General features: G+C 37.4%; 8 protein-coding genes across 13 annotated transcripts; 1 reads left to right on the top strand and 7 right to left on the bottom strand.

The window, feature by feature from the left end:
- Positions 1-3328: 3328 nt before the first annotated feature.
- Positions 3329-65373, bottom strand: myh10 (myosin, heavy chain 10, non-muscle). Of its 4 annotated transcripts, XM_056266989.1 has the most exons (43): positions 65201-65373; positions 63673-64047; positions 55308-55464; positions 38720-38747; positions 36172-36274; positions 35276-35309; positions 32192-32280; positions 31538-31601; positions 31123-31221; positions 30746-30889; positions 30184-30279; positions 29249-29367; positions 28688-28840; positions 27564-27737; positions 27176-27349; positions 26490-26604; positions 25856-25921; positions 22804-22997; positions 22566-22687; positions 22376-22445; positions 21242-21402; positions 20974-21082; positions 20661-20792; positions 20331-20537; positions 20052-20189; positions 19831-19954; positions 19575-19746; positions 18807-19019; positions 18334-18478; positions 17914-18120; positions 17385-17489; positions 17077-17229; positions 16556-16804; positions 15454-15666; positions 14055-14267; positions 11759-11920; positions 9315-9443; positions 9098-9186; positions 6105-6228; positions 5693-5901; positions 5500-5608; positions 4675-4847; positions 3329-3782 (listed from the first exon to the last, which is right to left on the bottom strand). In XM_056266989.1, exons 2-43 carry the CDS (start codon positions 64024-64026, stop codon positions 3647-3649), a joined length of 6027 nt encoding a protein of 2008 aa, XP_056122964.1. In that variant the 5' UTR covers positions 64027-64047; positions 65201-65373; the 3' UTR covers positions 3329-3646. The 4 variants fall into 4 exon arrangements, with proteins under 4 accessions (XP_056122964.1, XP_056122966.1, XP_056122965.1 ...); XM_056266991.1 differs by lacking the exon at positions 25856-25921; XM_056266990.1 differs by lacking the exon at positions 35276-35309 and having other exon boundaries at positions 32192-32284.
- A 2672-nt stretch (positions 65374-68045) lies between these two features.
- Positions 68046-83205, bottom strand: pa2g4a (proliferation-associated 2G4, a). Its single transcript, XM_056267007.1, has 13 exons — positions 83012-83205; positions 80057-80185; positions 79762-79867; positions 77752-77821; positions 77297-77389; positions 77025-77088; positions 75247-75325; positions 74828-74906; positions 74577-74710; positions 74171-74265; positions 73943-74070; positions 73800-73853; positions 68046-68471 (listed from the first exon to the last, which is right to left on the bottom strand). The coding sequence occupies exons 1-13, from the start codon at positions 83094-83096 to the stop codon at positions 68409-68411; spliced, it is 1179 nt and encodes a 392-aa protein (XP_056122982.1). The 5' UTR covers positions 83097-83205; the 3' UTR covers positions 68046-68408.
- Positions 83206-85202: 1997 nt separating this feature from the next.
- Positions 85203-113059, bottom strand: erbb3a (erb-b2 receptor tyrosine kinase 3a). Of its 2 annotated transcripts, XM_056266995.1 has the most exons (29): positions 112400-113059; positions 102799-102956; positions 102455-102641; positions 101416-101541; positions 101095-101157; positions 100264-100382; positions 100010-100151; positions 99726-99839; positions 98176-98293; positions 97445-97518; positions 97093-97183; positions 96809-96826; positions 95378-95595; positions 93980-94112; positions 93503-93596; positions 93254-93411; positions 93091-93144; positions 92863-93004; positions 92650-92769; positions 92389-92487; positions 91571-91756; positions 91308-91463; positions 90491-90566; positions 90256-90402; positions 88971-89068; positions 88696-88875; positions 88126-88194; positions 87665-87932; positions 85203-86355 (listed from the first exon to the last, which is right to left on the bottom strand). In XM_056266995.1, the coding sequence occupies exons 1-29, from the start codon at positions 112497-112499 to the stop codon at positions 85502-85504; spliced, it is 4362 nt and encodes a 1453-aa protein (XP_056122970.1). In that variant the 5' UTR covers positions 112500-113059; the 3' UTR covers positions 85203-85501. The 2 variants fall into 2 exon arrangements, with proteins under 2 accessions (XP_056122970.1, XP_056122971.1); XM_056266996.1 differs by lacking the exon at positions 96809-96826.
- A 5558-nt stretch (positions 113060-118617) lies between these two features.
- On the bottom strand, positions 118618-131206 carry arf3b (ADP-ribosylation factor 3b). Its single transcript, XM_056266926.1, has 5 exons — positions 131109-131206; positions 126580-126860; positions 125278-125388; positions 124680-124804; positions 118618-119316 (listed from the first exon to the last, which is right to left on the bottom strand). The coding sequence occupies exons 2-5, from the start codon at positions 126725-126727 to the stop codon at positions 119155-119157; spliced, it is 546 nt and encodes a 181-aa protein (XP_056122901.1). The 5' UTR covers positions 126728-126860; positions 131109-131206; the 3' UTR covers positions 118618-119154.
- Positions 131207-133560: 2354 nt separating this feature from the next.
- fkbp11 (FKBP prolyl isomerase 11) lies at positions 133561-139944 on the top strand. Its single transcript, XM_056266925.1, has 6 exons — positions 133561-133989; positions 134198-134260; positions 135915-136002; positions 136908-136941; positions 137138-137208; positions 139674-139944. Exons 1-6 carry the CDS (start codon positions 133876-133878, stop codon positions 139880-139882), a joined length of 579 nt encoding a protein of 192 aa, XP_056122900.1. The 5' UTR covers positions 133561-133875; the 3' UTR covers positions 139883-139944.
- Positions 139945-142615: 2671 nt separating this feature from the next.
- Positions 142616-149557, bottom strand: ccdc65 (coiled-coil domain containing 65). Of its 2 annotated transcripts, XM_056267036.1 has the most exons (8): positions 149406-149557; positions 146801-146968; positions 146529-146698; positions 145384-145522; positions 144623-144820; positions 144294-144506; positions 143290-143442; positions 142616-142978 (listed from the first exon to the last, which is right to left on the bottom strand). In XM_056267036.1, the coding sequence occupies exons 1-8, from the start codon at positions 149547-149549 to the stop codon at positions 142685-142687; spliced, it is 1479 nt and encodes a 492-aa protein (XP_056123011.1). In that variant the 5' UTR covers positions 149550-149557; the 3' UTR covers positions 142616-142684. The 2 variants fall into 2 exon arrangements, with proteins under 2 accessions (XP_056123011.1, XP_056123012.1); XM_056267037.1 differs by lacking the exon at positions 143290-143442.
- Positions 149558-153839: 4282 nt separating this feature from the next.
- Positions 153840-154904, bottom strand: sox21a (SRY-box transcription factor 21a). The gene has a single exon (XM_056266880.1). The coding sequence runs from the start codon at positions 154639-154641 to the stop codon at positions 153922-153924; it is 720 nt and encodes a 239-aa protein (XP_056122855.1). The 5' UTR covers positions 154642-154904; the 3' UTR covers positions 153840-153921.
- Positions 154905-167645: 12741 nt separating this feature from the next.
- abcc4 (ATP-binding cassette, sub-family C (CFTR/MRP), member 4) lies at positions 167646-213129 on the bottom strand. The gene is made up of 30 exons (XM_056266961.1): positions 212936-213129; positions 211831-211941; positions 206343-206463; positions 202621-202845; positions 202210-202299; positions 200876-201039; positions 199467-199592; positions 198471-198720; positions 196648-196755; positions 194218-194307; positions 193924-194115; positions 193002-193096; positions 192588-192674; positions 186646-186742; positions 186359-186568; positions 185998-186135; positions 185865-185902; positions 183208-183311; positions 182970-183116; positions 179320-179399; positions 175749-175899; positions 175490-175609; positions 175293-175403; positions 174404-174504; positions 172593-172784; positions 172266-172511; positions 171691-171863; positions 171492-171597; positions 169946-170080; positions 167646-168017 (listed from the first exon to the last, which is right to left on the bottom strand). The coding sequence occupies exons 1-30, from the start codon at positions 213019-213021 to the stop codon at positions 167928-167930; spliced, it is 3984 nt and encodes a 1327-aa protein (XP_056122936.1). The 5' UTR covers positions 213022-213129; the 3' UTR covers positions 167646-167927.
- Positions 213130-221661: the final 8532 nt, after the last annotated feature.

Genomic DNA, 221661 nt, shown 5'->3' with positions numbered 1-221661 from the left:
AACACGTCTGGCACGGCTCACCTGCATCTTATGACTGTGTTACAATGAGAAATGGCACCAAAGATGACAGCATTCGCTCAGAGTTGACAAGCAACAGGTCAGGTGTCTGTTTGTGCTCGGTGTAACTCTTTGTTGGCCAGCCTAAATGTGTGGTCTCTGGTTGTCTCTGTGGATATTTCTCTGTGGATATTGTGATGGACAGACTTTTAAAATGGAATTTTATATATTGCTTTATTTTATTTTCTAAATATGCTGAATTAAGTGGGCATGATTTCAACTGATGCTCACCTTGAAAATTCTTATTTGGGTAGATTATTTTTGTCTTGATTCTGGAATTAAAATGCTGTCATTTTTTGTTTGAAGTACAAGCTCTAAAAATTAATTCAATAAAAAATATTGCCGGAGGTGGTGATCATGTTACTGGCATAACTGAGGACTGCATTAGTCCACAAGGCTTTTACCATTCATGGTCAATCAATATACACTCACCGGCCACTTTATTAGGTACCCTATGCTAGTAACGGGTTGGACCCCCTTTTGCCTTCAGAACTGCCTCAATTCTTCGTGGCATAGATTCAACAAGGTGCTGGAAGCATTCCTCAGGGAGTTTGGTCCATATTGACATGATGGCATCACACAGTTGCCGCAGATTTGTCGGCTGCACATCCATGATATGAATCTCCCGTTCCACCACATCCCAAAGATGCTCTATTGGGTTGAGATCTGGTGACTGTGGAGGCCATTTTAGTACAGTGAACTCATTGTCATGTTCAAGAAACCAATTTGAAATGATTAGAGCTTTGTGACATGGTGGAAGTAGCCATCAGAGGATGGGTACATGGTGGCCATAAAGGGATGGACATGGTCAGAAACAATGCTCAGGTAGGCCGTGGCATTTAAACGATGCCCAATTGGCACTAAGGGGCCTAAAGTGTGCCAGGAAAACATCCCCCACACCATTACACCACCACCACCAGCCTGCACAGTGGTAACAAGGCATGATGGTTCCATGTTCTCATTCTGTTTACGCCAAATTCTGACTCTAACATCTGAATGTCTCAACAGAAATCGAGACTCATCAGACCAGGCAACATTTTTCCAGTCTTCAACTGTTCAATTTTGGTGAGCTCTTGCAAATTGTAGCCTCTTTTTCCTATTTGTAGTGGAGATGAGTGGTACCCGGTGGGGTCTTCTGCTGTTGTAGCCCATCCGCCTCAAGGTTGTGCGTGTTGTGGCTTCACAAATGCTTTGCTGCATACCTCGGTTGTAACGAGTGGTTATTTCAGTCACTGTTGCCCTTCTATCAGCTCGAACCAGTCTGGCCATTCTCCTCTGACCTCTGGCATCAACAAGGCATTTCCGCCCACAGAACTGCCGCTCACTGGATGTTTTTTCTTTTTCGGACCATTCTCTGTAAACCCTAGAGATGGTTGTGCGTGAAAATCCCAGTAGATTAGCAGTTTCTGAAATACTCAGACCAGCCCTTCTGGCACCAACAATCATGCCACGTTCAAAGTCACTCAAATCACCTTTCTTCCCCATACTGATGCTCGGTTTGAACTGCAGGAGATTGTCTTGACCATGTCTACATGCCTAAATGCACTGAGTTGCCGCCATGTGATTGGCTGCTTAGAAATTAAGTGTTAACGAGCAGTTGGACAGGTGTACCTAATAAAGTGGCCGGTGAGTGTATATATTTTGAGTTAAGCAGCCTTGACTACGAGTAACCTAGCACGTGCAATAATAAATATACATTTGTATAAGTAAACAGAGTCAGCTACATAATTTAAAGCTATAGGAAAATAACATTAAAATACAGTTTATATACACACACACCATATGTATATTATATTGATGTGTTCAAAGATGTCCAATTGTGTGTATAAAGCATTTTTAAACCCCATTTTGATTTAATATATGAACATTTCCCACATTTTTTTTTTATTTCAGAAGAAATGAGCAAGTTCAGAAACAGGAAGAAAAGCATGCTGCTTCTACAATGAATGTTTTTATTTTTTCCTTTACAAAACTCACTGTCATCTAGAAATAGTTACAGTATACAAGAGAAAAACGAGAGGAGAGACATTTGCAGTTGAACGCCTGGTTGTCAACAGCCAGTCCAATAATAGAAGTGATAATATAGCAATAATGATGATAACTGCAATAATAGTAACTAGATCATGGATGATAAAGCTTTAAACCAAATGAAATCACACTCGTTGCCAGAGGCGGAGTCTTCTTCATATCAAACCATCATCAACACTGATTTCCCTCAGATCTTCATGAGAATACAAGGGATAGGAGATCTATATACTGGATATGAATCATAGCACAGTAAAATACAAAAGAACAAAAAAAAAAAGGTTACATTTTTATTTCAATTGCCTTCAGCCAGTTTTTCCTTCATGTTAGTGTTTCTTCATTACGAATACGTGACATACTTTCATGGATGTTTTCTAATTAGTGTCTAAGGCACTTTAAGAAACTCGTCATTAAATGCTAACAGTGAAACAGGTTAGTACGGTTTCTCCTCTTAATACTACTAGTGTTCAAAGCATCCCTTCCACAGCTAAACTCAACATTACAGAAGATGCTCGAGTTCAGGAAAATTCAGAAGTGCCTGTGAATTAACGTGTTCAGTGTTTCCAGTTGCTTTCAGCGCTGATGAAGAGGATCTCTCAAACTGAAGCACTTCAAACGTCTTTATTTTAACTTCCAATCCACTTCCTTTGGTGGCTGTATTCATATCTAATAGAGCAGCTGGGTTTGAGAAGTACCATCATTCTGTCACATATAGGGGGAAAAACATCCATAAAGTGATAACATATGTAAAGGCGTATAATTCTTCATCTTGACATGCATTTGCATCCAAAATACTTCATACTTCCTTTCCAGTTGAAGTGGCCTTATATGGCTTTTCTTATGATGTGCAGTTAAAAGCGATTCGCAGTTACATCCAAACTCTTAAAACACGAAACATTGCCTTTGTCAGCTGAATCTCCCAAATAAGATAAAGCAGGCCTCGAGGTCAATGAAGATAGATCACTAACGCAGTCGCCTGCAGTATTTCATGTGTTTAAATGGTAATGAGATGCTGAAGTGAGCAGCTTTTTCACAGTTTTTTTCTTTTCTGGTCCGTTTCAGAGCCGGTCCAGTGCCACAGGACTTTTTGCTTTTCTTTAATGTTGGCTTGTAGCGAACGAGCAGCGCATGCATCTCAAATCGACCCAAGATCTGCAGAACGCGTTGATCTGGAGAACCGTACTGTACAACTAAGATCCGATCGGTCACATTTGCTTAGCTAGCAGATGGTTTTACATCGTTAACTAACGCTCTTATGAATGAGCACAAAGCAAACTCTGATGTTTGAAATGCACTTGTACTTCTAGTGTGTTCTGTTGTGAGCGCAGTATTTTTGTAGTTGAAGCATCTTGCATTTAGAACAAGGCAGAGTTGATGCTCCCTTGGTAGGGAGGGGATATAAATGTAGGGCCGAGGGTAGCTTAATTCTGAGTGCGGAAGTGTTAGTGTGTGTGTGTGTGTGTGTGTGTGTGTGCATTGCTCACTGGTCCTCTTTCTGTACCGCTGACCCCACACAGCTAAAGGAGAGAGTCATTTAGGAGAGGAAGCAGTGGGGCTGATGGCTCTACTCCACTTGGGCCGCCTGGTTCTCGTTCAGGTCGCTGGCCTTGCTGTCTGCGTCGTCGTCAGAGAACTCTCCTTCCACCTGCAGCTGTCTGCGTCCGGAGCGGCTCGAGGAGAAGCTGACGGGACCTCCTCGTCTGCAGGACAGAGCCAACGAGGGAACACAACCCACTGTTACTTTAGTGTTATTCACAGAGAGGATTTATTTACATTTTGAACTGGCTTTTATTTTGATATTTTCAGTTTTCATTTTAGCTTGTCATTTTTATTAATAATTTTTAATATTTAGCATTCATTTATTTTTATTTCAGTTGTAGTATTTTTTTTATTTTAGTAATTATGTTGTGCTTTTGTAATGTTTTGTATGTTTTATATTTCTATTTAGCATTAATTTAATTTTGCTATGTGCTTGCCATTTTTATTAGTTTTTAGTATTTAAATTGTAGCTTAAAAAACTAATTTTCAATGTCTATTTAGCTTTTTTTTTTTTTTTTCAGTAAATCATTTTGTTATGTGCTCTTATTAGTTTTTTATATTTCTATTAATTTAATTAATTAATCTGCCATTCATTTTTGTATTTTCATTTTAGTAAATTTGATATGTGCTTTTGTCAGTTTTATTAGTTTTTAATCAATATTTTTATTTAAATGTTTATTTGAATTTGAGTAATTTTGTTGTGCTTTTTTCATTTATTTTTAGCATTATTTTTTCTTTCAGTTTCAGTAATGTTTAAAAGGTTTTTTCTATTTTGGTTAAGGTGAAATTTCTAAATTTCGTTTTTTTTTTGTTTTTTTTTTACATTTCTGAAAATGATCTTTAATAGTTTTAGTTAACAACACTTGTATAAATTGTACATTCATTAATTGGTGGACCAGAACTGATTGACCCAACCAGATTTTCACTCAACTGACCATTTGCTGCTTCATTATTAAACTACAACATGAAAGCACAAATACTCTTACATTTAATTACAAGGATCTAAAGCATTGCGATATAGAAATATATGAGTGTATTGTCTTGGCTCAATACCTGAGGCGGTTTTTGAGCGTGTTGACCTCTCGGCTCAGACCCTCACTGGCTTCAGTGGCGTCGTCCAGCTCTCTCTGGAGTTTCCTGCGCGAGGCGTTCGCTCGAGTCGCCTCTTCCTCAGCCTCCTCCAGCTGCCTCTTCAACTGCTTCATGCGGGAGTTTGCCTTTTCCAGCTAAAGACACACAGAAGGTGTGAGTCTTGAATTTCTGAGTTCCTTTTTATTTCTCATCCTGTCATTTACAGCAATAAGAGATGAACTACTATCGTTATTGTTTTATCGCTCAGTCCTAATTGTGGTTAGCTATCGAGATATAATTTTCCTCAATAAAATGAAAAAAGTTCGATAAGTGTTCAATATAAGGTTTATGCATTATACAAATAATGCTGCACATGCGTGTAGCAGACCCTCGCACTGGTGCCAATACCAATTTGCCTAACTGATCAGCGCCGAAGCATTAAAAGGCAAACGCACCAAAAGCGTAACGAAACCGATCTGCGCGTTTGAACCGGCCGCTGCTTATGTGTCATCAAGTGTCTCAAACAAACCTGTGGATCTCTTTGAATTGACCTGAACCAGTGACTAGTCTATCCACAAAAGCAATTGGTAGCAAAATAGATTTTGGAAAAGCCAGCCAATCAAATTGAAATGGGCAACTTCAGACAGTTTGCCATTTTTGGTCAGAATGTTTCATAAACAGCCCATGGAAATGTTGTCTGAAACTTGCAATAAATTAAACTGAATTTCCACTTTCCATGTAATCAGTATTGCAGCTCAGGACCCGGTACACTTGAGAATGAAGACTAGTATTTGGGGTTTCATTCACCTGTTCTTTGTACTGGTCAGCATGGCGACGCTCATCCTCCACTTGCATGAACACTTCTTTCAGTTTCTTCTCTGTGCGACGCACAATCTTATTTGCTGCTGCTCTCTCCCTGTGAAGTGTGCGGATCATACATCATTAACAAAAAAAACCACTGGCACTAATTTGAGTTTTGCAGTTTTTCATTGTTGCTTACTTTGCTTCCTGTTCAAGTTGCTCCTCTAGCTGGATAATCTTGGCCTCCAGGGCGGCGATAGAGGCCTTGAACTTTGATTTGATGGATCCCTCCAGTTCTTGCAGTTTGGACTTCAAGTCTTTGTTTTGCCGCTCCAGCTGCTGACGGGCGTTCTCGCTCTTCTGGGCGGCACTGCGCTCTCCTGCCAGCTCTGTGTTCAGTGTATCCACCTGAAGATGCAGACACAACAGCTGTTATTAGAGATGTGAAATGTAGTTAAGAGTGCTAATGGAGATTACGCATCTTACAAAGCTCCCAAGCACATAAACCTTTAAAAACATGGTCTGTTCTCAAAGCTCTGACAAGTTTAACTGCATTGAAAACAGTTTGCTACAAGCTGCTCATATTTACAGTAGCTTCCTCAACACTGCACCTGCATGGTGGTCTTGCGGAAGCGGTCGTTCAGGAGCTCCATGTTGCTTTGTTCCTCCTCAAGCTCTTCTTCCAGCTGGGAGATACGAGCCTCCAGCCTCCTCTTTTCATCCAAGAGGGCTGCCCTGAAGGAAAAACAAACGTGAATGAATGATGAAGCTTGTTTTTCAACAAACTATGAACAGAGGAGTCAATTCATAAATACCGTAAAACTTCAAATAGCAGCCCGGGCTTTTATTTTCTCTCTTTTATTTGAGACAGGCGTCTATATGAGACAGGCCTTTATAATTTAGTGTTGAGATGTTGTTCATTGAGTGTAGGCCTAGAGTCTCTAATCTCTAAAAATCTCCAAATGCTCCACGTGAAACTGCGGTCTTGCGACCTTTTACTATCGTGTCAATTGATTTTTATTAATATGCGCGAGGGAGAGAGAGCAAGACAGCGCTCGTGTAGTTTGAAGACGTGAGAGTGCGCGCGCACGGCCTGGGCACTCTCTCTCTCTCTCTGCTTGTAACGTCTTTCTATTCTACATCACTCATCGATCAAAAAAGGCTTTGGAGGGACAACAGTTTGCTTTGGCGGCCGCCAAAAAGCGGACGATCTGACGGGTTTTAGAAGATTAAATACTCGGCTATTATTTGAAGTTTTACGGTTGTAGAATTTACCGGCACTAAAGCCAGCATGAAATGGAAATTGTGATAACCTTTTCTTCCCTATTCTGATGTATATTATTATTATTATTATTATAAAAACATCACAACATTCTATAAAAAACTCTCATGGTGACTTGAAATCAAGTCCACATGCAACCCTCTATGCACACCGTGGCAATAGAATCACCATTGGCTTGTAAATTTTTATATCTAAAAACGTACTCTTAACATCAGTCAATGAAGCATTATATTACGACATTATGATAATCAAGCACTATTTAATGATAGTTTAAATAATGGTGCTTAAGGTATGGTTGGTCATTCAGTGTTTCTATAAGGAGAAAAAAAGATAATAGATAATAGTAGTAGGATTATTATCTTTTAATAATAATTACTAATCCTACTACTAATAATGACAATAAACAACACACTAAGGATTGATGAGCTGCTGGGTTAATGAATATTAAGCATGTTGTCAGCGTGCGCTCGAACTGATTTGCTGAAATCAAAACAGGGATGAGAAGGACCAGCCAATGAGATTGCCCTTTACGCATTAGTTCCGCCCACTACCAACCAACATATCTTCTGCTTGTTCTGAAAAGCTGAATAATTCCAAATGAACTGTTATTTTGACAGAATCGACGTGCTACATGTAAACGATATTCTTTGACTCGTTTCTAGAATGCATGAATATATTATATTCATCCCATACGCTTTCGTCATTGGCGGAGCAGTCGGTCAATCCCACCTTTCCAGTAAATACGACTTGTGATTGGACTGTACGTCAGCAGACAGCAAAGCATTGGCCAAGAGCAGAAGGCCCTCCCTCCAGGCTTTTTTTTTTTTTTTTTTTTTAGTTGCGAAGCTTCATTTTCGCTCAGTCTGAGTTTCAGAGTTTCAGAGCAGAACTGTGTGACAACGCTGCCACAAATCACGTGAGTCGCAATTTCGCAAATGTGTGGGCGTATCTCCACAAACTGGGTGTTGTAAACTCAGCTCTGAAAAAATAGTCTGCAATAGGAGTGCACATGTAATGTAATGTAATAAGTTTCGCCCTTTTGAACCTCAGTTTTCAGAGTTTCAAAACTTTTTTTCACCTATTCGCACACCAGTTTTCAGATCACCATTTACAAGGTTTCAAATCTGGAAAACAAACTATACACTGGGAGAAAAGTGACAAATTCGGAACTCTGAAAAAATGATTGCACAACACCATAAAAAAAAAAAAGAGTGTTGCACTTCCGAAGAAGGAAAACTCAAAAACAAAATTATGTTTGCAGAGATTTCTTTTTTTTTTTTCACTTTGCAAGCCTGCAAAAGTCTGTTTTCAGAGTTTCAAAACTTTTTTTCACCTATTCGCACACCAGTTTTCAGATCACCATTTACAAGGTTTCAAATCTGGAAAACAAACTATACACTGGGAGAAAAGTGACAAATTCGGAACTCTGAAAAAATGATTGCACAACACCATAAAAAAAAAAAAGAGTGTTGCACTTCCGAAGAAGGAAAACTCAAAAACAAAATTATGTTTGCAGAGATTTCTTTTTTTTTTTTCACTTTGCAAGCCTGCAAAAGTCTGTTTTCAGAGTTTCAAAACTTTTTTTTACACATTCACACACCAGTTTTCAGATCACCATTTACAAGGTTTCAAACCTGGAAAACAAACTAATACAGTGGGAGAACAATGACAAAATAAACAATCGAAACAAGCGATTCAAACATTAAACAATCTGAAAAATTGTTTGCGCAACATCGTAAAAAAAATGTTGCAGTTCTGAAGAAGGAAATCTCAAAAACAACATAATGTTTGCAGAGATATTTTTTAAAAAAATTTACATTTTGCAAGCTTGCAAATCTTATTTTTCGATCTTGCAAAACTTTTTTTGGTAAGATTTTGAGTTTTCAAACACTTACTTTCAACCTTTCAGAACTTTATTTTCAGTTTTGAATCATGGCAGGATATTAATCCCATAAGTGTTGAGAGAGTGAAAATATATCTATGCTAAACGTATACTAAGCCCTGTAACACAAACTGGCGAGTAAAATCTAAGAATTTATTAGCCAGTGGTTAATGATAGACATTTAGTAGCCCGGAATGAAGATTTAGTCACATATGCGAGTGATTTACTTGCATTGTAGAGGGTTGAGATGAAATCCAAATGGACCCTATTTACTTTTCACCACAAGACTAGTATTGTGTGTTAGCAGTTTATCTGTTAATCCAAAAGAAAAAGAAATTATTCGTAATCCATAAATCTTTCGTCAATTCCGCTTCACTCAGAAATACGTCACAATACTCAGAAATACTGACTTTAAGAAACTTTGCAGCACAATGACTCACTTTCCTGAGGCGCTGTTAGAGATTTCATCTGCCAGCTCATCTCTTTCTTGCTCTGCGTGACGTCTGGCTCGCTCTGAAGATGCCAGGTCCTAAAAACACAATCACAACAACCAAACCATCAAGACTTGCCAGTCTAACTAATCTAATTTATAACAGTGTGTGGAAAGACCAGCAACAGATGCGTTTCTCAGATGTATTTCAGGCTGTGTTGGCTCACCTCTTGCAGCTGCAGAATCTCAGCCTCGAGACTCTTGAGTTTCTTCTCATTCTCCTTAGACTGAGTGAAGATCTCATCCCGAGAAGTGCGCGCCTCCTCAAGCTCTCTCTGATAGTCCTTCATCTGGGCCTGTTTTGAAGAGATGTTGCCATCTGTGCGTCTCACATTTTGTCCTATCTCTACACCAATTCTTGTGACTTAAAATTATAAGTGACAGTAAGTTGGGCAAAAAAAATATTTTTCAATTTTTTTTTAATTTTTTTTTTTTTTTTACAAAATGTGGTTGATTCGATATCAATTCTCAAAAGCAATGAATCAATCTTTTTTCCATATATATATTTCTGAAAACATTGCAAATAATATCTGCTTAATGTGATTCTTAATACTAGTCTTCACCACTAGATGTCATCCTCTTATTTACCTTGCCTGATGCTACAACAGTGAGCCTGTCATTCATTCGATGCTTAACATGGCAGATATGGAGTTATTATCCTGTCAAATGTCGAGAGCGCATTATTGTAGCGCGAAAGTACATTAATATAATGCGCGAGCGCGAATCTCTCTGCTGGGCGAACTCTCTCAGATACACGCTGCTCTAGTAAGAATTGTCTCTGGGCTCGCTCAGAGAATATGCCTGCACTTAAAACGTGTTCAGTGCAATCGCGAATCTCTCCTCTTCGCTTAAAGTAAGCGTGTATGTGCTTAGACGGTGTCCCGTGCGTTCGCGCATGCCTAATTACTCTTCTCTTCGATTTCTTTCTCTTTGCTCTTGGCATAAACGCTGTCAAAACGGCAACAACCAATCAGAAATTGCTATTCCATATGTTATGTAGGTTTTTTTTCCCCCCTTTTTTCTGCTGTTCTGTAAAGCACTTTGGCCAGCCAGTGGCTGTTGTAAAATGAGCTATATAAATTAAATAAACTTTAACTTGTGAATGTCATTGGTTGTTTTTGGTCATAATCCTTGTCCTTGTGTTCCCATTGTCTCTTGTCTAGCTTTGTTCCCTGTACCATTGTTGGGGATTTATGTTTAGTCCAAGTTTATGTTCATGTCAATTTCATATTGTCACTTCAACCCAAATCGGTTTATTGGAATAAACTATACTTGGGTTCAATTCAACTCGACTTCAGTGGACTACATTACACATATATTATAGACATGATTCATTTTTTTTTTTGTCTTAATTTTAAAATCTGAAAGTTCTTGTTTTAGGTTCTTCATATAGGCCTATTATATAGGCTACCTTGTTATATAAAAAAACATTAAGAAAGGTTTTAATAATTATTAAAACCTTTCTTAATGTTTTTTTTTTTATTGAATGAAATGTTTTTCATTATCTTAGAAAAAACATTAAGAGAACGTTTATATAATGGCAGAATTGAACGTTTGAATAACGTTCTTATAACCAAGCAAGAACGTTAATACAACGTTCATATAAAGGGAGAATTGAACGTTCTAACGTTATTATAACCAGGAAATAACGTTAATACAACCAACGTTTATATAACGGGAGAATTGGACGTTCTTATAACCAAGAAATAACATTAATACAACGTCTAAAAAACTGGACGTTTTGAAATTCCCTAGAACATTCAGAAATAACGTTTTTATAACTTAATGGGAACGTTATTAAAACGTTCTTATAACCTAAAATTGTTAGCTGGGGAAGGGGAGAGATTCGCGATTGCACTGAACACGTTTTAAGTGCAGGCATATTCTCTGAGCGAGCCCACTCAGCCCAGAGAGAGAATTCTTACAAGAGAAGTGTATCTGAGAGCGCGCATGCCCAGTTCCCGCGCGCGAGCAGAGAGATTCCCGCTCGGCACATCATATTCCGCGCGTGCGCAGAGAGATTCGCGCTCGGCACATCATATTCCGCGCGCGAGCAGAGAGATTCGCGCTCGGCACATCATATTCCGCGCGTGCGCAGAGAGACTCGCGCTCGGCACATCATATTCCGCGCGCGAGCAGAGAGACTCGCGCATTATATTAATGTACTTTCGCGCTACAATAATGCGCTCTCGACATTTGACAGGATAATAACTCCATAGGCAGATGCAGGTGCATTTTTCAGTGTGAAAGACGTTCCGGACAGTTGAAGCAACTGTCAGTGTCCCGATCGGTCCAGTGCTGCGTGCTCACGAAAGTTTATCATTTGCACGTGTTCTTGCCAATTTAAACATTCAAGCGCAATTCGGTTGTGAATCGAATTGAGATCTTGCGAATCGGAATTAAATCGAATTGCGACAACTGCATTGATACCCAGCCCTAGCAGTCAGTGATGTAGACATCTCTCTCACTACTAAACGACTGATGCACTTTAGCTGCTAGGAGCTTTTGAAGAAAAACAGATTATGCAAACAGTAAATGTGTAATTTGCATTATCATTACTGTGTCATCACATTTCCGTGCATGAACAGCAGCATTGTGGGAAAGCTTCTACCTGGAGTTTGCGTAGCTGTTTAATGGCTTCATCACGGGCCTTGTTTGCAGCCTCGATCTGAGCTTCCACATCTTTGAGGTCCATCTCCAGTTTCTTCTTGGCAGCTACGGCAAGAGCTCTCTGCTTTCGTTCATCTTCAAGCTCCGCCTCCATCTCACGCACCTGAAGGTACAGGACTCATGGATCAAAACACAGCCAAATAGAGTCTCATACAAAAACTGGTTGATGTCTCTCTTAAAGGTATTAACCCTTTATTTCACAATGCTGCCACAATATAATAAACCCATTTTCTTCACTTTGCAAGCACATGATCCATATAAAATGGAAATAAAATTAAGAGTCAACTTCCAATGACAAATTTTAACATATTTTTTACCAAATATATATACATATAGATCCATAAAAAAAGGAAACAATTAATAGAGGGTTAAGAAATCTCTACATTAAAGGTGCAACACTGTTGATATTTGAAATCGACACCCAAACAAACACACCCCTCACTTCATTGTTCCGCCCCCCCCCCAAATATCCAACACGCTATATGCACAGGCAACCACTAACAGCTGCTGCATCAGACAGCTTGTGCAAGTATGGAAGAATCAGCTGTGATTCAACAACAACAGCATATCTTAGTTCTGTGAAACATGGCAAAAAACAATTACTCGTGTATCGAGCAGAAACAGATCCTTTTTCAGGTCTTCCTGCTCTCTAATGTCTCTCCAGCGCTGGAAAACTTTTCCAATATTAAAGGTGCCCTAGAATGTTTTTTTTATTATTTTATAATGTTTCCTGGGTCACCCTTATAATTTTAGTATGTTTTTTAGATAAAAAATAATCATAATTTAGAAATAAATGGCATTTTTCCTTGCCTGCTTTTAGCCTCTGATTTGAACACTCTGTTTGAAGGGGCGTGTCTGCTGTGGGATTCAGTGTAACCGCGGCCACTGCTGTGATTGGCTGACATGCTTGCATATGAAATAGCTACGCATTACATGTGAAACTCTCTCCCGAATACTTTTACTACTGCTATTATACGTTTTTACTATAACAGCTATAGAGATTAACGAATCGTGAGATGTTTTTAAAGTATTAGGATCTATTCCCATCACATAAAATGTTGCCGTGATGAGCATTGAGCAGATGACAGTGTGTTGATCGCGAGAATGAAGATCTTATCATTGCAAAGCAGTTTCTGCACTCTCTCTGCTTTCACCAATGCAAACACGATGATGTAAATACAGTAAGAGCTTCGTTGTGCAGTAACGTGCGTCATTGATTTCATAACGAGTTTGGCAAGTGTCCAGATAAACTCGCGCTGTGTGGAAAGATTGTTCTTTGATCGCTTTCTGTATATAATTTGTTCACAATTTAAATACGATTATTTTCATCCTACTAAAAGAAACGATGTGAAGCTGATATTTTAGTCACTGGCTTGACTTACTGATGCATAAACAGTATTGAACGATTTTGAGAGAAAGATTACCTGTCTGAACTTGAACAATTACACATCAGAAAGTGTTGCTTGGTGGCTCGATCCGAGGCCAGCTCTGTATTGGCCCAAGTTGAGGAAACAGTCGGTGAAATGTTTGGAAATTTCCAGAGAAAATAAAATTAACCCATTGTTTCTTCAAAGGCTCAGATGAAGGAACTAAAAAATACTTTTGTGTTCATGTGTACATCCACACTGAGCAACTGCCATGCTTCGGCTGCGCAGTTCCGCCTGGCATTGAGGGCTGGCATTATGCAAATATTTGGAGGCGTACATATTAATGATCCCGACTATTGCGTCACAGTCGGTATTGTGTGGAGAACCGACCGTTTTTCAGGGGTGTTTTTAATAAACGTGAATTAAATGAGAATGCGAAAACAGTCCAGTTTGAGATTCACTCTATGTCATGTCCATGCACTGAACTCTTGTTATTTGACTATACCAAGGTAAATTCAATTTTGAATTATAGGTCACCTTTAACAATATTAGCTCTTGTCTGATCGTAACCCTTCTTCCAATTATATTCCCGAGACCTATTCCTCTTTAGTAATATCTCAGCTATCTCTCTTTCTACCGTCTTCAAATATCCACTTTGTTTTTTCTCCCACTTAAACAGCCAGAACTACGCACACACAGAGAACAGACATCTAGTAAATATTCTCAAAATAGTTTTATTAGGTGTTGATTTAAAAATGTTCAACAGCATTACTCAGAAATATTTTATATATCATGTTTAATCTTAAATAAATGGATAATCTTCATCTTCAAATTACTTGTAATCCTCAAAAAACTGTAAATTCCACTCACCTGTTTGACCAGTGCTCTCTTCTTTTCCTCATTCTGCTCATCTCTGGCCTGCAGGTCTCGGTCAAACTGAGCCTTCATGGCCTGCATGTTGACCTCCAGACGCAGCTTGGCATCTTCTGTGGCCTGTAGTTCGTCCTCCAGCTCCTCTAGCTGAGTGCGCATCTCCTCCACCTGCTGCTCCAGCGTGCGTTTGGATTTCTCCAGCTCATGGACCTACGGATTACAGAACGTAAATAAAGAGACCGTAACAGTGTCCTAATTGGTCACTTCATAATCAAGAGCCAAATGATAAATCCAGGAGTCATCCAGTATTTTAAACAATGAGTGTGCATGACTAGTCTCAAAAAATATTTTATGGAGATTGCTGAGGATGATGTCCCTTTTTCATACATTTTAAAATAGAAATTTCAAATTTTTCTGATCACTTTTAACATTTGAATTTCCATGACATCATGGCTAAAACCACCACAACACATTTTATTGTTTGCTTTAGCACTGCAAGATACATTAAAATAAAACTCAGACTCAGTACGATCATCAAATCGCAAAGGCTGCTATTTAATGAAATAAACATACGTTCTGCGTGTTTCATAGTGTTCTTACACACGAGCTGCTCATTATGTTTGCAGTGTTTGCAGCGGCTCAGAGCGGCTCGGTTTGCAGTAAATGTCGCTCCACATGAACTCCATCTCTGCATCTACTCTGAGTTTGGGTCGCTTTAACATGCATTCGGGAACGCAACATGCACCAACTATCTCCTCACACGTAATGAGAAGCTTTAAGGGCTCTGTGGTTTTCCATCAAAATAAAACTGATGGTTAAACGTTTAAAAATGAAGAAATTGAGAATTATTTTTCATTCATTTTTATTTTGTTTTTATTACAAATATTACATTTGTATTATTATTATTATTATTATATAGCCAATAGCCATATTGATAATCAAAATTGTAGCTAAATTGTGCAGTCCTACAAACCACCACAGCAAACCTGGATAAAAAAATTAAAAATCGCAATTAATTTTTTACACCAAATCATTCAGCCCTACTTTACTTCCATCTCTGTCACGGCATTATGAGATGATCAAGCCACACTGAAATCTCATCAGTTAAACATGCATATGTTCTGACTGGCTGATTTTGTTGCTTTGCTAAGTATTCTGTTGTCAGTGAAGGCACGCAAATTACATGACACCTGAAACTTGCTGCCTCACACTTGGTTAGCACATGCTGTAAGGGTGTCAACACATCATGAGGTCTCAAAACAAATAAATCTGCTGTGTTCAAAACACCAAAGACTCTTCAAACATCATAATGATTAATTAAATCATTACCATATATAATAAACAGTACAAACTTCATTACCCTCATAAAACAGTCCAATAACATACAGTAACTTACATTCTTGCCTACGTCATCCTTGGAACTCATCAGATCCTCCATCTCGGCTCTGAGCTGCTTGTTAAGCCTCTCAAACTCCTCTTTAGCCTCCAGAGCTTCATCCAGGGCTCGGGCCATAGATAGAGCTTTGGTATCCTTCTCTCTAGCCTCAGCCTCAGCACGGTCCCTCTCCTCAGCGTAACGTGCAGAGATGTTCTTCTCTTCTGCCAGCATCTATCATACACAGCAAAAATGCTTTCAGGTTTTTTTGGTTATTAACAAATGTTTTGTTATGTAGCTTGTTATAAACTTGTTATTAACAAATGTTTTGTTTGTAATATAGCTTTTCTGTAACTCAAACAGGCGCTTACAATGTCATGGGTTCGATTCCCAGGAACTGATAAGAATGTAAAATGTGTACCCTGAAATCCAATGTAATTCGCTTTGGATAAAAGCGTCTGCCAAATGCATAATTGTAAATGTGTTTAGTAGTACCTGAAGATTCTCAATGACTGTATATTAAAACACAAAACAAAGACTACATAAAACAGTAGCAAATACTATATAAAACAGTAAAATATAAAACAAATACAACTTAGCATTATAAAAATCCCAGACCTATTTAAAAAGTGTAAAAGGATAGTTCACCTAAAATCACCCACCCTCATGTCGTTGCAAACATATAAGATGTCCATTCATCTTCCAAACAAAAATTAAGATATTTTAAATGAAACCTGGAAGATTTCTTTCCCTCTACTGAAAGTTCATTCCACCAAAACTGACGCTTTAAAAAGTTCATAAAGACAGACATTGTTCCATGTACCATATTTGATGTGCTCTATGTATGTGCGCTGATCTCTTAATATTTGAATAAAAGCTTAAAATAAATCTGTTCATCATATAAAGTGATTGTATCTTTTCAGAAGACTTAAATTAAGCGTCAACATTTTGGTGGAATGGACTTTCGAAATAAGGACAGAAGTTTCTCCGGTTTCATTAAAAAATATATTCCTCTGTGTTTCAAAGATGATTGAAAGTCCTATGGGTTTGAAACAGTAAATGATGACCGAATATATTTTAAAAAAAATGTATAACTATCCCTGTAATCAAAACCAATTCATACCTGGTCAAACTTCTTCTGTTTCTTCTCTAGGTTTGAGACGATCTGTCTCTGGTGGTCCAGATCCACCATGAGGTCATCAAGCTCCTGCTGCAGTCTGTTCTTGGTTTTCTCCAGCTTATCAAAAGCGATGGCCTTTTCCTCTAGCTTCTGACTGGTCCCCTCCATGTCCTTCTGCAGCTTCCTCTTGACCTCCTCCAGACCCTCAAGAGTTCCCACATCATCCTCCAGTTTCTTCTTCGTCTCAACCAGCTACACAAAAAAAAAGGAGGATTACAATGGAAAAATTCTTTTGAACTGTTTAAGTAGTAAAGAGTACATCTGATTTCCTTTCTGAGCAGAAGTCTAAAAACAAATATTTTTACATCACTTTTGTCCTCAAACATGACAGGCTTTGTGAGTTTCTTTGGCAACATGTTATTTGCAGATTAACACTTCATTAATGAATGTGATATGATGCTGATGTTGATATGAACTGACATGTCGCATATCCTCATTAAAACATATGGAGAGATTGTGAGTACCTGGGCTTGTAGTGTTGCCAGTTGTTTCTCCAGGTTCCTTCGTGCCTCCTCTTCCTCCTCCTGCTGCTCCAGGAGGTTGTTCTTCTCCTCCTCCAGCTGACGGATACGGCTGCTCAGGTTTAGCTTCTGACGCGTCTCCTCTTGAAGCAGCTCCTACATACATAATATTAAACAACTGTTTTTATCAAATCTGTGCAGTTTTTTATTGCCGTTTCAACAATAAAAATACTTCCTGAGGATACTATGGGTCAACCTTGTTGATAATAAATCCACTCCTTCAGCACTTCATGTTTGTAGAGACACATTACCTGAGTGTCCTGAAACTGACTCTCTAGGCTAGAAGCGTCTTTGGCTAGCTTTATTCCCTTCTTCTCAGCATCTTCCAAAAGAGAAGAAACATTGTCCAGCTCCGCCTGCAACAAATGACAAACATAAAATGTTTAATTTGCATTGAAATAGATCAGAATCCAGGTTGTGTAAAATATCCCTCCAATGTACACGGGTATATGACCGCAAACACAGAGTCAGAATTAACCATAATTGTTAAATATGTGCTTTAAAAAAAAGATTGTGCGTATACATCAATATCACTATATAATAATATATTTTTATTGTTATATAATAACAATTATTTTATTTTAACAGCCTTCACACTTTGAGAATCACACCAAGCCGTATCGCAATTTTTCTTCTTTTTTATTAATCATGCAGCTATAAATTTAGCCACACTTTTAGTCAGCAAAAATCAAATGAAACAACAGTGATCTGTAGTGTGTGAGGGGGAGGGAGTGTAACAGCACTAACTTGTAGTTTATGTGACACAGTGGAAGCACTGACCTGTAGTTTGTGGGAGCGGTCCGAAAGTTCTCCTTTAATCTTTTCTCCCTCGCTGAAGCGGGCCATGAACTCCTGCAGCTGAGCCTCAAGTTTCTTTCTCTTGTGCTCAGATTCAGACTTGGCCTGCTGCAAACTCTTCACCTCACTGGTCAGCTCCTTATTATCACCCTCCAGAGTCTGTTTGTTTTTCTCCAAATTTGACTTGACCTAATGTTGACAGACAGACAGTGTGAGAGAGAGCCAGATTTTTGCCTGAGCTGTATAAACAGGAGACTGAACCACATTAAATCACTGAACGAGGAAATGAATTCCAAACACATCATTCTTGACAGCAGACGACTGGCAGCGTTCCAGTCAAGACATTAAAACTGAAATTGCTCCCTACAGTAATGAGTCATTTAGTCTATCTCTATGGCTTACTCTCTTGGCCTGCTCCAGCTGCTCAGAGATCTCCTCCAGAGCAGTGCCGTGCCTCTGTCTCATCTCCTGGATCTGTGACTCGTGGTTTTTCGTCTCATCATCGATGGCTTTCTTCAGCTCGGTCACCTCCTGCTCTCTTTTGGTCCTTTCAAGAGCAAAAGACACATTATCAGGTGAGACACATTTGGGGAGCAGGGTTCAAAGAAAACAGAAACGGTCAGATACTAATGAACTCAATCTGGCTTACATGGCTCTTCACTTGCACTACCAAAAGGCCCATTTTGAGGGGTCAACCTTAGGCACACTTTATTTAGCTATGACATGAATGGGAAGTCAAACTTTTTTTCAGAACAATCCATGCTAATCACTGCACTCCGATTCTAACATTTAAACTCTTATATTAAAAACGTTGATATTTCTTCTTGCTAAAATGGGGACGGATTAAACTGGCCCTAATTTCATTCGTCTTGTACCTCAGCTCTTGCTGGGCGGCGGTGGTGTCCAGGGTGTCTTCCAGCTCAGTCTTCAGAGCCTCCAGTTCCTCACTCAGATCTCTCTTGAGTTTCTCAGCTTTGTTTCTGGCTGCTTTCTCAGACTCCAGATCCTCCTGCAGCTCAGATATTTGGGCCTGCAGCTCCCGTACTTGCTTCAGGGCGTTGTTTTTCTGAGCGACCTCCTCATCACCTCTGTGGAATAACAAACATAAGCAGAGATTATTAGCAAAACGATGCATGCATAATTTAAGGGGTAATATTCTACACTTTGTTTACAAACTCTTGCTGATCCTTAGAGTTAAACAGAACAGTTTAAAATCTAGGCCAATTTTGCTATAGTATCTTTAAGACTATTTGTAAATAACCTCTGTTATGACTGGTATATCTCTTGACATGTGAAATTTGACCTATTACTGAATGGGTGTTTTGGTGCTTAAGAAACATTTCTCATTATTATCAATGTTGAAAGGGTTTTTGCTGCTTTTTTTGAGGGAAAACATTACCGTTCAAAAGTTTCTGGTAAGAAAGAATACAAGGAGAATACAAGAGATGTAAAGATTTCAAACTTTTGAACAATAAATGAACAATTAATTCCACTACTCAGCCAACCATGAGTTATTATTTAGACATAGTAGTCTAGATGACAGCCAAAGCATTTTGGATCAACCATTATATTATATTTTATTTTACTCATTAAAATAACCTCCTTTTTCTCTTTCTTATTCTGTGCTCCTCACTGATGCTCACCTGGTCAGTACAGCCTGCAGCTCCTCTTCTTTCTTGGCCAGTTGGATCTTGAGTTCCTCAATTTGGGCCTGCAGCTCAGCTATCTGGTCTTGTAGGTCTGTGGTCTCGCCATCCAGCTTTCTTTTGGCTTTTTCAAGCTCTTGCCTTGTCTTCTCTTCTTTCTTCAGACGCTCTGATGGTCAAACGCCCAAACATAAACATTTAAGTCCCATTGTTTTACTTGAATAAAATTATCCATATTCAACACTGTCCTCACCTTCCAGGTCCACCATCATCATTTCTTGCTTGTTTTTCACTTTGCCAAGGTTCTTGGCCTTCTCTTCTTCCTCAGTCAGTTGGGAGGTCATCTCACTGACACGGTCCTCCAGGAGTTTTTTCTCCTGGGGGATAGGCAGGGAAGAAAGAGTTCAATTTGCATCCTTATCGCAAAGGCCATGGGCTGCTTTTTGTTTCAGGGAGTTTGACAACCACGCTGACCTTAAGGAATTTGGAGTTCTGGTCCTCCAACAGCAGAATATCTTCCTCCATTTTTTTTATCTTGGCTTCAGCAGTCACCTTCTCCAACTGAAGCTTCTGTCGGGCAGCTTCTTCTTCATCTAGCTGTTCCTCTAGGTCCTATAAGACACACACTTGGGGTTTATGGACAGCAATAGTCTTTACTATTAGCTAGTACTAACTGCAGAAGTTTTAGATACAGATTTACTATTATAAGTTTACAGCAGATCCAAGAATATATTTCCCATATTAAGTTGTCACCGTTATGTGTGACTGCATTTTCTTCTTCTCATTCTGCAACGATTGGTTCCTCTCCTCTTCCTCCTCCACGCGGGACTCCAGGTCATGAAGAATCTCCTCTAGCTCTTGTTTTTTAGCCACCAGGCGAGCCCTCATCTCTTCAGCTTCAGCAAACAATTCTGTCTCAGCCTGTAGTTGCTCTGCCAAGATGTTCTTCTCCTCTAAGAGCTGAAAAACATCACAGGAGATCTTTTCTCGGTTTCAAGATCATGGACATTCCACTACAAGGAATAAAGCCCCAAGAGACTATGGTGTACATATATGTTATAATGACTTCGAATGTGTGCTAACCTGCTGGTGTTTCCTCTCCATATCCACCAATTCAGTTTCCACTTTCACCTGCCTCTCCTTCACTTTAATGAGCTCCTCATCTTTGGCCTGCATTTCTTCCTCCTGACGGGTCACCTGGAGGAGAGGTTTCACCTGCAGACACAGTTGTAATGCATGTCTTGATTGAAAACTTCACAATCATACTGAAAATCAGTTGTTTAAGAGTCAATTTCTCTTGCAACCACAGACAGATTTTACTCAGAAATGTACACAATAGCTAGAAAAATCATTCCAACAGTTATGTAAACAGTCTCTTTTCAAATCTGACACCAACCTTGGTAAAGAGTCGCCACCACTGCCAGTGGCGTAGTTTCAGATAGGCGGCACAGTTTCTCTGGAGGACTTTCAAAGCGCTTAGCTGCTGCTGTTTTTTAGCAAAGGCTCTGAGGAACACAACCACAAAACAGCAGCAATTCACTGACAAGGTCTCATAAGAATACCTTTCAAATATTGTGTTCTCTACACTATAAACCGTAAGAGCTGCATATTATCGCTGACCCTTTAAGACCAGACGTAAATCAGCCATTTGCATTTGGACTTACTTGCGAGCCAGGTATCCTCGACAGACTGACTGAAAGTAGATGATGATATCTGTTATTTTCAGGTCTCTCTCTTCCTCCAGGTGTGCCAAAACTCCAGTGCGGAAGAAGATCTTACTCTGACCGATCCGGAAGAGGTTTGGGTCTAACTCCAAGGCTCGGATCTACAGATGACAATGATACTTAGTATTTAGCGGATTCTAAATTTCAGGTGCTAGTTTTTCAATATTGGACATTAAAAAAGAAATTCTATGACCAAAGTACTTAACTAAATAAATAATGTTCCTGTTTATTTTGGAATATTTCTTGAATTAACTTTAAAAAAAATTTAAATTAATAAAATCATTATGATAGAGCTACTTCAAGAAAATGTGTTATTACTCGGAAATAAAGCCTACTATAATTTAAAGTTACATTTGGATATACTATTTTTTTCATTATGGTTATTATAATTTATTTATTATGATTATACATTGAAATGTATCTGAAAATGGATACTATGAAATACTATACTATGAGGCTCACCAAGGCTGCATTTATTTGATAAACGACAAAAAAAAGGCATTCATTTATTTTAAATTGTAATAATATTTCACAGGGTTATTGTTTTTGCTGTTTTTGTTTTGTTCTCTTATGTAATTTATTCTTGTAATACAAAACTGAATTTTCAGCATCATCACTCCAGTCTTCAATGTCACATGAACCTTCAGAAAGCATTCTATAATGCTGATTTGCTGCTCAAGAAACATTTCTTATTATCAATGTTGAAAACAGTTGTGCTGCTGCTTTGTGGAAACATTTCAGGATACTTTGATGAACAGAAAGTCCAAAAGAATAGCATTTACTTGAAAAACAAATCATTTTACAATAATGTAAAAGTCTTTACTGTCACTTTTGATCAATTTAATTCATCCTTGCTGAAAAAAAATATGTATTCCTTTCTTTAAAAAAAATTAAATAAAAATTCCCAAACGTTTAAATGGTAGTGTGTGTTTTCACAGAATGTTTCATACAATACAATAGTATTTTAAAATATTGTGATTTAATCATTTTATTTGGGGCTTTGTACCTCCATATGAAACTCGATGGTAAAAAGGACTGATCAACCTCATTTGTCTTAGTTTTACAAAAACTCACCATTCTCTCACAAGCCTGCTTGCCATCCATAAAACCTTTGGGTATTGCATTAGGGGTGAGGATCTCATATCTGATAGGAAAACAGATTTAACAATTGGATCACTGATAAAATATAATATTGGTGCTACAGCTTCTGAAAAGGAATGAAGACAGAGGTTCTCAACTCTTTAATGAGATATCTGAAACGCACCTCTGTCTGAACTCCTGGAAGACGATACGGTTAGGGAACCCCTGCCTGCAGATCCGGATTCCTTCTAGAACTCCATTACACCTCAGCTGGTCTAGAACCAGATGGGGCTCCAGTTTACCAGCCTAACAGAGAAGAACAGCAATGACAATGAGGTGCATGACCACATTAAATAAACTCTCTCTTTTTTATTCAGCTAAAAGTACATTTACTTACAACTGAAGGGACAAATGTCACTTACTCTTTTCTCATGATTGGGGATGATACAGCGGACAAAGTTGGGATTGGTGTTCCTGAGTGTGGCCATGAGTTTTGTAAGGGACTCTTTATAAAGCTGACCCACAGTACGGAACATGCCCTTCTTGGTCTTATATGTAGCTCCAAATGCAGTCTCATTCATCCCTGCCACCTGGTCCAAACCAACAATACGATCCACTACCATGAAGAGTGAGAGAAAAGAGATACCAAGCGGTTAGGTTGATATTAAGAGTAGTATTTACAGAACATAATTAAAGAAGAGAGACACACAGCACAGCCAAATCATGTGAAGATGGAAGAGGTAAATCTACAACTAAAGCTCTAATTCAACAACACCAAGCAGAAGGTCAAAATACACTGTGTATTTTTGCATTTTTACAAAACTGTGCTTTGATATTGTCAGGCCTTTTTAGTCATCATATCTCAAAAGAAACCAGAAAATAATTTTCTGAAAGTAGTACAGTGTATTTTGACTCAATGCCACAAGTTCAGACAGCCAATTCAAGAGCCAATGGCCCCTACTATGCCAGCAAGTCCAGTGCTAGGCAAATGGAGATATGAAATAGATGAAAAGTGCCAAGGATAAGACTAAATCTATAAACAAGCACAAGCTGCAAAAGAAATAAAATGGAAGGGTGAATCTCAAAACCCAGATCATGTTTAGGACATATTTCACCCATATACCTCGCACTTCAGTGAGTCAGATGTTAATTCAGTAACTGCTCTCATGGATTCAGTGAGCTGTATTAACAAATATACATTAAATATACATTTACAAATCTAGTCAAATCTGATTTCTTGTGGTGCAGAGATGTAATTTTAGCAAAGGTAGAGTAGATTTAGCAGTGCTTTATAATCGATTATTCTTTCTTGATAAAAGGAAGACATTTGGCTTAAAAATGGCCTTAAAAAGGCTTCATTAAGAAGTTTTAAACTAGTACATTTTCCATTACTGAAAAACAGAATAATTCAAATCTCATTACTGCACTTAAAGTGCTTTGTAAAGTAATACATTGTCTGAGTATTTGTTGTACTGATTTTAATCAAACAAGCCATAGTTTTGCAGTTATATCACAGAAATGAGATTCTATGAAAATGACCAAAGTAATTTTTTTTGATAAAGTAAAGAATTTATTCCTTTTTTTTGTGAAATATAACAGACTTGTATACCAAGTTCTCTCCCTCAATAAACAAGATACCAATCAGAAAAATTATATTCACAAATTTGAGTCTGATAACAGTCAAACTTCAATAATTGAACATGGAAGTAATCAGAAACGACATTTTCATTTGGATTCAGTGGGGCTTGCCAAGTCCAGCTACTGTTGCTAGAACTACAATTGTAGGTGTTACAGCATTCCTGTAAATGTCATTTTTAAGAACCGCTTCCAAGCAATGTTCTGTTCATAATGGGGCTCCTGACGTGGCTTCCTTTACCCCCATGGAGAATCTACTGAGCTGTCAGTGTTGACTGTGCGAGTCATTTGGATTCCAGTGAAACAAGACGTGTATTGTTCCACGTTCCCTGTCGGAGACGCTACAGAATTCCTCCACTCCTCACCCAAACTCCATCTCCCTCACACGGCCTATCAAATCTCCGTCTGACACTTAAAACAAACAAGTAGTCTGACCGTGAGGTGCATGGGCATAACCACCATACCACACACACACCGCACTGTCTGCTGAAAACCAAGCTGTGTTTGGGGGAATCTCATAAAAAACAGGTCCAGGTCATATTTCACTCCAAAATTGAAGGAATAAAAAAGGGAATAATACCTAACATACAGATTGTGAAGCCCATTTTAGGACCATTAGTTTTTTTTTTTTTGCATTGTGGTACTGTTTTCATGACAATATTCATATATATATATTCAACATTATTGATCTGACTGTACTGACGCTGTTGAAGGGGAACTGAACTGTGCTGGATGATGACATCATTTTTTGCAGAACTGCTTTAGAAATAAAATGAACTAATTTAATAATTGATTATCTTAACAACAGAACTGAATCAACACTGAACTGACTTCACAGCCAAACTGCATCATTTTCCTGTTATCACTGTAAAGCTGCTTTGAGACTAACTGTACTGTATAAAGTGTTATATTAATAAAGGTGACTTGACAATTAAGCACATTTACCCCCAAGCAACGTCATTACTATCCATTCCGGATATAATTATTCTTGATGATTCTTGTTATTATGATAAAAATAATATTTAAATGTATTATTTTATTATAAAATTTGTTTGTGATTTTAATTTAGAAAAATGTGTAATTGCAATTGGAGTCATAGCCTTGTGGGCAAGCGCTCCAACATACAGTGCAGCAGCGCTTCTGCTGACCCGAATTTGAGTTCTGGCTTGTCGTCCTTTCCTGACCCGGTTTCCCTTTCCCTGTTCTTTCCTCAGTGATTCATCTCTATCCTTGCACTGTACTATCGAAATCAAGGCCAAAAATAATAATATTATTGATCGCTTATAGAAAATAAGTTAAGTTAATAAATAATGTCTTTTTTTTTTTTATCTTTATTTGATTTTGGGTTGAAATATGACTCACACATGTACTTAGAAAAATAGGTGAAACTCACAAAACTTTGCAAAATGGATTCTTTCAACACTTTCTGAACTGAAAATACTACAGGTGCAGATGTAATAATTATTTTACACTTTTTAAACTCTAAAATTAGAGGAGGAATATTTAGGGGGCGTGCGAAGTAAACAAAATTACTGAAAGGCACTCAAGGAACAAGGCCCTAATCCTTGTAGCCAGCTCACTCAGAGAGTTACCCAGGTCACTTTCAAATGTTGTGTTGTGTCATTACTTGCTATGCACATGCATTCATTTTTCATGCAATCTTCATTCATGGTCAGTTTGGGCATCCTAATGAATCAGCCAAGTCAAGCTTCCTTCCAAATGGATCCAGCTAACTCTAAAGTTAGCCAGCTAGACGGACCAGGGCCCAGGTCTACAAGCCATGGGAGTGTTTGAAAGTACACAATGCGCTGGTAAGCAGAGACCTACAGCATCGTATACCTTCACCTGGCGATTCATGGAGACTAGAGACATCATAAAAAGACGCTCTTTGGAAATTCTGAATCTCTATGGTTGAGACAGAAGGGAGCAAAGGGGGGATAAACAAGAAAAAAAAAGCAAAATAAAAAAGTAGTAGAACACAGCTAGCATAAAGACATAAGTAGTAGTAAACACTGGTTAGTGCTATGAACAAGTAACATTAAGTCATCATTCCATTAACACTGGTTTCAAATGTATTGGGATGTAAATTAATTTGAACATTTTAAGAACCAGCTGATCGATCTTGGCACACACACATTTTGTTTACCTTTTTTAAGTACCGTAATTATTTGCCACAGTATGAATACTTTTACGTAAACTTATATCTTCTTTGTTCGACACATTCTCACACACTGCCCAGCCCCAATTTTGACCCTTTGTAACTGAATTAATAGTTCCCTCCCGCTTCATTTAAATATTTGCATAAAGCCACCGAAATGCATGACCATCTCTTTTTACAAGACAGACAAGACATGAAACTGAAGATTGAAAACAACAGTCTCTTTCTTCACAGACTGGGAGGGTAGAGCAATAAAAATGGCTGTTTCATATGTCGGGTGGAATCTGGAAGCCACTCAAGAAGAAAACCGCTTACCATCCTTCCACAATTCAGCCACAAACTTATCCGTGGACTGGTGCAGGAGCGTGGCCACGTTGTCGTTCAGAGGGTCCATGTTTTTCATTAACCACTCATCTGCCTTATAGTCAACCTGCGGTATGAGGGAAATAAACACTGCGTTAGCTCAAGAAAACACTCAAGATGGGAATAATGGAATTAAGCCAGGACTGGTTCAATCTAGATCGTGTCATTTAAGGGGTTCTGCAGTTGTTGGCTGTTTGCATAGTGTTAAGTAACTACTGAAAGTGATAAAGTATAAATCAATGCACTTATTACTTTTCTTAAACAACAGGAAACAAAGCAATCTTTAATTTTCTGGCTTTTAACCTAAATGTAGCTCAAAGGGAGAGAAATATCAAAAGTTCCTCATTTCATGCAGTGTCAAGTTTCTTTTGCAAACAGCTCACTGATCTGAAACAGATGTGGCCTATGGTTAGCACATACCACAGCTGAATGCTGCTACCCTTGAAAGACAGAAACGCAACACTTCACTGCAAGTCAGTATGACCTGACTAAATCCAATTACATAAGGTTATGATGCAGACTGTGCTGCATTTAAACAGCAACAGCAAGCCTAAATTATAAGAAATATCACAGAACTGAAGTACAAGTGGTGAATCCAACAGCTTAGTGTGGTGTCATAAATATGAATGCAGACGTACTTTGCCAGCATAGTGAATGATGCAGAAATCGGCTTTGTCCTTGAGCTGCCGTGGTCTCTGGAACTTGCCATGAGTGCCTTGCTCCTGCACCAGTTTGTCCACGAAGGTTTTATCAGTGGCTTTTGGGAACCAGCACTCCTCATCCAACAGAGCCAACACACCGGGAGGATTTGCCTGGGAATGGCACCATATGACCGATCAAAACAATTATAGGAAAGCTGAAAGAAAACACTAAAAGCATTCTTTACTTTCACATTAACTTCAAATCCCATTAAATTCTGCAAATGCTTGTGGTAGAAAATATTCATAGCAAACCAGAACAAAGATTTCAAGGACAAACACAACTGTAGTAAAAAATCTGTATAAAAGAGTTGATGGGGGAGCTCACCGGTCTCTCAATGAGGTCAATGCAGGGCTGCAGGTCAAGGCCGAAGTCGATGAAGCTCCATTCAATGCCTTCACGCTGGTACTCCTCCTGCTCCAGGATGAACATGGTGTGGTTGAACAGCTGCTGAAGCTTCTCGTTGGTGTAGTTGATGCAGAGCTGCTCAAATGAGTTCAGCTGCCAAAAGATGGAGAGAACAATAAAATATGATCAAATTGTTTTTGTCCATAGTATTTTAGCCCCAGAGCATGCATAATTGATTCTTTGACCAATATCAGTATCAATATCACTTAACTTAATACTGCAGCTATGAGTGGGTATCCAATTACACTGTTTACTGTAAACCTTGTTATCTCTTCCAAACCATGTTATTATTATATTACTCAATTTAGCAGATGCATCTTATCCGAAGCATTGTCCAACACCAAGATAGCAAAGACATTCTCCAGCACAACTTGAAGGAATCTTCTTAATGGGGGAAAAAAATGGGCTCTATGAAATCTGGTTTAATTTATTTTCCAACGCCCCCTTTTTTATTAAAACTGTGTCTATGAAATGTGTTGAAATTCTGTGTTTTGTTTTCCATTTAAATTTTTCTGGATATATGATTTAACACACATTTTTTTATACAAATCTATTATCAGAAACAGTGGTAATCAAATTAAAGCATAAAACATTAACTATTCAATTAACATTTTAAAAAGTAAAAATCAAAATGAAAAATGTACCTTTTTTTTTTTTGTTTACTATTAAAATTAACATGGAAGAACATTTTTGATATTCCTTAATAATAATACAATTGTTTAAAAAATGTATTATTCCTTTAAGAATTACATTCTATTGCACTATAGTAATATATGCGTCACAATTTAAGCTAAACCAAACATGCATTTAGATGAATCAGTGGAATAAAACCTGCTAAATCTGTGGTAACCTATATGCAAATAAAAGTTGGTTCCAAATAACATCCTATTTTAACCAAAACTGTCATTATTTTCAGGACCTTGCATTGCCTGCATTTTTAGAAAACCTGGTATCATATGACCTCTGATTTGGTGAAGTACAGAGATAAAGACCTATGATTTAGGATAAGAGACAGCTGAGCACTAATTCCGAGGAAGCCACACCTGGAATATCTCAAAGCCAGCGATGTCCAGGATGCCAATAAAGGAAGCTCCTTGGCGCTTGGTTCTGTCCAGAGCTTTATTAATGCGGTGAACAAGCCAACGGAACAACCTTTCGTATGTGGCCTTGGCCAGGGCTTCCACTGCAAAGTCAGCCTGGTCAGAGGAACAAAGAGACAGGATAAGGCAAGGTAAAAAGGTGACATGCATCACATTTACAAAAATATGCATAATGATCACGCTTCCAAAGTGCGCAACTTTTTTCTTTCTTTTCTTAAATGGTATGTAAAACCTGAAAGCACCCTATAGTGGACGTTTTTGAGAATTCACACACTCCCCAATTTGCGGAATTTGAACAGTTATGACGATATTTTACCAACAGGAGACTATCAGCCTATTGTTGTAAATGGACTGAGGTAAAAAAAGAAAATGTAACGTACAAAAGTATAGTACTGGTCTACGATCAGGCCTGAGAGGGGCAAAACATTAATGAAAAGATTGTTTCATAGATTGGAGGAAGGGTGCTCTGACAGATATACAGTGGAGAACTGAATAGTTCATTACCTGTTCTTTAGTTTGGGCTTTTTGTACATAGTCTCTGCCCACTTTGATTCTTGGAGACAGGATGGCACGGGTGAACTCCATGACATTCATGCCGAGCAGGTGGCAAAGTTTTTGAGCAGCTGAGAAACAGGAAAAAAAGCACTCGTTCACAAAATGGTCATCTAATGCAAACTGACCAAAAATGGTGAAATTCTATTTCAATTTATTGGGTTTTAGGAGCTTCCCTTATGCACTTAAATGGCAGTGCGAGAAGTTATTATAGGACATATTTGCTCATGAGCATAAGAGGTATTTGAAATAAGTTAGGTCGTTATTGAAATTTACTGACTTCTAAACCCTTACAGCCCGTTTAGCAGCCAAACAAACCCCAAGAGTTCCCCCTTTGGACCACCAGCACGACTATAACTTTCAGCTTCATGTCGTGAATGAAACAACTTGGTGGCTTAAAGAGATGAAAGCTTCAATTTCTTACCATTAACGGCGAATGATAAAAACGAATTAAACAAAATGCCAGTGGAGTAAAGCTTGCTGGAATGCGTCATGATGGTAAAACGGTCGTTTTTGGGGCTCTTATGTAAACAGGATTGATTTAACGCAACTTAGCACAACTATTCTGGTATTTTCTTTTAATATGAAATAGATCCAAAAAACCATTCAAGCCGTCATCAAGGGAGCCCAAAAGAAGTCCAACGGGTAATTTGTCAAAACAGTGCCGTGGAGAACTGCACAAAACCATCTGGTGCGAGGGTTTAGACCAAAGGGTAGTCTGGATACCGAAAACACTTTAATGCTAACGCACTGCCAAAGGATTTACAGAGTTATTGAGGCACATAAAATGCACATATAGACTTTCCATTACTGAAAAAAGAAACATTATCTCTGTGCTAAAATAAGGCATTATGCATTTTTGAAACCTGTAAAAGAGTATGAGGTACCTGTGTTTTCTGGCATGGAAGCCTGATCGGTGTTTCTCTCCTTCTTGAACACAATGTTACCAAACTGCATGACAGCTGATACCACTTTGAACATTGCTGCAGTGACAGAAACACAAGGACAAGACAGTCAAGTAGACATGAAATATTTTTGGAAAGTTGATGTCCTGCAAGCTTTTACGCCATCCAAAAATTGATTACAACATTTAAACTGGAAACACGTGGATTTATTCAGCTATTGTATTCACTCAAAATTGTTACATTTTTGAAAATGCACCAAAACACACTATTTAACTCAATATAAATATTATTATATTGAATTATTTCAATACATCCCGTTATGAACATGGGACACTTGTACTGTAAACTGATTTGTCATACAGCAGGACCATTTCAAATGCAATAGTGAAGGCAAAAAGATGTTTAGAAAAAGTGAAGAAATATAAGACACTTTTTTGCTAAAGCTCCTTAAAAGGAAATGGCAACATGATAATTATGATGATTTAGTAGTATACCAGCAGTATAGACAATGTAGTAGAGGTGTGTTCGTTCCATGTATGCTTACACAAGATTTCCTCATGAGAGAAGCTCATAATATACATGGCTTCCATGGTCTCTTGGAAATTGTCCTTGTCCTGTTGGCCAGGAATAGGAATGTTACCATTGGAGAGGAAGCGGTAGTTATTGAAGCCCTCCAGGAGTAGATCAGCTGCCAGAAGAAAAAGAGCATTAATAAGACAGCTGCAGTCTTTAGACACCACACTGTACCAAACTCTCCATAATCAGTCAGAGATCTTCACACATTCAAAAGATCCAAAGCCTGCTTCATCATTGCACAGGAAACAAACATGTCCATGTTCACCTTGCATTTAGAATAAGGATCTCATTATTAAAAACTCGTACTAAAAATCAAGTTGTAACTATGTAACAAAAAATACTCACTTCTTAGATGTTCCCCGGCACCAGCCAACAGCTGGTAGAAGACATGGAAGGTGCGTTCATCTTTGGCTTGGCGAATGGCCCTGGACTTTTCAAGAAGATCTTGAGATTGAGTTAAGGGCAAGTGAAGCCTATTTTACAGCTCATTGTTCACTGTGTCAAATCATTCACATCATGATGCGCTACTATACAGCTTTGTTAATTATCTACATAACCCTTAAAGCCAGCTTATGATGTGGTTCCTCTCTGGCATACTAACTGAAGCTATAGTAACTATTTCCAAAAGCACATAGAAAGTCAATTTGCATACCTTTATTTCTGCTGATAATAAACACACAGAATATTCACCCATATCATCAGTGTTAGCAGTGCTGCAGCATTACTCAAATGTAACTGAACAGTTATCAGATCAAGATACAGGTTTCAATGTTGGCCCCCACAATGTAACCGGTTACATCAAAGTTGATGCGGATGAACTTGCCCTGTGGAAAAACAAAATACAATTGCTTCATAACTATCATTATATTTTGTGGGAATCCATTTGAACAGATGATCGTCTCTTTTATTGTTTGAACAGAGAGGCTTGTGCATACGTGATATGAAGCATGTTTAAATAGCTCTACTTAAAGGAAACGGTACTCAAAGCATGCATAAGAGGCTAACATACATGCTTATTTGCAGCAAATGCCCCCAAACTAATTACCTAAAGCAAGACCCGAAGAATTAAATTCCTCTGCGGCTTTTGATTTGTTTGTATGCTTAAAAGCTTTCTGCTGACTTTAACGCATGCCAGCGAAAACTCAATCAGCTGGCAAGAGGAGCAGACGTAAGACAGACGCCTAGCTCTTTTTAGAGTGCTGAATGTGGATTTTGGTGAGTGTGTACCTAAATGGCCCTTTCCAGATGCTACATGCAAGGTACATTTTTTTTTTTTTTTTTTTTTAAACCTATCAATAAACTTAATAAATACCATTGCCAAAATGTAATAAGAATGTAACAAAACATTGTGGTAATGTTAAAGTTGGCAAAACAATGGTGAAATGATCAGATCAGTCATAATTGACAAACTTACAAAGCGTGAAGAGTTGTCATTTTTCACTGTCTTGGCATTCCCAAAAGATTCCAGAATAGGGTTTGCCTGCAGGAGTTGACGCTCTAACTCTCCCTGTAATGCAACAATCACTGGTTAGATAACACTAACTATTACATGATTACATTAAGTTTAATACAAGAACAGATGCAACTGAGGTGTGTAACTGAAATAAGAGCAATAACGTGCGTAAAAATTGACAAGAAAACCTTGACAAGAAATTTAACACCAACAAACAGATTTCTTGCACAGTTTGCAAGGTTTAACCCAACTATCACAGATAAATCAGTTTATTAATTATTTTAAACATCCCCCTTTTAACACACGTAAGCTTGAGGGAGACAAATTATTCCAAACTCAAATGTTCCATCTCATCTGCATCATAAATTTCATCTATTTGCATTCTTTACAGTATTTGTTGATATGTTGTATGGCTAACAACAATCAGCTTGCTTCTACAGCAAATCCATTTCTCTTCATTTGACCCTCAAACTAGAAGCGGATCATCTACATGAAGTAAAAAATACACTAACCTACAAACCTAATTAAAGCCTGGGTAGCCATTAGAGGGTTTTTGTGCAAATTCTCACTGGCCGCCTGAAATACAGGCACTGTGGGGTTGGTCAGGAAACTCCTTAAATTAGAAATGACAGATGCCCAAAGCCCCACTGCGCCACATCACAGCTCCCCCCGCAACAAATCTGGGACATCCACCCCTTTATACCCCCCAGACACCCTTGGTGTTGTCCATTTCCATCTGATAGGAAGTTTGGACAGGTGTCCCATTGTTCTTGCTGTTGTCACGAGACAGGAACACATCACGGCACAAATGAGAGAGAATGACCACTGTGATTTTACCAACTGTTCCCATTAGGTAACCAAAACGAGCAGAATAGTGGATACAGTCAAGGAAATTGTGGTTTAAAGTTTTAAAAGTTAATATTATAAAGGGCCTAAAATAGACTACTACAAGATTAATCCAATTCTCTGTTTAATAATTGTTGAATTGTCTTTTAAAAAAAAAAAAACATTAGTAATGAACCTTTATAAGAACAGAAACAGGTTTCACCCTCATCTAAACAGGAGATAAATGAACCATTAATATGACAAAATTTCATTAGCAACTTCCAGAAAATGAAGGTCTGATAAGACAAGTCAAAAAGTCTTCCAATATTATAAAAAATATGCCAAGAACTACTGGAATTTGAGCTTTTTGTAGCAGAGCTCTTTGTAAATGACATTCCAGAACCTTCCAACTGTAGGACGGAGCAGGGTAACGTTATTTGAGAAAGGGGAATTCAGCACCGTGACCACTGCACCATAATGCAGTATTTTAACATGCAACAGTGTAGTTTTACAGACATATAAATTACTTGACATCACCCCAAAGGAATAGTATGTATAGGATCAAAAAGAGAGAAGAAAAGAATAATTAAGAAGGCAGATCTTATACAGCAGAATGACATCAGTAAAAACAAAAGATGAGAGTAAAATTAATAAAAATAACAATTTATTGTGCCCATCAAAGAAAGAAAACATGGGGAAAAAACAAGGGACTACAAGCTACTCACATAAAACAGGATTCCGTTCTGTAATCAAATCATTACAATGGAAACAGAGGTATTAATGTCACAGAGGGAAATGTACACAAACACATGACAGACAAAACACACTCAGCAAGGGGTGATTTAAAAGTTGAACAAAATGTGTTGTGAATATATCTGAAGGATGGATTCTCCGTTTATGATCAAGGCTTTTGCTGGTTTAGAATGTTGCTGGTCTAAATAAGACAACTGATATGTGTGGTGCATAAAACTTTCAGGTTTCATGAGGTTTTTTTTTGCTACAAAATCTTAAAAACATGCAAGGATCTGTAACACACTCAATCTTATGCCGGGTTCAGACTACATGATATCAGGCCAATTTTGGCATGATCTGTTTGACGTAGGGTGTCGTGGTGAAACTGGTGATTAATAAAACGACAAGGGGTGTTGCGATGCAAGAATCAGTCGTTTAAACTCGTATTGTGTCATAGTGGATGCTTCACGATGTCCCGACAGAACGTTTTTTTCGGTCCCCCACAACGAGTTCTGTCACATCTGTGGCACTGACCAATGGGAGCACAGAAGCTCTTCCGTACACAGCTTTCAAACATGGCGAATCTAAAGAGAGATGATGGTATTGGTGCTGCTAAGTGGAATTATGCAATAGAGGAAAAGGTTCATGGAGCTATGGCAAACATCACTCCTGCCTTTATGATGTTTCCTTGAGGGAATACCACGACACAGTGAAAAAAGATAAATGCAGGCAAACAATAGCAGAGACGCTTCAACCCGTGAGTACTGGAATTAGCATTAAGCTAACACGCCACTTCGGTAGCCTGCTTGTTTACGTTCTTGTTTTTGGAAGTCAGTCGCTAGTTACGCCTTCTCAATGACATCACGCACATCGTTAAAGACGGCAGGTTTAAGTGAAATTCGCATAACCTGACACAGTGACTATCGTAACATAAAAAAATAATTGTGTAGTCTGAACCTTTCATTAGATATCAACTACATTAAAGATGAAATTCCAATAAAAATGACAGGTTTTCACATCATGCAAGCTTAAATATACCACTATGCCCCAAGCCATCCAAGCATCCATTACCTAATCTCTAATATATTTATCCATCACTAAGATGGTTAAAATTAGGGATGCACCCAAAATTTCGGCCAAAGATAATTAAGAAATTAATAATTGTTTTAAAAAGTCCGTTTTGATTTCAGTTTTCAGCCAAGTGCATCACGAATTTTCGGTTTCGGCCCAGAATTTTCATTTTTGGTGCATCCCTAGTTAAAAAATAACTTCTTGAAGATTGCATACATTTCAAACTATTTAGCAAATGTAACCAATAAATCAAAAGTAAACCATTCAAACCCCTTAAAGTAACGTGTTTATTTTTATCAAACAATATCCCAGAGTGCAGAAAATGTCACTTTGGATAGGCTACATTCCATTCGTGTTTATACAGCAGGTTAGTTTCGCATGCACAAGCAGAGCAGGTATAAAAAGCTTAAAAGGAACTTGCCTGGAGTTTGACTGCTTTAGGTGATTCTGGCTGTTTGTATATAATAAACAAATGTAATATGTTAGAAGGCATCAGGGCCACATTCTGCAAGTATCTTAGACCACGGGAAAGATCTAAGCCTTTATTATGTTGCATATTTGGCCATGCGAATACAGTAAGATCAATGACTGCAGCATGTACAAGTATTCAGCATGCATGCTTTCATATATTTTTGAAGAAATACATGTTATCAGGCCAGCACTGCAGACTTTAAGATGATTTCTTAATACAGAGCAATGTGTACTACTTACACACACGGTCAGAGCCAGCAGTTATTACTGGATGAACATCTATCCAACATTACCAGTACATTAGAATCTACACACAACACCATCCATGACATACAAGTGCATGTTATCCACTGATGTATGTTAATGTGGTTAAAATAACTCTTCCAGCAAAAGCACCCTGATGTCATTGTAACCAATGTGTCTAAGATAAAATAGATTACTTTGCGAGAGCTTCAGCTGTAAATGCATTACAGATAGGTTAGACTAATATGATTTGCAAAGCACTATGTATATGAATTGGCATTACGAACAGCTCACGCTGATTGACTTTGTCTAACCATCTAAAATTTATAAAACCCTCTCATAAAGAGACGATAAGACGACAACTTTGCCTATTGCATCACACTTTTTTTTAAGGCGGCATGTCAATAGTCTACCTTCTAAAGTAAAATTACACTAATCTTAATTCACTTGTTTTTAACCGGCAAGCCTCATTTTACCTTATTCTGCTTAGTACTGCACCCAAAAACACATCCTTCCCTCCACATCTAAACCACTAGTGAAATTCCACACGGATTTCAAAATGAATGATTCAGCGAATGGCTGAAAGAAAAGGAACTCACTGGAATGTTGTGGTCCTTCCTTCCTTTATGTGACGATGCAACGTGAGCCAGGTACTGGATGACTTTTTTAGTGTTTTCTGTCTTTCCAGCACCTGATTCCCCTCTGCAAAAGAAAATTACAATTAAAAGCAAACATTAAAACATCATAAGACAACAGCTTACCCAAAATAAAATAAAATAGCAGATTGGGTACATAATATTTATGTACATTTGCATGATCAATGCATTCCACAAGCTAAATAAGCCATCAGGCTACATCCTGCATCTGCTAGCACGGCCGTTTGTTTTTCCAGCTGCAGTTCCTTTCAGCAGCGCTGGTGCAATACACAATGGCTTTTATTACGTAAACATTAAAAGTCTTATTTAATATTATTGGAATGCATAAGATGGTGTTTTAATTACTTAACCTTATAACACAATGATACAGACACAAGAAATACAGTTCTTCACAAAAAATTTTTTTTCAAATATTCTTCTCCCTAATCTGCCCATAAATGGAAAAAATCTTTAGACAGACAGCCAGACATCTTCCACAAAGGCCTGTAAAGACATTCACTTAATACTGGCTTTATTCAGAGAAATATAATAGCAAAATATCAAGCAAACGGGTGAATTAAACAAAAACGGTCCAAAATAGGAAATTATATTGAAGTAAAAACAAAGAATTATATTAAGAAAATTTAGGATGATTATGACGATATACACAATTGTATACCATTAGTATTTGTTATGTTAAATATAATTTATGTTGAATTAAAAAAAAAAAAATTAAACAGGATCTTCATGCATTTATGGATGGAAATTCTAAAGCACCTTAAAGTCCCACTCCGATCATATTTTGAGCTATTTTTAAACATTCCCAGTGGTCTTTAAATTATGATTATGCAATTTTTAGCCAAAATCACAAAACCTGTGCCGTTTTCTGGGACTTCGCTTCAGCAGAGCGGCAGTAGCTCATTAGCAATTCGCCTCTGCGTTGTGGGCGGAGCCGTTGGCACGGAGACGACCCTCCCCCTGCCCGTTGCTGAGAGCTCTGTCTCTCCCGCTAGCTTACATCCCCAATACCGGTGGGGCAACAGTATTATATACACGTTAATTATTATTATCCGAAGTTAATCAAAGTTATCACCGATCACCGATCATTATTTCACTCCAAGACGTCGCGTGTGGAGACGCCCAGTGGAGTTACTACGTCACAACTCCAGTCGATTTTAGCCGGCATTTTAGCGTCTGCTACTGATTCACAGCCATTTGAATGTAGAAATACTCAGAAATACAACTTTGAGCTGATTTTTCTCAAGATATGTCCTGTAACATCAGAAAAATGCCACAAGAACATGTTAACACCTAGAAAAACATTATTTTCATCGGAGTGGGTCTTTAATGCCATTGTTACTAATGTGTCAAACAGATGGTTGATTATTTGTCTAACAACCTATTTTTAAACTCTCTAAAGAATATGAAGACCCTTAAAAGCAGAATGTCTGCTCTCTTCCATACAATAAAATTGGATATGGCCCTCAAGCTCCAAAAAGGTAAAAAATAAATTAAAAAAACCTTCAAAAGTCCATATAATTGTGCACTATATTCCAAGGGGCTTTTCACACTTGAAATAGTTAACCCTGGGTCATTCTCATAATTTACCTGTGGTTAACCATTAATCCTGGGTATTCTTAAGCTGGCGTTTCACACTGCACATTCCTACACCCTGGGTTAACGTTCTTATTTGCATATTTGGGGTGTCAGTGTCATTGGTTGGACAAACGCTGCACACGACAGGTTTACATAAAGGCTCTAGCATTGCACATCATCATATTATATACAGTCGACGGTAACCTCACATTTTTCCTGAATGTACTTTTCAAGCTATACAAGTATGAATTAAATGGTCATCTCTTCACTCTTAATTGATGCATTTTCCATCACCATTTGACATTTCCCTCCGAAAATGCTGAAATGGCTGTTTATATACATGAGAGTGAGTAAATGATGACATTTTTGGTAAATCAGTCCTTTAATATGTCTGCTTTTTTGTCTTCAAGCTATTGACTGCAAGGATTCCTTAACCCTGCATTCCAGCTACATATGGTTTCATGGACATCATGCCTTCATAGTGGGTGTGCTGCAGTGGTATCAGTAGGTCAGAAGGGGTCGACTTTGAGAGAAGATGTAAAAACCTACTCTCCGTCAGTTACAAAGACATGTTGTAAAGATATGAGAGACTGTTTACTTATTTACAATGTGCAAAGACAATAATTCAGGCTTAATGCATCAAGAGCTCACATTTCTATGGATGAATTCTTATAGACTGACTAGAAATATTTGCTGTGGGTCTGACTCAGTGTGAGATGCTCTACATGCCGAACAGCTGCAGCTACTGATAGTTAATGCCGAAATGATACATGACTCATGTTTTCAGGCATGGCTGTACATGCATGCTTCCAAAAAAGCTGATTTCTGTGCAACCCCTTGGGATGTGACATCACTTCCATCAGCCCTAACTGATTGACGTAACCTGTTGAAAAGAGATGACCTAATGGTTACTTACGTGCAAAGAATTGATTGGTCCTCACGATCTGTAAAAGAGACAGAGGAAAAAAGGGTCAGCATTTTCATTTACCGGTAAGTTCATCTGAGCCTTTAATTCAAAGCAATACATTTTGACATCTAAAAGGGCCTAAAACAGCAACAACAACACCAGAAAGTAATTTATCAAATACAGAAGACACATGTTCACCTATGTAATCCTGCAAAATAAACTACACATTTTAAGTTTTTTTTCTCCCCACTGATAAAATCATATTTAAGTATTTACTCAACATTGTACATTAGGATTATTCTGTCTTTTCGACAGACGGAAAGTTTTAGTGAAAGAGAACAGCAAGGAGGAGGACGGCTCAGTTAAAATGGAAATCAGTGCCAAATGAAAATGCCGTGTTGGCCTAACATGCAAGCCATAAAACATCTGTGAAACTCGTTATGGCACATCTTGTCTATATCCAAAGTAGGTTTCTCACCCATCTGTAAATCTCACTTCATAAACAGGTTGGTCTTCCAAAAACGGAATAGTTTTGCGACTTCAAAAGTGAAGGTTTATAGGAAAATTCTGAAGCAATCGTTTCATAGCGATACTAAACCTCTGCAAGAGGTAGATAAGGCACATCATGTGGCCACTTATTTGAGGGTGGCTTTAAAAAAGGCTTTGAATTGCACAAATCATATTTCTTATATGATATGGATGTTGATTCGCAAAGTCATTTTACGGATACTGATGTGGTAGCTTCAATGTGACCCAAACTCTGACCTGCTTAAGCGTTTCATTTCTCTGGCACAAAGAGTTAAATGACAACTTTGGTGTATGCTAGAGTTCCTTGAATGGACATTACCCTGTGCATGAGAAAGCATGTTTTAAGTGCTTTGATCTCTGTAACTTCAGCTCATTTTAATCAAACATGTGGACTGTGGGCAATTGGGTTTTGAGTATTAAGAGACATAAGGCCAATACTGGCCACAGTGTTAGGACACACACACTGAGCTCAGGTCATGCCCAGTCTGGAACAGCAGAGACAGAACAATCCGACACAGATGATCATATTCAATGTACTAAATGTCCTCCAGCCTCCTACTCAAGCAGGACCTCTGATTCAATAAGCTCATAAAGAGAACTACTTCCTCCGCATTGTACAGCAGTTACAAAACCTATACACAGTACTTGTCATGTTTCAAGGATGGTTTTGCAAGGGCTCATCTGTCGTGTTAGCAGTGCGCAACTAATTCGCGGCTGTATACCACAAAAACAACATTTATTAATTATTTTTATTTCAAATCCAAAAGTTGGTACTGTTGTTACGGTTTCAAAGCGACAGTAGAATAAGGGGCCGTTCACACAGAACACGTTTTTCCATTGCAATAAGCTATTTTAACTTTTCCATTGTTTTTCTATGTAAACGCATGCTTTTAAAAAAACACGTCTCGAGACCAGGCGTTTTTTTCCCATTGCACTGGGAAAAACTGTCTAAGTGAACGAGCCCTTAATCAAACAAAAGTCTGAATAAATTTTGTATCTTTAATAAGAATCAATTTATATTTAACTCTGACACAAAATTAAACACTGCATAGTCTTGACTCTATTTCTGTAGTATTTCTTACTACTACACGGTAAATAAACCTACTTTACCTAAAAAAAACCTTATTTTGTATCTTTGTTCTATTGTATTTTTCTTATCGTTTGTAATAATTGTTTGTAACATGATGTATATCAATATCATGAGAAACATTTCTCATATTTTAGTCATATCACCCACCACTACACTGGATTATGTATTTATTTGTATTACAGCATAACAGCTCTCTGCATCCTTGGGGTGAACCTCTGTAAACCAGGGGTGAACTAACACGCACCCACCCTGGGAGCTCTTCCAAGTGATCATTTGGGTGGTGTCTCAGTTCCTGAATCTGTTGCTGCAGAATGTTGCTAATGATGTAGATAAATAACTTCACGTCACTGTTAAACTGTTGCCCTTGCAGTATCAGATAACTGCTGAGTTCAGGCCATACTTGAAACGTCAGGCATTTGTGTGTGTCTGGTGCTGGTCTGGTGGAACCAACCATTTAAGATAAACCTGGCCAACCCGCCTCAAATTATGGTCACAGACATCTTCTTTTCTTTACAGGAGCAATTTTTTATAAAAAGTAATACCTTTATAAAGCTAGACAGAATGCGACTTTTTCTTAAACTCCAAGTATTAATATTGTAATGTAACTCATTCAGCGCTGTTTGTGCTACGGATAATATACGAGTAATTTCAAAATTCTTGCCACCCACAAAACTTTAAAAAATATCTACTTTAGATCAGGATTTATATGATTATTTCTGCTGGTACCTACAACATGACAAGTGATAAAGCCATATATTCGCACAGAGCAAAATTCAATGACCAAAGGAAATAAAGTTGCTCCTTTATTCACATGATATTGGGAGCTTTATTAGCTTTGTTGCAGGTGTCCTGGTGTGAATAGACTGCAGGAAATTGATCCAAGACCTTTATTAAAATAAAATACCAGCTGTGCTTTTGAATATCTGCTTGCATACTGATCACTGCTCCACAAAAGCAGTCAGAATTATGATTGTTTTATACATTTAGCATCCTCAGAAGACTTTTGGAGAGGATTCAAACTCTTAAAAAGAAGTGAGGCTGTTTAGAGTGCCAAAACCAATTTACATCATTCTTTAGGGCATTGAAAGGAGTCTGTTCTGCAGTCATTTAATGAGACACAAGGGGTATCTGACTAAGTCCACCTATGGGAACAGAGGATGCCTGAAGATAAAATAGTGCTGACTGCTTTCCTGTTCTGGCTGCAGGAGGTCAGGGCTGTTTGGGACGAAGAGGATCTACAGCTGGGCAGATCCACAGTATGGGGTTTCCTCCACCTGGATTCAGTTTGCTCACTAAAAGTCTGACATTTGAGAACCCGGCGCCCTTATATCATTGGCCAAAAAAAAAAAACGTAAAAATGCAGGAGAGAGTAATAATACCAAAAAAGAAAACGCATTGGAACATCTTTTGTTTAAAAGCTAGATTGCATTAAACACAATGACTTGATAACTCATTGTGTCCTTAAAGGAGAACTTCACCCATTTCAACATTAATCTTTATTGAAAGTGGGTCATATATGTAGTCGAAATGTAAAAGAAATTTTGAATTTGGTGCCCTCTTGACCGAGAAAAGACAGAAAATAACTTTAGGGCGCATTTGTGTGTAAGACCACAACTCCCAGAATGCACCACGTTGCACAGCTCCGCAAGTCACTCCCACTAATCCAGAACAGCGCAAAGTCGCAAACATCAGAGAAATCACTCTTCCGTCTACTCTACAGGGCTAACGTTAGCTGCCAACAGAGTTAGAAATTCATTTCACACAAAATGTATAGTTAGTTGGCTGTGGCGAGCAGGACGAGGGACGTGAGAGCGGCACGAGGCCGGTGGCGTGAGTGATAATGAACGACACCTGTGAGACGCACTGGTCTCTCTCGCGTCTCTCACCGAGGAGCGGACGCATAAAACGAGGAGCGACAGGGCAGATCGAGAGAGGAACAGGCCTGATTTTATGGTCGGTTTTGTTTCTGTTGTGTGTGGCCAGCAGTGCGTGGCTGCTGGCTTATACTTTTGTTTTGTATTTGTTTATTTTACTATTAAAATGTTTAAATGTTCGCCGATTCCCGTCTCATTCTTCCCACAACAACGCAGCCGACGCCGCCGCCTCTTGTTCCTCCATCAGCCTCAGCTGCTCTTCGCTATATTGTGGCTCGTATAAATAGCCACGAACATCAGTTTCGAGCAAAAGATTTTCAAAATCCTCGTCTTCCATATCGTGTGTCGTAAATTCAGGCATTATGGTAAATCTAACTCCTTGAGCGCTTGTTAGCTTAGCTTGCTGTCTTCCAAGCAAGATGGCGGATTAATAGTTTAGTTTCTTCAGGTTTAGTCCCACCCACTGATCTGTAATAGGCCGGTGGGGTGAGTGGGTCCCACGCCCCTGAATAATAATGAGCTAAAGGCTGTAGTTTTCTTAATATGCAATGAAATTTATCTTCCGTCCTATCGTGACGCAAAATGACGATATTTACGTCACGATAGGACGGAAGTAAAACACTTAAATCCTTTTTTCTCCCATCTCAGAAAAAAAACAAGCAAAATTCCACCATCATTATAATATATGACTGGGTTTCTAACAATACAAACCTTAATGCAAAGGGGTGAAGTGACCCTTTAAGCATGCATCAGCATGAACAGAATGTAGGATTAATGATGTCCTAAGCAGAACTATGATAGATGTCGTGTTCGAAAGACAATGTTTTAGATAAAAAGTTCAGGGCTCAGGTTACAAGAACTGGAAGCAGTTCACGGGATGGAGGACTCTCAGAGACGCTTCCTTCTGTGTGGTTCACATCAACCTCTGTGAACGTTCATGACACTATCTGTCTCGGATACAGAGACACAGATTTGGCAGCCAAGGATTCTGAAGAATGGCCTCTCCTATCAGCACAGCTGCAGAAAAGGGAAGCATATAATCAAGTGAAGAGAGGGCTCTTGACTTCTTTTCACTGCATCCTTTGTTAAGGCCTTAGCAACTCTTCTCTGAACCAAGAATGGCTGATTACAGAGATGCCAGCATAAGTATACATGCATAATTCAGACACAATGTAATGTGTAGAAATTACAATTAAAATCAAATGGAGCTTCCACACAAGCATTCAAAGAGAACTCATAACCTGCTATTTTTAATTTGTTCATTGATCAGTTCCAAACATGATCAGAATGGGAAGAGTTGGTGGCACGATTCTGATTAAACACCCAAATTAATGAAATTCTTCACAAAAACAGCTTAGGCTATGTGAAGACTGGAGTAACGGTTGCTTTTATAAATCTATAGATAGGCCTAACCATTTATTAGCCTCTGTCTAGTCTAATATCAGGGTAGTCTTGTGCTGGTCATGCCAAAACATCCACACAGAGCACTTTGAGCTTCAACTCTAAAGTTCTCACTCCGCACCCCCTCAGCTGGCCCATCCTACCCCACCCCCCTTTTACTGGTTTAACCTACGACAGAACATTCCTCACATACCAAACCACATCGCTGCCAGATCCCAGAGAGTGGACACAGACACAAAGGAAAAACCTTACAAAGCTAGGGCTACTACAGTCCCTTTCACATCAGTAACATAGGACGCACAAACATTCATTACACTTTCTCATGTATGGCCACGTGCACCCTGTGAAGTTTCAGGAGTGACAACCACATTTAAACCCTAAATGACCGTTCCATGAGTACAGAACACGACTCACTCCAGAAACTGCGACGATTGACCGTGGTAACCATAGCAATGTTCTGGCGTCTCGCGTGTTTATTATACACTACTCTGACCAAAGAAATATCACAGCGACGAAAGACTCGTTATGTTCAGCAATGTTAACTAAAGCAGTCGACGGAGGCGTCGTTTTTAGCATTTGGACTTGTTGTTTAAGCTTGGCTCATACAGCGATCAAGTTTATGGAGTTATTAAAGTGAGCAAGTGCAGGTCACGTTATTTCAGTCTTATTTTTAGCATAAAGCATTCCAATTTATTTCATTTTTATTGGCTTGTTCTTGTTCACTGATTTGCTTGCATGATTTGGCAACAAGAATGAGTCAGACGAGACATGCACGTTAATATGCATTTTTAATTATATGAGAGATGACAGATGAGAGATCCACCTCTGATGCCTCTCGTCGTACGTCATGAACAACTAGTTCTTCAGTTCGGTTCTGTACTACACACTGGGGAGAATTTTTATAAATGCAGTTGTCACTACCTGCATTTTTTGGGAGTTAATTCAGTTGTAGAATGCGATTGTCACTCCCATATAATACTAATCTGTGTGTGTACAGAATGGGATTAAGCACTAAAAGGTGAAGTGACAACTGAATTTAGCTGCAGTGTGTAGGTGGCCTATGTGTGCCAGGGCTAATAAAACGGAGCTGCTTCTCCTTGCTTCACAACTGGTTGTAAAAAAAATACAGTTTATTGCAAAATATCATGGCAGCACTAAAATATGGCACCATTTTTGGGAATGGCACAAAGTATGAAAAATGTTTAATGCACAATGTTGCTTGCATAGAATTGAACATCTTAAAATACTAAGGATTTTGGAACAATTGCAGTTGACTAAACAATTCAAACAAACAAAACATCTCGTGTCTTTAAGCTAAAATTGGTTCAACACATCAGAAACGAGTTTTGACGCAGGGATTTGATCAATACATAAAAAAAGAAGGTCCTCAATGCTCACTGTGCCTCCAATCAAACCATAAATGAGCACAGGCGGAAGAAATGACAGCAGAGATAAAAACAAACTGTAATACTGGATGCCAAAAGGGCTGCCGATAATTTCTTCTAGATCAGCATAAGCGTAGGAAAATATATTTTAATAATGCATCAATTTACAATATGTGTTGATGGTTCTAAATTTGAATTTGCAATGAGTCTGTGTTTACAAACTGATCAGCCAATCAAGTCTGTTTCACCCCTAATGGTGATGCAGAGACGCAGTAAAGTGCAAAGTAAACAAAGCCTGTCAGAATGACTTCTCTGGAAGATGATACAACACTAAACAACGATAATAGACAGAAGGTCTGGCACTCTATACCTGTATGGCTAAAATGTGTATCTGACCTAAATGCAAGGAAAAAAAATTCTTTCACTGGTCGTACAGTGAACATCATTGACAAAGAGGAGCCAATATGGCAGAAATATTATAAATCGCAATTTTTTTCCTAGTAGGATCTTGATACACAATCTTATCAGGATTCTTCTTCATCATGTTCTTCATTCCAGCTAGGGGTGGGGGATATGAGTAATATTATTTCATGATAATATTTAGATTATTTCATGAGAATTATTTCATAAAATAACAGAGATAAAAGAACAAAAAAAATTATATTACATACATGCATATAGTGCTTTAAGTTTTAGTACAGTAGGTCTATTTACAGGAGCATTCAAGTGAGAAATACTACAGAAATTGAATGACCAAATGTAAAATAAAACACTTCATACTAGTCTTCACAGTATAAATTAAATATACACTGATTCTTATTAAAGCTACAATAGTTATTCAGGCAACAACAGGGAGTCATTTTGTTGTTTGATTAACATTAAAGGGGTGGTATAATGCCCTTTTCACAAGATGTAAAATAAGTCTTTGATGTCCCCAAAGTGTGTATGTGAAGTTTTAGCACAAAATACCCCACAGATATTTTTATATAGCATGTTAAAATGATCACTTTTTGAGGGTGAGCCAAAACGCACCGTTTTTGTGTCTGTCCCTTTAAATGCAAATGAGCTGCAGCTCCCGGCACAGAGGGCGGAGCTACAACAGCTTGAACATGTCCTGAACATTTCAACAACTTTTAGCCTTTTATGTTCAAACTGGAGTCAGACAAAGATGGAGAGACTCAAGTAGGGCTGCAACAACTAATCGATAAAATCGATAATAATCGATTATGAAAATCGTTGTCAACGAATGTCATTATCGATTAGTTGGTCTGCTTACGTCACGGGGAGCGTTTACTGGTGATTGGCTGAAACAGGCCAATCAGGATGCTCTCTGTCTTACACGCGCTTCATGAGGCACACACGCAAGGTCTCTCTCCCTCCGTTGCTCTGCCGCGCGCTCGCGCTACACGGTTTGGAGCACAGTCTCTTCTGTCTCGCATGCGCGCTCTTGCTTGCGTGCTCAAATCCCGGGAGTTTGAACTAATTTGCGAGCCGCTATCAATATGCGGGTGACTTCCAGAACTTCCGGGAGACTTGGGATGTCTGTATTTTGCGTCTCGAGCATCAGGTTGCGCAGTCAGTTCGCTCGCAACATAAGTGATGGATTAAAATAGTTCTACCGCAGAAATATTAAATTAAAACGGTCTTTACAAAGCGAAGCACTAAATATAAAGGCAGTTAATAACAGCAGCAGTAAATTATTTATTTTTAGTCACTGTACTCAGTGGTTTTCAGCGAATGTTTGTGCACTAATGCATCAATCTTCCTGTCTTTTTAATCAAGCCTGTTAGCTTGCTGCGTACCTCCACTCCGCTCTCTTTATATAGCATTTGTCTACTATTAAGTTTTAATTGTTTTTCAAACGCGATCTACTGCGGCTCTATGTTCACACGCTTGTTTTCAGTCTTTCTATATTTATTTTTACAAATTATCCTTATAATTCAATTAATTTTAAATAAAAATTAAATGAATTATATATTTGAGATGTTTTTAGTTTATATCTTCACATCTGAACAACATGTCTGTAAATTTGTTTTAACAAAAATTGTGTTAAAACAATATGTTGGATATAAATGTTTTTTTTTTTTTTACATTAATCATGGTTGTCAACTTGCCATCAGCAATTATCATTAAAAACAATGCAAATATTGATATTTGTAAAACTCAATGTGTGGCTTTTGCCCTTTTTAAAGTACACTTTTACACATAAATATCCTAATTTAGGGTTTTAGGTAACACTTTATTTTACGGTGTCCTTGTTACATATGTTACATGTACTTACTGTAGTAATAACAGTAAATTATGCATAATTACATGCAACTAACCCTCAACCTAATCCTACCCTATTCCTATAGTAAGTACATGTAGTTACTTAATATTACTCTGTACTTAAATATATAATTACACTGTAACAAGGACACCTTAAAATAAAGTGTAACAGGGTTTTATTTAGTCATAATAAACAAAAAATCTAATTGAATTTTTTATCCGATTAATCGATTAATCGAAAAAATAATCGTCCGATTAATCGATTATCTAAATAATCGTTAGTTGCAGCCCTAGACTCAAGAAGTGACAACACGTAGACAACATTTCTGAATGGTTTGATGAATTTAGCTGATGTGGAGTTATATCTTCTAGTCATTGATTAGCATGTTCTGTCATTATAAATCGGGGGTTATGTAAATTTTAGGGTTCATGATGTCACTAACCCGAGAGGAAGCTCGTGTAGTCCCTACCAACCGTTTGTTATAGTCCTTAAAAAGCAATTTCTTTAAATGAAAATATCTCCCTTTGCTTTGTTTGAACTTTGAGCATTGTAACTTTGTAGATGTTGTTTATGCTCAGAAAGCAACATTACACACTAACTAAAGTTAGAAAAGTGAAATCATAATCAACCACCCCTTAAAGGGTCACTCCACCCATTTCAACATTAATCTTTATTGAAAGTGGGTTATATATGTAGTCGAAATGTAAAATAAATTTTGAATTTGGTGCCCTCTTGACCGAGAAAAGACAGAAAATAACTTTAGGGCGCATTTGTATGTAAGACAACAACTCCCACAATGCACCACGTTGCACAGCTCCGCAAGCCACTCCCACTAATCCAGAACAGCGCAAACATCAGAGAAATCACTCTTCCGTCTACAAGAAGGCTAGCTGCTAAATGAGTTTGAAATTCATTTCACAAAAAATGTCTAGTTAGTTGGCTGTGGCGAGCAGGACGAGGGCGAGGGACGTGAGAGGACGACGCGAGTGATAATGAATGGCACCTGTGCAGCTGTCTCATATCTCTCACGGAGGAGCGGAAGCACAAAAGGAACAGGCCTGATTTTATGTTTTGTTTCTGTTGTGTGTGGCCAGCTGGCTTATACTTTTGTTTTGTATTTGTTTATTTTACTATTAAAATGTTTAAATGTTCGCCGGTTCCAGCCTCCTTCTTCCCACAACAACGAACCCCGTTACATTGGCAAACTCATTAGTGAATTACTCGTTTGTATTTCTTTCTATATGGTGAATTATTGCATGATACCTGGATTTTCAGTCAGGCGAAACTAGGATGGTTCACATCACAACACAAACGTCCGTGCGCTCGTCTGATTCAGAGATTTCGTCTAGGAGAAATTGCGATCGTTGAAATTCTCTGCAGCAGACTATCTGTGTCAGATAGTCTATAGATCAGACTATCTATCTGTGTCCGTAGCGCACAGCGAGAGCACAGGCACCAGCAGTCCGCCCAGCTCGAGCCAGTCCGGGCTCCTCGTTCGCGACAGGCAGCCGCCTCCTGATCCTCCATCAGCCTCAGCTGCTCTTCACTATATTGCGGCTCGTAAAGATAGCCACGAAGAGCGGATTCGAGCAGCAGAATTTCAAAATCCTCTACTTCCATATCATGTTTAGTTTCTTCCGTCATTGTCGTAACTTCCTATCTCCACAGCGCTTGTTAGCTTAGCTTATAAACAAGATGGCTGATATTGCTTTCAGTATCTTCAAGTGAAGTCCCACCCACTGATCTGTGATAGCTCTGTTAGCGCATTAGGCACAACCCCCTATGGGCGGGTTTGAAAGGGTGGGAATTTGTGCTTGTAGTCTATACAGAAATCCCCCCTTTTTACACTTCCTCCTACAATGACGTCAAATGACGATTTTTGCGTCATTGTAGGAGGAAGTGAAAAAGGTAAATAGTAGATTTCTCTCGTCTCAGGGGAAAATGAAAGAATGTTGCACGACCATTCAATAGTATGACTGGTTGTCTAACAATGGACCTCTTAATGCAAATGGGTGGAGTGACCCTTTAAGTTAACAGAAAGCAGCAGGTTTATTTTAAGACCTAATGCAAGTTAGCCTATCTATAGTAGATACACTTGGTGTACAAGTGTACACGGGTATATAGCCTACATATACAGGTAAAATCTTTACAAGTTTCCATTTGTTAACATTAATTCATTAGTTAACATTAGCTTAGATTAATAAATGCTTTAGAACTATTTTTTTCATTGTTAGTTTATGTTAATTTCAACATTTACTAATACAGTATTAAAATCAAAAGTTGGATCTGTTAATATTTTATAATAGATCAGAGTTAACACTAATTTTAAAAAAGTTGTATTTTTATTAAAGCTCCTGTAGGTAACTTTTGAAAAAATGTATTTGCTAAAACTGTCATTATGTCCTGACAGTAGAATATGAGACAGATAATCTGTGTAAAAATCAAGCTCCTCTGGCTCCTCCCAGTGGTCCTATTGCCATTTGCAAGAAATAGACGCTCCCGGTCAGAAACAACCAATCAGAGCCAGGAGGAATGTCTTAGCAGTGTCAATCACGCTCGTGTACGCGCTGATCACACCCCTCTCTTGCACAGTGCGTTGCGCGAGCCGTCGTTCAAACTCAAGATTGCCGGCGTGCTGCAGCTGTGCTTATGACGGAGAAACAACCTAAACTGCCAATTCTCGAGTGACACCTGCTCATAAAACAAAGAGGTAAAAGGAAAAAGACTGATGACGATAAACAAGCGAAAAAGAAAGAATTACACAGAGCCCATTGACTCGGTGTCAAAACTCTAGCCGCACAACATGTAGATAAAATGTCACGCACTCTGCTAAGCAACAATTGAAACCTGCTAATTCACTGGCTTGTCATGTTGCTGAAATAATGTACTAGCACACCTTATCTAGCATTATATATCGATAGAATAATTACTTACATACTGTAACGTTAGTTACCATTATATTAACGTTATCTTACTAGCTATTTATAACTTATAGAAAGAGTGCAACGTTATAAAGTTACATGTAGGCTATTGCAAAATACATAATGATTTGAGGACCAAGTTTGTAGTCAAAGTATGGGCAGGCCATAGTCAATGTAAAGCATATTGTTGACGTTTAGTCCCTATTAGTGAATGTGTCATATAACTTTTTATCCACCGTCATCGGTGGGCCTGTTTACTAGCCTGCGCGTTCGCGACAGGCTCCGCTGTGGAGGACGAGCTGTGGAGGGAGGGCTGTAGCGCAGCAGAGAGCAAGGGGGTGGGACCTGTAAGTTGTGCTTGTTCAAATTTTCAGGCTAAGTCAACGTTTTCTCAAAACTCCCTACTGCAGCTTTAACTAACATTAACAGATTATTAAATACGGTTACAAATGTTTTGTCCATTGTTAGATAATGTGAGCCACCCAATGACTGCTCGGTCAAATACAGGAAAATCTAACAAAGTGCAATTAATGCATGAAAGAGAATTGAATTTGGATATGACAATGACAATGGCAAAATTAAACAGATAAGACACTTGAGCTCACAGACAAAAATAATCCAGTCTGAGAATCATTTCATTTGTATGAACTGCAGTACAAAAGAGCCAAGCAACAAGAGGGCAACGACAAGCATCCGCAACAGAATAAACAGCCCATCTGCTGCAACTGCTGTCCGCAGGAATTTACCATGTAGCTGTTGGAAATGATGAGCCCGTCAGTCACACAGAGAAATATGACTCACTAGATACTCAGTGAGCCGAGCCAGATATGGCCTGATCAGGGGTGACAATAACTATTGGAGACTGCAGTTCTATTACACAGAACACCATTATGTTTGCATGTCACTTTATCTCATTTGTAAACCAAACACAATCCAACATCTACAGACCTTCAAACTACACATACTCCAATTAAACAAATATTGTGCAATTTAGTATGTCCTAACTAACTACATTACTGACATTCCCACTAGATGGCTAAAATAGAATCTACAAGTGCAATAATTTATAGACCGGAGAAAAAAAAATTAAATCCTTGCTGAAATTAAATAATAAACTGTATCATGGTATCAGCTGATGTTTAGTAAACTAAGAATATCTCATCTGCTTTGTCAGAGGCTCTAGGAGGATTCTGTAGCCATGTTGTGTTGAAGGGGTGTGTTCTGCAGTGCGGGCAGCCAGCCTCAAAAAACAAACACCTCAAAGGTCATGACTGTCTGACAAACAACCCTGGAGCTTCATGCTATGTGGATGTCCAAAAAAAAAAAAAAAAAAAAAAAGTAAACACTTACCTAAAGTATTATTTATACATGAAATAAAACAGTGTGGTTTTCTGTATGGCGTAGATAGGTTCCTAAAGTACTGACATAAAACAAACCATTACCCCTAAACAAAAAAAAGTATCAAATGAGAGAATAAAAACACTTTAAATTCAAAACTTCAGACATAGTGACAGCTCTTAAACTATAGAGTTCAGTGATTTTGGCACAAATGTAGTTTCATAATTGTCAGTTGTATCACAGTACCTTAACACATACCAAAAAATGAACTTGACAAGTCCAGAAACTTGGAAAGTATAGCTATGATTAGTAATATTGATATACAGACATATTTTAAAAATACGTTTGGTTTGGCCTTTTTCTGAGCAGCTTCCTCTCAAAATTGAATGTTTTAGCTAAAGCTCAGTCTGAATATAACTACACTGTTAACTCAAACAAGCAAGATTTTAAAAGGATGAAAAATTCCAGATGCTACATAAAAAAAGTAAAGTAATATTTATGTATCCTATCCATCCACAGTATCATTTAGTTAACCTGTCTGAGACGCACTGAAGAAAACACAGCTGATCTGAAACAGGTACAAAAATGTTTTTGAGCTCCCCTTGGAATGCCTTTGAAACAGAGTCTCTGGTCACCATAATCTACCCAAGATCTTTATGTTCCAGTAGGCTCAAGACAGATGAGATCTGTCTGCAACCACCTGGACAGAGTTCAAAAGGACAGTGTCATGAAACACATTACCGCTTATTACACGTGTATTGGAAACAGGTGGGTCAAAAACTCCCAAGCTCCCCAGAACAGTAACCATCTTAGCTCAAAACCCATTCCATCCTATCCCTAACTGATAAGTTGGGGGGCTCGACATCTCTTAGCATAATTGAAATTAAAGTGTGCCCCCGCACTGGGTAAATGTGGTTGTGAGATTGCATTTTCAAAGGTTGTAATTATGTTTCAAACATAGCTTTCCTGTCAGTAACCGTGTTTAGATTTTATAGCTTCCATATGCCTTGAAGCCACTGACATTCCTGCGCTCCAGTGGCTGTACTGACTGGGTCTTGTCCAAAAATGTTATTGTTGAAGTGAAGATCAGCACTTCCAAGGTTTTCAAAGTTGTTATAATTAGCCCTTTGTAACCAAGGTCAGTCAACAGCCAGATTATGGCTGGTTTCTGTCCGACTAATCAAAGACAGATGTGAATGGATGTGTGTTTGTGTAAGTCAGTGTGTCCAGAAACTTATTTAACGTTTAAAGCTGCATGTGAGAAAACAAATATTCTCCTTTTGTAGTGCAATATACCCAACTATAGAGCAAAAATTACCTCACCTGGGCTGGGTATTGACATTCTGATTTCAATTCAATTAGATATTAATTCACTTGGAGATACTATGTAATTATATATATATATATATATATATATATGTGTGTATATATCAGGTAGTACGTACATTTTTAATGCTGTAAACTATACAGGCAACCCTATCTGTTGGCACATTACCATAACATTAAAGGTTAAAGTTAACAACAGTCCAAATTCAACTGCTATTAATTTTTAGATATAATAACGAGCACTCAAATAAAAAATTAGTTGTATAAAAAACATTTACATTTATTCAAACTACCATAGTGCAGCACAGGGAAGACTTAAGGCATGGACCTAAAGTGCAGCAAAAATGTAACAAAACAAGAAGATAATTCTAGAAGATGAACTATCAAATGAGGGGAACAACTGAAACAATAACCAACAAGAAACTTTGATCAAATCTTGAACAGTTTTGGCGCTCTGATAAAAGAGTCTAAAAGTGTGGTTTGCAGCCATAAAACCACAAGTGCGCTTGGACACAACTGGAACGGAGCCATTACGGAGGAAATATCTCAGAGAAAAAAATAAACAGCTTTGTTCCACGGCCGTAATCCCTGTAGATCTAATAATACTGGCGTGTGCAGCATTGTTGGGGGTGTTTCCTCCAAAGGCAGACACTAGGGTCCATGTGTCCCGGCCAAACTTGACCCAGTACGTCACAGTTCTTACTGCCCAACCAACCATCGCCACACAAAGGCGACATTGTACCCCACAATGCAGGTCAGCCTCTCCTTCCAGCCTGGGACGGCTCTTGTTCCCTGGCCACTGACAGATCAGGACAACTGGTCTGTCCTTGTATGTAAGAGAAAGCGGTTTGGTGGAAAATTCAGCATTGCATTCATGCCAAATGCTTCTCCGTTTCCTGGATTAACTTCTTTGATTCCAAGTTTGGATGATTGTTAAGGACTCGTAAAATGAATGAAATGTTATGTACATGAGATTTATTTATTTTTAATCACAGGAATAAAATTACATTTTAAAGTAGAAAACCGTTATTTTAAATTTTAATAATGTCACAATATTACTGTTTTAATGTATTTTGGATCAAATAAATACAGCCTTGGAGAGCATAGAGACTTCTTTCAAAAAAAATTTTTTAAATATCTTACCTACCCCAAACTTTTGAATAGTAGTGTACATTTCATTATAAATAACATGTACATATAAAATTAATTTTGGCAATCACTAATGCAATAAACATGAATTAAAATACAAGAACTTCAATGCATACTGAGGAAGTGCTGAATTGGTACAGCCTACAAACAAATACGAATCCCTTATTACGTAATACAGCTCCATTTATCCTAATCAAAAGTGTGCAGACTGTTTGTCCTGACTACAGTTGCTGTTCATTGATTGTATAAACTCCTCTAAAATGCACTGAAAATTAAATTGAGAGTTGAAAGATTAAATTAATTCAGTTGTAATGGAACACACTAACATCTCTGCCAAACGGCATCTTAATCTGTGACAGTTACCCACTCCAATATCCAACTGCCCCAGATTTACTAAGAGATGACTTAAAGATTATGACAGCGGTACCAAAAAAAAATGATGGTTGACCAAAATCACAGAATTACATCTCCTGATCTTGGCTTACACAATCAGCCACAACCGATCCGCTTCATTGAGTAGAGAACCAAACACACAGAGAATGAAAACACACAGTCTGAAAAAGCTCCAATTGTCCAAGAAGAGGAGCGACGGACCTTATGATCTCCTACTGTGATGGACAGAGGCTTACAGTACTCACAGCTAATGACATGATAAAGAACACAGTGTTGTATTTAAAAGCTTGACTCTCTAAAACTTCTTTAGTAACCTTGTAGTTTATCAGTGACCGATAGAGAAGTTTCTGATACCTTTTATCTTACACTTCTCACTTCAATATGCACAGACCCACAGCTGAGACTCAAGCCCACTGCAGTGAAATAAGAAAAGAAAAATCCAGCCCTTTTTTCTCTCCATTCCCTGGGCTTATCTGAGGACACCAGATACAATTAATTTATCTCTTGGGGTGAAAAAACAAACTGAAATATAATAGATACCATAGGAAATAGTGAACTATAGTGAAGCGTGAAATAGTCAATTTCCGTCTAAGTCACATGATACAATGAAACAAAGCTCAGCCAATAACATTAAAGGTTGGCTGAAACTGCCAGTAACTTCATATTCTGCTTTATGGTTACGGAAATCTTGAACTGCTTAAAATAACAAGAGGAGAATCTGTCTGCTTAATAACACCTGGTAGTCTTATCCTCATCTGGCAGCAAGTGCTAAACAAAGATTCAATAAACACACAACACCCTCTTTATTTTTGCAGCAATATCCTCAGTGGAAATCCAGAATTATTTAGCCAGAGGTGTTATTTGGGGCTCAACATGATGAACTGACTGAGAACAGAAGGAATATTTGATATTTACGGTCTTACCTTGAAGCATGCATCTGTAGGCCGATTCAGAAATGGCGTAGATATGAGGTGGCATTTCATGCCTCTTCTTACCCCTGTACATCTCGATGATGTTCTCGGAGTATATGGGGAGGTTTTTGTATGGATTTATGACCACACAGAAGAGTCCCGAGTACGTCTGCACAGAGACAAGAACACAAACAAAAGATGGAAGAAAATGTAATACTTAACTGATACTTGAATTATGTATTAAATCATTCACATTAAATAAAGTTAATTTATTAACAAAATCTATGACAACAATTTTTTGCCATCAACGTCATTAAACGATAACTGTGCTATACATGCTATATCGTTGATTTAAAAAAAGGCGAGACTAAAATGTAGTTAAAAAATAAAAACTTTACCAAAACCTCTAGGCTAACGATAGGACGATATGACAATGGAGCAGATCACCCAACATGAACTGGCAAACAAGTAAAATGGAGGTTAGAGATCTTCATTTGAGATATTCTGCTTAAATCAAAGTGTCATTCAGTCAGTCGGTGTTCCTTCACAAGCCACTTGTGCTGTTTACTGTGAACCTTCTCGAAGATGAACTGTAATAAATCCAAATGTGGATTTCGAGACTATATTTGCGATTGTTGTTGCTGAATAAATGCACTAACTCTTTGTGACAATACAAAGTATTTTTTGCTGTTGTTTTAATAGAAAAACATTAATGTAATTTGGAATTACTATTAGGAATTAATTATACTTAGACAAGCGTTATGATATAATGCCAACAGATTTGTTTTGTTTTTATTTCAGAACAATTAAATAATGTAATGATGAGATAAAAAAAAAGATTATGGTTTATCATGAATTTAAGATTTTTCTGTATATACTGATATCTGCATTAAGTGTACAGAATGAAACACCACAAAGTTGTTTTTCTTGAGAAATGCTGGCATGCTTTCAGTGCAGGGCTTGACATTAACTTTTTGAGGCACTTGTCCTTCGGACAAGTAAATTTATGTTTCTCTTGTCCATGCACAAAAGTCACTTGTCCGGGTAAAGATTTATAATTTTATCTAGGGCTGCACGATTTGGGGAAAATGTCATATTGCGATTATTGAGTTCAATATTGCGGTTGTGATATGCGATTGCGATATAATAAACAAATGGTTTCATGAGTCAACTTGTTTGGTTCTAAACCAAATGCACACACAGATTAGTGATAATTCTGAAATTAGCAATAACAATTAAATGATTGATAACACCTATAATGATCAATATAAGCCATTGATGTCTGGATAAAAATTAACTGTCTAACAGGTAGGACATATACAGAAATTGAATAAAGTTATCAAACAGTCTGGGCTGCATAAATTATAAATTATATATAGACTACTACTTATTGAAGCTACACAAGTTCTTTAGTCAAGAGCAGTGAGTAATTTTCTCTGTTCCCTTTGTTCTTTCAGTAACTTTACTGACAGAACGCTTTATTGGTAGCTGGCCCTTTAAGAGCAGCCGCTGTGGACAGAGACGCGGATATCACACGCGCCTCATTCTCTCACGAGTCACAACTCTTTATGTCCATCATAAGACTGTTCTTATGTTATGAAGATACTCGACAAATGACATTTTGGCTTAATTGTGTGTGTTGTTGATGTTCGTTCAAGCGCAAAAGAGAACTTCTGGCGCGCGGTCTGTGCATGTGCATTATGCACAGACATGGCGCGCGTCTTTCTGTGAGTCACAGGACATTCACAGGCAGCGCGAAAAAATGTGTTCGTTTCAAATCTGTAAAATAGACGTAACGAGTGGCACATAACGTGAAGTAACATGGCATTTTATTTTCCGGTCGGACAACTAATTTTCTCTTCTACTTGTCCTACAAAAAATCCACTTGTCCCGGACAAGCGGACAAGCCTTAATGTCGAGCCCTGCAGTGCCAGTGCAGCTGTCCTGCAGTGAGTATGCACTTCATTACAGAAGACATTTACAAGTTTTATTCATTCTGTAACACATACGAGACTATAACAGAGCATCTTGTGTTTGTTTGAATGTCTTTGGCCACTGCTGTGTGATCCAGACACAAGTCAGAGGAGAGGTAATCCCCGTCTGCTGAAGGGTCTTTCTATTGGCTGAGGTTGTGTTTAGAGTGGGCCTTTATATGGGTGTGGAGGACAGTTGCGTCTACATCCCACTCCCAACTCCCCACTAGACAAAGCCATCCTGCCAAACTAGATCTCAGGCCAGAACAATAGACTTGGGACTCAAGAGACTTGTGGCTGGAAATCTGTTTTTCTCCAGCATCATTCTCCCATGTTTGTCAGACTATATATGGAAGAAAACTGCTTCCCATATATGAGATATGCCAAACTGCAATCATTAACAATTTAAAACTTAAGAACTTTAATGTACTACTACTGCATGGAAATAAATGCTGTGATGTTATTTCAATCAAGAGGTGCATACATCTTTTGTCAAGATCTTGTACTGACAATGCAAGAGTTGAGCGCTCTGTAAAGTCTCCTCCAGCACATCCAAAGACTTTCAATGGTCTGCTCTGGACTCAGAGGTGCCAATTTATGTGTGAAAATGATTCTTCATGCTCCCTCCCAACCATTCTTTCACAATTTGAGCCTGATGAATCTTGACATTGTCATCCTGGAATATGGCCATGATGTGTCTTAAACAACATGGTTGTTTAAGAGATGAAAATCTGCACACTCCATCAATTAGGGTTAGAAGAACTGTTGCCAAACAGATAACATGCTAGAAACATAATCACTGCAATAATGATCCAATCAGAGACTCTCTTAACCATTTGCCTATTTAGGCTACATCTACATTAATCCAGATACATTTGAAAACGCCGTTTTCGTTTCAAAATGCTCTCAGTCTACACTAGCAATTTTCAAGTGTTTTCCAAAAGTTTCTCATCCACACTGAAATATCGGAAAATGCTAAATTACTAACTGCGCATGCATAGAACAATACAAACTCACTGAGATGATACAGAGGGAACAAACATAATAAAAGTTCTCATGCTTTTCTTCTGGCAGGATCATTTTATTTAGCAAAATATCTCACCATTCAATAATGCGTCCAGGTCGCACTCAGTCACCATTATATGTTTGATCTAAAACGCAATGTTTTGCCATAAGACAGCAAGAATACATTTTCTGTCATCTTTGCAGTACTTTGATATGAAGAGCATACAAGGTAACATATCTTTAGCAACAGTGTGAAAGTGAACAGCACATAACAGGCACAATAGCGGTATAAACATGCATATCTATCGGTTTAATATGCGTCACGACTAAACATGCATCATTGTTTTAAAATACCTCCGTTCACACAAACACGAAAACAGCGTTTTCAAATTTATCCACTTGGGAAAGCGTTTTCAAAAAGGTCAAGTTTTCACAGTTGTCTCAGTGTGGGTGGAAGGCCAAAATGGAGAGAAAAAAGATGCATTTACAAACAAAAACATTCTTGTGAACAAGGCCTTAAATTCAAACAGCAACTTTTTTTTGGCTGGGTAGTGTGATTACTTTAGTAATTGTTGTATTGGAATTACTCCATAGTGATAGATGATTTTTACATTTGAGCCCCTGCCCCTGAGAAACTCTCTGCACAACCCTATTTACATTAGATTGATTTTAATCACTTTAATGTACTTAAAGCATTTACCAAGGCAAGCACTAGAAAATACAAGTATTGGATAGGGACTCTATATCAGAAGATACTCAATATTCAATGACTTGGATTGGGGCCACAAAAAAAAAAAACCTTGATCTGGATATCTCTACTAATTTGTTTGTCTACAAGGTGGCAACATTGGCCCCGGCCGCTTTTTCAAAGGGCCTATACCAGATCACCTCATGCATTTTCTCTGTAATGTAATGGAAGTAGCTAGAAGTACATTCGAGTGTAACAAACAGATTATCAAAAAAAATTAAAAATACTGCTGTAGTGTGGGGACTTTGTTCTATGCATCTCCCATCATGCTATTCAGGAACACGGGGCGTGGGAAGGCAGAGAGGAACACAGCGACTCCACGGCTCTGGCCACACAGCAGATATGAGAGCACATACCACACACCAGCCTGAGGTCTGGTCACTATCCACGGCACGCACACAAAAAGAATAGATAACCTTTAAAGGCACAGTATGAAAGTTTCACCACTAGAGGTAGCTTATTGAAAGTAAATAACAGACATAGCTTGATGACGCTGTGAATGAGCATGGAATCATGGGAGTTGTCATCTTCACCTCCACAGCTGACGGACAGAAATCATGTTCCTTGATGAGCTGCTGATGTATTATAGTTTTATTAACGTTACTGTGGTATGAAGCAGGGCGGGGGCACAGAGCCTGGCACATTTTACGTTGATGTTTTTATTATGCTAGTAGGCCGCTGCTTTTTTTTCTTCTTTTTTTACAATTTAAGTTGTTTAACATCCACCTCCTTCTCTGAACTTGAACATTTAGGGCCCTATGATTTCCGCGATCACGGAATCGCGGACGGAATTGGCTAATAAACGCGGAATCTAGTGTTAACGCGGAATTTCGTGGAATTTTACATATTTGGATTGAAATTCTGTTTTGGTGTGGGAGAAGAACGTATGTCTGGTGAAAATGCAGACCGGGGGAAGCAAATCTGGGCGACACAACCCCTCCCGTCATTTCAGCTCAAATGACGGCATCAAAACACTGAAAGCATGGCGAAGCGGCTCTCCACGGCTCTGCTTTCCTCGGCGAAAAAGTTAAGAAACTCGACGCTATAAGCCCTCAGTACCGAGCTGAGCAGTTCGCACGTGACTTTTATGCAGTGTTTCCCACACATAGACTAATTCGCGGCCACAAAATCAACTCCGGCCGCCACAGATTGCGTTTCGTTCATTTTTTAACGGCATTTAAAATACGCAGCGTATTCTTTCCGTTGCATTTCCTTTCCCCGCTCTCCCTCCGTCTCTCTCACATGCATGCACGCACACACACACGCACACACAAACACACCACGTCTGTCTATTGGCGCTTTTCCACTGCTGGTACGGCTCAGTACGGTTCGGCGCGGCACGGTTCGGCTCGCTTCGCTTTTCCACTGCTGGTACGACTCGGCTCAGCACGGCACGGCTCGGCTCGCTTTAGCCCGGTTTGCTTTTCCACTGCAGTTAGTACCGCTTCAAAGTGGGTGGGATTATAGATGGACCGTTATAGTTTATCCGCTCCTCGGCAACCAACGAGACGAACGTCTGCACTTCATCCACTGACCACGATTCAGCCATTTCTTTTTTTATGGAAGTTTTCTTTCTTTCTTTTTTCTTCAAGCAAGTCAAGCAAGTAGTTTAAAACAGGTGCTACAGCGGTGGCTGTTGTCTACTGGCTATTTAAATCGAGTGGGTTTCGTGTCGCAAATACAATGACGCTGATAGTGACGATTCTGTCTCTCTGACCAATCAGTGATCTGTTGTGTTTTCACGTCACATTTTAGTATCGGTACGGTACGCTTGGAACCTCAACAGAGCAGGTACCATTTAAAGCGAGCCGAAGCGAGCCGTACCGTACCGGACCATGCAGTGGAAATGCGCCATAAGTGAGCCGTACCGAACCGAGCCGTACTGTACCATGCAGTGGAAAAGCGCCAAAGCGTGCCGTACCGAACCGAACCGTTCCATGCAGTGGAAAAGCGCCAAAGCGTGCCGTACCGAACCGAACCGTACCGTTCCATGCAGTGGAAAAGCGCCATATAAGGCGCCGGACTGGACAAAAGCGAAGCGAACTCCGCGAGCGACACTGGGCGAGAGAGAGAGACAGAGTGTGACTTTTATTTAAACTTTAAACTAATATAATTTATTTTACTGGACAGTTTAAAGCTCATAACCATATTTTGTTGTTACTTGAAGAGTGCAGTGTCATGTTGCATCATGCAGTATTTGTCCTGAAAAGGCTACTGAGTAAATGTCTGTAATTTAAGGTCATTCCTATTTTATTTGTATACATTTTAATCATTAACTTTAAAAGCACACTCTTTTCATGACTAAAATAACAGTAAAGGGTAAAAAAAAAATGAATTCCCAAAAATTAAAACGGAAAAAATAAAACAGAATTTGGGAAAAAATAAAACGGAATTTGGGTAAAAATAAAACGGATTTCATAGGGCCCTAAACATTGTTAAAGTTATGTTTGATCAGTTAAATTCACATTATTTTATTTATAAAATGAAATATAATGAAATAGCCGCAATTACTGAATCTCTACTTACTCGTACAGGTACATTTATTTGACGGAATAAAATTGTGGGGTAACAGCACTGTTTTACTTGGTCAAAACAATCATACTAAAAACACATTTGAGTGTGTTGAAAGTTGTTAACGTTACGCTGTGAGTTAGCTTTGCGACTGGTATGAGACACTTGTTGCACACTGCAGTAAGCTAGATCGATATTAGAATATCATATTTAAAAAAGCAGGATGACTTGTGTTGCTAAATGCCATGGAATTAATTCAAATATATATTGTATGGTGGAGAAAATTCTGTATTACTGTCATTTACTGATTATGCCATGTTAGCAATTACTTTCTTTCGTATGTAAACCAATTATTATTGCCTCGTTGTTATTATGCATTTTAAGTAATTTTAAAGGGTATTCACTTAGGTCTATTTTATTACCACAAAAAAAATATATACATTATCCGATTACTCAATTAATTGTCAAAATAATTGACCATTTGCTCGATTACCAAAATAATTGCTAGTGAAAGCACTGGATTAGTTAAATGATAAGTAAAATGCACCTGCATTGTTTCGCATTTTGTGACTTTCAGTCAAATAAAATACGTTTTTTAAAAGATAGGTCAGATTTTGTCATTGAAGATTTCTTAAATATAGTGTTTCTTAAAAATAAAATAAAAATCATCTCATGAATGAACCCAATATTGTGTATCGTCTCATGAGCTAAGTGTATCTTCATACCCCTACTAGTCAACAATAATTAGCCATCAGTAGGAAACTGAGGGACGCTGAGGTATGCAGGGGTTGTCAACAGTCTGTCTGACATCTTGACATCTCGCAGATATTACGAGCCAGTTGTAACTCAATGCCAAACAAAGGTCCAGTTATTAAACTTCAGCTTTGGCTAGGTCAAGCACGGGCCTCCAAAGCTAATTACTGTAGCCTATAGGGAGGCAGCACAGCAGCCACAGAAACAGGCTTAAATCACAAGACAGCAGGGAGCAGGCCTTACTATCCAGCCGGACAGTGTTCAACTCTGCTGAGCGGGTATGGGAGAATATGTGGGTGTAAAATGAATGACAACATTGCCTGCTTTCATAACGTCTTCATAAAGTGCAGCCAGTCGAGATGATTTCTGTTACCAACGACCAGAAAAAGCTTTCAATGATGGGAAATTAAAAGTTGAACTGGATAAATTCGATCCAGTGGGTTTTTTTAAGTGGTGACTGGGTTGGAAGATCAACAGCAGTGGCTGGACAGTGTGAAGACAAGTGGCCCCTCTCATTGAGATTCCATAATGACCTCATAGGGAAATAAAGGAAATGATGGGGCTAAAACACCAAACAGCTTGCTTCACACTCTCTTGAACAATAAAAGTCCCCCAGTTTCTCTCTCTGAGTGCATGCTGTAAAGTGGTTCAGGACCACAAGGTACTTACGAACTCAAACTAGGGGTGCAACAACTATGCCTAATCCTTAAAATCGAAAATAATCAACAACAAATTGATGGCTTAATCGTGTCTGTGCACAGAAAACATCCACCAGTCACGCCACTTTACGGTAGTGAAAAACACATGAACATAACACATCTAAAATATAGAGGAGGACAATGACTCACTGTGAAAAAAGTGCATTAACCAAGTTATCCTAAACATGAGATGCTTTAAAGTTTAGCCTATATTATGCGCTTTAAACTCGTAAGCATTCAGTTTAATGCGGCTTGCCCTGTCAGGCACCATGTCAGATATGTGTGCTGTTTAATGTGTTTGGAGATGAGCCTTCTTCAGTGCATAACTTACATTTTACTGTTATATCCTTATCTGTTAATGTTAGAAATAAAATATACCACAAGCATTTCCATTTTGTACAAAGGTTTGTCCTGACAGCAAGCGAGTCTCTGTTAAACTTCACAGACTTCATTGAACAAGCACCCATATACATGTGTGTATACACACACATTAGACGCACAGAAATTAAAATTTTATTTTTTTATCCAATGAATCGACTATTAAAATAATCATTAGAAGCAGCCCTATCCCTACACTCTCAAAGAAGCCTATATACTAAGCCTATAGCCTAAAAATGAAAAATACCTCAAAAACCAAAGTAGAAAAAGACTTCAACTTGAAAGCAAATACACCATCACATCACACTTACGTATATGAGCCCAGAGTAGTAACGATCCTTCAGGTTGTGTAAAACAGACGCTTCATTCAGGCAGGTGAGCTCTGCCATATCCTCCACTTTGCTGAACTTGGGAGGGTTCATCTTCTGGATGTCATCTTTGTTCACCAGGGCCTTCTTGCCATTTTCAGCCAGCTCAACAAGCACCTCCTCTCCACGTTCCTCTCGAATGCTGGCCGCCTCGAATCCATGCCGTTCGGAAGGAACCCACACCAGCTTCTTGGCCGTCCAGTCTGCCTGTGAAGCTGGATTGTAGACCACGGCTCGATCCACAAAGAGGTACCGCTCAGGGTCCTCTTGCCCGCTCCGCTGCGCCATCTCCGGCATGAGGAACTAAATATAGGCCACCTGGAAAAAGAGTTAGAGGGAGTTAGTAATGGAAGAGCAAAGATTCACTCTGATATGAGACAGCCTAGGCATAGCAGTATGAACAGTCAAATATTATATTGGTTTTAGATGGATATAGCCAAGAACGCAGATACATCATTAAGCAACATGCATTTAATCTATATTATACATAGTTAGTATTTTAAAATAGTTCTTATCATAATAACTTGCTTAAATTCTCTGAATACAAAGACAATAAACTACTGAATTAATTTAAAGTGTGGATTTATTCCGCACACACCTCACTGTTAGATGATGAATTTAAATGCTGCATATGGAACATGAGAAAAGCTCATATTTTCAGTAAACAGCTGCTTGTAAAACAGTTTACACATACCAGATAATATAGGTTTAATATCTCTGGACCACTGGACCACCTCCAGTGGCCTTTCAAAGACGCATTACCAAGGGAAAAACAACATAGAAGCAGAAGCCAGATGGTCTGGCCTACAACTGGACTAAGATACTGTAATTCTCAAAGAGGGGGGGAAAAGGGCTAGAATTAGGCAAGCAGGGCAAAGAAAATGGGTCGTGCCTGTTATTTCACAGATAAGAGCCGTTATACGGGTGATGAATCCCCTGTAAACTGAAGCGGGACTTCAGGGCCAGTCCTTCAAAATTCATTCAATGATAAACCCCGTCCAACCAACTTTCTAACGGTCACGGTCTTACAAATAGTTTGATATTATAGTTATGGTACATATATAAACCATGCGACGGGACCGTTAACAAATAACATTTTCTCCTGCACTAGCTGAAGTTTTTGCGGCCGTCTAGCTCGTGCTCACTCCTCGCGCCTGCAAACCGGGAGCTGCACGCGCCTTCTCCCCCGCATCATCATCATCATCAACTCCCGGTATATGGCCTGTGGCGAGGCGGACAAACGTTTTATTCGAGCATTAGCCAACATATGCTGCTCGTGGCTGCCCAAAGGCACAAAATAAACATGTATTTATCTGTTTTTAAAGGTACCGCAATAACAAGCTCGCTAACATGGGTTAGCGCGCGAGCTTAGCTCGAGCTCTCCCCGTTGCTTGAAAAGTAATGCAAAAATAATCCGTTATACGGCAACGGGGGAAAAACGGAGCCAAAATTAAAAGACTCGTGAACTTACCAGGGGCTGTCAGCGATGAGACCTACGTGCACGAAGAGATGAATGAGTTGCAATCCAGCGCGTCCCGTTTTTATTATCCAGTTATTTTGAAAGTCGGCCAAATATTCCCTTGTTTCGCCCCTTCTCAGTTCTCACTGATGCCACCGTCCGCAGCAGCCCTGCTTCTCTGAACTCCTCAACCGAACTCCTCAACCGAACTCAGCATCGCACTCTCTTGCGCCCGCCTCTCCGGTCACACCCACCGGGGCCCTTATGGATCGGGGATTGGATTGTACCGGACCTTGACCACAAGCTATTGGTTTATTAGCATTACACCCCCAACAAAACTGATTGTTCATGCAAGCTTTCTTTTTTCTAGCGGGAGCTAGCCTGTATCATGTTGGTTTCAAGGCCGTGAGCGTGAAATATTTATCAAAGAGGGTAGGGTACTTTATTTAATTTACAAAATAGCTTAAGAGCAACCAAAAAAAAAAGTTCACAATAATTCATTAAAATTTAATAGAAAAAAAAAAAATTGTAAAGCATGAAAGTCACCCATCTTGACATTTACATCCTCGTAGTTGTCTTACATTTTCCGACTCATTTCCGATCGATTCTTTCCAACAGTTTCAAATAACTTGCATTCGACACATAAAAATAGCGAAAACGTCATCACCTACATTGGTGAATCGTTTTAAAAACATGTTGATAACGTAAGCTGTAAATATATTCACTACGTTGTATTTGCGACATTTCTGCTATTGGGCTATGGCATTTTTTTTAAAAAATAAACCATAATTTTACTTCAAATAAAAAAAAATAAAAAAAAATATGGCTACAGTTAAACCATGGTAACCACAAATTAACCATGGTTTTGCTGCACTAGCCATAGTTTAGCAATGGTATTTGTTGTAAAATTGTGTTTACTAATGTTAATCAATCCGTCAAAAAAAAAAAAAAAACATGATTACTTCTCCTTACTATAATAAAACCATGGTTAATTTCCGGGACAGTCCCAAGCTCTCGGTTCGAATCCAGTTGTTCAGAATCATTGATTCGTTTAAAAGATACAACTCCAAATTCGTTTTTTTTTTTAAAGGGTAATGCATTTTTAAGGATAAATTTATCAATAGATTTCCTCACTGACATTTTAATTGCAATTAACTAAATCCAAGATACCTCATGTCAAAGATAAAAAAAAAAAAATAGTCTATCTCTGGAATTTATCGATTTTAATAATGTGTCTGTCCCTATTAAACAAAGTAGTATTGGATCAAGGATCTAATGAACATGAGTATGGACAGAGAATGTCTAATATGGGTATGGATCTGATAGTCTAGGCCGCACAGCGCCCCCTGTTGCCATTTATATAAATAAATCTACCATTCAAAAGTTCGACTTTTCTTTTGGCTGGAGATAGTTAAATCGGTAGATATGTAATTACCTGTTGGTTTATATATAGTACATCGACACAAACCTCCCAAAAGTTCCTGTTTTTTTATCTTAGAGCTATTTCATTCAGTTACTGCTATTGAACATAAATTAACTTAAAGGGATAGTTCATCCAAAAATGTAAAAAGCTGTACGAGTTTCCACAGTTGACGGCACCCATTGACTTCCATATTATTATTTTCCTACTTTGGAAGTCAATGGGTGCAGTCAACTGTCTGGTTACCATCATATTTTGTGTTTAACAGAAGAAAGAAACTCATACAGGTTTGGAACAACATAAGGGTGAGTAAATGATTACAGCATTTTCCTTTTTTGGGTGAACTTTCCCTTTAAATGTCTTATCCATAACTTTCCATAGAAGTTGGAATTCAAATGAAACAATCCTCGTACACCAACGGTACAAAGGCATGGCATGGTGTCAATTTTTACAATGATGACAATCTTCAAAATTCTATTCAAAGTTATGTTTTATTTCATTAGTTGTAAAATAGTCCCATATGATGGTTCATACTACAAAAACAAGACTGTGTCGATTCCAAACCTCCAACCTCCTCTCCCACATAAACCTTTACAATCTGGAAACAGAACAAAAAGTCACAATAACCAACATTTCAAAAGATCTACTGAGCCAACCTCTACTAAACCCCAAATAATAGGGCTGATCCAGAAATGCTCTAGAGCCGCTTCATGGCCTCTCTTGAAATAACTGCACTGACAAGATTGTAAGACAATGCTTGGAAAGCTTCTCAATCTAGTCCGAGCCTAGTTTTGATCTGAATATTCAGTCAAACAGACACTCTATTGCTTTGTAGAAGTAAAGATAAAGTGATAATGTGTTGGCCCTTGGCAAGTGGAAGTTATAACCCGCTTCAGTGGGTAGAAGTAGCTTTAGTGTATTTTGGATCAGACCTTCAACCAAACCTCTAATAAATCTGACTTTTTAATATTAATTTGAATACATCTTAAAATTTGTTTGGAAAATCTCCCTGCATCAACAAAAGATAATTAAACACCAAAACGTGAAGAAAAGCACATATGCAAGAATGAACAAACAATTCCCTAGCGTTTAAAGAGTCGTCTTCAGGTGCACATACGAAGCATGAAATGTTAGGGATGGCAGTTAGAAAAAAGACATGATCTTCCCTTTTGTGAGACACAATAGCTTCTCAAGACTGCTTAGGAATCCTGTACATCGAATTCCAATTCTAAAGCCACGGCAAGTCATGAAATTCTCCATGGATGTGCTCTCAATCCTAATTGTACAAAACTACTTCTCAGATAAGGGAGATTTTGTTTTTATCTTCGGAACCCTGAGAAATAGCTGCAAATCGAATTAGTTTATTTCTCCAAACCACTTAATCTAATCTAGTGTAATGCAGTTTCAAATGAACCAAACAAAGGGCCAAACAAAGCATTTCAAACAGTCATGTGTATTTCAATTAAGTACATGTGAAAAATGCAACTCTACAAAAGAATTGCAAAGTTTTTTTAATTACATTTTGAAAAAGGCATTATGTTCCAGTTGAAATGTAAATTGAGTGCTTCAAAAGAGTAAATAGATTCATTATGAAAGTACAAATTTGTTACACTCGCTTGGAGTCCAAATCTTAATGACATTTCTCCATTACAGGGGAAGGCAAAAATGTTTAAACAAGGCTTTAACATGGACTCTTGATTAAACACTTGTTAAAGAAGAGGTTAAAACAGTAGGGCAAGAGTGAAATGTTGAAGTTTTTGCTCTTCGGGGGTTTCATGAGAGAGTGAAGTCGTGTCGCCTCTATTTGGCTGCAACTTCATTCTCAGCTGGTTGGCCTGTAGCAGTTTCTGCAGTTTTAGAGGCCTGAAACAGAGAATACAGCAGACAGAGAAGTGAGTGATGATATATTCAGTTTTGTAAACTAACCAAAATACTATAACAAAAAGGTTACAGTGCACCCATCAAATTTAACTCACTTTATACCGACATGGCTGTCGTTCCTTTGTGCAGGCTGATGCTATTTTCACATAATTAAAATGAATGGGGACAGTCAGCTCCGTAATGACAAAAGCATTATAAGGCTAAAGGCTGGTTCACATCAATGACAATAACTGTAACGATAAACTATAACATTATATTTGACATTAACACCCGCCAAATTCAGGTGGATTTCAGCACTGTTTGAATTTCGACATGGGATTGTGCATCCTTTTACTCATTCCCACAGATTTTGCGCTTACACCCAATGTGCGCGCACCTAAAACCCGCCTCTCAGTACTACGTTGAGTTTGTTTTTGCCGCTTATTGCGCTTAAACAGTCAAATACACACAAAATAATGTCAAAATCCCGGTCTTGGCGAGTATTCACGTAAACACAGTCAGTTATGTTTTAAGTGAACATAATAGTTGAAAACGAAAATGCATGTGTAACAGTCTTAATGTCAGTCCCTCCAGTTTTTTGCGATTCTGCGATCGCTGAATACAACGCAAAATCAACAAAATGTCAAAAAAAATTTTGCAATCCTGCATAATTTCTCATTTCACCGCAAAATAATTGAAAAAAATTATTTTAAATCACAATATGACTTGCCGTCTCACATAAGTGCCAAGGACCGGACAGAAATTATTCAAGATGGATGAATGAATGACCAAATAACAAGTATTATATGCCTGATAGCACACATAAAAAAAGTTAATAACCTTCAGCATACCTTCGGCATGGTTTTATTTCAGTTAGCCTAATAGCTGGTTTGATTTGCATTGAGAGATGATCTTATGGAAAGTACCCCATGCTAATCTCTAGGTATGGTGAAGGGTATGTGATGATGTGGGGCTATTTTAATTCCAAAGGCCAAGGGAACTTTATCAGGATGCATAATAACTGGCCTTTAAAAATAAAAATCTGCCTGCCTCCATGAGAATTTAACATACTCCTGACTTATGCACCCTGTGTTTTAAGGAAGAACAATTATTTATTTACGATACATTATTCATTCACAAAGAAAAATGGTGTCTTTAAAAGGTTTATAAAATTTTTTTTAATTAAGGCATTAAGATCAATTTCCAAAAGATGATTTTTTATTCCTTTTTAGTCAACTTTAGCATGGGTGTATTGACCTATGCTAAGCACTGTAACTATTGTTATAGTTATATAGTTGGTGTGAGCATGCCTTAGTCCAGTGTTTCTCAACTGGTGGGTCGCAGCCAACGTTTTTCCTGATGCAAGACTTTTATTTTGAAAGACGTTCATGAAAGCTGTTGACACTTCTGTCAGAGAAAAACGTGATTTTTATCTGCGGTCAGATTAGATGTTATATGTCAGTGTCATTATTCTAACGTTATTTTCGTAACTTGTTACGAAATAAAAGTCTCTCACCTCAGAAAAGTGAAAACTTTCCTGTCCTGTCAGCCGTTATACTGTGCTCGTAGCACGCACACTCTTCAATTGCACACGCAAATGCAGCAGCATGCGCTGTATATCACTTCACTATAAATAAAGCGCAAAAGAAATTACGAGCATGCAACGTCGTAGTTATGTTGTCAATTAGCAATTCAGTCATTAAATGATCAAAAAGTACCAATAAATTATAAATTGTACTTCGTTTATTGGCTGGAAAGATTTGCATGCAGGTACTGTATGATGTTCATTCTATTCATCAGGAGCAGTTTCCATATTTTCCATATTTCCATAGTTTCATTAACAGTTCATGTTGGTATTGTGCATTTATTTACCATGGTAACTGTGGCTTCCGTAACCCAAAAATGTCCATTTATTTTCACATTATTATTTTGTATATTTTTAAATGACTGTGGTGGCTCGTACCAACTTACTAACTTTACTGTATTAACAACAAATCGTTTGGGACTGCTATTAGGGCTGTGACGGTGCTACCAACTACCGGCGGTGGTGCAGTGGTTGGGGGGTTGTTTTGGAAAAGAAAAAAAAATTAGTGTTTATTTGAGCAAAAAAGTGTTTAGCTTATTTGAGCAATTCCGTCAAAGAAACAACACACTAAAGCCTGTAAAGCATTGAAATAAATATCAGTAAATAATGGTAACTTAAATAATTTAATAAAAGTTAAATCTACTAAAAAAAAAACTTTTGTTTTATATTTCCACACAAAGACGCGTCATATAGCCTATTGCTCTGTGCTTTGAGAGGGATCAGGGATGTGGCATGTGGGACACGAGCAGGAAAGTATGGAAGCTTGTCTCCGCCACAGAATGAAAAATAAAAAAGGTAATTGCGACTTTATCTCGCAGTTCTGACTTTATTTCTCAGAATTGCGAGAGATATAATGTTATAAAGTCAGAATTGCGAGATATAAAGTCAGAATTGATTGATATAAAGTCGCAATTGCAGGTTATAAAGTCAGAATTGCGTGATATAAAGTCGCAATTGCGTGTTGTAAAGTCAGAATTGCGAGATATAAAGTCAGAATTGATTGATATAAAGTCGCAATTGCGTGTTATAAAGTCAGAATTGCGAGATATAAAGTCAGAATTGCGTGATATAAAGTCGAAATTGCGTGTTGTAAAGTCAGATATAAACTATTCTGAGGGGAAAAAAGTTAGTCTTTTTTTCCCCTTAGAATTGGCCTGATAACTCGCAATTGCGAGTTTATATTTCACAATTCTGAGAAAAGATGTCAGAATTTCGAGATATAAACTCGCAATTCTGAGAAAAGTCAGAATTGTGAGATAAAAAGTCACAGTTCTGTCTTTTTTTCTCGCAATTGCGACTTTATTTCTTATAATTGCGACTTTATATCTCGCAATTGCGACTTTATTTCTCACAATTCTGACTTCATATCTCGCAATTGTGAGATATAAATTATTATTATATATTTTTTTATTCATTGGCGGAAACAAGCTTCCATAGGAAAGAGACCATCGATCTCTTTACAAATAAACTTGACGCACCTTACCATGTCTAATAATAACAAGCACAAACTGTGTTAAAAAGAATTTGACGTGCAGGTAAAAATGTAGGCTCTCTGTCCTACAGCTTTTTTCTACTTTACCACAGTAAAGAATACAAATATAATAGGCCTAATTAAAATCGAACCAAGGAAGAAACGTTTATAATCCCCTTCGAAAATGGGTGAGACGTGAGTGAAGATTTGGGAAAAGAAACAAGAGATTCCTTGCAGGGATGAGTCACGATTTTTGAATATTCGATTAGTTGATTTAATTATAGAATATCGAATAGGTTGCGCGATCATTCTCTAAAATAAAATCTCCATGTTTTCGGTGCTGATACGTTCATGTAAGCAGAGGGTGACGCTGCCAATAACGCACATAACAGCTGTCACTAAGAACTGGCAAACGTAATGATTATGAATGTGTCAAATATAGCAAGGAGACGTTTTAATTGTTTATTAATAAACTAGTGTTTTCTGTGTCAGTGTTGGCTGCAAAGATTAAGTTGACGATGCTGATTCAGTGAACGCGCCCATAGAGAGAAATGCACATTTCATACGGATTAGCCTACATAAGCAAAGAGTAGGCTAGTCGGTTTCTTTTCGTTTTGAATTGTTTTGTTTTGAAGTAGACAATTCAAGCTTTCTAAATGGAATATTGGTCAATACGCTGATAATCGGGTGACCAGATCGCAAACCAGAATTCAAAGCCAACAAAGCTTAAATTTATGGGCTCACGCACAACTCTCTCATTCGTCATGAATTCAAATGTTTCCATGGCTGCGATGTAACATTTAATTACTAACCTATTATTTATTTAGTAAACAAAGCTTTGTGCTTCACTCGTGTCATAATATTCATGTAAAACAGCTTTCAAATACAAAAAATGTGTTTTGGCAGACCACCGCCGGTGCTACTCAGCCACAGCGGTGGTGCGGTTGTCAAGTTTACCGGCACAGCCCTAACTGCTATTTAATAGCCTAACTACACGCGACGGGACGCCGCGACACACGATAAAAGGTATCTTTTCCATGTTAATCAGAGTTTTTGTCCTAACCAGACGCGACGGCGACACGCGAAGTTTCTAATTTAGAAACGGTTCCTATTTCTGCGACGTCGCGGCTGACAGATCCGCCCACACAGAGATCTCATTAGATGGAAGTTCAACAAGATCGAATAAACTGATTGTCATATGAAGAAATTACACTGGTTATGAGTACACATTATTTATTTTTAGTTAAAAATAGGTCACTGTGCCACAAGCGATAATGGATAATTTACCTCAGATTTTGAAAGCATATAATATAGCGTTCAAACTGAATTCTATGCAAACATACAACTGTACTTCATAACAAAATTAGTCAATGAGTATATTTTGTTAATGTTTTGATTTTTAATAATGTTATTTCTTGATTTGATTATGTCCTACCCATTTCAAATGCGAGTGCGGGCCAGCAGTGCGCTTTCACAGAGAGACTCCGCCCACACGCTGTTCTGAATGGCTGTGATTTTTGATTGACGTGTGGCGTCTCACAGTCGCATCACGTCTAGTGTGGACAGACACACTTGCTGTCGCTGGAATTTTATCGCGTCACGTGTAGTTAGGACACGGTGTTACCATACACTGCTAATTTCATCAGTATTAGTCATATTCTTACAATTTATGTTAGTTGTGTGTCAACCATTTTTGTGAAATAAATTGGCTTGGTTTAAAAAAAAAAAGCAAATCATATATATATATATAAAATATATATATATATATTATTAAAAATAATTTTTTTTTAGGAGTTAGGTCAAAAAAAAAACTTGGTTCACGGCTTAATGACTATAGGAAAATGTGGGTCCCATGGCCAAGCCAGTTGAGAACCACTGCCTTAATCCATACAACTTGCAGGCCTATTCTAAGTTACATGAAGCCATAGCTTTGTGGGGGAAACAATGAAATAAGTTATTTGCTGAAAATTCCTGTGCATGTTATACCCAGTTTTTTGCAGAAGTGCAAATGATCTGTAGATCTAGAACAGACGTGGAGATTGTCGATTTATAAACATCTTTTAAAGGTTTGTTTTCTCAATGCTTCCATACCACTGTTGTTTGGCTTCTGAAGATTTGTAATATAGCACACAAGACATCTGGACTACCTTTACGGAGCTTTAATGGTGCATTTTTGGCTCTTGACAGCATCTGTCCCCATTCATTTTTCATTGTAATGAAAAGAGCATTTAGGACTAAAGAAGAAAAATTCATGTTAGGAAACATGAGGCCTCACCTTCTTTTTCTTCTTCTTCTGTGCTTTGCGACTTGCAGAACTCTGGATCAGAGACTGAAAATGACAGAGAAGAAACCAAAACATCAAGGTAGGAGAAACCTATTTAATGTAAATTTTAAACAGATTATATTGATCTAACATACCTTCAGTTCAGGATCTTGAACATCCTGTTCAGACTTGTAGAGTTCTGGTTCAAATGGTCCACTGGTGATTCTCAAGGGCCCATTGGCCATCAGCAGCACTGTGAATTTAAACTGAGCCACGAATTCACCTAAATAGAGATACAGGTGGAAAGAGGGATTTACCATTTGAGCAGGTAAAGAAAAGGGACAACGCAGGGGAAAAAATGGTGCAATGATAATGAGACTGACCTTCTTTTTCATTCAGTACAGTAAAAGGCTGCAGAAGCTCATGTTTAGCACACTCTACCACTCCCAAACGAGCTTTCCCTTCATCCTCAAATGCCCTGTCGGACACATAGAAGACTTTACAACCGAATTGCCATGAATTCTTAACCATCGATCTATCCACTAAGTTTTAAAGTCATTCTTCTAGCATTCTCATGTGCCAATACAATTACAAATATAAAGCACATTATCAAAAACTCCAGAACATCATTCCCGAAAGTTCTCACAGCGTTCACATCCTTCTAATCAAACTGTACATCACCTGCCTCATTCATTTAAGAACAGACTATCTAATGCAGGAGCACCTCTTTGCTAGCAACATAATTTAGCTAAGTTAGGAACCTAAGGACTGAAGAATGGTTTTGCCCACCTAAGAGTGAAGGGCATAGCGTCAAAGCGTCTCTCCACCTCACTGAAGAACATTCTGGAGGTCTTCATCTTCAGCCCATACTGCTTACTGGGGTCCCGTTTGTAGATGGTTGTCCTCTGACCTCCATCTCTTGCCTATGGGAAAGATCATTCAGACTAAATGTCCATTTGTCTCCATTGTTTGAGATCTATGGGATTACGATCAAGATTTACAACGGCAGGTGTCGTTCGTATAGTGTGGGTATCACTTACCTTCCCCTCTCCTGTGCTGATCAGCACATCCACGGCATAAACTTCATGAACCTCAAACTCTGCCTTCTCATGGTCCTTCCTGTTATGAGACAAACATGTGCTCGCCCATGCAAATTTTGCTGCAAAAAGTTCTGAGTGGCATTTCATTTGTTGCTATGTGGTTGCTTGCTTTCTTAAGTCAAAAGAGCCTAGCCTGAAACTTTGTCCACAAGATTTCATCCAACAGGCAAAAACCTTACAGATAAACAGCAATTTTTAATAATACTAAAATACTTATCCCACCTTTATAAGCTGATACTGCAAGTAAACCATTTGTTGATCAATTTCTCCCAAAAATGTAAAACACTTTGTCTTTGTGGTGGCATAAACACCTGCTTATTAGAGAAAATAAAGGAACAATATTCTGTTTTGTTTTATACCGTTGTTGATCTGTAGGGTTCTGGATAATGGTCTTCTCTCCATCAATAACATGTTGCTTTAGTTGATGGGACAGCATACCTATCCATGAGCAAAAGAGGAAAACTGTAAATAATGGCACATACTTCAATGAACAATGGGCAGATCACAGTCAGATATTCATATTGGCTTCTGCTGGTACTTTGAATTACTTGGCTTTCATATTTTGTGTAATAAATGTGATTAACGGGTTGGTTCAGCAAAAAATTAAACATGTTTGAACTTCCATTTATCATATTTGATGTGCTCTATTTTATGCGTGTTGATCAATGTTTATATGTGAATAAAAGCCTAAATTAAATCTGTTCATCATATAAAGCAATTGTGTGTTCAGGAGACTTGGATTAACCTCTCAATTCATATGGATTACTTTTACGATCTCTTTATGAACTTTTTGAAGCATCAAGTTATGGATGTGTAGGAAAAAAAAATCTCAGGTTTCATTAACTACATGATATCAGGCCGATTTTGGCACGATCCATTTGTCGTGGTGATTCGTAAAACAACAATGGGCATCGAGACACAAGAATTGATCATTTTATCTCGTATAGTGTCATAGTGGATGACATCCAACGCCCCGTCTGCAACTACAGCGTCCCAACAGAAAGACTAGTATGCGAGATCCGTCTCATCTGTGGCATCCGTCTCAATAGAGTGGTGCAGGTATGACACTCACTTTGTAGGCCAACCGGCAGATAGCATCACACTGGTTCCCTCGACAAAAACCCAATAGGATTTTCCCATAGGCTTTTGGATTATCTCTAAATTAAAATTTGATCCACAAAAGTTTATGATACTTACACGTTTTGTCCATCAAGATAAATATCACAGATGAACAACTTTTATGAATTCCGAAACCTAAATGCAGTTGCCAGAAGTAAAAAGCTAAAGGTAGTCTATAAACGAACTACACCGCGGTCCCACGACTTCAACGTCACCATCACTAAGCTTCCGACAACTTTCAGTTTTTATCTAAAAACGTTTTCCCAGAAAGTTTAAGTTAGAATACTTTATAAGAGCTCAGTTATAGCATAACGTATATAACATATAGCATAGCATATATAAGCATAACGAGACTGTAAAAGTGGAATGAGTTTGCCAGTTCGGCGTGATGACGTTTAATCTCCTCGACAGCCTCTGTAGTCTCATTTAACCACTTGTTAGCAACCGCCTTTTTCTAGACACGTAACAGTTTAAAAAGAGTCACGAGTGGGGTAATAATACTAATGTATTTTATGTCGTCTAAATAAAACGTGAAAGTGTCTTGAGCTTGTGTTCACCACAGACTTTTTTCAGCCATTTAACCAAAATCTCATTAAAAAAACCATTGACTTCAGGACAATGGAGCTGAAGTGCTAAAACGCTAACTCGCTTCCAAGTTTTGGCCAACAAAGTGATGTCATACCTGCACCGCTCTATAGGAGCACAGAAGCTCTTCCGTACACAGCTTTCAAACATGGCGAATCTAAAGAGATGATGGTATTGGTGCTGCTAAGTGGAATTATGCAATAGAGGAAAAGGTTCATGGAGCTATGGCAAACATCACTCCTGCCTTTATGATGTTTCCTTGAGGGAATACCACGACACAGTGAAAAAAGATAAATGCTGGCAAACGATAGCGGAGGCACTTCAGCAACCCGGTGAGTACTGGAATTGGTCTGTTTTAGACTGGAATTAGTCTGGAACTGGTCTGTTTAATTGTGGTTGGTCTGTCCCAAATGAAATAACAGCAATAACTCACCCTCAATTGGATTGCACTTGAATGACTGGGCGATCTTGTTCCAGGCCTCAGTTACTTGATTGTTCTTCAAAAAGTAAATGGGGCAGATGGAGAAGATACAAGACTTTGCATGAGAAACAAACCATCACTATATTTGAATAAAAGACATACTGCCTATTCTCTACGATCTTGTGTTGAGGGGCTGGCTAATGGCTAACAGCTAATGGTCTCAGATGTTAAAGAGTTCCAACCTTATCTATTTTCCACATTAATTGCGTGAAGTATGTACTAACCTGGTTGCCTGGTTTGACGAGACGCAAAGCTGCTTCGGCACACAGGTGTGCTGCTTTGAGGACATCAGCTTTCCTTCCTGTCACAGGTGCTTCCTAAAAGAAATCAAAATTGTATCACAGAATTAGGGGATAAAGAACAGTCAACCGTAAAGTCACTTGTTTTGTGTCTGGGTTTATGTTGCAATTATCATGACACTTATTACATGGACATGACATTTTTATTGAATTATTCTATTAAGCAGTAGAGGAAACAGAACACTACAAGAGAAATAAACTAGTATATCTATGTAGGAATGAGGAAATTGGAAATAAGGGACTGACCAATCAGAAATATTCCAGAAAGGTTTGTTATACTTTATAATTGCACTTTAAGAAGTCCATGAAGCTTTATAAAATGAAAAATGTAGGAATAGTGGGGGGGGGGGGGGGGGGGGTATATATGCGTGCACACACACCTTGGTAGCTCCAATAACAAAGCTATGTGCCACGTTGGAGATGAAGCCATCAACATGTACTCCTAAATCACTGTTGACAGAATAAGAGATATTCATGAGGGAACATAGAAAAATAGACATACAGCTGCAGGGAAACCCATTAAACTCCTGTGTTTTCAGAGAGCATCCAAAAAATGAACATAATAAATCTAGCAAAGGTTTTATATTTTTATTTAAATGTACATCTATAACACTATACTGTGTTTTATTATCTTGACATTAAACTTCAGAAAACTAGTTAACGGGGCTGTGTTAAAACTAGTTAAGGGACTGATGGCAAATTTGACATCTTTCTCTTTTCTGACCACTTTAATCAATCTCTCGCTATTTTTTTCCTATTTTTTCCTCTTTTGGAAAGCCATAGAAATGCTATTGTGGATTTATTTATCTATTGCTAATTGAGCAAATGTGAATGCAAAAAAATATATTTGTTGTAATTTCCATTCACCACTATAGAAGTTTACCCAACTATGACTTCCTTCATAGTTGAGAACCCTGGAAAAGTGAAAATGTCCATTGCTGTAAACCTTTGAGCATCTCCAAATGAATACAATAAAAAAAAGGAATTTCACCCCAAATTATGATACATATTAATTTATTTGTATTGTTTTTGTATCATTTACTTGTGTATTTTATGTATATTTCTACTGAATTGTAATATTGGCACCCCCTTTAGTGACATATTTAACTAGTGACAGGATATGGCACTGAACCAGTTTTCAACAGCAATGTAAATGTGCGGGTGTATGCCGTACAAAGGAAATAAGAAAACAAACTGTTTATTTCAAAGATGAATTACAGGACTGCTTGTTGATACTAGCCCCCATGTGGTAGAAGTCAAAGCTTAAAGGGATAGTTCACCCAAAAATGAAAATTGTCATCACCTAAGCCGGGCGCACTGTACAATATATACAATATGTATATATTGTATATACAATATGTACAATAATACTCCTTTACAATTGTTGCTTGTCAGAATGTACGAACATGATCCTCGCTGTAAGCCATGTCACACTGTAAGATCTCATCTGTCATTAATGTCAGACTGTACGACAGTCACGACGAGTTCAAATCAGACGCACGGCACGCAAGAAAACTCATCAGGAGTTTGACATCAAACAATGACACGTTCTGTGACCGTGAGCTGCATCACACCCGGGATTGAACGTTCATTTTGGTCGTGGCTTGTCTTGAAAAACAAAGACAATTTGACGGTCGTTGTAGGAGAAGTCACACAGCAGGACTGTGAGGCAAAACTTCTGACACTGACAGAATTTTGTTAGAGGTAAAATGTGATCACAATGCTCATTAACCGGCTGTCGGTGAACATGCCAAACTAACGATGGAAGTCTTCAGATTATAGCCTAGGATCAGAGGAATCTTTTAGGATTTGCAAAATTGGTCTCAGACAGCCAAATCATGGCCAAAATCTTACAGTGTACACCCAGCTTAAACTCACCCTCAAACTGTTCAAACATGTTTTTTTCTTCTGTTGAACACAAAAGAAGATATTTTAAATAATGTTGGTATTCAGCTGATGGTAGCCATTGACTTCCACAGTAGGAAAAACACTATGGGAGTCAATGGCTACCGTCAAGTGTCTGGTTGACAACAATCTTTAAAATATCTTCTTTTGTGTTCAACAGAAGAAAAAAACCTCATAAAGGTTTGGAACAACTTGAGGTTGAGTAAATTATGACAACATTTTAATTTTTGGGTGAACTATCCCTTTAATGGTCCAATGCTTCCACAAGGTCTATAAAACACTTTATTTAAAAATGATTAAGTGTGACATTAACGTGCAGAGTGAAACACAGAAAACAAGGGAACAAGCAGGAAGACACAATCGGAAGGGGCAGAGACGGCACTGGGATGTCACTGAGGGATAGAGCGGAGAACACTGCAGACAAGATGGGCAGAGGAAGGAAAAGACACGAGGAGGTTAGACAGACGCAGAGGGGGTTTGCCTACATTTTCACCAAATCTCCATCTTTCAGCGTGTAGTCTGGGTCGCTCTTCAGGGGAGAGAAGTGGCAGACACAGTTATTGACTGACACACTGGTGGGGAACGCAATGCCTGCAAGAAAGGACAACCACCAATCCTCAACAAAAAAAGTTCTGCGTAATTTGTGAGGAGAGAAATATTTCAAATTAGACCAGCAGATTTCTCTGAAGGAGACTAAACCTGAATGGGCTCAATAGGACGTCTCTTAATTTAAAGCCCACTCACTGTCTTACTAAACCACAAGCGTTTAGCAACATCTACCTTTCTTCATGTCCTTCTCCCTCTTGAAGATCTTCCCAGTCTCTGCCATGATGAAAGCATCTCCTTTCTCACAGAGGCAGAGAACTGAGACTCCTGGTTTGGCTGCCCCGATGACCACCCTCAACGCCTCTAAAGAGAGAAGAACATAAAAATAGAGACTAAAGGTGTGGTACACAAATTTCGGCAAAATTTCAAGGGCAAAAAAAATGTATTGATCTATTGTCAATAGTGTACCAATTAATGAACCATGGCTCACAAAGAAGTTACTTTGCGAATCCACGCGACCAACTTGAACCTGCTTGTGAAATTTGTGCGGGGAAATCTTTCGCTCTCACTGGAAATTCCCAATAGTGTGGATTCCTACTAAAATAACTGGATTCAGTCCGAGAAAATTTCACAATGCTAAGACTACATTTGGATTTACTTGGTTTAAAACCTTTTCAAAAGTATCTACAGAGTAAAACAAGTTTCTCAAAGGGGTAGAAGTATTACAGTCCAGCAAAATATGTTTAATGGACATTGGATTCTGACAAAATGAACACTTTGGTGAATTTTCTCCTGATAGTCAAAATTTCGTATTAACTTTTAAAAGGGAGAAGAAACATTTCTCATATATTTTGTTGTTAATGCCAAAGGCTGTTCATCAAATCAAACTGTACAGTATTTTGGTGCAAGTCTGGAGCAACAAATTCAACATAAAAAAAAAAAAAACAAGGGGGCGGTCACACTACAGTTTTTGTTCCATTGACTTCTATCAATATGCATGCAGGAGACAGGAAACAGAAGCTCATGCAAAGTTTGGTGAATATATCATATCACGTGAAGACGTGTGACCAAAAAAGATGAATACATCATGGCGTGATTTCTTAGCTGAATAAAAGGGGGGGAAAACTGGGAAAAGGGTGCTGTATTTAATTTTTTGAATGTACTAAAGCATTAAAATACCAGATTTATTTTTGCAGAAAAAAATCGTGTTGGTAACCAGACAGTTGACGGTAGCCATTGACTTCTACAGTAGAAAAAAAAATACACTGGAAGTCAATTTGGTGCCGTCAATTGTATGGTTACCAACATTCTTTGGTTCAACTTGAAGGTGAATAAATGATGACAAAATTTTAATTTTTGGGTGAAGTATCCCTTTAATACTTTTTAACATAAGATTTAAGGACATTGTTTACTAAAAAAAAAAAAAAAAAAAAAATGTTCTTGTACTGTGTTGGGATGCCACTTGATGTCCCAAATAAAATTCCAGAAATCTCAAAAACAAAGTCCTGAAAAAAATAAAATAAATTGAGAACCACTTATAAAGGACCGTCACACTTATTCTATTGACTTCCTGAACGCAAGATCATGTGAATTTCACTGTTTAATTGTTCAAGTTTGTTGAACTCTGACATGTGAATTCATATCACATGATGATGTGTGACCAACAGAAGTGTGTTAATATTACAGATATTACAACCGTCGCAGTGTCCATAGAAGTTGTGTGTGCTCAAAGTCTGGGTGGCTGAGGCTTAAAGGGATAGTTCACCCAAAAATGACAATTCTGTCATCATTTACTCACCCTCATGTCGTTCCAAACCCGTAAGCCTTTCGTTGTTCTTCGGAAACAAAAATGAAGATATTTTTTATTTCATCTGAGCGCTTTCTGTCCCTCCATAGACAGCTACGCAACTATTGTGACGCTTCAAAACTTTCACAAAGAGATTATAGGAATTGAACTAATCCATGAGACTCAATCACTTTATATGATGAACAGATTTAATTTAGGCTTTTATTCACATATAAATATTGATCAGCAAACATAAACAGAAGCTCAACCGAACCTGATTGATGCTCGAGAACAAACCTCATTGGTTCTTGCTGAAGCTCAAACATGCTGCATAACACAACAATTAATTTCATTGGTCCTTGCAAGTCAAGAGCTTCCATTTACCACAACTGATGTGTGCGACGGTTGATTAATGTTTAAGTGAATAAAAACCTAAATTCAATCTGTTCATCATATAAAGCGATCGAGTCTGTTCAGAAAATTTGGACTAAACCGCTCAATTCATGGATTAGTTTTACGATCTCTTTATGAACTTTTTGAAGTGTCAAAGTGTAGTTGTGTAGCAGAGTACAGAAAGGCCTCAGATTTCATTAAAAATATCTTTATTTGTTTTCCAAAGAAGAACGAAAATCTTACCGGTTTGGAACGACATGAGTAATGACAGAATATATTACTGGGTGAACTATCCCTTTAACACAAAGAAGATATGCAAATAGCAGGTGCTTGAGCTTATATGATGGAATGAACTTCTCAACAGATCTTAATTTCTTCTCAACAAAGACGACAAATGTGGCAAAACTCCAAATTTACGGAGTCATCAATGGAGCTCAAAGAGTAGTGCACTACCATTCAAGTTCACTGTGCAAAAAATACAATGACCTATAGTCATTGACACCGACTGCCCTGGAGTGATAATGTCAAAAGCCCCGTAAGCATCCCCTCAACATCTTCATGATGTTCACTGCCTGTGTAAGCAATGCTGACAGATAGGATGGGAAAGCTCTCAAGCCATTGATCTGCAATAGTGGACATATGCATGTAGAAAGCTCAGACATATGCCATGCCTTTTAGGACTAACCCCTAACAGCTGGCATTGCGAGAGCCACAAGTGTCCACTCACTGACATGCACTGAGGGCTAATGCTAGCTAGCATTAGCTCCAGAAAGAGTCCCTCCATTACTGTAGCACTGCAAAAAGTGCACAAGCTTTATAGACGTGCACTGGAGGAACAGTCATGCATTTAAAACAGGTCTTGAGCGGCTGCATATTGCATAAGGCCAGAGCGCTGGGAGCTGATGTCCCACACTGTTCATCTCGTCCTAACACATGGCATGCACGAGAGAGCAGCGTGGAGGCCCGTGTCACCGACTCAACACCTCCATCACTCATAACGTCAAACTCACGGTTGGCAATGTCACCGCCCATCTTGTATTTGGTCACGACCAAGTCCTCGGCGATGGTCTGCTCTTGCTGTTCGTCGTCGGACATAGTTGCACCGGCTCTCAAAACGTCTCTCTGTCAATACGTCGTTGAGCGGACCGCAGAAATCAGTCACGCTACCACAGTGGTTCGCCGTCCGTCAGGCTCCGCCCACGGCCTCCACGCACAGCGTAGCCACGCCCACTACGCAGCCACAACGGAGGTGTCGTCATATACGATGGCGCCAAAAGCCAACCGAGGCTTTTGTATATTTTCCAAAAAGGTCACAATAGTAAAAATATATATATTGTTTTCTTACATTTGTTCTATCTATCTATCTATCTATCTATCTATCTATCTATCTATGCACAATAAGATTTCACAGTAAGTTTTTTAAAACCTTTACACTTTAGGGGGTTAATCAATATCTATGGCCGCCTACTGCATGTAATTTAAAGAGTTTTAAGGCACTCCTCTTTTTCGGTTGATTTAAGGATTGAAAATGCCACAAAACATTAACAAATCTACATTTATATAAATAAAAATGAATTATATAATCAGGATATAATATATATAATATAACAATAAGTTTAATTTGTCAACATAAGATACTTTTCTTTTCAACTGAAACATATTATATAAAAATGAATCATACAAAGGCTTGTATCTGCAAGAATATGCATTTTATTCTGGTGTAAATTACTTAATCATAGGCTACAGTATAATACAGTCAGTGGCATCTGTGTGAAAATTTGACCAGTTCATGGAAACCATAAAGATCAGATGAATTACTCACCCACTAATAGGTTCTCCACCTATAACCATTTGAAACACATAAATACACAGCATAAATCTGTCTGGCTGTTCAGGAATTGTCTTTATAGTTCTTACCTAGCTGTATAAACTAATATTAAAATGTGTTGAGAAACTACCACACAGAAAGCAGAAAAAATGTGGGAGTATGAGAGCAAAGATTGTTTAGTTCAGGTTTATAGAAACATTTTTATTAAAAGTGTAAGACAACAGGTTTCAAACAGTAAATAAAAAATCATTTCAAACTGTTACAAAGTTGAGAAAATACTTTAGTTCGATATGTTTGTACAAAACTATAGTTTCGCTGTAAAAGCTTGTTTACTGGCCATTTCATTTGAAACATAATACAAGTACTTCATTATGATTTGTTCATAAGGCATGCACAACACCTCTCAAAGAAAAACAACTTCACCCAAACTCAATCAATATGCTATTTAACTGACATTATCAAAGAATTATTTGATAAATTCCAAATGTAAACACCCCAGATTTGACATTGGGGGATCATTCGAGTGCAATCTGAACAGATGCACAGTGGTATGGCAGTAACAGCTATTGACTGAATTGGGCACTTCATGAACACTAAATAACATATATTTAAGAAGAACACTCACTCTCAAAAGCACAAACAGCAAACTTATGGCTTTAACAAACTTGGCATTAACAGAACATTTTAAGTAACCACACACTTACATACCGTACATACACATCAAGATGTAATGTAAAAATCAGTGCTTTCAATGTGAAGCTCATTAATCTGGTAATTCTGGGACCTCCACCATACACTCTTAAAAAATAATAAAGGTTCTAAAAGAGGGTTTTCACAGTAATGCCACAGAACAGGGGTGCCCGATCCTGGAGATCTATGAGATCAACCCTGATCAAACACACCTGACTATCAAGAGTTCAGCTGCTTCAGTTGGGTTTGATCAGGGCTGGAGCTGAACTTTGCAGGGAGGTAGATCTCCAGGAACAGGATTGGGCATCCTTGCCATAGAAGAACCATTTTGGGTTCCCTAAAGCCAATTCACACTGCACTGACAGACGCAGACCAATGACAACAGATACTTCGTCAGGTTTGGTTGGATCCGTGTGTTACCCCTGTTGCTGTCGGTCGGCTTTTGTTTTTGCCGATCAATCGTGTTCAATTGGCATCTGTTGGGTTGTGGAATGTATAAAAATTGGCGTATGTAATCTGGTGATTGTCCGTGTTAGTCGGCGTCTGTCGGTGCAGTGTGAATTGGCCTCTAAAACACCTTCCAGTGACTTACAAGAATAATTATTTTCTTAGTGTGAAAGAACCTTTTATTCTAAAGCACTTGTATAGTTTCCACCATTGAGAACCTTTTGTGGAATGGAAAGGTTCTTTATAGAACCATCAATGCCAATAAAGAACCTTTCCTTTTAAGAGTTTATATTAAAAAAGAACAAAGGTGCTCTGGCTTAAAGATATTTAAACCACTTAATGGCACTTTTTTTTTTACATCAAGAATACATTTCTACATCAAAATACATTTATTTTGTCATGGTTGTATCAGTTTTATCATGGATGTGTGCCAATAGAGTGCATTATTGAATAATATCCTGACCATCGGTCACGGAAGACAGTTCAACCTGCATTTGTTCATTTGCATCAAGTTCCTTCAATCCGTTCTCCGCCTCTATGTGCGGACAGCATTGGTTTTATGAAACGACCTGCTGTGCCAGTAGTCAGGATTATCAAAAGCTTTATGTTCCATCCCTGCACGCACTTTTACATACGCTCCAGGCCCCGGTCCCCCTGAACACTCTCCGTCCCTCAGTCCAACACTCTCCTCGTCTTCTCCCTCCATGTTCTGGTATTCAGCTTCCGAGGCTCCACCTGCAGCCAACGAGTCCATATCCTCATATTCATACACTTCTCCTTCACCTTCCATTAACCCCTGCACCCTGAGCGAATTCCTCAGCCGAGGCTGGCTGTTCGTGTACTGATAGTCGTCCTCCACATATTCGTCTTCATTGTCTTGTGGCGATCTTTTGAGAAGAGGGTGGGAAACTGGTCTTGGGAGGTGAAGTTTGACAACCATGTTGGTTGGTGGTCCTCCTCCTCTTCCAGCATGGATGTCCATGTACTCGTACTCAACCTCCTGAAGATCTAGATCAGCATCCATGTACTCGGCTTCACTGGACAGGAAATCGCCATCGCTGTGACTCCTTTGTTCAGTTGAGGACTGGGAAAGACCTCCGCTACTTTCTGAGCCCTCGATCGATGATCTCTTACTGGGTCTGCCGGACCCTTGAGATTTGTGATTGCTGTACAACCCTGCAGGGTTGAAGGAGGCGCTGCGGTTTCGTGGCGGTCGCTGATTGTAATCTTTAAGCTGCCCTGGTATATGGCTGAGTGAGAGAGTCTGGTTGTTCATATACTCGTATTCTTCACCTGGACCGTTGCGGGCTTCTAAAAAGTCACCCGAATGACCTCTTGACAGTTTCCTTTGAGAACGTGTTGAACGTGATGATGGTAATAGAAGAGTTTCTGAAGAAAATCATAAAACAAGAGATGTGTTAACACGAGTACTCATAAATATGAAAGTCAATGTCCACCTCTCCGATAAAAGAATAATAAAAAGAAATTGCGATTGCGACTTTGTTTCTTAGCTTTTTCAGCAGCGTTGGTTCCGGGAAGTATTTTATCCATTCATTTTTCCCATAGGGATGTTAAAAAAGTCTTGGTTAAAGTGCCATGAACCAAACCAACTAGCTATGATGTGAATCACAACACAATCAAAACAATTATTTGAAGCAAAAAAGTATTTGAAAATCGGACAAAAAGACTCAACGACTTTAATGAGGGAAAGAATTACAATCCCATGAAGCATTGTGAACAACATAATCGAATTAAAAACGATGGAGAAATATAAAACTATTCATTTAAAGTTGTTGATTGGTAAAATATAAGTATAATAAGTATAAGTGTTTTGAGAATATAGGGAGACCGACACGATTACGTCATTTGCAGTGCTTCATGGGAGTGGGTGGAGCTAAGGAGCTCTTTTGGCATGATTTTCTTGTCGCAACTCGCAACATCATGGGTAATGTAGTTTTCACCACAAATTCAGCTGGTCAACACGATTATTGTAAAAAATAAGTTGAGATAATGCAGACTGATGGCTTTAACAGAAGCAAATACCATCGATTAACAACCTCAGAGCTCACAACAGGTCTGTCACAACAACAATCATTATCAATTTCCTATGAAGAAAATGAATGGAGTATTTACTTCCAGAACCCAACCGTTGCACTTTATTCTGAATTGAACGTAATTGACGACCAGTCAGGTTAGACACGATATTGAATTTAAGGAATGAGAGGGATGGACATACGGACAGTCTTTACAATGACATGTACTGTATTAAGGTACTAGATCATGTAATTTTCACAAGTCAAACTTTCAAAAGTTGAGTATTCGTCTACTGAAAGTTCAGAAAGGCGTTTCGTCAGCTGAACAATCAGTATATTGTTAAACAGCAGAACAATGGTTTGAGTGTACTTGTCAAAAAAACAAAAAAAAAACAGTGCAACCCTGAATAACATTCATTGTGACTTCATATGTCATAATTGTATAATTATATTTCAGTGTAATTTTATATCTCACAATGTAAATGTATTTCTTATTTGAAACATTATCTCACAATAATTTTTTTACTCTAAAGGCAGAAATGGGCTTCCGCAGATATTTCATTATGGCTTCACAGGACCTTACAAAGTTGACACATCAACATTTTACAGAAATTAATTTATAAAGGTTACACGCACACATGTCTCTCTATTTTGCTTATCCTCACCTTTCTCTGGACTTTCACCAAATCCAGGCAACACATATTCACTGTGGTCCTCCTCTCCTTGAGTGCCTGTGGAGGTTGTTTCTGGAGGCCCTGATAGGCTGTCCCGCTGCGACATGTAAGCGCTGTCCTCTCGATGTGTGACCCTCCTCGTGCTGCCGACCAATGAGAAGTCATCGTTCATTTCCAGTTCCACTGCAGTTCCCTGTCCCTCCGAGCTCACAGAAACAGTGCACGCAGAGTCCAGTCGGGAACGAGAAGCCCATCCCGTCTGCAGCAAAATGAGGTGGACAATATATCGAGCTATTATAAGTGGTGTTAAGACATACGCTGTAAGATATGTGCAAGCCCATTATTCCTCCAATATTCATTCATAACCCATCAAATGTTGTTTCTATATGGATGGTCTCAGCCTAAAACTATTGTAGTGAAATGAGCTTTAGACATTATTGTGAAACACTGACCTGTACAGAGCTCTCCACACCAGGGATCATTGGTAGATATCCAGCAATATTGGAGGGAGTCAGACTTGACTGGTGTAATAATAAAAAGAAAAGTGTCAAAGTTATGCTGTTTAATTTGTTATTCAAACAGCCTCCACAAATCATCTGACTATATGGGTCAGTACGTTTTTGAAAGAAATTATTACTTTTATTCAGCAAGCATGCATTAAATAGATCAAAAGTGACATTAAAAACATTATCAAAGAATCCTGGAAAAAAATTTGTAATGGATCCACAAAAATATTAAGTAGGAGACTGGAGTAATGATGCTGAAAATTCAGCTTTATCATCACAGGAATAAATACAATTTTAACATAAATTAAAATAGAAAACAGTCCATTTAAATAGTAATAATATTTCACAATGTTCCTGTTTTCATTGTATTTTTGATTAAAAAATACAGCTTTATTGTGCATAGAATCTTCTTTCAAAAACATTGAAAAATCTTATCCCACGTTTTTTAACAGTAGTGTATATTAATCAATTTTCAAACCATTATGTATTGATCATGGTCAATATTATATAACGTACCCGATGAGAATCTATACGCAGTCTAGAGAAGCTTCTAGATGGTGTTATATAGCGTGGCATGTCTATCGTATCTTCCGAGACTTCATCTTCCTGGTCCTCCAGGGCCACCCCTAGAATGTCCATCTCAGTTCCTCTCTGATGGGACTCATCTGAGGCCGAGTCAAGAGCTCTGTACTCCTCCTAGTGGAGGAACGTCAATCAACAACAGTCATCCAAACAGTTCCAAGTTCTGACATGACCAGAAAACAATGAAGTACTCTGTTCGTTTGCCTTACTTTGATGACAAGATACCGAGAAGGGTCTCGAGCCATTCTGGTAAACTCATTGGCTAGCTCCTTAAAAGTTGGCCGAACATTTTCATCAATCATCCAACCTGTTTAAACATTTGCATTAGGAATGCACTGATATATAAATATTCTGACTGATACAGATAATTAACTTCAAGTTATGGTCAATAGCCAATAGATGGAAGTTCAAAAATGTGTTGAACACCACATAAGCATATCAGAAGGATCATGTGACACTGAAGACTGGAGTAAAGATGCTGAAAATTCAGCTTTAGCATCACAGGAATAAATTACATTTAAAATATACACTACCGTTCAAAAGTTTGGGGTCAGTGAGAATTTTATTTACATTTTTTCGAGGAAAGAAATCAATACTTTTATTTATCAAGGAATAATTAATTTGATCGAAAGTGACAGTAAAGACATTTATAATGTTACAAAAGATTCTAACCCTAACCCTATTCATCAAAGAATCCTAAAAAATAAAAAAATAAAACTGTACAACTGACAGACCAACAACTGTTTCAACATTGATAATAATAATAAATGTTTCTTGAGCATCAAATCCTCATATTATACTGATTTGTGAAGGATCATTTGACACTGAAGACACTGACACTGGTGATGCTGAAAATTCAGCTTTGATCACAGGAATAAATTACACTTTACTATATATTCACACAGAAAACAGCTGATTTACACTGGAATAATATTTAATACTATAACTGATTTTTGTTGTATTTTTAATCAAATAAGCGCAGCCATGGTTAGCAGAAGAGAATTCTTTTAAAAGTATTTAAAATCGTACCGACCCCAAACTTTTGAACGGTAGTGTATATATAAAATGTTTAAATAGTATTTCACAATATTACTGTTTTTACTACATTTACTATATTTTACTGTATTTAAGAGACGTCTGTCAAAAATGTTTGAACGGTAGAGTAAATTCTATACTATTTTTAAGAATCCATTACAAAAATGGCATAAATAAATAAATGCTACAAGTGAATTGAGAATGACAACATTATAATATACAGTATGAAAATGGATTACATTTAAAAATGTTAGTAAGTAATTTGTATTTTTAAAAATTCAAATGTAAAAATAGAGGATATCAGCTGGCACTGATATATTGTGCATCCCTAATTTGTATTTACAATCTTTCCAGAAGCTCTCGTGCAAACATGCCCTGCTAGATGATATATGAGATGGGATCAATTTCAGAAGCATAAGATCAGTTCCACTTTGCATTATGGGCTATAAGAAGACTCACATTTGACCATGACCATGTAGACATCGATGGTGCAGATCTGAGGTTGAGAAAGCCGTTCCCCTTTCTCTAACAGATCAGGTACTTCTTGTGGTCGCATAGCAGAGTATGGCTCTGCCCCATACGACATCATTTCCCAGACTGTCACACCTAGAGATAGAGAGGGCTTTTATTGAATCTCACGCTCCAAAGTGCAGTATTTTACAGTACCATTTAATCTTGCAACACATGGACTCACCGTAGCTCCACACATCACTCTGGTGTGTGTATCTGCGGAACAAGATGCTTTCAAGAGCCATCCACTTAATTGGCGTCTAGGATTTACAAACATTAGGAAAAATGTCAGAGACACAGAGTAGAGATTACTGGTTCGGGAACTGATTGGAATATCGTAGCAGTACATACACTACATATACACTACATAAGATTTTTTTAAATGTTGTTAAAAGAAGTCTCTTCTGCTCACCAAGGCTGTGTTTATTTAACCAAAAATAGAGTAAAAACTGTAATATTGTAAAATATAATTACAATTTAAAATAACGGTTTACATATTTTAAAATGTAATTTATTCATGTGATGTAAAGCTGAATTTTCAGCATAATTACTCCAGTCTTCAGTGTCACATGATCCTTCAGAAATCATTCTGATTTGATACTCAAGAAACATTTCTGATTATCATCGATGTTGAAAACAGTTGTGCTGCTTCATATTTTTGTGGAAATTGTGATCAGTTTTTCAGGATTCTTTGATGAACAGAAAGTTCATAAGAACAGCATTTATTTGCAATAGAAATCTTTTAAGTTTTTTTAATCTTACTTACCCCAAACTTTTGAATGGTAGTGTATTATGGTTTTGTTTTCAACATTGATAATAAAAAGAAATGTTTCTTTAGAAAAAATCTATATTTTAAATTGTAATAATACTTCACAAAATTGCTGTTTCACTGTATTTTTGATCAAATAAATGCAGCCTTGGTGAGCATGAGACTTTTCAAAAACATTAAAAAAGCTTCATTATTCCAAACTTTTGACCAGCAACTTGTAAGTCTGCTTTACCTTAACCTCATTGAAGAAGTATTTCTTGTCGTCGGGGTAAAGGAGGTCAGCGATGCCATAATCAGCTATTTGAACGATAAAGTCACTCTTGAGCAGAATGTTGCGGGCAGCCAGGTTCCTGTGGACCATTCTCTGCTCCTCTAGATAGTACATACCCTAGAGGGAGCAAGTGAGGAAAGACTTTAGTTTGTTTAAGTGGGCTTGAAATGATCTGAATCCCTGAATACCTCAAAACACATAGCCAGACTTTCTGGCTCTCTCACCTTGGCAATCTGCACACACCAGTTGAGCAGTCTCTGAGGGTTGAGACCGTCTCTGCGCTGGCGGATGTGCTCCAGCAACGACCCCTGTGGACTGAGCTGAGTGACCAGCTGCAGACTGGGTCCCGGACAGATGCCTAGGAGCCGCACTATATACGGGTGGTCCAAACTCCCCATAGCCAACATATGCTGCAAGACAGAGCAGAAATCATTCAGAATGTAATTTTGTGTGTACGCTGTTTTTTAATGTTTTTATTTTGTTGTCTTGTAAAAGGTATTAATGAATGGTTAACATTGTGACAGAGTAATACGTATTAATACTAGTCTTATAAATGTCTTATATGTGTCACTATGAACAAATAAAAATTACAATTAAATGAACATGAATTTTGTTCATTTATTAATCACAGTGCAACCCATTCCAAAGTTTGGGGTTGGTATGATTTTCAAATGTTTTTGAATTAAGTCTCGTAATACTCAACAAACTGCATTTATGTGATCAAAAATACAGTAGATTTGATAAAAAATTATATTTTAAAATGAAATAAAGTAGTAGGCTAAACAATTAATTAAAATTGTAATAATATTTCAAATATAGGCTATGTGTGTGTGTGTGTGTGTGGTATTATTTGCTCTCTGTCTTTAGCTCACAAACATGTGCGCACACACACACACACACACACATCACTCTTTCCTTGCTCAGTTTTTTCACTTCTTTAAATGCACTGTGTACTTTATTTTTTGCACTTGTAATAAATAGAAGATTGAGGTTTTTTGACACTTTTTGGAAGGATTTGTGTGTGTGTGTGTGTGTGTCTTACATCTGTAAGTTCCTGAAAGGTCTGTCGTCCCGTACGGTCTTGGATAGTCTTGATAGCCACTGGAATCTTTACTGTGTCTCCTTCTGGTATCCAAACTCCCTGTGAAGATACAAACGAAAAAGGAGAACTATACAAGGAGCCAAAATAAGGAAGACAACAATGTATTAGGAAAACACCTAGAGGAAATGGTTCAGTAACTTATACGAGTTATTGTCAGGTTTCAGTATGAGCTCATGTAATGACATCAGAGTGTGTAAGTACCTTGTGCACAGAGCCAAACACTCCAGAGCCGAGAAGTTTGATCTTTCGTAGTTCAGACCCTCTCAAAATCCGAGCATGAACTTTCATGCCTTTTTCTCCAGGTTCCAGTGGTTCGAAACTCTAAATGCATTTTTAAACGTTATAAAACCTTATATACAACACTTCAATAATTCAATTTGTTGAATTCTTTTGACTATGTGTCTCTGCACACACCTCTCCACTCTGCAGATATCTCCTCATGGCACGTTTTTGCCGGATAGCAACACTTCTGCGATACAGAACACTCAGCACAAACACAGAGAATGCGACCATCACCCCGAATATAACGCTCAGCACTATTGCTGTCACCGGCAAGCTGCAACACAACATGTTTACACAATTACATGCCGGCTGGCAACTGCAGGTGATACATCGATCGCACCAGCAGAGGGAGACACTTACCCAGCAGCCGACCTGGATGAATCCACACAATCATTCTGACCTGGACCCAAACATCTGAGACAGGAAATATACAGAATTAATTGACAGCAAAAATATTACAGTTACAATGACATGCACAACATGTATTTTATTGCACTTTAATTGGCATTCTGAGGCTCCTCACCCCAGGGTGCAGTTGGCATGGCATGGTTGGCATTTGTGCTGGCCACTGGGGAACTTATAAATGATGAGCCCATTTTCCCCCTGGACCCCCTCTGGACACGAGGACACGCAGTACGGCCCGTCCTGCAAATGCACACATGCTTCACACTCATCAGCACCCTGCAGGACAAATGAGATGGAGAGATTATGTAATAAATCAAACAATCCGTGCAAACAGCGAGTGACATTCTCCCAAAGAACAAAAGATTACCGGTCCTCTGCAGGTGTGTTTGTAGTGCTGCACCGCACACTCCTGGTGACACGGCATACACTCTCCTTTGGGACCCGCAAACTCTCGTTTTTCACTGTGGAGAGGTTCAGAAAATCTATTTTCTCACAGCAATAAATCATATATTTTTTTCTTAGCTACAACACACACATGAAAAGGACCCTTTGGGAGTGTCTCAATCCACTCTCTGGTTGACTGCCCAGGGAGTTGGCCATTTCTAAGCACTGTTTCAATGTCAAAATCATTCCAGTACACTGAAATGTTCATTCCAGAGAAATTCCTGTGAGCACTGATTTCACAATAGACCGGAAATATCACAACCCCTTCAGCTTCTTTGTCATCAGAAATGTCTATGAATGAACGCATATGTCATACACTTTTAACAGTTACAATGAAGATGCATGCTAAACAATACAAAACTAGGGACATTTTGGTGCCAAACGACTGAGAGATACTGACCCTGAAAGGAAGTTGCAGTGTGGTACACATGTTCCTCCTCTGCTGTAGTTCTTGCAAGACAGACACTGATCGGGTCCCGGACCCCAGCAGCCCTCAGATGAACACAGGGGATCACACGCATGGCCTTCTTTAACTACAAACACACAGCAATACTGAATTTGAGACTTTTTTAAATAGTCAGTAATGATTTGATTAGTGATACAGTTATTTAAAGGGTTAATTCACCCAAACATTATGTCATTAATTACTCCCTCTCATATCATTCCAAACCTGTAAGATATTTTTGATGAGTTTTCTGTCCCTCCATTGACAGCTATGCAACTTTGAAGTTTCAAAAAGTTCATAAAGAGATCATAAAACTAATCCATAAATTGAGCGGTTTAGTAAAAATTTTCTGAAGAGACTCGATCACTTTATGTGACAAACAGATTGAATTTAGACTTTTATTCACATTTAAACATTGATCAGCGAGCCTAAACAGAAGCTCAACCGAACCGGCTTAATACGCGAGAACAAACCTCTTGCAGAAGCTCAAACGTGCTGAGAGAACGAATGAGATTGAACACGAGAATGAACCTCATTGGTTCTCGCACGTCAAGCGAACATGCTTGAGCTTCCGTTCACCACAACTGATGTGTTCGCTGATGAATGTTTATATGTGAATAAAAGCCTAAATTCAATCTGTTCATCATATAAAGCTATCGAGTCTCTTCAGAAAATTTAGTCTAAACCGCTTAATTCATATGGATTCGTTTTACGATCTCTTCTATGAACTTTTTGACGCGTCAAAGTGGTAGTTGCGTAGCTGTCAATGGAGGGACAGAAAACTCAGATTTCATCAAAAAGAACTATCCCTTTAATATTTAATATTCATTAACATATATTAAATTCTAAATGATGTATTTAATATTTTTAGGACACTTAAAGTTGGCATGAAACAAAAGTTGCAATAGTCTTTTCTTCCCTATTGTGGCATATATACGAGTGAAATGGCTTCTCAAACGAGAAAAAATGTTGGGTGGGACATGATTTTGTTTATCAGGAATTGATCGGATCGTTGTGGCTTGCTATTGGTCGATCTCATGTGAGTGACAGGTTGCCCCGCCCTCACGCCAGTAAACACGTCATCAGAGAAGAGAAGAGAAGTCATTGCAAGGGTGGGGGGGGGGAGTTATTTTGATTAAAGATTATGAGGGCACATGAATGGAAAAAAATAAAGATGTGCATGGATAAATCATTTATAATAAATACTGCAATATTCCATAAAAAATTATAATTTTCCATTTGGATTTTATGGTGAATTTAAAACCACTTCCCAATGATTAAGTAGTCATTCAGACAACCCACAACTAGTCGATAGTGAAAAACTCATTTTGGTAATACGCCACATGTACTCACTGCATTGCTCTTGTGGGTTGTTCTCTTTGATGTCGAGGGACTTCTGGCGGCGCACGGCCCTGGGGCCGCTCCCGAAGAGACGTGTCCAGTTCACTGTGTGGTGATAGCACAGCTGCTTGTTTCCTGTAATGTAGATGCCTCCATCACCGATTCGTTTGAGAGAGCGAAGACCCAGGGACTTCAATGTGGGAATCTTCATCACCAAAAGCGAGTAACCTCTGAGAGAGAGCAAGTGGAAATGTCATTTAAAAGATAGATGAGAAATAAAATGACATGGTACTTAAAGTCAACATGAAATTAACTGACCCTAATTACTTGCTTAATACAAGTTGCTGGTTTTATTGTGCACAATTTATTGGTGCACATTATTCTAAAGAAGAAAGGCAAAAGTCCATAGACTACCAATATAGAAAAGCAAGTCGAATTGAATGTCCTGTGTGTGTCAGTTAGGGAGTTTGAGTTATTCTGTCTTTAAAAAAAAAAAAAAAAATCGCTTTAATGATTTCATTCAGACATACACTACTGTTTAAAAGTTTGGGGTCGGGGTGATTTTTTTTTATGCATGTATATTTAAAAATACAGTAAAAAAAAGAAAAAAAAAGTAAAAACAGCAATATTCAGAAATATTATTACAATTATTACAAAATAACTGTTTAATTTAGCTAAATCTTCATCAGCCATTATTCCAGTTTCCAGTGTCACATGATCCTTCAGAAATCATTCTAATATGATGAAGAAACATTTCTGATTATTTTAGCATTGAGCTGAAAACTGCTGTGCTGCTTAATATTTTTCTGGAAACCATGACACATTTGTTTCAGGATTATTTGATGAATATAAAGTTTAAATAACACATTTATTTGAAATATAACTGTTTTGATTCATTATAAATGTATTTACTGTCACTTTTGATCAATTGAATGCATCCTTGCTGAATAAAAATATTCTTTCTTTAAAAAAATATATTTTACTGACTCCAAACTAGTGGAGTAGTGTATGTCAGATACGGAAGTAAAATGGGCTGTGAACAGCATTTCATGTTGACTTTAAGACTCTTAAAAAACAAATACAAAACTGCTGCAATCGGATGGGGATCAACTATCAAAAAACAACATTGCTCCCGTGTACTGTACTTTCATGAAGACTCTACACATATTATTGAAACAATGTCTCAAGAGTTTCAATCCTGGTGATTAGGTGGAAATGAATCAACACTGTAAAGGAGTTTTTTATGATAAGCAGAAAACTTTCCATATTCTCCATGCAAGATTTCCCACCACCAATCTGTAGCTTAGAAATACCACACCACTGAGCTGATAGTAAAGCACGTTTAAGCAATGCACAATGTGATATCTTAACGTTTTGTATATGCATATATGGAACAATCAAGTAAAGAGAGAAAAGGAGTACAAGCTGAACACACAATCCTACCTCTTAGAGCTTACTCCTCTGGAGGGAGAACAAGACAGGAGCATGAAAATTAATAATGAATATAACACGGCTTCTATAAATATCAGGCATCAATTATTATGGTATTGTAAAATTATTATTATTTTTAATTATTAATATCACTGCTTCTAAATGGCTGCTAGGCTGCTATTTACATCTTCATCCCAGTCAAAAAAGCACACCAATATATCCTGGTCCGAACCTAATACAGTACATATAGTACATAAGGAGACAGGTAAATGTTTTTTTTCAAGCTCTATGCTCACCTGTACAGTGTTCGTCCTTGTATTGTTGCTAGATTTGAGAAGACAGAAAGATCTTCCAACTCTTCGGGCCAAGACTGAATACTCAGAATGTCTATCAAGTGCACAGACGGGTTAGTTAGATCGTAGAAATCACTCTTTCCTTGCTCAGTTTTTTCACTTCTGTCTGTTGATTTTTAAATGCACTGTGTACTTTATTTTTTGCACTTGTAATAAATAGAAGATTGCTAGTATCTCGGCGTGTAATCCTTTTTTCGATACACAGCGAATTAATTTCAAGTACTGAGTTTTTTTTACACTTTTTGGAAGGATTTGTGTGTGTGTGTGTGTGTGTCTTACATCTGTAATTTCTCACCTGTGATTTCTCTGACAGTGTTGAAGATCTTCAGTTTCTTTGGATCAAGAGCACTAATATTATTGTAACTGTCTCTGTGGAGGAAAGAGAGACACATGAAAGGTTGGATGAACCATTTCCCAATACCTTCAACTATGGACACTGGCCTTTTGAAGCTTTAGAAAATCAACTCCCTTTCACAAGTTTATGTGCCCATATAATCTTAGCGTATAAGTGATAAACAGGATTGGCTCGCTGTCTACAAGAGGGGCTCGTAGAGGATATTCCACTCGAGCTCAGATTAACCCCTATTACATAAAGGAGGAGAAGGGGAGGAGGAGGGATGCCGAGGAAGTGGTGAGAGGCTGTTTTTACACCCTGGTAATAATTAGAAGATTAGGGCGTACTCCTCCTGAAAAACATTTAATTTAACATTTAACAGTTTATTTAATTTGTCCACCATTTCCAGCAGAGGATATGAAAGGAGAACTAATTTTTGTCATGAATATTTCAACCACCCGGCTTTTCAAATGATGTATTGTTTAATAGCATTCTGTGGTGGAAATGATAGTGAGGGCATTTTAAACATTTTCTTTGTGAGCTTAATTTCTTAGCTAGCATACTGTAAGTATTCTTAATAAACACAATGAAACAATATTTTCTAATGTGATCAAATTACAGCGTGTTTGGAAATGGTGCACAGTAAAAAACTGCTTACAACTGATTGAAAATGAAAATTTTCTTCCACTCACCCTCTAATTCCTGTTACAAGGAAATGCAGGCTGCCCTGAATCTTAGTGCAGTTTATGAAGCTGTCGATGTTCTGCGAGTCTACGGTCTGTCTGGAAGGTGTACCAGTGCCAAGACATGCTGCACAAAGAGAAGAAACAAACAAGAAACACGGTTATGATCGAGAACACACTAAGATGGACATAAAGGAGATTTTGATGCAGCACTTCATTTTACAGCCCTGTTCCCTATGTACATACTTATTATAGTAATCAAAATAACTGTGTAATAAGTAGGTACTAACCCTGAACCTACCACTAAACCTAACCCAGGTAGTTACCTTATATTACCCAATACTTTCTTAAGTTCACTGTAAGTGCACATACTGTAAATGCACATAATTTTACTTATTTCTCAATGAACAGTGATACAACTTTGACATAAATCTATGAACAGGAGTGCCATACATTCAGTAAATCGCTCATAGTCGTGAGCTAGAGACATTTTTTGCTTTTGTTTTTTCCCAAAAATGCTAAATGCTTTTTAAGGGTTGGGTTGGAGCTAGTCTAGTAATTTTGATTAGGTTTACATACACTACAGGTCGAAAGTTTGGAATAATAAAGACTTATTTATGGTTTTGAAACGGTTTTTCCTTTACAGTAAGCTCACTAAGGCTGCATTTATTTCATAAAAAATACTGTAAAAACAGTAATATTGTGAAAAGAATAATTTTTCATTTTAATATATTTTAAAATGTAATTTATTCCTGTGATGCAAAGCTGAATTTTCATCATTACATTTCTTCTTATTATTACAATTACAATTTTTTATTATTATTATTTCGGCTAAATATTTTTGTAGAAACCATGATACATTTTTCATGAAGAAAAAGAAAGAGAACAACATTTATACATTTTGTAACATTTTAAATGTCTTTACTGTGACTTTTAATCAGTTTAATGCACCCTTACTTAATAAGAATAAGAATAAGAATAATGATTAGAATAAGAAATGTAATGAGTAATGATGCTAAAACATTCAGCTTTGTCAAGTCAAGTCAAGTCATCTTCATTTATATAGCGCTTTTAACAATGAATTGTTTCAAAGCAGCTTTACAGAGATAAACATATAATTTAAGGTAACAGATTGTTTTGGCGTTATAGCGGTTCTTGAATAATGTTACTTCCAGCTAAAGTTAACTTTGATTGATTCACTTCCGTCGAAATGATCAGACTTTAAACGCGAACCTGTGATTAACGCTGACGGCGTTCACATGCTCATTCAGAATTCTATAGTTATGTGCTTTTTAAAATATGTGCGCAGGTTTGCAATTCATACAACCCAGCCTATGGGAATTCCTTTGCATCACAGGAATACATTTTTAAAATATATTACAATAGAATACAATTCTTTTTAATTGCGATAATATTTCACAATATTTCTGTATTTTTGATCACATAAATGCAGCCTTGGTGAGCATAAGAGACTGTCAAAAAGATCAAATTATTCCAAACTTTTGAAGTCGATATGTTCCCATTGAAGATAACTAGGTAAATAAAAGTGTGCATGTTACCTTTTGGACAGAGTCCCCCACACGTCTCACATCTTTTCATCCCCTTTTTATCCACCTCCATTTTGTTTGCTGGACAGCTGCTAACACATGAACTGCCATCTACAAGAAAGTTAGCTGAAGTACAAGAGAACAGAAGTCAAACAATTAGATTACACCATAAATCCTTCAAAAGGCCTATTTAGGTTTCGAGACTCGAGAGTGTGGGATATTCAGTTGACATCATGACCTATAGGCTACAGGTAAATGGACTCCGTAACCCATGAGATGACATAGGAATCACTTACGTGGACAATGTGATACACACATTGTGCCGAACTGGTATTTTGCATTAGGATTCGGTTCCAATTTGAACGTCACTTTATTATAGATGAGAGCCTGGGGACACTGCGGCACACACGACCCTGAGTTGTTAAAATTTCTGCAGGCCTGTGAACACATACATAGTCAAATCAAAGCAAGCAAGGCTTGATTCATAAAGTTGTTATGTTAGCCTAGAGTGATGCATGTTGAAGAACTGGTGTGAGTTTGTTGAACATACAAAGCAGTTGGTGTCGAGGGGTCCGGTGCAGCCCCCGGCACACTCTATGTGACAGCACTCGCTGGGGCTGCGTCCAAAACAGCGGCCGTTACACTGCGGTGCACACACTGTCTTCGTCACTGAGAACGGGAGAGAAACAGAGTGAGTAGTGTGTGTGTGTGAGAAACAGAAAGCTGAGCAACATGTGTGTGTGTGTATGTGTGTGTGTGTGTGTGTGTGTGTGTGTGTGTTTATGTGTGTGTGTGTAACTACTTAACCATATTTTGGGGACAAATTTGTACCCAGAAACGAGCTAAACCTGATAAACCTGATAAAACCTCATTTTCGGGATGTCCTTATTTGTAAAACAGCATAAAAATAAAGCAAATAAAGTTGTTATAAACTGTAAAAATGCAGAATGTTTTCAGTTAGTGTTAGTGTGTGGGTTAGGTTATAGTGTTTATTACTGTCCCATTTAAAAATGCTCGGTCCGACCTTCGCAGCCTTCGAAAGATGCAGCCTCTGAATCGTGACACAGCTAACGTGTGTGTGTGTGTGTGTGGTCCAGGTAAACCAGACATTATGAGGACAAAATATCCCCACAAAAATGGCAAAATCCTTGTCCTCGTGGTGACATTTTTTGTTCCTCATGAGGAAAACAGCCTATTAATCAGACTAAATTATATTTTTTGAAAATGTAAAAATGCTGAAAGTTTTCTGTGATGTGTAGGGTTAGGGGTAGGTATAGGTTTAGGGGATAGAATATACAGTTTGTACAGTATAAAAATCATTATGTCTATGGAACGTCCCCATAAAACATGAAAACATAACATGAGTGTGAGTGAGACTTACAGATTTGACAAGTGTCATTTCCTGGACCCCAACACCGGGCGCTACAAGACTCATGACAGCGCACTAAACAGAAAATGCATTATAATTTATACATTTCCATAAGATCATCAGCCCAAATTAAAAGTCTATTTGGCTACAATACTAAGCCTTCTAAACTATATAATATCAACCTTTGATCCTCTGATAACATTTATTTATAAAAATGTATTAATAAATATTCATTTAAATATAGCTATCTATTAAAAATATATACACTGCCATTCTAAAGGTTGTGGTCAATAAGAATATTGTTTTGAAAGAAATAAATCATTTCATCCTTACATTCTGGTCCATTGTCTTCGATGATGACTTCTGCTCCACTGTCTTTCACAATATCTAACCAGTTAATCTGCGGCGCATAACTCAAGAATTTATTCTGGATGATCTGCACTCCCCCCTCCAGGATCTCTGTAGATCATAATGAATTTGAGAAATATAGAAATATCAAAGACAGAATCAAATGCCATGTAGAACTCAAAACATGTCCTCTAAACTCTCAAAAGAAATTAAACCATATTATAGAATTTTTTAAAAAGGATAGAATTTTTTTTCTCAGGATTTTAAGATTTACTGAAGAGTGGTGCTTCAAAAGTCACTGCCACAATACAAGGGTTTTATGAATGTTTGCTAAGGTTTTGTTATGGGATTGTTAGGGTGTTCTGCTCAACAAGCCACATTAGAGGAATTATTTAAGTTCGTAGCACAAACAGTACAGAACATTATGTGCTTTGAGATTTTGAAAAACACCTATGAATAATCAAACATTACTGTATGTACAACTGTGTTCGGTTTTAAAAATAATGAACATTCATATTGATTCAACACTTTGAGTCAGGAATTAGTAAGAGGTTAAAGGAAGGGCATTTTAAAGGATGACAAACATGTTCATTGATTCACACATCGGGGAAACACAATGGAAAGATAAAAGCACATGGATTGTATTTCACATTAGACATGTCGTGTTTGCTGAAGCAGGTCGGGACATGCTCTAGCCTAACTGTAGCCATCTAACGTCAATCTCCTGGAATTTTTCATGAGGAGCAATATCATAAAGGGTTTTCCTATAAATTACAAGGTACTCAAGGCAGTCACAAGTATGTGTCAGTCCAGGTTTGGGTTCTTGATGGGAGAATGCTCATTTGTGGTTGAACAATTTCTTTAATAAACCACACACAAAAATCTTTCTTCTGTCCGTTGACTCATTCTTCTATACCACACCCTCCAGAGTGTCTTGTTGCCATGAAAACTGCGTGGGTGTTTTGACAGAATGGGTTTCTGTCGGTGAGAATGTGTCACCTGTCACGTATATGTGTTAGCGCACCTGTCAAGTGTGTGAGGCCCAGCTCCTTTAGTCCATACACTCCATCCTTCTGGTAGTTGACGAGGACGGCCAGAGCAAACCGATCTTCGTACAGTGATGTCCCTCGGATGACTCGCAACTGTTCCAGCGGTAAACGTTTGAACTGGTTTATAGCAATGAGGATGTATCCTGTTACCTCACGGATAGACTGTGAAGAGACACATTCATAAAATGAAACATATACAACACACTCAGACATGGGCCCACACATAGGAATTAGGTTGGACTGATTTTGCTCTATTCATGTAATAGCAGATCTATTGTTAAATCCTTTAAATCCTACAAACGTCGTCTCTTTTCCCCACCTGTAGGAATGAGAAATCACGGTTGTGCTCCATCTGTGTGATCTCCAGGTTTCCTATGACGATCTGGCAGCCCGTGTACATCTCCTTCATGAGCTTGTACTGGACCTCAGAGGTTCCTGTCACACTCAACAAGTTCTGAGTGCCGGTACACATTGCCACTGTAGAGAGAGAGAGAGAGAGAGAGAGAGAGAGAGAGAGAGAGAGAGAGAGAGAGAGAGAGAGAGAGAGAGAGAGAGAGAGAGAGAGAGAGAGAGAGAGAGAGAGAGAGAGACAGAGAGAGAGACAGAGAGAGAATGAATGAATATATTGTTCCAAAAACAAATACAATATCCTTCAAACGTTTGGGATTGGTTAGATTTTTAAATGTTTTTGAACAAAGTATCTTATTCTCACCAAGGCTGCATCTATTTAATGAGAAAATGCAGTAAAAGTTTGAATTTATTTTTAAATGTAATTTATTCCTGTGATGGCAATTCCATCATTCCTCCAGTCACATGACCTTCAGAAATCATTCTAATCTGCTGAATTACAGCTCAAGAAACATTGTTATCAATGTTTAAAACAGTGGTGCTGCTTTTTATTTTTCAATATTATTTGAAATATGAATCTTTTTTAAATTTGTCTTTACTATCACTTTTGATCAATTTAATGGATCTTTGATGAAAAAAACGATTCTTTTAAAAAAATTAAATAGAATTAAAAAAACGTACTGTCCCAACACTTTTAAATGGTAGTGTATATAATACATTTCTATTTAAAATAAATATGTATGTTCAAATATTTCTGTATAATGATTGCTAAAGTGCATAATGTCTATCGCAATACTCGCAGCTAATATTTAATATGCCCATTTATATATTTATGCGGTAAGAAGCCTTGTATTTAGGTGGATAATGACCAGACAGGGGTGCTTTTTAAAATAATAACCGACTACAGCACATTATGCCTTATTTAATGCAAAAAAAATCTTAAAATGTGCATCAGTTGATGATAACGCTGATACAGCTGTTGTAATTTTTCTTGCATTGTTGTTCATTTAGTGACATCAGGAAAGACTGAGGGAGTTTGAGGTGAAGCTATTTTGCATTTCAAATTTCGCCCTTGGTTCTGTCAGTCAAAACAAGCCATTACTGAGTGGGAGTCTAGGAAAAAATATTCCCGCTAATACTCCGATAGTTACTCAGACAAGGCCCCAGGAGCTTTTACTAATTAAAGCTCAAAGAAACAGAGTTCTTAGGAAAATGGTCCATGATGCATTAGGATCAGAATGCAGGTTAAATAATAAAGCATTTGATATAGCAGAATCACTCGTCGATAATGACAGGTGTGTAAAAATGTTTTGGTTAGAGCTATGGTGTAACTTTGCCATCAATCTCACATTAATATGACCAGTATCTACAATCAAAAAACAGTGTTGGGGGAAACACATTACAAGTAACGCGGGTTACAAAATCAGATTACTTTTTCAAAGTAACTAGTAAAGTAACGCTACACTTTTAAATTTACAAAAGTTACTTTTTCATATAATTAATGCAAGTTTTTCCATGTATTGGGTTATTCATTTCACTTTTGGTGTGAAAGGGCCTTTACATTTACAAAATAGGATTTTTGTCATTAAAAACAAGCAAAAGTAATAAATTAAAAGTAACTATAAGTAACACAATTAGTTACTTATTAGGGCGTAATGCAATATTCTTACGATTTTAAAAGTAACTTTCCTCGACACTTTCTATATGTATTTCTAATCTCATAAATAAAGCAAAACATCTCTTCATTTCATAGGAACTGAGAAACACAGACACTTACTGATAACTCATAAACTGTTAACAGCATTACAGAGTCCAACAAATGGACCTAAAAATCTCTTGTGAAATGCAAACAGGTGTTCAGTCCAGCCACGAAGGTGTGATGTGTGGCTCAGACATCGCGCTGATATGCTTTTCAGAAAGAATTCCCATCAGTCCAGGCTTGGAAACCTTTCAGCTCTTATCAAACTTCTCCTTTTGTAAACGCAGTGAATGTTTCACACAGACATACACCCATACATACACACAACACAGTGCAAACACATATGATATGGCCAACAATGGGCCAGTAATGTCAGAAACGGCTTCAAACCATCAGTCAAACCAGACGTTTGCATTTTTAAAGTTAAAAAACGTATTGAACTTTTTCCTGCTCAGATTATCTTGAGGAAAACGACCCCATCTCACACGTCTCCTCTGAAATTTCAGAACATAAAGTGTTACACACTGTGCTCAGATCTCCCAAAACACTAAAGTCTGCAATCAAAAGTCTACAATATGAAACTTGTCATCAAATCGAAGCTATGCTGTTCCCATCCATGTATGCCAACATTTACATTTTTATTTCCCTTAAGGAACTTTAGGAGAAACATTTGATATACTTAACAAAGTCGCTACCTAAATGAAACATAACTGTCCAAACTCCATTACGTCTCCTGCGTTATGAAATAGCCACCTCTGAGCATTGCAATTCTCCTATGGTTTAAGTTCACAGAAACCATTCAATGGAAGCAGCAACACTGCATTCCACCTGTAATGGTCCAAACCACAGCACAGGACAATAAAATGAACAGCTTTGAGTCAAAAATCATTTCATAACTCCCCTGGTGAAAAAGAAGCGTGTTTAATTGAATGTGCTTTTAAGTAGTGTACTTATTAACTGTTTTTTTTTTTTACTGGACTTGCAGATAATATAATAATTATCTTATTTATTTTTGTGAAATAAAAGTCCACTTAAAGAAAAAGTTATAATTTGAAAAAGCTTTACTTTAAAGTACATTTTAAATCAATATGTTTATTATTTTGTCAGGCTTTAAAGAAGTACACTTAAGCACATGTAAATATACTTTAATAAAATTTTAATTACAAATGTGTTACAATTACAAATATATTTAAGTAAATGATATATAAGGTTCATGAATAGAGATATTTTACCATAAATGCTTATCAGTACAGTGCACTTTAACTATATTTCAAAGACAATAGTAATTACTTTTAAAGATGTACTTAAGTTCTACTTAAGTTAGTCAAAGAAAGTTCAACTATAATTGCATTTTATATAGGCCTACATTTAAAGTATAATGTATTTTCATGTAATTGTAAATAACATGCAATTAGTTTCAGAAAATATTACATTCAGACAGTTTTCACTTAAGTATATTCGTTTAACGTATAGGCTAATATTTACATAATAAGCAGAAAGCGTACTTCTTTTTACATTATACATAATAGACATAATACATTTTTTGCCTTATTGCTTCATTGTTTTTAATTGTTTTGTAAATATCCAGTAGACCAGGGGTGTCCAATCCTCCTCCTGCAGAGTTTAAGGTGCGTTCACGTCATGTTCTAATTACAGTAACTACGAAATTTCAACTTGTAAAAAGCCTTCACGTCCTCGTTGAACTCGTAATTACAACTCATAAGCTGGGAATTTTCTGAGAGTTCCTACTTGTACCACGTGACCGCTGCAGATTCATTTAGGTGTTGACAGGGTTGATAGAAATGCATAATAGACTATGTGCACGTTAGCATATGCTACTTCCGGCTGCGAAACCGATAGGGGGTGTCTAGTTTCCGGTAGCCTGATGGACGACGTAGAAGTAACGTTAAACATTGTTTACTTTTCACAATGCAGCAGCGCCTGGTTACCGTAATTCCTCAAATAAAAACCGGTATTCAAATAAACGCCGGGCCTCTGATAATGGCCGGGTGCGTGATCAACGCGGACAAATAAAGGCCGGGGGAAAATTAGTGTGGATAATCTCCTAAATGACTTTCATTGAAGAGATGTTACACCTGTCCACTTCATGCGTGTTCTGTGATCTGATCGTGAAAAGACCATGTATAAATGCCATCCGAAGCACATTCGAGACAATTTAAATCCGATCGCTCAAACCACTTCTTCAGGAGGAGATCTGAGACGAGATTCCAGACGAAACTGCACAAGTGTAAATCAAATGCATCTGATTGTTGAAACCACGTATCTAAATTTTACTCCTCCCAAAAACGCTAAAAAATAAGTGTGAGAGCGTGTTATAGGCTATGTAATGTTATAGCAAGATGTGACAACGCTACTGCAACACGCATCACGGCAGCCGAGCATCTATCCATAAAGCCAACGTGCAAACTATTGCAAATTAAAGTGAAAGTAAGTCGCAGACAATTCTCCTCATCATTAAAAGTAAAGAAACGAAATGATCTTACCAGGCTTGTTGCGGTCTTTTGATTTAGAAATGAGCTGATCTATCAAATGCAGCTCATATCTGTTGCTTTCGGTGACGTCCACTCCATTAAATCCGCATATAGCGTGGGAATTGAAGATTTATATCCGTTTTGCGAAAACGCATTTGTGAGCAGATTTAAGTAGAATTGTTTTGATAAATCAGAGAGCTTTCCGATCTGAGAAAACACATGAAGTGGCCAGGTGTAAACATCCCCTAATATGCATTCAAGTTCATCGTAACGTACAGCCAATAGATGGTAGTAGACAATAGATGTAACACACATATAATTTAGTGCTGCTAGTGTAACGGTCTTTTCAACAACTTTAATGAAAACGAAATTGTCTTGAGGAGCATGGAACCCAGACGGAAATTTGATTTAGATTTTTTTTAAATAAAGCGCCTGCCTCTAATAAAAGCCTGTTACCTTCTGCAGTTTAGGTAAATAAAGGCCCCAGCTTTTATTTGAGGAATTATGGTATTACCACCGACTGCCCTTTGAAAAGTGAATCGGTTTTTTTTATGTTTTAGGTCCATTGCGAACGATTAAACTAACTTAACGCCGGTCCACTGATGTAAACAAGACGGCAACCGGAAACGAAGTACCCAATTTCCACCCTCAAGCCGGAAGTTAGCATTTTTCTCGTGCACAGAGCGAATTACCAGTCCGAGGATGTAGAATGTAACGTGCTGCCATCTCGAAATTATGGTAAGTACGCCATGGCATCAACCCCGGTTAAACACACCTGAACCAGCTAATCAAGGTAAAGTACTTTCACAAAGAGATTACCCTGCAGTGGACACCAGTATCCTGTGTCTGGAGCATGAATTCACAATTTTTAAGACGGTATGCTAACAGCAGAAAGAAGGTTAAAAGAAGTACACATTTTAAAAACGTATGCATACTTTTCCGTTGTGCTATGTTAAATGCAAGAACGTGTTTTCGTGTGAACGGCCCCTCAGTGTCCTGTGCACTCAAGTATGCAGACAATGATACAATGCTCCCATTCAACCAGAGCGCGAAAACAAGTGTAGGAACCCGCCAAAACTCAAACAAACGCACACAAAACACACACGCTACATTATCAGGTTTACACACAGGTACAGAGACAGGTACGCAAAACAAAAGCCAGGGGAGGTCTGAAGCTGCACACAACAGACAAGACTTAGCTGCCTGGTAAACAGAAACTTGGCCATGATCACAAAGAGATTATGCAAACCTGACAGATTGGTTCTCTTGAGCATAAATGCACATAAATATACAGTAATGTCTGAATCATTTATTGTCATTACTGGGTCATCTAACAAACAACACATAGGCATGCACACACACACAGAAGCCAGCCTAGCTTAATGACTTTGTTTTGCACCTAAAAGCCATTTTAATACACAGGTTACTCCTGTTCCCCAGGCAAGAGAAGGCGTTATGATTTTTCAGACACATGTTTGGGTATGTGAGTTAAAGTATTGTAAAGATATAAGTTGCCATATCTTATTGCTGATTGTAAATTATTATATTGTTGATCAGCTCTAATGAATACTGGTCACTGAAATATGCTGTCTTACATAATAATTAGAAAATAAATAAATATGTATCCTTAATAGCCTATGTAGAGAAAACTATGGCGCTATCAAAATGTTGGGTAAAAAATTACAATATTGACTTATTTGTTTCATTATTAATGCATTAGTTAACATGATATGAGCAATATATTTTTTTACAGTTTTATTAACCTTTGTTAATGTTAGTTAATAAAAAATACAGTTGTTCGTTGTTTGTTCATGTTAGTTCACAGTAAATTAACTCACTTTTGATTTTAAAAACATATTACGTAGTATTAGTAAATGTAGAAATTAACATTAACTAAAATTAATAAACATTTGTACTTCACTGTTGTAAATTGCTACCAAATAATGCTCTGTTTGAGCATCTTGATCAGCCCTAAACAGCAACGATCTGTTTGTTTGACAAATGAGATACAGGGTGAGTGTTCGGAAACCTGTGATTTTTCTTTTAACTGAAGAACAGTTGTTTTACTAAAACACTGTGGCATCGATTTATAATCTTCTAATTAAAGGTGTAGTAAGCGATTTCTGAGAAACGATGTTGAAAGTGGATCGGACCGAGTGCCAAAACACACTTGTAGCCAATCAGCAGTAAGGGGCATATACACTCATGATGGGGGGAAGTGCCTGTGTTGCATATGTTCGTGAATTTAGGGGGAAGGATATTAAGATAGAGGTGTGATTCATTTGGGTAGGGCCTTTAAAGGTTCAATATGTAACAGAGGTCAGCTAAAGAGCTGTCTGGGCAGGTAAACTTCACTCCCCGGCCTCAAGAGCCACACTAGCGACTTATGCTATAGTGGCTAGGGTCATTAGCTTATTTGTTAGCGCACACGTCTCCCATGCCAGTGACGCTGGTTCGAATCCTGCTCGTCGCTGTGCGAGTAGGACCATTTACAAATAGGTTTCACATAAGGATTGAAGGGTTTTTTTAACACATTGGGCCTAACTGTTTGCTGTTCTCTCAAATGATTCTTTGACGTAATCCAAGAGTATTTCCATAAATGAATGTTCAATGAATGCAGAGGCGATGGCAGAAACAGAGAGGCTACACACACGCGCTTGTGAATGTATTCAACACTCATGGAGGAGTGGCCTTTAGTATGTGTGTGGGAGCCTTTAACAAACGCTGTTCTACTCATGTTGACGTCTGCAAACTCTACTCAGAACACTTAACAACAATGCCAAAAGGTTGACAACTGCCATAATATTCATGGGACATTTGAAATATGTCCGTTTGTACCTTTCAGGTGTACTGGTCATCTGAAAAGTATGAAGTCTGATAGGACAGTGTTGAATAAAATAATGCACGAAGTGTACGGCTGGAGCAAGTGTTCCTGAATACGTTCTTTAGAACACGTTTTGTAGAGAAACCGAGCATAGATTGATATTCACTATATGTTCAGTTCGTCCCTTCAAATGTACCGCAGCAGTTCATTATGACATAACATGACAATGGCAGTCTGTCACCATGAATACTATTCTGTATGTAGTACATTCAGTACAGCAGAATTGCTTGAAATATTCAAACATAACTCCTGTAGCTAGATAAACATATATGATATTGACAAACATTAGAGTGTCATGCAGAGAAATTACAAGTGTTATTCATATGAGGATGAAATTCTTGCAATGACTGCAGCAGAAGTAACAGTTAAAAACATTTAAAGTGATAGTTCACCTGGAAATTAAAATGCGGTCATTATTTAAGGTTGTAATATACACTACATGACTTTTGAACTCGTCTGCAGATTTTGGGCATTTGGATTTGACAGATTTCACAGAAAATCATGTGTATGATGGCCACAAATTCTGCTTTGATTCCATCCGGATATCAAACGTATTTGATATTTTGAGACGATATTAAAACATTGTTTTTATCTGTCATGCGTCTTATGCCCTCTGTTCAGATTTTAAAGGTTGTGTAGTGTATTCCAACCTTTCCTCTTCCTCATGACGGTCTAAACAACAAAGAAAAGAAAAGCAACGCTAAAGTTGTTATTGAGTGTGATAATGATCACCTCTACTGAGCTGTTAACACTGAGTCATCGGAACATTGTCACATTTCTCTCAAGAATACAACAAGAAGAGCTAGGACGGAAATGGCAAGATTTTCTCCAAATAACTAATACAATTTTAATCAGTATGCAGTAAATATAAAGGTTCCAAAAGGGGGATTTTGCAACAACAGAAGAACCATTTTGGGTTCAACAAAGAACAAATGAACAGTTCTTAAAATAACTTTTTTTTCTTAGAATAAATAATATTTTAAAGAACATTTTTCCACCAAAAAAAAAAAAACTTTTGGTGTTAAATGGATGTTAAAGGTTTTTCAAGGAACCATTGAAGCTAATAAATGGCCTTTATTATGAGTGGACTTGGAATATAATGCATTAGATCTATAATTTTATGTACTTTTATGGTGTTTTTGTGTTCTTTTTGAAGCTTGACAACCTCAGTAAACACTTGATGTACTTGCATGGATGAAAAAATTACAGAAATAAAAGATTTAACATTTGTTAAATTCCTATTATATAAGCCTTAAATATATAGAAAAGTAATCTGATAGCAATTGTGCATTTTTGTGATATTTAATGTGTATTTGTTCTTTATTTGCTATCTCCAACAACACTGTTTTAGTTATTCACAATAAAATGAAAGGAATGTAAGGGATTCTAAAGATATATTCAGGGGGTTGCGGACGGTCAAATAAGATTGATCTGAGAGATGACGTGGAATTTTGTGACTCTATCCAGTAGTTTCACCTGTTTCCAGTGAGTTCCCCTGGACTATACACCTGTTATTGTTGTTCATGCCATTGTGCTCCACCCTTCTTAGTCAACACTCCTGCAGAGGCCAAAGATCAACAAGTGCATCAAATCATATCTCACTTGGTATCTGTGTGTGAGCAAAAACAGATTGTTTTCCTTGTGTTGTGTATTGTATTTTCTTCTTGGATACTTCCTGTATCAGATAATTCCTCGTTAGCAAAATGAGTTTATGTGCACATGCACATAATCTACAACATATTTAACCATGAATGTAAGCAAATATTTATATCGATCAATAAAACATATTGATCGACCACTATTTTGGACACTGAGGTGCACTTATTGAATAGAGGCATTACGTTTCAACTTTCAACAAAACCAAAAGACCATAAAAACCTACAACTACAAAAATGTGCAAAATTAAAAAAAGAAATGTTATGAGATTCAAAAGAGAGAAACAGTGAAACAGAGTTGGCATCACAAGTTTAAACTCCTCTGTGATTCTCTCCTTTTAGAGGACAGCCGTTGAGTCAGGAAACAGGTTTAACAAAATCTACAGGTTGAGTCACTTGTTATTTGAACTGAGCACTGATTTGGTACAGGAACAAATCTCTCCTTTTACACTCCTAGTCTAAGATAAACAAACATATCTCGCTTAGACACAATGGTGCAGAAACAGGTTTTCTGAACGCATTATTGACAGCAACATCACTATTTGGGGTTATTTATGCAAAGTGCAAGCACATATGGATTTAAAAACACATTTTGTTACACATTTGTGGAGCTGTTTGTGAATATACCTTTTTAAATTAGATAGCATAATATATTTATATGCAGATTACACTTTATTATTATATTACACTTAATTATATATGCATGAAATGTATGCAGCTTGGACACATCATGTAAAGTATCATTCTAAATATATGCAAGATTCAAATGCAAGACGGTTAAGCCGTTGTTTTAATGTACTGCTCAAGTCACAGATCATGCATGAGTGTAAAAACAGATTTACCTTCAGGTTTCCCGTCCTGCGTCTGAGCGCGCGCAGGTGAACGGAGCGCGAGACACAGCGCGAGCATCTGCAGCGCAGCAGCATTCATCTTCATTATCATTCTCGGAATATTCCCAATGTGAAGTCAGTCCGTCAGGATGAACACACAGTTACATATCCATGGCGAGAGAAGCGTGGAAGAGATGATGCTCCCTTCACTTCGGCTTGTCCGAGTCGAACAGAAATTCTCATCAAAAAATATCAAGTAGTCCGTTCCCGTCGGTTAACCAACGAAAAAGTGTATAGACTGTTAAATCCTTCAGTAGCCTATACGTCAGTTAAAAACAAATAGTTTGACTGAAACAAAAATTATAATACAATCAAAATGTTGGGGGGAAAGCGACCAGAAATACAGGACAGGTTAAAAGGTTCGTAAACATGAAAACACTCGCGCACGCATGAATGTTGTCTCGAGGTTTGTTACCTGTTTACGAGGACAGGTGAACGATGCTGAACGCTGATTGGCTGTGACGTCGACCGTGTAATTCCAAAGCCCGTACATTGATTTATCTCAAACATGTAAACAAGTCATTATTAAGCCTTGGTAGTGAACTCTTGACCACTATAAACAGGCAGTGTTCTACATTTCCCTCAGTAACCGACAGTCCTCACAGCCTAGACTGAAAGCACCGACGAGATTGTGATACATGAATGTGCCAAGATTCTGCTCTCTCTCTCTCTCTGAACAAACACACATATACACACATCTGGGCTTTGCTGTATCGATAATAATGTCATCTTGGAGTGAGGGGTCTTTGTGTGCAAGTCAAGGGTGGCATTGTGTCCCGGTATCGTCCACTAGTTTATCACTGTTTCTTTGATGGCTCTGGACTCACAGTCTCACAAAGGCAACTTTGTCCCTCAGTTCAGATGGCTTTAGAACTCGGAGACAAGAAAGTGTTTGAGTTCAGAGCACACATCATTCTCAGACACAAAAAATAACTGCCAAAATAATACATTAAACATTTTTATTGTAATTTTTTCAATTATAAATAGGCTACCTCAACAGTAAACCCTAAACGTTTAAAGTTCATATCACTCTCAGAGAAATACAAAAATCACATTAATTCAATAACTGACAAAAAAAGGTAACACTTTATTTTACAGTGTCTTTGTTACATATGTTACATGTAGGCCTACCACCAAACCAGTAAATTATGCATAATTACATGCAACTAACCCTCAACCAAACCCTAACCCTAAGCACATGCTGTTAATTAATTTTACTCAATAAAAAGAAAAGTAGGCTACTTAAATGTTTAATTACACTGTAACAATGATACCTTAAAATAAAGTGTAACCAAAAGTTGCCAATTTATTTTTGGCATTTTAATGTCTTTTTTTGTATTGTAGTCATTGTAATTTCTAAAAATGTAATTGTCTCAACAGTAAACATTTTTGAGCACTCATTACATACTATACCTCACAACAATGCATTTAATTATAATCCTTACTAAATATTAACAATCATTTATATATAAAAAAAATAATAATACAAAGTGTCTTTTAACACTTTTATTTTTTAGGTTTCTTAATTTCTTTCTTATAATTACTTAAATTATACATGCCCCAAGACATAAAAAAAATATCATGATTTTGAGTATGTTTTTCTGTTCATACAATGTGTTTATACTGGTACATTTCCAACAATTATCTTTCCCCTTGTTCTCCGTTCAAACAGCATGTGAGTGTGGTAGTCACAGTTGGGAAACAGGTTTTAAAGACCAGCTCTTCCGGCACTACCGGTCTGTATGAGGCACTGATTGAACAAACAAGTGCACAGACAGACAAACAGACAGAGAGGAAGACAAGCAAACAGATATTCTTGCACAACAAGCCCTAATGAATACTTCTATAGCCTTTGTTCTTATGTATCACATTTTTTTCCCAGAGAGATGCACTGCATAAACAAGGTTTTTTATGGTTTTGGAGCACATTCCTTGTTCGTTAATATCTCACCAGCAAAAAGCATTATGGGCCAGAACACACCCTGATTCATTGAGCTCTCTCACACACTTTCTGGTCTGAACAGATTGTGGGTTTGTATATTTATATATATATTTTGCACTGGATATATGACTATTAGACATTAGCAAAGACAAAGACTATTTAAGCACATATGCCATGATGAGAATATGCATTTGAGATTCTTCCTTTCCTGAACTTCAACTGAAAAGTGTCTGAAACTGTGTGGGTTCTCATAATAGTTCTGCCCTCTCCTGGCGGACATACGGGACTGCAGTGCAGAAACACACTCGATATACACCAGGAATCATCCAGCACAGACGTTTCAAGGCTTTGCGAGACATAATGCGACGCATTATTTAGAGGGTTAGTTCATCCAAAAATTACTCACCCTTATGTCCATACCCGTAAGACATTCGTTCATCTTCGAAACACAAATGAATAACGTTTAATGAAATATAAGAGATTTCTGTCCCTCCATTGACACTGACAGCTACTCAACTTTAAAACTTAAAAAAAATCATAATGAGATTGAAAACTAATCCATATGAATCGAGCGGTTTAGTCCAAATTTTCTGAAGAGACTCGATTGCTTTATATGATGAACAGATTGAATTTACGCCAATTCGTATTTCCATTTTTGGCGTGCTATCAACACGCATAATCGCTTTTCAGCGTGTTTATCAACGCCTTTGACTTAACGTTATATTACTGTATTATGTATATATAAATATATGACCTACCCCAACCCCGTCCCTAAACCTACCCGTCACTGGGGTTAATACCATTTATGAGTCTTCTCCTACCATCCTAGGAAAAGAAATATCGCTCCACAGATGTAGATATAGATTTTGCTTCGTTTCGCTCGGACATTTAACGGCGTACACATACACGCGGAATCACTCGGACATTTAATGGCGTAGACATACACGCAAAAGATTTCGGCGTGGACATACACGCGGATAGCTCAAAATGCGTATAGATAACACGCCACTTGAATTGAAAGTGGCGTGTATGTTTACGCAAAGTCATGATGTCATGTTGCGAACAGCGAACATAAACAGAAACTGAACTGTACATAATTGATATGTGAGAACAAACCTCATTGGCTCTTACAGAAGCTCAAACGTGCTGGAGAACAAACCTCATTGGTTCTCGCACATCAAGTGAACATGCTTGAGCTTCCGTTTACCACAACTGACGTGTGAGTTGATTTAGGCTCTTATAATAAGAGCCTAAATTCAATCTGTTCATCATATAAAGTGATCGTGTCTCTTCCGAAAAATTGCACTAAACCACTCAATTTATGGATTAGTTTTACAATCTCTTTATGAACTTTTTGAAGCGTCAAAGTTGTGAGGACTGGCAGGGCCAGAAATCTCTAAGATTTCCTTAAAATATCTTACTTTTCTCACCCTCAAGACTTTCGTTCATCTTCAAAAAACAAATGATGAGAGGATTTTCAACAAACCATTCAAAACTGTAGTCTAAATCTAGGATTAGACTTGATCCATTTCTGGCACCTACCACAGTTCACTATGAGACGTTACATATATACTGTACAATATCATGAAGTCATTAGGTGGCTTTACTAAAGCATTTTCCAGACCAGGAGGGATAGGTTTATTAAACAATGCAACAGAATCCACTATAATCTTCCAGCAGGGGTGCATCCATTATATAAGATTTATTTATTGTGAGTGTTATTTGTATATTGGACACAAATGTTGCTCATAAGATTAGTTGCAAGTATAAAAACATGAATGGAACAAATATAAATTAGATAAGAAACAGCAAAGTATATGGTAATTTCCATGTTTTTATTTGAGTGTAGTGTTACAGTCAAAGGATCAGAGGGAGAGAAAGATTTTGGTGTCTACATCATAATAATCAACAATAGTCTTTTTAAAAATCTACTGTAACAGATAATTACACATTTCATCCATGATTTCTAAGAATTCTATTTATTTATTTATTATTCATTGAGAAATTCTTTTCTCCCTTCATTGATTATGTTCACAGACACCGTAAGCCATCAAAATGATTTACCCAACACAGTAAAAAAGAAAATCAAGAAAGAAAATGCATAAGCACACAGAGGTAAAAACACATTCACCAAAACACACACCAAAATAAATAAACAAACAAAAATATAATGTTGAAGAAGATAAAATCTTTCAACCCTAGCTACTCAATAAGCACAAAAACTGTTTAATGCAAAGAACAAATGCTTTGAAATCAAGCAAACAATATATTTGAGATGTTTTAACCCCTTTTGTTTCCAATCAACTAAAAACTAAACAAGTAAACTCAGTGACCCAATAACCTAGTTAATAAATAACCATGTGAAAACACACTTTTGTAAGAAGATAAGGCCACAAAACCTAACAGACTGGACGATTCACACTGCAGACTTGTGTAGAAATGGCCTTGCAGACAGTTTGTTGTTTGCATTCGATGCTGGAATGTAGGGTGTTAAGCTAGCTATGCTTATGTTCCATAGTCAAACTGAATCATTTGAGGTGAAGTGTCTTGCTAAATAGCACAATTTTGGTTTGGTAACTCTCCCATTCCTGCATCACCCACACGCTACAGCACGTAAGACTCTATTCCAACCATGTCCTAGATTGAAAAGACTTGCCTTTTTAAATGTGCATGGTGATGATGATGATGATTTAACTTCATTGCCAGACAATTTCCTCCTGTGTGACATTATGTTCATTCACAAATCCCTTTTTTGTCAAAGGATATAAAGGATGCAGACAAATGGGAACTTGTCTTGTAACTCTCGTGATGCCTTGTGTTATGCAAAATAACATGATGCATGCAGATGTTGACTTAATATGTTATAGTTTTTAGTTGAAGTCTAACAAGCTGATTTTATTGGTTCACAACAGTGGCAAGAGTCATAATATTTGGCTTTAGTGTACATGAAGTGGGAAAATGCCACAAATGTGTTGCCTGGAATAATATGCAAACTAAGAGCAATGCTATTCCCAGAAACGAATACAATTTCAAAATCGTTTTTCTATTAGATTTGTGTGAAGGATGGATTAACAAATATGCAATGCAGGATAAGTACTTTTGTTGTTTGTTGCATTTACACTGGCTAGTATGGTAATATACTGTAGTGATTTTCCATTTGTCCATGTAGTTTGTAACACATAGATTATTTTAGAACTAATCTAAACATCACTTGTATCTGTGATGTTTGCTATAATATGTTATACGCAAAACAAAATACAAAATAAATATATATATATATATATATACACATCTATATATCTTTTTCATTTCTGAACTATACTAATAAAAAAACATCATGAATAAAGCCAAAATGTGTCAGCCTACCAGCACTGATTCAACAAAAGTCACATTCATTGGGGGTGATATGTTAGTCTGAACCCACAAAACACATTATGCGCATGAAACAAGCAATCTAACACAGAAGGAGATGCGATATTATGCAGTTTGCCGCAGACCACTGACATACCAAGGTTTTGTGTACACGTGTGTGCTGTTTTTATGCTGTTTGCTAATATGATTCAAATTGTCAAAGTGCAAAAGCAAAAAAACAAACAGCCAAATGTTAAGTGTCATCATTACAATCTATTCATCATGTCAGTGGCAAATTAGTACTAGCAACTATGTTAAACAGCATTTCACTATCTATCTATCTATCTATCTATCTATCTATCTATCTATCTATCTATCTATCTATCTATCTATCTATCTATCTATCTATCTATCTATCTATCTATCTATCTATCTGACCAACAGCACAGCATGCATGCCATGCAGACAATGCTAGTGATTCTTACGACACAATACCATTTTACCCATGCAACAATTAGCCAAGTCAATTCTTCAGTACAACAAAGGGGCGTTTGACTGAAAAAAAAGCTTTATTTACAGCTTTACTCGAATGTGTTCGTTTATGATGGACTACTCAAAAGCACCATGTTTGACTCATAATTTAGGCGAGGAAAGTTTGCAGAAACACTGACTCTACATTCGTTCTATAGCATCCAATCACTGTGTCACAGTACAGCAACAAAGCAGCATGCAACACCAACCAACCAGCTCTGTGACTAAACACACACACATGCAGATCTAACCTCTACTACACCACAACGCTTAACACACGACACGGAGAGAAAGAGCCATGCAAAACACAGCAGGGTATCTAACGCACTCACGGACTGCGGGGCTCGTAGACTGTGGGTATTGTGTGTGTGTGTGTGAGGAGGCAAGCTGCATCATAATCGCATCTACTGAAAACAGAGCATTTCGACAATACCAGGAAATACAGAAGCATATTACATAATACATGAGCATGCTCAGACCCACAGCTAACTAGCTTTTTCACGGCAGTGAAGGACAACACTGATCACTGATTGTAAACATGGAAAGATTGAGTGAGAGTGGGAGAGGCGGAGATGACACCGACCAAACGTTGATGCTATATACCGACACTGTACCGACCGGCGTTCATCATACAGTGAAAATGGAAAGTCAACAGAGAAAATGAGATGCCTGTTGATCTGCGAGTGTGCGTGTGAATGCATGTGCGTACAGATGATTTACACAGAGCATAGAAGGCTCTATAAACCACATACTGTATTTGCCATTATACAAAAAAAATAAACTAAATCAAACAATGACAAATCAAACATAACAATTCCAAAGGCCAAATTAGTCCCGCCCCCTTCCCAAAGAGAGAAACGGCCACAGAATGAAAATCCCGCCCCTCACTTCTTATTCTTGAGCTGATTGGCGAGCCAGTCGAGCCCTTCGTACAGACCGTCTCCGCTGGTCGCACAGGTCGCTTGTATATACCAGTTGCGGTGGCGGAGTGAGTGGAGGCCGAGTTTATCTGTGATCTCAGCTGCATTCATCGCGTTTGGCAGATCCTGTAGTCAAAAACAGTCAGGAAAATACGATGATGAGTAAATGCTTTTAAATAGAACCATGGATTTTATTCTGAAATAAGTACACAATTTAGCAGCAGAATTATGGACGATAGATTATGATTAAATGAAATTTAAACATATGTACTATCGTTCAAAAAGTTTGGGGCTGGTAAGATTTTGGCTGGTAAGAACCACATTTTAACCCTTTAAGTGTCACCCCCCTTTTTTTGAATATAGGCTACATGAAAATGCACATTTCAAACTTAAATGGTAGTAATTCAAGAATGCTTTGGAATATAGACGTAAGATTGGTCTCGTTTTAAAGAAGACGTGGCAGATTTTTGTAGAAGTGAAATAAATTAAGAAAGTGAAACAGAAAAAAAGTTATAGAAGTTTGAGTTTATGAAAATGTACAATGTAAAAAATGTAATTATTCATATTTTATAGAAAATATATATTTTCAAAACCTGGGCGACTCTAAAACTGCAAAAAAATCAAAGTCAAAAATCTGAAAAAGTTGTGTTTCAAATTTTAGATTGATATCTCAAAAAATGAGCTTTCAGTAAGATTTTGTTTGGGCGCAGTACCAAACTTTTTCACTAGATGACAACCAGACTCCATTACTGCCCATATAAGAGCGCCTCCATTTCCAAATGTGTTTTGAGTGATATGAACCATTATTTCCACAATTTTCATACAATTTATGAAGTAGACATCCTATTCATTAGTAATATGAGACGTTAGGCAGATTTTGATATGAATTCGACCTCTAAGAAACACAAAAAGAACAAGTATGTGCGTTATAGCTTCCTGCCACCGCACAAATGGTGAATCTATAATTGTTTCTTTATATTTAAAAAAAAATCAGACCTTTTTTTCTAAAATAATTGAATGGATGCTATCTTTTGAACTCTTGGCATGAAAACAAACTGAGGTTTCTACCCTTCTTTCATGATTTTTCATGTTCATCACTATTTCAAAATAAAGGTCTAAACACGCCTTAGGAGTATGAAAATATTCTTGTTGCAAATTGATAAATTATGGCTCCTCTGTAATTCATTTTGAAAATCAATCACCAAATATGGAAACTACAGATTGTAAGCTTTCAAATGATATATAGTTTGTCAAGATTAGTTTAGGTTTAGTATAGGATATTACTGTTTTAAAAATGTAATGGATTTGGGCCCACCGGTGGGCCGGTGACACTTAAGTTAAAGGGGCTATATGTAAGAATATAATATTAATATGAATCACTTTTAAATTGCCAATGGGTGAACAGCTTGTAACAAGACTTTAAAAAACGAGACCTTCCACGACTTCCTAGCCTGCAGACCGATTTTTATGTGAAGGACTTGGGACGTTTTTTACCGGGAAAATCAAACAGATGTGAAGTTTACGTGTGCTTCTACTCAATGACACATGAGACAATGTTTATGTTCAGGATAATGCCGAAAGAGCTATTCTTTACTGCCATTGTACTGACAATGTGTCATGCCAAGAAAAGGGATTCATTTAAACCATAGGTTCTCAAAGTGCGGCCCGCGGGCCAATGGCGGCCCGCCGAAACATTTCTGGCGGCCCGCGATAACATCTGTAAAACTGTTAAAACTATTGCTTTGAAAAAATGAATATCTCCGTTTAGTGGTGTTTAGCGGCATCCATAGGCATAAGCGGTAATTACATGGTCCGACCGACCGATCGCACTTGACCTCACTCCCAAGGCCACCAGGAACAGTGGTTGTCTACACAGGAATAGGAATCGTGGCCAACCGAAACCAGCACCACAAATCCCATTGCAATTTAAAAGGGTATGTTGACCAAGTAATCAATATTCAATGTGACTTAATAATAATCTTAACAATGTCAAGCTTAATAGCCGCGTTTCCATTACTTCAAAATGTTCGCGGGCGCGAACACTTGCATTTTCCTATCAACAGTGGAAACAACTTAAACTAGTCTATCATTTCTGGTCATACAGAAAATAATAATGCATTATTCGCAACTACTTTTATTTGTGTAAACTCATAACAAGAAAACGTGCTTTTGTAAAATAAAATAAAACAATCAGTAGCCTACTACGCGCTTTCATGATCTCCGTGAACTGGAGCGCGAGAACTGAAACAAAATATAGCCTATGTAGGCTAAAGCTTAAAATGTGCACTTTTAAAGAAACAAACTCGAATCGAAAGCAAATAGCTGATTATGTAATCCGTATGAAAGGTGGATTTCTCTCTAAAAGCGCATCTGCTTAACAGCGGAGATGGAGATATGTTTTTAGCCGACACTTAGAAAACAATCGTTTATTAATAAACAATTAAAATGCCTCGCTGTTTTTTCAGACGCATTTATTATCATTAGCCTATAACTCAAATCAGGCTAGATCAGACACGTACAGGCTATATGGCTCTTCTCATTCATCACTGCGGGAAAAATATAAATTCCAGGTTCTAATTTGGCCTTAGAAAACCAGTAAAATCGACATGTTTTCCATATTAATTTGTGAATATTTAAAATGTTTAATAAAGGGGCAAAAAGTCATTTAAACAAAAATCTGAAAAAGTCTGTCGATATTTACTTTTTTTGCGCAGCAGTTGGTGAAGCCAGTTCAAATTAAAATTTTGTTCAACTTTGCGTTTTAAAAAGACAACAACCGTTCATTTTTCGTTTTTCAGTTACGGGTTAAAAAAGATAGATAATAATATGCAAATCTGCAATAATGGAAACGCGACTGACAAGCAATGATAGAAATGAATGATGATGATGACTTGTTTGGTAAGCTTCTATTTTAAAAGTTTCTTTCTCTCCCCCCCCAAAATTTTCACAAGTTTTGCCAGGTTTAGCCTAAGTTATGAATTAAAATGTGTTTATTGCAACTAATGTAAACTGTAGAGATGCAACCTGGTCATTAAAATAATTTCAAATGGGATTTTCTTTTCAGTCTTTTTTTCTTCGTTTTCTCCCCCCGCCACTTTGGCGGCCCTCAGTTCAATGTTGGGTTCCTAAATTGGCCCTCACCTATCAAAACTTTGAGAACCCCTGATTTAAACTATAAAGCCAGATATACTTTATAATCAAATTATCATAACGGTGTAATTTGAATTGCCTCATCTGTCAACATGATGCCAGTGAACTGCAGATCTTGTGCAAACATATCCACATCACTATGATGAGATGCTTTCTTAACTTTTGCTTTTTCTCACCGCTGTCATTTTTGTTGTGTGTTTATTTTGTTATTGAGAGGAAAGTGTGAAAAAGAATAAAAAAGATCTTTGCCTTGAGTATATCGTTGCCTTAAAGGGGTGATGAACTGAGAAATCAAATTTTCCTTGAGCTTTTGACATCTAAGAGGTCATCATATTATAAGAATATCCTGTAAGTTTCAGAACTGAAAACGTCCTTGTTAGTCCAATAAAAGCTTTTATTGACACCAGGCTCAGCAAACGACTCGTTTTTCAAAGTGGGGAACTATGACGACAAAGAGGATAAAACACCACCTCCGCAGAAGAAGATCAACGCCTACTTCAACACGGCCGGTTTAGCCCCGCCCACCGATTCGCGCATTACACAAAACTCATTATAATATGCAAAACTGTTATCCACTCAAAGCAGTGGGCGTTTACTTCCAAGTCTTCAATGCGAGACGCCCATAAAAACCGAGCGTTTTTGAGCTAGGCTCAAAACTAGGGTAGAAAATAGCCTATTACTTATTCATTTTGATGTTTTTGAATGTAAAAACCAAGCGAACGTCATAAGTTGACCTCAGACAACAATATAAAACAATTTAAAAAGCCAGTTCATGACCCCTTTAAATAACTTTCAGGGCCCTATTTTAACGATCTAAGCGCATGGTCTAAAGCGCACGGCGCAAGTGAACTTAGGGCGTCCGAATCCTTTTTTCCTAGTTTAGAGTCAATCAGAGTCTCATCTCCCATTCCCTTTAACCCTTTCACACGTAAGTTTAAAATATTCTAACTGACCCCCCAGCGTGAGTTTTTCAAGGCGACCGTTATTTAGAACCTGTCACTTTAATGTTTCCATGGTGACGCGTCATTTCTTGTCACGTGACACAGCGCAATCACAACACAGAGCTGAATGAGTGATGATCTGCTTTTATGTCTTTTTTCCTTTTCTATTCAAAATATTCACAAATGTATTAGCTACAGCATGAAACACTGATATTCCGATTGTCAAATATGTGCAAGTGGATGTGTTTTGTTGTTTAAACATATTTATAACGATCGCATTAGTTGAGCTGTATGCACGATGGGCGGCGCCATGTTAGTTTGTTTCACAGTTCAGAGAATCGGACCTGTTGTTTCTCACGAAATACATGAAAGTAAGTGGCCGGTGAACTAGGAGAAGAATAGGGTAAAATGTAAAGCTACTTACACAATGTGTATCTGATATGAATAAAACGTTTTGTCTTATTATAATGGAAATGATTATTGTTGCCGTTTCCATAGACATCAGGGTCTATTTTACTAATTCAAAATCACTGTTTTGCTAGTACTTATGTGTATTTAAATGTCTGAAACCTAAAATAAACATTATGTGGTTTAAAATACTCAATAGTTGTGATATATGACAGCACTGAGTGCGTCTGTCTCTGGCTCAGCGCCAGCCAACGCGCGAAAGCACGTTTGAATTTAGCAGTTGATCACGTGATGCACTGACCGTTCTAATCACACCGGTGTGATCGTACGCTCCAGGGACCAGCCAAGACTGATCACACCGGTGTGATCGTACGCGTCAAAGGGTTAAAAGCCAGTTGTGTTCGCGCCATGGCGGATTAGCTTTTTACATGGCGGAATTTGAAAGGAAAAACTGAACGCTTCTCTAGCGAGGAAACGGCTCTGCTCGTGCACGAGGTTAAAGCGCGCAAGCAGACCCTCTACGGGATAAAGTGTACGTGCGTTGTGGACCCGTCTATAGGCGCATACTAACACGCTCTTTAAATAACAAAAACAATATTGCCACTTGTTGGCGCAGTCTATTTCAGTTGCCTCAAAATAGCAATGCGCCAACATTACGCCTGAACACACCTCGTTTTCAGACCAGCACGCCCATGGGCGCACAAACGGGCGCAAACACATTTGCTATTTAAACAACGAGGCGCAGGACGTGAAAATTATATCTGCGTTAAACTGAAACTACGCCGCATTGCGCCAGGTGTATGATAGGCCCCATAGTCTCTTGTGCGTTACGTGTGCACGAATACAAGCAAGAGCAATACGTTGCTGGCTGTAGTTCACTTAACGGCCACCGGTGTCACTTATAACAAGGGTTTTTTGAATTCTACAAATAGCCCCTTTAAAAACTGAAAATATGTCAAGAATATGTCACTTGAAGATGAGGTGCAGTACCTGTTTGTTTGCAAAGACAAGAAGAACAGCATCACGCAATTCGTCTTCTGCGAGCATCCTCATTAACTCCTCCCGCGCTTCGTTCACTCTCTCCCGATCGTTGCTGTCAACCACGAAGATAAGACCTACGATGAGAAAAAAACAGCAGAGATGAATACAGACTTATTATTATTCAACAAGCTACATTAACACAACACGAAAGCATACATAGATTGTATCCAACTATGCAATGTTTTGCTTTAAAAAGACATTTTTGTTTTTGAATATAACTTCTGAGCTATTTTGCATTAACATTCTATCTGGACATGTTAACCAGTGTTATATAATATCATTGAGATACTATTATAGTTTTTTTTGTATATATATACTTTATATACTATTTTAATATACTAATGGTTAACGTTTATATTATTTCAAGTAACAAAAATGTTTTTTAATGGGTTTTGTTGTAGTTAACTATAATAACCCTGCTTCACCAATGTTTACAAGGTGGCTCTGCACAGTTTGCGCTCGCTAAACACAAGCTACACAGGCGCACTAAATCTACTCAATGCAACATGTGTTTAAGCGAGAGAAGTTGAGTGTATGTGTAACTCACCCTGTGTATTTTGAAAGTAGTGTCTCCAGAGTGGTCTGATTTTATCCTGACCACCAACATCCCACACAGTGAAGCTGATGTTCTTGTACTCCACAGTCTCCACATTAAAGCCTAACACAAACACAAACATTGTGTGACCAGAATCACAACATCATTTTACTATTTCAGATGGTACAATTCAATTACTGTGCATTCAACAACTGTACAAATGTAATTGCTCTAGAGTCTAGATGTATGTAGGGGACACCAAATTTAACAATTTAATTTCTTAAAGGGATAGTTCACCCAGAAATGAAAATTCTGTCATCATTTACTCACGCTCAAGTTGTTTCATACCTGTATGAGTTTCTTTCTTCTGCTGAACACAACAGAAGATATTTGGTAGAATATGTGTAACCAAACAGTTAATGTATTAACACTTCCATGGTATTTTTTTCCTCCAGTGGAAGTCAATGGGGTCTTTCAACTGTCCATTGAGGGTTAGTAAATTAAGACAGAATGTTCATTTTTGGGTGAACTATCTCTTTAAGAGATGTTATATAACTCAAAGATCTATACAAACATACCTGCCATTTTTAGTAATAGAGTAGTAGTAATAGAGTGCAACATTCGGGTAATCAAAGTAAAAACTCTCCATAGATACATTGATTTTAATGATAAACCTTTAAAGACAGCCCTACGGTGAGCTATGAGGTTGATAATCGATGGTATTTGCTTCTGTTGCATTATTTAAACTTATTTTCAAATTGTGTTTAACAGTTGAATTTGTGGTGAAAAACTACATTACCCATGATGCTGCTGTACAGAAAATTCTAAACAATCAGAGAGTTGAAACAATCAATACGAGCCAAAAAAGCTCTTTAGTTCTTTCCCTCACTAAAAAGCCATTAAGTGCACAGACTTGTATTTTTGTCAGATTTTCAAATACTTTTTTTTTTTGCTTGCCTTAAATCAATGTTATGATTCACCTCGTAGCTGTTTGGTTTGGTTCATGGCTTATAGCGCTTACAGACTTTTTTTAAATCCCTATGGGAGAAATTAATGGAAGAAATCCTTCCACAACCAGCGCCGCAGAAAAAGTGGACGGGCACTAATGCACATAGAAGCATTAAAATTGTATTTAATTGGCCTCATCCCACAAAAAGAGAAATTTACTTTTATTTATGATGAAATACTACTAAATTTGTTTATTTTGTGTTTGAAATTACCATGAATTCTGTCTGCGGATGTACAGATAACTGCTTAAACAGTAATGTAGCAAAGTCTACAAAACAATCCAATGAAGTAAGAGCAAGATTTTACCAATGGTTGGGATGGTGGTGACGATCTCTCCCAGCTTCAGTTTGTAAAGGATGGTGGTTTTACCAGCAGCATCTAATCCAACCATCAGAATTCTCATCTCTTTCTTCCCTATCAGGCTCTTCAGCAGATTGCCAAAAATATTCCCCATGATTCAATGTTTTGCTTCGTCCAGCCAATCACAATCCAGAAAGCTGTGAGTCCTTTTGTAGAACAATCCACTGAGGTAAAAGACTGAAAACCTTGAGAAATAATGCTCGCAGAAGAAATAATAATCTGGAGTCCTGCAAAGGGAAAAAAAGAAAATCAATGTGGATGACATGTACTTGGCCGTCAATGAAATGTTATATTCATTTATTAATTTTGTATATTAAAATAGGAAAATATATAAATCGAAAAGTTATTTAAAATAATAATATTTCACAATTGTACTGTTTCACTGTATTTTATCAAATAAACGGCATGTATAGAGAGAAAATGTATTTAAAATTGTAACTATATATATGTATACTGTATAGTTATTTTAAATTGTAATAATATTGCACCATAGTACAGATTTTTGTCATTTTTTCCTTTCTTTCTTTTTTTTAACATAATTTTTTATCAAATAAATGTAGTGTGTGTGGTTTAGGGTATGTCCCCACAATGATGGCAATGCTTTTGGACATTTTTTGGTTACCATGAGGAAAACAGCTTATAAATCATAGTAAGTGATGCTTTTTGAAAATATAAAAATGCAGAAAGTTTTCTGTGATGGGTAGGATTAGGGTTAGTGTAAGGGGATAGAATATACAGTTTTTACAGTATAAAAATCATTATAACTATAGAAAATCCCTATAAAACACGGAAACCCATCATAAGTATGTGTGTGTGACTGTGTGTGTGTGTGTGCTCTTGTTTTTGTGATATATGAGGACACAAATGTGTATAATGACATGCATATTACACTGGTATTACAACTTACACGTGATATATGAGGACATTGCATGAGTCCTCATATTTCAAATAGCTTAAAAAACATAAAAAACAATGGGGTTTTTTAAATGTAAAAATGCAGCATGTCTCCTGTGATGGGTAGGTTTAGGGATAGGGGCAGTGTAGGGGGATAGAATACACAGTTTGTCCAGTATAAAAGTCATTACGCCTATGGAATGTCCTCATATATCACAAAAACACAGCTGTGTGTGTGTGAGTGAGTGAGTGAGTGAGTGAGTGAGTGAGTGAGTGAGTGAGTGAGTGAGTGAGTGAGTGAGTGAGTGAGTGAGACAGAGAGAGAGAGAGAGAGAGAGAGAGAGAGAGAGAGAGAGAGAGAGAGAGAGAGAGAGAGAGAGAGAGAGAGAGAGAGAGAGAGATCAGCATGGAAAAAAGCAACTGAGAAATTTAAAATTGATTCCAGTGGAAAGGGGGTTTCAGTTCAAAGCAAATGATCTTCATTAGATATTATTTAATTCGACTGACTGAATTTGGCATGTGAATGGTGATCTGTGTAATCTGAATGTTTCAGACAAGCTTTCTTTTACCCATTGTAATCGTGCAACTGATTATCAGAGAGGCGTTTGTAAGTTGAAATGAAAAATACATGTCTCAAAGTTCTGAAGGGGTGTGTTAAATGAGCATGATGCTTCTGGATGTGTATTTACATTTCTATTTTTACTAGTATATGCTTCATGTGTAGAAGCTACAAGAATGTTAACAACTACAGTACACACACGGACTGAACCGAAGAAACTATGATCCTGCCATGTCTTCAGGCAGTATAGCAATCTGTTCATCCCTCACATATCCCTCCATCACACAAACCCCCACAAGTCATCCCTGAACATTCCCAGATGGAGTTATCCAAGATGTAGAACACATTTCCTGAGAACCATTTTGTCCTAATTCATGAATGTCATAGTATAACACGTATATAACATTGAGTCAAATGTCCAATTACACAAATGTGTTGTGTTTTTGTTTTGGATTTTAAACAACTAGTTTTAATCGCTTTTAACTTGAGTTTTTTTTTTTTTTTTGCCCTCCAGACTAAAATACCAATCACCATATTCTTGCAATAACTGTGGGGTAAAAAAATAAAGGCAAAACAAAACACAATAAAACCACATTGACACAAGAGTCAGCTATATAATGAAGGTAGATTTGAACCAAAATATTGAACTGTGTACTGTGGACAAGATCGGTGTGTTCTCAAATGTTTTAGATGTTGTAAATTTCAAAAATCAGATTTGACATATTTGTTGTTTCATGACTTGTTTTGTGTTGCAAACATTACAGCTTGCTCAAAAACCTATAATAGGCTTTTTAATAGCATGTTCACATTGTGACAGCTTATAATGTCACAGTCGAAATGTTCAATAAACCTGTGTAGCAAATCCTGTAAGGTTATAAAGAAACTGACTTTAAAAAAAAAAAAACTTATCCCGAGTAGGCTTATATTAACAACTACATAAATGGTTTCCCCAACATAAAATCAAGACAAGAGGTAAAGTAAAGGTGCATAACCAGCAATAAACTGTACTTCATGCACATGCAAATTTGTCCATTAAGACTCTTATACCTTTACTTAACCGTTTGTCTTGATTTTAGACAGGTAATTAGGTGATAATTAATAATCTGATAATGATGCTTTAGGTCATTATTGTTTGGAGCATAAGAAACAAATTTAATAGAGATTAAAAAAAAAAAAAAAACATATATATAATATGTTATGTTATGTCCTCTTATGACACCAGGACCCTTTTATTAAGAAAATTAAAAGACACGAAAGGATAAGGCAAAAACAATGTTTTTTTAATTCATAAGTATTTTAGGTTTCAAGCTTTTTTTATCCAAACTTTGTATAAGGATGATTCTCAACTATGTTATCAAATATATAACAGAATGATTTGATATACCATTTTACTTTATGCAATATGCATGTAAACATGGCCATAAATGCCATTCCCATTGACCCATTCTATGCAATGCATCTATACACTGTATCTAATTTGCATATTAATATATTCTTCGGGCAATATAATGAAAAAAGACGTGTAACAATGGGAGTGATAAGTGGGAATATTTTCATAAGAATATCTCTTATTTAATGAGAATATCGATATATTATTTCTTTCCCTATTCACATGTTGTGCCTCCAAAATGCCTGATATGCAATGCTGTAAATCCTGCTGTCTAATATATGAAATCGATGCCCTGTTTCAAAACAGAAAGTCATATTCTGGTTTGAAACCCCATAACATTTTCCTGAGATGCTGATTTCTGACAAACAATTTGAAAATTAGTCAGATTTAAATGATACTTACAAAATTTGATCATATTTCCATAAGAGTGCTACATTTGACCATTCATTAATTTTTAAAGACCAAGAAGAGGGGGTTGTCATGGTTACACAAAACATTTCCCTGCTGGAAAAAAAAACCTGCTAAAACCGGCCTAGGTTGGTTGGCTGGTCTTAGTTGGTTAAAGCTGGAAGTAGCTGGTTTAAGCTGGTCTTCCAGCCAGACCAATCTGGTGTTCAGCTGGTCTTAGCTGGTCTCCCAGCTTGACTAGCTAAGACCAACCTGGTCAGCTAAAAAAAAGTGTCTAAAACCCCTCTGAAGCCAGCCTGGGAGACCAGCTTAGGCTGGTTTTAGCTGTTTTTTTCCCCAGCAGGAAATTGGTATCTCTGCAAAGCCCTGAATGTGCTCTTTACAGGACGTGCAGACTTAAAACTGTGACATGCATGTTGTCAGAGAAATGTGCTGAAATATAATGTCCTCTACAGAGGAATAATCTCCATTGCTGGGTCTCCGGAGGAACGGAAGCTGCGGGGGTCTGACTCCGGGTGTGCTGTCCATGGTGCTGACGCTCCGACACACACACTAAACACACCGGGAATATTTCTACACTGGTTTTAGTAACATACTTCTTCATTTTAAAGGCTTCTGAATGATTCGAGAAACCCAGGTTTACTCAAACCCGTGCAAGGGACCCTAACAATGTATTTATGTCACGAGACAACGAAATACTACAGGGTTACTAGACGGTTGTCCACATTATATCGAAAACGGTGATCTTTAAAAACATTAACATGGTTCTCAAATACATATTTCGATTACTGCCGGTTTCCTTATAAAGGCCTACGACCCTTTGACAATGTCGGCGTAGGATACAAAGATCGGAGCTTCTCCGTGAAGAGATGCGTTTGGCACGAAGCAGAATGATGAAAATGTTCTTATGCAATACCACCAAAATTCATGCAAAAGCAAACCATAATCAATCACAACCCAAGCGCAACACAAGCCGTCTTAATGTCTGAAGAGGCGTAAGGCAGCACATCATGTGTGATACTGATCTTCATTCATTTGGAAAGATAGATCCGCTAGTAGCGCATACGTGCCTCGCGGAAGGCCTGTCGTCTCTCTATTTCCAAGAGCAATACAAGACGCGCTGTCATATTCTACCTAAAGCACAAGGAACATTTCAACCAGTCAGAACCACTCCGAAGCGTTTCATTTTAGAGCAATCACAACAATTGAACGTATCCGGATTACCTTGCGAGATGACACCAGCCGATTTTGGACACGGAGAGACGGAGAGAAGATCTCACGAGAGTTTACGCCGACAGTACAGGCTTCGATGGGGATTTCTCGCGATGTTTGGTTTTCGCATCTTGAGACTGATTCCAGTCAGGTAAGGTAGCCTTAGTCAAATAAATGACACGTCAAGGAAATGCTTGAGGTGTAACAACACTCTTTCAAGCTACAAATTCACTGGGAATTCACTGGAAAATTATAAATCACTGGAAATTTCTAGCATTTTTGTAATTCTTGGAGCCTATAAAACAAATGGGCCTGCATTTATTTCTGAACTTCTGAAACATCAAAAAAGAAGAAAAAAAGAAAAGAAAAAGAAAACATTTTGAAAAACAAATAGTGAATAAATCAGGACTATATAGTATATTTATTTACTTTTAAGTAGCCTAAATATCATCATATCCTACAGTAGCGATTAGGTATAGCAACAGTTTATTATAAGAAGCAATACATAAACTGAAGTTTTAAAAAAGAAGATTGTCAACCTAATGTGAATTCAAAGAAGTAAATATTTATGCTCACAGCGGATGGTAGGCTACACCTTGCTTTACAGCTTATTTATGGAGATAAAGCATTGTAGATTAAATGTACAATTTGTAAACAAAAAAGAAAAGCAATGAAAACAAGTGCTACATTTTCATTTGGTTGATCTATGTGATCTTGAAGTTAGCAAAAAGGAAGTTGTGATCATCTTTTCTTCCCTATTAATATATATAATGAAACGGCTTCTTAAAGTTCCCATGAAATCAGAATTGAAGGCTTTTATTTTTAATATGTTAGCCTTAATGTTATCTTTAAGCTAGTGTGCACCAAAACAATAGATATAAGATATAAGCATTCAAAACTTACAGTCTCTCACTTCTGCCAAATATGGATCAACGATTTTGATGACATCACTCTGCACTTCAGCTTCTCTGTCCAATCAAATGCTCTCAAGAATCTAAAGCATCCCTCCTCCTACACTATAAATAGACTCCGAAACTGCGGCTGAAATCGGTCACTTGTTGAAAAATGTACTGTTTTTTCACATGGTGAATGGCACATAGTGCACTAAATAGGGGATAGGGAACGATTCAGACAGTGTCAATATGTTTTCCATTGGGGCAAATGAAGTCTGCTTTCACGTTAGTGTCACGTGAACCGCAGTAGTGCACACACAGTCTGCTCCGGTCCAGAGACACGACAGAACAGAGCGGATCATGAACCGAAACATACCAGAAAATGTATCTGACCCATTTGAATTCTCCACAGCAATATGAGGAGATTAGAGGACAAACGGTCAGAGATTAGGAGGAAACTGTGGCTTTACCGAGTTCAGCGGCTCTGGCCGAGCTGTGATATAAATTCAACGCAATTGGCTATTTTTAAAAAGGGGAGGAGCTGGTCAATATGCCCCGCCCTTTCTTCCTGTTTCAGTGGAAATTACGTCAACACATTGAATAATGCCTTCAGCGGGCCTTTAAATGAGACAAAATGTAGGGTGGGGTTGTCCATGAGAAATTGGCTTTATGCCACAGCTTCACTACTTCCTGAACTTCAGCCAGCCCTTTGTTTCCTGTCTGTCATCATTGGACAAACTGATTAATCCAGGTGCGCCTGGCCTCAGTAACAATAATCAGGCACACCAGGATTAATCAGTTTGTCCAATAATGACAGACAGGAAACAAGGGGCTGGCTGAAGTTCAGGAAGTAGTGAAGCTGTGCATAAAGCCTATTGATAGGATGGTTGTGGTTTGGTCGAACTCATGTGAGTGACAGGTTGCCCCACCCTCATGCCAGTAAACACCTCATCAGAGAAGTCGTTGCAAGGGGGAGGAGAATTTTTTTTAATTAAATTTACGAGGGCACATAAATGTATTAAAAAAATAATGATGTGCACGGATAAACCAAAATTATAATAATAAAATGGTAATATTCCATAAAAAAGTCCTTTTTTATGTTCACTTTAATTGATCAATGTTTCAAAACAGTGCTTATTAGAAAAGTTTCTTCCCCCAGGCAATCTACCTCTGTGGAATGATAAATATGTGCAATACCACTTAGGCCTACATTTATTTGACAATAACCTACTTCTTTTTATTCCATTCCCTGTAAATTCTATTCTGCTCTTCTGTATATAGCACACCTGTAGGCTATAGCCTATATATATAAAACAGACACATAAATTATATATACATATGTGTGTGTGTGTGTGTGTTCGGGGGTTGGGCTATTTATTTTTATGACCAATGGAAGACAGGGGAGTGTTCAGGAAACTAGTTTGGCAACAAGTATTATATTTTGCAGTTTCGTTTAGTGGCGTAGAAATGATACACTTTAAATAAATAAAGGAATAAAACAGAAGGATGCAGTGCTTTTCCCAACCTCAGAACATTAAGCGCCTTCTAGCGGGGAAGCTCTCTAACAGCAGTGGCCATGTGGAGACTGGAGAGACTTCTGGGATGCTGGCGGATTATGAGGCGGGGATTCCAGTGACCCAGGTATTGGTCCAGTGCTCGAGGGTCGCCTTGCCCCGCCGTTATCTCTCCACTATAATAACACATCAGCTTTAACTGGCATCTCGCCTTGAGTGACTTCTTCAATCTGATCGGCCGCTCGAGTATTTATTGGCTCCCTCAACGCTGCAGTGCGAGACTCTCGAGACGGAAGTGAGCCTGTAGACTAGCTGTTATCCTTTCTGTTGTTGGTTATTGTTAGTGCTGATTTTCTCATAACCTGAGACACGATGGGAATTCGGACGGGGATCGTCCTTATTTTTCTCGCAGCTTTTGCATTTGTTGCAGCTGAGGACGGAGAAAGCACAGAAGGCGTGATCGAACAGTTGGTTGTGGAGACATTGGTAAGTTGGGTCAAGTTTTTATGAATGACTATTATTATTACAAGAGTCCACGTAGCCGATCACTGCATGCGTGCTTTCATCACAAATGCATGTGTTAACGTCTCAGTACAAACATGTAATGTTGCATCTGTTAGCCTAGTCAATGTCCTGCGCATTTCATGTCATTTTCAGTACCACTCTTCAATATTTCTGTTTTTGACTATTTTAGGTGATGCCAGAGACATGCACGATTACATCAGAGATGGGGGACACGCTTCAAATCCATTACACGGTATATACATCACAGCGCTATGTTGTAAAACCAGGCAGCTCCCAATGAAATCTCTAGGTATTATGACATAAAACATGCGAAATGGACTCTCGCGGGGTTATTTGCACATGAAATCATTCATCAGTCTGATGTGGCAGACTCGAGCTGACATCTGGACTCGCCATACCTTAATGAAAATAGAGTTGTAATGCACAAAGATTAACCCGAATAACACATTCCTTTTAAGTTCATCGTGGAGTCACGTTCCAGTTTCGAAATGCAGTAGTTATTTGTATGTGATAGTATTTCAGTTTTAAGCGAAACCAAATGTTCTAGGGGAGGCGGAGCAACACGTCAGCATTTGAGTCAGCGCGAGCAGCGTCGATCCGGACTCGAGGAAATGCACGAGGGGCGAGTGCGCGCACACGCGCTATAGGGAACATAGGGGAGACCGAGTGTTGTTGTTTACAAGTTGTTGTTGTTGTTGTTGTTGCTGTTTTTTACTCCCGTGAAAAAATCTTAACTTTGCATCAAAATAAGATTTTTTTTGTAGGCTAAATTAATAAATAATTGAGCATGATTACATTTTGTGACAAGATGACCCAACTATTGTCATATATGGTGTACTATATTAAACGTGCCATTAATAACCATTTATATTACATTAATCAATGTGGCAGTACTTTTGTTAGCCTACTTGCAAGATCTGAAACTGAAATATAAAATATAAAAAAATATTTTTTATTGTAGGCCATATTACATTTCGTTTAAACTTGAAGTAATAAATGACTAAATCTAAATAAAATAAAACTAATAAAATGACAAAACAATTTTAAATTAAAGTGAAAATAGTTATATATATATATATATATATATATATATATATATATATAGTTGATATTTTTAATTCGATTTTTTATATTTTCTGTTATAAAATTAAAATGCAAAATTGTTTTAAATTTTTTAAAATTGTGTATATATATAGGCTATATATATAGTACTTTTGTTACTACTTGAAAGAAAATGAACTTTAACTGAAATAAAAAAATATAAAAAAACAAAATATAAAATAAAACAATTCTTAGTATATCACATTTCGTTTAGTTTAACTTGAAGTACTAAAATAACTAAATCTAAATAAAATAAAATTAATAAAATGACAAGAACAATTTAAATAAAAGTGAATATATATATATATATAGGTGTTATTTTTAATATTTTCTTTTTTTAAATACCATTTTTAAATTGTTTTAAAAAAATAAAAAGTTTAAAATTGTTTTCGACATTTTAGTTTATTTAGATTTAGTTATTATAAATCAAAAATTAAAAAGTAAATATTATACCAAATATATACAAATATTCACACACAAACAATTGTTTGGCAGACAAAATTGTAATCAATAAAATGTATATCATTTTTACTTATAAAACACGTGACAACTGTGTGACAACATGCCCCAACTTGATATCTTTCCTTTTAAAATCTGCCTACCTTACATAGTTCATGCTTGTCTTAATGCAGGCTGATTCCAGTTATTACTTGTTTTTTATTGAGTTTACTTTTTACCTGAGTTTACTTTTTACTTATTCTATAGGTATTTACTACAGATAGTTTGGTGCGTCTACATAAAAATGTGTGGAACTAACCTACGACTGTTGTTCATCTCCTGTGCAGGGCCGATTAATGGACGGGAAGGTGATTGACACCTCTCTGTCTCGTGAACCTCTGGTCGTAGAGTTGGGCAAGAGGTCTGTCATCGCAGGTAAAAGGCTCCGTCATCGCAATGCAACCCGAAATTACAGCATGTTCATAACAACAGAAGTAAAACAGAGCACAGATTTTAGAACTTATCATATTTAGGTTAAATATAGTACTCTTGTAGGCTATAGATTAATTCCAACTGGACCGCGACACAAAATGACAACTGTGGCACCACTTCACCGTTTCTGCAGTTTAAAGTGAGCAGCGTGTCAAAACAACGGAGCTGTTCACAGCACAAGCGTTCAGGGCCAGGAATATATATATAAACCAAGTTTATATGAAAGCTTGTTTCCGCAACGGAATAAAACAATTTAAAAGGTAATTGCAACTTTTTATATCACAATTCAGATTTTTTTTCCTCACAATTGCGAGGAAAAAGTCCGAATTGTGAGATAAAAAGTTACAATTACCTTTTACCTTACAATTACCAATTACCTTATAATCACAATGACCTTTTTTATTTTTTATGTGCCGGAAACAAGCTTAGGTTTGTGACAAGACGTTTTTCCTTTTATCTACATTTAGGCTAGCAATAGGCCTATTAATCAGCATGTTACTGCTGATTATTAATTAACTTTGTTTTATGTTCATAATGAGAGCATTCTGATTATTATGTATGTTGCATTTTTTTAGTAGATTAGCATTAGTAGATACTTATTTTAAGCAAAATATACAAATGGGGAGTCGGAACTCTTGGGACTCAATACCCTCATCTTTGAGGACTATTTTTACTGTTTAGGTTTTTTTTTTTTTTTTTGGTTGGGGTAACTATAATGTCAAGATGGTTATGATTACTAAGGACAGCTTTTTGGGCTGAGTTTTCTTATGTAAAACCATATAATAATCAGAAATGAGGTGGTGTTTCCACAATTGCACATACATTTAAAACTTTTTTTTGTTTGGCAGGTCTAGAGCAAGCCCTGGTCGGAGTGTGTGAAGGGTAAGTCGACGTAAACGCCTGTATTTCTCTTTGGAAAGTACAATTGCATCAATGTATGTAGGAAGAGATGGTGAAAGTACAGCTATTGAACAGTATGTTCAAGAAGACCACTTAAAGAAAAGGTCTTTTTGGGTGAAGTTTGAATCACCCACTTGAAAGTCTTTTTTCAGTCTTTTCTGTCTATGTTCTTGCACAGGCAAAAAATCAAGGCCACGATTCCAGCTCATCTAGCATATGGAAAGAGAGGATACCCTCCAACCATTCCAGGTACCATGGCAACACACTTAAAGGACCAATTATGCCATTTTTTCAAAGTCTTGATTTTGTTTTTGGGGTCTACTAGAATAGGTTTTCATGCTTGAATGTTGAAAAAACAGATTTGTCACATATTTTACATTGTTGCAGCACCTCTCTTCCCAGTCTGTCAGTAACGCTCTGGGATGCGTTTCTCTGAGCCAACTATGGTTGCAAGTTCTGTCGTACCAACACAGTTCGATTGAGCTTGTGACCATAGTTGGCTAACAATGCTTTTGGGAAACGCACCCCTGTTTAGTTCCTGTCCAGGGTCGTCCCCACCATTGAGGTCCACAAGGTCCAGTCCTCAGAAGTGTTGTGAAATTATCGCCTAATATTAACTCTACTTTGGTGCTGCAAGGATATTGCAGAGCGCCAAGATTACCGACCTTTTCATCTGAGCGGTCTAACACCACTCGTCAATGTCAACATTTTTGAGATGACCAATCAAAACAAAGTAGGCAGGCTTCTAGTTCACTTCAGTTAGCGGTCATAAAATAATCAGGGATGCTAATAAACTAATAAATATTTGTCTAATTTCGCCATGTTGTATTGAAAATAGATGACTTACGTTTGTTTATGTAATGTAATTCGTAACCGACAGTGCAACGAGACGTTTTCGTCATATTATTAGGCATAAGATTAATAATGAATGTGCACATATTGTGAATGCATTTAATAAAGTTAGCTTTCCTGGTGGTAGCCTTAAGTAAATTCACTTGTCTAAAAAAGACTGAGAGACAAACATGTCTCAATCAGAGCTCAGCTTTGGTGAGGGAAAACAGACAGGGCAAGATAAGCAGACTGAGAACAAAAGAAAGAGAGAAGGTGAAGATAAAAGAGGGAGAGCAAGTATAGACAATTAATTCAGGCTACTGCCCACTGACATGGTTTAAAGTTTTTGGCCTTCTAATGTCTTAAAGGGATAGTTCACCCAAAAATGAAAATTCTGTCATTAATTACTCCCCCTCATGTCTTTCCAAACCCGCAAGATTTTCGTTCATCTTCGGGAACAAAACTGAAGATCTTTTTGATGAAATCTGAGCGATTTCTGTCCCTTCATTGACAGCTACGCAACTACCATTGTGACGCTTCAAAAAGTTCATAAAGAGATCGTAAAACTATTTCATATGAATTGAGCGGTTTAGTCCAAATTTCCTGGATAGACTCGATCACTTTATATGACAAACAGATTGAATTTAGGCTTTTATTCACATATAAAAATTCATCAACTCATAGATCAGTTGTGGTAAACGGAAGCTCAAGCATGATCGCTTGACGTGCGAGAACCAATGAGGTTCATTCTCGTCTTACGCAGCACGTTTGAGCTTCAGCGAGAACCAATGAGGTTCATTCTCGTCTTACGCAGCACGTTTGAGCTTCAGCGAGAACCAATGAGGTTCATTCTCGTCTTACGCAGCACGTTTGAGCTTCAGCGAGAACCAATGAGGTTCATTCTCGTGTTACGCAGCACGTTTGAGCTTCTGTAAGAGGTTTGTTCTCGAGCATCAAGCAGGTTCGGTTGAGCTTCTGTTTATGTTTGCTGATCAATGTTTATATGTGAATAAAAGCCTAAATTCAATCTTTTCATCATATAAAGCGATCGAGTCTCTTTGTAAATTTGGACTAAGCCGCTCAATTCATATGGATTAGTTTTACGATCTCTTTATGAACTTTTTGAAGCGTCAAAGTGGTAGTTGCATAGCTGTCAATGGAAGGACAGAAATCTCTTAGATTTCATCAAAAAGTTCTTCATTTGTGTTACGAAGATGAACGAAAGCCTTACGGGTTTGGAACGACATGGAAGGTGAGTAATTAATGACAGAATTTTCATTTTTGTGTGAACAAAGCCTTAAATATGCACTTATGTAGATCAGAGAAATTGAATTTTTCTCTTGAGGCATTACCCCGCCCCGAACCCCCTTACCAAACTTAATTTTGGGACCTCACCATGGTATTTTTTAAAACCCAACGTATGGCCCTGTTCCTGTCTCTATGAAGCCCCTACTTCTGAAAAGCACAATGTGCTCCGATTGGTCAGTTGGACCAGTGTGTTGTGATTGGTCAATCAATGGTGATCTTTTGGACATTGCACAACACATAACTAACACAACTCAACCAGGCCTCGCCCTCTTTATTTTGCGTATGCATTGGCCAGGAATTATTTAAATGAGGAATACTGTGACGGAACTGTTCCCGGAAGAAACCTCAAGACTACAATGGAGGTTTTTCAGGGAGTTCAGAAACCGTGTAAACACTCTGCAAATAGTTCAGTGTCACACAACAGCTTATTTACATGTGTGAAAAATATTTAAAGTCCATAAACTAATCCACCATCATCAGAAGTAATGGTCAATATTTTATAGTAGAGTAAAGCTGTTGAGCGATGGTTAAATCACAGTGGATGTGATAATCTTACATGTGTGTTTTCCTCACAGGGGACAGCACACTTGAGTTCGAGGTGGAGGTGATCTCTCTGTCCCAGCAAACGCCCTGGCAGAAGCTTGTTAACGACGTCTTACCCCTTTTGTGTTTGGCGCTGGTTCCCACTTTACTGGGCTTAGTGGGTCTCTACCTCTACAACAAAGCACACGCGCAACCTCACGGCAAGAAGAAGAGCAAAGACAAGAAAAGCAAGAAGAAGTGAGATCAAAGCCAAAAAGAATAAACTATTTAAATAAAGAAAAATGCTTTGTTTGGTGCTTTCTATTCTGTTGTTGTGACTTGTTTGAGTCATTAAAACATAAAAACTCTCTTACGTTTATATTTAAGATATTGAACAGATACTTTTATCTAGAGCCACTGACAAAAGGTGTTTTAGGATGTTCAGTGGGCCCAAAAATATTTAAGCTTGAAGTATTTATTCTTAGGAGTTTTTAGAAGTATTTTCAAGTAATTAAAAAAAAAAGGGAGAGAGCAGGGATCATTTGGGTTTTTTGTAATTCATTCAGACAATGTTTAGCCTAAACTGTAGACATTTCACCTCAAACACCTCACATATTATTCAGCCAATACCTGTTTCAATATAAATATAATCTACCGTTCAAACGTTTGAGGTCTGGAATGCTCACCAAGGCTGCATTTATTTAAAAAAGTAAATATTGTGAAATATTACCGTTTAAATTAACTGTTTTCTATTCAAATATATTAGAATTTTTTTCTAACATTAATAACACCCTTGTATAATGGTGGTATGTGATAAATAAACAGTAAATGCTGTATAATATGAGTAATTATATTTTATGTGTGTAGCCTACATACTGATGTTAGTTTATACACAGTACATCTTCAAACACTACACTTATATTAGAATACAAAGAATGTGAGGGATGGGCATTAATAATGACACTGGACTGTATGTAATCAAGTTGATACAGAAATACAAAGAGACATTTGTGACTAGTTGGTTTAGGTTGTGCGGTGTGGTTGCATTTGTTTAAACACAAAACCTTACAGCCATGGCTATTCAGAGTTAAAAAGTTGTTAATGCAAGTCTATGTATAGATTAGGAGTGAATATCCAAATCAGTGAGTATTGTCTTTATTTGTTGATTAAAAATTAACTACTGTTGCTTTCATTGTGTAATTCCCTTAGTATGTGTGATGCAAATAACACTGCCCTTATGACCCAGCTAACTTGGCTAACGTTCTGGCAAGGTTCTCTCCAAGTTATGGACAAACGTTCTTCCAGTCACGCAAATAGAACGTTCGTTCAGAGTTGTGGGCTTTAATAACGTTCTCATAATGTTAGAACAAAAAAAGTTACACCAGTAATTGTTCATGGAAGGTTTTTTTTTCTGAAACATTTAGACGTTTGACTAACGTTTTTTTATGTTAATACTTGTTTCAGATTGTTCCCTTAATGTTATTATATCCAAGAAAATTTTCAGAAATAACGTTCTCATAACTTTAGGAATGTTAGCAAAACATTCATATTTTTGTTAGCTAGGTACCTAGGTAACTACATTAGTGTGTCTCAGAAGTGAATCGTACATGCATCATTCTCAAGGAATGCATGCCATGGACTGATAAAAATGTTTACCTTGAATCCAATTCAAGTCGCTTTTTAAAATGATCGAGATAATGTCGAGATAATGTGATACTATACTTGTCTTGCAGGTGAAAGGTCTTTCTGCTGGCCAAAATTCAATCAAGTAGGCTACATACTGCCTCTCAAAACGTAGGGTAATTCTTCTGACTTTCTCCGCTCTTGAAAGAGTGTTATCCTCCAGGTGACCAGTCCAGCATTATCAGCAAGCAGTGGAGAGGAAGGGTTAAAGGTCAAACAGCTTTAAAAGGTTGGGAGATTTTCAAGAGTCAGCAGATCTTAAAGCATTGTCTTCAACCGTTTGGAAAGGATAGACTGTGCTAAGCATTTTATATTGAACAACATTGCTGTTGTGTAAAGAGGTCTGTGAGTGTGTGTGTTCCCAGCATGCATTGCGACATGCATAAATGATACAGGTAATGTTGAGGTTGAGGATTTGTTTCTCACTAAAAAAACAGCCTACAACAGTTTTGCAAGTTGGATAAATAACAAGTTACTGACGACATTTTGAGATAAATAAATACATTTAAAAAACTATTCATGTTGCCTTGATTTTTATTACTGTAGAGCAAAATAAAACATTTCAGTATTTTGATGCGTTTCTTTGGCCAGAAGATTCCATAATAATATTATGTATTAGTTAACAAGTTCCATAAAACATAGCTTCATGTTATTGTTGCCCTGTTTTGTACTAGATTAATACAGCATGTCTTTATTAAAGACATCACGCATCAGTGTTTGAGGTTTGCCATGCATCCATGAGTGATAGAGCTTATAGTTATAGCTTATTTGTTAAATGACAAGATGCAAAATGTCTTCAAATAGTTCAAAAATGTAGTCTATTTTCAACTTCACCTTTCATTCTAAAATGCATCAACCTGTTTTCCAGATGTAGCCTATAAAGGACAATCTTCAATGATTTGGCGACATCTTGAGGTAATGAAACAGCATCGGTCAACACATTTACATAATTGGACAAGTTAATATAAAGTTGTAAGAAAAGGCTGTGGGATTTGAGGAAGTCAAGTCAAGTCAAGTCATCTTCATTTAGCGCTTTTAACAATGGATTATTTCAAAGCAGCTTTACAGAGATAAACATATCATTTAAGGTAACAGATTGTTTTGGCGTTATAGCGGTTCTTGAATAATGTTACTTCCAGCTAAAGTTAACTTTGATTGATTCACCTCCGTCGAAATGATCAGACTTTAAACGCGAACCTGTGATTAACGCATGCGGCGTTCACATGCCGTGAGGAAGTGTCCTAAAATCCTAAATTTAATTAAAAAAAATATACTGAGATCATTGCATTAAACAGATTCACCGACTGCATGCCAGAGGGATAAAAACATTTTAATTGCTTTCAGAAACACACTTTTACATTACACGTTTCACATTTATTCCTTAAAGCTGTTTCTGCACAATATTAGCTGCTTCTTGGACCACATAGCGCTTTTGACCGCGTCTCTCAGTGGCAGCGGGGGTCTGTAGAGTTGAAGAAGACACCACCAGAAGCTTTTGTTGCTGAAAACTCTCACCAGAGACCGAAACTTCATCCAGGTACTGCTTCAGATAGATCCTCAGTCGTTCATTCTCCTGTAACAGAAGCACTTTCTCTCGCTTCAGACACAAACGGTCAAGCTGAACCTTGTTGTAACGTTGCCAAAACTTCCCAAGAGGAGAATAGTCATGTATTAGCTGTGGAGAAAAGTCAAAAGACAACACAAATGATATACTGAATTTAACAGATGACTAGAATAATGCAAAATAAATGCTAGTACACATCAAATTAAAGTAATGAAACGGCATGAAAAATCTGAAATTACTTCCCCCAAAGCGACATATATCTGAGTGAGACATGATATCCATTGAGAAAATAAAGATTTTTTATTATTATCTGGAATTAACTGGATTGTAAAAAGCGGCCACTCCATGTCAAAATGATGGCAGATTTAAAAGCAAGTTTACAGTGGTTTGTGGGATTGTGATGGAGTGTGATTTTAATAAACCTGAGGGAGTGTCTCATTCGCCGACTTCATGGCATTGGCTTTCTCCTGACTCAGCTCTTCTTCACTCAATGATGATTTGTAGAAGGGCAGAACCTTCTCGTGCTCCGTCTCCATCTTACTGCACAACTCAGAGAGACGGATCAACCTTTCCCCCTATGGAAGAGACAGAATGGGTGACTGACTGGATGTTGAGAGTATTGCTAAAATGAATTCACTTAGTTCCAGAATGACATAATCTCTACTTCCAATAAATATACAAAATGCATCCCTGTTGCAAGAAAAATAATAAAATATTTCTGGTCTACTAATGATACGAGACACAGTTTCTCCTGTTTCAGCTTGACTGAGATATTAATGCTAAAATGCATAAAATGCTAAAATGTAAATGTATCATTAAAAGGCATTCTGTGTTCTGATATGGTTTTGCATGTAGCATGAAATTATGATGTTTTTGATATGTCCATGATTCTCATTTTAAGCATGTAAAACATTAAATATAATAGATTTTAAATGTTGGTCATTAAAGTTATTGACCAGAGGGTGAAAATACTGTATTAAGCAATCCAAAATTGCATCTCACCAAGTTCTAACATCCTTGTTGATCCTGGAACAACATTCTAATCAACCAATCAGATTCAAGGGCTAGGCTTATAACAATGGTTAGGGGTTTCTACCCCAGACAGCAACATAGTGTCGGCCCAGACCTGGCCCAAATCTGGTTCGAGTTAAACCCACAAGTACCGGATCTGGGCAGACACTGTTGCTGTCTGGGACACCATTCTTATTCACCTGTCATTTCCCTCTGATTTGAGAAGTTAGGGTTTGGTTTAGATTTAGAAGTACGAATAGTCGTTATAGGGCAATATTTTTGGACAGAAACGTTGTTGCAGGATCAACAAAATGTAACTATTACTTGAAGGCATAAAGCACTTGTTTGGAAAATTGTAAAAAAAAAACTAAAAAAAAATGAGTGTATATATTAAATGTGGGTGTAATAAATGTACCAAAGCTGTTGTCTCCTGTAGTTTTTTAGCAGCATTGTTGCTTTGAATGGTAAGTTTAGTGAGCTGCTTTCTCCGAGTGGTTCGGTCCGCACCGAGCCGGACTCTGAGATGTTGAACTTCCTGGCCGAGCTTGTCACGGTCTGAACGAAGCTGCTGAACTGTTCCTCCGCTTTGACTAGAGCTCAGCTGACAGCGCAGAGCTGAGATGTTCTCCTGCAAAAGTTTTGTACAGTTTAAATTGCAATAAAATCATCAAAATGATGAAATATCACAATTGGAAGAAAAATGCTTGTCCAAAGTTGTCAGAAAAAAATGAATTTTTGTCTGACCTGCAACTTCTGAATGTGCTTTTTATGTGCGTCAATCTCTTTAGCACTCTGTTTATCCTTGAGATCCAGAGAGTCAAATGATTTAAATTTGGTTTGGGTGGACTCTTTGTATTTGTGTAAAACCTCCTGCATGTCTCGCCACAGTTGATCCATAACCCCATTCATCTGTTCTTTCACTGCTTGATTTTCCTCTTTGTTCTGCAGAAATAAAACCAACAACATGCTATTATATTATGTTTTTTTCCCCCAACTGCTAACATCCTTTTGTCCAATCTGTAGTCACATTTTCAAAACTCTAAACTCTGTCTGGCCGCCTTGGTCAGTGTGTGCTCCCTTACCTCTGCTCCATTGGTGATCATTAAAGTCTTCTATCAAAAACATTTGAAGAAAAAAAATCTTTATTCTTCCAAACTTTTGATAAGTAGTATTAGTGTACACTTGTAAACTCCTACATACATTTGTATATTTGTGTAATCTGTATTTTTGTAATCCATGATCTATTTATATTTGAATTGCACTGCATATTTTAGGTTAATGCAATAATTATGATTTTGTAAACCAAGACATTTACTCTAACTCTTATTATATTTTAAAAAATATTCTCTTTTTCTTCTTGCTCTAGCTTGTTGACTAATTCTAGTTTTTACTAAACCCATGAATATGGCACTATGACAGATTGCTGGTGATGTTCCTCATTTGTAAGTCATTTTGGATAACAGCATCTGCCAAATGAATAAATATAAACATAATAAAATCAGTACCTGTTTTTTAATTTGATTGCCATTGCTCTCGTAGTCACGTCTCGCCTCATTGTCAATATCAGCGTAGTGCTTTTCCATGGAAAACATTACATTCTCCAAATCCACACTCTCCTGCTGGTGCTGTGAAAGAATCTGCTCCCTGGAATTTAAAAGAAATAACATACAGATGATGCTACATTGGCTCAATCCTTCGCAGTGCATTTTCATGTCCCCATATAGATCTTTTTGTATAGAATATTATACCCTTTTTTGTGTGAAATCCTGTTCATGACATCACTTTTGGTGGGAAAACATCATTGTTAGTAATGCTCTTGTGAATTTAGCAGTGTTTTATGGTATTAGTTGGAGTTTCTTGTATTAAATTTCACAAATCCTTATGATAATATCAATATTTCAATAGATAATCAGAAAATATACAAATTCAACAACAAAATTGAAATGAACTTCAAGCTGACACCCTCGAGTTTACTTCTTTTTTTAGAGCTAGGTTCAATCCTGTTGTTAACCTTGTGGTTAAAGTTTATTATGATAGTCCACTTTAGACATTCTACTATCTCTAATTAATTTGCACTACATTTCAAATAACTCTCATAGACTTTTAGGGTTAGTACAATATGTTAACATGTACTTGCAAAGTTACTCTAACTGCGTCTAACTATGGTTGCACAGTCAACTTGCTCTCGAATGTTGAACATTCACAGACTGGTTTTGACCGTTCCAATATGGCGGACGGCTTATGTATAGTGGCCCACTGAAATGGCCGCTAATGGGGCATTTATGTATATCTGTGAAGCAGACAGTCTACTCTAATGACTGCTAGTTGACATGTAGTTGCAAAGATACTTATAGTATGTAGAATGTTTAAAGCGGACTATCACAATAAAAGTGTTATCTTCTTGTCATTGCATAAATAATAAAGATATAATTAAAAAGTTTAAGTGCCCAAGCTTGACCTGAGTTTATTTCTGAAAGTCTATTTTATATGAATTTGTTTCCTTACAACCAAAGCATTGTCATTTTCTAAAGTTAAAAGGTATATCCTAAAAGGAATGACCCGATTTAAATGGTCAGGAACTGGGAAACTGGCCAAATTCACTCCCTTGAAAACAAAACACTACCTTTTGTGTGATTGTTTGTGTGTTTACCTCTCAGTATTATACTCTGAGCTAAGTTCTTCGAGACTGGTGTTGAAGTTGAACGCTAGTTCTGCCAGCCGACTCCTATGAAGCTCTAACAGACAGTCCACGTTCTGCAGATGAGAACTGCGCGCCAGCTCTGACTGCTGCTCCCTCTCAGACAGATCAACCACCAAACTCTGTAAAACACACACACACACGTTTGTTACTCCCAGACTCTGTAATGAAAGCTATAGAATTTAAAACTGAGAGTCAAGTCTATATATATTATATATAGTCACCTTAATGATGTTGTCTTTGCAGTCGAGGACTCTCTCAAAGCTCTGGCTGAGGACTGAGATGTCATTGCGTAGCTCTGCTGTCTTGGTCTGTGTTAAAACAGCACGCCACTGCTGCCGCAGCTTGTCGAGATTCAGAATGGTGTTCTTCTCCTCTTTCTGCAGTTTATCCTAAAAAACAAATCATTTCCAGTGCAGAACTCCATTGCCTGAGTTTTTTTTTTTTTTTTTACAATAGCCAGGACCCATTTCTCAATACTTAGCTCACTTTTTCAAAACTCTTCACACAGTGTGCAGTGAGCACAAAAGCAGTCTATGTGGGCTACACTTTGGATCATTTATCATTGCTTTGACACAAAATGCATTCGATGATTACATCTTTTAATTTGCATGTTTATCAAAACTGTTGTTCAAAACCTAACATAATACACAAATGAATAAGACATACTATTTTGAGTTTGAGTTTACCCAACAAACTACTATGAGTTTGTTGGGTAAAAACCTTTGCTAGTGTTCTGGAAGAATGGCTTGATTTGAAACATGGATGACGTGTTTTGCATTTCGAATGTGAAATTTACTGTTGGACCAACTTGAAAGTTGGTTAGTTGGTTAACTGTGTGAAGAGTTTCGAAAAAGTGACCTAAGTATTAAGAAATGTGTCCTATAGCAATTCAAAAACTGTACTAAGTAAATAACTGTTGTGAAAAAAGAAAAAGGTTCTGATTTTTATGCAATGCACCAAAAACCGTGACACGTATAATAATAAATTAAAAAAATAAAAACTTTTTTGATGATAATAATAATAATAATTCATTAAATTTATATAGCGCTTTTCTTGGCACTCAAAGCGCTTGGGTATTCATAGAGACATATTTTATGCATAACATTTTATTTACAAAATTAGATTTTAGGACAAACCAAAGACCTGTGAATTGTACTTAAAATCTTTCATGTAGCTATATTTATTAAATATTATCTACTAATTCGTACAAAAGAATTTATTTATTGCAATGACCAAGGCTTTTTGGCTAAATTATTTTAAATAAAAATAAAATAAATGAATAAATTGGACTTCTAGGACTTAAAAAAGGGTCCAGTTGGTGTTCAATACAGAACCCTAGTGTTCCTGATTCAATTTTCAAGAACGCTTTGGTTCTATGTAAGGAGAAATGTCTTAAATGATTGCATACTTTTGTGTTTAACAGGTTATTAAAAAAAATTTCTAGTGATAAAGTATGTTTACATATGCTGTAAAATTCCATCAAAATAAATAGGCTAATATATAAAATCAAAATTAATGAATTAAAACTAAATCCATAAAATGATCCCATGATGGGAACCGCTAACAGGTTCTACAGATATGAAATGCCCGACAGAACATTTGCCTGACATAATGTTACATTTTCTGTATGACAATCTGCCTTGAAAAGATGTATTGTTGAAAAGCACTATACAAATACAGTTTTTCTCTGTCGCTTTGGTGCATTTCTCACATCACTATTTACATTTGCACAACAGTTAATGCAGTTCTCAAAACAATTAGTACAAACTACAAAACCTAGTTGATTACCTGCAAATGCGTGTCACTTGCTCAAAATGGATAGCTCATTCCTCAAAAGCAAGTATTCATGTCAATGAAAGTGTCAATGTCATCAAGATGAAAAGTCCTGACACCACTGTTTATGAACAAGATAGTCAAATGGCTTTGTCATGTTTTCATTATGACAGTTTACTCTGTAAATGTTTTCCAATGCAAAAAAGTCAGATCTTGGTGACACTACCTGAAAATGCTCAAGACAGCACTATATACTCTTTGCACAGCCATTTTAAAACTACAGTAAAGTTACACATTACTGTATTTAGTGAGGTAACTGAGTACAAGACACTGGATATGTATGTTTCACATTTTTACTGCATATGCTCTTTGCTATTCTAATTTGTTCACAGCATTGTGCAAAAGAAAAAATACACCCTTATTTACAACAAACATAAACTCCCTTTGGGTAGAGCTGTGCACAACTGTAAACAATATTGCAGTATGAACTGAACATACAACATACATAGTACTGTAAATCATTCATGCACATCCATATGTTCCTCTTTGCTGGCCACATAAGTTCACCTGAGAGAAACTGTTCAATTTAGGAGACATTTTCATGAAAGAAAAAATATATATATATTTTTTTTAATTTGCTTGACAGATTTTGACAACTAGTTCAACATTTTTGTATGTGATGACTCAAGCAATGAAATGAGGACTATTTGTTTTATATGGAATGACTATTCAGCATTCACAAGTATAGTTAATTTTGACTAACACGACATAAGCAAATGATAATGTTATAAAACAGCAGAGAGTTGTATGAAAGCAATTGATGCATGTCCAAAAGCATTTGCAATTTGTTGGAAGGAATGAGAAACTGCTACTATGATGTGCACAAATGACTAAATGTTGTGGAGGTTGAACTAACTGTTGTGCAAATGTAAATAGTGATGTGAGAAATGCACCAAAGCGACTGAGAAAAACTGTAAAAGACACGACTCAACGATTTCTAAATCTAAAATATTGACTCCAGCTCATATATAATATGTCAGCTGCTTGTCACACCTTGAGGAAGTGGGTGAGCATGTCCTCTTTTCTCTTGGCAATATCCTCCTCAGCTTGAGCCTTTTGCTGCATGTACAGAAGTCTCTCCTCCTCAGTCATCCCGGCATGTTTTCCACCTCCTTTCTTCCCTGCTTTTTTAGACATGTTTGCTGACTGTGGATCACAGATTCAAAAGTCCTCAAAAGAGAAGATGTAATTTATTAGCAGCTATAACTTACACAAAATCAGAACTGGCTTGTCAATACATACATACATACATACAGACAGACAGACAGAGAGACAGACAGATAGATAGATAGATAGATAGATAGATAGATAGATAGATAGATAGATAGATAGATAGATAGATAGATAGATAGATAGATAGATAGATAGATAGACAGAGATAGACAGACAGACAGACAGACAGATAGATAGATAGATAGATAGATAGATAGATAGATAGACAGATAGATAGATAGATAGATAGATAGATAGATAGATAGATAGATAGATAGATAGATAGATAGATAGATAGATAGATAGATAGATAGATAGATAGATAGATAGATAGATAGATAGATAGATAGATAGCCATGCAGAGCTTCGTTAAACTTTTTCCGTGCAGTAAGCAGTAGAAATTGAAAAAGATACACAAAACGTGTCCATTTCTAATATTTACAATTGTGGTTGGTAAAAATAATTATATTTTAGCGCTACTATCATTATTTCCCATCGTCTTACCCTGTGATGTCCGCCTGTGAAACGTTTCTGTTGACCGTTTCCTAGCAACCACCAAATAAATGCGACTGCACTGCCACATATTTCCAGCAGTGCGCGCGTATCTTTGCTTTCAAATCACAGAAATAACAGTTGATGTCGTTCTGACACTAGATAAAAAGTCAAACGATTCCAAATGTATTTTCCCCCCCGGCAAAATCAATATCATATAGGCCTATTATTGTCCAATAATATTTTTTTTCCGGCAAAATCAATGTCATATTAGGCCTATTATTGTTCAATAATATTTGTATTTAATAGTTTGTATTTTGAGGTAATTGTATGGTACTTAGGCTAATACAATACAATTATTTAATTTATTGTGTGTGTGTGTGTGTGTGTGTGTGTGTGTGTGTGTGTGTGTGTGTGTGTGTGTGTGTGTGTGTGTGTGTGCGTGTGTCGTGTGTGTGTGAGAGAGATACCAGTTGTTAGCAGCAGAGGGAGCTATGGCTTTAAATATGCGGGTGTTCTTATTCGGAAATAAAAAGATGAGCTTTAGCACAACAAACTTAAATTAGGTTGGAAATTCTCTAATTCAGTATAGCCTATTAACATTTTGTCTTATTCGAGAGATGTTTTTAGCAGAAAAAGGTTTTCTTTAAAATTTGTAATGGGGGTGTTTTCTTTTAAGTTAAGTGTTGCACGATGACAGTTGTAATTTTGTTGCAGGGGTGAATTCAGGTTGATTGGGACACTTTTTGCCATTGAGATGACTGGGAAAAAGTGTCCCAATCAACCTGTTTCACCCTAGTATTTTGGTCCTATGATAATATTTTGTAGGGGTAGAGTGGGGGAAAACGCCCCCCTTAAGGAAAATGTGACATTATTGTGAAACAAAACATAAATGTGACTAGAATTGCCATCCCAGTTTTGAGTGTCTATGGCAGGAGTTATTTACCAAATATTAAAATTGCTCAACCTTCATAATAATTTTTTTTTTTTACTGAAAATATTTTTGTACAAAGGGGGCGTTTTGCCCCAGCGGTGGGGTAAAACGCCCCCCAAGGTGGGGTAAAATGCCCCCTTTCTTACCAACCAGTTTGCTTCATAGATCAACAGCAAAATGAACATAGTTTTTAATCTCTAAAAGTAAAAGGCAAGTAATGCAACAACATGTATATATATATACCTATTAATATTTATTTCAGCAATGTACAAAATAGCCAAATTTCTAACATTTTAATATTTTGATTTCTACACTAGGCCTATATGGGGTTGATAATTGATGTAGTATTTGTTCACCACTATCATCAAGAAAAACAGAAAACCCTAAATAAATATTAAACATAAATTAGTATATTTATAGTGAAATATATTCCATAAATGCATTAAAGGTCACTGTGTTTTATCATTGGGTCACCTAACCACCTTCCATCATTGCATTCACCAAGCTAGCTAATGCTCACTTGAGGTAATTTTTTCATGTTTTGTTCAAATATTTTGATTTTAACACCTAGTTATACTGCATTAAAGTGTAAAATAAAGACTTTGATGAACAGAAATATGTTACTGTAGTAATTATGATAAAGAGAAACTATGCCCCTTGGGGGGGCGTTTTACCCCTCAGCATAGGGGGCGTTTTACCCCACAAGCTATGTCTTTTTAAAAAATTGTTTATTTTAAAAATATATAATTATATTCCTTATAAATAACATATGCTCTCAAACTACAGACATCACTATTCATCTATCATACATCAATGTGATATCACTGTGAACAATATTCTATTAAAAACTTGTTTATTAATATCTGAAAGTTATAGCACTTTCCATGTAATCCTCTTCTCTTCAAATACGTCGCTGGTGTCAGCTTCTCCATGGAGATTTGTATATCCCCGTTGTCAACGTAGTGCATAGCAATAGTAAAAATGTATCTTGATTCATTCTAGTGGTTATTTTGGGAAAAACGGGTGGGGGGCGTTTTACCCCAGGGGGGCATTTTCCCCCACTCTACCTAAACATAATAGAACAGCCGCAGCGTAATCGTTCTGCTATTAATGATTTCTTATCTTACATGTATAAAACACAAGCTGCAGATAATTACTCATGATCTTTGTAACCAGTTTTCATGGCTGATTATAGACAATAGGCTATACCACAGGTTTTATAGGGTGCTTTGAGTTGACTGACATGCAAAACATGTTTCATTTGTATTGCTTGACCCTAAAGAAGTCAATAATATCAGGTTGCATAAAGGTATTTATTACTGTACTCTGTCACTGATGGTATGTGCTTATTAAATGATTCATTGTTCTGAAAAATTCTGTAATAATTCAGTTTAATTTATTCATCACTCATTCCTTTCTTCTTTGTCTTGAGTTTAGCCAACAAAAGGATGAGAAGTGCAAGTTAACTGATCACATGAGCTGGTGAAAAGAGGAGCTAGTTGTGTCTGAGATCCTTTGTTATGTATTTTCTGTCCGTTTCCTTCACTTCCCTCTTAAGAGCTTCCTGGAGACTCTTGTTTCTCGTCATCACTGCTCAGAGACTGTTCTTTCTTTCATCTGTTTAGGCTTTAGAACCAGCTGATTTTATAAGCTAGTTGCTGTTACATGATCACTGACTCTGCATTTGATGGCTTTCCTCTCAACAGATTGTTTCCCCGTTCGTTTGCCATTCTGTCACTTGTCATCTGTTTTTCTCATTATATTGCAGAATTATCAGGTCTATAGTCTTCAAACAAGGTTTTTCTTTTTTTTAGAAACAACATTATTTTGACGATGACAAACAGATATTAGAATGTGATCGGAAGATGATTCCTTGTGTAAATGTTCTCCACTGTTTTGTCATTTCTCACAAAGTCATTTTAACAGAAGAATGTAAATGCTACACTAAAAAACGTTTAATTGGTTAACTACGTTACTAAATCATACATGAGATAAAATAACATTTTACAAGACAATATATTGCAAAATTAAATATATGAAGAAATCTACACGCATATATGCATAGCCTACTGCCAAACTACAATATAGTAAAAAATAAAAATAAAAAAATAATGTATGAAAGTTTAAAGTATGAATGGTCTCACAATTTATGCCAGTAGGTATTCCCAAGATTCATTCTGTGAACCATTTATTGTAAGTATTTAACATTTATTTGTAATTATTGTTATTAGTTATGTAGGTATTTGAGTGTTTTAAATCGATTAGTTAATGTTGATACCATTATTTAATCATGTAGTGTGTTTGTGTGTGTAAAACTTTGGTCTTTGTTATTATCAGCACATGTTACAGTAACAGATTGTAATAGCTCTATATTTGGCTGTTGTATCAACATTATGTTTTTAATGACACATACAGTTAACTGTAAAATATAGCCACCAACATGCCCATAATGCTTGTAACATCTTTCTTTTCTTTTTTTTTTACTTTAGCAAAGTTCTGGCAACCATATCAGCTGCAGATTTTTTAAAACGTAAATTTCATAAAATACAAAAAAAAAAGTTACACTTTATTTTAAGGTGTCCTTGTCACAGTGTAACTATACATTTAAGTACTGAGTGATATTAATTAAAAACATAGCCTTACTATAGAAATAGGCTAGAGATAGAGTTTGGTTTAGTTGCATGTTGTTATGCATTATTTACTGTTATTGCATGTAACATGTAACAAGGTCACTGTAAAATAAAGTGTTTCCGAACAAAAAGATTAAAAGCGAACTCCTTTTGCACAAATAATATTTTACAAATTTATTTCTTTTTACAGATGCAAAACTTTAAACAAGTGCACGTGACCATATACCACAAGAACATCCAATCATATCGTCGCGGCGTATGTCAGGTAATGTTCGTGCTGAGCTTTGGTCATTCCTGGTAAAAGCACGTAAGAAGAAGGAACAGCAGGTCCAGAACCCGGCCAGCCCAGGCAGTTATAGGGCACCATGTGGCCCGGGTTCCCCGGAGACGGGTGAGCGTGTGGCGCACCGGCCAGAACCCCCATACCGGGGAACGCGGAGACTCCACCGGGATACCCGAGCAAAGAGTAATGTGGGAAAGGAGCAGGGGGTAATTCCGTAATTTTGGAATTCAGGTCAAGAAACTGATAGGGGTTGGCGGACAGGTGGTGGTGACTGAAAAACACCCGAGTAGCGGCAGCGACGGATGTTTTTTCCGCGCTCAGCGAGTCCGCGAGCGCGTCACCGGGTAACCGCGCACTTTTCAACGGGTCACTGTCACCCAGATTATACGTCACATTAAAATGATACCTATCTTTTTTGACCAAGGTTTTGGGCTTTCGCCGCGGTCTGTATTTGTAATCCGGGTGTTCTTTCATGTGAACGGCTCTCAGGCGTTTGGCCTCGTCGATAAAAGGTCTTTTTTCAGAGTCTGACAAGAGCTTCCATTCGCCTCCGAGGCGTTTGCTGATCTCAGAGTTGTGCATCTTCGGGTTGTCCAGTGCCATTTTGCGTCTCTGAGCCCTCGACCACACCATAAAAGCGTTCATAGGACGCTTAACGTGGTCCATAGGCTTTGCCATTTCTGAAACAGTTTCCTCTGGTGGTCCTTTTTCAATTCAGTCCAGCGGAAAGCAGCCCAAAGTTCCTTTCACGCACAGTTCAGTCAGACCTGGCTATGTTACCTTTTGTAACATGGCACCAAAATCTGTGTCTCCGCCTAGAAATAAGTTTTACTATTTGTCAAATATCATTGACTTACAAAAATGCCATCAGATAAGGCTATTTATCTCTTCAAACAAGTGGCAATAGTTGTAGTTGTTATCCATGGACGCACGGTGAGTCTCTGAAGCGCACCACACACTACTCAGATTTGTACCGCCTGCGCTGAGTTTTGAATGAAGTGGGCGTGTCACTTCGTCCTTAGATAAATGACGTCACTGCGTGTGTTTCCTGTGAAATCTAGCAGCACTGTGTGTGGGGCAGTTTACTTCCACTGGTGGTAGCACTCCGATGACAATATTACATTATTAAATCTTTAACAGATAATTAGTTCAATGTTTATTCAAAATGTTAAATAGCATTATTATTATTAACAGTTGTTAGAATAGTATTAGTCATCAAAACTGAAATAATATAAATTGTAGAAACTATGTAGTGAGCAAAGATGTTATACAAAATCAAACCTACACTGTTGTAAAATGTTTACACATTAAAAAAAACATTGTTGGATTAACTTAAAAGAGTAATAGGCCTAACCTGGTTGAAATTTAAAATATTGAGTTACAATATGGTACAATGAAGGAGATTGGTTTAATCAACAGAAACTCAATATATTATGTAATCTGAATCACATAAATTATCTAAGTTGATTTGACAAAAGAAAAAATGTTGTGATAGCAAATCATGAAAATATTTTTTTTTTACAGTGTGTACTTTATTATTTTTTTTTTACATATTTAATATACAAATATATAAATTAGCTCTCCAAGGCTAAATGAATGAATAAATAAAATACTCAGTTGTCATCTTTGTTTTGGCAACTCAGTGCTTAACCAATAGGATGCTATTTCATCACAGATACTGTGTCATTAAAAGACACCCTTTGAAGTTCAGTTAACATTGTGTCCATAACTGCAGGTCATATGCGTTTTTCCATCACTATGTGATTATGATGCATTTTATTGAATGGCTTTCAATATTAGAGTGTATCTAGAGAAGGGAAGTGCTTATTATTAAGTCAAGCGTGGAAATTCGACACTGTCGTCGTTTCTCTTAATGATGTCTCTTTGTATACGCTTAAATCTTCATAATCTTCTTGTAACCATGGATGTACTATTTGCAGACAATTTATCCACCTCACATCCTTGTAATATAAACTACTCAAGCCCAAATTACAATTGGCAGCAATAAAGCATAACAGCTTAAAAAAGAATATTAAATAATAACTGGATGCCATGTGATGAGGTCATGTTACAATGTAGAATACTAACTGTTAAAAATGTTTATTGTACATGTATTCCATAAACTATCTACAAACATAGCCCTGCAATCTCTTTTCCCACTTAAGCGCAATAAACATTGACACTATAGTCAATGTGTTTTCATTGTATTTCATTATTGCATACACAAATGAACAAGAAATCAAACCATGTTTTCATCAACAGGAAGTGATAAGATCCTTTTGTAATTGGAGCGATCATACCCTGAGAACTAGGAGGTGTCTGTCATGAGTCAGGACCACACCAGAACAATATGCTCCGGGGTAATTAAAGGAACAAATGACTCTTAAAACCGGCTCTGTGTTTAGCCTCCTTTTATTCTCCTGAAAACATCTCGGAACGCATCTTGGAACTGCATGAGTGCTCTCGGTTATCTCTCAAAGAGAAGCTTATTTAGCAGAAAGGAAAAGAAGGTCCTTTGGAGAGAGCGGAAGAAAAGAACAATGCGTTAAAAGGAGAAATCCTTTAATTTTCAGCTAGAAGAAGAGCCATTGTATGTCCAGCTTTGCCCTGCCTTCAGTTCTTCATCTCCACAGTGCTTTGACAGAACCACCAAAGCAGTCTCAACATTTGTGTTCTAAAGAACATGAATGTGCTGCAGAAAGAGTCACTTATTATATAACTGTGCAGAAGACGTTTAACCAGACTGAAGAAATAACTATTGATGAACTGTGTCCTGAAGAAAATGTGTGTGGTGCTCAGGTTTGGGAAAAATCCATAAGTGTCAATTTGAACCCACAAGAAACTGAATTGGAATTTGAAATTTTATGACAGGAATTTGCTGAATAGTACACTGTAAAAAATAAAATGCCATTTTTAGGGTAAAATACCGGCAGCTGTGGTTGGCAGAACTTTACCGTCAAAAATATGGTACAGACGTTATTGGTTTTACAGAGTTAACTTAAAATTTACAGTAATAAACCGTATTTCATTATCTGATATAATGTTAATTTACCATCCTATTTATGTATTCATATCTGTTTTGTACCATTGTAATACACTGACAAACAACAATCACCGCAGTGATGAAAATCACATGAAAAATCAAAGCTCATCACAACCAGCTCTTCCACTAGAAAGTTAGTACTGTAATATAGAAACTGCACAGTGTCATTCGCACAAACACTAAACAGCATCATGGTAACACATGAAATTTTAAAAATGCAATAAACATTCTTTTAACAACATTAAATGTAACATAAAACCCTAATGTACATAACTGATAAGAAAACTAAGAAGAAACATAGTTATTTCAACAAAAATACATCAAATTTGAAGTGTCACGCAGGGAATTGTGGGAATGTCAATTTACGGTATTTCACTGTAAATTATACAATGAGTTGTTCTTTTTCACGTTCAAAAACTGTTTAACGGTATTTTACAGTAAAATTACATTAAATGTACCGTTAGATCTATCACAGTTATTTACCGTATATAGTAAGGAAACTTTCTGTTAACCAATTAACAGTTTTTCACTGTAGCATTTTTACAGTCTTTTACCGTTAAAATCACGATAATTTTTTACAGTGTATTTCAAAGAAATGCAATGCATTCATGGGAAAATGTATCATTCTCTCAGTCCATAAGGCCTTTTTTTAAGTTATATTTTGACCTCATTATGGTTTTATTGGATAGGACAGTTAGAGGTCAGATAGGAAAGCATGGGTGGAGAGAGGAGAACTTGATCGGCAAAGGACCTCAAGCTGAGAATCAAACTCGGGTCACCAGAGGCACAGCTGCTCTTCTTTGCTCTTCTAGTTAAAAATGACATATACAGTTCTTTGAATTTCAGTTTAATTCATTGTGATTCTTCCTTATATTTAGTTTTGGGGGTAACGTGAGTTACTTGATCTGATTACTTTTTAAAACGTGTAACGCAAGTTACTTTCCCAGACAGCATCATAGTGTCGGCCCAGATCTGGCCCACATCTGGTTACATGTGGATTCCACACGGCCCAGAAGTGGGCCGGATCTGGGCCGACACTACGTTGCTGTCTTGATTGAGAGAAATCGTGAGTAAGTGCAGAGGCGTTGTGTGCTCTGTGTGAACATAGCAAAAAAACGATTCACAATTCCTCAAAATGAATAAAAACAGTGAAATGCAAGCTATTACTTAAACTTGCAATAATTAAATAGGTTAGATAATACAATATACTTTATGTATTTCATCTCACTTTATTAAAGGGGTCATATAATGGTACACGGACTTTTACAAGTTGATTGTACTGAAATGTGTGTTGGCAGTGCCTGTACACAACCATCATAAAATGATAAAAATCCATCCAGTATTTTTGTTTTAATCTCCTTATATGTTTTCCCCTGCCTCAAATTGAGCCGTTCGATTTTGTGACGTCACACGCTCGGAAGCCCCTCCCACGATTGTTGATTGACAGCATCGTTTCAACACAGACCCTCCCTCGCTCGTGAGCCAGCTGTCAATCATAGTCTGCGCGGACCGGCGCGGTCATTGTTGATATGCTGGAGCACTGTCTATGAGCAGAATGGCGTCTAAGCGATTGTGGTGTTCTGTTCTTGGGTGTAATAACGAACACAGGAGTCATTTTAATGTTCCTAAATCCGAACCGCTGAAGACGCAGTGGCTGAGTTTGTTTTCGAAGGGAATATTCCCCACGAGCAACGTCAATGCTTTCATGTTTGCGCGAATCATTTCTCACCAGACTGCTTTATAAACGAGGATCAGTATAAAGCTGGTTTTGCTAAGAAGCTGCTCATGAAAAAAGGATCAGTACCAGCTATTCGTGTTCCTGCTGAACCTCCAGAAGAACTGAAGTGAGTGTAACGTTTTATTAAACTTTATATTAATATTTATATTAATCTTTGCAAATCGCTAGCTGCACGCTTCACAATGAATGCTTCTAAGGTTTACACTTAGGGTACATTACGGCATGTTTTCTATGTATGATGTTCTCAATATAATTCATAATCCCACGTTTATACTGAACAACGCGTTATGGTTATTGTGTTATTATGTTACAAACGGTGTACACACAGAACAGAGAGGCGGGGTGAGCAAAGCTCATTATCATTTAAAGTCATTATGCACTGAAACGGCGTGCTGAAAACAGAGCTGTTTTTGACCAAGTAAAATAAGTGTTTTCTTACAATACTAATGGGAATTTTTAATTAAAGTATATTACAAACTTTTAATTTAGACCCTAAAGAATCATACTAGCTTGTACAAAAATGGCATTATATGACCCCTTTAACCAATGTCTTTGCTGCTGATCTTCAATGATCTAATTCAACCACATAAGCAAAAATGACTTTAGTTAAACATCATATTTGTTTCCTTTTTTCGTTTTTATTGCTTAAGTAAGAGTGTTGAACTTTCTTCTCTTGCGTCCTATTCTTCTGCAATCCAGCACAGCTGAAAAGTTATACAGGCGTGAATTTGCATTCACTTCACCCTGAGGCTTAATCATTTCACTTTTGGTGTGAAAGGGCATTTACATTTGCCAAAAATAGGATTTTATTTGTTGTTATTTAAAAACAAACAAGCAAGCCGAGCCCAGATGAGAAAAAGTAACACAAAAGTAACATAACACATTATTTTCCATAAAAAGTAACAAAGTAATGCAATTAGTTACTTAGTAACACAATATTGTAACTCATTACTTTTAAAAGTAACTTTCCCTAACACTGCTTATATTCAAAATCATATTGCAACTCTGCGTCCCGTCAGGAATGGAATTGAAATTCTCAATTCGGAATGGCACACAACCGCCGGGTTCAATAACCAATCATGAAACCTTAAAAACGTATCGAGTCACACCGCGCATGAAATAGTCGGATCATTTGAACGAATTCCTCTTGAGATGTCTAGAACATACAGTGTCCTTCAGCATGGACGACATGCAGTATCCACCACAACGTACGGCCACCCAGTGCTTGACGTGCTTTCGGACCGCCATTACAGGGGTCCTGAGTCTTTTCACCCGCTCCAGCGTCGAGCACACAGCCCTCCCATGACGAACCCAGAATCCAGCTGACATCACAAGCTGTTTTGTTGGCTGTCCTTTGTAGGCCGTAATGAATCCAGTGAATGTGAAAGGAGATAAAAGGACAGCTCCAGTGAGAGTGAAGGATGGTCACACTGTGTGGCTAATGTTCTGAAGGGTTTCACTGTGGAGAATGCTAACAATGGAAGCAAATGGCAGGACAATGACCAGTGTTTTTGTCCACTCAATTTGTCTGAGGTCCTTCAACCTAATCACATTCACTCAGAGTCATTTGAAGGTTTTGTTCGAAACAGAAACTGCTGAGAGTTCGGGCCCGTGAACAAAAGGACAGAAAGGGGAAGAATCCCCATCTATCACCATGACAGCCGGACTTTAAGACAGGGATTTGGGTCCAAAGAAAACACGGGATGAATGGAGAGGATTGGAGAGAAAAGCCAACGTTTATTCTCTCAAAAAGTCATCAGACATGGCCGACCATCATGCGCATGAGAACGGCTTGAGTTGTTGTTGAAGTTCTTTGTTAACGGGACTGTGAAACCTTGAAAAACTAAATTGGAGGTTAAGTTTGTACAATTGATGACAAACTCTTTTATAATTTGCTTTGTAATGATATAATTCAAGCTCTTAAATATACATAATAATACTTTTTATTTGTCAGGGAAAATAAACAATTTTGTTTTCTGACAAGGCGTGCACTTAAACAAACGTGAGGTCTAAAAAGGGAAACAACAGCTCGGAATATTTAAATGAATAAAGTGGAAACAAAATAATGTATATTGTAAAGATGTAAAAGATAAATATCCCTGAAATAGAAGGGTATAGTGAAGTAAAAAAATAAAGTTAAATATGAAACATAACATAAGGTGATCATGTCTCCAAGTGATTTCCATATTTTCCTAAATAAATCTAACTTGTCATTACTGATAAATCACAATCTCTCTATACTGTATACGATGTTTAGCTTCTTTTTAATAGAAAATTCCCATTTCTAAGTTATGTTCAACATTAATACACACACAAGGGTTTCATTTTTCAAGCGCTAATATTAATTCTTACGTACAAAAATGCATGCTAAGAGTTTTTAGGGCGCGAGCACCGATGGTGTGAGGAGTGGACCCTATTGGAATTGCTCTGTTTATTCTGAATTGTATTTTTAAAGGCTTTAGGAGAGTAAACTTGCACATTGCTGACATAATTCCTGTATTTGTGTGTTTTAATGTTCATTAAGCTGCCATCATTACAGGAGCTGAAAACACAGACAAGATCCACAAGCTGAATATCACATGAATCTCTTGCAATATGTTCAATTCTTTACTGTCGACGTATTGTATTTGAACTTGCCCCACTGACATCTAGGCCTATTGTAAGAGCATTACTGTAAATGCAATCTAGGCTTGTTTTTAACTATTTGCATAGGTAAACGGCAGAAAATCCCAGATGCTGTCAGTAGAACTTCATTTGGTTTGAACTGGGAAAATGATTTAAGCGTGTCGAGTGTAATCAGTTATCAATCTACTTTGTCACCGCAGACTGCAGCGGTCCACAAGAAAAGCCAACAGCTGCTTTCCATGTCACACTGATTTCTAACCTTCATCAGCCCATTGTGCAGCTTTGCAACTGATATTAAGACCGTGCTATAAGACACAGAATGGAGGTGGTAGCGTAACAAATGCTTCTCTCCCTGCTCCTTTGAGCAATTTGCTCCAGAAAAGCAATTTCTGTCAGAAAGTGTTTTGTTTAGAAGATTTAACTTTACTTCTTTTGTTCTGTTCATAAGGAAATGGCTCAAATAAAACAAAACAACATGATAAACTACTCCTGAAAGTACTGGGAAACTTAAGCCACACCTACAATATGTCTTTATGTCTTCACATTAATACAGAATAAATCAAGCATTGTCTACAAAAACAAACTTTTCTGAGCCGTTTGTCCAGTTTATTTGAAGTCGGCATGAAACGAATTGGATGCGATAGTCTTTTCTGATGTGTGAAGTATATCCGAGTGAAACGGCTTCTTGAACAGGAACAAATGTGGGGCGGGACTTGATTTTGTCCATCAGGAATTGATTGGATGGTTGTGGTTTGCTATTGGTCAATCGATCTCATGTGAGTGACAGGTTGCCCCGCCCTCACGCCAGTAAACAAGTCATCAGAGAAGAGAAGAGAAGTAGGGAGGGGAAGTTATTTTGATTATAGATTACGAGGGTACATGAATTAAAAAAAAAATAATGATATGTAGCTATGGATAAATCATTCATAATAAATCCTGCAATATTCCATAAAAAAAAAGAAAAAGAAAAGACTTGTCGAGGTGATTTTTAGTGGCTCTATGAAGTCTGTTCTCCTCAATTTCACACTGGTATCCTAACAGAGTAACCACAGTTGTAGATCTTCAAATTAAAGAAATACTTTTTAAAAATACGTATTTTGAATGTGTTTACAAATAGTCAATGGGCTGCAATGTTGTTTTGAATCCAAACGTTCTTCAAAATATAGAAAGTCATACAGGTTTGGAATGACATGAGGGTGAGTAAATGTTGGAGGAACTTTCATTACATGTTCCACTAATATTAGACAACTATAAAGTGTCCAAATATTTTTTAGTATTCATTTTAAACGATACATATTTTAAAGTGTTTGTGCTTTCTTTCTATACCTATAGCTGTCCTGGTAGTAGGACACTTTGGGGGTTGTTTATTGCCTTTTTTTAGTAGTAATTATCATAAATTAGGTCTCATTTAAAAGCTTAAACACAAAATGTATCCTGTGAGAATCGTTTTGATTAATGGTGAATGTAAAATAATTTAACAATCTTAATTGCAAATTCCACTTCAAATGATGAAAACCAAGGACAGGCCTACTTATCAACATGTTTAAGTGTGTGTGTGTGTTCAGCTTTGCCATGAGATCATCGCTGTAAGGGAAGCATACCACATATCTCCCATTATAATGGATCTGGCTATCCTTTCATATCTTCTCTCAATTTTTGCGCATTACCAGAGTGTATTGAAAGTGCTGTTTCAATGGAAAGGTAAAGGCACGCATTCCTTCTTGTGCACACCTTTGAACTGAACACAATAGGATCGTCTACTGCAAAGATCCCACACTTTTGTTTGTCCATCCAGGAGGAGAAAGGCCTACAGTATCGCTTACTCTCCAGAGATGATGGTTACGATTACAGACAAAGCCACAAATGTCGGGGACAAGAGGCTGTGATTCGATGCCTGCTTGCCTAACACATCGCCTCTTGTTCTCAGTCAATCCAGGATTTTGCCTTCAGGTTAATTCCTTTATGCCCTAACATAACTTCGTCTCAAAACACCATGAGACACGGATGACAGACTGTAAACAAATACCTGCTGTCACCTCCGGCACCAAATCTTAAAGACATTACGGGGCGGGATGTAAAGTGACAACGGTTTTCTTCTCCGGGTTATTGGAATACAGGGGGATTCCCAGTTGTAATCAACCCGTATGGAAATGAAGGTTAGGATAACTCTATGCAGTATGATAATTATTAGTGTTGTCATTCTAATGTGATTAATAAAAAAATGCAAATAATCAAGTCCCTGACCAGTGCTAGGTAGGCTAGTAACTAATTATATGCAATCTGGATTGCGTAATCGGATTCCAAAAATAAAATACTTTAAAAAATAAAAAAATAAGATTAGTCATTTTTTTATTGATTAGCCACATGATTACTTGATATTCACATTACTCAATTAATTGATTCCCCCAAATTCCTTTTTTACCTTTTACATTTTCCTTTCTCAAAAGTTTTATGGAATTGCACAAACAGACCAGCCACTATAATTATTATCTTTTCATTCTCTTTGTATTATTTATGAACATGGTACAAGATTATACTATTCAAATCAATGTTATAAATAAGTTAGTTCCCAAGTAATCTAAAAGTAGTTTACAGTAGTACTGTAAAAAGTGATCAGTTGACTTTACTTATTTACAGTTTTTTTTCGATTGCTAAACGACAGTGAGCACAACTGGATCTACATGTGCAAAACTCTAACTCCAGTCTGCACAGCAGCAGTTCATGTGGACCAAACTCTAGTTCGTTTTTCATTGCTTGAACACAGTTTTCAAAACTCTACACACTTATCCCATGACTTTAACTACACAACACTGTGGATTTACAGCACTTTGTTCAAATGCTAACACACTGCTGTCAAAACTGTGAACCACACATTCAAAACAGAATAGAGAGAACATTAGATATGATGCTAGAGAGAGGCAGGATTAGCCCCTCAATTATTTGTTCGAATTACAGTATGTACTTTTAGTTTCTACCTTTTTTTTCCTCATTACTGTAATTCCGTAAATTATACAGACTATTGAATCAAACTGCGAATTTTCAGTTACCTTAAAGAATTATGTTATAAAATTTTAAATCATGTGAAAGAATGTCACTCTTTTCTTTAAAGTAAATATTGTATATGTATGAAGTCACTAAAATGGTTCAAACTGTAAAGATGAAAAGTTTGTATTTTCTGTATTGGTGTTTGATGCTAGTGTTTTTCCTCTCAGTGTGTTCTGAGTGACAGTGTGTGTTATCTCAGTGAGGGTTGTGTAGTGTTTGGCTGAGCCTGTTTTGAGCCATGTGTTAAAGGGGTCATATAATGCCATTTTTGTACAAGCTAGTATGATTCTTTAGGGTCTAAATTAAAAGTTTGCAATATACTTTAATTAAAAATTCTCATTGGTATTGTAAGAAAACAATTATTTTACTTGGTCAAAAACAGCTCTGTTTTCAGCACGCCGTTTCAGTGCATATGACTTTAAATGATCATGAGCTTTGCTCACCCCGCCTCTCTGTTCTGTGCGTACACCGTTTGTAACATAATAACACAATAACCATAACGCGTTGTTCAGTATAAACGTGGGATTATGAATTATATTGAGAACATCATACATAGAAAACATGCCGTAATGTACCCTAAGTGTAAACCTTAGACGCATTCATTGTGAAGCGTGCAGCTAGCGATTTGCAAAGATTAATATAAATATTAATATAAAGTTTAATAAAACGTTACACTCACTTCAGTTGTTCTGGAGGTTCAGCAGGAACACGAATAGCTGGTACAGATCCTTTTTTCATGAGCAGCTTCTTAGCAAAACCAGCTTTATACTGACCCTCCTTTATAAAGCAGTCTGGTGAGAAATGATTCGCGCAAACATGAGAGCATTGACGTTGCTCGTGGGGAATATTCCCTTCGAAAACAAACTCAGCCACTGCGTCTTCAGTGGTTCGGATTTAGGAACATTAAAATGACTGCTGTGTTCGTTATTACACCCAAGAACAGAACACCACAATCGCTTAGACGCCATTCTGCTCATAGACAGTGCTCCAGCATATCGCGCAGACTATGATTGACAGCTCTCACGAGCGAGGGCGGGTCTGTGTTGAAACGATGCTGTCAATCAACAATCGTGGGAGGGGCTTCCGAGCGTGTGACGTCACAAAACCGAACGGCTCAATTTGAGGCAGGGGAAAACATAAGGAGATTAAAACAAAAACACTGGATGGATTTTTATCATTTTATGATGGTTGTGTACAGGCACTGCCAACACACATTTCAGTACAATCAACTTGTAAAAGTGCATGTACCATTATATGACCCCTTTAAGAGTTGTGTTGCTTGGAATGAGTTCTGCAGGTGAACTGTTTAGCTCATGTGACTGTTGGTAGTGCAGACTGTTTTGCACATGTAGCTCCAGCTGTGCTCACTGCCGATCCAAGTGCGCTGGTGAGATGTGAACGAGCTATAAGTTGTGATAAGGTGAGCGCGAACAGCAGGCTTGGATCGGCGTTCGTAGATCGACTGGTAGAGACTGTTTTTCAAAGATGGCTTCTGCCTGTATACGCGAAGTTGACTGTATGTATAAAATATCTTCTTATTAAACTGTCTGGACACTGACAAAGTTCTCAATCCTTCGGTTTGAAGGTAGGGACCCTCATTATGCTACCGTGCTAGTGTGGGGCTATTTTGAGCCTTGTTAGTGGTATTAACAAGCGATTTTTATTTGTCATTACACTATGCCCAATATACTAGCGTTATACTAGCTTTAAAGGCTAAACTGTTTTTAGAGATAAAACTATTTACATTCGATAATCATGAAAACAAATCTCAGATAACGGTTGACTAGGTAACAATGTGTAATTAGACCAAAGGTTCATTTTGCGCTGGAGTTCTCCTTTAACAAAAGTGAGGAAACCCATGCGTAATTGAGAAAATTAAGTTATGTGAACTTGACAATTCCACGAAACTTAATTTTTCCAATTACGCGTGAAGTTAATTTTCGAGTTTCCTCACTCTCTTTTTTGTTAAGTCAACTGATCACTTTTTACAATGCAGATTGTATTTCTTAAAATGTGTAATGTAGCCTAGATTAACCTTGCATTACTAACAACAATTTTTATCGTGTAATTTGTAGTCAGTAATGGACTACATTCTGTACTCCACCCAGCACTGCCCCTGATCTGTACATAAATTCCCTAAAAAGCTGTATTCATACTACCAGCGCAACTCAAGCTGCATGTTTTTGGCTGGTTAGCATGACCCCCGTTAGCTCCTGCTAACCATACAACAAAATAAAATAAAAATACCAATCAAAACACAAACACCAATTTAAGAAAATGATTGCAGAGTGAATACAAAAACATGTTTTGTGTGATACCAAGTGGTTTAATCCAAATACAAGAATCTGATATGACAATTTCAAACACAAATTTGAACATTACTGCAACTTTTGAACCGCAAACACTGATTCTTTAACCAGCAGAAACCATGTTGTCAGTTTAAATGGAACAGTCCCCGATGGTATTTGACAACAAACATTTAACTTAATTCTTGTGCAAATAACCAAGAAGTTATAAAACACTGAAATCAGTGGTTTCATTTAAATAAAGCTTTTGGGCTAAACTGGATTCCACAAAAATCTTTTTGGCTGGTACTACAACTTTCTCTCTCTTTACCGCTCAATGAAAGAAAAGACAAATGAAAGCATAAAATGACAAAACATAAGAAAAAAAAAGCAGCAAAGGAATAACTGCCATTAAATTACACTGGTGTTTGTACATCGCAGTCACTCAACATCCCTTTCATTCTCACAGTTCCAAATTCACACAAAGAAATGTATAAAAATAAAATAATTTTTTTAAAGTTCAAAAGAATCAGGGACATCATTACATTTAAAGGGGATATTAAACAAAAACATAACAGTTCAGTCTTTTTCGTATTGCACAAGAACTGTCTTTATATTCTATAAAAAAAAAAAAAAAAACTTTTCAGAAAGATTGTTTTCCAGCCAATGTGTTTATCTCTAACCTGTCTCTACAAAGTGTTTATTGTTTTTGATTAAGGCAAATGGAGTGTAATAATACAATATATATACAATATAATAATAATACAAATAAAACAGATGCTGCTTTTAAACCTGACTCTTTTAAGTACAGAGTTGTCTTAATGTTCAGAAGGCCTTATTCGTGTAGTCAGAATCAGCAGCTTTTTAAGGATCATGGAGTATGAAGGCACCGGTAAAACTAAATTAGTCTAGATCATAGTATAGTGTTTCATTTGAGCAAAGGCCCATAGCAGTCCTGTACTATACTTACACATTAAGGCACATATTCATAATCATAATATACAGTGTATAAGTGCTATCATACTGGAGAAATCAGACCGCTGGTGTAGAGTTGAATTGGTGCTTCCTCTCGTGTGACCGCAGCCTGTCCTCTCTGGAGATGTTGGCGTGTGTGCGCGTCTCCTGCTCCGCTCGGTGAGGGAGGCAGAACTCGTGGCTGTTGCCTTCCGCAGAAGCTGAGGATGCTGGGATAGCCGTGCCCCGTGTACATCATCCACTTTCCAGGCTGTTATAGGGCAGTCTCGAAGATTACCAAGCTGCCATCTCCAGTGGTGGCGAAACCGTTGAGCTGGTGGGCCGGACTGCGGTTCATGTAAGCCTGGAAACCAGAAGAGAGACAGGACGCGGTTAGTGTGACGTATATGCAGCGCTGGGCAGTAACCGATTAAGAGAATTTGAAAACGGAATACATTTTTATTGATTTTTTATCTTTTCAATTTTTCTTTTTAAAAAAGCTCATCACTTATATATGTTGGTAAAGTCTTCTCGATTTGTTGAATTGCACACACAAGCCACTAGTACAGAGGCAACAGCACTTGAACACTGAATTTACAGAAATCATTTCATATTTAAGGAGCGTTTCCTCTATTGCATATCTGATCAAACCCTGAGCATATTTGAATTATTCTTCGAGTTATTACTCGGTAATACATGGTTAAATTACTCATTATGTCTTTGGAAGGCTTTTCTCTTTCTACCACATTAAAATACACAAAATCATGGCATACTAACATGTAATGCCGTTATTCCCCAAAATTGTCAGTCGCAGCCCTTTACAGCTAATATATTCAAGTAAATTTAACACATCCGCATATTCACGGTTCTCTGATGTCGATTAATGGTCACATGCAGGTGATCAAATAAAATATTTAATATTTTTTAATGTGTTGATTTGTTTTGATTTACTTTAAATTCGACATTTTAATGATTTAATTATGTATTAACTTTATCTCACTAACCCCCTGCACTTCACAAACTATAGAAATGTAATATATTTTCTTTATCTTTACATTTTTATATCAATATGGTATCAATAAAATTGTCCTATTTAAATCAGTTTGATATATGAGTTGGGTCAAAAGTAGAGATGTCAAAGCGATTAATTGCATCTAACATAAACGTTTTTGTTTACATATATATATATATATATATATATATATATATATATATATATATTATATGTGTGTGTACAAATATTTTTATGCGTTTAGTTAACAGGGACATTGGACATTAATAAAACATTTCTATAATGTGCCAGAATTAGCCAAAGGCTATTTCTCATCTGTAGTCCCTGGACAGAATGGTACAAGTCACCCTAGAAATGTGTGTGTGTGTATATATATATATATATATATATATATATATATACCGGTATGTACTTTCGTTAGATGTGGTTAATCATGATTAAATCGATTTGACATCACTAATCCAAAATAATCTAAAAGTAGTCAGAATACATTACCTAAAATGTGTAATGTAACCGATTCCATTTCTACAATTTTCATCATGCCATTTTCAATCTGCAACGCACTACAATTTGTAAGTCATCTACCCAGCACTGTGTATGTGACCTTTTAATGAGACCTGGAAAGGGATGAAAGGCGTCACTCTTTTCCCAAACCTTCCCTGACAATGCTTTCCTAAACACAGGGGACGGAACACAGGAGGCTGAATGGAAGTAAAAATCCCCCCTTATTTAATATCATTATTATGCAGTAATCAAAACCTCTCATTGTATTTAAAAGCACCCATGGCTAACAATGAGCGTAAAGACAAAAAGAAGAAAAAGCACCTGGTGTTCCGACCCACACCCCCCGCAGATACACCGAGAAAAGTCCCAACAACACAAAGCATGGCCGACAAACAGTTGGCCACACTATCAGATATACTCTCAATTGAGCCGGCATTCAGAGTGCACAAAGGCGGAGTGGTCTAATATCAGGTGGATGTGTGCTTGAAAGCCCCGGCGGTCAGCTCCAGAGGGGCCGGCACAGAGAATGAGCTCACCGGCTGAACGAGGTGGAGAGGAACCCGATCCGAAGGGAGAACAACATGCCGCTGAGGAGGGGGAAACTAATACTGACTGACAGCACAAAGGCCTGGGCTCTTTGAAACACGGCGTATTGTGGGTTTCTGGCTCAGGTACATGTGGCACATATTTGGCGATGGGACAGGGCGACATGGACGGGAGACTTCACATCGGTATTAAACTGATGCGCTCCTGTGGACATGCGGTGATCTGCTCACCTGTTTGGCGGTCTGGAGGAGCGAGGAGGCCTCTGCCTTGCCCGTCTGCTGCACCATCTTGAACAAGATCCCGTTCTGGTTCTGTAGGAGGACGTGGGGGGCGTCATACTCGTGGATCCGACCTGCATCCAGAACCTGAGAGAAAAATAAACAGTTCCCTTTTAGGATTGAGAACCGGTACTTTTCCAAATCTGGTTCCATTTAAAAATAATGATTTGTGACATTAGGATCCCGTAACTGTAGTTCGATTCATGAATGAATGACTCTTATGATCTGGTTCTTTTTAATGAATCAAAGAAAAAGGACTCAAAGGTCAGTCATGAGTTAGTCTATTGACTCAAGTGACTACTTTCATCATGTCCAAACTCAAAATGAAGAAAATGCTATTGTGATATGTGCATTTAATGCTTGTAAGACTTAAAACAGTTTTAAACCGTTCATATAATATCCAGCATACATAAAAATTACAGTATTCGAGGTATTTAATGCTATTCTCATGGTGCTTTTTTGCCTTTTTTCCCCCAGCTTATTAGCTCCAGGTTATGTAGGTTCCAATAAACACATACGTAGCAAAAAAAAAAGAAAGAAAAAAAAGCAGGACGAAAACATGAATTTCATGGAAGAACTATGCTGGTTTAGAAAGATATGAGGGTGAGAAATTTTTCTTCATTAATTTTCATTATTTTCACTATAATCCGTTCAAAATCTGCATATGATTTTCATAACTTATTTAATAATTTTAATATTAAATATATAATATTTATATATATAAATAATATTTTTCAATTGAAACCATTCCACTTCTGAATAACAACTTCTAAAAAAAAATCAGTTTTGAATGTTAGTGTTATTACCACGTTATTTACTACATTTACCCCTTTTTAATTCTTGTAATTAAGCAATTGAGAAATTACAAATTTGAATTGCATAAATTCCATATGATATATTCAAATATGAATTCTGAATATTGGACATTTTCTAAGAACAATCGCAGAATTACCAGCGTTAACTTCAAAATCATGACTGCTCAAAAACTGTCTAAATTTATGAAACCTACATGTTCATTTTCTAACAAAACAACACTGATATTACTCTGGAATATTTTCAAATGAAACATATTCAGTTTATTGGGATAATCTTTCACTTTCAGATAAAAGATGATACATGTTTCATGTTGCAACGGTTCATCAATTGGCATGAATGTTTATGATTATAAACAAAATTCAGCACCAGAGACTAAAAAAATATTTTTTGCCTCAAAAAGTATTTTTTTGAGGCAAATCTAACAAAATAAAAAAACAAAAAGTTTGCATAACATCATATGTAAAGCATCAGTTGATGCTCGAGTAAAATGGACCCTACTGTAAAAGGTGTCAACTTTTTTTTTTTTTTATGAAAGAAATTAAATAGTCTTGGCTCATTTGCAATGTTTGATTTCTGTACACTATGCATTTTTTTTACACTAAACTATGCATTTCTTATGCATCTCTTCTAGGTCATAATGGATCAAATGCATTGTGATAGAGTTCTCCATCTCTGCACTCACCAGGATGCGGTCACTGTCTATGATAGTGTTGAGTCTGTGTGCGATGGTGAGGACGGTGCATTCCTTGAACTTTTCCCGGATGGTTTTCTGGATCAGCTCGTCTGTCCTGTAGAGCACATAACATACATTCAAAGCTGTAGCTCTCAGAGTGGCTTTATTGGTTTATAAAGGACCTCAGGTCACCAGGTAAAGGACTCACCGAGGGTCTACATTTGCAGTGGCCTCATCAATGATGAGAATACGGTTCTTCCTCAGAATGGCTCTAGCTAGACAGACGAGTTGTCGTTGGCCCACGCTGAAGTTTGATCCGGACTCAGCCAGTTCTGTCTCGAGCTTACTAGGCAATTCCTCCACAGCAGCCTTCAGCTGGACCTTTGAGCAGACCGCATATGCCATAAGTCAGAGATCACTTATTAACTGCATTACATCTATAATCGTAATGTAAATCTACTGGGGTAAAAGGTCACATTGGAAAATGGCTCAATATAAATGTCACATTTGTGGTAAGATTAAACAGTGAAGGAACAAATCTGTCCGCAACACAGTGCCCGCATTTTTTGTGCCTCTTTAAAACATACAGACTGAAATAGCGAGTGGTGTACGTCAGAGATTCCGAAATGTTTGGTTTGCCGAACCCCTTTGACTTAAACTCTTACTTGAAGCACCCGGAATGGAATCGGAAGTGCTAAAATGTTAACTCGTTTTCAGTTTTTGGCCTACAAAAAACCTGTCATCCCTGCAGCTCTCTATTACAGTGAGTGTGTGCATGTTCACCTCTTCCAGAGAGTTCCACAAGTCCTGGTCTGAGTGCTGGCCGAAGGGGTCTAGGTTCTTCCTCATGGTTCCTGTGAACAGTACGGGGTCCTGCGGGATGATTGACATCTTCTGACGGAGGTCGTGCAGGCCGATCTCCGAGGTCAACACTCCGTCCACGAAGATTTTACCTTCTGGCTCCATCAGACGGAACAGTGCTGAAATCAGGGAACTTTTCCCGGCACCGGTCCGCCCAACGATTCCAACCTGATCAATGCAGAGCAGAAAACATCAGTGCAAACGTCCTGACAGACTCATATGATGATATGGAGCTGGTGCTGGACTCACCTTCTCTCTAGGTCTGAACATGGCGGAGATGTTTTTGAGGATGACGGGTCCATCAGAACTGTAAGAGAAGTTGACCTTGTCGAAGGTTATAAGGCCCCGATTTGGCCATTCGGGAGGGGGGCGTTTTTGGGTTTCCCAAGGTGCTTCACTTTCTAGCTCTGTGTACTCTAACACTCTCTCCACTGACGTCATCTAGAAGGACATTCAGAAAGCAAATCAATTTATATAAATATACACACAGTGGATCTCAACCTTTATGATCTTAAAGCTCCTCATTGTCCACAATATTTGACCCACCCACAATTTCTACCCAATAAAAATTTTTAAAGCTTGGAAAGATCGCTTGGAACCGAACAAGAAAGACGTATATTTCTTAAAAAAAAAAAAAAAAAAAAAATTCTGGTTGAGCTACCTTCTAAGGCCCTGTTTACACCTGGTATTAATATGCGTTTTGGTCGATCGGATCACAAGTCACAAACCCTGTAAACGGGGTCTAAAATGTTTTGAGCTTGTCCACTTTCAGAGTCGAAAACGCATTAGACCGGATTGATTCGTAGTGTAAACGCTCATGTGGTCGAATGAGTTCGAACAGCCACAAAAGACCGTCTACTCTCCGCCTACTAACCTAATGCATAAACATTAAGGGAAGCGCTCTAGACAGAAAGGATTTAAACTTTGTCGGCTGAAGACCCAAGTTTGATTTGAAGATGAAAAACGTACCAAGCACAATGTTCTCTCACCATTCCTGATTTCTAACACACACTCACAGCGTTCGGCGTCATCTTGCGGCTCTCAGAGCAGAAACGAAAGCTGCTAGTCTCCTTATGTTTTTCAGTCGTCTCCGGGGGTGTTCATATGTAAATTGCGGGAGTTTATTTTGTCCATTAGATTGAAAGATCTGAAAAAGCCCATACATTTACCCGCCTATGGACCCTCCCCTCGAAGAAATCAGGACAGAAGTGGTTGAAAGTGGACAAAAGAGACGGATTAAAACACAAGGTGTAAACAGGAATGTGTCTCCCTCTTTACTTGTGATCCGATCGACCAAAATGCACCAGGAGTAAACAGGGCCAAAGACAGCATTCTTACCATCAGCATCAACCCGCAAGGTACTTCATAACTGAGTTGAAATGCACCATATAAAAAAGCAACTCATGTACATCACAGAAATAGCACTCCCGATTGAGGAGCATTGCAATGTTGCTAAGCTAACATTGCAATGCTCCTATTACAACAGTATTTTCAGTACTCTGTGTTACTAAATAAAACAAGCATACAATTGACAGCTGATTTCAGGTCAGAAATACCATAATTGAGAGTTTCTTAAAAGTCTAAATAATTATGAACAGTAGTTGAGGATGATTATTTGATTTACCAATCAAAGGTTTTTGGGTCAATAAGATTTTGATTTTATCCAGCAAATTATGCAATAAATTGATCAAGAGTGGCAGTAAAGACTTTTACATTGTTACAAAATATTTCTATTTCAAAACTTTTTTTTTCACAATAAATGTTGCTTGAGCATAAAATCAGCATATTGGAATGATTTCTGAAGGATCATGTGACACAAAAAACTGCAATGATGTAAATTGAGTAATGATGCTGAAAATTCAGCTTTGCATCGCAGGAATACATTACATTTTAAATGTATTAATAGAAAACAGTGATTTTGAATTGCAGTAATATTTTGCAATATTACTGTTTTTACAGATTTGATCAAATAAATGGCTTGGTGAGCATATCTAAAGACTATATATTACTGTTTCATGAAATGGATATTTCAGTAAATTCAAATATTTCAAGGTTCTTACCATGTTCTCCACCTCGGCACTCTGTCTAACGCCCCACTGGAACATTCCCATAAGGGTGACTGCATAAGACAAGGCCAATCCCACATCTCCCGCCTTCATACCTGTGAGAATCAGACATGATCAACACTTCATTCACAAACTGGTCTCAAAAAAGAGATTCAGCTGGTACAGTTGGGTACCATAAACAGTTTGAAGTTTGAAACAGTTGACATTAATCCTAGGAAAAAAAGATGTTGCCACTAAATTCATTTTCAATGAAAGTTGGTAATTGGAGGCTATATGAGCATCAAAGATCATTAATTCTTGAGACACGGGACGTCCCACATAACATTTTCACTTCATATATAATAAATGTATGAACGTATAAACATATATACACTCAAATTTGGGCTCTTATGCTCTTATTTATTGTAAAAACTTTTATTTTAAATTGTAATAATATTTCAGTTTTCTATGTTAATACATTTTAACATGTAATTTATTCCTGTGATGCAAAGCTGAATTTTCAGCATCATTACTCCAGTCTTCATTGTCACATGATGCTTCAGAAATCATTCTAATATGCTGATTTGATGCTCAAGAATTTGTTTTATTATCATCAACAATGAAAACAGTTTTGCTGGTTAATATTTTTGTGGAAACAAAGATACTTTTTATATAAACAATGAGTATTTAAATATAAATGAAAGTGTGAAGATTTCTGAAATTAAACAGCTACTTTATGTCAATACCATTAGATATTTATGAAATGCATAATATTTATAATATTTCTCCCCCTAGTTGTGCAGCTTGTGTTGTCCCATTACTCAAGACTCAGTGCCCTGCCACCATGAACAAAGAGAATTGTGTTTTGGTGTGTAGTGTGGATGCTTTGATCTGGATTTCTTACTGTCTTTAAGAAGAAGACATCCAAAGGCTGTGATGGTCACAAACACAGAACACATTCCATCCAACCGCACTGCAAACCAGCGTGAAGTGGCCAAGAACAAGAACCAGGCCTCTGTAGGAGTACACAACATTTTTAACAACACTCTTACAAGGTAAGAGCTAATCTGAGTCCTGTAAGTGACCGACACCTTTACTAACCTGAGTGCAGGTCTTGATGGGCATCAAACGATTGCTGAAACCTTTCCTCGGCTTTAAAGGCACGAATGGTCCAGAGGCCTTGCAGTGAGGAAGACAGATGGGAGAATACAGGACTTCGAGCTGTAGGAACGCAAATACACAGAGTCATCAACATCAGACCGACTAAACGTACAGGACAAACAACAAAGACGCTCTGAAGAAACATCACCGAAGACGATATTATTCTCAGATTTGACAGAAGACATTCGAAGATGCTTACTAGTGGATTCAATGCGCTTAACGTCTCGAGATGTCCGCAGGAAGTAGCGGCGTAGAAACAGGAAGCATATTAATAGGGGCAGCACAGGAATCAGAATCCAAGGGATGACTGAAGCAGCCACAGCAATGACTCCGATGATTTGAAGAAACACCTAGAGTGCAAAAGGGCATGAAAAAGGGAGATATATACATAACAAAAATTGAAACAAATACATTTCATTTATAACAAATACAGTAAAATAAAGTATAAAGTGTTCCAAATGGGAAGAGAGCTGTAGAAACACTGCGTCACGGCGGTTGACTGCTGGCTCATTAAAAGCACTTTGTGGTTTTGGCTGCTACTTTTGACCACAAACTGTATCAAAGAACACGGAAGAACAACAGTGAGGCTGCCATGACAGCATGACTGGACACTTTCCGAGTGAGATCGCACTCAAATTACCCATAATCCCTGCAACCATGTTAACAACTTAAGGTTAGTGTGGGAATGATCACAGACTATGGCAGAATACAAACTGATAAAAGCATTACTGTGCTTGTGCTTTTGGGACTTGCCACATAGAAGATCCACAATAACGTCAGAGTGAGATCTCTCTGTTTAAAACTGTTTAAAGAAACCGCTTTGGTCAAAATGCCAGCGTTGTCATGTTCAGTATGGAATATGAGAATACTGTGCACTATACAATGTATGCCTACTATTTCACAAAAATAGTATGTGAAACTGTATAAATTATGTAACTACAACAATTCCAAAAAGTATTATGCATTGCTGCTGACACATGCCCTCATCATGTTGCATGTTTAATTAAGTAAGTGGCATCCAGTGGGGGTGTCTATACAATATGTATACTAGTGGTTCTCAATACAGGGGCCAGGGCCCACTACGGGGCCTCAGCAAGCCGAAAACTTCAAAGTTGTCCTTAAAATAAGAAAAACAAGTATTAATATAAGCTAAAAGTATTTTTAATTAACCTCAAAAACTTTTTTTTTAATAGAACCACCACCACGATTCTCATGGCCTTGGAAAAAATTGATAGGTGAGGTAGTTTAACTCTTTCCCCGCCATTGAGTGAATTTTCCATCTTTCCGTGTTTTCACTGTTATACGGTAGGGGGCGCTATTACACATCTTCTGAAAGTGTACTGAATCTCCAGATCAAAACACAGTTGAAGAAGATGCAGGAACAAGCAATAACATATCCAAGCAGAGGCATAGATCAAATAACGTGATCATCAACATTTAACACGTTACTGAATTAAATGTCGACACAGGACGAGCTATAGGACAGTGAAGCTTTGGGGGTGTTGATGGACTCGATCTACTCCATCCATTTTTTGATCATCGTTCTGAATCCAATCTGGATGTAGTCTTTAAGAAAAATGCGTTTTTCTCAGCTTTTTGCTCAAAATGTTGCTTTTTTTAAGAAACTTACCCACATTCAAGTGTTGATTAAAAAAATGCATAAAGCTAGAATAAAACGAGTTTTTTGTAAAATCAGAGGTTCTGTTCTTTCTTTTGACATATTTTGTTGTATGAATATCTGAAAATGCAATATTCCAGGGGCAATGAAACTTTTGTGAAAATGATCAAAAACGCTGGTGCTGGCTAGCAACTTTTTTCCAAAACGCTGGCGGGGAAAGAGTTTAAAGTGCGACATCTTGAGTAAGGATCTTTAATTCCTATCCAGTTAATCACGAACGACTGGAAAAGTCTTGCAATTCATTAAAAAGAGTGGGACCATTGAACAACATTCAGCTCTTAAAACTTCTGGAATCTTGAAATTGAAATATTCAGAAACTAGGAATGCCCGTAGATTAAAATTGTAAAAAAAAAAAAAAAAAAAAAAAAAAAAAAAAAAAAAGAGTCATTACATCAAATGTACCAGATTTTGTACCACGGAGTCAAAAAGATGAGAACCACACAGTATATATTTGCTGCAATACTTCTGGGAATTTCCTATTTACGATTTTCTATTTCGGAAACTGTAATTAGAAAGTCAAAAAAATTAAAATCAGTGCTAACCGACTAAAGAAAACTGGCAAAAGGGAGGACAACAGCCTCTTTTCTCTAACAGGTAATAAAAATTCAACACCCGGGCCATAATGCACTGAGCATGTTGCCATCCAAGGCCATTCCCTGCCATAATCTGCTATGGATACACCTGACCAGTCAAAAATCGCCTTGCTTAAGTAGGACATCTTAGTCATAATGGTGTCGACTTGCTTTAGTAGGAAATCTTAGTCATAATGGTGTCGACTTGTAGTGTTACCGGGCGCAAGAATTCAAAGAGTAAACATTTAGTGGGAGTGAGTTATTTTCGGTTTCCAGTGAAGGATCCAGTGCATTGTAGGAAGTGAATTCCAGACATGTGAATACGTAAACATGAAGAGAACTCTGTGGCAGAAAATTGGAAAAACCTCCATGTTTGTAGTCAACATTTCAAACTGGATGACAACGAACACTGTTTTAGGCAAAACACAGGAAGAAAAAACCAGAAAGACACTGCCGTTCTGTCAGTTCCGCTCAACCCCGGCAAAGTAAAACGCTGTCGCGTACAGGTAAAAAAGCTGTTGCCATAGGGTTCCATTTGTACCATAATGTTGTATACAATGTTGACAAAGTGCGATACAATTTTCAGTGAAAAACCTACTCTTGCAACAACTGTTTTGTTAATAACCCTCAGTCGATCTGGCTGTCTATGTACTTCTGCATTTTTGTATCCCTACTCAAGCTGTAGTTTTCATAGAAGCCCTGGAGCTGACAAAAGTCAGACGAATAACACGTTTTGCAACATCCAACAGACTTTTAAAGAAAAATAAACAGGAATTTCAAGGCTCAAGTAAGAGAGAGAAAGAGTAAACATTATTCATTTACATACTACTACCGACATTGTAACAATACAAATTGGGTTCAAAATCGACTTTTTTAAAGTGATTTTTTACTAGTTTCTTTCATCTTCACTTTCACCAAACAAACTTCCTTCGCGATTCCTTAAACTACGTGTCAATCTCAAAGTCAAAGTTTCCCCACTGCTGATTATGTCACTGGTATCTTGTAAGTATGTATCATTCCGACTTGAAGGCACCAACACTGGGGAAATAGTACAAGCAGGATAGTGGTATGCTATTCTTTAGGAAGTATTCAACAATGCATGCTGACTTTGCTGTCACACTAAAGGGAACCAATAGTGAGAGAGGACTGTGGGAAAGGCTAAGTGACTGCAGAGTTTTCTCATCCTGAGAGAGACCAAGAAAGATTCTGCTGCCCCACACAATGAAAAGCTCCTTAAAAGAAAGACTATTGTACTTCCACTCAGTCTGTCAAGCTTCAGACAATAGCGCTCTGAGCACATAAAGTGACGCCTGTCACCCACGCATTGACCACATTGTCATTTGCCAGGGGAAAAGCCACAATATGTTGTTAGACTACAACACTTGGTTTACCAGAGCGAATAATAATGCGTATGGCCACAAGTGATGGGTGCTCTAATATAGCCACGTTACCAGTGTGCAAATTATACAGTGTTTAACAGACACTCAACTACAAAACTTGCAAACCAAGCAATAGCAAACCTGGATAAAATCCACAAATGTCCAGGGAAGTAAGGAATCAAGGTGGCCAATGTCTTTGGAGAACCGGTTGAGGATTCTTCCTGAAATGAAAAGAGAAAAAACATTTAGCAAACACAACTGCTTCCAGAACATCCAATGAGCTAGACAGGACAGCATGAAGAAGGACATCAAGAAAAAAAAGCCTCATTATAAAATGAAATACTTGAATATAAAATCTTCTAAGCATAATCTTCTATTGTTATTTCTTAGAAAGTGACAAATAGAATAATACGATTAACAAAACTGCTTTATTGCTTGTTAATATTTGAATAAGCTTTGTCGAATCGAAGTCATGACACTCTTTTGTCATTGAACCAGTAATAGTAATGAAAGCACCACTAATTAAAATAATGCAACAGAAATGTTTGCCCAGTATGTCACTGTCAGCATTTCCACTTTTTATTTTTTATCTTTTATCAATAACAATCCCACAATGCCCTTTACTTATCTAACTGGTTATGATAATACTGGCTGTAAAGGCCTACGCTTTGAATCGCTGAAAGGATAATAAATGACAGATTAAACAAATAATGCAAACAAAGGAGAGCTCAATCAACAATGGCACTATGCTGGATACCTATTTGTCATTTGTCAGAAATGTTAACAGCTAATTATGCTGAGATTAAAAGTTCCAAAGAACTGACAGACATAAACACCCACTAGTGCTAACCATGCTTTATTACCAGAGACCATAGATTATAAACGATAAAGGCTAGAACGTAGAGACACAGGTTACAGTAGTTGTGGCAATTAATCCACAACACAAGCTTATTCCAACCATAAAAGCTTTTCTAAATGTGATTTCTATGAGTGCATCTCGCAGTAATTGCGCCTCGTGTGTGCGCTGCTGATAACAGGATCAGGGAAAAGGGCTCCAACTGACTCTTCAGCAGTCATAAAAACTATCTATTAGACTTTTGAGACTTGTAAATGCTCTTTTGCTCATGTTATCAACAGTAACACCCCGATAAGGAGACCACGATGACAGAACCCAGGTCTGCTGTTTGCTCTTTAGAAGGTGAGAAGAAACTACACTATACTGGTCATAGCAGGATACCACCAGTATCTAGCACAACGGTCATTCTAATACACTGATGCATTTGTACATTGATAATTTATCCAATGTTTCTTGAGCATAAAATCAGCATATCAGAATGATTTCTGAAGGATCATGTGACACTGAAGACTGGAGTAATGATACTGAAAATTCAGCTTTACCATCACAGGAATAAATTACATTTTTAATTATATTAAAATAGAAACCCTTTATTTTAAATTGTAATAATATTTCACAATATTACTGTATTCCGGATAAAGCAAAAAAATCATTACGCCTCTGGAATGTCTTCATAATGATAGTTGTTCCAACAAAGCAAGTTTTAATGGTATCTCCAAATAATTTCATTAATTACTGTATAGGTGAAATGTTATAGCAAATAAGGTGCAATAAAAACCATCAGCTCAGATTGTCCTAATAATGCTTTATGACTTATCAATGCAGAGCATTATTTTCTATAGATACGAGCAAGAGGAACAGGGCAGGCAAAACAGCCAGTGAGAGCTGAAGGTTTGACTTCACACACTCAATCCAAACACTTCACACTCAACACAGTCAATGTACCTCACTGCATGAGCAAAGGCCTCAGACGCTGCCATTTACACAATACTCCAGAGTAAACACTGACATCCAGGGTAAACATCGAAGACACAGCTTTACACTTTCCTCCTCCACTGAGGAAGTCTGGAAATCTCTTTAAAACAGACAAAGTGCACCTCAAAGACTGTGACTGCTTCTAGATGAATGTCATCCAGTACCCAGAAGCACTAAATTAAAGACATTTTTGGACAGTGCACAAAATAAGTGCAAAAACATTCAATAGTCACAATCCTTACGAAAGGAAAACAGACACTAACAAATAAGTAGCAAAATTTACCATGGGATTACAGTAACATGGTTCGTTTGGAAATGTACCATGGTATTTTCAGGGCACAAAAGAAAACCCAATAAGCAATAGACACTTACAGACATACCACAAAGTACCATAGTAACTATATTATTTTATAAAGAGGTATAGTGGTAATAACAAGGTGTTATTGGAGTACAATGCTAACAATATGTTATATTTATAAAAATGGTATCATTCAGTAGTTGGTATGTACATTTTGAGGGATTTTCATATAATTAAATGTCATTAAAATGAACAATTAATGATTAACATTAATAAAACAAAATATGTGGAGGTTTGCAAACACCATGTTTTAATTACTATGCATGCAGAGTATACATTTACATAGAGTAAAAATTTAAAATGCACATACAACTTCATTAAAACGTTTGACCTGTGGATGATGAAATGTGTTGGACATTATGACTTAAATTTAAAGTCAAAAGTAAACTACCATTTAAAAGTTTGGTTAGTTAGTTAAAAAATATATTTTTTTAGACTTTTATTCAGCAAGGATGCATTAAATTCTATTTTAAATAAAGGCTGTTCTTTTAAGTAAGTAAACTTTATTTATATAGCACCTATCACAGATTGATCACAAACAATTTAAATAAAAGAACAATAAAACACAGATAAAACTATCAGAGCTAAAAACAAAACTTAGCCTAAAACACAAAAGCCTAATCAACTAAAAGCTTGTCAAAATCAAAGTGTCTTCAGCTGCTTTTTAAAAGAATCAACAGATGTGAACTTGTCTGAGGAAAAGCAGCACGTGTTTGTTGTATGTATTTAACATTGATAATAATAATCAGAAATGTTTCTTAGCACCAAATCAGCATATTAGAGTGATTTCTGAAGGATCATGTGACACTGAAGACTGAAGTAATGATGCTGAAAATTAAGCTTTGATCACAGGAATAAATTACATTTTAAAATATATTCAATTAGGAAATAGTTGTTTTAAATTGTAACAATATTTCACAATATTACTGTTTTTAGTGTCGATCAAATATACAGTGTCGTTGAGCATAAGAGACTCTCAAAAACAAATAAAAATTACTGACGCAAACTTTTGAACGGTAGTGTGTATAAGAACACACAGTACATATCCAATGGATAAAATACAGCTATACTGGTCAGGTGAGATTCCAGGTGAGTGTAGCTGCGTGACACAGATGAACTGTGCTTTTGACATGTTTATATTAACTCACTATCACATGCAGTGAACAGAAACAGGTAAATATACTCCAACACTGTTAAGTTGAGTCCACTTTACAATTACAAGCTGACTATTAAATAACAATTGGTAATCTTAATCAAATTACTTCATAACAATGAATCAATCAATCATCCATTAATAATGAACATCCTCATCTAGTATCAAAGTACCAGGGTCTACCACAGTATTTCTTCTGAGCCCTATATTATTGACAGATAATATATGGAGTCTGTGTATGAGGGATTTAGTTTAACTGCACATCAGCAGAGGTTTTCCAAGAACAGCACAGAACAGATAAATTGCTTGTAAGACTAAGAAAGAGGAAAGAAGGACATTTCACAGGATGTGCTGCCCTCTGTTGGCCACTGTCAACACTGCCTGTCAAACTACCTTGATGAACAGACACAGGAATATAATATCGAAGTCATTCTTATTTTTGAACTCACCAATAGGGTTGATGTCAAAGAAACGGACCGGGGTTTTCAGGATGCTGTTGAACATACGGCTGTGTAATGTCTCCGCTGATCTCACCAGACAGTTAAACATAATCAGACCACGCATGAAGCCGAAGATGATGGTGGCTCCTGTTAAGCCTGATGATGAAGAGAAGCAAAGATACATGATTTGGAGACATATGAAACATGTCTACATTTGTACTGTGGCTGACCTCGATCATGAGCATACCTGCATAGATGCCCAGATAGAAATCCAGGTTGAGGGTTTGAGTCGTATTATTGCCGTTGGTTAAAGTGACGTTTGTGGAGTCCAGCTTCTCCTGCTCTGTGGCCCTGTCAATCACAAAATAATGACATTACAGAAGCTAGTAACAGGCCAGCTGAGAGTCTTGCCTGGGCCCGGGACAAGATAATCTTAGATGGGGCCCCCCCACGATTATTTTTTATTTTTTATAAAACACCATATACTTTTACCCAAAATGAATAATAAAAACACGTTTAAATGGGTGCATTTTCTATAAATGTCTTCATTTTCTTTTCTGACATAGCCAGTTCTTGTTAAAACACACTAGACATGCATAATCTGTGCATTTTGGGCACTTTTTGTGTGAAATCATATTTATTTTTTGTCCATCAAAAGTGTGCTTTCACTTTTAAGCATGAGCAGCACAGCAAAAATAGACTCGGATCTGACCCATTATCTGTTCACCGATGATGACGATGCATTTCAGCCGGCTTTTTATTTCTCATCTCCATAAATAGTAGTAAAGCTAATCCAAGGGCTAGAAATCAATGAATTCTTTGCTAATACTTCCTCGTCGTCATCATGGAGAGCGCAGTTCGCACCGCTTTCTCCTTTCCACAAGCGTTTGCTCTCCCGTGGCGTCTGTCGTTGCTATGCAACAATGAACTTAGGCGCGCCTGTAAAAACGAGCGCGTCGCGTCGCTATTATGAGCTAATATCCAAAATATTTCCATATGTGGCTCTTTCCTCCTTTCTTATCAAAAAGTGGATTTACAGCCAGCACAGCAGCAGCACCGCCGGTCGCCATGTCTCAGCGCTTTTATGAAGAGGACGCAACTGCACGCGCTTTGGGCATGCACGCGCATCCCGGGTTTGAGAAAACCTGGTACCGTGGCGTGACGTTTAAAAAGAAATTTGTACCGACTTGGTACCGAAGTGCCGGGTCTTTGACAACACTCATAAACGTTGGCTGCGCTGTTTCTTACCTTGCTCTACGTTGACTTTACTAACGTTAGTTCCAGCTTCACCGTCACCACCTTTTAAAAAATATTTGTTTAGGGCATCTCGAAGGACTCTATTTTCTTCTTCTCTTTTCTGAGCACCGGACTTGTGCTAACCGGACATTTTGAGCGTAACGTTAGCCTACTGAACTTCAAATCAAATGACAACATCATATTTCGATCAGTGGCCAAACCATTTTTGTTTTGGGGGGGGGGGGTTCTTGACCACTATTTCAAGGACAATTAGGAAGAAAACGAATAAAAAAGCTTTTATGTAACTCAAATATTAGATATTTTTTCAACAAATATGCCAATTTTTTTTTATTTTTTTTTACAATTATTCCATAATTTAATGATGGCCCAGTTCTGGGCCCCCCTCCCTACCCTGGGCCCGGGACAACAGACCCGTTTGTCCCCCCCTGTCGGCGGGCCTGGCTAGTAATAACCAGAACATCACCACATCCATTCTGCACATCCAGCTATCAAGCACCACTTTAGGTTGTTTAACAAATAATCTGTGATTCATGTCTGAGGGCATTTTGATCACCACTTAAATCTACACATAACAGGAGGGTTAAGTAAAATGAATTGAAAGGTCATTTTAGGTTTAGATTTTTTGCCTACTTTGATTTAATTATTCTATATACATTTATGAAGATACTTTTTCAAACAATTTTAGAGTGACTGCCACAAACAAGACTTTAAATTGAAAATGTGCAAAGAAAAAGATATATAATTGAATGAATATAACATATTGGTTATCGTTTGTTAAAATATAATAATATTTGTTTTTGAAAATCTTACCCAGCCAGGTTACATTTATTTGATAACAAATACAGTAAAAGTTAAAATGTTAAAAAAAAAAATCCATTTTAATATATATTTTTTTAATATGTAATTTATTCCTGTGATGCAAAGCTGAATTTTCAGCATCATTACTCAGGTAACATGATCGTTCATAAATCATTCTAACATACTGATTTTATGCTAAAGAAACATTTCTTGTGGGGAATAAAAAAAAAAAAAAGTTAATATTTTGTTAATGTAAAAGTCTTTAGTGCCACTGCCACTCTTGATCCATGTATTGCATATTGGGGGTGTGGGTGAGGCTTCAAATATTGTTGTGGACAACGAATGGCCTTGAAGTCAAAAAGTTCAGATCCACTGAGATAATATGCTGATTTGTTGCTCATGAAACATTTCTCATTTTCATCAATGAAAAAAGTTGAGTAGCTTAATATTTTTGTGAAAATTGATGCATTGTTTTCTGGATTATTTGATGAATACAAAGTTGAAAAGAACAGTTTATTTAAAATAGAAATATTTTGTTACATTATAAATGTCTTTACTATGACTTTTGATTATTTTAATGGTTCCTTGCTCAATAATATATATATATATATATATATATATATATATATATATATATATATATATATATATATATATATATATATATATAAATCTTGCTAACCCAAACTGTAGTATATATATATATATATATATATATATATATATATGTGTGTGTGTGTGTGTGTGTGTGTGTGTGTGCATTAATATATATATATTTTTTGTTGAGAAAATGCTTTACAGTACATTAATGCGCTTAAAAATGATAGCTCAGCAGCAAAGAGCACTCACCAATATGAAAGCCACCAGTCCTGAAGGATATAAAAAACCTATGGAGCAGAAAACCGCATTAGCATGAATCTCTGTGTGCGAGTGATATTCAGTGTATAACTCTGAACCGCCGTAGCACTGCTATGCCTTTTACCTGTGCCAGAAGGTTGAGGAGCACAAGAAAAATCAACATGAAGGCGTTTGCTCCAGCTCGAAAATATTTCCAATACATGCGAAGACCAATGGTCCCCTCTGAGCGCGTCTCCTCGACCATGGTTTGCACATGTTCCATCTACATATTACAAACAATTTTAGTTGAAATTGTCTATGTTCATGATCAGACAGAAATAAAAATCCCACCAATCCACTAGATGAAGCTATTGACCCATCTGATCTGTAAATGTGAATGTACAGGGAAAGATCCCCCAAAAATAAACATGAGTGAATCATGACAATTTTATTCTATTCCTCACAATACTACCGGATGGTGGAGGAGAAGTCAAAAGCACACCTACCGGCAGCTGATCGGATTCATCTTTAACAGATAGAACAGATGAAGTTTGGGAACGACTGGAGTTCTGGGAGAGGGTCCGAATGCGGGGGGAGCGAGGAGCCTCTCCTTTTTCACTCCCACCCTCCTCTTCCTCATCCTTCTTCAGCAGAGAGGTGAAATCCACTCCTGACTGCTGAAGCTCAGAGTATGTGCCGCTTGCCACCATGTGTCCCTGAGAGAGATCAAATGATTATATTTTGTCTCATTTATTCACAGATGGTGGAATGCAAATTGAATGAAATGGCTCACCTCCTTCAAAACCAGGATCTGATCTGCAGCCTTCAGGAACTGCAGCTGATGAGTAACCAAGATCCTGGGCTTCTCCTTCAGAATACCACAAATACAACTGCAAGGACAGTCAGTGCTCTTAATAAATCACCTCAAAGAAATGTTAACATAACAGTGAAAACAACAACAATACTCTTGGTTCAATAGTTTGAGGTTGGTAAGATTTGTTAATGTTTTTCAAATAAATTCAGCCATAAGAGACTTCTTTCATCTAAAATATGGTAAAAATAGTAATACTGTGAAATTAATATATTTTAACATATAATTTGGTGTTGACGAAGCTGAATTTTCAGCATCATTATTCCAGTCTTCAGTGTCACATGATCCTTCAGAAATCATTCTAATATGCTGATTTAATCCTCAAGAAACATTTTAACATCATTAGCAGTACACTAGGGGTTGAACAACTTCCGATTTTTCAAAGTCTATGTATAGATGGTGAAAGTAGAGTTGCTGATGACGCCATGAATTAGGGCTGTCAATCTTCCAATATAATACTATTCGAATTCCATTCCTTGTTTTATTTAATATTCGAATAATATTCGAATATTAAATGCTCAAATTCATCCTATTATTAATATTTACGACATTACTCAGGCTTATGGATCGCCAATGCCACTATAGCATGTGGTTGTTGTTACACGTTCTGTCCACTAGAGGGACATCTAACATTACAATAAACATTTTATTCACGCTGAATATGGTTGAAGCGCTTCCGATGGTTTTCGGCTAATATCTCCGCGAAAACACCACCAAACATTCTGAAATTTATATCGTTCTTTTCAGTTCGACTAGACGGTTCCAGCGAGTTTGGTGCTCACCGAATCCGTTGAGTATTCGCCAAGATATTTGCGCTTCACGGGCGCTTTTTTACGTCGTTAAACATTTACCATTTTTGACAGTATTGTTATGATGATCAACGTGTATAACGTGCACAATTGTGTTACGATTCAAAAACTTTATTGTTCATCAGACGAAACAAAAGCATTTCATTTTCACATGCGTGTAAGCCAAGGTGGTGAGAAAGACAAGATTGCATATAAAAAATATAAAAATAAAAATATTCGAATAGTAACTTCAGCATTCGAATAGTATTGATTTTTTTAATATTCGAATTATATTCGAATTTTGGAATTCGTTCCAACAGCCCTACCATGAATGAACAAATAAGCCTGAACCTCAAACTTAGACTTGAACGCAGGTTTTCTTGTGCACAGTTATGGCATATGACACAGCGCTCCTACATAACCGCTTATTTTTATCAGTTCTTTGGTGGTTGTATTCCTTACAGATTTCTGCTCTTTCTAAATCAGATACAGATAAAGTAGCATTTATATGAATGCATTAGTGAGAGTGATTGCGTGTGAATTACTGTAGTTATACCTGGCAGTGTCTCTATACTAATAGTGAAGCTGTGGGTTTCCGTTACTAAGAAGTATTTGCTAGAACTTTTCAGTTCCTAAGCTATTTTATTGATATATCAAAGAACAGTGTTGACAATACTTTTCTGCGCTACTGAATGTTTCTGTGTGCGTGCGATTTGCGTGTGACACGTGAGCTACTGTTTGTACGTGTGTATTAGTTTAGAACTGCGTTTAAATTACGTGTACAATAAGCGGTTTAAAACGTGAGTTCACCTGATCAATTTTGAGCATCTAGATAGTATAATCAAATATATGTTGAAAACGGAGCGTAGAAGTGGACTTCAAAGATTTCTTATTCTGTTGCGCCCTCTATAGGCCATGAACAGCGACTAGTCGTCATCAAGCTTAAAGCTTCATGGCAGGGCATTAAAGTACACTGATAGCAGCTTTCTCTCGAGTCAAGTGTCAGTTAATGGTTACAACATTTCTCGAGTCACCTGTACACTGAACTAAAGAAACAGTTCAGAGTTAGACATGTCTGCGAAGAACTGATGAGCTGCTAATATGAGCATGCGTAAACCGAGCAGTTGACTCGAAAAACGGAACGAAATTAGTTTTTTTTTTAATGGTGAGAGATTAAGACTAATTTATTCACTTTATATTCTTTAGGTATGTAAAACATCCACGTTTCACATCATTATTGTATACGTGATTATGGAAGTAAAATAATGTCAAATGTTTTTGAAATAAAAAGCCTGTTGAATTGCACTACTTGAAAAAAAATAAGCATTGCATTAACCATGCTTGCATTTTAATGCACTGTATTTTTAGGGCTTGCATTTTTATGGGCTGAAATTCAACATAGTTGAATATTTAAGCTGTGAATATTTCAATTAAAAACATTTCAAACACATTTTCATTATTAAAAATTCAATAATCCATATTCACCATTCATATTTCATTTCCAAAATATTCAAACTGTTTAAAAATACAACCAATAATATTCAACAGGCAAATTTCGGTCCATTTTATTTCGCTTTGCAAATTCGCTTCCACAAATTCAGTGGTTCAAATTCAACAGTAAATTCAACATTGACGTCCAGGAACTGCAGGAAAAGCAGAAGATTGCCGAGCATACTCTCCATCTGCTGTTAGTCGACCTCACCAGCAGGGGGTGCAAAAGCGCGTGTTGTTGACGAAGACCAGCAACATTAGAGCAAGTCATTCATTCATAAAACTCATTTACAGCAATGTAAGTTTATTTGTGATTATTATGACGGCTGTTTTTGTTAAATTCGGTGCCTTCACGGTTAATTTTCCTGTGTAGCCTACATGCATATTTCTCTACCGTGAACGAGATCAAAATTTTATTCCCCGATGCAGAAATACAGATCCAATGTTACATTTTTGAGGTTGACATATATTTCTCTTGGTTGTTTAGTTGCCTTAACTTTATATTGTGGCGATGTGCTGCATGCAGGCTATTAGGGTTTCCCTCAATACTTCAGGATTCCCCTGGTGGACATATACGCTTAACGTAGCTTAATGGACTAGTGATGTAAAAGTCCAAACTCACAGGCAAGCAGAAGGACTCAGAATAACGTGCACAGCTAAGCGTTTCCCAGTGATAGACTGGCATTAAGTTGGCTTGATGTTGGACATTCGCACATTTAGGGACCATCTCTAAAGTGTATACGACTTTGGTATACACGTTTCTAACTTCAATAGCATTTGAATAGAACGACTTAGTCATAAAACCAACTGTAAGTGTTCATGTAGTGTCAGGCATAATGCGCACCCTTTGGATTTTTGATATTTATTCAAATAAATTTAAGTTTGCTATTGAAGTTAGAAACGTACATGCCAATGTTGTATGCAACTTTAGAGACAGTCCCTAAATGTGCGAATGTCCAATGTCAAGCCAATTTTACATTTTGTCATTTAGCAGATGCTTTTATCCAAAGCGATTTACAGTTAAACTAACAGAAGGAGGTTAAACTAACAATAGGAGGACAACAATATGCAAGTGCTATGATCCCAGTTTAAGCTAATGCAATACACGTAGGCATTTTAGGACATTATATATATATATATATATTAGGGGTGTAACGATACACAAAATTGACGGTTCGGTTTTCCCACGGTTTTGACGTCTCGGTTCGGTTCGATTCGGTTCGGTTTAGAAAGCTAAAATTGCTTCTTTTTTTTCCTTTTCTTTTTTAAACAGTGGTTTAACGAAAAAATTGTCTTTGTCTTTAAATTAATTCAATTACAATTAAACGTTTCACAAGGATTAAAAAAAAATCTGCTAAATCTGTAAACTATATAGGGAGCCGCACATTACTATAACATTAAAGGTTGTAGCCTAGACTTTTAACCTAAATTCAGATGCTATTTATTTTTTAGATATAATAATCAACACACAACACATTGTATGAAAACATGTAAACTGAACACAAGGCAGTTTTTGCATTAACTTGTGTTTTACTCTAATTTGTTATTGAAATATAATACTTTACACAGTTGTCATTTTCATGAAAGATATTTAAAACATACATTAAATAATCAAGATATCATTAACAGGTTAAGTAAAATTAAAAAAAAAAGTAAAAAAGGCTAACATGGTGCATTTATTTAGTGCAAGAGTTCATTTATAGGAACCATTTATAGGAAGTTGTGGACACTGAATCACTTGCCTGTTGAGGTAAATATAATGCTAGTGACAAGCTATGCTGTTTTATTGACGTTTTTCCGCTGCTGAAACACTGATTGAGCGATTACACGAGTTATGATGCCTTTCAGTAAGTATACTGCATCTTTCAACATACCTTCAGGTGTCCATTCCGTAACTGAGGAAGAGATGATCGCGTTTACCCGCGCGCCGCGTTGCCGTTTGAAATGAGGAGCTTAGTAGGCCTACAGCGATCTGTCACGCCACATCAAAAAGCGCCAAAACGCCATTTATTGTTTGAATTTCGTATCAAATAGACAAATTTGAAAGATTACACCTTGCTTATTATCGAAAGTAACAAAACACGGAGCTTGTTATTTGGTGTTAATGGTGGTTAGCTACAAAACTGAATTCGTTGTGTACTGTACACAAGACATGAGGTCCATTGAGCTGGGCTGGGCGGGGCCGGGGTAGCAGGGGGCGGGGAGGGGCGTGTTCGGTACGCAATGAGAGTATCGCGATTCGAATCGTGTGTTCTGTATCGCGGTTTTTCGGTTCGGTTCGAATATCGTTACACCCCTAATATATATATATATATATATATATATATATATATAGAGAGAGAGAGAGAGAGAGAGAGAGAGAGAGAGAGAGAGAGAGAGAGAGAGAGAGAGAGAGAACAGAATAGAAAGTGTTATTATTAATTGATCAAGTGTTGATTTTATGCCAGTATATCACGAAACGCTCAGCATGAAACTTTGCGCGTAAAGTTTATTATCTGAGTCCATCTTCTTGCCTGTAGCCTATATAGTAGCCTACAGCCTACATCCCCAATAAGGTGCAAGATTGGTCTTTTTTATATCACTGTATGTGTTAAGCGTTTTGTCCCAACGGAAAGGGAATCCTTGAGTATGAGGTATTGAGGGAAACCGATTATAATCCTGTTCATGGTAGAGAAAGCTGATGACATGTAGAATACACAGGGAAAGTAACAATGAAGTTATTGAATGAAACATAAACACAGCTTTTGTGTGTTTATCATCTTTTCCGCATATACTGTCACAGATAATCATTTCCATTTTATGAATGAATGTCTTCGTCAACAACAAGCGCTTTTGCACCCCCTGATGGTGAGGTCGACTAACAGCAGATGGAGAGTATGCTCGGCAATCTACTGCTTTTCCTGCAGTTCCTGGACGTCAATGTTGAATTTACTGTCGAATTTGAACCACTGAATTTGTGGAAGCGAATTTGCAAAGCGAAATAAAATGGACCGAAAATTGCGTGTTGAATATTATTGGTTGTATTTTTAAACAGTTTGAATATTTTGGAAATGAAATATGAATGGTGAATATGGATTATTGAATTTTTAATAATGAAAATGTGTTTGAAATGTTTTTAATTGAAATATTCACAGCTTAAATATTCAACCATGCTAAATTTCAGCCCATAAAAATGCAAGCCCTAAAAATACAATGCATAAAAATGCAAGCATGGTTAATGCAATGCCTATTTTTTTTCAAGTAGTGCAATTCAACAGGCTTTTTATTTCAAAAACATTTGACATTAATTTACTTCCATACGTGATGTCATTACGTGATTACGTATACGAACTGGTGAATCGTCTTTTTGAGCCTATTCGTTGAAACGAACCGTTCAAAAGATCCAGTTCAAGGAAAAGAATCGGACTTCCCATCACTAGTGTCTTGATGTGTCATATGAACTACTTTCATGAAGCTTTTATGGTTTATTTGGCCCTTTATGGAGTTTGACCGCCCCTAAACACTAAAAGCTCTTATTGTATGGAAAAGAACAGACTGAAGAGCAACAGAAAAATGCAACAGGATCGGTGAAGAGTAAAGACTTACTGTTCAAACAGGTGTCTGCCCACTTCAGCATCCACTGCACTCAATGGATCATCCAACAGGTAAATGTCAGCATCCTGATACACAGCCCTAAAACCCACAGACAGTAACAGGTCTGCTTAAAAATCTAACAAAACAGCTCCAAAATATACATTTCCTATTAGCAAATATATGTCGGTTTGTTTATAAAGAAATGGCTTATGGTTGATTTTTTCACACTATTTTATACACCTTACAAAATGTCATTGTTTACATTAAATAATCAGTATGTCCAAGATGCAGTCTTCTGAATGCACATTATGCATTATATACATTATATATTTGTCTTTGCTCACACTAATGTATCCGTTAAGGTTAGGAAAGGGCTTGTGTTTAATTGTATTAGTGAATAATGTTTGAGTTAACAGGTTGAGATACCTGGCCAGGTTGACTCGAGCTTTCTGCCCTCCACTGAGAGTTGCTCCTCGGTCTCCAATCACAGTCAAATCCCCATCAGGAAGCAACTCCATGTCCTATACGACACAGAGAGAACTACAGTTTCAGTATACTACAGTTTGCTTATAATAACTTTAGCTTTATGCTGGTGTAGATGTCAATTTAAAGTTTATATAGCTTTGGAGTGAGCTACAAATACTAAAACTAGTGCTGTCAATTTAATGTTATTTGATGGAATTAATGTTTTTTTTTTATGCACTTAAAAAATAACCCAGATACATAAATAGAAAATTACACTAAAAGGCAAAATACAACACAACAGCCAAATACATACGCCTGCATGTGTACATAGACCAACAACAAAAAACGTATTAAATTGCTTTGTTCTAACACAAAAATGTAAGGTTCTTGAGAGGCACTCAGCAAATACACTACTTTTCTACTTTTTGAATGAAATTAATAACTTTATTCAGTAAAGATGCTTTAAATTGATTGAAAGTAAGTGCAAAAACATGTATGATGTTACAAAATAATTTAGTTTCAAATAAATGGTGAACTTTCTACTCAAAGAATCCTGAACAAATATGTATCAGTTTCCACAAATATATATTTTTTAAATTTTATTTAAATATGTGTAGCCTTGGTGGCATAAGAGACTTATAAAAAAAAAAAAAAAAACACAACAACATTCAAACGTCGTACAGAGCCCAAACGTTTAATGGTAGTGTAAAAAGTATGTACTTAATTGTTTAAATGAAATAATCAGCATATATACTTAATTCATTTGACGATCCTGATTAAAACAAAGTAAACAAAGAACCTTACTGAGAATTTAATCTGGAAGTAGATGGATCAGATCAGAAAGGCAAGAGAGTGATGGATGAATAACTAATAAGCGTCTCACCCTTTTGAGTGCACAGGCTTTGAGGACCCTCTCATATCGCTGGGGCTGCAGCTCCTTTCCGAAGAGTATGTTGCTCCGAATGGTCCCTGGAAAAACCCAAGGCTGCTGTGAGGCATACGTCAGCTCACCTTTGACCTTTATAACACCCTTTTCTGCTGGAAGCTCCCCCAGAACTGAGCTGAGGAGAGAGGACTGCAGGATACAGGTCATGATTAGTAACTAATAACACTTGTGGTTGACATGATCACTATTTTAACTGGCAAGCTTGGGAAAAATGTAATTATTGTGACTGACCTTTCCAGCTCCCACAGGACCAATAACAGCCAGAAGTTGACCTGGCTTCACAGTAAAAGACAGATTTTGTAATGTTGGAGCATCCAGAGTCTGTCAAGTACAAAGGAGAAAATATATTAATCTTAACATGCATAAAGGGGGAAAAGTGAAACCCTTTGTTACAACATATTTCAAATACATTTTGTTTGCAACAATATAAGAATAAGCATATAAGAATTCATTCTGAAGGATCATGTGACACTGAAGACTGGAGTAATGATGCTGACAATTCAGGAATAAATTACATTTTAAATATTTTAAACAGAAAACAGTCATTTTATATTGTAATAATATTTCACAATATTACTGCTGTACTTTTTTTTATCAAATAAATGCAACTTTGGTGAGTAGAAGAGACTTTTTTCAAAAACATTCGAAAAATCGTACTAACTCCAAACTTTTGAACGATTGTGTATATACAATTTATATACAACTTATATTGAACTTATTTTATTATTAAATTAAAATGTGATATCTATAACATTTATAAAAGGTAATTTTGAGGTCATCTGCTGTTGACCTCTTAAAGTTGCCACAATTAGCAAACAATAAATTTTGTATTTTTCTTTCAAGAAAATGGACCAAAACACTGATATCCCCAAAGCGTTTTTTTTTTTAACCAGCTGAAAACATACATAATGGGAAGAAAACGGCACCTCTTGAGCCATTTCATTGAGTGTTTAATACATGATACATAAATATATCACTATAAATGTGTTAATTTCTATAAACGTAATATTTAGGGATGTGAGACTATTCGACTAGTCGATTAAAGGGGGGGTGAAATGCTGTTTCATGCATAGTGAGTTTTTTACACTGTTAAAGAGTTGGATTCCCATGCTAAACATGGACAAAGTTTCAAAAATGAAGTTGTAAGTTTGATGGAGTAATTCTGTTCCAAAAATGCTCCTTCCGGGTTGTCACAAGTTTCGTAAAGTTTTTTTCGAATACGGGCGTGTGTGACGTCAGAGTCGCCGGATTTTCCTTATACGGGTCTTAAGGGCACTTCTCCCGGAAGGGCGCGCGCGCATCTGTAGCCTAGTGCGTGCGAGAGTACGCCTATGCCCATCAGAGCGCTGGGCTCGGTCGGCTGCGCTGCAATTAAAAAAATGGCACCAAAAAAGTGTGTTTTTGGTTGCCAGGGCAAGACAACACTGCACAAATTTCCAAAGAACCCAGCGTTAAGGGACCTGTGGATGGATTTTGTTTTTCCAGAGCAGCAACGGAGTTGTGTAAGTGTTTTTGTTTGTTCCCTTCATTTCGACAGTAATAGTTTTATAAACAAGGCCCAGTTCAACGCCGGATTTGCAGATCGCCTAATACTTAAAGATGGAGCAGTCCCAACGATAAAGGTTCACGGTCGTGCGTTGGAACCGCAGGCGGTGAGTAAAACTGCTTCAAATGTCTGTGAGTTGTTAATTATCGGCGTGTAAGCACAGCAAGTAAACAACATGATCACATACAGTTAATGTATATCTATGGAGCATGCGATGTATGGTGTGTGTGTGTGTGTGTTTAAAAACATTTGTTTAGCTGGCCACTGTAGGTGTCAGTTTGTTTATTGTAAAAATAAATCATGTCCTCATAAACCACGAGTCTGTCTGTTTACAACACACAAATGTTGTAAAACTCGCGCATGACATGGTGTTCTAAAAACACTGCGCTCAAGTTCAAATCATTTCTATTTTAAAAAAAACGCTCGAGACCTTATGGTTTTCACCCATTTCACTGCCCATCTCACGTTTTTGTGAGCAAAAACGCGTTCTGTATGAACGAGCCCTTAGTATTGTTTAGATCCTTGTTCTGCATGGGATTACTATCTGATTGTTAGCCATGGTTTATTTTCGGATGTCACTCACAGCTTCCAGACGCTCTCAACCATAGCTCTCAACGCAAAAGCTTCGCGCGCTCGTGTCGTGATTATTTAGCTCCGCCCACACGGCACGCCTCCACCCGCTCGGGTTTTTCCGGAAAGACTCGGTACAGCCTATCTTTCTTTTATAAATATAATAAAACTAAAGACTTTTTGGAGATATGAAGGATGCAATACTACTCTATAGGTACTCAAGATTAACATGAGATTGAGTGAAACTGAGTGTTTCACCCCCGCTTTAAACAATATTGCTGTGCATTTGATCATGATATTGCAAGTATCAACAAAATTTTAAACAATCAACATCTACACTAATTAATACATCTATTACAAAAACATTTGATAAAATACATAAGGAAGCCAAAAAAAAAAAAAAAAAAGATACTATGCTTTTGGGATCAAGATTAAACTTCTACTGCTTGATGGGCAATATATCGGCTTGTAGTTCTGCATTTCCAAAAGTATAACTCCGGGGAAGGTGTGTGTGTACTCTATATATTTATATACACTGAACTCACCTTGTCCCAGTAGCATATGAGATCCTGAATCTCCACAGATGCCTCTTTCTTCTCCTCCTGAGAAAGGGGGGCGCTGGTTCTCACAAGCTCATCAAGCAAGAGGAACTTCTGCACGAGAAAGAAAAACCACAGACACTTATGATGTATGAACACAAGATCATCAAAAAAACCGGCAGTAATAACACTGACAGTCGCAGTCCTTAGGAGTTTCTGTGGTTAACCCAAATTAAGATTGTCCAGCAAGCAGAAGAAATGAGCACAGTGTGTTCAATTCACAAAATAAATATAATCAGCTTTTTCTAAACAGACACTCCATGATTACAAAATCTGCACGTTCATGTTGGACTTATGCAACAGTAGCTGCGTCAGTGGGAACTTTAGAATAGATCTAAAATTAACCTTGAAAAATGATACCTTCAGCACCAGAGGAGACAGAGATTTATATGCTATTACTTGTGGCAAATAGTCTTAACATTTCATTTATTTGTTATTTGTATTGAAAGTTGTACATGTATGTTATATAAGTTCTGCTCATTTCTAATGTGCAAGATCGGGTTAGAAATATAGATTTCTCGATTTTAATGGATACTCATTTTAATGAACCGGAATCGATTCTTAAATCACAAGAATCTATCTTTTAGTCTATGCTGTTTTCAGTTAATTTGTACAAAACTTCACTAAACTATGGGTGTATCAGTATACCGTGTACACAAACTGGGGCACCGGTAAGGACATTAAGGACACTGGATCACTACACATTTGGACCCTGATGGTGACATGACATCACTGCTTGTATTTATGAACAACAGCAGAACTGATATTTTTCCAGCTAGTATGTTTTTAATGTTATTTAAAGTACATTATGTTAAATATTTTGATTGTTACATATACCTATAACATTTCAGCTATAGATTAATTATAAATGTTAGCTAGATTATGTTAAGTACCTGTCTGGCCATGTATGTTTATGCTGAAATATAATTAAATAACAGTTTTTTCAAAGCCTCTATCCTGTGTTATTATGTGTAGTGATTTGCCTCACGTGATATACATTTTGCGCTTCAGAACTTCTGGTAAGGGAATCTAGTGAGCAACAATACTCCCTGGTTTTCACAGTGCATTGTGGGACTTATTAGGGAGCGAACATTTTAGTGGACTAAGTATTTTGCAATTGATACAGCCCTTAAAATGGCCGACTCCCTGATCAGTGCTGATCTACTGAGCTAGGGAGCTGATTGAGACGCATTATTTGTAGCGCAGATTATTTGTAAGGAGGGATTTAGAGAGACTGATTCATCCGTCATCCGTTTAAAAATGTTGTGATGTGCAATGTAAATTATGAGAAAATGTAACCTTTGATGCATGTAAACCGGTTGTAGGAGACCTCCAAAACAAACTTAAGAGCCTTAAAATAGCCTAATAGGGGCGCTTTAAAATTGAATCGAATCTTAATTTGTGTCAATGCCCAGGCCCTACAAGTTTTTATCTGGTTTTGCCCATTTTTTTTGCCATCAATACATTATGAAAAGAAAACATGAAGAGCCTTCTTGGACACCATGTTGTATGTTAGTGGCATCCAGTTGTCAACTTGGAAATTTACAATATAATTTTGATTAAACTTGTCATTCTCAGGGATAAAATAATAGAGTCATAAAAGAGATGATAAACACATTGCATTGTGGGATACAATATTGAGTAATATGCACTAGTTTTTCTTTGAGATTGTAATAATTTCCATGACTTTCCCAGAAACAATTTTAGGTTTCCCATGACCGTGGGAACAGTGTAACTTCATTGAGTTTTTCTAATGATAGAGGTTGTACCTTGATCCTCCGGATGCTGATGGCAGTCTCAGACGCTTTCTCGATAGCAGAGGGGAAGAACAGAGTAACGGTGAGGCGGACGGCACTGTACAGCGACACGGCCACAAACACACGACTGGCAGAGATGGTGTTGCCCACTAGCACGTACACGGTGAAGGTCACAAACAGGATGATTTTATTCGCCGTGAAGAACGAGGCCATGTTCAGCCCACGGAGGTAAGAGCTATTCATGATTTTTGAGATCTCCTTCCTACAAGAAATTAAAAAAATAAGAGCTTTATCCACTCATGCGCAAGAATCACAAATATATTTCGTCCTAGAGCTGGATGGCCCTGCATAGTGCTTCACACGGCCCTGCATAGTGCTTCACAAGGTCGGTTTGCACAGTAAAAATTAATTTGGTCTTTTAAAAGAAAGTTAAAAAGACAGATCAAATGCAGAACCACAGATAAGATTAAAAGAAGCATTGCTTGTGGCACTGAAAGGTTAAAGCTTGTCTGAGATATCATGGCTTCTAAATCTAATACACATTATTAAACACTTTTAGTCAAGTTTTTGACATGCTGGCATTTACTGAACCATATTATGAAAGAATGTGAACAACCGGTTCTAGCCATGTGATGTTTTGGCATTGGATTGTGTATGCTGTGTATTCTCTTCTATAGTCAGTTTTCATATTCATGTCAACTACTGCCATGGCAGAGCAACAGTCTTAGGAGACGCTGAGAAAGTTGGTTAAACTGGTAAAACCGTTTAAATATAGCCACATGAATAACAACAAATCCAGTTTAACGGCACAGGAATATTCTATCACTTCCTTGATTGACCTAAGATTTTACAGACCTTTAAAATAAAGTCATTTTAAGACTTTAAATCAAAAGAAATAATCAAAGCCCATAAATGGCTGTGTGCTGGCTTCAGTGAAGAATTCTGCTGACCCATGTCAGAGCCACAGCAGTATAATAAGACCAAATAAGCCCACAGTATATAATTTACCTTCGTACATCAGTAACCAGCGCTGCGAATGGCTTCTCCCAGGCGTACATCTTAATTATACGTATACCAGATACCACCTCATTCATAGTGCGTATCCTATTGTCAGTTAAAGCTGCCGTCTTACTCCTGTGAGAGAGAGAGAAACAGACAGAGTGAGACAGAGAGAAAGAGAATGTTTTTTGGGCTATATTCTAAAACATAAAGGGTGATCCTGCAATTAGGAGCAAAAAAAATTAACTTCTTAAAATTAGGTTTCATCTTTGTTAAAACACATTACACAACCTAGAATTGGATTTGACCATGACCTTGATCAACATTGAAATGGATTTTTGATATTGTGTGCTGGAACATTTTTACAAGAAAATGAAAAAGTTGGATAAGCTTTGGACTTGCTAATTAACTTCTAAAAATACAAGAGATTCTGAATTGAAATCTTTAAATAATAATGATTAAGGGCATTAAGGTCTCAGATTATGATGTGAAAATCTAAAGATAACATTTTTCATTTTCATACTGTCAGTCGCCTGTTCTGGCCTTTATTAAATCGTATTTTAATGAAAAATTAAAGTTGTATAAATGTTTGAAGTGATTGTAATGACAGGAGAATTGCGGGCATTGTTTTCTTTAGGGAACTTTGAAAGGCAAATTACATTTTCCTGATTTAACACTTTCATTACTATAAAAGGGAGTTTACTATACCGTACAAATCAAAAAAATTAAGAAACTCTGAAATATTTAACCTTTTATCATAATTTAAGTAATTATCATAATATTATGCATGTATTATTTTTCCTTTAAAGTAACATGATTTTATTAAAAGGAATGTTTTCTTTAAAATCATATTACGTGACACAAAAGTTCCTCTAACTCAAGAATCATATGGAGTAGAAACCTGAACTCAGACCTCACGTAGAGTGCATAACCCCAGAAGGAAAGAGCACGTGGTTGAATGTGTGACACTGACTCATCGTGTTTGAGCACTGTAGTAACTTAAGCTGACCACAATAAATTCTTATAAATGACTTGCTTGGAGATGATTAACATCTCATTATGGACAGAATAACTACTGTAACAGAAAAATACACCATCTTCAGCATGCAAAGTTCTTTGTGCTTTTAATAATTTCCAGATAACGGAAATCTGTGCTTGTGTGAATTATTTACATCGAAACTTTGATTTTTGAAAAACTAAAATAATTTAAATTACAGCTCATTAAAAGTTAAAGGGCCCCGTTTTTGTTTTGTTTTTAAGAGATAATAAATGTGTTTTACATATGATTCTGAAGTCTACATGACACTACATGAGGAGCATCTTGTGACTGTGATTAAACCTTTCAATTTCTCACGATTCCTTTTTTTCCTAATGCAATAAAAAAAAATTCCCTGTCAGGAGTAGTCCTGAGATTGTACCTGTACTTGGAAAACAGTTTCCCAAACATGGTCTGAAGTGGCATAAGAAAGAGCAAAACTGCCATGCCTGCAAGGCATGATGGTCCGATCTCTTGCCAAAGCAGACCAATCACAGCTGCGGCTTGAAGAGGCCCTACCCACAGGAAGTGCAGAAAAATAGTCACCTGGGAATACAGACGTAAACAAAAGAGCACACAATTATTTCATTATAAAAAAATGGTTTTGATGTAGCACTATAGCAACACCATGTTTGTTTTGGGGCATTTACCATTCAAAGATTAAATATTTATCATTACTCCAGTCTTCGGTGTCATGATCCTTCATAAATCATTCAAATATTTTGTTTTGATGCTCAGGAAACATTTCTTAATTTTATCAATCTCGAAAACAGTGCTAATAATATTTGTGGAAACAGTGATGCATTTTTTCAGGATTATTTGATGAATAAAGTTTTTAAAAAACAGCATTTATTTAGAACTGAAATCTTTTGTTACATTTTAAATGTTGTAGTTCATGTGGAAATAATTTAGTGTAATAGTTGGAAATACAGAATGTACTGCATTTGTAGTACTTTATTTTAATCAGCCCAAGAGATTATTTTAGAATCTACAAAAGGAGCTTGAACTTCAAAGAACTAATTTTGGGTAACACGGCCTGAACAAAAACAGAACTTCCTGTAATTCTTCATAGAACCCCTCTGATGTCTGCTGGTGAATACAGGAGAAACGCCTCAATGGACAAATTTAAAACAATGACATTCCTACTTTGATTAGACAGAATAACTGCTCAGCAAGAATGTACATGGTTAGAAATTATGTCATGTGTGGTTTATGGAGTTGTATTAGATCTGTAAAGTAATGTTGCACGCCACAAACCCAACATTTTACATTACTGTCCATCACATAATGCTGAGACATGATAACTTATCTGAGGGAAACTCCACTTAATTGGTGAGTTATGATGTCAGAAACCACGATGAATAAGTACAGTTTAAAACTGTTCAACTAATCATTTTAATTTCCTAATGATCTGGAGTCCGGCTGTAAATGCACAAACGGTTGAGACTATTTTGAGATTTCTCCTAGTCCTCTGAACGCTGGCCAATCTGTTACCCGCCCGGTAACACAAGCCCTTTTACAGTAAATCACTCGTGCTGCCTTTGGCTGTTTTAACTGGAAATTTAACAATTCCCTGACCAAACAAGTGCCATGTCCAATTCTTTAAATAAAAAAATAAAAAATACACTGATAAAGACCTGCTTCAAAAACAGGAAATGGACAACCTGTGACCATAACACTTAAGAGGAAGACAAAGAAGTTATGGAAATTTCCTACCTCATCAAACTTGTTGACGTCATTCGACAAAAGGTTAACAATCTGCCCTGTGGTGGTCTGGCCCATAGCTGTGGCACTAAGGCACAGCGCCTACAAGAAGAAAAGATTCCAGAGGTTTGAACGAGAAATTGTGATAAGGATTAACCCTCAGCCCAGCCAAAAAAAAACTAATAATAATAAAATAATTTGTATCGCTTACATCTACAGACATATTATTTAAAAAATATATACATTTAAGATGTGGTACACTTGGTGAGTTTTTTGGACCATTCTTTGATGAACCTCAGAATCCCATCATGGTATACAAAAATTGTGGTACTACCATTTGATACTAACACTGTACCTTGGCAACACTTCAGCAGTTTTTTTGGAAGGCTTTTAATTATTATTTTTTTTTTAAGAAAATCTTACCTTCCTGTAGATCATGTGACACATTGCAATGCGGATTTTCATTCCAGCTCTTAGGACGTGGTAAAAGTAGAGGTGGTGGAGTAATGCCAGAAACAGAGTGGATAAAGAGACACCTGCTGCATATCCATAGGCTTCGTACAAAGCTGGCATGTTCTCGGGGTCATAGCTCTCAAAATACCGAATGAGTTGTCCCAAAAACACTGGTTGGATCACCTTGATCACCTCCTATAATGGGGAAGAGAATAACATCAGATAATAACAATGTTAAATAATTGATATTTTGTCCTGTTCTACATACCTACAGTGTAGGGCTCTATGAAATCTGTATATTTCCCCCCATAATCTGATTTTTTTTTTTTTTTATTGCGTGCTAGTGAACACAAAATTAATAGAATGCATAGTTGATTTAAAAAAAATAGATGACTAGTACCTACTACTTAATTTTGAAAAAAGAGATTCTAATTATTGGACCAAAAACCTCCGCACGTACTGTAATAACCTAGAATACTGTCTAACACTCTGTCAAGTCTTCGTTGTCAGTTAGGAACCTCGGTGTGCTCTTTGATAGCCACATTTCTAGCATCTGTAAAACCGCATTTTTCCATTTAAAAAATATGTCCAAAATACGACATATGCTCTCAATGACAAATGCAGAAAAGTTAGTTCATGCGTTCATGACCTCAAGGCTAGACTATTGTAATGCTCTACTGGGTGGTTGCCCTGCACGCTTAATAAGCAAACTCCAGCTTGTCCAAAACACAGCAGCTAGAGTTCATACTAGAACCAGTAAGTATGACCATATTAGCCCGGTTCTGTCAACACTGCATTGGATCCCTATGAAACATCGCATACATTTTAACATCTTTCCAATTACTTACAAAGCACTAAATGGTTTAGCCCCTCAGTACTCGAGCGAGCTCTTAACGCATTATAGTTCTTCACGTCTACTGCTATCTCAAAATTCTGGCCAGATGATAACTACCTAGAATATCAAAATCAACTGCAGGCAGTAGATCCTTTTCCTATTTAGCATCTAAACTCTGGCAGTCTTCTTAGCCTTGTTCGGGAAGCAGACACACTCTGTCAGTTTAAACCTAGACTAAAAACACATCTCTTTAACCTGGCATACAAATAACACATTATCAATTTCTATTATTTCAAATCAGTTAAATGATTGTTAGGCCCCGTACACACCGGGACGAATATCGGCGCGCGTTATTCGTCAGCGTTTTTCAAGGCGTTTTTTGTGTTCACACCCAAGCGATTTTCGCTGACGATGAGCCGAGTGAACATGCAATTTCATTCCCTGACAATAGATGTCGCTTAATGTAAAACAGAAATAGTCCTATTTTGTAGTCGCTGTCGTCATAGTTCTTTATGTTCCGACACCAACGAGACCAGAAGCTCTACATTCATCTTGCCTCGCATCTTCCTCGTCTTATTTCTTCCCGGCAGTGTAGACCATAGATATCCATAATAAAGGACATATTTGGCCAGCAGCGCGGACGAGACATCTAGCCTTTATTATGGATATCTATGGTGTACGCTGCTTGGCGCATCTTCTTCGCCGTTACGTATGTGTGCTCAGCAAGACCGTTTTGTGTTTGAGCGCCCCCAAGTTGTGTTTTACTGTAACTTCAGAAGCTCCAGACACGTGAGCAAAAGCGGCAATCTCATTGGTCGGATAGTTTTTGACGCGGCGCGTCAAACCAAAAAAACGAACCTGAGGCGTTTTTAAAAAAATGCCGCTTTTACGCGTGGCGTTTTTCGCGTCGGTGTGCACACTCACATTGGCGCCCTTTGTTTAGTCACGAGGCGTTAAACGTCGGCGAATATCGCGTGCGAAATTCATCCCGGTGTGAACAGGCCTTTAGGCTGCATAAATGAGTTCGAACGGAACCACATTCTATAACACCCAATATACTTGTTACATCATAAGAAGAATGGCATCTACGCTAATATAGGTCTCTGTTTTCCCCGAGGTTACCGTAGTCATCCGGATCCGGTCCATATCCAGACCAGATGTTTGACCTGCACCTAGACACGACCAAAACGCAGCCCTGAATATCAGCAGAGACCGTGTCTACTAGACAATCCCCTGTGAAGGCCTCGTCGACATGACAGCCATCTGCACAGATCCTCAGCAAAGACCACAAGAACCAGACAAGTCCTCTGCACAGACCCTATGGGCAGCTTCTGCTCCATACTGGCATGATGAATCTTCAAACAAAAGGAACTGGATGAATATTTGAATGCTACCGATCCCGATGTGAATTCTGACTTGTGATGCAGCCTGAATCATAATCACACCACGTGTATTTGTTGGCCAGAGAAAAACTGGCCCCCCCGACTGAGCCTGGTTTCTCCCAAGGTTTTTCCATTCTGTCACCTGATGGAGTTCGGGTTCCTTTTCACTGTCGTCTCTGGCTTGCTTAGTTGTGGACACTTAATATTCAACAATATTATTAATCTGACTGTAGTGAACCTGATGTAGGAGAACTGAACTGAGCTGGACGATGACATCATTTTTGCAGAACTGCTTAACAGATGAATGAACCAATTTAATAATTGATGATCCTTACAACAGAACTGAATCGACACTGAACTGACTTCAGCTGAACAACAGCAAAAATGCATCATTTTCCTGCCATCACTGTAAAGCTGCTTTGAAACAATCTGTATTGGATAAAGCGCTATATAAATAAAGGTGACTTGACATTCCTTAAAATATTGTTATTATTATTACTTTGAGAAGAACATTCTACTGTAAAAGAGTAATATATTTCTGTCATAATTTCTCAAAGTTAAACCAAACTTTTATTTTAGTGGGTTGTAGAGAAGACCTTTGAGTTTCAGTGTTTCTGACGACAGTTTTATCAACTGAAATGGGGAAATACTCATAAGGTAAACTATCAGATGCTGTCCTCATTTAGTGAGCAGATGCTAAACACATGAGCTTCACACATGCTTGAGCATGTGTAGGAGACGAAATTGCGACATTCACACAAAAGACATAGACCAAGTGTACAGTACAGCCTTATTTTTATTTTATTTTTAAATTCCGTGACATTCTGCGTATACTGTAAATTCTATTTTATGACTGGATTCTGTATTTTCTGAATCATGGAAATCATAGGGGCTAGGGATGGGCGATATGACCAAAATCTTATATCACGATGAGAGTAATTTTATTTAATGATAACGATATATTTATATATCACATTATAGTTATTTTTGCCTTAAGGTTATATAAAAATATATGATACCATTGAAATTTCATAATTCTCATCACTACTTTTGACATCACAAAAAACTAATATAACCAAGTAAAAAAAAAAACTGTTAAGCTTACTGAAGACAAGTAAACAGACTGATAAAATAAGAACAAAGAATCTAATTACAAGCAATAGGGAAAAAACCCTGGATGTCTGACCACTCTTCCTCGGATCTCATGGATGTGCTTCAACTCAATCTTCTATAAACACTCTTAAAACTGACTCCTGTGTGATGCACTTCAGGTGACTCACAGCAAGATGGTGAATCATCAACCGAATTTATAAGACGTGCTGTGTCATTTGACAGCGGACTTGGTTTAAAAATTAAACTAAATGTAGTGTAAATACACACCAGACTAGTAGTTAACTAGAGGGGGGGTTTACTGCCTTTACCTTGTGTACCATTTACAAAGAGAACATCATCCAAAGTCCCAGATCAGAACGTACCTCTATAAGAGTGAAGACTCCCAGTACTGCATAAGATTTCCAGTAGCACCTGATAATGGCTTTGGTAAGTTTGGGTGTCCTGAGTTCTTTGGTTGCTTTCTCCACTTCTTGGTCCCAGCAGCTGTTGGGAAAAAGAAAAAGATGAGGAAGGCTAAATTAAGAAGGCTGACAAAGAGAGAGAGAGAGAGAGAGAGAGAGAGGATATCATAAAACAATCTGAGAATTATAATTCTCCTTTATTACCTACATTGTGTCACCTCACATACAATAACGATATGATAACATATACAGTAAACTTGTTCACTCCTTGTCCACAAAACTATTTAACTATGAAGACATTTGTGACATTAGAAATCTTAATTCTTTATTACTCAGCTTGATAGAAAAAAAATGTAGACCAATCAAGGTCCAGTCCTGGACCCCAAGGGCCACCCGGTGAACAGGTAACATAAGATGGGTGTGTGTTGTACATTCCATGTAGGCAACATGATATAATATGTACATAAAGCATACAGTCCATATGAAAAACATCATGAGCAACATTCAAAGCACATAAGAAACAAATCCTGAGCAAAAACTACGGCATTTCAAGCCAAATCAGGAAAACTACTAAAGCGCTCCTTCAAAACAGCTGCTGAGACTCTTCAGTTGATGTTTTCCAGCAGCAACGTCCGGCAGTAAATTCTACATCTGCAAATAACAGTTTACTTCAAGGCAGAACATTTGTGTTTACGCCACGGCCCCATCGCTCTCCATGCTGCTGATCGCAATAAAAGCTTCACTAATTAGTGTCGTAGCCCAGAGCTCTGTGCTAAACGAACCAGCAATGATCCATTTTAAAGTGCATGATTAGAGGCTAGAGAAACGCTGTGTGTGGAGGTGCTTTTTAATGAACGACGGGATTGTCTTCATCGTCATTCATTTCAATGCTTTCACGGCTGGAGAATATGATTATATGGAAACTTTGTGGCAGACTGCTGATTATTAGTGGTTTTGACTACTGTACAAAGGGTCAGCGAATCCTTCATCTGCTTATCTGTTCTTGCGTAATAAAACCTTAAGGTGAAGAAAAACCTTCACTAACATGATAGATTGCAGTGTGAACAATTAGTATCAAGACTAAAAGAACAAATGCAACCATCAAATCTTGGATTGCACAGTAACAAATATCCATGAAAACAGAAGTAACCCATTTCACTTCTGTAATGTGACATTTCTGAATGAAACCGGATATTCAATGAGCAAAAAAAAACGTATAAGATAAAACATGACACTGGATAAGTAAAAGGGAATTTAATTTACTGGATGGTGAAAAGGGGCCATTCAATACCAGAACGTAGGCAAACCAGACATGGGTTTGACTCCCAGTGAATACATGAACTGATAAAAATGTTTATACCTTGATTGCAGTTTAAAGGGATAGTTCACCCAAAAATGAAAATTGTGTCATCATTTACTCCCCCTCATGCCGTTCCAAACCCGTTCGTTCATCTTTGGAACACAAATGAAGATCTTTTTGATGAAATCAGAGAGATTTCTGTCCCTCCATTGACAGCAACGCAACTATCACTATGATGCTTCAAAAAGTTAATAAAGAGATCATAAAACTAATCCATATCAATTGAGCGGTTTAGTCCAAATCTAAGCTTAAGTTGCTTTCAGATAAAAGTGTCTGCCAAATGCACAAATGTAATGTAATGAGAAGTTATGAAATGGCTGCATTTCATAGAAGCAAAAAAAGGAAAGATGTTTCAGAGGTGGACCAGTTGTATTTGAATTAAGGTTTACAAAGATTGACAAATTGTTTGCAATAAGACCCCCGTCTTATTGCAAACAATTCGTCAATCTTTGTAAACCTTAATTATTATATTATTTAATTATTATTATATTTAAGTTACAGTAATACTAATGTCTGATTTCACGTTGACTTCATGGTCAAATAAGATGCACAGTCACCTCAAGAGCATTAAATCAGTATTAGATTAAAAAAAAAGTGATGCCTGCAGCATTTTACACCTTTTTTGCATTAATATATAAAAAGAATATTACAATTATTTGACAAAGTAATATAATATTTATTCAAATGCTGCTATTCCTTATTATTTTTACGTAGGTTATATACATTACGGTGGTTTCTAGTTTTGCACTCACTGTTTAATTAAAACTCTTTGTTTGTGTCAGATAAATACTTCTCTGGTCGAATACTGAATTGAGTTCCCTTTAACGTCGTCTTGCACTTGGTTTAAAATCCCTTTTATGTTTAAATTGGTAAGACACACATGAAAATGATAAATTTTTCATGACGATATTCTGTCAACTGTCCCGAGCATCTTTCATGCCGCCCCCGGGCCATCGGGCAGTCCTTATTGTCGAGCCCTCATTATATATATATATATATATATATATATATATTATGTATGAATGTATATGTACATATAATTGTCTATAATTATGTTAGAAAAAGCTATAGCTTTAATGTAGTAAACAACTTTTTATTAGCTGCTTGTAGTTGTAGCTACTTTTTTAAATGAGTAGCTTAACTTCTGTAGAACTACTTTTCATTATGAGTAGCCTGTAGCTTCAGTTTCAGAGTAGCTTCTTCCTGAACACTATAAAACAAAAGCGAGCAGGAAAACCAGACAGACTGATAACCTTGCGTCCTGCTCTTGCGTCCGTACCCTTGTATCCTCTGCCAAGAGTTCTGCTCCAGCAGTAGCAACAGTAAAACCTTCCAAATTATGTGCGACTCCACAGATTATGAGTGTTGTTTAAAGAGGACCCATTACGCTTTTTTGCATGTTCAACTTTCTTTAGTGTGTGATGCTGCTGTTTGAACATAAAAAAGGTCTGAAAATGTACAAAGCACAAAGTCACACCAAAGGGTGTCATTGCCTTTATCAATCAGAACTGTTTCTTTTGGGACAAAACACATCACAAAATCTCTCATTTAAATGATTCCCGCCAATGTGTATGCAAAATAAAGAGGGACGATGCCTGGTTGAGTTGCTTTATTAGTGCGTTCGTTGGATCTTGCGGTTATGGTAAGGGGCGTGGCATATCTGAAACAACACACTGATCCAGCTGCCCACTCAGAGCACATTGTGCTTTTCAGAAGGAGGGGCTTCATAGTAGGGCTGGTCCGAATACCATTTCTTGAGCTTCGAAGCTTCGGTAGTAATGAACATCGAATATTCGAAGCTTCGGAATCTCTATATGTCTGTCTGTCCGTTTGCATTTTGATTATTTCAAGAACCGTTCATCCAAACGACTTCACAAGGGAGTGCAGTGTCGTATTTGGTGCAATATACTGTATTTGGTGCAATATACTGCGAGACGCCACACGTTCAGAATTTTTAATAAACTACAGAACAGCCCGAGCGGGAAGCGCACACGCCTCACGCGAGCAGAGCTTATATGCTCCGAGAATGGACACTGCACTAGTGATATAAAACACACACACACAAACAGGTCTGTTAACTTAAGCAATATTTTTAATAAGGTAGTCTTATAATATTTCTCACTGACAAAGTAGGGTAGATTTAAATAAATAAAAACGAAATTTAAATAAATAAAAACGAAATTTAAATATAAAAAAACGAAATTTAAATAAAGAAAAACGAAAAATAAACGTGACGTCCCAGTAAAATCTCAAAGTCTCCTATATTTAGCTGTAGATTAATTTAGATTGATAAGGGTAAAAAGGATAATACATTTTGTTTCTATTATTCTATTATCCACAATGTCAAAGCAACGCAGCTTAACCCAAAATACAAGCTCAGGCATGCACTTCTGTCCATACAAACTCCGCTGTTCTGCGCTCTAGTCAGAGAATACTCCCGTTGCAGGAACAGGTTTAGTAGCTAGTCCAAGAAGAAGCAAATATATTTATTAAGTAGATATAACGAAGTTATATGTTAAGTATTATATTTCACCAGATTTTCTGAAATATTAGCGCGATTTTAGCGCGAATGAGAACCGTTTCGAGGGGGATGCCAGGTGTGCAAAGAAAAAAAAAAAAAGACGAATATTCGAATGTCACATTTTCAAATCGAATACCAACCCACCGAATGAATATTCGAATATCCGGGTCCAGCCCTACTTCTTAGAGACAGGAACTAAATAGAGGTGCATTTCCCGTACAACGACGTAACTCACTGCTTCACTACAATAGTACGATGGATCGTTGAAGAAATCAATTAGCTAGTCACGACTGTTTCCCGAAACCATATTGTCGCAATTTGGTAGTTCAACCATGATGTCACGCACGTTGTGGAGTAATAACATCTTGTAATGAATCTGCTGGAGATCGAATTAATCCTAGAATTAATGCTATAAACTACGGACATGGCATCTGAGGACCATTTCTCATTCTTCTCAGTTATTTCGCTTTATTTCCAGATTCAATCATAGGCTCATTCTTACCTACTAGAGCACGTTCGTTCACACATGCGCTCTCATCAAAAATGGTGCTTTAAATCTCTTGACAAACTAAAAGACGTAAATGACATTTGTATTCGAAATAAAAGATATAGATTGTACTGAATGTCAGCTTGCTTATTTGGCTCGAGATAAGGATTTATTAAGTCCAAATGCCATGCAAACAAGAAACTATGCTTCTGAACTCAGATCGAGAGCTGTCGTTGCAACCACACAACTTTTGCGGTGCTGTTTGCGAATTTTCGTTGGAACTATGGTTTCGGGAAACACCGACTTGTTGAACTATGCTGATAATTATGGAACTTGCGACCATATAGCTTTTGGGAAACGCACCACAGAGCGTTACTGACAGACAGGAAAGAGAGGTGCTGCTAGAATGTAAAATATGTGACAAATAAGGTTTTTTGAACATTCAAGAATGAAAACCTGCTCCAGTATACACCAAAAACAAAACCAAGACTTTGTAAAAAGGCATAATATCGCCTCTTATAAAAATCCTAACCCTAAATACTACATTTTAATGTGTAACTTAACTTGTCCCACGCCTTTTGTGCTACAAACTTGAATGATCATCAAATCATGAGGCTTGAGAAAAGGTGTTCTATTGCTTTTCTAAGTGATCTGACATTTTCACCTGGCCGATTATCCAAGGAAACTTTTTTTGCCTACAGTGACAGCCTTCCATTGCAAGCTGTTCCAAGGCACAGTTGTGGTATTGCTTGTGGATTTTGAACCTACGGTTTCCTGGGTTACCAGGCCAGATCTTAATCCACTAAGCCATGTGCCCACCCACAGCTCCTTCTAGGAGTACTAAACCAGCCTAAACTCATTCTTTCATTTCAATTTGCATTTATCATTAATGTGTGAATGACTTTCACAAGAACTCAACATTGCATAATGCACTCAATGCACAAACGGTGGGAGCATCACCTTTCCAACATCTAATGGGAACCGCACCAGCCTCTGTTCTCATATTTCACCATAAGTCTTCTGAGGGTTTGTTTGAGAACAGCCTGTTGTTTAATCGGTTTATTCCCAGCGGCTCACTCACCTCTGCAGTTTCTCCCCAAGTCTCTTGGAACCGTCCTCCGGAAGCACTTTAAACATGTCATCTTCTTCAAGTCTTCTCTTAGATCCGATACGGAAAAGAGGGTTCAGCCAGCTGATTGAGAAGAGAAAAAAGGATTTGGTCAAAAGAATGCTTTAAAGGTGTGTGAAAAAGGATGCTGAATTATTGATGAGTGATGACAGGTGTCTAAAGTGTACAAACCACATGTTTCATGACAGTGAAAGCAGTAATTAAACAAAACCAACACACATGCAGGTAGGCAATCTCTTTAAAACAACAGTAACAGATGTTCTCCTCTATCAGCTTTGCAAAGAGTGTTCCTGAGAGTCAAGGGTTTGAAAGCAAAGCCTAAAAACCACTCTGACTGATATTACAGCCAAAAGGCTAATGACATGACGCTTCATTTTTTCAAAACTAGGCTATTAAGTTAAAACAATACAGAATAACGGTATACACTAAAATGTGACTCATAATTATAAGTAAACCTGATTTCAATTTCTAAAAGTCCATTTCAAATAGTTTCTGATTTATAAAAATGCCTACCAAAGGTGGGGTAACTGTTCAGAGATGGCAAAAAAAAAAAAAAAAAAAAAAAAATTAAAAGCCATAATTTTTTTGTTCGATATAAACTTTAATTTTATCATTTCTTTTCTTTAAAAAAAAACAGTCGAGAAATTCTCCAATAAAATATTATTTGAAAGACTTTTATCCAACAATTCAAAGTCAGTCTGGTGTAACCAACAAGCAGGTAATTTTATTTCGCCCTGTAAAAAGAATGTAATTTCAAAAATTATCTAATATCTAAAAAGTATACATTATACATTATATAGAAAGTAATTATAAATGTTTTTCAGAAATGCTTTGAACCAACAATGAATAAAGTTCACTGAATATCATCAGTGTGAAAAGTTTAATAGATAAGTTGAACTAATAATAACGTTACCTTTAGTTTGAAACAATACACATAAGGAAACGATAGCCACAAAGCTTAAATTATCTGTAGACTTTAAATTTCACGACAGAAAACACAAAATAGCCTATAAACTGATCTCTTTCTCCTGTCTCGATTCGTAACGGCTTAACTTACCAGAAAAATATCTGTGAGAAGAGATTAGCTGTTGCGGCAGGGTTGCTTTTCGCATCTTTGTTTATTGGCTCCATGTCGTTCGCCATCCTCCCTGCAGTTCAGCTGAACACTGGTACTCCACGCATAACCTGCGACCAGTCCGAGACATTTATTGTATAAACTGTTGTGTAACTTTCTAACACGCACATGTCAATGTCGAGGTAACTGTTAAACCCTTCATTTCCTACTGTGACACAAGAGCCCCGCCCTAGCAGCTTAGTTCACTCTGATTGGCTCTCAAGGCGCTAATAGGAAAGGCGTTAACATATTATTTAACATACATTTTTTTGTTTTTCACACTGATCAAGCTAACTTATATGACAGTGACAAGATTACAAATCCCACTATGGTGAAGAACTATCTCATGAATATTAATTAAACATACCTACATTGCTTGGTAACCCTCCTAATTAATATCCAGGCACAACGGCGCTCATTTACTATCCTCGACTTTGCGACCAATCAGACCAACTAGTTGAACGTCACCTAATTAATATTTATGAGCCAAACCTTCACCGTAGTAGGATTTGTAAATTTTCTTTGAGGAGGATCGGATTCGGCAGGAGTTTGAGATCAACCGTAAACCAACTCAGGAGGAAACAGCAGATTTGCAGAAAATTGCTGCGAGGTGCAATTGTTGAAGGATTCAAGTTTATGTTTATTACTCTTTTTAAGCAAATTAAGCAAGAGATCTAGCTACATTTGTAGCTTTGATTGTGTTATTGTGCTTCGAATGTGCTTCTGGATGAGGAGGCTTCTTGTCTACCATCTGTTCTTTATTAGCTCTGCATACACAACCCACTCATGCAGTGTGCTGGAAGCAATCATCTTTAATTAGAGTCTCTAAACAGAGGAAAACAAAAAGTTACACAAAACATATCTAGTCTTTTTAACTTATAGAATGTTTCAAAATGAAAATCATTTACTCTTCCTCATGTTGTTCCAAACCCATATGATTTTTTTTTTTTTTTTGTCTTCTGTGAAACACAAATGGATACATTTTGAATAATGTAGCTACTGGTTGTTCTTCTCCATTCCATACAATTACAATAAATAGGGATAAAAGTATAAAACAATAAAAGTATCATACACAATTCCATATGACTATTCCAATTCTTCTCGAACACACCAAAAGTAGTCTGTAAAATAAAAAGATTCGTTTGTGAACAAGATCGAGCGATTCATTAAACAATTCAAAAGAACGTTTTGTTCACTTTGCATTTTAAAGCTGACCTATTATGTCCCTTTAGTTGAGGTAAGTAAGTCTCAGGTGTCCCAATAATGTGTTTGTAAAGTTTTAGCTCAAAATACCCCACAGATCATTTATTATACCATGTTGTAAAGGCCCATTTTTGAGTGATGCTGTTTTCATGCACGTGTCCTTAAATGCAAATGAGCCGCTGCTCACTCACTGCTCTTGACTGAATAACTTAGTAGTTTTAATAAGAATACATCTCTTTATTGAATTCTGCTATTAAATGGAATGGTGAGGAGATAAACATGGAGGACTGTGTACTGCTCATTCAGGGCGGGGTCTATGCTAATAGGGCAGAGTCCGTCAGCAGTCCTGGGCGGGGCCTAATCATTTGTGACATCACAAAGCTATAATCTGCAAACACTTGTTTTGAGACACTGGCTGCTTATGATTTATGGGGATTAAAAAATGAGAATGGGTGGATATTACCATTATGGGGGTGTGTACACTCACTGCCGACAGACATTTATGTTCAAACACCATGTAAAAGGGAATTTTGCACAATAGGTACCCTTTAAATCATGACCAAAGTAGAAGTACATTGTGTAACTCAATCACATATCAATCTCATTCCTTTTTAAGAAACACACTGTATGTATGTTCAATCTCTCTCTTCCTTCCCTTTTCTCTCTCTCTTTATTGGATTTCCGATATAGTTAAAGCACTGAAAGAACAGAAGATGAGAGACCCACAATGATACAGGGCAGGTGGCCACTACACTGATAAAGGTAATGCTGACAGACACAGACTCACACACACACACACACACACACACACACACACACGTGAGAAGGGAGGCCCTGAACTGAGCCAGAACTGCACATTAGAATTGATTGACTTCCATGCCATGCTCTGTAAAGCCTAACTTGTTGAGTCATTATTACTTTGCTTAATGTTTTATATGTGAACTTTACTCCAAAGCCAGCGCTGAAAGTGGTTAACTATTAACCTTTGCTCAGGTTGAGTATCGTAAATTATATTCTTCAGAGTTACGTAACTCAAATTTGTGTGGTTGTAACAAGGTTAGATTTTGTGGGAAGAAGGAGGCAGGAACCGGCGAACATTCAAAAACTTTAATAAACGTAAAATAAACAAATACAAAATGAAAGTAAAGATAGCAGCCCCTCACGGATGACTGCTGTCACATAAAACAAAACACAACATACACTGAACAAAATTATAAACGCAACACTTTTGTTTTTGCCCCCATTTTTCATGAGCTGAACTCAAAGATCTAAGACTTTTTCTATGTACACAAAAGGCCTATTTCTCTCAAATATTGTTCACAAATATGTCTAAATCTGTGTTAGTGAGCACTTCTCCTTTGCCGAGATAATCCATCCACCTCACAGGTGTGGCAATATCAAGATGCTGATTAGACAGCATGATTATTGCACAGATAATTGCACATTTTAGGCTGGCCACAATAAAAGGCCACTCTAAAATGTGCAGTTTTACTGTATTGGGTATCTGGTCGTTATCTGGTGTGAAAAAACCAGTCAGTATCTGGTGTGACCACCATTTGCCTCACGCAGTGCAACACATCTCCTTCGCATTGAGTTGATCAGGTTGTTGATTGTGGCCTGTGGAATGTTGGTCCACTCCTCTTCAATGGCTGTGCGAAGTTGCTGGATATTGGCAGGACCCGGAACACACTGTCGTATATGCCGATCTAGAGCATCCTAAACATGCTCAATGGGTGACATGGAATTTTGAGAAAAAATGGTTTAATTAACTGTCACGTCCTGCTAGCGGGATGACTGGCGCTCTTTTTCTATTGCCTTTTTTTTACATCACATATTTTAGTAATCATCATAGATTACCGGTAGGTATCATTCGAAAGCTTACAAACTCAAAATTCATCCTGTGAAAACCGTTTTGAAACTGGACGATTGAGAGGCGAGCAAGGTCTTTTAAGCGAGCAGCTTCAGACTCTGTTGTTCTCTTGTGCTCCGCATCACACCACACGATAACGCTGGATAAAAATAAATAAATAAAAACTTGCGTGCCGTTGTAGTTTACACAGGACTGGCGGGACCTTTATTCTGTTATGTGGTTTATTTTGATAGGCGAAACTGTCTTTGTAGTGTTAAGAGAAGGAGAGCTAAATGGGTGATTTTGTTTTTTTGCCCCTCTGCTCCGCCATGCGTGTTCTTAAAGAGAAAGACAGTGTTTTCAGCTTGCCACTATAAATCGCTATTTTTCTGCACTAAACTAGTGAATTTTCCCAAGATATATTCAGAGATGATAAACAAGATGTAATAGAATAATAATTTATTGAAAACCCAATTTTGACAAAAAAACTGACATTCAATCTATTTTTAGACCTTACTAAAAACGTACCAGCGCGACATCCGACGGGTTTTCCCAGATCGCATCACAAATGCCTGCCCATACCATAACCCCACCTCCACCATGGGCCAGTCGATCCACAACGTTGACATCAGCAAACCGCTCACCCACACGACGCCATACATGACTGCAGTTAGGTCGACGAGCATGCAGATGAGCTTCACCTGAGGCGGTTTCTGACAGTTTGTGCCGAAATTCTTTGGTTATGCAAACCGATTGTTGCAGCAGCTGTCCGGGTGGCTGGTCTCAGACGATCTTGGAGGTGAAGATGCTGGATGTGGAGGTCCTGGGCTGGTGTGGTTACACATGGTCTGCAGTTGTGAGGCCGGTTGGATACTGCCAAATTCTCTGAAACGTCTTTGGTAGAGAAATGAACATTCAATTCACGGGCAACAGCTCTGGTGGACATTCCTGCAGTCAGCATGCAAATTGCACGCTCCCTGAAAACTTGCGACATCTGTGGCATTGTGCTGTGTGATAAAACCATAGACAGTATAAGAAGTGGACAGAGCCATCTCATTGGAACTCAGTTGAGACAGTTGAAGCCCATTTTTGAGCACTTCCGTTCCTGACGCGCAGACTCAAACCGACTCAAACTAAGCTTGATGACGTGAGCAACCTGTCTGACAGACGTTAATCTTCTAGTAGCTGTGCGTGAAAATTGCCAACGTTAATCTTGCAGAGACGGGGAACTTGAGCAAAGAGTTCTTTGGCGTGAGTGAGCAGGAGTAAGTATTCCGTTGCTTTTATGGACTCATTCTCTATGGGCTTCTCCCTTGACGGGACGTCCCCCCGATTGCCTGCGAGCTTCTCCTCCTGTCTGTACGGTAATTTCTGTACAGCGCGACAGAGAGTCGAGTGGTTATGACGCAATCGTTAGCCTATTTTTACAAAAACTGTTTCTACGGGGCCATAATGTAACAGAAGGTAATGGAGCCCTTTATACATTGTCGTGTTTCTTTAGAAATAAATAATGGACAAATGGAGTCTTTAAACGCCTCAGATGTAAAGTTATTCGCTGTCAAAGTGACGCCAAAATGAATGGGAGTCAATGGAAATGCTAACGCAAGTGAAGTTCTGCTACAACATGGCGGCACCCGGACGGCTTCAACTTCCGGTCGATGGATTACCCCCTTGGATAAAACGGCACATTTTAGACTGGCCTTTTATTGTGGCCAGCCTAAGGCACACCTGTGCAATAATCATGCTGTCTAATCAGCATCTTGATATGCCACACCTGTGAGGTGGATGGATTATCTCGGCAAAGGAGAAGTGCTCACTAACACAGATTTAGACAGACTTGTGAACAATATTTGAGAGAAATAGGCCTTTTGTGTACATAGAAAAAGTCTTAGATCTTTGAGTTCAGCTCATGAAAAATGGGGGCAAAAACAAAAGTGTTGCATTTATAATTTTGTTCAGTGTAAATCCAGGCCTGGCCTCTCTCGATCTCCACTGTCGTCGCTCCTCCTTTATGCTTCGCTCCTCCCTAAAGGAGATACGAGACCGGTGCGTCGCGCAGGTGTCGCTCATTATCAATCACGCCACCAGCCTTCTCTCTCTCCTCAACAGTAAGTGGTGCATTGCTCTTAAACATGTACAGACATGTTCAGTCAACTTTCCCGGGAATGCTATCATGAAGTCATTCATTTTTCAAGGGTAAATCTTAGTTAACTTGAGGGTACTCTACTCTGGCATGCAAATATAAACTAGTTTTGTGTGACTCATTTGAGTCTTTCACATTTTTCTAAGAAGTCATAGTGTTATGCCATGATGATGTCAGGTTTGTGACCTTTAAGCTAAGGCTACTGAAGATGAATAACTGTATACTTCACTCAGCGTGCTTCAATCTGCCCCATCTAAATTATTCTGCAATCATAAAAGTGCCACATTCTCCCTTTCATATGGCAAGATTAATTTCACACATGTAATTTGCAACAGTGTAATTGCACAGTGGAGGTGATACATGAGTTTAATTTGACTCAAAACAGGGATCTCCTCGAGGGAATCTATATGGTTGCTATGACAGCAGATATTTTGTTTGACGTTCTCGCTGACCTTGTATCACTCAGCAACAGCTCACCTAAAAAACAATTACTGGCTGTTTTGAGTCATCCATCCCCACGGGCACAAGAGAGAATTTCTCTCTAACATGTTCAGTGGAAAAGAAGTTTAGTAATTTTGTATTTTATTTAGTTGCTTAACTGATCTTCACTCACTGGCCACTTTATTAGGCACACCTGTTCAACTGCTCATTAACACAAATATCTAATCAGCCAATCACATTGTAGCAACTCAACGCATTTAGCAATGTAGACTCGGGTTTGTGTCCGAAATCGCCCACCTATACCCTAAAGGGTCATTGTTGAACACTGTTGATATTTAAAATCAACCCAAACAAACACACCCCACCCTTCATCCCAGACAGCAACATAGTGTCGGCCACATATAGTACAGGTGGATTCAACGTGTACCAGATGTGGGTCGGATCTGGGCCGACACTATGTTGCTGTCTGGGATTGCCCGGCCCTAAAATGCACAAACACGCAACGCAAGAGTGGATGTCTCTTGATCATAGCTAAAGAGAAGCAAAATGAAACTTTTCGAAAAATAAAGCGAAGACGACGAACGAACGAGAAAGAAGAACAAAAAATGAACATATACACAAGAGTATATACAAGCAAGAGTTCATTGTTAGTCGTCAGCAGCACACACTCAAAACCAATGTTGCTCACGTATGGAGCAGAAACAACGCAACCCCATTCTCAGGCCTTCCTGCTACTCTCTACAGCGCTGGAAAGCTTTTTTTAGTTATTAATGCGGGTCCTAAAACTTTTGCCTGTTCATAACCCTTTCTTTTTCCAGTGATATTCATCTGACCTTTAATGAAAATGAACCACTAACCAAAAATGAAAATGTTGTCATCATTTAATCACCCTTAAGTTGTTCCAAACTATGAGTTTCTTTCTTCTGTTGAGCACAAAAGAAGAATAAACAAATGTTGGTAACTAGAGAGTTGACGGCACGCATTGACTTCCATAGTATAGGAAAAAAATACCAAAACAGTTGCAAAAGGGGGTCCAACCCGGTACTAACAAAGTGTACCTAATAAAGTGGCTGGTGAGTGTACAGTACAGTAGTCAACATGTGAAGTGGATCAAACCTTTTATCAAAGTTATGCATGAATTTTGACCAATACCCGTTCCTGTCTTTGGACAACACTGTGATGAACTTTTTTGAGCCACTTCAAATGTTGACTATTGTGTATAGATCAGAGTCATAACAAGCCATGTTTCCATCCACTTGTCAATCGAATTATCTGAAGTTCGGTAAAAAACCTTATGCGAATAAAGCTGGTGAAAGTGTGTTTCCTTCAAACGGCTTTAAAGCGGATAAAAACCTGTGCGTAATGATGTCACATGCTGTTTTGCGATCAAATTGGTATATCGAATTGATTTGAGACATGTTAAGGTGTTTCCATTCATTTTCTCACCGAATTGCACAACATTCAAGCATTCACAACATTTGTGAACAAAATTTTACTAGGCAAAATGGATTGCACCATAATAACGTTTCCATCCGCGTTTATCGCATAAGCCGTATATCGATCAAGATAAAATCCGATGAGACCGATCGTATTTCATTTGAGTCGATATTCATGAAATTCAATCGAATTTGACATACAGTTTCCATAAGGCATTTTTCATTCGATATCACTTAATGCGGATAAAAACGTGTGGATGGAAACGTGTGGATTGAAGAGGGAGCAAAGCCTTTTGACCCGATACGTTTTTGTCTTTGACCAGTAGGCCACTACCTAGCTACACCATAGCAACCACATAGAAATGCAAACATTTTTTAAAAAGTTATTTCCAGAGTTGTGCTTTTCAGCACTGCTCTTCTGTGCAGATGAATCTGACAGTTTGTAACGCCAATTCATACCTATTTTCCGTTTTGGCGAATTAGTGGCTAATTTGCATGAATTTGTACAATCTCAGTTGTATGTGTTGTATGTTGTATCTGCTTATGCCCCACTGACAGTTAGCTTTAGGGGTGGACCTTCGTTGCTTTTTCAGCGTACGTTTTTGTAGCCTCGTGAGACCATCCTGATCTCGCGAGCTTTCAAGGTTTCACTCGCAGATCAGTCTGGATACTTTCCGTTAAAGAAAATTTGGGAGCAGTTCACCAAACGAACGTCCAATCAGCGTTGGCTTTGAGGCGGGTTGAGGTGTGACGCAACGAGAAGCGCGTCAGTTCAGTCTAAAGAACATGTCGGCTTCAGCGGATGAAACTAGCATCAGCGTGGCTATCGAGCAAGTTTTATCGGAATTACAGAGTATTTCTTCACTGAAAGAAGAGCAAAACACTGCTCTGGAGGCTTTTCTCAGAGGAAAAGATACGCTCTGTTAGTACGTCATATGCTTCGTTGATCTGATTGGTTGATTTGGCCCGTCTATCACCAACATAGGCCGATCAGCTAACCAGTATTTTCGCCCCTTACCAAAACTACTTCAACGGAAGGTTTCCAGATGGATATGCGGAGCAAATCCATCTGGCGGAGTCAGGTTAACGTTTTTGTACAAATCACATGAAATTCATATGAAATCGTCAGCTTCTAGTTACGTTTTCTCATGAGATCGGGTTGGTAGTGTTTGTTTAGTGTGTTTTATGGGGGGCTTGGCTACTCAGGCCAATAAGAAACAATTACTGTTCTTACTTTTTTATTATACAAATGTTATACAAATTATACAAAAAAAACTGGTAAAATATATATATAGATATGTCGCCTGTTTTGAACATTTGAAACATTTTTTAATAGTTATTATTGAACAAAGCATCGTTTACTAAAACCACATGACCTTTTACAGTTTCTTCAGAAAATATCTAATCTAGTTTGGTAATTTTTGTAGCCAATTTATTTTGTAAAGGTTTTGTTGCATTCCCGAAATGACGCTGTTGTTGTGTTGACCTAATAAGTTATTAAATGAAATGATCAATGTAACTGATACTACCTTCAAACATTATATAATTGTAATTTATGTGTTCTTGGCTGAGCCGAGCAGCTGTTGACTGAAGAAGC

The sequence above is a fragment of the Rhinichthys klamathensis genome, unplaced genomic scaffold (genome assembly GCF_029890125.1).
Source record: "Rhinichthys klamathensis goyatoka isolate OS25496 unplaced genomic scaffold, OSU_Roscu_1.1 h1tg000254l_1, whole genome shotgun sequence".
Lineage (NCBI taxonomy): Eukaryota > Metazoa > Chordata > Actinopteri > Cypriniformes > Leuciscidae > Rhinichthys > Rhinichthys klamathensis.
The sequence above is the reverse complement of the archived record's forward strand: the minus strand, read 5'-3'. Positions and strand labels throughout refer to the sequence as shown.

Coding starts and splice junctions, on each gene's coding strand:
- fkbp11 (XM_056266925.1), top strand. CDS start 133,876: ATGGGAATTCGGACGGGGATCGTCCTTATTTTTCTCGCAGCTTTTGCA. Junction 134,261..135,914: donor CGCTTCAAATCCATTACACG/GTATATACATCA, acceptor TCTCCTGTGCAG/GGCCGATTAATGGACGGGAA. Junction 136,942..137,137: donor CTGGTCGGAGTGTGTGAAGG/GTAAGTCGACGT, acceptor GTTCTTGCACAG/GCAAAAAATCAAGGCCACGA.
- ccdc65 (XM_056267036.1), bottom strand. CDS start 149,549: ATGTCTAAAAAAGCAGGGAAGAAAGGAGGTGGAAAACATGCCGGGATG. Junction 144,821..145,383: donor GCAATCAAATTAAAAAACAG/GTACTGATTTTA, acceptor TTATTTCTGCAG/AACAAAGAGGAAAATCAAGC. Junction 142,979..143,289: donor CGAATGAGACACTCCCTCAG/GTTTATTAAAAT, acceptor TTTTCTCCACAG/CTAATACATGACTATTCTCC.
- sox21a (XM_056266880.1), bottom strand. CDS start 154,641: ATGGCAAAGCCTATGGACCACGTTAAGCGTCCTATGAACGCTTTTATG.
- myh10 (XM_056266989.1), bottom strand. CDS start 64,026: ATGCCGGAGATGGCGCAGCGGAGCGGGCAAGAGGACCCTGAGCGGTAC. Junction 35,310..36,171: donor GGAAGGACCACAACATTCCA/GTGAGTTCCTTT, acceptor ATATACAAACAG/CCAGAATCACCTAAAGCAGT. Junction 31,602..32,191: donor ATGACAACTCTTCACGCTTT/GTAAGTTTGTCA, acceptor GTTTTTCCACAG/GGCAAGTTCATCCGCATCAA.
- arf3b (XM_056266926.1), bottom strand. CDS start 126,727: ATGGGGAATATTTTTGGCAATCTGCTGAAGAGCCTGATAGGGAAGAAA. Junction 124,805..125,277: donor CTACTTTCAAAATACACAGG/GTGAGTTACACA, acceptor TTCTCATCGTAG/GTCTTATCTTCGTGGTTGAC. Junction 119,317..124,679: donor TTGTCTTTGCAAACAAACAG/GTACTGCACCTC, acceptor TTTTGACTACAG/GATCTGCCAAACGCGATGAA.
- erbb3a (XM_056266995.1), bottom strand. CDS start 112,499: ATGATAATGAAGATGAATGCTGCTGCGCTGCAGATGCTCGCGCTGTGT. Junction 90,403..90,490: donor GAGTGATGTGTGGAGCTACG/GTGAGTCCATGT, acceptor CTCTATCTCTAG/GTGTGACAGTCTGGGAAATG. Junction 89,069..90,255: donor CTACATGGTCATGGTCAAAT/GTGAGTCTTCTT, acceptor ATGTTTAAACAG/GTTGGATGATTGATGAAAAT.
- pa2g4a (XM_056267007.1), bottom strand. CDS start 83,096: ATGTCCGACGACGAACAGCAAGAGCAGACCATCGCCGAGGACTTGGTC. Junction 74,711..74,827: donor TCAGCACAGGAGAGGGGAAG/GTAAGTGATACC, acceptor TCTTTCCCATAG/GCAAGAGATGGAGGTCAGAG. Junction 74,071..74,170: donor TGTACTGAATGAAAAAGAAG/GTCAGTCTCATT, acceptor ATCTCTATTTAG/GTGAATTCGTGGCTCAGTTT.
- abcc4 (XM_056266961.1), bottom strand. CDS start 213,021: ATGGCGAACGACATGGAGCCAATAAACAAAGATGCGAAAAGCAACCCT. Junction 175,900..179,319: donor CATTTGTGGATTTTATCCAG/GTTTGCTATTGC, acceptor TTTGCACTCTAG/GTGTTTCTTCAAATCATCGG. Junction 174,505..175,292: donor ATGTCTTCTTCTTAAAGACA/GTAAGAAATCCA, acceptor TGATTCTCACAG/GTATGAAGGCGGGAGATGTG.